At 45.1% G+C, this 243,793-nt stretch overlaps 2 protein-coding genes and 1 long non-coding RNA gene across 13 annotated transcripts; 2 read left to right on the forward strand and 1 right to left on the reverse strand.

Annotated features, from left to right (window-relative positions):
• Positions 1 to 4,102: 4,102 nt before the first annotated feature.
• On the forward strand, positions 4,103 to 5,837 carry SOX3 (SRY-box transcription factor 3). The gene is made up of 2 exons (XM_081897211.1): positions 4,103 to 4,228; positions 4,337 to 5,837. Exon 2 carries the CDS (start codon positions 4,369 to 4,371, stop codon positions 5,365 to 5,367), a length of 999 nt encoding a protein of 332 aa, XP_081753337.1. The 5' UTR covers positions 4,103 to 4,228; positions 4,337 to 4,368; the 3' UTR covers positions 5,368 to 5,837.
• A 114,439-nt stretch (positions 5,838 to 120,276) lies between these two features.
• Positions 120,277 to 126,775, reverse strand: LOC309361364. Of its 2 annotated transcripts, none has more exons than XR_014164450.1 (3): positions 126,661 to 126,775; positions 123,240 to 123,366; positions 120,277 to 121,268 (listed from the first exon to the last, which is right to left on the reverse strand). It is a non-coding gene; the product is annotated as an uncharacterized lncRNA (long non-coding RNA). The 2 variants fall into 2 exon arrangements; XR_014164451.1 differs by having other exon boundaries at positions 123,240 to 123,369; positions 126,661 to 126,766.
• Positions 126,776 to 139,972: 13,197 nt separating this feature from the next.
• ATP11C (ATPase phospholipid transporting 11C (ATP11C blood group)) lies at positions 139,973 to 243,503 on the forward strand. 10 transcript variants are annotated; one of them, XM_081897226.1, is made up of 30 exons: positions 139,973 to 140,760; positions 178,780 to 178,899; positions 184,304 to 184,393; positions 187,329 to 187,409; positions 187,587 to 187,694; positions 188,247 to 188,375; positions 192,625 to 192,728; positions 194,633 to 194,683; positions 195,001 to 195,065; positions 196,967 to 197,048; positions 198,653 to 198,803; positions 198,913 to 199,110; positions 200,981 to 201,121; positions 201,388 to 201,545; positions 204,375 to 204,446; positions 205,277 to 205,350; positions 206,305 to 206,408; positions 207,880 to 208,061; positions 209,248 to 209,502; positions 211,603 to 211,777; positions 212,409 to 212,511; positions 212,717 to 212,862; positions 214,406 to 214,465; positions 215,958 to 216,085; positions 219,717 to 219,852; positions 222,025 to 222,090; positions 222,287 to 222,390; positions 224,841 to 224,994; positions 234,716 to 234,820; positions 239,921 to 240,052. In XM_081897226.1, the coding sequence occupies exons 1-29, from the start codon at positions 140,734 to 140,736 to the stop codon at positions 234,815 to 234,817; spliced, it is 3,366 nt and encodes a 1,121-aa protein (XP_081753352.1). In that variant the 5' UTR covers positions 139,973 to 140,733; the 3' UTR covers positions 234,818 to 234,820; positions 239,921 to 240,052. The 10 variants fall into 10 exon arrangements, 9 of the variants coding, with proteins under 9 accessions (XP_081753352.1, XP_081753347.1, XP_081753351.1 ...); XR_014164699.1 differs by lacking the exon at positions 139,973 to 140,760 and adding an exon at positions 170,689 to 170,870 and having other exon boundaries at positions 234,616 to 234,820; XM_081897222.1 differs by lacking the exon at positions 139,973 to 140,760 and adding an exon at positions 170,689 to 170,870.
• The last annotated feature ends 290 nt before the right edge of the window (positions 243,504 to 243,793 follow it).

The following is a 243,793-nucleotide window of genomic DNA, read 5'->3' on the forward strand; positions in this document are numbered from 1 at the left end:
ATGGGGGTGCAGGGATCCTTTGCTTCTCTTGTTTTATTTTCTTGGAACATAGTAGTCCATTGGGCTCAGTACCGTCGGTCAGAATTCTGAAGGAAATCAGCCCTGAGTTCTCACTGGAAGGACAGATCCTGAAGCTGAGGCTCCAAGACTTTGGCCACCTCATGAGAAGAGAAGACTCCCTGGAAAAGACCCTGATGTTGGGGAAGATGGAGGGCACAAGGAGAAGGGGACGACGGAGAACGAGATGGTGGGACAGTGTTCTCGAAGCTACCAGCATGAGTTTGACCAAACTGCGGGAGGCAGTGGAAGACAGGAGTGCCTGGTGTGCTCTGGTCCATGGGGTCACAAAGAGTCAGACATGACTAAGTAACAACAATCATCGACCATGGCTAACTGTGGCTTTCCAGGATGTTAGGCAGGAGTCGCTCACCCAGCCATCCCTGGAACTGGAGGGGATCGATCTTGAGACCCTCTGTATGCAATGCAGATGCTCCGCCACTGAGCTACGGCTCTTCCCCGTTGCTTTCCTCGGCCATCTGGAACACCAGAGTTATGAATGGTTTGGGAAATGTGAGAGTTTGCGGTGGGGAGGGGGGGCGGAGTGTGATATCAGAGATGGGGAGGGAGGCTCCCCCTGCTCTGTAGCTTTCCGATGCCGGGGAGGCGCTCTTCTCCCGCACAATCGTCGTATTTTGGGCATAACTCTAGAGCCTGTTCCGTCTGTGACCATGCAGCAGCCTGGCTAACAGAACAGACTCGCGAGGGCTGGGCCTCGACCATGTGCATTTCCTAACAGCAAGGCCAATTTTTTGTTTGTTGGGTGGGTTGTAAACTGCTTTGGGGAGGGTTTACAATCAAGCGGTATATAAATTTTATGAAATAAATAAATTATATAGACATGGGCATAGCCAGGCTTTTATGGGGGGGGGGGGCAGAACATCAGATTTGTGTTGATTTGTATTGATTTTGATTGACTGAGGGGGCAGCTGCCCCCGTCCCCGTCCCTCGCTAGGCCCATGGATACAGATCGGTGAAATATATATTCAATAAAATGTAAATGTAAAATATGTCAGATGTTTCCATAAACCTCCAGTAAAATTAGTAATAGACAGTAACTGTGGTGAGGGAGAGGAAATCCCCACACTGGACGAAGAGAATCAGCACTTCTCAGAATGTGAGCAGTTGCAACAATGTTTGCTTTCCTCTGCCCTCCTCCTTCATTTTTCCTTTTGTGTCATGTCTGTTAGATCGTGAGCCTATGAACAGAGTTTCTCCTATACTTAATGTATGTTCAGCGCTTAATAAACGTAAAGTGGCTTATAAACGATTATAACGACGATTATTTCCGCGAGCGTAAAAACAGGAGCCGTGAATGGAGACTATCTTATACTCTGGATCCTCTGCTCTTTATGCGGAAGTAAATGAATGGCCTTTGCTTCTAGGAAAAGTTTGGAATGAGACTGATTAATCGATTTGTGGTGTTACTTGTTAATTCCGTACTGGGATTGCAGATCCTTGCGGATCCTTGATCCGCCACTCTCAAAACAGGATCCTGTCTTTCAAGCGCTCCATGGCAAACAGAAATCCTTTGGGTGAAGCTTTCCTCTTGACTCCATCTCTATAGGCTTGGGTCGGGCGAGGTGAACCTGGTGGACTTGTGCCTGTTTGTGAGTTTCTTCATTCATTTGGCAGTATTTTTTATTATTACGTAACCAAACATTAATTGATTATACAAACGTTGGAAGACAGGTGTCTTTAAAGTGTCTAGGACTGTCTTCAGAAAAGCTCAACCTCGACTTTAAGAAAGGCTTCAGGAAACCGCAGGAAGAGGTCAGATGCAACAGCCGGAGGCATTCCGAAGTTATCTCACATTTGTTAAGCAAGTCTGCATTTTCAGTCCGCATGGGAGCAAGTTTATTTGCTGTCCATACTGGAGAGCTATTCCCTTGACCCAACTCTTCCCATTCACAGGTGTGTGCCCTGTGTTTGCTAGTCTCCTGTCCTGTGTCGATTCTAACTACCCATTTTCCCACTTGCCTCCATGTGAGTAGCAGGTCTTACATAGTGCATACCCACCCAGCAGTGCCCGGGAAAACACACGAATGAAAATCCATATCCCACTAAACCGATTGACAGCTTTGCAACTAATGTAGGCCCGCTCAGAATACTATTACTATTTTTTTAAAAAAATAACAATATCAATAATAATAAAAGGGGCTTTTCCAGGGGGGGGGGCTTTATTCCCCCTTCCTCTTCCCCTCCACCCATTTTTTTGTTGACGCTTTGAGACTGGGGGAAGGGAGTAAGCCGCTTTTTTGCCGTAAAACTCTCTGCTTTCTTAACTTGATAAGGGACATTCAGCCCTGGAGCTCACTGCTGCTGTTCACCGGAATAGGGCTACTCTAAAGTTAGTGGCTCCTTGTCTGGCTCTCGCTAAACGTGCCCCACTAGGAGGGAAAAAAGGGGTGGACTTGCGTTGGCAAGTTGCACAACAGAACGATTTGCTTAGCCAAGAAGATCTTCCGTCCAAGTTGGGGTTGTGGGGAGGAGAGAAGCGAAGCGACGCTGTGCCTTTAAGGCTTGTGCGCTAAGCCTGAAATGGTGTGGGCCTCGCAGGTGTGTGCGCGGGGGGGGGTGAGAGAAGAGAAGAGGGGAGGCCCCCTTGATTGACAGTCCCAGCGAACTGGTCCTTCCAGCCGCCCCCACAAAAGTTTCTTTTCTCCGTCAGCCAGCGCTGCTGGGTGGTTGCCATGAAAACGGATTCTTCCCCCCCCCCCCGCACTCCCCCGCGCCAAAAAGAGAAATTGAGAGAGTGGGGGGGTCGGGCGCCCCTCCCCCAAGCAGCCGAGTGGAAAAACTGAATTGGGGAGATACATTCAGAAAGCGGTATAAGGTGGAGCAGATATGTGGGCAGCAGTAAACTTTGATTTGTTTTGCCCCGCCGCCCCAGCCCCCGCCCCCCAAGATTCCTCTGTTACTTTCCAGGGGAGAGAGAGAGACCGTGGTCTCATTGCTGCTTGTTTATCCCCAAGGGGAAGAGGGAGGCGGGCCTTTTTCTCATGGGATTTGGGAAACTCAGGAACTGTTCTGTCCCCCCCCCCCATCACACATACATGCTCTTCTTTCTCTCCCACCCCAAATGCTTTATTGCTCTCGCGTCCCAGGAGGCGGCTCGTTCAGCCTTCTTCCTTCCAAGAAACCCACTCTCCAGTATTCCCTCCTTCAGTTTTCCAAAGTTCTCTGTACCATCATGAAGCACACAGGGCATCCGCCTCTGCCAGTTTGCTCTGCGTTTCTCCCCAAGGATGCCAACTTTTCCCTCTGGCAGGGTTCCTGTGCGGCTCCCTCTAATTCAGTTGCATTTTCTTCTCTCTTTTTCTTTTTGGGAACTCAGAATGGAAAATAATTTTTCCTTCTTCGTTCCTGCCATCCTTCCTCTCCACTGAAAAATGGAAGAGGGAGAAGGAAAAACAAACTCGCAAGCTCGAATTGGCTGCAAGGTTACTGGAGTAAGCCCCTCGGCTGAATTCTAGCATCGCAGTAATAATACGTTCGCTCGTAAGCAAGACTCTGCTTATTAAACTCGAGTCCTTACTCCGAAGTTTAATGTTGCTCCCCTGTCCAAGAGGCTGTTTTAGGGATACCTACACAGGAAAAAGTACTTGGCGTCTGCAGTGAGCGTGCACAGGATCCGAGCTGCAGAACACCCCCCCCCGGTTTTCTTCTCAAATTGTGCGTGTGTGTGCGTGCATGCATGCCTGTGAAAACCGGGTGGGAAGGGGAAATAGTGCTTGGGTATATCTTTTTTTTTAAAAAAAAAAAAACTTTATTAAGTTACCCACTCAATATTCCCGATGGAGGAAGAAAAGGATCGGCATTGCTATCCCACAGCTATAAATGCCCACGGGGGGGGTGAGGCGAGAGGGGGGCATAGAGGAAAAATGAACCCTCTAAAAGTTGCAACTTCGGACGGGGCGCGCGGGTGAGTGGGAAGAAGGGAGGGGAGTAGCTTGGGAACCTGGTCAATTCCCCCTGCGTCAGGGGCCTGTCGAGGTCTGCGCTCTGATTGGCCGGCGGCTTCTCATTTATAGGCCGTCAATCAAATGGCCCGCAGAGAAAGGCTACAGCGGATAGGGCCGGAGAGCTTGGTGAGCTGGCAGCAGTTGGAGAAGAGAGCCGTCCGAAGAAAGAGCAGATCCGAAGAGGGGCTCGTTCCGCTGCCGGAGAAGTTAGTAGCCAGGGTCTCCGAGACTCTTTTTGAACTTAAAAGTCTTTTCCCCTGCCCTCCTCCTCTTTCTTCTTGTAAGTCTAATATATTTCTTTTCCCACCCGGCAGCCAAGCTGGCGCATCTCCTGCCTGCCCCAGCCATGTACAGCATACTAGAGAGCGAGTTGAAGGCGCCCCAGCCTAACCCCGGAGGTGGCTCGGCCGGGAACGGCGCTCCGGGAGGCAACGGCAAGGGTGGCGGCGGCGGCGTAGGAGGAGGAGGAGGAGGAACCGGAGCCACGGACCAGGACCGGGTCAAGCGGCCGATGAACGCGTTCATGGTGTGGTCGCGGGGCCAGCGGCGCAAGATGGCTCAAGAAAACCCCAAGATGCACAACTCTGAGATCTCCAAGCGCCTGGGCGCGGACTGGAAGCTGCTGAGCGACGCGGAGAAGCGCCCCTTCATCGACGAGGCCAAGCGGCTCCGCGCCGTCCACATGAAGGAATACCCGGATTATAAATACCGGCCACGTCGGAAGACCAAGACGCTGCTCAAGAAGGACAAGTACTCTCTGCCGGGCAACCTGCTGGGCCCGGGAAGCGCCGGCGGAGGCGGCGTCAGCAGCCCCGTCGGGGTCGGGCAGCGCCTGGACTCCTACGCGCACATGAACGGCTGGCCCAACGGCGCCTACGCCTCGCTGATGCCCGAGCAACTGGGCTACAGCCAGCACCCGGCCATGAGCAACGCGCAGCTTCAGCCCATGCACCGCTACGATGTGAGCGGCCTCCAGTACAGCCCCATCATGTCCAGCGCTCAACCCTACATGAGCGCGGCAGCCTCCACTTACAGCATGTCTCCAGTTGCTGCTGCGGCGGCGGCTGCCGCTTACGGCCAGCAACCGTCGGGGCACTCGATGAGCTTGGGGACGATGGGTTCCGTGGTGAAATCTGAGCCCAGTTCTCCGCCGCCGGCCATCACCTCGCACTCCCAGCGGGCCTGCCTGGGAGACTTGAGGGATATGATCAGCATGTACCTTCCGCCCGGGGGCGACGCGGCCGACCCGTCGACACTGCAGGGCACCCGGCTACACGGCGTCCACCAGCACTACCCGAGCGCCGGGACTGCTGTCAACGGCACCGTGCCACTAACTCACATCTAGCCGTGTTCCCCTCGGATCGCCCTCTACCACCGCTTCCTCAAAACGCTGGCACCGAACGTCTCGCCTACGGTTTGGTAGCAGGAGAGGTGGTTTGAGGGCAGGGGGGGTGTCGCTGGCTCTCCATCTTAACCAGCGAGTCTTTTGGACGCTTCTTCCCAAGGCAAATCCTATGCGGACGTCTCCCCAGGCATCTTGACTCTCGTTGTAGGTGGCTTCTCCCACTCTGAATTCCCACACCATTAAAGTTTATGGCTTTGGGGTGGGAGAGGCGCGGGAGAACTCCAAAGGAAGGTAAACCGAACTTTACCCAACTAAACAACTCAAAGGAACTTTAGATGTGTGAATAAAACACAAAAGGGGAGTTGCACGTCTGCATAGAGCACAATTTTCTGCTTACCTTGGAAGAAGCCGCTGTGAAATATCAAACATACTTCCTTATAGATATACAAGTTTTTTCGGGGGGGTTCTTAAAAAGTTTTTTGGGGGGGTGGGTGGGTTGGGAGAGCAACGTGGCCAACTGGCCTCGGTCTTAAATGTTTACATTTTGTCTTTTATTGTTCGGGGGCGAGTTGTTTTGTTTCTTTGCCCCCTTCCTCTTGCCTGGAGTTCTTTAAATCTGTCTGGAGTCTTTTAATTTTTAAGATATTTAAATATATGTAACCCCGGCCCCACCTTCCCGCTTTTAAATATATAGATATAAATATATATATATACAAATTGCTATGTGGGTCCCCGGGTTGATTTCAGAACATCAGTTTTACTCGGAAGTTAAGCAAGTTTGTCCTTTTTTTAGGCTCAAGTTTACTTTGGAGTAAACTTGCTTCGCGTGGGGGGGCGGGTAGAAATATCCTGCTTTGATGGGAGCCTTTGGGTAACCCGATTGTCAGCTGGCTGTGTGAAACTGGAAAAGAATTTCAAATTTATAAAATACTTTCTTTGCTGTTGCAAATAATGTGATTTTAATCTTTTGAGGGAAAATAAAAAGAATTCGCTGATAACGGGAGAGGGGACGTTTTCTGGTTGTCTCCGTGGCGCTTGTAAATTTCTGTAAATTCCCCTGCCTTTTCTGTTTTGTGGATTTAATCGTGGGATAGTTTGGCGAACAGAACATATCAACCCCACGAAACAGGTCATTTAGATTTTTTTAATATTTTATTTTGTTGTGTCCTCTGGTTTCTTTGAAGAGAACATGTCTCTCGCCCCCTCTCCTGTCCCTCTCCTTCCTCCCCTCAAAGAAAGAACTTTAAGAGAGATCAATAAATTTTATAACAGGCGCTTTGGATGTGTGTTTGGTATTTCTTGTTTAAAGCGGCGGAAAAGTTTCTGAAGCTGTGAACCCTGCCTTGTTCGCTCTGGTACTACTCTGGAGTAAGTGTCTTTAACGGGTTACGGCTGGGCCAGGGTTTGGGGGAACAACCTACGTTGATCAGGCGCTCCCGTACCCCAGTGCATGCTTTAATTCCGCAGTAAATCTGTCTGAAGCGTGGATTCCGAAGTATATTTAATGCGGGGTTAAGTCACCACGGGATAATTTTTGCTTCATTAAAATTGTGCTTAGGATAGAGGGCTGCAAGTTTTGCTTGGGAATTTCAGTCCGACCCTATCCGTGAGATTGGAGCACCGCTCGGTTCAAAAGGATTTACTCCCAAGTAAGTGTGCGGTGGACAGCAGCCTTAACCAAGAAAACAGTTATTGCTCTTTATGCTTTATGGGGGATTAGGGAACTTTCTGCAGGGCTGTTGCAAAGTTTGTGAGGCCGGAGGGACGGCAGAAACGTCAGCAGTACCTCCCGGATTCCAGGTTCCGAGAGGAGCATAAATTGTATGGGATGGGGGCAAAGGCTGCGGTCCTAGCCCACATTAGCGAGCCAGTCCAGTTGCGCACAGGCTTGAGAGTGAACCCTGGAAAGCTTGGCGCTGCAAATCTGTGTCGAAAGCCCCACCCAAACTGGGTCTGTTATCATTCTGCTAGCAAACCCTAGAAATCCCATTAAAGTCTGTGGGACATCGACCTTTCAAAGGATCTGAGACCGACGCAAGGCAGCAAAGCATCTGAAGTTGACGAAGGAGGTTTGAACTTTACGCATGGCGTTTTAATACTACTGTTTATTAATCAGGTTTAAAACGCTGCTTCCGCGTTGAAAGTAAACACGGGGGGGGGGGGTTTCAACGAAGTAAAAACAAAAACAAAAAACTTCAACGTGGATGTTCGGAGCGGGTTGAAATCCTTGCGTCCAGCTCTTTCCTTAAGAGGCTTCTCCCCGCTGCCCTTATTTAAACCGCGTTTTTGACAGTTATTCCCCGCTTCTTCCCCGGTTCATAATTCAAATGCCAAAAGACCTTAATTTGGTTTACATGTAAACGCTATTTTAAATTCTGCCCTCCTCACCTTTAAAAAAATAAAGTTCAGACATTACGCGGAGATTGCAGCAGCAACCTTAACGCAAAGTCTCTGTTAAAATCGGAGTGGTGAGAGCCTTCACTCTTGTGAAAACGCCGGGGAGCGGGCTGCGATCGCCTCCTTTTTTTAACATTCATTGTGGAATCTTCAATTTACGTCTAACTTTTATTCGAAAACTTTTTTACTTTTTTTGCAATTCCAGGATTTAATTATTTTTTCGGGGAGGGAGCGGATATCTTCGTAAAAGAACTCGGCCCCTGACATTAGTTCCTTAAGGTGCTGGGTCTACAGAAGAGTAAATGGTTTTAAGCTTGGTGCGTTACCGTTCCATCCTTAGACTTATAAGAATAATACTTCTACTCATTACCGGAATTCTGATGCAGTCCAGCTTGGAGTCAGGAAGCGCATCGGGAAGTGACTGCTTTAAAAGTAGACGGCGCGAGGACTAGGCGCACACTGGTCTTTTTGAAAACAAAAAAAAAAATCCTTCCAGTAGCACCTTAAAGACCAACTAAGTTAGTTCTTGGTATGAGCTTTCGTGTGCATGCACACTTCTTCAGATGCATGCACACGAAAGCTCATACCAAGAACTAACTTAGTTGGTCTTTAAGGTGCTACTGGAAGGAATTTTTTTTGTTTTGACTATGGCAGACCAACACGGCTACCTATCTGTAACTGGTCTTTTTTACATATAGATACCGATCCCTTCTGCCTGCTCGCTTGGTAGTAAATGCGCAGAGGCTTGCTTCTCCCTGTGGCGACTACGATCGCATCATTCATCTGTGACCATAAATACAGCTGATTTGGCATTAAATCCTATTGACCTGTTTTCACATTAAACAAGCAGGAGGGGATCGGGGTCTTTTTGCAGCGATCCTTCTTCGTGAGAGCAAAGTCCCTCTCATTTCGGTCAGGCTTGCTCCCAATGAAATGTATTTAGGATCGCTTTTTAAAAATTTTGCGCTGGGGAGGGGAGCGCGCGGGGAAGAACTGAAGTTCGGCAATTTTCCAATTTGGACACGAGAAAGCCGATAGAATGTTATGCTGAGGTTTTTCTTCCCACATTCCCCTAAGAACATTCTCTTCTGACACTTGTTGCTTCCTACAACCGATTCTTTCCCCTGCCAGCGTGCGCGCGGTCAACTTCCCCGAGGAAACTGCGCCCTCTGGATCCTCTTCATTCTCTCTCCTCCGATTCTTACTCTTAAGCCCAGGAGTAATCTGAGAGAGCCTTGTTCAAGGGCGGAAAAACCGTGTCTTGCTCTGAAATATTTACAAATGTGTGAATCCGGTTGGAGGAACCTTAATTAGACTCTATTAAAAATGAATTAGGGGATAGGACGCCTGCATGCTCTAAATAATTGAACCTCTTTAATTGTGTTTGCAAATCATCGTATTTCATTGGTTTAGTTTGTTTTAGGTACTTTGAGCTTTTAAACATGTTGCATTAAAAAAACAAAAACCCCAACACATCTTGAGAATCAAGTCTCTCTTTCTAAGATGTAATAATAATTTTGCAAATGACTGCTTTTAAAATCCGGTCTCAACCTGCACCTTACTTCCCTTCCGCCGGCTCCCCCCCCCCCCGCTGCTTATGTGGTACCATCCGCGCACATGTAGATTAATTTCAACTAGGAGAAAGGGGAATAATGGATGGATCCCTGCCCCGAAACAGGTTACACTTAAAATCAATCAGTGGGAAAGAGAGGGAAAGGAATTGTCTCTGCAACTACGCTTTCTTTTTCTTTTTTTAAAATTACTCAATTTATTATCAGTTTGAGGTCCGGATTAGTAGCACAATACAAAGGTTGGGTTTACCGCCCACCTCCCCAAGAAGACGAATTTCTCTTTCCAACAAGCGATCACTTTGGTTGAATCCGTTTGTTCTCTTGACGGGCTCTACCTCAGCACCTGTTCGGATAGGCTGGGTGTAATACTATTTAGCTTTGAAACTTTAGCATTCGGTTCATTCCATAAAATGGGTTTAAAATTATCTTGGTTTTGATTCGTTTTGATAGATCTTTATTAATCTTTCTCGGAGTGCTAAGATTTTGACGGGAACGGGAAATCCCACGGGGTTCATAAGGGGTTTAGGGTCAGTTTGCACACTGCGCATTTTTAACTAGGAGGGAAGTTCTGCTAACTTGCAAACAAACATGATTTCCATAGGTAGGTATCCCTCTCTTATTTTTTTTAGGGGCGGGGAAGAACCCTTCTTAACAGGCATGTCAATGTATATCTGGTTCTTTCGTTAATTTGGCTTTTTAAAAAATAAAATAAAATCGATCAGCCATCCTGCATGTTTTTAGACTATTACCTGCATTGCAGGGGGTCGGAATAGACGTCCTTCAGGGGTCCCTTCCAAGTCGACAATTCTATCCTTTACTCTGTCTCTCTCCACGTATCAATCTGGGGCTATACGCTTTATGCTTCTAATGAAGGGTCCCTAAAGGGTTACGCCGAAACGAATGTGTGTTATAAAAGTCTTTATGGTGCCTCTATCCTCTGCCTTACTTTTGGACCAAGTTTCCTGATGGGGGGGGGGCTTTTCTATTGCACCTGTAATTAGTGGGATATATAGCACTTGGATGCTGGGGGCGGAGCGGAGAAGAGACACTGGATTTGGTTCTGTTGCTTTCTTTCCATCATGTCCCCTGGCTTCCACATTTAAAGGAATTGGCTTTGCACTCCGAATTCTGCTACCTGCAAAACCTGTAAAATTAGCTCAAGCGTAGTCTCGTTTAAAAGCAGCAAGAGATCCTTTACCCGAAAACAGTCAGAAAGAGAGATGGGGGGTGTCTTTTTGTTTAATTTTCCTGTTTATCTTGCATAACGTTTAAATTTCTGTGTAATGCACTTGAAAGATGCTAACTTCAATCTACCACCGCTCTTTTAAAAATTGAAATAAATCCAGCCCGGATTTTGAACTGAACTTAAAATTCCCAAGGACATAGGCAGATGGGTGCAGCTCCGGGCTTGAGCTTCTCTGGCAAATCTGGAACTTCTTTGGGGGTCGGGGCTCGACACTTTCTCCTGCCTGCCTCCCCCCATGTAATAAAAAAGGCTAGAAATGTGGGCCGAGAAACTACAAAGAAAACCCCCTCTGCCAAACTTCGTTGCGATTACGAGAGCATGGAAGAGAGAGAGAGAGAGGAAGAGAAGGAACTTTGGAAAAGTTGCGCGCCCGCTCGGAGACGACTGGAAATCCATTTTCCCTTGAAATTATTAATGGATAAATTGAACGGGTATGGGAGCGGGTGGAAGCTTTTCTCATTTTATATTGCTACTCTAACTCACCTACCCTGGCCGTAGAACTAACACACAAACCGAAAAGCAACCCCCTTTTATCCCCGTAGAAGCAACAATTCTTTTTCCTTCTCGCCTCTTGGCACGGCTTAAAAACCCTGCGAAAATCCAATGAAGTTTGATTCAACTTCTAAGGGAAGAGCAGAGATCCGTTATCCTCGAAAAGAAGAGCGGTTGGTTTCAGAGCAAATAGTTTGCCTCTTTTGATTTCCCTCTTTTCCAAACTCTTTTAAGGCGCGCGAATTCAGAACGAGACTGAGTTGGTCAGTCTGCTTTTGGTGAGGAGGCTGCAGTAAACTGGGTTTTTGAGAACCTCCGTCCCCTTCCCCCGATTTGATCGCCCTAGCCGCTCACTTTAGCATAAGCAAGGTAGCCCGCTTGGGGATAACGTGGAGAGACACCAGCTAACCCAAGCAGAGATGAGCCGCATATTTGCAAGGACGCGGAAAGGACAGCCTCCTGTTGCTTTTACTGCCCTTCGCAAAAAAAATAAAAAATAAACAGGGAATCTGCCCAACCCACCGGTTGCCAAGTTTGGTTTTAAAAACTCGGATTATACAGCATAGCTATGTTTCTCCATGTCATGGAGTCTTCAGCTGAGACAGGGTGGGAATAAGCAGGAATCATTAAACTTTTCAGACTCAGGGCCGCATTCCCTTGCAGGCAACCTTCTGGTGGCTGCATGTGGTGGGAGGTGCCAGAGGCAGAAGCGGGCAAAGGGATACATGTAAACTTTTATCATTTAACAGTAGGCTACTATTAGTGCATTGCTCTTCTCCATCCAGGCAAGCAAAATGCACTATCCCAAGTCCAAAGCCATATTTCAGCCAGGCAAAAAATAATACCCAGGAATGGGGCAAAGCAAGGTCCGTGAGGGGTGGGGTCTGGGGAGAGTTCTGAGGTCCAGGTGGAGAGGCTTGAAGGGCCACATCTGGCTCCTGGGCCTGAGGTTCTCCATCCTTGGGCACCAGGGATGCAAGGGAATATTTTCTCTGTTTTTGGGTGGGAAGTTTGCAGGCTAGTCAGAGTGCAATCACATTCCTCCTATAGGGTTATTTTCTGTGTACAGCACTGCATACATCACTACTAGCATCAACTGTATGTCCTGGAGCAGCTTAGATTGGAAAAGAGGTCTCTGCCCCAATTAGCTTACAATCAAAGACCTTCAACCTGGGTAAAATTAGTTGGATAGCCTCATCAAAACCAAATGAAAAATTATGCTTCTTGATCTAGCATCATGAGACAGCCAAGCTCAGATAATATATTAGTGTGCCACTAAAAAGAAGCAAATCATACAATTATTTTTAGTATGATTTTTAGGAAGACCATGTGATTTATTTATTTTTTAACTTTTATTGGTCTTTAAACCTGGAGCAGTCTAGGTCAAGTCTGGAAAGAACCGAGCAATGACTTACTCACTTTTGAATTAAGCATCCACAGGACCAAGTCTCACCACATTCATTGGGGCATACGTACTTCTATGAAAAATGTAGCCATGGAATGCAACCCTATCCTTGCATTATCAGAAGTAACTCTTACTTTTGAAGCTATGGGGGGAGTTGTCATCAACAGAACTTTCATTAAAGAAGTGAACATAAGAGAGGAAAATTAAGCCTGTAAAATAAATGCCCTTGCTTTTGCTTTTTTTAAGTGTTCTGTGTTCTGAAAACTGTTGATTTCAATAAGAGAGGAATGCCAGCATACTTTTGACAAAGGAAAGAAGAATCCAATAAAAGTGCACGCATGCGTTGGCAGAGGGAATCTGCTGGAAGCCAAAGAGATCCCTTTCGCCACAGAGCTGGTGAAGGATGAAAACCTCTCTTCCTCCCTCTCTGTCGCTCACTCATAGAAACAGAGTGCTGCCTTATGCCTACACAGACCGGTGGTCCATATAGCTTGGTATTGTCTACACTGACCAGCAGCAGCCCTGCAGGAAGGAGTCTCTTCTGGAGTTGCCTTTGGGGATTGAACCTGCACATAAAGCAGGTGCTTTTCCCCTATGACCTTTCCCCCCTATAGTTCCATTATTGTTTCCCCAAATTATACTGCACATTGAGTGTAATTTCTTTGAAGCAACCAAGTCTGAAAACTGAAGCACAGTAAACAACATACATTATCTGGTGGATTCCATCTTTCCCTGCATTCTCCTCACTTTTCACTTCTGTCACAAAGGCACATTGCAGCCCGCTAAGCTGTCCATGGAAGTTTAGTGTTCAGAACATAAGAGCTCCTCATTCAGAAGTCTGCTATTCATTAAATGTATAAAGCTGTTTGGCTGTTTATTAAGACATGCTGCTTGGAGGCTGTTGGAAAGTAGAGTCCAGCAACATCAAGGAGTCCAGCAACACCAGTATAGCCTACAAGAGCTGGGGTCTCCTTGGGTCTGCATCTGCCTGACATGATGCAGAGTGGGCCCCTCCCCACACCCAGCAATGGCCTTTGATTTCAACTTCAGAAAGGTAAGGCTGATTTGACCGTCCAGACCCCCATTCCGGATGCAGATCCTCGCTCACCCTTTGTTCCTGTTGCAGATCTTTATTCCCCCCTTGTTCCTTATGTAACTATCTGCTCCCCACTTCTTCTCTGGTGTAGGCCTTTTGTGGTTTGCCTCAGGTACCAAGAATGTATTGGGCCAGCCCAGGCTCCAGTACCACAAAAGACCCTCTGCTGCCATTAATACATGTCAACTATCTTTTTCCACACATGACTTCCTCATCTCATGGACTGCTGCCAACACTGCTCCTTAAGATAAGCCTTTATCAGCCTGGTGCTGTTCAACTCCTGTTAGCCCTGGCAAGCGCAGGCAGTGGCGAGGGATGATTGGAGGCAGAGTCCAGTCACATTTGGAGGGTCACAACTTGGGCTATCAGAACATAAGAAATGCTCTGCTAGATTAGATCACAAGCCTTCTGTAAAGTTCGGCTTCCTACAGTGGCCACTCAAATGTCTCCAAAAAGCTCAGAAGTGAGGAATTAATAGGTTAGGAGACATCCTTTATAGGGCAGGGCTGGGCAACAGTTGAACGTGGCATTGTGGATGTGCCAGAGGTAAAAAGGTGAGAAAAACAATAGACAGTTGTTGAACTCCCTCAGTCATGAACCTCCCTCAGTCACATTTGGCAGCTGGGCCTGAAGTTCTATTTCCACTTTGTGCGGCATGCCCCGACACCCTGCTCAATGTCATACATTTAAAATATTTAATATCCATTCTTCTGTGGGACAGCAACCCCAGAGCAGCTTAATGAAGAATGTAACATTGGCCATAAAACATCATCAATCAACATAATGCCCTCAGCTGCCAAAAAGAAAAAAAGAAAGCCCAAATGACTCATGGTAGAGCATGAGACTCATGGTGTCCATATTGTGGGTTTGAACCTCATGTTGGACCAAGCATTCCTGCATTGCAGTGGGTTAGACTAGATGACCCTCGGTGTGCCTTCCAACCTTACAATTATGTGATTCTATGACTTCAACAAGCAGGGACACTTGCAAACTAAGAGCACTGGACAGGTTTGCTGGACTGTACCAAAGGGGGCCCATCTAACTGAGCATCCTGGTCTCACAGTGGCCACTCAGATCCCCGTGGGCAGCCTGGAAGCTTGACATGAGCACCACAGCATCACCCATCTGTGATTCCTGGCAACTGGTATTCAGAAGCATGCTGCCTTTGACATGGGAGGTAGAACAGTCATGAGGTTTAGCAGCCTCATCCTCCATGAATTTGCCTAATCCTCTTTTAAAGCCATTCAAATTGGTGGCCATCATGACTTCCTGAGGGAATGAGCTCCATAGTTTACATACTGTATGAAGTACTTTGCAGTACTAATGACCAGCAAATGCCTGAGTGAAAAGGCAAGATTTCAGGTGGTGCCTAAATTTCATAAGAGCCATTGCCAGCTATATTGTGAAGGGAAGGGAGGTTCCCTGACCAGGGCACCATTGCTGAGAAAGCTATCCCTCAGGTTGCACATGTATCATTTATCAGGCTCTGTCTGCACTGTACATTTAAAGCAGTATCACACCACTTTAAAAAGTCACAGCTTCCCCCAAAGAACAGTGGGAACTGCAGTTCACCAGTAATGCTGGGAGTTAGTAGGAGACCCTTGTTTCCTTCCCAGAACTACAATTCCCAAAGTTCCCAGAGAAGAGGGATTGGTTGTTAAACCCACCTGAGAATTGTAGCTCTGTGAAGAGAATATGATGGACAAGTTCCATAATAAAAGTTGTACTATTCAGAGGGAATAGAATAAAAGGATTTAGAATTGAGGAGCTGGGAGGGACCCCAAGGATCAACTAGTCCAACCCCTTCAATGCAGGGATCCTGCCCACAGCCATCCGTGGGTCGCTTGCACCACCAAACACAAACAGCTGGATGCACTGACCCATTGTTTTTGGGACTTAACTCCTTGACCATGCTAGCTGGCCCTGATAGAAACTAGAGTCCAGCAACTTTTGGAGGGCCAGTGGTTCCCTAGATGGACTGCAGTAGCCTCATTCAGCAAACTGATCCCTGAGTTCTTAAAGCTGGGAATAAGCAATGCTGAAAAAGTTCGAGCACCTTGCCATTTGAAGTTTGAAGGCTTTTTGCCTTCTCTGAGTATCTTCATTTGTTTCCTGAGCTGCTTAGCATACATTCTTTCAAAGCCCCAGCAAAATAGTTCCTTTGCTCTGTGATTGCACCATACCTCCTGGATTCTCCCAGCCGAACCTGTATGGGGATCATCCCTTTCATAAATCACTGCTCACAGTTTGTGGTCTCAGCTCTGCATATTCTCATACGTATACGGAGCAGTAAAGAGCATGGCTTTGCCAATGCAGAAGGGCTGCATTTATTTATTTATTTATTTATTTATTTATTTATTTATTTATTTTTGTGTGGCAGAGATGGCAGATGTGACATTCTCGGAGACCACTTGATATTCCAGTTATTGCTTTGCAGATGGACTCCTGTTGTGGACAGCTAGATTCTATAACATTGTACCACTTAGCAGTAAAGGATGCTAAAGGATTCAGTACCTCTTATCAGGGGGGTGGGGTGGAGAATGTGTGACCCTCTGGAGGTTATTGGACTCCAGTTCTTATCATCCTGGACCACTGACCATGATGACTGCAATTGATGGGAATTGGCATCTATCAACATCTGGAGCGACACAGAATTTCCTTGCTTTTACTCATGTTCGGGAGGTTGCATGCAAGTGATGTTACACACGTGTGGATTTTTTGGTTCTTCCTCAACTTTTGAAAATGCGGTTGTTTTCTTTGGGGATAAAACTGCAAACAGTTTTTAAAAGCACACCTGGATTCTTGAAAGCACAAATTTAGGGTGTACAAAGATAACAACTGCTGACTTTCCAAAACTTGAACATAACATACAGTATATTGTACTTTGGAACTCACCTGGATAGAGGTAACCTCCCATCTGAATTATTATTATTTTAATAATATTTTTATTAAGTTTCCCAAAATTACACATCAAATTCCAATTTAAAAAATTTCTTTTCTGTTTTTGACTACCCACCCCATTTTCTGTGTTGTTCTTCTTAACCCCCTTTGTGCAACCTATCTTGACTCTTTTTTATCATAATCATAACATGGTAAAGATATATATATATAATCATGATCATAACAACTGGATTAATGTGAACACATTATATGTGAGGCTGTTTTTAAATTCAGGTCAGAAGCTTCACTGAGTGCAGAATTTGGCTATTACGATTTTGACAGGATTACAAAGAATCATCATTTAAAACCTGCTCTTAAAGCTCTGTGTTGGCTGTCTATGTGCTTTTGAGCCCAATTTAAAGTGCTGATGCTTACATTTCAAGCTCATAACAACTTGGGATCCAAATAGCTGAAGGCGTTGTGACTAGTAGGGCAGAAGGCAGGGTGGCACCAGAGCCAATGACAAGCAAAGCCAGCCCATTATATTTTTGTCCCCATCCTCTTGCCTGCTTAACTTTACAAGGAGCAACACTGAGACTAAGGAGATGGAGGAAGCTGGCAGCCAGGGCCACCACTCCCTCAGCTAGCTGTAAGTAAGAAGGTCAGCAGGCAGAGGCTGACTGAGAGCAGACTGTATTGGGTGGGGCTGTGCCCCCAATTGCCCAAATGGAGTAGCTTCCACTGCTAAAGTCCTTATTTGGAGACTGGAGTATATTTGGAGTATATTGTACATGGATGGTGATGTTCTGGCAACTTAAACATCCATGCTTGAATGGTTAAGTTCACTTGATATGAAATGAGAGGTACTTCCTGGAAATTCATAGTATTGACCCTGGAAATGCCTTCTCTTGGTGTTTTGAAGCTGGTTCTCATTATGCAACAGTCAAGGAAAGTACTTGGCACATGCTCAATAGCATTTTCATCATCCCTCCCAGAGGCCTACAGGTCTAGGGACAAAGTGAGGCTAGCGGGCTTCACTGATGATAACCTCTCAACCAAAAAGTCCACACATGTCTAGTGGTGTTTAAAAATGTGGATATAGCAAGGACAATACTACATAGCCTTTGAAAAGTGCTGGGGTAGGAAGAGAGAAACAAGTGGGGGCCACCAGTTCCCCCAAATGGCTTGTCTGTGTAATGGAGGAAGAGCAGGAAGAGAAATAATGGAGACAGAGCCTGTAATAATAGAGTTAAAAAATAGTTTATTACCTTGAAGACATTTGGGTTTGCTGCCAAGGGTGATAGAAAGCTGGGAAAAGGAACAGAATGGTCGGTCCCCCCCACCTCCCAAGTGGCATATATTTGAGGGTCCTTATTCGACAGGAGAAGCTCCACAAACCCTTGCGCAAATCTGTTATTCAAAGTACCAGCAGACAGGGTGGGTGGGGGGAGGTTTGTTGTGTGCAGTGAGCAAGGCCAATAGCAATTGCTTGATATTTCCACACCAAATAACTATTTATTCATTTGTGTGTTCGTGTGCCTGTTTTATTGGTTTTGCAAAAGGCACAAACTCCTTAATAAGCAGTTCCCCTGCCCACCCCCTCCCTCACAGCACAAATTCCTATGAATAAAGAGCATTCCAAACTTTCAAATGTGGATGTGGTTGAGTGGCCCTGCAATTGATGTTCTGTTGAGTATGTGATGAAAGGTTGCCATGTCTCTGTAAAATTCTCCTCTTCTTTCTTTCCAGCTGTTTTATGTCATATTATTGAATATGTGCTCAGTTGGTTAGAGCGTGGTGATAATGCCAAGGTTCGATCCCTGTATGGGGTAGCTGCATATTCCTGCATTGAGGGGGCTGGACTAGAGGATCCTCAGGGTCCCTTCCAACACTACAATTCAATGATTCTGTGTATCACTCCTTCTTCTCAAAGGAGCCCAGGGTAGCAAACATACCGAATTTCAAAATGAAAGCAAAGCAAAAGCATTATAAAACATTCTAAAACCATCTAAAAGCAGTTTCACTTGAAAACATTGTAAAAATGGTTAAAAACATCCTTCCAACCAGTGATCTTGGGGTTCAGCCACCAAATGCTTGGTTAAACAGGAAGGTTTTCAAATTCATCATAAAAGTTAACCGTGGTAGGGACAGTCACAGCTGATTAGGGAGGGCATTCCACAAATGGGGAGCCATGACTGAAAAGGTCCTGTCATGGGTCAGCACCAACAAGGGAAGGGAAAGTGGGAAGATGAGGCCGGAATAGACTTAAAGCTAAAGGGACCCCTGACCATTAGGTCCAGTTGTGGCCAACTCTGGGGTTGCGGCGCTCATCTCGCTTTATTGGCTGAGGGAGCCGGAGTACAGCTTCCGGGTTGTGTGGCCAGCATGACTAAGCCACTTCTGGCAAACCAGAACAGCGCATGGAACACCATTTACCTTCCCGCCGGAGCAGTACCTATTTATCTACTTGTCCTTTGAAGTGCTTTCGAACTGCTAGGTTGGCAGGAGCAGGGACCGAGCAATGGGAGCTCACCCTGTCGCGGAGATTTGAACCACCGACCTTCTGATCGGCAAGTCCTAGGCTCTGTGGTTTAGACCACAGTGCCACCCACGTCCCTGGAATAGACTTAGGAGGACATAAAACCCTGTTAGACGAGACTGAGGGCCCATGGGGCCACCATCAGAGAATTGCAACCAGTGAGGATTGTGGTCTTGGGTCATGGCACTGAATCATTGAATTGTAGAGTTGGAAGGGACATCAAGGGCCATTTAGTCCAAACCACTGCAATTCAGGAATCTTTGGCCTAATGCGGGGCTTGAACCTGTAACCCTGAGATGAAGAGTCTCATGCTCTACCGAAAGAGCTATCCCAAAGAATGGACTACACAGTAGTCCCAAGGTTCCCCAAGGTTCAGAAAGAGAGGCCACATTTACCTCTTGGTTCTCAGGTTCCCAACCCTTGTTGTATACAAGTCCATATATAAGCATAGACAAAATCATCCTGATAACTAAACAAGCTTGTGCTCTGTTACAATATTCTAGCTCTTGTCCCTGAATGTTCAGTTTCAATCGCTTTTAAATTACACATCAGTTCTCTTACTTCCAGAGAAATATACAGTAGGGTTCAGTGAATTGCTAATGTTAACTTCCCAACCCTACTTTTTACAATTCTATCCGATGACTGCAGAAATGCATAGTCAGTTGGCATGTAGTTTGACAGCCAGCACCGGTTTCTTTCTAAATTGTATTAAAATTACATGTTGTGCCTTGTCCCCTCCTGAAAAAGTGAATTCTAAATCCCTTTGGATAGTGGCAAAAAGGCTTGGAGTCATACCAATGTTTCTAGATCTCAAAACCAAAAGATGAATTTAAATAGAAGTGTCAATCCATTGTTTTTCAAATTCAGGGGAGAGCTCTCAGCTTCAGTGGGAGAGTTAAGCACCATTCTGCTGTCCTGAGCAAAATATGACTCAAGGGGTTCAGTTTGTTTGTTACACATTTCTGCCCCTGCAACTGTGATTATATAGCTGGGAAACGGTGTCACAGGATTTGCCTCCGCTGTGCTGCATTCGTTGAATCAGCGAACGGCTGCAAAATTCCAGGAGGCTACTCTTTTCACCGTTCAATGACCATGTAATTGGCCGCGCGGTTCATTCAACCTTTTCATTCTTCTGGAAGGGAGTATTCCTACCGAAGTTTAGTGGTTAACTTCTACAGATTTCTGCACCATGAACTGAATCTTAAGTATTTACCCTGTCCCTTTGCTTCTTCTGTATTTGCAAATAGAGGACACAACATGCTGTTTCCAAAGAAGAGGTTTGCATTATCATAATACCAGTTTCCAGATATGAAAAGGCACCCTTTTAAGTCTCTGAATAATGACTGGAATTATTTTCATCAGGGGTCTGTTGTTGTTTTCTTCCAACAAGCTTTCATCACAGTGGAAGCTCCCTTACATGGACTCAATGGCTGGTCTGTTGAGTTCAGGATTGTCTCATAGAATCATATAATTGTAGAGTGGCAAGGGACCACCAAAGGTCATCTAGTCCAATTCCCTGCTATGCAAGAATCTCGGCGAGAGTAGACTTGACAGATCTGCAATGGCTGGCTGTGGTTTGATGGAATTTCAGACAGGTGTCTTTTGCAGCCCTACCTAGATATGTCCTTTCTACGATATGAAGAGAAACCTGGGCATACCTAGATATGTCACAGATTGAACCTAGCACCTTTCACTTGCTCCTTCAGGGCTGGCCAAGTGGTGAGGGGGCACCACAGGGCTACTGTGACAGCTCATGCCAGTGCCTTCATTCCTCCCCTGAGGCACCCAGAGGAGCCTGCATGCCTTCCCTTCCCAGAATGGCAGAGAAGTGGCCTGGAGAGCAATGAGCTAGGAGCCTAGGTGGGTGGGCTCCTAGCCACTCTGAGCGAGAGTGGAGAGGCATGATTTTTGTGTCCCTCCCCAGGCCTGTGCCCTTTGTGGGGGGCAACATAGCCCGTCCCACTTGGATACTCGGTGCAGCATCAGGGCAGACTTTTGGATCAGGGAGAGGGAGAGATTCCATCTCTCTCTACAGGCTCTCTGCCCAGTTGAGTAGGGCACAGAGTGTTTGTTCCTGGCATCGGGCATAGGGAAAGATTAGGGATTCTGCTGCCCAGCAATCTCCCTGCCTGAGCTAATAGAGCTGGTCTCAGAAGTGGTGTTGAGGAGAGTCAGTGTGGTGTAGTGGTTAAGAGCGGTGGACTCGTTATCTGGGGAACCGGGTTCGCGTCTCCGCTCCTCCACATGCAGCTGCTGGGTGACCTTGGGCCAGTCACACTTCGTTGAAGTCTCTCAGCCCCATTCACCTCACAGAGTGTTTGTTGTGGGGGAGGAAGGGAAAGGAGAATGTTAGCCGCTTTGAGACTCCTTCGGGTAGTGATAAAGCGGGATATCAAATCCAAACTCTTCTTCTTCTCTCAGAGCTGGTTTGGGAGGACTTTCAACCTCCATGCTGAAGCAGTTAGCTCTGTGGTGGCTCAGGACTTCATGGGCACCATGACAATTATGGAGCTGTCCCAACAATTTATTGGCCCAGTGGATGTGGCAGGCTGCACTCTGGACCTTTTTTTCTCAACTGGGCAGGAAGAGAATGATCTGAAACGGGGGGATATTGACACCAGTCAGATGTCAGATCACTTCCTGCTGAGATTTAGGCTCTCAGCACTTTTGCCCCTCTGCGGAGGTGGGGGGGGGAGCTATGAATCATAGAATCAAATAATTTTTAAATTGGAATGGAGGATGGTCCACCCTCAGAAGCTGATGGATCCAATGGGTTCCCAGACAGATCTAGATCCATTTCAAATATGTAGACTGGCATTTACAGAGATATTTTGCTTTCTTCTCTTAGGGTCAATCTACACATTCCTCTTTGTATTATGCACACACAATATGTATGCATTGTGTAGTACATGGCTTTCAAAGATTATTTAGACAGATTTATGGAGGATAATGCTATCAACAGCTACTGGCCATGGTGGCTTTGCTCCACCTCCACTGTTGGAGGCAGCATGCTCTGAATTTTAGTTGCTAGGAACCACAGGGTAGTAGTGTGCTGTTGCTCTCTGGTCCTTCTTGTGGGCTTCCTGCAGTGGTTTCCAAACTTTTTTCAAAGAGGGCCAGATTTGATGAAGTGAAGGGTTGTGAGGGCCAACCAAAGTTGTTGACCTTTTTTAAGGATTAAAGCTGTTGAGCTTTTTTTCAGGATTTTACTCCAGGAAATAAACTGCCACGGGGGGGGGGGGGGCTGGATTAAACTGACCAGATTAGGCCCCCAAAATGGACTTTTGATATGCCTGCATTAAGGTATCTGGTTGGCCAGTCTGAGAGGTGGAAGTTTGAGTAGATGGGCCTGATGCAGAGGGCTTTTATGTTCCTGGGTCCTCCCCTTCAAAACCTTTCTTGGTCTTGGCACTCCTTTTCCCTCTGTGCTTTTCCCTCAACAAGACCCTTCCCATGACCTTTGCTTATCTAGCTCTAGCAGCTGTCCAGATATCTTCTGCTTCCTGAAGCAGCTCCTCTCTATTCTCCATGCACCACCCTATTCTGATGCTGTCAGTGCAAAGGTGTGTTCTGTGTAAGAACTCCCACAGGGCATAAGAATTAAAGAAGGGCCCTGGCCCATGAAGTTCAAGATACATACTGGCCAGCCAGGTGCCTATGGCAGTTCTGAAAGCATAATCCCTTTACATTCAGCTGAGCTAAATTTAATCATCTTTATCACCACTTGTTCAAAGTCACTAATGGTTCAGCTGTTGAATTTCAGTACAATGGTCCTAAATGACTGGGCATTCCTGCCTCCAGGGCTTTGAGCCTGGAAGTATAGCTTCTGATACCAAGGTCAGTGAGCTATCAAAGTTGTGGGACAATTCAAGAATTGCCCCAGGTTGACTTTCAAGCCTCACATTCCTAGAAAATATGTCATCTTAAGAACACCCATTTCACCTTGATTAGCCACAAGGAAGGACCTCCTTTACAATGGCAGGACAGGAATGGTTTGAATTGGTGGAGGAAGGAATTATTTATGTATGTCTCTGATCTGGAGCTTATCTAATCCTAAACATAAAGAGGGCTAGTAACATGCTTCTGCCCAGTGGGACTGGTGGATTTATTAATTTTACCCCTCCCCCCTCCTTCTTCAAAGGCACACATGGCTCTTTTTGTTTCTACGCCCTTCTCTTAGGCTCACAACTACCCTAAGAGATGCTGACTGTTCCAGCATCACCCAGTGGCATTTGAACCCAGGTGTCCCTAATCCCAGTTTTACACACCACACTGGCTCTCAGACTGAAGCAATCACATGAAGGAAAATGGTTGTTGAGCCCAGGGTGGCAAACAATATGTAATAAAGCAATAAGAAGATATTAAAACATATTTAAAACAATTCCAATTCCAATGCAGATTGGTAATGATCTCAACTTAAAAGCCTTGAATTATTATTATTATTATTATTATTATTATTATTATTATTATTAGTCCAGTATACTGTAAATGATAACTTTTTTAGGTGGTAAAATAGGAAGTGAACAAACCTAAACTTTCTGCCTACATTACTTATTCTTCCATGTGTGACATTCACAATGCTGAAGTGATGAAATTCAATGGGGTTGATTGCAGAAACTTGTCCCTTTCATCTGAAGGGGGAAGGAGCTATTTACCCTGGTGCAGAGGAGAACGTATCCTGAAAATGAAGGAGAGCCTCGGAAGTGAAGCTCCTTTTGTAAAGACCCCAGGGAGGGTTGGATGACAAATCGCTCATTGTCTGCCTTATCCCATATGCAGAAGAATTTCCATAAGGAAAGTAGAAAAGAGAAGGACAACCTGGAATTGTACAGTCCACCTAACCATGGAGAAGCATGGTTCTTCTTTGGAGACCACTTGTAGCCGAATAAGATTCTCTTCCATGAACAAGGTTTTAACAGTGAGTCCGTAAGTGACTCTGGATGCCAGTTCTGGATCCACATGTCCTTCCACAGTGGGGGCATTGGTTTTCAGGCAGGAGTTGATCATGGTGTGGATTTGCCAAACATGCCTTTCTCTTAGCACGTTTTCCCCTGCGTCCTGAGTTCAAGTGTCTTCAAAGCCCATGATACCTTTGGTAAAGGCTGTTCTCCAATTGGAGAACTTGCAGGCAAGTGTTTCCCAATTGTTGGTGTTTATACTACATTTTTTAAAACTTGCCTTGAGACAGTCTTTAAAACCTCTTTTGTTGACCACCAGCCTTACGCTTTCCATTTTTAAGTTTGGAATAGAGTAGTTGCTTTGGAAGATGATAATCAGGCATCCACACAACTTGACCAGTCCAATGAAGTTGATATTAAAGAATCATTGCTTCAACACTGGTGATCTTTGCTTCTTCCAGTACACTGGTATTAGCTCGCCTGTCTTCCCAAGTGATGTGTAAAAAAATTTCAGAGACACTGTTGATTTAATCTTTCAAGGAGTTGGAGATGGTGTTTATAAGTGGTCCATGTTTCACAAGCATACAGTAAGGTTGTTAGTACAATAGCTTTGTAAACAAGCATTTTGGTTTCCCTGCAAATGTCCCGGTCCTCAAACACTCTGCACTTCAATCGGGAGAAAGCCGCACTTGCAGAGCTCAGGCGATGCTGGATTTTGTCATCAATGGAGGCCCTTGTGGTAGAAGACTGTCCAGGTAAGAGAAGTGATTGACACTTTCCAGCGTTACATCATTGAGTTGGATTTGTTGCAAGGTTCTAACCATCACTTGAAAAGGGGTTTGCAGAATCTCTACAACTATTTCATCTGCACTGCACCTTGGGCTCATGAATATTACTCATGCAATCCTCAGGTCATCATAAGTGGATCAGACCAAAGGCCCATCTAGTCCAGCATTCTGTTCTCACAGTGGCCAACCAGGTGCCCTAAAGAGAAGCCCTCAAGTGGGACCTGAGTGCAACAGCATTCTGCTACACACCTGCGATTTCCAGCAACTGGTATTCAGAGGCATACTGCCTCCCCCAGCAGCAACAGAGCATAGCCATTGTGGTCTCGGCGGAGTTGCCAAAAAACCCCCCAAAACATAGCCACTGTGGTTAGTAGTCATTGGTAGTAGACTTATCTTCTGTGAGTAAACTCCTTTTAAAGCCATATCTTGGGGTAGTGAGTTCCCCAGCTTAACTCTGAGCTGTGTGAAAAATGCCCCTCTTTTGCCTATCGTGAATCTCCCAGTGTTCAGCTCCCAACATTCACACACACTGTTGGTTCCAGCATTATGAGAGAGACTTTTCTACACCGTGCTTACATTTTAGACACCCCTTATCCTGTCCTTCCTTGCTCACTTTCTTTTCTAAACCAGAAAGCTACTGAATCAGGAGCTAATTCTGCATGGGGCAATGAGGGTGAAGAGGTGGGTGTTGATGTAACAATAATGTGCACACAATCATATGGGGGGTATTGAAAGGGGGGAGCAGCTCTGAAGGCAAAATAAAGTTAGCATGAACTTATCAATATTTCACCGTTGCAACTATAACTAAACCCAGTGAAAAAGTCTGAATAGGTGGTTTACACAAATAGGTGGCATGACAAAAATTGCTTCTAGACTGAACCATCTCAGACTGCTTAACAGAGGGACAGGGGGGTCATATATTTGATTGCTTCCCTTTTTTTCTTTAATCCTAGCTCATAAAAAAACTAGCATGCCAGATTCCCTGGTTTTCTGAGTGTATGAAGTATTTTTTGTGGGGAGGGGCATGCAGTCACCTGCTTGTGGTGGTAAAAATCCAGGAATGATTCCCGTCCCCCATGTGATCCTCATGCAGATTAGCTCAGAGGATGTGATTCATTCGCCTGCTTTTTTAAAATAGTTTGCCCATTTAAAATCTTTAACCTCAAAGAATAGGCAGCCTTCAGATTACTGCAATATGATCTCTACATAGAGCATGCTGTGAAAAGGGGGGCAGCTGTATGTAGCTCAGGGCTAGATTATCAGCTTTGCAAGTGGAAGGCCTCAGGTTCAATCCCAAGCATCTCTAGGGGTAAAGTTGCGGATGACTCTGGGGTTGCAGCGCTCATCTCGCTTTACTGGCCAAGGGAGCCGGCGTACAGCTTCCAGTCATGTGGCCAGCATGACTAAGCCGCTTCTGGTAAACCAGAGCAGCACACAGAAACACCGTTTACCTTCCTGCTGGAGCGGTACCTATTTATCTACTTGCACTTTGACGTGCTTTTGAACTGCTAGGTTGGCAGGAGCTGGGACCGAACAACGGGAGCTCACCCCGTCGTGGGGACTCGAACTGCCAGCCTTCCAATCGGCAAGCCCTAGGCTCTGTGGTTTAGACCACAGCGCCACCTGCGTCTCCAGGTAGGATTGCCTAAAAACCTGGAGAGCCATTGCCAGTCAGTGCAGGCAATAATGAGGCAGATCAGTGGTTTTCAAAAGGTGTGGCAGGAGAGGATGGCAAGTGTGGTGAAAAGATTCAAGGACAGTCAAAGAAACATTTAAATATTTCAATATAGGTCAGTGTAGTATAGTATCAATTATATATACATGATAGATAGATGATAGATAGATATAGATAGATAGATGATAGATAGATAGATAGATAGATAGATAGATAGATAGATAGATAGATAGATAGATAGATAGATGATAGATAGATAGATAGATAGATGATAGATGATAGATAGATGATAGATAGATATAGATAGATGATAGATAGATAGATAGATAGATAGATAGATAGATAGATAGATAGATAGATAGATAGATGATAGATATAGATAGATAGATAGATAGATAGATAGATAGATAGATAGATAGATAGATAGATGATAGATAGAGATGATAGATAGATAGATAGATAGATAGATAGATAGATAGATAGATAGATAGATAGATAGATGATAGATAGATGATAGATAGATAGATATAGATAGATGATAGATAGATAGATAGATAGATAGATAGATAGATGATAGATAGATGATAGATGATAGATAGATGATAGATAGATATAGATAGATGATAGATAGATAGATAGATAGATAGATAGATAGATAGATGATAGATAGATAGATAGATAGATAGATAGATGATAGATAGATAGATGATAGATAGATAGATAGCTAGATAGATAGATAGATGATAGATAGATGATGATAGATAGATGATAGATGATGATAGATAGATAGATGATAGATGATAGATAGATAATGATTAGATAGATAGATATAGATGATAGATAGATAGATGATAGATAGATAGATAGATAGATAGATGATAGATAGATGATAGATAGAGATAGATAGATAGATAGATAGATAGATAGATAGATAATGATGATGATAGATAGATAGATGATAGATAGATAGATGATAGATAGATGATAGATAGATAGATAGATAGATAGATAGATAGATAGATAGATAGATAGATGATAGATAGATTAGATAGATAGATAGATAGATGATAGATATAGATGATAGATAGATATAGATGATAGATAGATGATAGATAGATATAGATAGATAGATAGATGATAACCAGAAACTGTATCCACACCTCTCTTCAAAGAGCATTGGCTATTCTTCGACAGTTCTCCACGACATATTGTTTTGAGCAGGGATTTTCAGCTCTGGCTAATATGAACGATCAGAAAAGAGAAAGGCTTATTTGTATTGATGATAATTTGTTTGACTTAAATTAGATCTTGCAAAAGCAATCACACACCTCTCATTGAGTTTGTGTACACACTTCATGTACGTACGTAAGAGGCTTGTTTATAAATATATTTTGGGAATGATTCGTGTTCTTGGGTAGGTGCATTGTTTTACACTTTCTGGACACTCCCTGATCATATCATAAAGTAGTTGTGTTCTGTGTTATAAACTGAGTGCTGCTAGGAGTTTTTTCTTTTTGTTTTCCAATGTATCTCTTTATCAGTTAAATAATCGGTGTGCTGCAAGCAAATTTTTATTCTGAAAATGTGGCGGGCAGAGGGAACTGCAATATTAACACCTTTTCCCCTCATGCATCAAATCCAGCTCTCTATGTGTGGGGTGACAGCATGTCTGGTCACATGAGACCCGCTGACAAATTTCGCCGAGAGTAATGCTGTAGGCCAAAATTATGAGGGAAAAATGATGAATTAGCAATGGCAACTAATCAATACATGACACAGTACGGAATCCATGAGGCTGATAATGCAACAATTTCCCTCTTTCGTCCAAATAAATTATTAGAGCTACAGCACTGGCTCTTATTTCCGTAGATACAATTCTCCCCCCCCCTTGCTTCCAACACAGATGACAAATTCTGGAATTGTATAGATTTTAACTCTAATATCATCAGAGGCCAACATAACACAATTCTTGAAGGACAGAACAGCTGGAGCGCTACTCGCCCTTTATTGGTTTTGAAAGGATTGTCCCTTGTTCCAGATTATTGCAGGTCTGTAGAACCACATGAAAAGCCCTTGGTGGCAGACTCCATGTGAGGTTGCAATGTTTACCTGCCTCTTATAACGTCCAGTTGCTTTTAAATACTTTTTCCATAAGCAAAAGTTATTATTTTAAATTCCTTCCCCACACAAAAGCACAAATGGCACGCAAACTGAATGTGTGATCAGCAATGCAAGAGAAATGCTAGAATTGAGGCAAATGGGGAGTATGTCCAGCAATGTATTCTTTTTCTGTTGAAGCTGTAATCCACATCAGTTTTGTACTGGTGAAATCCTTTATATTTGCAGATGTCTGTGTACTATTAAATTATATTCCTCTGGTATTGGAATTAGTGGCAAGTGTATTTTGTGGGCCCTTATGGTCACGAAGAGACTTGGACTGTGTATATATGAAAACACAGCCAGGTTGTTCTTTTTCTCAATTCAGATCAAGGCTGTTTTGGAGGAACATGCATCAAAGCACGGTATTTAATAGGAAACAATAAAATACAAGAGAGATATGGGTTCTGGCTAATGTCATGTGTTCAGTGTTTCTCAGACCAACAGTGAGAATATATTGGTTGCAGAGTAAGCAGGAGTTTGCACAGAGCCTTATATTTTTTGAGTGGGAAGATAAATACAACTTATAATTCAATGGTCTGAGGACCTTACTGCCCTGACTATGTTTTTGCTCAGATGTGGAAATGTTTTCAAATCCTCCTTGGCAAAATAATAAACAAGTGCTTTGCATCCAGTCATTCCATGTCAGCTTACAACTTGGTAAACATTCATCCTTCAGCTTCACCTAATGGCGGGGAAAGGGTACCAGCAAGCTCCCAACAAGGTTGGCACCTTGTGTGTTGGAGTAACTGGAAATGCGGAAGGGGTTAATTTCCTTCATGAGCATAAATAACCCATGGGTGAGCTAAGCCAACAGGGACAAGGCCTGCCAAGCCAGTTGCTACATCGGCCCACGGTCGGCTGTATAAGTGATTAAGGCATGTCAGCTCATTTGAACCAAGGTCAGTGAGTGAATCTGACTCAGTGTTTGACGGTGTGAGTCAGAGCCTGTGTTGCATCCTGAATTGCTGGAGCAATGGAGATACTTGTATATATCTGAATCTGAATGTGTGTATGTATCTGCAAAGCATACAAGCTGTATGTATATAGCATCATCCAGATCTGTTTTACTGAAGCCTTATCTTCTGCAACAGTAAACTATTTCAGCATAAGTTGCCTCTGTGTGGGGACAGCAATTGGGGGCAACTTCCACTGTATGGGAATCTCACCTCAGATCCCCAACATTGTGGTCTTCCAGAACTTGTTGGTTTCCCAACTTACATAAACCCCACCCAGCTGGATTCATATTGCATAAGTTTCAGTCTAACAACATTTGTAGGACACTGAGGTAGCCACCCCATTTTTGTTTTCCCCAAGCTGTTCAGAGAATGGGAAGAACCCTGCGCGTGGTCTTCTGGCAGGTACCTGGTGGGCTGCCTTGAGAACAGGATGCTGGACTAGATGGGCCTTTGGCCTGATCCAGCAGAGCTCTTCTTACATTCTTATGTTTGCTTGCCTTCTGTCTGAAGAAGGCAGTCAGCTGCCTGGTAGCTTTGCTGATCCTTTGTAGAGCTCCCATTTGGAGATGCTCATTATGACAAAGTTTGACAGCTTATGCTATAAATGAATTTCCTTTCAAACAGCAACATGGATGGCCATGTCTTTACACTTGAGCTCACCTGAGGACATTTAATATGCCCTGACAGCTCAGTGAATGTCTTTCTCTTCCTCTGTCCTTTTTCTTTGCAGATATGGGAAGGGGCTAGTATCAACATTATCCAGCTCAGAGGAGGAAGCCTTTCTTTGTGAATGCATAAATATCAGTGCTGTTATGTACCACACTGATCTTAGATCAAGAGCTGTATCCCTTTACAGGAGTAGTTGCATCAGCCAGTAATGCTATATCGTACATCACCCTTAACAGGTGAACAGCATGTCCGTATCATGTACAACCTGAATGAGAAGTTGACCTACATTTAACTCCAATGTCAGGGGCATTTTCTGTTGTGTAGTTTCTGTTCTTCTTGGCCTGATTGAAATATTTCCAAACCTACATAGACCACAGAATTACAGTGGTTTTTAAAAGTTCCCCCTGCTCTCTGCGGAACCTGACAAAAAAGGGGGGGGGACCTCAGCAGGATACTTCTGAATGCCCGTTCTTGATAATCGCAGGTGGGGAGAGTGGTCTTGTGCTTGGGTCCTGCTTGTGGGCTTCTGGTTGGCCACTGTGAGAACAGGATGCTGGACTAGATCCCCCTTTGGTCTCTTCCAGCAGAGCTCTTCTCATGCTTTATTGATAAGTACACCTTACATTCTATCAATAGCTACAGTGAACTATGGAACACACCGCCACAATATGTAGTGATGGCCACCAACCTGGATGGCTTTAAAAGGGGTCTAGTAAAAGTCATGGCAGATAAGGCTATTAATGGTCACAACCATGATGACTTTGCCATGCCTCCACGTTCAAAGGCAGCGTGCCTCAAAATACTGGTTCCCAGGCATCACAAATGGAGACAGTGCTGTAGCACTGAGGTTCTGTTTGTGGGCTTCTCATGGGCATCTGGTAGGCAACTGTGAGAACAGGAAGTTGGACTAGATGGGACAATGGCCAATCTAGACCTCTTCAGAGGAAAAAGCTTGGAATCCTATGGACATCCCTTCTCCAGTTAAAGATCTTGAGGAACCTGAAGTGGTGTAGAAACAGCCTGAAGACACACACTCATATAGGAGATGCCTTGCTTGGATCCTCAATAACTCCTCTGACCACATCTCGATTCTTGTGCCTTGACCTCCACATTGGTCTCCTAGGTCTTAGGATTGAAGACGGCAACAGACAGCAATGGGTAGACCAATGAATTGAGGGGGCACCATCCTGTCCTGTATCTCAAGTTGCCTTTGGCTCCCCCTTCCCTTCACATCTATCTTAGGAACTTTAAAAGAATGTGTCATTTTAAAGGGCTTGTCCATACCAAAATTTACTGTGTGCTTGCAGCTGTTTTCATCCCCATTTAATCTGCATAATCCACATGATGTTACCCTCAAGCAATGCCAGTCTCAATGCTTTCCCCTTGTAAATTTGGGCTTATCTGATATGAAGATAATGCAATAAATTGGGGAAATACAGCTCCAAACTGTTTCACTCAGGGTCACAGACTATAGTAAGCCTGCAACACATGAGCATTTAACTTGTGTGCATTCAGCTTTATGCACTTGGCAGATAAATGAATGAATGAATGAAATTAAAAGGGAGCAGGGGGCACACATCCAGGACAAAAGACTTTGACAATCTCTTTCTCTCTCTCTTTAAATTATCTTTATTGGTTTTACAGATTTTACAAATTTCACCATCACAATACATAATACATACCTTATTCCTTTTAACCTTAATATTTTAACTCTAAACAAGTTTGTACTTCCCTCCCTCCTTCTTTTGGTTTCTCTATATTTTCTTTATATTTACGCATTTGTCATGTTTACATTCTATGTGTACTTAATACTATAGAATAATACTATTCAAAATTTCATTAAATATACATCCTTCAATTGTTGTAGTATATTTGCTCAATATTCTTAAATCCAAAAGAAATGATTTTTAATAAACATTATGAGGTCTATTTCAGTCCCACAAGTGTCTTTATTTGTGTATAGCTCTTTTCTATGTGTGTTCTAAATTTCATCCAGTCTCTTTGGAATGCTTCATCACCCTGTTCTCTGATTTTTCCAGTCAATTTTGCTATTTCTGCATACTCCGTGAGTTTTCTTTGCCATTCTTCAACTGTGGGTATTTCATGTTGCTTCCATTTCTGTGTGAGTAGTATTCTCACCGTGGTAGTAGCATAAAGGAACAGTTTATGGTGACTCTTTTTATTTCATCTCCAACCATACCTAGCAAGAATGCCTCTGGGTGTTTTTTTGGAAATTGTACCTAAAAAATCTTTTTTAACTCATTATATATATATTTCCCCAGAAGGTTTTAACTTTTTCACATAACCAGCAAATGTGGAAAAAGTTTCCTTCCTTTGATTCACATTTCCAACAGTTCTTATTTCTCATTCTATACATCTTTGCTAGCCTGGCTGGGGTAAGATACCACCTATACATCATTTTTAATATATTTTCCTTCAGGGTCACACAAGCGGTAAATTTTAATCCTATGCCCATAGCTTTAACCATTTATCATATACAATATTATAACCTATGCCAATTACCCACTTTGTCATGACCTCTTTAATTGCTTCATCCTTTGTATGCCACTCCATCAGAAACTCATAAATTCTAGGTAATGTTTTTGTACTTCGTGTGTAGTCAAAATACATAGGGTGCAATGGCAGGTGAGATTGTCAAAGTACAAAAAGACTTTCACGATCTCACCTGCCATTGCACCCTATGTATTTTGACTACACACGATTTTGGATTTCGGCTCAATCCCTGGAACATAACCCCCACATAAGTTGAGGAATAACTGTATTTGTTTCCACGTGCTTTGCACACTCCTCGATTGGAAAATGTTATTTTAAAAGCAAGGTGCATCTGCAGCTGTGCACATGTCCAGTTGACACTTAAGTGGCACAACAGAACCAAGAAATATGAAGGTGGGGACAAACAGAAAAGGGAACAGAGACTGGAATGAAGGGGAAAGGCTGAAGTCGCTCCTGCTTGACAAATTCAGAAACATGTAAGCGTGGATTACTTCGCTATAACTCATGGGTAGGCAAACTAAGGCCCGGGGGCCAGATCTGGCCCAATTGCCTTCTCAGTCCAGCCCGTGGACAGTCCATTTTTACATGAGTAGAATGTGTCCTTTTATTTAAAATGCATCTCTAGGTTATTTGTAGGGCATAGGAATTTGTTCACCCCCCCAAAAAAAATATAGCCCAGCCCCCCACAAGGTCTGAGGGATAGTGGACCGGCCCCCTGCTGAAAAAGTTTGCTGACCCCTTCAATTCAAATGCAGGGGCAGAAGATTTACAGCTAAATAATGCTCAGATGTGTGTGGACAAGCCTTAACTGTGCCTGCACTGTTTGTCCTGACTGCTTTCATATTCCTCATCCCCACAACTGTTTCTGCTTAGGACCCTGCCTTTCTTATGACGGCTTTCCCTGCAACTCCTTAAAAACACTAAAGGCCACTGTACAGTTGCCCTGAGGTTCCTGTCCATCTGGCTGCTATTGCTGAGAGAGAGGATGCTCTGCAAGAAGAAAGTGTGCTTATTTGACTAGTTTTAGTAAATTGCAGCAAAGAGGTGTATTTGGCTGGTTGGGTGGGTAAGGCAGATAGAGCTTCTGGAAGAGAACAGGAGGGTGAAGATATGGGGTTTTAATGCAAGGTGAGCACAAATGGTCAATGGTAATAAATGCTTATGTAAAGGCTATTAAATATTAACTCTGAACTCATTACTGCCCCATGGGTAAACATTGGTTCCTAGGGTCTCTAATTGGACGGTGTTCTGCAATTCTAGGCGGGAGAGAATAATGTGCCAAACTCCCACCTGTTCTGATAAATAGGGATATCATTAGCGACGTGAAGCAGGTGATCACGACTCCCCTCATTTCCCCACCCCTGTAAATTATACTAAATAACCATAATGCTGCAATTTACCAGCTCAAAGTTCACCCCATTCAGAGAGCCATCCATAGTCAACAGTTTAAAGAAAAAGAGCCCGCTGGGAAAATAGGGGCCTAATCAGATGCCATAAAAACCGGCGGATCTGATGAGCCCCATTTCTACCCCCACCCCCCAATTCATTTTCCTTTGTAAGGAGGTCCTAATGAAGCAAAGCACCTAAGGAGAGAAAGAAGGGGGGGAGAGAGGGAGAGAGAGAAGGAAAGGATGAATTAGAACTCTTGTTCCTTGCATTATTCAGACAGGTGGGGGCTGTAAGGAGCTCTAAATGAAGTACATTGGAATGGGAGTTTTCCAGGCTGCTTGCATACACAACATGCTCCAATGGCTGGGGCAGACTTATTAAATCCTGTTTCCCCTGCCATCATTGGATTGCGGCATGTCTTCATTGTCCTCAGGTGGAACAATCATAACAACTGAAGGAGGCAACGAATCAATCAAATATTGTCCATGGCTGCATAGTTGGGGACTAATTTGTCACCATAAATAAATTAATGGGTAGGGAGCACTTCTGCACAGCCTGATGGATGAATGCAAGGGTGGGAAACCTGTGGCCTCCATGTTATGAGACTCCATCAGCACAAGCCATCAGGGCCAATGGTCAGGGATGATGGGAGATGGAGTTCAACGACATTTGGAGAGGTGCAGGATCCTCACCCCTTGATTAATGCATAAAGTAGAACCTTCCTCTGTTCCTCCTTTCCTTTCCTTTTACATTTATATTCCACCTTTCCTTCAAAGAGCTCAGTGGCATACACAGTTCTCTTCCTCACAATTTTAGGTGAGACTAAGAGTGAGTGGTGGGACGCAGGTGGCGCTGCGGGTTAAAGCCTCAGCGCCTAGGACTTGCCGATCGAAAGGTCGGCGGTTCGAATCCCTGCGGCGGGGTGCGCTCCCGCTGCTCGGTCCCAGCGCCTGCCAACCTAGCAGTTCGAAAGCACCCCCGGGTGCAAGTAGATAAATAGGGACCGCTTACCAGCGGGAAGGTAAACGGCGTTTCCGTGTGCGGCTCTGGCTCGCCAGAGCAGCGATGTCACGCTGGCCACGTGACCCGGAAGTGTCTCCGGACAGCGCTGGCCCCTGGCCTCTTAAGTGAGATGGGCGCACAACCCCAGAGTCTGTCAAGACTGGCCCGTATGGGCAGGGGTACCTTTACCTTTACCTTTTAAGAGTGAGTGGCTGGTCTGAGGTCACCCAGTGAGCTGGATCTCCCATGTCTTCAGTGGCGTAGCGTGGGTTGTCAGCACCTGGGGCAAGGCAAGTAATTTGCACCCCCCTAACCTGTAGATTTGCGCCCACTAACCCTAACCCCCAGATGTTGCGCCCGGTGCAGCCGGCCCCCCTGCACCCCCCATGCTACGCCACTGCATGTCTTAGTCCAACACTCTAACCGCTACACTGCACTGGTATGTAGTGTAGCAAAGGTCAGTGCTGTGATGTCCCATAGAGTTCATAACTCTTATATTCCACACTGATATCCTGTGAGATGTGAGATAGTGGTGAGTGTCATATGTGGACCTGAGAGACCCGGATTCAAATCTCTACTCAAGGATCTTCTGTATATGCAAAGCAGATGCTCTTCCCATCTGGCAGTCTTGTCACTCCAGCCAAACACTGTTGCCCGCCCTCCCCTCCAAGTCAGCTTTCCCAAGATTCTGAATGATATAATTGCAACATCAGCACATTTATTTCAAAGAGCCATAGCTCACCTTATTCCACCTTCAAGATAATTTGCAATCAAAAATAATATAACTTAACAATACAGCTCTTGCCTCTGAACACCAGTTGCTGGGAATCACAAGTGGCAAGAATGCTATTGCTTGCCACCTTGCTTGCAGGCATCTGGCTGACCACTGCGAGAACAGGATGCTGGACGAGATGATCCTTTGGCTTGATCCAGAAGGCTCTTATGTTCTCATGTTCTCAACATTTCCAGGGACATGCGCGATGTGAATGCATGCATCCATTATGACAGATGGGAATCCCTCACTGGCAATGGCATCTCAGTTCCTGAACAAGAAATACATGCATTATGCCCATCACTTATAACAATAACATTTAACAATTGTTTTTGTGAAGACCTGGAAAACCTCTTAGAGCAAAAACGACCAGGTGCCACCCAGCACTGGCCAAGATGTTCACATTTGCTCTCCATTGGCCACGACTTTGTTGTTCCTCTTTAGAAAAGTTGGGAAAAGATTGGGCCATGAGAAGTTCAAATGAAAAAAGGTTTGCTTTCTACTTTTCTGTTCAATCAAAGTTCTAATCCTCCCCCCCCCCCAAAAAAAGGTTTTTTAAAAATAAACCGGGCCTTAGCAGGTCTCTGCCTGTGTGTTTTCTTGGGAACAGCATACTGCTCAAGTTTTGGAGTTTAAGGCCCTCCCCATTCCCCAATTTCCAAAGAAGCAAAGCCTCTTAGCTCTAGGAGGCAGCCTCATCTGGACCAAGCCGACCCCTGCCAACCTTCCGCTGAGGGTTGGATCAATGCAGGGTAGTGGTCTTTGATGGACTTTCAGCCTCTGTGATCTCCCAGCCCTGGGGGTTTAAAGGATGAGCATATCAATTCAGGACCACTGAACTGCATTTCCATTGCGGGGAGGGCTCCTCCTCCTGCTTTTGTCTGGGCCACCCCTGCTCCTCCTACTTTTGTCGCTCTCCTTTCATGCTTTGTTTAGCAAACACAAAACAGACTCTGTTTGTGGCTCAGGCTTGCTGCAAAGCTCTGCATAAAGCAGTGTTGAAAGGGCATAAGAGCAACCCCATGGACTAGGCAGAACTTTCAGGGTCAAAATCAGTCCACAATATCTATATCTATCTATCTATATCTATCTATCTATCATCTATCATCTATATCTATCTATCTATCTATCTATCATCTATCTATCTATCTATCTATCATCTATCTATCTATCATCTATCTATCATCTATCTATCTATCTATCTATCTATCTATCTAATCTATCATCTATCTATCTATCTATCTATCTATCTATCTATCTATCTAATCTATCATCTATCTATATCTATCTATCTATCTATCTATCTATCTATCTATCTATCTATCATCTATCTATCTATCTATCATCTATCTATCTATCATCTATCTATCATCTATCATCTATCATCTATCTATCATCTATCTATCTATCATCATCATCTATCTATTATCTTAGTTACATCACACCTGCAACTTCTGCAGTTTAAGTCCCTCTCTGCTAAGTTGAGCCCCTTTTTATCCACCCTGTCCTGGGACAGCACAAAGCAACTACACAGCTATCCATAATTAACTCCTTGAGATGTTGCAAGAGACACACATCTCAGAAATAGACTTATTTGCTTTGCTGCTTTGCATCTCATTGCAGAAACCCTGCAAGTCTGCAGTGGTGTGGTACCAACAGCCTAGAAATGATATTTCTGCTCCAGTGGTATATTTGGGAATGACTGGTGAGGTCATAGGAACACAGGAAGCTGCCTTATTCTGAGTCAAACACTTTATCCATCTGGCTCAGTATTGTCAACGTGGACTGGCAAGAGCTCTCCAGCTGGAGATAATAATAATATTATAATAATTTATTATTTGTACCCTACCCATCTGGCTGGGTTTCCCCAGCCACTCTGGGCGGCTTCCAACAAACACCAAAAATACACTAAAATGTCATGCATTAAAAACTTGCCTTCAGATGTCTTCTGAATGTCAGGTAGTTGTTTATCTCTTTGACATCTGATGGCCAACCTGGAGATGCCAGGGATGGAATCTGGAACCTTCTGCCTAAAAAGCAAATGCTTTGCCACTGAAACATGACCCTTCCCCCACGCCTCCCCTCCTAATATGACAGATGTACAGTTACAGAGTCAGGAAAAGCCCAGGCACCTCTCCCTACTAGATGGACCAATGGCAGGGCTTGGGTTCCTCTAAGATTCCACCAGCATGTTGCTCACATGCTTTCCGCCCTATCTTCACAATCATAAGCAACTTGTGAAAGTTGTGGGAAAGATGCCTACACAAAAGCTGTCCTCAGCAACCCAAGCCCAAACAACCTGCAAAGACAGGGATGAGAGGTCAAAAACAGAAGGGTGGAGGAGGGAAGTTAAAGAGAATTTTACTTGGAACTTCAGAGCACTAATCTATAAGAAGCTTCAGAAGAATGTGAAGCAGAACACTGGATGACACCAAAGCTCTAACTAGTTCAAAATTCTTTTCTCACAGTGGCAAACCAGATGCCTTTGGGAAGCCTGCAAGCAGGACATGAGTGCAGCAGCCTCTTCTGTAGTTTAATGATCATATCCCTGCTGACCCCCTTCTTGGTTTCAATCTGTCCCATTGCCCAAGCCCTCGCTTTCAACTTTTGCCCCATGTATCCTCAAATAATCATTTATAATCACATATCTGCCCCGAGATCTAATATTTGGGATCTCAGCAGCCAAACTCTGATGTTTCAATTGTGAATCTCTTACTGAAGTTGTAGGTGTATGTAATAAATGCCATGTTTGAATGGGCCGCATTATTCTTAACATTTATGATGGAATCTAGCATCCGTTGGGAAGAGTTGTGGAATTTGATTTTACTTCTCATGTTGACAGACCTCTGGGCCTTCCTATGCGGAATGCAGGGAAATGGAGGTGGCTGTAAAAAGAAACCAGTGTGCATACAAGTTGTGTATGCTGATTTACATGCACAGATGTATTGCCCAGACTTTCTCTGACCCATTCATTTTAATGGTTCTACTCTACTCTAAGTAGGATTTAATTGGATGCTTCCTTATTATTAACTGCAGCTGTACCGTCCTGAACGGGCAGGGCAGCTGGTGCTCGGCTCTGGGCATGCTGCGTGCCCGCTTCCTGGCTCTACCTCCCTGAACAAGGGAAGGGGGTGGCTAGTGCTAGCACTCAGTTCCAAGTGCACTGCGTGCCCACCTCCCGGTACTACCGCCTCCCAGCACTACCTCCCCAAGCTTCTGCCACCTGTTCAGGGCTGTAGTGTCAGGAGGTAGGTGCACAGTGTTCGGTTCCAAATATAAGCCACACAGTCGGAACTTTTCACAGTCGGAATTCGAGCTTATATTCGGGCCAATACGGTATCATGCAATCATATCATTCCACAAGCATTCATGATATAAACATCATGAAATCATACATCATGAAATCATGATTGCGTGATTTCATGATACCATATCACACAATCATGAAATCATGCTATCGCGAAATCAAGATTTCATGATTTTACAATATCATGAATTCGTGATTGTGAGATCATGATTTCATGATTGTGAGAAATCACGATTTCCATGATTTGTGGGAGATCATGATTTTATGCAAAATCATGAATTCATGATTTGAGATCATGAATTCATGATTTGAGATCATGAATTCACGATTTGAGGTCATGAATTCACGATTTGAGGTCATGAATTCACGATTTGAGATCTTGATTTTTGTGAAATCATGAATTCATGCTTGCGAAATCATGAATTCATGATTGCGAAATCATGAATTCATGATTGTGAATGCATGATTGTGAGAGATCATGATTTCATGATTGTGTGACATCACAATTGTGTGATATGATTCCATGTTATACATAAGAATAAGACTTCTGGTTTGCCAATGCTTGTGATCAGGCGTGTATCTGCTTCTCTCTGAGGGGTGCAATCATCAGATGGGGCAAAAAGGGGGACACAAGGCTAAGCGAAACCCTAAGTCTTGGGAGGGTGTCCTTAGATGACGAGGAATTGCTGCGAAGTCAGAGGAGGACCCCCAAGCTGCCCTTGAGAAGTGAGTAAGGGGGGGACTGGCTGCCTCCATCTCTAATGATATCTGGCAAGGGGAAAAGCCTAGGATTAAGCATAAACTATTAATTGATATCAAGGAAAGAGGGAGATTTCCCCTGCCAGATCTAAAACTCTATTACGAGGCGGCCTGTCTAGCCTGGATTAGGGAGTGGTGTATACTACAAGATACACACTTGCTGGACCTGGAAGGACATGACAACCGTTATAGTTGGCATGCCTACCTAGGGTACAATAAAGTTAAGATTCATAAGAACTTCTTAAACCACATCACAAGGAAATCTCTTTACATGGTCTGGGTAAAGTAAAAAGATCTGCTTGAACTGGAAACCCCGTGGTAGATATACCCTCTAGAAGCATTAGCAGTAAAGGGTTTGAAAATACAAAAGAGAATTGTCCAGTATATAAAGTATTATTAAAAGAGGAAGAGAATAAGTTGAAATTTTAAAAAATACATTGAAATAAGAGAACATCTGTCAGGTTGGCTCCAATACCACCAATTGTATGAGGTATTGTATGAGGTATGAGGGTTTGAGACAGAACCCTCCAGATTGGAAAAATAATTCATTAATTCTAAAGTGAAAACCCTCTCCAAAATGTATTTGGAGGAAAAAAGAAGGTAAAATCTGTTATGGTTGAAGGGGCACAGGATTTCGGGTACAACATCCTAATGAGGGCCTGGGAAAACCTATGGAAAGTCAACATAACGTTCACTGCATATTAAACTTTCAGGGAAAATATGACGAAAATGTAGTTCCGGCTGGTATTTGACACCATTAAAATTATCTAAAATGTACAAGAACAACTCAAGTAAATGCTGGAGATGTGGACAAGCGGAAGGCTCAATGCTACACATGTGGTGGACATGTAAGAAAATAAAGGAATTTTGGGATGAAATTTATAATGAACTTTTAAAAATGATTAAGGTATCTTAAAAAAAAAAACCAGAGGCTTTTCTCTTATGATATTAGGTTCTGAAATACCAAAAAACACAAGGGAGATATTCTTGTATTCCTCGGTGGCTGCAAGAATATTAACAGCTACAAAATGGAAGGGTGAGAAATACCGACCAAGCTGGAGTGGCAAAATAAATTGATGGAATATGTGGAATTGGCAGAATTAACAGAAGAATTAAGAGACCACACTGAACAAACTTTTATTAGCAAATGGGACATATAAAAATACCTAAAGGATCATTGTAATGTATGATGTCTGTGGCAGCCTTTGAATAATTTCTGTGATACATCGGATTAAGTATAAGAAAGTATAATACTTATGACAATTAACAAAAGAAAACTGAAATAAATAGTGCGTTAGGCAAACTAATGTTTAGAGGCATGAGGGGTCGACGGGAAGTCGATGGAATCTTAAGAAGAACATGAGACAATGTGTTATGTACAGTATTGAAGTTCTCACCCTGGCCACCAGGAGTATCGTGTATATACGGTAGTTTTCACTCAGGTCCACGTCAGTTAATTTAGGCAGGAAATCCTGGGTTGTTGTTGCTACCATGTTGACAGCTGGCTGCCTATAAAAGCAGGCCGGCTGAGCTGTTTGCTCTTCAGTTCTGTTCCAGCTTACAAATAAAGAGCTGCTTTGGAGAAATTGCTGCGTCGTCTGCTATGTCTACCCACTATTTAACACAATGTAACAAATATTATTTTTTTAATATTATTGTTATGGATAAGTTTGTTTTAGGTTACCTTTTTCTAATCTTTAATAAAGCATTTAAAAAAGCAAAATAAAAACAGAACTGCAGCGCCTGCACTTTGGAACTCCCTGCCTATTGACACCAGGCAGGTGAAGAAGAAGAAGAAGAAGAAGAAGAAGAAGAAGAAGAAGAAGAAGAAGAAGAAGAAGAAGAAGAAGAGGAGGAGGAGGAGGAGGAGGAGGAGGAGGAGGAGGAGGAGGAGCAGTAGTAGTAGTAGTAGTAGTAGTAGTTTGGATTTGATATCCTGCTTTATCACTACCCTAAGGAGTCTCAAAGCGGCTAACATTCTCCTTTCCCTTCCTCCCCCACAACAAACACTCTGTGAGGTGAGTGGGGCTGAGAGACTTCAGAGAAGTGTGACTGGCCCAAGGTCACCCAGCAGCTGCATGTGGAGGAGAGGGAAAGCGAACCCGGTTCACCAGATTACAAGTCCACCCCTCTTAACCACTACACCACACTGGCTCTCACTGTGCCCTCACTGTACTTTTTCTGGTGCCTGCTTGAAGCAATTTTGTTTATGCAAGCCCGTCCAAAAATTACATCTGTTTTATTTCTTTTTAGCTACTGCTTATTTTAATCAACTTTTCAGTTTTTAAAATACCTGTTATTAGCTGTTTTTAACTGACAATATAATGTTTTATTTTATATTGTAAATTGCTGAGAAGTTGTTTTTGCTGTTTTATGATCAAGCGGTATATACATTTCATTAAATAAATAATATTATTCATTTGAATTCCCCAAATTCCCACTTTTATTTCTTTTTATATGCTGATATGCTATAGTTTTAGTCTTTGTTTATGTTTTATACTGCACAGAGATTTTTGAATATTAAGTAGTTTTAAAATGTGTTAAATTGATTAATTAACCTCTCACTGCGAGTATTATTCCAAAATAATAATAATAAACCGGCAGCCTTGTTGCCCTGCAGTGCAGCTGCTGACTTTCCTTCTTAATGTTTTCTCCTTGCCTCCATTGTATTTTGCTGGATCTTACAGTGTTATGATGATGTTGTGATTGCAATTGTTGAAAGCCTCCCCTTGTGCCATGTATGGATTAGAAGGACGGAGCAGAAATTTTCGTGCGAATAAATAAAACTAATAAATGAGACTGCAAGCTGTCTGGTTTACTGAAGAAGAAGTCTCGCCTGCATTTACCTCTTAGGAGATGTGTCCTTGGCTGGAACAGCATCAACCCATTGACCAAACTTCTAGCATTACTGGAAAATATCACATGACCATTACAGACACCAGCAATTACCAGTTTGAAGTAAAGAGAACGAGGCAATTAAGAGCTCAGTTTTCATTCATGCATACTCGATTAGAATCCCTGGATTAAAATCACTGAGTTGCTGAAACAGATACTTCTGATCCTTGTTTAAGGCATATGAGTTGGAAAAAAACAACAACCCACGAAAACTCTTGCAAATACAAGTAATAACACAGAGAGTAACTGGAATGTATTTGATTGGCACTCAGTTTGGGAGAGAGAACAGGCATCCTGTCCTTGTGCAATGCAGAATCAACCTACAGAGCTCACTGCCACAAGGCATGGATTATGTCCATTGCCCATGGCAGCTTCAAAAGTGGGTTAGACAAATTTACAGAGCACTGTGCAGCCCTTAGCTAGGACAGAGCCTCCATGCCCAAGGGCAGACTACCCCTGAATGCTAACTGGAAACAAATAGCATGGGGTGTCTGTTGCCTTTGCACCTTGCTTCTGCTCTCCCCAGGGGCACCTGACCCTTGGAAGCAGGGTGCAGAACTCGGTGGAGCTTTAGACAAATTCACCAGCAGACATTATAGAGACTTTAGTGGCTCTCCAGGGTTTCAGACATGGGACATTCCCAGTCCTATGTGGGACCTTGTGAATGCATGACAGGTGCTCTGCAACTGGATTACAGACTTTCCCTAGGCCCTGAACTATTGCCCCCAGGTAGAGTATCTGTCTTGCATGCAGGTCAGCTGATGAGCGTGGGTTAAATCCTGCTCAGCTCAGCAGGATTCTATGCAAACCTCTTTAGTTCCTATGAGGACTAAAATCATACTTTATTTCAGGTGGAAGAGCCGCAGTTCCGTGGTAGAACACATGCTTTGAATGCAGAAGGTTGCTGATTCCCTAGCATATCCAAGTATGTCTGGGTATGTCCCCAATCTGAAACCCTGGAGAGCTGCTGCCATTCAGGGCAAACAATATTGAGGTGGATGGACTGATGGTGTGACTCAGTATAAGGCAGCTTTCTTTGTTTCCTGCTATGCTAGGTTTCTACTTGCAGGGCCTTAGGGGTATTTCTTTTCCCCCTGCAGGTATGAGGCAGGAAGTCTGGAGCCTCTAGTGGGGACTGTGCACAACAGCATATAAGCTGTTCTGCAGGATTCAGATGTTAAGAAAATCCAGATACAGAAGCCTTATCAACCCTGCATTTCCATCGGCTTGAAATAATGCCAAAATGACTGGCTTTATAAGTTTGAAGCATTTTTTAAATAAAGAAAATACAACTATTCATATTTAAACAAAAGAATCATTTAGACTTCAGTTCTGTACTCGCTTCTCTGGAAATGTGACCCACTGAATTCAGCGGGACTTACCTCTGAATATACATATATTGCAGCCTTATTGTCTCAGATGACCCTTTCTTACTAAGTTCATGCACTGAATGCTGGTTGTCTCCTATTGAGATGGTGGCACTGACCTGACTTGAAATCGAGATTTAAAAAGCGTTTAACATGGAGCTTTGTGAGTATTGGTGTCCACACATGAATTGTATTCAAAAACACATTATAAATACTTCTTCCAGTGAATATATATGTTCTCCTACTTAGAAAATCCTCCCTTCCTGCCTGACCATCTCCAAGTGATCAGAAAGTTTCAAAGGATGGAAAAGCAACAACCTAGGACTCTTTTTGGCACTTCCCCTGGGCATGAAAGCAATTCAGAATGTTTCCTGATTGCTTCAGGCTATAGCAAATTGTCCCCCAGGGAGTAGGAGTAAATCAGTTATGATCTTTTGTCTCTTGGAGGCCGATTAGAGAAGCCACACTGTGGTGAAGCAGCAGTCGGCTTCCTCTGCCTGTGTGACTGATTTCACCTTTAATCCGAACAGTGATTGGATATTGCTAAGCAGACTGTCATGCATCTGAAGGTTTGGCTGATTAAGGATGCACCATGCAAGGGGGTGGGGAGCACCACACAAAGCTATTTGCACAAAATGGTGAAAGATGAGCCTTCAGGCACCAAGCTGCATAGCCATTGCTTCTCCCTCTTCCTCATTTGGAAATAATAATAATAATAATAATAATAATAATAATAATAAATGGCAACCCAGATTCCATATCTCAACTTTACATTGCATTAATTTGTTTAAACAGCCCTATTAACTCTGGCCCATGGGGGGAGTGTTTGTTGGTTTATTGTTTATTTATTTAATGCAAAGAAAAAGCCACCCAATGCCAGAGGTGTGGTGGACCAGGATTGTTGGTGTGGGGTGTTAAAGACCTGTCGCCCTTTCAGGAACAGTGACAGCACAAGGTGCTTCTGTTTCAAGAAAATGTTGGTGTGCAGGTTCTATGAAGCCTCATCCTAAACTTATGCCCATCACATGAGTAGAGCCCAGGGTTTCTGATAACAGGATCATAATTTCAGGAAACTTTGTGAAGCAGAGGTTCTCAAAGTTTCTACTTTCTGAGCCCTCCTGAGATGGCTGAATATTACTGAGGGTGACCAGTCAGGCACAAAATGTTTCTGCAGGGACATAGCCAGTCACAAGGATGGTGGCTGAGGGAGGCAAAGTTTGACACAATCTTTTGGCAATTAACTGACAGCACTTTCTACTGATACCTAATCCAACTTTGGAAATTGCTAAATTATTTGCCGCTGTGTTTTCCTTGTGATAAGGAGCTCCACTGTTCAGCTTTCCTGAACCTAAGCACTGCCGTTTGCTCTGACAGTATTGTGACTCAGCCTCTGTATTTTAGGCAGAATTTACAGATCCAGAGACTCTTCTCTTCTATATATATTTTCCCTTCCTGGCCCCATGTGACTTTCAAAGTATTTTTATCCATCTCCTGAAATTTCTTCCCCCTTTCTTCTTTCACACTCAACTTGTAACTTATTTCCCCTTGCCCTTGGAGAAACCGCAAGTTCCTTTCATCCTTCCTCTCTGGTCTTTTTACATTCACTTCTTTCTGAAACAGCTTTCCTCTTCCTTTCTATTCGTTTGGAAGATTCAGGACAGATTTTTTTTTTTAAAAAAAAACAACAACACAACACTTCTCCACACAGTACATAGGTAAACTATGAAACGGGAGGCAGTAAACTTCCTTTTAATGTTTGAAGTTTTATTCTGTTTACTATTCTGTTGGGAGCCACCCAGAGTGGCTGCTTGGATGCTGGACCCTTGGCCTGATCCAGCAGACTCTTCTTATTACATTAGTTCTAAGGTGTTTATGGTAATGATACATCAGCCTCTCATCTCCCTTTCTAATTTCCTTCAACACCTCTTCCAAACCTTTACCTTCAGAAAAGGAAGACCTTCCTTCCTTTGGGTACCACAACCTAAACTTCTCTGTCTCCTGGACACCTTTAGTGAGGACACAACGAGTTGTTGGTGCTGACACTAGTCCAAGTAAATGACTGTAGCATGACTAGGGGGTGGGACAAACAAGTTGAAGAATTAAGGCCCATCTGAAAGTAGCTCAAGGACTACTGGAGGTCCCAGGCCACTGCTGGAGAAACACTGGTTTGGCAGCGATATGTTATTTCCAGCGAGACCCCAGATGTTAATCTAAAATATAATCTCAAAAAAATGTAGGCCCCATCTGCACTATGTATTTATAGTGCTGTGATACCCCTTTAAACCGTCATGGCTTCCCCCAAAGGATTCTGGGAACTGTTGTTTTGTTAAAGGTGCTGAGAGTTATTGGGTGACACCTTCTTCCCTCCACAGAGTTACATTTCTCAGAGTGGTTTCACAATCAACCTTATTCCCAAGGAACTCTAGGAATTGTAGCTCTGTGAGGGGGAAAGGGGTCTGCTAACAACTCTCAACATCTTTAACAAACTACACGTCCCAGAATTCTTTGGGGATGACTATTCCTTTTTGTAGTGGCACAGTGCTGCTTCTAATGTATAGTACCAATAGAGCCTTAGCTTTGTTCACCTACTTATTACGGCCTGTTCTCAACACCTTGTCTGCCAACAGGTTGGCTAAGTTTCTCTTCCGTAATGTGTATACAAGAGGCCATATGTCTGGCTCTTTGTTTGGCATGTGACAAGACACTTGATTCCATCTGAAAAACACTTAATCTGTCAATAACCTTTGCATCTGCTTGGCAAATGGACAGCATGAAGCTGACAGGCTTCTTACTTGGTAGGGAAGCAAAAGGAAGAGCCTTCTGGCAATCACCCAGATAAACAAATTTTGCAGCACATTCTGGTGCATGTCCACTCAATAGCAAGTCCTACTATGTTTGGTGGAGCTTACTCCCTGGTTAAGTATGTTTAGGATTACAGCCTAGCTCAGTGGTGGAATACATCTGTGAAAATCCCAGGACAATCCTGACAAATTCCTGACATCCAATAGAAGAATTTATTAAAAAATATGGACTACCAAAAATTTCAGAACAAAGCAAAATGACCCTGAATGAGAAAATTACAGCACAAGAAATAGAGGGGGCCATTCAGAATATGCAACTCGGGAAATCACCAGGACCAGATGGTTTGACTGCTAGATACTACAAAGCGTTGAAGGAATGGTTAATACAACCATTCAAGGATGTATGCAATGACATTTTGGAGGGGGAAAAGGCTCCTGAATCGTGGGAAGAGGCATTTATCTCACTTATACCGAAAACAGAGACTGAAAAGAACCAGGTCAGGAACTACCGCCCTATATCTTTGCTGAATGTGGACTATAAAATTTTTGCAGATATTCTGGCAAAAAGACTTAAAAGAGTGCTGTTAGAGGAGATTCACAAGGACCAGACAGGCTTTCTCCCAGGGAGACAGATGTCAGACAATGTGAGGAATATTATAGACATTTTGGAGCTATTAGAGCTGGACATCAACAGGAAAGCTGTTTTGATTTTTGTGGACGCGGAGAAAGCCTTTGACAACATTTGCTGGAGTTTTATGAAGAAGAATCTCCAGGGGATGGGGGTAGGCCAAGGTTTTGAAAACGGTATAGGTGCAATATACTCTAAACAAAAAGCTAAGTTAATTGTAAACAATGTGGTAACGGAGGAAATACCAATAGAAAAAGGTACACGACAGGGATGCCCAATGTCCCCTTTGCTTTTTATATCAGTCCTGGAGGTTTTGTTAAATATGATTAGAAGGGACCAGTTGGTTAAAGGTATTCAGGTCGGAGTCAAAAATTACAAGTTAAGGGCATTTGCAGATGACCTAGTGTTAACTTTGCAACAGCCAAACACTAGTACTAAAAGAGTACTAGAATTAATTGAGACATTTGGTCAAGTAGCAGGATTTAAGTTGAACAAACAGAAAACGAAAGTGTTGGGAAAAAACTTAACAATGGAAGAAAGAGAGAGATTTCAGAGTGAAACAGGGTTGGAAATAACAAAAAAAGTGAAATATCTGGGGGTGAATTTAACATCTAAGAATGTGAACTTATTTAAAGACAATTATGAAAAGTGTTGGACAGAAGTAAAGAAAGATTTAGAAATATGATCTAGACCAGGGGTGTCAAACTCAAATTCATCGGGGGCTGCACCAGCAGTTTAGTCACCCTCAAAGGGCCGGTTGTATCTGTAGGAATGCATGTAAAGTGGAGGTTTCCTGTGTAGAACGGCCAGCGCCGCTAGAGGACAGACGTTCTCTGGCTTGTAGGCTGCCGCACATGTGCTGAAGAGGCAGTTTTCTTGTGTCAAAAAAAAAAAAAACAAGAATAAAAGGTGAAGGCTGGCGGCGGCTACACGGGCCACATGACGAGGTCTGGCGGGCCGGATTCGGCCCGCGGGCCTTGTGTTTGACACCCGTGGTCTAGACTGAAACTTTCCTTGCTAGGCCGAATTGCTGTTATTAAGATGAATGTATTGCCTAGAATGTTATTTCTGTTTCAGACGTTACAGATTTTGGACAAGATGGACTGCTTCAAGAAGTGGCAGAAAGACATATCCAAATTTGTCTGGCAGGGCAAAAAGCCCAGAATAAAATTTAAGATTTTAACTGATGCAAAAGATAGAGGGGGCTTTTCCCTGCCGGACTTAAGACTCTACTATGAATCAGCAGCTTTTTGCTGGTTGAAACATTGGCTGCTTCTTGAAGACACAGACATTTTGGATTTGGAAGGGTATGATAATAACTTCGGTTGGCATGCATATCTATGGTATGACAAGGTAAAGGTATATAAAAGTTTCAAAAACCATATTGTCAGGAAAGCATTATATAATGTTTGGATTTGATACAAAGACTTGTTGGAAAGTAAAACCCCCAGGTGGCTGTCACCAATGGAAGCTAAGGCGGTGAAAAAACTTAATATGGACTCTAATTGGCCAAAATACTGTGAAATCTTAGAACAAGATGGTGAGAAGCTCAAACTTCAGAGTTATGAGAAACTAAAGTCCAAAGTTCGAGATTGGTTACATTACCATCAGATAAATGAGACATTTAAGCAGGACAGGAAAATAGGATTTCAGAAGGAGAGGTCAAAGTTAGAAACAGAACTGTTAGAACCCAATACTAAAAACTTGTCTAGGATGTATAACTTGCTGTTGAAATGGAATACACAGGATGAAACGGTGAAATCAGCTATGATTAAATGGGCATAGGATATCGGTCATGACATTATGTTTGCTGACTGGGAACAGTTATGGACCACTGGTGTTAAGTTCACGGCATGTAATGCCTTAAAAGAAAACATAATGAAAATGATTTACAGGTGGTACATGACCCCAGTCAAGCTTGCAAAAATTTACCATTTGCCCAATAACAAATGTTGGAAATGTAATGAGGCTGAAGGTACCTTTTACCACCTTTGGTGGACCTGCACAAAGATTAAAGCCTTTTGGGAAATGATCTATAATGAAATTAAGAAAGTCCTTAAATGGACTTTTCCTAAGAAACCTGAGGCTTTTCTCCTGGGCATGGTTGGCCAAATGGTGCCAAAAAAGGATAGGACTTTCTTTATGTATGCAACTACAGCAGCAAGAATCCTTTTTGCAAAGTATTGGAAGATGCAAGAACTACCTACTCTGGAATAATGGCAGACAAAGGTGACAGACTTTATGGGATTGGCAGAGATGACCGGCAGAATCCGCGACCAGGGGAAAGAGACGGTGGAAGAGGATTGGAAGAAATTTAAAATATATCTTTAAAATTGTTGTAAAATTGAGGAATGTTAAGATGTCAAGGGGTAAGAAGTAGAGAATTACAGCTGTAACCAACAAATTTAAGGAAATTTAATGAAAAGGAAGTTAATTAGATAAATTGACTAAAGGGTTGCTAAAGAATTTTGGAATAAGGATGCAGCGAAAGGGAGGTAAGGGGAAGTCGATATATGTTTAATGTTGTGTATGTTTTTGTTTTGTGATGTGTTTGTTTTTTATTATGTGTTTGAAAAATTAATAAAAATTTTATTAAAAAAAAAACAAATTCCTGACATCCGTTGTTGAGCCTTTTTTTAGGAATCCACCAAAATTGTTGAGCGTTTTGGGGAAAACCTCCCTCAAACATACTGATTTTAAGCTTTTGGAGCTATTTTTCTGCTGCTTTTTCCATCACATTGTCATACATGAGGCTTTTCCCTGTCATTTTGCCTTCACGCCATTTTTACACCCCAAGACCAGGACAGGTCAGGAATTTTCCTGATGTATGGCAAGCCTAGGCTGGTGAGACCCTTGTCCAAAGAACTGTTGGGAATGATTAGGGAGGCAGGAGAGGATATGTTATTTAATGATATCCTTCCTAACTTGCGCTAGCAAGTTTCATATTCTAGCAGAGTTCCAAACATCCCCCCTTTTAAATTACGCAGTGATCAGCTTCTTGCTGACTCACCTGAGTCTTACTATTATTTTCCTTCCGGGGAAAATCCTTTCTAATCCCTCTTAAAAAGAATAAACACACAAGAAGAACATTAATATAAAAGTAGTTTACTTACAGATTCATTCAGGTTCACAGACATATCCCCGAAGGCAGGTTTAGGTTACATAAGAACTAGAACTATTCTATAAAGAAGTTAGTCCCAAGTGATTTCAACTAAGCAGTCACTTCTCCAAACACACAGCAACATCCAAAATGGAGAAGACACACTGATCCAAACATGGAGGCCGTGGGCTCCTCCTTGCTAGTACAACAGGCCGCGTCCTCTTCAAGTCTGTCCTAGCTCAGGAGGAAACAGGAAGTCTTCTCCTGAGTGGTACAAAACATCCCCTAACATATCCACTGTTGTACTTGACTTCAGTTTTACATCCCACAAGAACATGAGAAGAGGCTTCTGATTCAAGCCAAAAGCCCACTTAGTCAAACATCATGTTATCACAGGCCCAGATGCCTGTGGGAAACATGCAAGCAGGACCGAAGCACAAGAACACTCTCCCCACTTCTGGTTTCCTGCAAATGACATTCAGAAGCAATACTGCCTCTGACCATGGAGTCAGAGCCTAGCCTTTGAGGCTAGTAGCCATCAATAGCCTTTGGTTTCATGAATTTGTCCTGTCCTCTTTTAAAGCATCTAAGTTGATGGTCACCATTACTTCCCATGGTGGCAAGTTTCATAGTTTGAATTCTGTGCAAAAAAAGGACTTTCTCTTTCTGTCCTGAATTTTCCAACATTCAGTTTCATTGGAGGTCCACAAGTTCTTGTATTTTTTTTGAGGGGGGGGACTTTTCTCTATCCACTTTTTTCACGCTTGGTAGAATGCAAGTCTTCTTGAACATAACATGACTTGCTTCTTCAGAGTCTTAACATAACCATGACTTGCTTCATGGTTAATAGATTTACAGTGCAATCCTAACCATGTCTACTCAGAAGAAAGTCACATGAAATTCAGTGGGACTTACTCCCAAGTAAGTGGGGTGATGATTGTAGCCTTATTAATTAATCAGTTGAATGTGTGTAATGAATGTGGAGGCTGCGGAGGGATCTGAAGAAGAGCTTGTTATTTTCAAATTTTATTTTATTGGAACAATGAAGACAAATAAAACAAAATACATAGTGCATAAACAGCTTGGATGATGAACCAATGGCTTCAAGTTACAGGAAAGGAGATTCCGACTAAGCATCAGGAAGAACTTTCTGACAGTAAGAGCTGTTCGGGAGGTTATGGACTCTCCTTCTTTGGAGATTTTTAAGCAGAGGTTGGGTGGCCATCTGTCATGGACGCTTCAGTTGAGATTCCTGCATTGAAGGGGGTTGGACTAGATGACCCTTTGGAGGGGGTCCCTTCCAACTGTAAGATTCTATGAAAAGAGGATTAGACAAATTCATGGAGGAGAGGGCTATCAACAGCTCATATCCACAATGGCTATGCTCTCATCTGTAGAAGGCATTATGCCTCTGAATACCAGTTGCTAGAAACTGCAGGTGGGGCGAGTGCTCTTGCACTGAGGTCCTGCATGCCTGTTTCCCACAGCCACTGTGAAAACAGGATGCTGGACTAGATTGGCCATTGGCATAATCTAGCAGGCTCTTACGTTCTTAAGGTGCTGGCACTTCTTTAGCAGAATCTGTGTGAGAAAGAAGGGCAATGAGTCTTCTGAGGTACTGCTTCTTATCTAGGTTTGTGGGAGGGGGGGAGCACTTGGATTAAAAGTTATTAAAGAGTTTCAAAAACTGCTGAAGGATGAATCAATGCTATCTTGTAAGGGCTTTTTTAAAAACCACAACAGATGCATTTAATCAATTTATATGTTGCACCTGTCCCTCAACCCAATATTTGATCTCTTTCTTTTTAAAATAAAAATAAATAAAAAGCTTGTACTTCATAAAAAGTAGCTTATGAGGAAACAATCTCTTCTGAAAAAAATATGCTCCCACCCTTTCCTGGTCTTCCTTGCTTCGCTGATTTGTTTTTCCAAGCATTTCTTCCCTTCAACCACAAGGTGCTATCAGTATACATCAGTTTAAGGCATGCTTGATGGAACCACAAGCAACAACAGATATATGTTGACATTGCATTTAACACTCACATTATTAGTAAATCCCATGCTTGACTTAGGGGGCCTCCAGAATGGAATTTTATATGGGATTATTCTGCAACATGTTATTAACATGATAATAGGGCATTAGTCACTGATATATTCTGGTTTATTCGTCATTGCTCTAATCTACAACATAGATTTAACACACATTTATACCACTTTAACTCTCACGGCTTCCTGAATCCTGTGAACCATAGTTCACCCATTCACAGAGCTACAGGCACCAGGTGAAAACATTCCTCTTCAATCAAGCCTTATTTGCACACTTCATCCTAGTTTGCATGTTTTTGCTGCTGCTGTTTCACAGTTTCCTCATTCACTGCCAACTCATGTTTTGTATAATATTTTGCCTGTTGTGGTGCTATCTGTGACATTCTGATTGCCCTTAATTAAGGATGGGTGAATGGGCCAATTTCTGTTTCTCTCATTTACTCCTTTTTCCAATATCAGCTCTTCTGTGTCGATTGCATTCCCCCCCCCCTTTAAAAACATCATGAAAATTCACCAGTATTTTTAGTGCAATTTTCTCCTATGGCCTACATATTTGTAGGCAATTTTGCCTAATATAAGCAATTGTTTGCAGTTCACCTAATATAATGGATTTCGGGGTGTGTTGTCTTCACTGATATGCATCTTCACGCACCCTTTAATGTAGCATATGCATTTTGGTACACACTACTTGGCTGGAGCACTGCGCTACAAAATTCTGAGGGTGCAAATTTTGAAGGAAGTCTGTGTTTCCATTTCACAGATTGTTTCGGAAAGGTTCTCCTTTAAATGTGAACAGAACTGAATTCCTCCCTTCTTTTTTAAAAAGAAAACAAAAGAAAACAAAAACGTATTGTCCAACTGTTAATTTTGAAGTAAGAATCGTAATTCTGCTGGATCAGACTAAAGACACATCTATTCCAGGATCCTTTCTTCCTTCAGAGTCCAAGCAAGTTGGGAAGTCCACAAACAGCACACTTAGTTGGGTTTCTCACTTCTAAGTGTCCCACACTAAAATCTCGCAGGGGGGAGAGGCTCTTCCTCCCTGCCCAACCTCCCACTCCATCTCGGCTAATAGATATCATTTCAAAGGCTTGACAAACTGCCATGTCCCGAGGAAGGCAGTCATTTATACTGATGTTATGGCTGTGATAAAAATCATTTGTGCGCTGATTTTATAAATTAGGTAGGAAATGTGAGTGGACCTGAAAAATGAAGTGCTACCACGCGGATTCCACTGTTGTTAATGCTTCATACTTTTATGCTTCATTAAACCAATTTCATGGGTATATGAGCCGGGAGGAGGGAGCAGGCCAGCTTTAAAAAGATGCAACAATGGCTTATTGAAGGAAATGGGGCCGAGATTAAATTAAGTGCTACTTGAGAAATATGGAAATACAAAAATAATTCACGCTTCTAGATGGAGGATTAAAAGAAAATGATAACCCGGAGCTTTTCAGCTCCCAAAGAGAAGGGGCGCCTCATAATTTCTGCCCCTAAAAATGCACCGGCTGCTAATTAATACAGGAGGGTCTCTTCAATTGCTCTTATAAAGCAATCATAGAGGCTGAGAACTAATTTATAATGAGTTTCATTTGGAATTGATGACAACTCTAAAAATAATAATAATATGAATCCAGTACTTTTTGGACACATTTCTCTCTGACCCCATCATGTCCTGGCTATAAAATAAAACAAAACAAATCACCCAGGGAATATATATAACAGCAAATATTTCTTTTCTTTATCCTCTTTAAAGAGTGTTTCAACAGAGCCACTTTAAATATGCAGGGTTGGGTAATGATGAACATACTGGACTGTGGCTGGAGAGACCTGAGTTCGAATTTCTCTCTTAATCATGTATTGCATTTCTGTTTAAATTTTAACCATTCTTTCTACATTTCTATACGTAAGTGCAAAATGGAATAAGGACATTTTAATGCAAATCTGTGACCTCTTTTATAACCGGGTGTTAAGTGACCGCCTTACATTCTCTCTTTAACCTATATCTGTGCTGAGGAAGATAAAATAGGAGTGGTGTTATTTCTGCTGGCTTGGAGGAAGGCTGGATTAAATTGTGCCAAAACAATATTTTTAGAACAACAGCACAGAGCCATGACCAGAAATGGCATGGCCAGGGATTTACTCTGGCCCCAAACCTAGTAAAGGACAAGTAGCCTAACATAATAATGGGAAAGGGCTGTAGCTCAGTTTCTCCAGAACAGAAGATGGAACAGAACATGCCTACCCCATGAAATCCTAGAGAGTTTCTGCCTGTCAGTTTAGACAATACACGCCCACCCACAATGTTAATGGGCAGCTGTGGCTAGATCTCACCCTTCATCACCCCCTATCCCCAACTGCTGTTCCCCTCTGTTTTCAAATGGAGTGGCCATGGGGCAACACAGAATAAATCTGCCATGAGCTTTTACTTTCAGAATAAAACCAGTTTCTCAAGAAGAGCTGCTCCAGGGCAAAGTGCTGTTTAGGGCTCGCTCCTATGCAGGCTACATAGGAAAAAGCAAGGACAGCCTCCGTTGATTCTAGAGCATAAAGTCAGGTATACGCAGCTTTCCTTTGCCAGAGCTGCTCCTTCCAGGTTACGGGAGACCACTGTGGTTGCCTTGCGGAAGGGCACACCCCAGTGCTGGAACTGGCACTGTTTTTCAAACAGATACTGGGGTGAATGTTAAGTAGGTGATCTGCCTAAGGCCACTTGAATTTCAAAATTTCAATGCAAACCAGCCTGAAGTCATTTCCCTCCCCCCTTACTCCTTCTCCCCTCTTCTCTGCACCCCCCACCAACTGAATAGTGTGATCTAATTAATTCATCCCCCCCTCCAGCCTCCTGGTGAGCCAATTGGATTTCAGCCAGGTCTGGGTGTCAAATCTGAAGCATCATCCCATTTCCTGAGCATAAGTGAGTCAAATCCCACAGCCACAGCCATGACCAGGTAAGGTTGGAACGTGGTTCATTTTCTGCCACCTCAAGCAAAGATCTTCTTCTGTTTGGGCTTTCTCTGCTTTCTTCCCACCGGCCAACCTTTCGTCCCCTCCTTTTCACCTTCTTTCTATCTTTCTCCCCAGAGGACTCCAAGTTTTCACTCTCCAGTGACTAAGCCCTATTTGTTCCACGGATTGTGGAACATGTAAACACAAAGGGAATCATTCATTAAATAAGAGGCTTATGCATACACAAGTTTTCTTTTTTAAAAAAAATGCATACTTTCAAAGCAGCCGTAAGAGGCTGCCATCTTAGTCCTGGATTCACAATGGGAACTTTGTATACAAGTGACCCAGGGACTGGGAGTTGGTCCAGCCCTTAGATTAGCACCAAAAACACGTAGAGACACGGTCCACCTCTCTCTCTCTCTCTCTCTCTCTCTCTCTCTCTCTCTCTCTCTCTCCTCTGCTCAGCATCTCTCTTCCCAGTGATGCTAATATATGCCCATGAATCTGGCTCATCTGAAGGCATGGAGGGCATCTGGCTTGTTCAAAGTGGGTGGGGAGACTCAGGGACAGCTTAGGTAGCTGGCAAAATCAGGCATCAATGTTTCCCCTCTAAGCTGACCCATTTCAGCCAATGGTATGGACAGAGAATGGCAGAGAGAGGGATTCTCATAGTACTGAAACCCAGGATTATCCATTGAAGTGGAGGGGCAGTGGATTCAGCATGGGCCAAGGAAACAAATTACACAGAAACAGAATTTATTCTATGGCATTTGCTGCCACAAGTGGTGATGGTGGTCACTGGCATAGCACTGTGAATTTAAAGCAGCATCGTAGCACTTTAAACATTCATCCAAAGAATCATGAGAACTGTAGTTCGTCAAGGGTGCTGAGCATTTGTTAGGAGTCCTCTATTCCTCTTAACTGGGAAGAGGAATAGACTGATAACCCACTCTGGAAATTGTAGCTCTGTGAAGAGACTAGCAGTCTCCTATCAACTCTCAGCAACCTTAACTATAGCTCCCAGGATTCTTTGGGGGTAAGCCTTGACTGCTTAAAGTTATACAGTATAATACCACTTTAAATGTATAAATATTGATTATTTCCTCATAATAAATGGTTTTAAACAGAGAGTGAATTGAATGGGGGGGTTGGAGGAGAGGCGAAAAGAAGAGCTAATTTGTCCATGGCTGGGGGGCGCAATTTGGGTGGTTCTGCCAGGGGCGCAAGATCACCTAGCTATGGTTCTGTGTGGGTGGGAGGGGAAGTCACGGTTAGATGGTGTGAAATGGGAGTTGAACAAATTCATAGAGGAGGAGTCTCTCAACATGGCTAAGCAGAACCCCCTTGCAGTGGCCACAGAGCACATTGCCCATGGCACAAAATTCTTAGGGGGCACAAAATCATTCCATCAGATATAAAATTGACTTTCCATAAACAAATGGGTTGCACCTCAGAGAAAACCTCCCTAATCAAAACTGTCTTCAGCAGACTGCTGAACACCATCACTCTAGGCACCTGTCTGATTTCGGCTGGTAATTGAATCTGGAGAACTGGAGCTGCAACACTAAAAGCCTTGTTTCTACAACAGGCTAAGCGCATCTCTAGGGTCCCTTGTTCGTGGTGCAGATCTTTATTCCCCCCCCCCTTGTTTTTGATGTAGAGCTTCACTCACCCCTTCTTTCCTGGCAAGGGAGTGCCATTCTGAGGTGTGCCTGAGGTGCCAAAATGTATTGGCCTGCCCCCAACAGAATTTGTGTTTGGTGCATAATTTTCACCAATGTGTGCTTTCCCCCAAAGCATTTTCACCAGTGTAAACATCTCTGTTTGCATTTTGTGTGGTTGAAGAACTGCGTCACGGAATTTGTAAATTTCGAAAGAAAACTGTCTTTCAATTCATTCAGTGGTTTGGGAGGAGCAAAGTTGCAAAAGAAGCCATCATTCTCCAACAATCACTGAGAAGCTCTGAAGGGAACTCTTAGTAGCTCCCCACACACCTGAGGTTTGCCTGATTGTCAGTAGGGACTGAGAATTTAATGTAGCAGGACCTGCCCTGTGGAACTCCCTAGCAGGAGACGTTCGGCAGGCGCTGTCCCTCCCTTCATTCAGACAAATGGATCAATTATTAAATTAGACCAATGGATCAACTATTTCTGCTGCTATTAGTAATTGCTACATAATTATTTATTTCGGGTTGTGTCGTTATTTTAAAGATTATGTTGTTTTTTGGAGTCTATGCATCATCCTGTTTGACTTTGTTGTAAACCATATTGTGGCTTGTGCAAATAATGGTATATAGATCACCTAAATAAATGTAAAATAAATAAATAAATAAATGTTAAAGTTGAATACTGCCCTTCATCTGTAGATCTTAGGGCAGTTCACAACATAAAAATACAAAAATAGAATAAACAAAGTACATAATAAAAACCTGCAACATATTTAAAAGGAAGTTATCAACCAAAGGCCAGACTGAAGAGGAACATTTTCACCTGGAACCTAAAGATATGTATTGAAGGTGCCAGGTGAGCCTTCCTGGGGAGAGCATTCCACAAATGAGGAGCCACTGCAGAAAAGTCCCTTTCTCATGTTGCCACCCTCCAGACCTCATGTGGAGGAGTCACATGAAGAAGGACCTCAGATGATCTCAGAGTCCAGATCAGTTCATATGCAGTCCTTGAGGTATTGTGGTCCTGAGTCAGTTAAGACTTTATTGGTCAAAACCAGCACTTTGGAAGCCTGTGCAGTTGGGCCAGGATCGGTGTAATATGTTCAAACTGTCTTGCCTCGGTGAGCAACCTGCTGCCGAATGGGTCTGCTGCTGACCTTAACTGGATGCACATAGCTAGAGACCTTCAGGTCACTACTGTAGTAGCAGTGGGATCCAAGCTCCTGATGTCATGGCTGCCTGCTGAAGGAGGGAACCACCAGCTTGTTGTGCAGCAGCACTGCCATGGTGGCTAGAGAGTGGTACTGCAGCAACCAATTCAGCAATGATCAGCTTGTTTAAGGAGCCAGTCAGTTTTTACCAGGTCCTATAAAGTTCCTGACCCTGATCTGCCTCCTCAGCTTAAGCAACTCCTGCTCAGGTTTGGGAGGAGCTGGTTGTGGATGCCTTGACATCATCTAGTGACCACTAAGGGTAGGAAAGAGAGTTGTGATTATTCAGAACTCCTGCACACATGTTCTGCAGCATGTTTACCGACTTGCTGAGGCCCAGTGATACAGCATGCAGTTTTCATGCAGAAGGTCTTGGGTTCAACCCCCACCATCACTGGTTAAAAAAACAAAAGTAGCAGGTAACGAGAGGCCCCGGAGAGCTAGCAAGTCAGAATAGATGTTCCTGAGCTACATGAGTCAATAGTCTCAGGCCATTTCATATGTCGTTTGCACAACTGCATAAAGGAACATTATGCAGCCACCTTAATAAGGTTTACGCCCTGTCAGTGATGGAATGCAAGACCACCTAGGGACCATACGTTGAATCTCAGGATGGAAGGGAGGAAGATGAATGCACAAAATAAATAAAATGTGCATTCATACACATTTAGATGCATTATGCAGTGAGACTAAAGTCGCACACGCATTGGAAAGACTGTATGAGAGGCAGGGAAGGGGAAATCTCCCAGGGTAAGAGGCTGGGGGAAGAAAGGGAAGCTCCCAGGTGAGAGCTGGGAAGGCTCATCTTTCTCTGGGGCAAAAGTTAAGATATACCTGTGAGAGAAGACTTTGCATTCCTCTCTCTCTCTCTCTCTCTCTCCTGTTTAGATTAGTTTGGTATTTATTGTATTAGGACAAGTCTTAATAAAATTACATTAAAAAAGTCACAACCACATTTAATGCACAAAGGATCCTGGGAACTCTCTTTTGCCACTCACAAAGCTATAACCCTTAACCAGGGTGCCAACTTGAATAAAATATTTGGAGAGGCATTTAAGCCCCACTCCACATAATCACATGACATAGTGCATGCACACCATTTGGATGGAAATGCCTATCAACTTTTTGGGGCCTCCAGCCCTTTCAAATATTTTATTGGGGGCGGGGGCAAAGGGACCTCAGCTCCTAGGACTCCTGTGACCTTTAACATACCACTGTTCTCAGGATTATTTAGGAATAGCCACGTTTTTTAAAAGTGGGTGCAGTTTTGGCCCCATCTGCGCTATACATTCAAAGCAGCATCATACCACTTTGAACAGTCATTGCTTCCTGCAAAGAATCCCGGGAACTGTAGTTTGTTAAGTGTGCTGAGAGCCCACCTATTCCCCTCATAGAGCTACGGTTCCCAGAGCTCCCCAGCAAAAGGAAATGATAGTCAAACCACACCGGGAATTCTAGCTCTAGGATGGGAAGGTCCTGGATACCAGGCTTGTTGGATCTACTTGAGTGTCAATTGGTGCCCTTGGGGACTGATGGGGCAGAAGATAAGGAGACCAGAAGTAGGTGGAGCCAGGACCAAGGACAGGCAGGACCATTTCACGTGCTGGCTGCAAGTACGAAGGCAAGCATCTGGGGGCTGGCTGAAGGAAGACTGTGGTTGGTGGAACAGTGATCCATATGCCACAATGGATCAATTTCCACTGAATTTACTTTATTTCCCCCTCAAACCCTAAAATCCACCCAGAGCCAGGTGCAAAATAGTGACACGGGAAATGGGACCAGACAGACATCTAGAATGATGGAACAGGGTGCCTCTAAGTACATAGTCGGTCTGGGGGTTTATGATGGTGGTGATGATTTTTATGATTATTTATTATGATTAATATTATTACCAGGATTAAGCTCACAGACCTTTCACAGAAAAATCCCTCCCTCTCCTCCACCAAGGTGGTCTTTGTTTCAGCACCCTAATTTAGGGGGGACACCCCCAAACCCTTGTTATTGTTACATAGAGTCAGAAAACCCTGGCCAATCTCCTGCAAATCTTTGCAAAATATACCAGGGGATCCTAGTCTACTTTTTGCCCAATCCAACAGTAGCATAACAGCTTGGAGACCAAGAAACCTTGAGTTTATCTTGAGGTCATCAGGAGGCAACCTGGTTTTTTAAAATTATTTTGTAAAATAGAAACAGAACATGACACAAAACAGAGAGCTTAAAAGAACAAAACCACATCTCTACCATTGACTCACAAAGGTTGCTTCCAGATTAGCTGTTTATTGAGCATTCATCCCGATTTATTTCTGGGGGGATTAGATGATGTTGGCTATTTACTGAGCATTCATTCCATTTGCAGGGAGGTTGGACAATGTTGTGCCAAGCAAATATTATCCCACACTTTTCAGTGCATTTTCCTGCCGCTTCCATTATTGCAAAATTCTTACTTTTGAGTGGGCTTGCTGTGCTTAAGTTTCAAAGAAACTTTAATTGTGCCCACCTGAAGGTGCTAATATGTGATTATTATACCCCACCTCAAAATAGCAACAGTCTAAAAGCGACAATCTCGTGGCCTCCGCTCCTCCATCTGTAATATGGGAATAAAAATAATACTGCCCTACCTTACAGCATTCTTGTGAAGTTTACTGAGATAAGGTATGGTGAAAGCACTTTAAATGCTCTAAAGCCCTATACAAATATTCTTTATCCTGTTTTTCCTCTTAAAAAAACAAATTAATGAGGCACCCTTCCCACAATGCTGCACACTTTCAAGTTCACAGCTCACCTCTTTTGCAGGCAATCGTTGGTGCCATGTGTGTTGTGCTGTGATTTTGTTGCAAAATTAAGTGGTTCTTTCCACATCAGAAAGAGTAAGGTGTGTTTGTATTTATAATAAGCGTGTGCATTTGGCTATCTTTGCAGAATCTGCTGGTCCAAGATTTAACATGCTAAAGAAGAAATTTCCCCATCATTTCAGGCAAAAACGAGAACTTGTCCAGTACTACTACTGCCCGGTTTCGTGTTTCCCATGCAAATGGCGAGGGCTGGTGTCTTATTAATACACCCAACCGGTAGCCAACCCTCCCTTCCCCTGTTTCAGTTTGAAATTGATTATTTTAATACAGAATTCCTGAATGAAAAGAGGTTCTTGGCCTTTTCCTGTGCTGTTGAATAATGCATGTGGGAGAAAGCAAACATAAGCAGAGGGTCTCAGCTGCGGAAACAATGGGCAGCTCACAAAGCCAAGGGGGCACATCAGTTTATCCCTGCCTTGTCAATCCCAGTAGCCTGGGAATCGTAGAAGGAAGCAGCTGCTGAACGTGCCATAAAAATGACCGGGGCACTTTCGAGAGATGGGTGCATTTACACATCTGAAAACAAGATATTGATTTTTCCTACAAAGCTGAAGAGTGGGAAATATCCGCGCTTAAAGTACGCGTCAACCATGGGTCTCTTAACAGAAAATAACATACGGACAAAATGAGAGTGAAAATTGAAAAATCGTAAGACGCAACCCATCAAGAAAGTGTTGGTCTTTAAACACTGTTTAAACATGCAATTGGCAATCCCTCACCCCTGCTAAAAGGGGGGGGGATTGCCTCCTCCCTTTTTTGAGGTAACCCAAAATGGTGGCCAAGGGACACCGATTGTATCTGTTCATAAACAGGGCCTCATTCTGCACATTTTAATTCATTTGTCTGTTTAGATATTTAAATAATATTATTTGCACCCCCCTTTTTTTTTTACTGTAACAGTCCTGGAAAACACCCTGCACTGATAAAATGTCAGATTTTGCTGGACAATGTGGATTCTGCAGGGATGAATCCTGCTGGCTGCATTCAGGTGCTGGAGAAGAAACTTTTGAAAGATGTTTACTCTTCTTGGCCTTGAGAGAGTTCCTGAGAAAAGGAGGAGATAGAGGAACCCTCTCTCTCGCCTTCTCTCTCCATTGTTATTGTTTTTTTTAAAAAAAAACAGAACTTTCTTTTACATTTAAACTTCAAATGCAAAAGCAAGCTCTTTTTAATTACGAAGCCTAGTTTCATTTTATTTAAAAATAAAGAAGAAGCCTCTTAAGCTTGAGCTACTTCGTCATGATTAAGGGCGCCACCACCCCTTCCCTTGGTCCCCTGATGTCCAGTCACGGGTCCAAATGTTTTAAGTTCTGTCCTGCTGCTTTCCTTGGGAAAACCCTGCTGAATCGGAGCAAATGTCAGCCAGGTTTTCTGCACATTGGCATTCGTTCTGATTCAGCAGCAAACCGCAGGCTTTCCCAGGGAAAGCAGCAGGGACAAAAGAAAAACCTGCCAGACCCGTGACTTGAAATCACAGGACAAATGGAAATTTGGATCAGCCCTAAGTCATTCGTCTTTATTCTTTGAGACCTCCACAAATGTGTTGCCTCCACAAATGTGTTGCACCTGAGCTATGCCACTGATTACTCCTCCATTAAGCCCTTGTAATTGCTAATTCTTTACCGCCCATACTCGTCCCTCCTTCATTTCCTCTCCAATCCCAGTTCTGTCTGAAGCTGGGGTGAAGAACTCCAGGTCCGAGGTCACCCCTAAAGAGGTCTTCCTGCTCCACACCTTCCCTGGGTGCCTTTCTCTGCCTGGAATATCTCCACAAACTGTGATGACAATATCTCTTCCTTTCAAGGATGGAGGATGAAGAGCTGTGTGGGTGCTTGTGAAGAGTATGTAGAAACCTTCATGATGAGGAGTGTATAGAAGCTGAATATTGGAAGAATCAGGACAAAGGGAAGAAAGCACTTCTTCATGCAGCACATAGTTAAACTGTGGAGCTCACTCTTGCAGGAGGCAGCGATAGCCACCAACTTGGACTAGGTGACCCTTGTGATCCCTTCCAATTCTACAATTCTGTGATTCCTTCCTCCCAATAAAACATATCTGAGATCAAGCAATAAGGTCCCAGGATATTCTGGATTGTCCATTAGCTAGCAGGTGTGTTGATTCACCCATTGTTCACTATCCCAACTGCTTCCCTATTAGGAACAAAAAGAAGTTGCCTTATTCCAAGTCAGACCATTGTGGTCCCTTTTTTTTCAGTACAGTGGTACCTCGGGTTACATACGCTTCAGGTTACATACGCTTCAGGTTACAGACTCCGCTAACCCAGAAATAGTCCCTCGGGTTAAGAACTTTGCTTCAGGATGAGAACAGAAATCGTGCTCCAGTGGTGCAGCAGCAGCAGGAGGCCCCCATTAGCTAAAGTGGTGCTTCAGGTTAAGAACAGCTTCAGGTTAAGTACGGACCTCCGGAACAAATTAAGTACGTAACCAGAGGTACCACTGTACTATCCACTCGTATGGGCAGTGGGTCCCTAAAATATTCAGGTGACAGTCTATTTCCCTGCCTTCTGGAGAAGCCGGGACCTTCTGTATGCAAAGCGGATGCTCTACTGATTTGGCCTTTCCTCTAAATAAATGCCAGCCAAATTATTTTTCATTTGGAACATTCGTATATATATATATACTCCTACCTTCAAAAACACACAACAAAAAACTTTTAAAAATGCAATTTGGATCTTATGTAACAAAAGTGAATGTCTCTTCCCAGCTAATTCTATCTCCTTTTTTTTTTCCCCTTCCGGGAATTATTTTCTACTAAAAACTTAACTACCAACTCACAACTCTTCTGGTGTTCCCACAGTAGAATGCTGGCGAGCTCTTAAAGAAACCAACTTCTTTATCATCTTGCTGGCAGCATCGTGCTGCTTCTGGGACTGAATTTAAGTCCGGTGGTCACTAAGGACTTCCTGGATAGATGACAAATACTGTGGAAATGTGAGGGGGGAAGCTGTTCGAGTGTGTGGTTCAGAAAAGAATATGACTAAGCAATGAGGTGGAGATTATTCATGGTGACATTGGTTGGAGAAGAACTTTCTGATTTACAGGAACTTCACGTATTATCTCCTTGAGAGGGTTTTTATATATTTAAAAAAAAGGACAAAAGGAGCTTTACAAACACCTCCCGCATTTGACAGTCTTTTCCTTGAACAATCTTTCCATTGTAAAAAGGCAATTTTGATTAGCTCTTACAGAAGATTGACCCAAAGCAGAAAGGAAGTGATGAGGATCTTCTCCTTCTCCTTCTTTACAGTTTTGTTTCAAGCACTCTCTCAGGTGGGAAATTCTCCTGCAAAAGTCTTGCTAGAATGCACGAGAGCTGTGTGTATTCATTTCAATTGGGCTTATTCCAACCAGCTGGACCCTGGGTTTATAAGTAGCAGAAGCTCAGGATAAACAATAACCTGACAGAATTCTCATATAAACTACAACAAAATACTAGGGTCAGGCAGCTTTCCTTTTTTCTGTCAAGAGCTGCATTCCCTCAGGGATAATCTGCTTGGGATCACAACTGGGCAGCGGGCAGGATTGAAGTCAGTGGAGGGCAGAGGCAAAGCCAAAACCAGATGAGGTAACTCTTTGTTTCTGCCAGTGGAGGCTGGTGTATTAGGCCAAAAAGGGCACTGGCCCACTAACGTCACCCAGACCTCAGCCATCACTCACCTGCCCTGCCTTCTGACTTACAATCAGTCCAGGGGTTGGCACTGGCTGCTGGTGTCATGAGCCCCATTGTGGTTGTTGTTCTTAAAAAAAGAAATGCTTTATTGAATTCAAAAAGAAAACAGTCAACATAAGAATAATACACATTACCAAAAGATAAAATGCTTTCATCATACGTAGCTTTTATAATGACTTCTGATCACCCCACCGTGGATCCTAAGCAGTTTTACCATATCACACTTACCTTGAGCCCCGTTGTTCTGTTGTGACAGGGAATGGGGTTGGCAGGCTCTGGTGGAGGAGGAAGTAACAGAAGTTAGATGAATTGTGGGGGATGTGTGTTGAAGGAGGAAGGGATCTCCTCTTTCCACTCCAAATTCAGCCATTTTGGAAAGGAGAGCAGGGATGCTGGCTCTCCCCTCAAACATCTCCTGCAAAGCTGGAGGCTTGGATCAGCCAGGCGTGGAGAAGGCTGAAAAGGAGGAAGCTACAACTGTACCTGAGCCTGAGCAGGAGGGTGCAGTCCTGTTGCAAAGAATCAAGTGCTGCCTTCACAGATGGGAGAAGACCCCACCCCCACCCCAATTGAATGCATGCTTGCAATTCCAGTATTCTCACAAGGCAAGAAAGCCCTGCAAGCAAAATTTTCATCTTTCATCTTTAAACACTTGGTGAGCAGGGTAGGAAAACTTGTTGGGACATCTCCATTGCTTCTGCCCAGTTCTGAATTTCTTGACTTGCTCCTGAACTCCTAAATCGTGTCTCCTGAGCAATGTGGCTGCTCCTGAGCATTCCTCATTACTTTCCTGAATAAAGATCTCTTTCTTACTTCTAAGTAAGAGCCTCTTTCTGTGTGTGTTGGGCAGGAGCCAAGACTTCTGGCTTCCTTCTCTTTTGACTGCAGAACACAGCAGGCGGGGGAGGATGGGAACAAAACTAGAATTACCTAAGAACATAAGAAGAGCCTGCTGGATCAGGTCAAAGGCTCATCATCTTCTCAACTTGATGCCCTAACAGGAGGCTCCAAGGCAGGACCTGAGTGCTAAAGCACTGTTCCCACTTGCGTTCCCAGCAACTGTTATTCAGAGGCTTAATGCCCCTGACATTGGAGGTCCTGGCTACTAGCTTCAGTTCCCCATCCAATTATTCCTGTTTACCAAACAGAATAACAAAGTTGAATGGTGATCTCTCTTAATCCTGCAGCAGGAATAATGTACCTTGGTGTGCTAAGTAGTGCCATACCTGTAACCACTGGTATTGCTGCAATTTTCCTGCCGCGTTTCCTTTTGTGCATGGACAGTAATACCTTTGCTACGATTTGGCATAAATGCTGTTTTCAATGGCATGCTGATGAGAGGAAGCGAAATATTCACCCAGTCCCCTAAAATGTGTAGACGGATAAGGGCTAGCTGAAAGCAGAACAGGAAAATGTGCAAAATTGCTGCCACGTGTAGTCTGGAGCAGTACCCCACTGTCTCAGGCCTGGCTCCTGTCCCCACAGAGGGGTGGGAGATGGCTGCAGTTGCACTCAGTGCAAAAAGCTAGAGCTGAGCAAAACAATTTTTTTTCTCCTTTGCAGAGCTTTTTCAAAACATAGATAGAGCCTGGCTACAGAATCAGGCTGAAAGACCATCTAGTTCAGCACTCTGGTTTCACAGGGGCAACCGGAATCCTATGAGTAGGCTGTAACGTTGGGGGATCCAGCCCATGCTTTATGCCTTCCCCAGCCTCCAGAGTTCTTCTAGTGCAGTTGTTACACAAAAGCTGTAGAAGCTAGGCCCAGAGGCACCCGAGAACACAGATTTCTGGTGAGCTTTTTCTCATGCTTAATATTTGCATGAGCCTGTTATAAAGGACTTTGGTCACCATCCATTGTGCAAAACTACGTCTTGCAAAGTCCACAAACAGAACCTCCTACAGTGCAGGCAGAACATAACCATCACGATTAGTAGCCACCGTCGGAATATGCTGGAAGAGATGGGCCTTTGTTCTGATCTATCAGGATTCTTTTTATATGTCCTTAGGATATCTTGTTGTCTTTGTCCATGGGGATTTCTTGGCAGGGATACTAATGCAGAATTCATCATGCGAAAGGCTGGGCTGGATGAATCCCAAACAGGAATTAAGATTGCCGGAAGAAATATCAACAACTTCAGATATGCAGATGACACAACCTTGATGGCAGAAAGTGAGGAGGAATTAAATAACCTTTTAATGAGGGTGAAAGAGGAGAGTGCAAAATATGGTCTGAAGCTCAACATCAAAAAAACTAAGATCATGGCCACTGGTCCCATCACCTCCTGGCAAATAGAAGGGGAAGAAATGGAGGCAGTGAGAGATTTTACTTTCTTGGGCTAATGATCACTGCAGATGGTGACAGGAGTCACGATATTAAAAGACGCCTGCTTCTTGGGAGAAAAGCAATGACAAACCTAGACAGCATCTTAAAAAGCAGAGACATCACCTTGCCGGCAAAGGTCCGTATAGTTAAAGCTATGGTTTTTGCAGTAGTGATGTATAGAAGTGAGAGCTGGACCATAAAGAAGGCTGATCGCCAAAGAATTGATGCTTTTGAATTATGGTGCTGGAGAAGACTCTTGAGAGTCCCATGGACTGCAAGAAGATTAAACCTATCCATTCTGAAGGAAATCAATCCTGAGTGCTCACTGGAAGCTGAGCTCCAATACTCTGGCCACCTCGTGAGAAGAGAAGACTCCCTGGAAAAGACCCTGATGTTGGGAAAGATTGAGGGCACAAGGAGAAGGAGACGACAGAGGATGAGATGGTTGGACAGTGTTCTCAAAGCTATCAGCACGAGTTTGACCAAACTGTAGCAGTAGAAGACAGGAGAGCCTGGCATGCTCTGGTCCATGGGGTCACGAAGAGTCGGACATGACTAAATGACTAAACAACAACAAGGCTATATTGTGTCTGTAATGACCCCAACTTCTAACTGAAGCTTATGAAATGTAATACACCCCTGATGGCGCTGTGGGTTATACCACAGAGCCTAGGGCTTGCTGATCAGAAGGTTGGCAGTTTGAATCCCTGCCACGAGGTGAGCTCCCATTGCTCAGTCCCTGCTCCTGCCAACCTAGTAGTTTGAAAGCACGTCAAAGTGCAAGTAGATTAATAGGTACCGCTCCAGCGGGAAGGTAAACAGCTTTCCTGTGCACTGCTCTGGTTCGCCAGTAGTGGCTTAGTCATGCTGGCCACATGACTTGGAAGCTGTACACCGGCTCCCACGGCCAATAAAGCAAGATGAACGCCACAACCCTAGAGTTGGCCACAACTGAACCTAATGGTCAGGGGTCCCTTTACCTTTATTTTAGTACGGTAAGTCTGCAACTTACACTGCTTTTACTTATGTAATTGCTATTTTGCATGGGTAGTGATTGTGGGAAAATAAATAAATAAATAAATAAATGGAGGGTGGGTGGGTGGGTGGGGAAACCCAGTGTTTCCACACCCCCAGCAGGTTTTCCTCACTGATCTGGTTTTGAAAAAGTGGTTCTGCCCTCCCAAAAGCCCAGCATCTCACTTACCTGTCTTTGGGCTTTAGGATATTTCCATAGCTCCAATGCCTCTTTCCGAAAGCCCAGTGTCTCACTTACTAGAGCAACCCTCTGCCTTGAGGAGGGAGGTGTTCTTTCCAGGGGTTCTTGACTTTGTATGATTTTGTGGGATTTTGGCTTTGACCCCTATTTGCTTAAATAGTGGGCCTAATGTAATGTAGCTTCTCTTTCCGTTCAAAATCTAGAAGAGGTATGAATATCGTGAGGTCATTTCATATCTGGGGTGCAACCACTGAAAAGGCCCTTAAGTACTGCACAAAGAGATAACAAGTGTGGGGTGGCCCTGACAACACTGGCAAATTTGGCCACACTCACCACTGGCATGTGGTGCTTGGAATTTAATCCTCCTATGCCACTGGTCTATCTAGCTTCGCATTTTCTACACTGGCCAGTAGTGGCTTTTCAAGATTTCATGCAGATGTTTTCCCAGTCCTAATTGGAGATGCTCAGGATTGATATTGGTCCTTCCAGTGGTGGAGGGCCACAGAGCAACAGCTCCCTTTATAGCTCCAAAATAAAAATACGCAGGTGGCGCTGTGGGTTAAAGCCTCAGTGCCTAGGACTTGCCGATCGAAAGGTTGGCGGTTCGAATCCCTGCGGCGGGGTGCGCTCCCGCTGCTCGGTCCCAGCGCCTGCCAACCTAGCAGTTCGAAAGCACCCTCGGGTGCAAGTAGATAAATAGGGACCGCTCACCAGCGGGAAGGTAAACGGCGTTTCCGTGTGCGGCTCTGGCTCGCCAGAGCAGCGATGTCACGCTGGCCACGTGACCTGGAAGTGTCTCCGGACAGCGCTGGCCCCTGGCCTCTTGAGTGAGATGGGCGCACAACCCCAGAGTCTGTCAAGACTGGCCCGTACGGGCAGGGGTACCTTTACCTTTACCTTAAAAATACTCAGAGTATACTATGCTCATCATATATTATGTTACAAAGTTTTCCCATTTTCCTAATATACAGAGGCTGCTTTTCTAGGAGCAGAACATGAATTAAATAAATATAGGCCCTTTTAATATTTTCCATGTGAGGTGCACACATTCAGAACTCGGTTGTCATGCCAGCAGATCTCAGCTGCCCCGCTGAAATGTTAAAATTTTCCTTGAACTTCAGAAGGAGCCATGGACACGGTATGCACTGAAACCTTGCCTAAGGCAGTAGAGTCCATTTAAGATTCTTTCTCCCTCCACCCCCTTCTCTGTCAGGTATAAGAGTTGTTGTGATTTACAGAAACGAAACCCAGCCAGGCCTAGAGGTGGTGCACCCAGAATCAAATTGCCTGGAACAGGAAGCTCTGGTTCTGACAGAGGGCAACACATCTGCGGTCCTGGAGGTAAGTGCCCGATAAATTCCCACCTGGACCAAACACTCTTATCTGCTTCCTGTTTCTTGCACTGTCTTGCAGTCACCTGGAACTGAAGGCTTCCTCCTGGCTTTATCTTATCTAGGAAGCAAGGAAATGCCACAGGGTGCATTGTCAATATGACCTCTGCGAACTGTGAGGTGGGGTGGAATGGGATGGGAATATACCAGAGGTAAAGGACCCTTCTGGCACAGTTGAGTTAATTAAAGATGCATTTGACGTTGTGACAGCAGCAGAAGGAAACAAGCTCTTCCGATTCCGTTTCGGATTCCCCCATCCCTCCAAAGAAAATCAATGAAGACTGTAGCAGAAAGCCATTTGCCACAACACAATGACAACATGAATGCCCCTTGACCCCCAAAAAGGAATGTAATTTTTTTGGTAAAACATTCCTCCTCACATGTGTGTTGCAGCCAATGGTAGCCATACTAAGAGTACATACCCTCCAACATTTATCTGATAAAATAGGGACGTCCCATTCAATAATAATAATTTATATACCACCTATCTGACTGGGTTGCCCCAGACATTCTGGGTGGTTTCCAACATATTAAAAAATAATAAAACATTGAACATTTAAAAACTTCCCTGTACAGGGCTGCCTTCAGATGTCTTTTAAAGGTTGTATAGCTTTTTATCTCCTTGGCTTGGGGGATGCATAAATCCATACCCTCCAACATTTCTCTGATGAAAATCCTAAGGAAAAGCAGGTCATTCCGGAATCAAATCAGAAACTGGGAATGCTTCTGTAAATTCAGGACTCTCCCTGGAAAATCTGGATACTTGGAGAGTCTGAGAGCAGACCCACTTATATTTAATCCACATAACTAACATAGGCCCATTGGGCTCTCACAAATTAGGCTGTCTTCACACCATATATTTAAAGCAGCATCATAAGACTTTAAACAATCATGGCTGCCTCCAAAGAATTTTGGGAGCTGTAGTTTGTTATGGGTGTTGTGAGTTGTTAGCAGACCCCTGTTGCCCTCACAAAATTCCCTTGGAAAAGAGATTTATTGTTAATCACTCTGAGAATTCCTTGTAGGAAGCCATGATTGGTACCATAGTGCTATAAATGCATGGTGTGAACATGACCCTAATTGGATACAAGCCCATGGATTTATTTGGAATAACGAGGACTTGATTGTTCTCCGGTGTTTGAACTTTTTCTGTGGGTCTGCATAATTTTAGTTGGTGCTGCTGCTGTTTTGTTAACCTGGTACAGGGGTTTGCTAGCCCCAAATGAATGTGAATGGAAGGAACTGAAAGGTGGCAGTTCAGCTTACTGAGAAAGTGGGGTGGGGGGATTTTGAGTATTCTAAACTTATCCAAAATAGCATTTAGTAGGGGGGTTCTAATTTTTGTTTCTTCAGGGTTTCAAGAAGCAGCTTTCTCTAGCCCTGCCTGGATATGCTGAGGTTTGAACCTGGGACCTTTTGCATGCACCCCACCACTGAGCTATGGTCCAACAGCCTCCCTGGATGTACCTGAAACATAGAAGACAAGCTAGCTCTAGGTATTTGAGTAGTCATTATTCTTTAAATAACCCAACGAGGTGTATGTATGCGATCTATCTCATGGTGGAACTATCTTAAAGTAGGGTCCCTTTCGGTAAACAAGATGGCTTGCAACCTTAATCACAGTACATGGCGAAGATAGGGTACTATTGTTCAGTATAATAATAGCTAATGAGAAAATGTGTTAGCCCGAAGGATAAAATACCAGCATTACTTAGATAAAGTACAATTATTCCAGTGTCGCTGGGGTATATCTAACTAGAATTCTCGCCTAGCTTTTGTTAATAAAAAAGGAGGAAAAATCTGTGATGAATACTGAGAAAGGTGTATCGCTCACCGAATCCCTTTGTCTGTAGGAAATGAATATCAAATTACTTTGCAAAGTCTCGAAAAATACGTTAACCCTGAAAGAAAAGAGAGAAAACCCACCGTTGCAGCCCAGAAGCCACAATTCGGTGAAAAAGAGGGGGGATTCTTTGCCTTCTCATTTGATGCAATGGGGTTTTCATCAGCCAGTGGGTATTTCTCTTGAGCTTCCATATAGCTCTATCCTATATTTTGGTGGTTTTCAAGCCTTGTTCTTGGAAGTCCTGGGTTCTCTGGAAGTCTTTCAGAAGCTCTACAGGAGTAATCATGTGGGACAAGGCTATTCGTGGCTACTAGTCACAATTACTGTGCTCTGCCTCCATTCAGAGCTAGTACGCATCCCAATAACCAGCTCCTGGGACTCACAAATGGGGAAAGTTCTGTTGCACTCAGATCCTGCTCACAGGCTTCCCATTAGAACATATGGTTGGCCCCTGTGAGAACAGGATGCTGGACTGGGTGGGCTATCAGTTATCACCCCTGTTTATCACCATCTTTAGCCAGTAAGTCACAGCTGTGTGATTAATGAGTAAAATGGGGGATACACACCCCTTCCCATGGGACCCAGGGAACCCATTCTGTGCACAAAACCTCATAGGTTGATTTGTTCTGGAGGGACTTCCTGGCTCATTTTGAAGCTCTTTTGCCATCTTCCATCTTAAATGATGATTGCTGAGACAAAATAGTTGAGAAATCCAGGTATTTACTGTGGCTGCTGTGACCACTGGCGGAGGAAGGGTGGGCGGGGAGAGCACACTGCCCCCGGCACCACGATCCCGGTGGGGTGCCATCACAGCTGCCCCCCCATGCTGGGTGCCACGCCCCTGCAGGCAGCGTGTCACGCCCCCAGGACACACACCAGCCACGCCCCCGCCTGCTCTCCACCCCCGGTGCCAAAGCATGAAGCTCTGTCACTGGCTGTGACAGGTCACCCCCAAATATGAGAGGAATTTTACTGAATGCAAAAAAGGTTATTTCCTTCCTAATATCATTAAAAAGCATAACCTACTAATTCAAGTGCAACTAAAACCCACCACAAGCTTTTCCGTACTGCCCTGGAGGTTGGTGGCGGTGGTGGGGCATTGTAGTTGGAAAAGTGTATGTTGCATTAGCCCTGCAATGTAGCTCACAGTTGCTGTGGAAATATTTCAGGGAAGCACTGCGAGAGAATATTGTACAACAACCATACAGTGTAGACCAGTATTGTTATCCAGTTTCCTGGTCTAGTGGGTGTGCATTTTTGTGTGTGTGTGCTTTAAGGGAAATGAATTTAGGAGCGCAGTTGATTTATTTATTCGAAGTGGTGGAGGAAGAATAGTGGGGTCCTTGGAGGTGGAGTGTTCCTTCCAGAACCAACAGTAAAATGGGTGTATTAATCTCAAAAGCTCAATTTCCTTTTTTGTTCAGAAAGCAAAAGAAAAGGGTCACTGTTTGACTTTTGCTGATAACATCGCTGCATTTCTTAAAAGGTATAGCTGTGGGTGATCATAGGGTGCAGGGAGGTGGGCTTCAACTCGGTGGTATGCAGAAGCCCCCAGTATCTCCAGGGAGGGCTGGAAATGTGCACATAGCCCTGGAAAGTTGAGGGTAGGCAATACTAAGATAGATGGATGAATGGGCTAACTCAGAATAATTGTGGGTGTGGGCAGTCATTCCACCCTGTGTTAGCACACAGCACGTAGAAAACTAACCGTTTCACTATCAGGCTCCTGGTTAAAGCTCAGTAGGAGAAAATGCATGAAATATTTCTCTATCCATTCATTTACTTACTGTTTCAACTTATAACCAGCCCTTCCTCCCCAAGGGAGAATGTTCGCTTTCCTACTTCCAAGGAAGAGCCTTCAACTGGATGTGTTGAGCACCTTCAGTCAACAGATCTCATTTCACCCAGTTGTAAAGGGCTGGCAGCCAAAAGAGGCTTCCATTATTAAAGGGTTAACACCATTACCCACCCTACCCCCACCCCACCCCCCAAAACACACAACTGCATCATTGAATGACGTTTCCACCCCGGAGGGTAAGTTATTCTGCAACGCGTAACAGAAAGATGTCTCAAAGATGCCATTGAATTGTGTCTCTAAGTCACATAAAGTTGCACGGCTGAATAGATTCATACCTTATGGCTGATAGCATCTGACGTGACAGTGGAGCTGAAAGCAACCGGACCCAGAGCCAAGGTTTATATTGCCAAAATTCAACATTTTCCTTCACTCAGCCACAAGAGCCTTGGAAACAGTGCTGTGATTATTTATTTATTAACTATATTTCTATACTGCCCTTCATTTGAGGATCACAGGGTGGTTTACAATATAAAACAACAAAAATACATAGTATACTAACAAACAATAACCCCCCTGTTTAAAAGGCCATACAGATTGTCTAATTAGCCAAAGGCCATGAGAGAAGTGGAATGTTTTTGCCTTGCATCTAAATATATGTAATGAAGGCGCCAGGCGAGCCTCCCTGGGGAGACCATCCCACAAACGAGGAGCCACCACAGGGAAGGCCTGTTCATGTGTTGCACTCTAGACCTCTCATGGAGGGGGCACACAATGGGGCTTCCAATGGTGATCACAGGGTCTGGGTTGGTCCATATGTGGAAACGCTGTCCTTGAATATTGCAGTACTGCAGTCCTAATCTGTTTAAGCCTTTATAGGTCAAGACCAGCACTTCAAATTGGGCCCGGAAACTAATTGGCAGCCAGTGCAGTTCAGTCAGGATCGACGTTATATGCTCAAACCATCTTGCCCTGTAAGTAACGTGGCTGCTGAAATCTTCACCAGCTGAAGTTTCCAAAGTGGTGCCACCCATGCCAACTCAGCCAGCTGCTTCAGAAGGATACCATGGTTGGTGGTATTGAAGAGGCCAAGGAGAATTAACAGGAGCACATTTCCCTGTCTCTCTCCTGACAGAGGTCATCATGCAGGGTGACCAAAGCAGATTCTGTGCCAAAACAGTCCTAATCCCCAAGTGCCTGTGCCGTGTGCCCCTTACGCTGCCATCCCCACATCCCACAATATGTATCCTCCTAACCTGGACCACTGTGATTGCATTCCTCCACTCTCTTCAACTGCTCTGCTCCCAAACGTATATCCCCTCCCTCAATAAAAATGATGACACACACACAAACATTACCCACACAAATTAAAAACAATTTGAGCAATTTGAAACTGTTAAAACAGTTACCGTATTTTTCGCTCTATAGGACGCACCCAACCATAGGACGCACTTTGTTTTAGAGGGGGAGAGCAAGAAAAAAAATTCTCCCCCTCTCTGCTCAGTGCCCCTTCAGCAAAGTGGCAGGAGAAATGGAGCCCCTTCCATTTCTCCTGTCGCTTCGCTGAAGGGGCGCTGCGCAGAGAGGGGGGAGAATATTTTTTTCTTGTTCTCCCCCTCTAAAACAAGGTGCGTTCTGTGCGTTCAAGGTGCGTTCACCCGAAGCCTCCGGAGCGCAGCGGGAGTTCCCACTGCGCTCCGGAGGCTTCAGGCGGCTACCTTGGAAGCCGGCACACTGACCCCTCTCCCTCTCCAGGCTTCAGTGAAGGCAACCCGAAGCCTCAGGAGTGCAGCAGGAGTTCCCGCTGAGCTCCAGAAGCTTCGGGTTCCTTTCAACCTGCTCTTTGGGGCTGGCGGGGGGGAGCACTGCTCAAAGACCGCCAGCCTCAAAGACTACGTCGGGGAGCAGCGCAAAGGCTGCGCACTGCCTTCCCACTGCCCCCCGAGCTTGTGGGGCTGGCAGTGGGGGGAAGCGCTGCTTTGGAGGCTTCGCGTTGCTATCGCTGAAGCCAAGGAGCCTGCATTCGCTCCATAGGACGCACACACATTTCCCCTTAATTTTGGAGGGGAAGAAGTGCGTCCTATAGAACGAAAAATACAGTATATCCAAAACCCATGTAAGGGTGAGAAAAACATAAATTTTACAGCGTGTGACCTATTAAGGGAGAACTACAGAAAAATTCATCATTGATGGTACTTAACTCATTTCTTTTATTGTGAATATTGTTTTGTAGAGGTGCAAATAATTGTAAATATCAGAAGAGGTAAAATGTTTTCTAATTTTCTATTGCTTACATGTATTTTCCTTTTTTTGTATATTTGTATTTTTTCTAATTTGTACTCAATAAAATTATAAATAAATAAATAAATAAATAAATAAATAAATAAATAAATAAATAATAAAGCAGCTCATCAAGTGTCCATCTCCTCGTCCCACTTGGCGGTGTCAGGCAACTTCATGTTTTGTCACATGAAATCAAGGAACATGCAGGCCTGCAGTAACCGGCCCAGCCTCTGGAAGTGCCGTGTATGGTAGGAGAGACTCCACAGCTGCTTTGATCCCTTCGTATTGCAAGAGGCTCTCTGGCGTCTCATGCTTGAGGAAGGTTTCCACCACTGCCTGAGCCTCGAGGTAGTTCCGCAAGTTTGTGTTCCACGTGATGGAAAACTTCAACACAGCCTCTGGAAGAAGGGGTTTGGGGAAGACACGTCAGGAAGGAGTGCAAGTTGCAGGCAGCGTGGCCACCTTGAACCAACACACCTCTCTTGCAAAGCGTGGCCAGGTCTGGGCACACATCTGACCTGTGCCTTTCTTCAAGGCAGAGAAGCAGATCCAACACCCCTCCCCACCTAGTAGAAACAATTAATGATGGGAGGGGTGACTGAGTTTATTCCAGACTACATGGCTTGCAGGAATGGGTTTTATAATATTTATAAAAGTACAACAACAACAATATGTATTATAATCTTTGCTCTAATATTACAGACCTGGTGGAGCTGGTGGAGCTAATTTGAGGCTGTGTATACACCATACAAAGGGACGCGGGTGGCGCTGTGGGTTAAACCACAGAGCCTAGGACTTGCCAATCAGAAGGTCGGCGGTTCGAATCCCCACAACATGGTGAGCTCTCATTGCTCGGTCCGTGCTCGTGCCCACCTAGCAGTTCGAAAGCATGCCAAGTGCAAGTAGATAAATAGGTACCGGGAAGGTAAACAGCATTTCTGTGCGCTGCTCCGGTTTGCCAGAAGCGGCTTAGTCATGCTGGCCACATGACCCGGAAGCTGTACGCCAGCTCCCTCGGCCAATAAAGCGAGATGAGCGCCGCAACCCCAGAGTCGGTCACGACTGGACCTAATGGTCAGGGGTCCCTTTACTTTTTTTACACACCATACAATAAAAGCATTATCGCTTCTCCCCTGTAAGAATCCTTGGGAACTGTAGATTACCCTTCTACCGCATAGCTACAATTTGTAGTACCCTTTACAAACTGTAATTCCCAGGATTCTTTGGGAGAAATGTGCTTTTAATGCCTGTTTTTCCTGCACCAGGCATGCTCAGCTACCCCTCTGGAAGCTCAATCCCACAGAAAGCTGTGACGGCCACCAACTTAGATGGTTTTATGCAGGAAAGGCTATCAATGGCCGCTAGGCACGATGGCTATGCTCTACCTCCACAGTCAGTGGCAGTAACATTTTTGAATAGTAGTTGCTGGAAGATGCAGGAAGGGAATACAGAATGCTCTTGTTTCCACAGGCCTCTGGTTGGCCACTGTGAGAACAGGATGCTGGACTAGACAGGCCAATGTGCACTTCCAGCAGGCACTTCTTATGTCCTTACATCGTTCAAGGGTAGAGATTGTGAGAAGGCATCTTCCAAAGCAATCCCACCCCACAAATAGCTTTGGAGCCTTCTTGCCTCTAGCCTAGCCCTCACCCCTTTTCCTGTTCCCGCTGGAGTCTTCTTTTGCTTGCCACGCCTGCGGGCTCTCTTCCGGCCAACGCTGCCAGTGACAGATCTTTAAAACTTGGGGTCAGTGAGATTCAGCAATCGCAGCACCTTGCGCCTGCTGAACCTCCTGAGCGGAGCGGGTTGTGTCTTGCTCCCCGTGAAGTAGGGTGAAATGTGAGGAGTGTTGCAAGCCGGTGCAGAGGCAGAAGGTCTGGCCGAGATGGTAGAGCACGGCTTCTCTGTCAGGGGCTTCTTCCTAACCCAGTGGAACACCAGTATCATACGCCTCTTAGATGGGTTGAACATGCTGAAGAAGGTGCTGGAGGCCCAAAGACCAGGGTGACTTCAAAGCGGAGGACGCAGCAGGCAGTTCCCTATCAATGGTGCCAAATCCAAGCAAATGTTAGTCCTGTTAAATCGATCCAGCAATTATGAACGTTAAAGAAGGGATTAATTCCTCAGGCAGTATGAAAAGACTTTCTGTGGCTTTTGAATAGATGGGAGCCCCCAACTACTGCCACTGTTGACAGCCTGTTGCCCCTTCACTCTGCTTGAATGGGTTATGTCACAATGGTTCCTTCATCAGGTGTTTGTGAGCATGAAAATGCTGTTGGGAGCTTCAGCAATGAAGGTTCAGGCATAACATACTGTTTGAAAGTCTGAACATTTCCTCTTTTTTATTTAACAAAAATTATATACCACTTTTATAATTTATATACAAATTATTAGGTGAGTAAGTTAAAAATATACTGTAGTTTATTAACTGAGAGGCTAGTTTACATACTTTATTCCTCCTTATACTTCTATCGCACCTTTCCTCCACAGAGCATACACACTTCAGCCTCCACCTTCTCGATTTTATCCTGACAGCAATATTGTGAGCTAGGGCCATAGCTCAGTGGTAGAACTACTGTTTAGCATGCAGAAGGCATCAGGTTCAGTCCCCAGCATCTCCTGGTGGGACTGGGAGCGCTCCCTCTGCGCTTCGGAGGCTTCGCGTTGCTATCGCTGAAGCCAAGGAGCCTGCATTCGCGCCATAGGATGCACACACATTTCCCCTTAATTTTGGAGGGGGGAAAGTGCGTCCTATAGAGCGAAAAATACAGTACCTCCAATTCTGTCCAAACTCTCCCCGAAAAGTAACCAAATCATACCCACCTACTCCAACCATCCAAAATAAAGGACAGGCCCAATTTATTGTGTTTTGAACACACTGCTTAACCTGGATTTCAAGCGCTGCTTGTGAGTCACATGTTGGTGGGGCATGTTGTGAAAGCATGCAAGAGAACATATTGTGTAGATGAAGGATGGAGGAACTGTGTGTCGCTAAATGGTGCTGGACTAAAACTCTCATCTTCCCTGACCATTGACCATTCAGATGGGATTTGAAGTCCATCAACATCTGGAAGGGTACACGTTTCCCAGTCTTCTCCAAGGTCACTCCCAGATTCCCTGTTTACTGAGCACTCATCTTAACTAGCAATGGCTTTCCAGGTGCATTCCCAGTCCTGCCTGGAGATGCCATTGAGGATGGAGCCTGGTGCCTTCTGAACAGAAAGGAGATGCTCTGCAATGGAGGTATAGCCCTTCCCCTATGGGTGGGGTTGCCAAGGGAGCATGCCCCCATTCTCCCTTCTCACACAATGGTAATCATGCAAGAGGAATCTGTCTATCTCTCTATCTCTCTATTTATCTATCTTTTTGATGGAATTCCCCAGAAAGACTCTTCAAACCACCAGTTAATCAGGTCGTGGCAAATGAGACAAAGGAAAGCACATAATGCTAAGAGTCATTAATCTAATTATTTCACCCAGTGGCATTGTCATAAGAGACATTTATCTGGTCCCCAGCAGAAATGGATTCCCCATAATTTCACTTCCAATTTCACTTCAGATACTTCCAAATGTTTAACCATCTTACTATCCTCCCTTCCTCCCCACCACCACTTGCCCAGCGGCAGGCTCTGATTACAGCAAAGAGACCAGAAATTTAATTAGAAGGGGATGGTGCTTGTCCCCTATAAAGAAGCATACACCCAGAAGATCACCGCTTCATTAGTACAGGAAACAAATCTCAGTGGCTTAAGCACATGGGAGGTTATGTTGCTTTGGGGTGTCAGAAGTGAGTGGGGCTGGGTGTCTGCTGCAGCCCAGAGACTCAGAACTGACCCAGGAGATTTTTCTGCCTGAAGCTAAGGACAAGATGGGGCCCTCCCCCTGCACAGTAGCTGGCTGAACTGAGAGCTGAATCTTAGTCCCATCTGCAACAGCACTCCCACCTCCTGCTGTTTCCAGGAACTGATATTCAGAGGTGTATTTCCTCTGACCATGGAGCTGGAGCATAGCTGCTGGGCCTAGCCCTGTTCTCCATGAATTTGTCTTTTGGAGCTGTCCAAGTTGATGGGCATCACTGCCCCCTGTGGCAGCGAATTCCATAGGTTCACTATGTGCCGTGTGGAAAAAAGTGCTGTAGTTTCTATCTACTGAAATCTCCCAACATTCAGCTTCAGCAACAGTCCAATGGTATATGCGGACCTAAGGTTGATCGCTCTCCCGCAGCGGCATGGGGGAGAGTTGCGCCCCCCCAATGGCTGGCAGTGTGCAGCTACGGCCACCCCAACACTATCTGTGGTAATTTGGGGGCGCTGGGGGGATATTTGCACCCCGGCACCACATCTGCTAAAGACAGCCCTGCCTCCAGTTATCAATTTCTAATTTGCAGAGTTGTTTCCCCACCACTGCAGGAAAAAAATCCCCGCTAGCTGTTTCAACATAAAGCAAAGCAACCTTTGACTCCTCCCCTGCAGCAACCCTCAGTAAACAAAATCTGGAACTTCTAATGAATCCAACAGTAAACCGGGAAGCTTCCAATCTGTCAGACACTTGTTATCCAATGAAAAGGCTATTATCTTCTGAAGAGGCGGGAAGTGTGTGTGTTGTGTGTGTGTTTGGTTGTGCTTCAATCAAAATGCACATTGAACAGGAAATTAGAGACACTCCATGGCTTCACGATGGAAATTTTTTATCGGAAGGGGCAGCTGCCCAAAGTTTCGGAGGCTAGGCTGAATCTCAGTCATTCGCTGTGCTGTATTTTTTTTTTTTAAAAAAAGGCAACAACAACTTTTCCTTGGATGATGGAAGATATGCAAGTAATGACAATGGTGGATCTTAATTATAACCAGCAGGTGTCTGCTTGGGTACTCCAGGTGAGGGGGGCAGTCTCTGTGGGAGCCCAGCCAAGCCCCTTACCAGCATACAAAAGAAACCAATTAACAATTGTCAATTTGGGGTCAGATTAGTAGCTGCTTTACAAGTTAACAACCCACCGGTCTCTTGGGGAGTGGTTAAAAACAGACAGAAAATTCTGGGGATAGTTTGAAGCTAGTTTTTGTTGTTATTTTGTTTTTAAAACAGAAAACTCAAAACTGTGCTTGCCTACCCTAGAGCCACAAAGCAATGTTTAGAAACATTTTGTCATAGCTTGGTGTGCTGAAGCCACCATCACTGTGCTTGCAGAAGGCTCCAGGCTCACTCTACAGCAACCCCAGATATGGCTTTGGAAGATGCTGCCAGTCCGTGCAGACAAGGCTGAGCAATGGTCTGACTCTGTATAAGACAGCTTCCCATGGTCATTTGAAGAAGAGATATGAACAGCAAAACAGAATAAGGCAGAAACATGGTGCAATGGTTTGAGGGCCAGACTTGGACTGGCAGAAACCTGGATTCAATTTCCCACTTGGCCAAGAAGCTCCTTTGAGTAGCCATGTGTGGTAGTTAGGGTGGTGAACTGAGCTATGAATGAGCATGTCCCTGGCTTCATAGTGTGACCAGGAACTCACTGGGTGGCTATGGAGAACCTAATTTCCATATTGAATATGGGGATAACAATAATGTCCTACCTTTCAGGGTTGCTGTACTTAAACAAAATAAACTATAGCATTGGCTTACTTCTTGTATGGAGCTGTATGCAGCCCACCTCACATATGCTGAATGGAGAGCTACAATGGTTTATGAATAAAATTAGGAACTAAAACTGCGTGTTTTGAACAGTTTGGAAATGCACAGCCCGAATTCAACTATTTTTTACCCAGTCCAATTGTCCCAGCTCATGAAATTTGTTTTGAATTGGAACCCTCTTCCATTTGCTTGTTTGTTGAAGGCCTACATCTGCCCATGTCTGTTGGTAACATTTTGCTGGAACTTTAATGGGAAATAAAACAATATGTTTGTTGCCTTCCACTCCTCAGGAAGACTTGCCCCACTTTTTTCTTTGGCTTTGCTTCTCCCCTCACCCCTTCCCTGACCTCCTGCCTTCCTTTTGTGTTTAGATTGTTTTAGATGTTGGAAGGTGTGAAAAGAGGGGCTGCTATCAATTCTGGTTCTCGGATTTTCTGATTTTCCAATCTTAAATTCCGTTCTCCACATTTCTGCAACAATTTACTGTATTGTTGTTGTTTTTTAATCCCCATGGAAATAAGTCAGCATTTTAGTATGATTTTTTTCCAAATGAAGGTTGTTTGTGCCTGCAGTTTTGACAAATATCCACATTTTTTGCAAACAGATTTCCCTAATATAATGCATTTTCATGAATATGTGCATTTCTACGCACACTTCACCCTACTTTAGGCATTGTGGTTCACATTAGTTGTCTGGAGAACTGGATTGCAAAATTAGGAGAGGTGCAAATTTCAAGGGGTGGCTGCGTTTAGGTTTGGATATTGTTTGGAAAAGGGCAAATTTGATAGGTTTGCCTTTATAAGCTAACAGAATAAAAATTTCTCCCCGATTCTGGCAACTTTTCAAGCCCAGGTGAAGCACCATGTCTCTGTTTATTCCTTAGGAAAACCTGGAAAAGCATATAATTCTTCGTAGATGTCAAGCAAAGATGTTGCTGTTCTATTTCCAAGTGCTGTGGGACACTCATCTCGATTTAAGTGGGGCCCAATCAGCTGTTTGGGAGCTCCCATTGTCTCTCGGTTTCCCACAGAAATCTATTCCAGTGTTTAAAATGTCTAAAGCTGTCCAGCCTCTTCTCACGCTGGTGCCCCGTAAAATATTGCTTGCTGCATGCGGCATCTCTCAAGGGTCCGCAGCCAACAAACGGGAGCCTTGTTGCTAAACTTTCTCTGGGCCGCAGTTAATGATTAAGTGGTTCAGAAGGTTAATTCTTGGTGATAGTGTTGTCTTTGGCCTGAGCAGATGTTGGGAGTGCTTTAATGCGGTTATCAAACTTGGTTGCCCTTCATTCTTTCCTCTTTGCCCGCCCTCAGTATTGTTCTTTAATGCATTCCAAGCCCCCCCTCTATGGAGACCCAACAGAGACCAACATACCACAGCATTAGCGCAAGAAAGAAGAGAAGAAGGAGGGAGAAATCCCTGAGGTCACTGTGTATATTGACGATAAACTGTGCGTAAGCTGATCTTTAAAAAAGAAGAAGAAAACTGGTAAATATTTGTACATCCATACGGATACAGGACACCACGAGGAAGCCCTGATTACATAATCTGTTCTACTCAATGTAGATGCGATCTTTACCACTTGTAGTACTAGAATTCTATACCAGAATCTGACTACTACAAATTTACTACGAGTCACAATAGTATTTACTATGCAACATTCCCCATAAAAACTTTTGGCAGGTATCTTTTGTTGAAAATGTCTCTTTTCTCCATCTCTGATTAAGTCTTATTTATATAGTTTTAAATTCTTTTCTATTCCTTTTTACACTTCAATGCTGCTTTGTGACAGCCTTTATGTTTTATATTTCGTTTCTGTATACTACTCAGGTATTCTCTGGTTGCGGAGTGGTTAATAAATACTGGTGGATAAATAAATACTTGCTTTTTAAAATATACAGGTTTTTTTGGTATTTTTAAAAAAGGGATAAAGATTGGTAAATATTTGTACTGTTCAGTGGTACCTCAGGTTAAGTACTTAATTTGTTCCAGAGGTCCATTCGTAACCTGAAACTGTTCTTAACCTGAACCACCACTTTAGCTAATGGGGCCTCCTGCTGCCGCTGCGCCGCTGGAGCACGATTTCTGTTCTCATCCTGAAGCAAAGTTCTTAACCCAAGGTACTATTTCTGGGTTAGCGGAGTCTGTAACCTGAAGCGTCTGTAACCTAAGGTACCACTGTATATCCATATCAATACAGGATGTTGGGGGGTGGAAGCTCTGATTGGAAATTTTTTACTATTCAATGTAGATTGGGGGTTTCCCCTAGAACTTTTGCTACTACTGCTGCTGCTACTAGAATTCTGTACTAGAATCTTAATACTAGGATCTTACTGTATGTAGCAGGAAGGTGGTGGCCCCTTCATCACAGCAGTGGCGTAGCGTGGGGGTGCAGGGGGGGGCCAGCCGCACCGGGCGTAACATCTGGGGGTTAGGGTTAGGGGGCGCAAATCCATGGATTAGGGGGTGCAAATTACTTGCCTTGCCCCGGGTGCTGACAACCCACGCAACGCCACTGCATCACAGTGCTGGTGGTATCTTCAGCATGGTGGCAGAGAAGGAGGTGGAAAGACAACCCAGGCAACAGAAGTAAGGCAGCAGGGCACCAGGTGGGGAGGCCGGGGCAGCTATGGCAAGCCGAAGCGACCTGAGTGGTGGGGGGCAAGCAGTGTGGTCATGCAGGGGGCAGTGGTGATGGCGGGCCTGAGCGGGGGGGCAGCTGCATAGTGGGCAGGGGGAGGTGCAGTTGGTGAGTGCCAAAAGGATTGGAGCCAAAACTCGGTCATGGGGTGGGCAGGCTTCCACATTCCTGCTATTTTTCAGGTGGGATTCAGCCACATGTGGGCAAATTCACATTGCACACATATAGCTGATTTGGAGGTTTTGTGCAACGAACCTCTTCCCCCGCCTCCAGATTGGACTTTTTGTGCTAAGGAAGGTAATGGGAGAAATGCACAGGAAACTGCAAGCTAACACATGCTCAGACCCCAAAACAAATCCAGGTGAATGCTCAATAAACTGGCCATCCCCGAGGAACAGGGGAGAGGTATAAGCGTGCTTGGTGGGACCATGAATGTTGCAGAAATACAAAAACCATTATTTTTTTTTAAAAAAAACAAAGGACGAAAACAAACAAACAAACAGGCTAATGAGGGCTGAGCATGCTCAGTAGTCATAGAATATAAGGTGGGAAATGCCCTGCTTTGAAGGATTGGCTGTCTCTGACCCTAAACAATAACCCACCATTTAGGAGGCTGGATACTGCAACATTTTGTTGCTGTTCCCTGTTGTTGAAAGCCCTATGGGAGCAGCACCGCAATGCTCCTTAAGCCTCAGAAATTCGGAAGTTAAAAGAGTAGCATGGAGCTGCTTGGAAAAGAGATTTCAAATAGCCGTACACTATTCTTTGAACCTCCATTGCAGGGCAGGCACGTATGGGCTCCCAAAATTCATTCACAAGCCAAATGGGGAAAGCTGGCTGGCCATGTCTGCTCTATGGGCCAGAAGTTCCCCATCTCTGTTCTACAGAAAGCATGGTAAAGCGTCACCTGAAATGAGCTATTACAGACTGCTGGAGGGTTTTTTGGGGGGGAGGGGGAGAATATTATGATCAACTTCAACTGACCCATTTATTGAGTATTCATCCTGATTTGTTTGCAGGGAGATTAGACTAAGTGGCATCATGCCAATGTTATCTCACACTTTCCAAGTCACTTTGCCATCACTTTCCTTCTCTCAGAAAATCTAATCTGGGGGAATGGGTGTAGAGGGATTGTTGCAAAGGAGCTCCAAATCCAGCTTTAATTGCACAACTAAAATTTGCTGGTATGTAATTGAATCTCAACCCAAAACAGTGACAATCAAGAAGCAGCCCAAGTGTTTGATTGCTACCCTGGAACTTGAATTCTCTGCACATAGAAAATCATCAGATCAAGGTATTACTAAGCTGAAACGATCTCCCTCCCTTTTTCATCAGAGAACATTTGAAGATCCTTCGCTCCAAACCACTTCAGCTTGAAATGATACACTCCAGCATTAACTTTATCCTTCTCAATTTCTGCTGGATGCATAAACCAGACAATGGTCCTCACGTCTTAGCTTTGAAGCCCTTGAAGAACATTTTTGGGATCAGGGATGGCTTTCTTCCCTTCCGTCTTTTTCCACATATCTGGGTGTTGGGTTTCTGCACTTTCAAACATTTCAGAGGCCACAATAGCCATGCTCAATTAACTGTTAAACATTTGCATCAATTAAAAGATCATTTCCAAATCTGATGGATGAGCCCCAAATTTCCAATTCATTTTAACCATCAGGCGGAAAAGCAGCCCAACTCCCGATGAGAAGTGAGAAGATGAGAATATTTCAAATGAGCTGTAACTTCTTTTCTTCTTTGTTGTTTTTTCCCCCTTTTTTGAGAGACTGAGCTGAAAAGTTTCCCAAGTGTATATGTTATAATTACTGGCTGTGATGGGAATGAAGGACGGAACAAAATGTGATGTGGCTCATCTAGGGGTTTTAAAAATTAACTAATAGCTGTCCTAACGTCATAGAATGGTAGAGTTGGAAGCAGGAAAATTCCTTGGGCTGGGCACCTGCACATTTCCCCCATTGGATTCTGTGTGTGCAGGCCAGCTTCAGTTGTGCTGTCATTGCAGGGATGAATGAAGGGTTGGCTAGCCTAGGAATGGGGGAGAAATTTCAGCCTGAGGGCCACACTCCCTTCTGGGTAACCTTCCAAGGGCCATGTGCCAGGGGTGGGTGGGGCCAAAGGCCACAGTGGGTTGAGCAGCTGGTGTAAATTTTACTTTTGTACAGATACTCTCACAACCCTCTCTGACCTCCACCCAGATAAACACAGGGCATTATTAGAGTTGAAGAACCCATGTCATCCAAGAAATCCACTTTTTTAAAAAGAAACAACTTTCTGCAGTTAAGGAGGTAACTGGAAAATTCATTGGAAAATGTGGCATGTTTTTGGGGAGACACCCTGCAATCAAATCAGGATGAACACAGAATGAATGGTTCATTATTGTGTAACCTCCCTGTTATACAATATATAAGAATATTCAATAAAGACCAGAGCTAGTCCAACCTCCACATTAGCTTTGTGCAAGCAAATCAGGATGAATGCTTAATGAATCGGTTGTCTGGAGAGGAGCCCTAGTAGGACTTGTATGTGATGTTTTCCTCTACTACACCTCACCAAATTGGCTCAGTTGGTTAGAATGTGATGCTGATAATGCCAAGGTTGCAGGTTTGATTCCCATTTGGGCCAGCTGTAAATTCTTGCATTGCAGGGGGTTGGACTACATGATCCTCAGGGTCCCCCACCCAACTCTACAATTCTGTTATTCTTTTACACTACACCAAACCTACACTGCTATCCCTTTATTCTCATTCGGAAGCTGCTACCTCCTGAGGACAATACCTGTGGTCATTTACTCCCAGTTTTCTCTTTCACCTTATTTCCTCCCATCCCTCTCCAGAGATTAAATCCATTTGGGGTGGGGTGGGGAGAGAATGCCCTGTATTTATATTGCCTGTAATTTTCAGATCAATTCAAGAACTTCACATTGCCAAATTACTCAGTTGAGCCCACACTTGTCCATTCTAAACAGAGACAGCTTAAATCTTCAACAGAAGAGAACTTGAACTCTCTCCAGATTTTCTCATCCCAGTGTTTTATCATGAAAATTCTGGTTTTGGACACAGGGTGGCAGGGGGCAATGTCTTGCCCAGGAGGGGGAGGTAAGGGGGGAGATCTTGCTGAGTTGGAGACAGTTAATTGAGAAAGACAAATCTTGGCCTAACCACTTGCATAGGACAATAGTGTAAAAACAAACAGAGAAGTCCTCTTTTAAAACCTGCTTAATGCTATTCAGAATCTAACAAGTGTGCATTTGGAACAGAAGCCAGTTCAGCACAATGCAAGAAGCAGTGGTGGTGGAGAAGCCACTGTTAGCTTTTGATTAAAAGGGGGCTTTTAATTTCCAAGGCAGCAAAATGCAACACTTCCAGGCTGCACTATGATGCCAACTCGTTCCAGAAAAGTTTGATGGTGCCCTTCCTCTTTCACTCTATATGTCTATAATATACATCTGTGACAGAAACCTACTAATTTGTTCTTAAGCAGACAGGGAGGTGGAGGGGAGACTTCCTTCCCTCAAACCATACAACCAGAGAAAAGGCTTTAAATGGCATCTTCTTCTTTTTCAATCCAATAAACTGCTGCCCCCTCCAGTTGTTCCAAAACTACATAGAAAGAGGGGAAAACGTTTTTTTTTTAAAAAAAAAAAACCAAGACAATAAGGAGGCAACAGAAAGGAAAGAAAGTAGTAATATGGGATGGAGGAATGGGGCAGGCTTCAGAAGGTGCCCGGGGCACATAAAATGAAGTTAGGGAATACATGTGGCCCATGGACCACAAATTACCCTGCTGTGATCTATATCTTTCTTACCTATCAACAGCAGTGGCAGCACAGTGGCTCTGAGAAAGAGCTAAAGCTTCAGGAAGTCTGTTTTTCAAAACAAGGCTTAGCCTGTTGTGTACTACCTAGCATATTAATAATCTCCAATCATCTGCATGTATAGGTGTCACGGCCACCCAGGACGGGTCCCAGCTCACAAGAGACCTCACTCCGTTGCAGTTTATTTACAGGAAAAGTTTATTGAAGATTTCTGCTTCTCGTACAGTTCAGCATCGTGGCCGTACGTCTGTCACGTTAGACCGCTGAAGTCCCCTCTGACTCCTCCCCTCTTCCACACCAACTTAATAGCCTGGCTCTAGACCACCTCTTCCTCTCCTTTCTTTTCCGCAGGGTCTTCCTGCCCCCCTGGGTTCCCTCTCTCCGTGACTCGCCTGAGGCTGAATCCTCTGCCGCCTCTTCCCCCCTCCTTCTGGCTTTAGGGCCGGGCTCCTCCCCTGAGCTCTCTCCACTTCCGCGCGCCTCTACGTTTGAACTTGGCGCGCGTACGTTGCTGCTGACCTTTCTTTCGACCGCTACACCACCCCTTGTTCTGCTCTCCACCCTTTCCGGCTGAACACCTTGCTCCAACCCCCTTTCTCTGTTCTCTCCTAATCCTGCTCCCTCCGAGAGGCTGACGACTCCACCCCCTTTTCTCCGTTCCGGCTGAGACGCCTCTTGCTGCGTCTGTCTTCCACTGGGCTCCTCTCCGCTTCTCCCTTCTCCTCCCTTTTGCTTGATTAAGGTAACCCCCTTTTGAGAATCCTCTGACTCGCTGCTCAGACTCGTGGATTCCCTCAGAATTCCGTCATCTTCTTCCTCATCCTTCTGCCCCTCCTCCCACTCGCTCTCCGTCTCCTCTGTCATCTCCTCCTCTCTCCCAGAAACCCTGACATCCATCCCCCCCTCGAAGCCCCCCCTTCCCCCCTCCCGCTCGCCGGGTGCAGGTTGAGGAAAACGTGGTACTTCCTGGGTCGGTTCAGGATACAAGTTGTCCACCTCAACGTTCTCCTCTGTCATCTCCGTATATGTGTGTTCGAACTCGGGTTCCCCACCCACAGACCTCACAGTCTCTTCCTCCATCACTGCTTCTCCTGGCGCTGCCTGCCAAGGACCTACCATCCATCTCTGACTCCATGCCTCCCTTGGCTGATCCACCCACCAACAAGGGCCTGTCTCCTCCCCCCCCAGTCTCGGATCCCTGGTCGGGCTTGTTTCGGGCGTATGGCCCTCGGGTGAGGAGAAACCCTCGAACGTGCTGTCTGACAAAGTGGGCGTGAAAAGCCAATCATCAAAATACTCCTCGGGCATGGGCTTGTGCGGAAAAAGTGCATGGAACTCCTCCTTCAACAGGGGTTCGTCCAACGCGTAACCCGGCACCCAGCTATTGGCAGAGGCCGGAGTGCCTTCCCTGGCTAGAAAATATTCAACTCCCTCCTCCCCCCATCTCGAGTCCAGTATCTCTGTGACCTCGTTAAGAGGTTCTGGTCTTGGCGATTCCCCCCCCTCAGGCGCCCTCCTACGTGGCTCTGGGAGTGCTCCTGACTCTTGAAACCTGTGTGGGGTTTTGTAGGGAGTGAGCACCGACCTATGAAAGACCGGGTGCACCCTGGAACCCTCCGGAAGGGCTAGACGAAAAGCCACCGGATTGATCTTAGCCTCAACTTGATATGGCCCTAGCTGCCTGTGTCCTAACTTCTTCTTGGCCAATGACCTGGCCGGCATCGCGTGGGCTGCTAACCACACCCAGTCCCCAATCTGGATGTCCTCTCCCGCCCTCCTGTGCTTATCGGCCTGCACCTTATACGCCTGTTTTGCCAGCTCCAAATGTCTCCGCAGCTCCTCGTGCACCTCTTGCAACTCCGCTGCAAACTGGTCGGCATCTTGAGGCCCCCCCCCTCCTGGTGCCGCAAATCTCGGGAAGGTTCTGGGATGACGGCCATTGTTCGCGAAGAAAGGCGTCACCCCGGTGGATGCGTGTTTCGTGTTGTTGTAGGCGAATTCAGCCATCGGCAGATAGTCCACCCACGCCGCAGGTCGCTGGTTGGCGTAGCACCGCAGGTACTGCTGCATGATCGCGTTGACCCTCTCCGCTTGACCGTTGGTTTGTGGATGTCTCGCCGATGTCAGGTTGATTTTGACGTGCAATATGCCCAGAAGCTTTCGCCAGAAAGTGGAAACAAACTGGCGCCCCCTGTCGGACAAGACGGACTGCGGAAGTCCATGCACTCTGAAGACGTGATCGATGAAGAGCTTTGCGGTCTGTTCTGCCGTCGCCACCTTGGCACAAGGGATGAAATGCGCCATCTTGGTGAACAAGTCCACCACCACTAACACCGCCGTCTTACCTCTGGAGCTGGGCAGGTCCGTAACAAAGTCCAACGCTACCCTCTCCCACGGTTGCTGCGGTGTCTCCAGCGGTTCTAGCAATCCCGCCTGCTTCTGGTGCACTGGTTTGGACCTCTGGCAGATATCACACCTGGCGACGTAGTCCGCCACCTCTCCTCTCATCTGGGGCCACCAAAAGTCTCTAGCCACCAATTCCATCGTCTTCTCTTTGCCGAAATGGCCTGCACTAGGGGCGTCATGCAATTGTTGCAGAACCTTGGCTCGAAGATCGTCGGTGGGCACGTAAAGGGCACCCTTACGAGTCAAAAGTCCATCTTGCAATTGGAACTCATCGTTGTCTCGCGACCCTCCGCGTAGCTCCTCCATCTTGGACTGTGCAAACTGATCCCTTTGCAACGCGCGTCGCACCGCGTCCAGGTCGACTGCGATGGTAGCGCACGTCCACGCCTGCGGTGCGAAAATGTGCTTTGCTGCGATTGGAGCTGCTTCCTCCAAGTATTGCGGCTTTCGGGACAGCGCGTCTGCAATAACATTGGAGTCTCCTGGGATGTATTCTATTTTGAAGTCGAAATCCGCAAAGAACTCCGCCCAGCGCATGTGTCGCTGGGTCTGTAACTTAGCCGTCCGCCAATACTCTAAGTTCTTGTGATCCGTGCGGACTTGCACCGTGTGCTTGGCTCCTATTAAGAAGTGTCGCCACGCTTTGAAAGCTGCATGAATGGCCAACAACTCCCTGTCCCATATGGTATAATTGCGCTCCGTCTTGCTGAGCTTCCGGGAGTAGAACGCACCCGGTCTCCAGTTGCCTTGCGAATCCTCTTGCAAAAGAACGGCCCCAACCGCTCTGTCTGACGCATCGGTCTCTACCCGCATGGGTCTGCCGGGATTCACGTGGAGCAGCTGCTCTTCGGAGGCGAAAAGACCTTTAAGCGTCCGGAAGGACCGCTCCGCTTGTTCGGTCCAGACGAACTTCTTCTTCTTGGAACTGAGGGTGTCAGTGATAGCCGCCGTCGCGTTCGCAAAACCTTTAATAAACTTGCGGTAAAAATTGGCAAAGCCGATGAACCTCTGGACCTCTTTCCGATTTCGAGGGCTTTTCCAGTCCAACAGCGCTTGAACCTTAGCCCTGTCCATGGCCAGTCCCTCGTCGGACAACTTGTAGCCAAGGAAATCAACCTCTCTGACATCAAACTGGCATTTTTCCAACTTGGCGTACAGCCTGTGGTCCTTCAGCCTCTGCAGGACCTCCCTCACGTCCTTATCGTGATCCTCCGACGATTCCGAGAAAATCAGGATATCGTCGAGAAAGCAGACACACTTCTTGTAGAGGAGACCTGCTAGCACGTGGTGCATAAATGCTTGAAAAACGTGGCTGCCATTTTGGAGACCGAAAGGCATGACTCTGTATTCGTATGTGCCCAGAGGGGTGAACATGGCGGTCTTCCACTCATCTCCTTTCCGGATGCGGATGAGATTGTAAGCTCCACGTAGGTCCAGCTTGGTGAAAATCTTGCCCCTCCTGACGGTCGCTAAAAGGTCGTCAATCTTGGGCATGGGGAAAGCTTTGGGCTTAGTCAAGCTGTTTATGAACCTGTAATCCACTATAAGCCTTTTTTGGGGCGTGTTTTTCTTCTTCACAAAGAACACAGGGCTGCCACCCGCTGCTTTAGATTCCTGGATGAAACCTCGCTTGAGGTTATGGTCTATGAACTCCCGAAGCTCTTGCATCTCGTCTTCCGACATGGAGTACAGCTTGGCAGCAGGCAGTTGCGCCCCTGGCACTAAATCAATCGCGCAGTCGTAAGGTCTGTGAGGCGGCAACTTGTCAGCTTCCTTCTCACAGAAAACCTCCAAGAAGTCCTGGTACTTGTGAGGCACCGTTTGCACCATACCCAGATGCAACTGCTGCTCGGCTTCTCCTCCCTGATCGGTCTGAAAGCAATGCTGAGCACAATACGATGAACAAAAGGTGATCTGCCGCTGGTACCACGCAACCGCGGGACTGTGCCTCTCCAGCCAACTCATGCCTAACACGATGGGTGTGTCCGATAAGTGGGTGACATTGAAACTAATAAGTTCTCGATGGTTGCCAATCTGCATCATCATGGGAGGGGTTTGCTGCACCACTTGCCCCCCCAGCAACTTCCTGCCGTCTACCGTGACCACGTTTAGAGGCGTCGTTGCAGGCAGGAGCGCCATGTTGTGCTGCTTAACGAACTGCAGTCCCACGAAGTCGGCGTTGCTTCCCGAATCGATCGTTATTGGAACCTCGAGGAGTCTCCCATCAGGCAACTGGAGTGTTGCTGTGAGCAGAACTGCCGGTCTGGGAGGCAAAGGGTCCACGCTTTGCAGTGATGCTGGGGGCTTGTCTACAGATCCGCCTGGCTGAGCCCCAGTAGCTCTGCTTCCAGCCAGGCACTGTCGTTTCCCTGAAGCTGCTCCCCTGGTTGCACCTCTGCTGTTACAGTTGCCAGTGCTGCAGTGTGCTTCTGGAGCCTCTGGGGGCACTCTTTCGCCATATGGTGCGCACTGTCACAGATGTAACACTTCCTGGTTCCTCTAGGAGGCTTCGCTTTGGCTGCACCAGGGACAGGGCTCTGGGATGGCTTCTGAGCCCTAGCACCACCAATCTCCATTGGCTCCTCGCTGTCCTTCCCCATTGGCGAGGGGTGCGCACGGCTGAAATCCCTGTGCACAAAAGGGAGAGTCCTCGCTTGCGCACGCGCTTGGGACCCGTCCTCCTCGTGCCACGGACGTCCCTCATGTCGAATTCCAATAGCTAAAGCCCGGTGCACCACGTCTTCTAGGGTCTGGGGTCTGTCCCCCCTAGCGATCTCATCCTTGATGGGGGGGCTCAATCCCTCCCAAAAAAGATCTCTGACCGGCTTACTGTCCTTTGGCCAATCTAAGGCGGTGAGCAATGCAAAAAATTTAGAGTGGTATTGGCGCACAGTCGCTTTCCCCTGCCTCAGCCCGTGCATTTGACGGCGCGCAATGTCCACATCCACAGAGGATTGAAAACAAGAATCCATCGCTTTGATGAACGCAGTTGAATTGCGACGGGCCGGTCCATCTTCGCGCCACAGATTGCGTAGCCAAGCCCTGGCCTCCCCATGCAGGTGCGAAACAATGAACCCCACTTTCTCCTCCTCATCTTTAAAATCGTGACGGAGTAAATGCAGTGCATATACGACGTCCGCTCTGAAATTGGGATAGTCTTGCAAGTTGCCATTAAAATGCGGAACCAGGGCACCCCCCCTCCGTCCAAGCGCAATGCCCTCCGCTCTGGAACCTGGGGCCCCCGCCCTGTCCGCGTGTTCCCACCTTGCCTGCAAATCCTGGCACGTCTTCTCCAAGTCGTCATTCTTCTTCTGCGAAGCAATGACTGCCGATGTGAGAGCGGTAACCTGATCCCGCAGTGCAACCAGCTGCTCCTCAGCGCTCATGGCTGCTCCCGTTCGTGAGCTTCGCAAAAAAAAATTTTTGCTTTCTGAGAGGGGACTTACTGTCACGGCCACCCAGGACGGGTCCCAGCTCACAAGAGACCTCACTCCGTTGCAGTTTATTTACAGGAAAAGTTTATTGAAGATTTCTGCTTCTCGTACAGTTCAGCATCGTGGCCGTACGTCTGTCACGTTAGACCGCTGAAGTCCCCTCTGACTCCTCCCCTCTTCCACACCAACTTAATAGCCTGGCTCTAGACCACCTCTTCCTCTCCTTTCTTTTCCGCAGGGTCTTCCTGCCCCCCTGGGTTCCCTCTCTCCGTGACTCGCCTGAGGCTGAATCCTCTGCCGCCTCTTCCCCCCTCCTTCTGGCTTTAGGGCCGGGCTCCTCCCCTGAGCTCTCTCCACTTCCGCGCGCCTCTACGTTTGAACTTGGCGCGCGTACGTTGCTGCTGACCTTTCTTTCGACCGCTACACCACCCCTTGTTCTGCTCTCCACCCTTTCCGGCTGAACACCTTGCTCCAACCCCCTTTCTCTGTTCTCTCCTAATCCTGCTCCCTCCGAGAGGCTGACGACTCCACCCCCTTTTCTCCGTTCCGGCTGAGACGCCTCTTGCTGCGTCTGTCTTCCACTGGGCTCCTCTCCGCTTCTCCCTTCTCCTCCCTTTTGCTTGATTAAGGTAACCCCCTTTTGAGAATCCTCTGACTCGCTGCTCAGACTCGTGGATTCCCTCAGAATTCCGTCATCTTCTTCCTCATCCTTCTGCCCCTCCTCCCACTCGCTCTCCGTCTCCTCTGTCATCTCCTCCTCTCTCCCAGAAACCCTGACAATAGGCATGTGTTAAAAGTGAGATGTGTCTAACCACCCACTCAGATATTTAACTTCAAGGGAGTCTGCAGGAGAAGGTGAATCCTGAATAACGGCATTCGTAGTGACTCTAGGATTTCTTTTAAGAAGGCCTTTCCCAGAGGCAAAAGCAACAACAGCAAAAATGATGGGATACCTAGTACCCTTAGAGCTTAAAACAGTGTTTTATTTTACCTGAAATTCTCAGCATCAGAGGCTGATGTAGAGCTATTAACAAGCCCTCTGACTGCTGCAAGAATCTGTATAGCTTAAAAAAAATGGAGAAAGAACAATTCCCTGTCAATGACAGAAATTAACGAAATTTATATACCTCTTCACTGTTAAACAAACAAACAAAGCAGTCTAGACAGAATTCAGTGAGAAAACCCAAAACTCTGGAATAATTATAAAATTGGCAAGTTTAAAAAGAGAAATTATGAACAACCAAAAAAGTTACGTATCCAGGTGGATATCATTCAGACAGCGTTTTTGATTTGCTGTAAACCTTTGACAATCTGCATGTACAAATAATGTACAAATCAAAATGTATATTCCCTCATTTTTATAATAATAATAATAATATCATCATTCAGGGACCAAATAAGCAAGCACAGTTTTCCAAGGAACTGCAGCCTAAGATACGGACCATCTCTGGTAACCAGGGATAATCAGAGCATATGCATACCTAGAGCAGCAAGCCAGATCCAGAGTTGTATCTTAAGAATGCATGGCTGCTTTCTAAAGAAAACAATTCAAAGCTTCTTTAGCTCAGCAGAGTATTCAGCCGGTAATAATCTTTGACTCTCACAAGGGACCTTGTGTTGCGCTGGGAGCAGCTAATCGCTCCTCAAATCATCCTTTGCTTTTCCTGATGTGAGTGCGTGTGAGAGTGTTGGTGGTGGAATAGCAACATTTGCATGTAGCGCCGTGTGCATCAATGAACTTTTTTTTAAAAAAAAAAGCCTTATGGAGGAATTCTGTGCATGCATTCAGTGGGGATCACTCCTATTAAGTATGTATAGGATTGCAACTTGTTTATAAGAGGGGGTGGGGGAGACAGAGGAAGACTTTTGGAAGTTGCACTCATCGGAGAAGTTTGCTCTGGATTCTGATAGGATGCAGCAAATCCCTCAAATTATATTTATTTATTTATTTCATTGACTAACGGAATAAAAGCTAGCGAAATGTTTAAGCTCCTTCAGCTGCTCAGATGTGAATCAGAGGGTGTTACCAACTGTTGTGTGTGTATTAGCTGCTTGTGATTATTATTATTCTTCAATTGATATATTCATCCCAGAAACAGTGAGACAAATAAAAGTCATGGTCATTTTATTTGTAATGTGCTTAAAGCCCAATTTAGTGTATTATTATTATTATTATTTACTATTATTATTATTATCATCATCATCCCACCTTTTCCCCTGGCAACACTGATGGCAGCTTACAGATAAAACAAGAACTGCTAAAAATATAGAAAAATAAATCATTAAAGTACAATTAAACATTATGTTTGAATGTTGAATGTGTGCATTTATGTTTAGAAAAAATGGATAAAACAAACACCATTAGATGTAAATGGGTGTTTAACGGTTCTTGTATTTGTATTTGCATTTGTTTAAAAAGAAGTAAAAATAGTTTTTAAAAATGCAATTAAACATTAATAGAATTAAAGCTGTATGCATATTAAAAAATCTCTTTCAAAAATACAAATAATTACAATGAAATCATTTTGTATGTCATGATATTTTATTTCTACTGTTGTTGGTTTCATTTTGTTTGAGTCTATGGTTCTGTACAATGCACACTCTTTAAAAAAAAATAAAAAGATCCAGAAATACCTCATGTAAATGATTAACTTTACATTGTCTTAAATGCTTTCAAGAAGTTTCTAAGGGAAGCAGCCTCTGCTTCAGTCAAGCTATTGCGGCACAAAGCTTTCCGATCCGATTCCTGCTGGAAAAAAAGTTTTGACTAAAGTTAAGTCACTTTCTTATTTGTAGATTTTCAACGTTTGGCAAGCTGCCAACTTAACCCCCCATCCTTTCCCATCTTCCTGTTATCCCTGGGCTTTCAGAGTGACTTTCTCCCACTTGAAATTCAGTCCCTTGCGGCTTAGGATTTCCAAACCTCCCCCCTCCCCCGCCGGAATACTGGACACTTTTTCCTTTTTTTCACGTTTTCTTCCCTCCCTCAATTTGATGTGACAGACCAGTGACATGAATAATGGACGCGGTCCTTTCACAGGCAAATCGATTTAATTTAGCATGCCTTTCCACTGCGACACACACAGCTGCAATCCCGCAGATTCCTCAAGATCCTTCAAGGCTTGGGGGAAAAGAACTTTAGAAACCAGCATTTTTAATCTGTCAAAATAGCTGAATTCAGGAGGAGGGAAGTTTAGGTCCTAGATGAGGATCACTTACATCCATGGGCTTGTCATATCACTGTCATTTTATCCTACTTCCAGGGAGCTCAGAGTGATGTACATGATATGCCATTCCACTTTATCTCAACTCCAACAACCCTGTAAATTAGGGCAGCCTCAGAGAGGGTGATCACGCTGCAGGATTTAGGGTGATTCCCTCGCACAGGCATGCCAAATTGAGAAGATCCATGATTGAGAAGATGCATTTGGGAGAGCCAAATTTTGGGCTCGCATAGGGATCCATATTATGAAAGATTACCGAAGTCCACTGCTGGTGACTGGTGACTAGGTCACCCAACAAGCTGAATGGCTGAAAAAGGATTTGAGCTTGGTTCTAAACCATGAGTGTGAACATGTGACTATTGATCTACCTGGCTGGGACTGGTGGAATTTGGAATTCAACATTTGGGAGCCCACAAATTCCCCATCCTTGGACTAAAACCTTTTCTCTGGTCACCACAATGGCTCTCACTTAGCAAGTGCTGGATCTCTACTTAGGATGCACTTGGTTCAACCACGAGAGTAGTGGATGCCAGCAAGCCTGGTCCAGGCAAGTCAATGTGAACATGGAAAGTCAAACCAATGGTCTACCTAGCTCAGTATTGTTGTCAACCATGATTGGCTTTCCAGGCTCTCGAACAGAAGTCTTTACCAGCCCTACCTGGAGATGCTGGAAATTGAACCTGGGACCTTCTGCATGTGAGGCAAATTTTCTACCATTGAGCTACGCCCCCTCCCAGAAAGACCCCCATGAAGGTAGGAATTTTGGATGCTGGGGATGAATAAGAGCAGAAGAGCCCTGCTGTTTCAGACCAAAGGCTTATCTAATCCAGTCTCCTGTTCTCCACAGTGGCCAACCAGATGTCTGTTGAGAAAGTCCACAAGCAGGACATGAACACCATAGTCTTCTTCTGCTGTTGTTCTGCAGCAACTGGTATTGAAAAGGAACCTGCCTCTGACCCTGGACACCACATATAGCAATTATAACTGATAGATATTGACAGCCATATTCTCTTTCATGGATTTGGCTAATCCCCTTTGGGCAGTCAGCTAAGCTGGTGGCCGTCACCACTATCAACCAATTATATAGGGTATGAAGATATATTCAGAACCAGCTAGGATAGTTCTCCTAGCTTTTGAGATCTTCCAAGAACAGAATCAAGTGTTTGCAAAGGAGAAATCAATAGTACACCCAGGACACAAGAAGAGCCTGCTGTATCAGGCCAATGGCTCATCTAGTCCACCATTCTGTCCTCGCAGGAGCACGTCAGGTGCCTCTGAGGAGCTCAAAAGCAGGCCAGTATAGCAACAGCTTATCTCTCTCACGCATGTTCCTCAGCAACCATTGTTCAGAGGCATCCTGTTGGTAATCTTACCCTCCATGAATTTGTCTAATCCTCTTTTAAATCCATCCAAGCTGGTGGCCATTGCTGCCTCTCGTGGGGAGCAAGTTTCATAATTCAACTATTGTGCAATAGTGTGAAGGACTCTTTTGTCTGTCCTGAATCGTCCAACATTCAAATTCACGGGATGCCCGCAAACTCTAGTGCTTTGAAGGAAGGCCATAAACTGAAACTTCTCATTGAACTGCACAGTCCAGAACCTATGCACCCTAAAGACATGTACCCCATCATTTGCAAGCCCATGTCTTAAGATCTGTAGGGCAGGCCATACTCTTCCTTCCCTGAAAACCTTCTCAAGATCAGTAGGGGGGCCCTTCTTGGTCGTTCCACTGCCCTCAGATGTTTGGGGCAGCTGGTGACCAGGAGAAGGCATTCTCTGTAGCAGCCCCTAAATTATGGGATTCCCTCCCCACACTTTGAGTGTACACGGCCTTTGCTGTATGTTGAAGATGGACCTCTCACCTTTGACTATATATATATATATATATGGACCCACTCTTGTAATTTGTTGCAAGATTGTTATTTTTGTTTTAAACTGTTTTTAATGCTGCAATTTCTGCTGCTGTAACCCACCCTTGGACCTTCTGGTGAAGGGTGAGTAATACATATACATCAGTAGGGCATGAGATTCTTAATCTGAAGGTTGTGGGTTTGAGTCCTATGTTGGGCATGAGATTCCAGCATTGCAGGAGTTGGACTAGATGACCCTTCTGAAGTTCTATGAGCCTATGATTCAATAATAGTTATGCCAATATTCACATTCCATGAGGCAATGGCACAAAGCAGGGATTTTAAGTCAGGAGTAACCAGCATGATGACCTCCAGAAGTTGATGGACTACAACTCCCATCATCCCTGGGCATTGACCATGCTGGTTTTATTTTATAGTGTTGGTTTCATATTTTTTTACATATGGATTTGTATAATATATCATTATGTTCCTCTCTGGGAACTGTTCAGTTAAAGGGCAGAATCCTATTGACCTTGGCAATTTAGACGTAAGTAGTAATCAGTAATCATAACTCTATCCTCTACCCTTTGGGTTGGTCACTCCTGAGTGTGATTGAATGTTGGGAAACTATTTTTGATAGAATCAAATGAGTAATTTGACATTTGTCAACAGACGCCTCTTTCTTCTAACAGGGCTCTGAGCAGTAATCAATTAATAGGCTCAAATAATTCATGAATGGCTGATTAAAATGTATTGGATTTTAATTGCAGCTGGCTTCTTCAAGTGGATCTTACTGCCAATGGACCTTTTTTTGCAAACAATTTCTCTTCTTGAAATTTAAGCAATGCATTTCAGTTGGTTTTGATTATTCTTTAGAAGAAAAATTGAAGATGCAATCCACTTTCCTAAGAATAAGTCCTACTGAGATCACTGGGGCTTACTTCTGAGAAGATACGTGGCCTCCCAATTTTTCTCATAGGCCCATATAAGTTCAGCACAAACAGTTGGGCCTGGTGAGCATTTAAGGTCCCCAACCCTAATCTGCAGGTTGCCATCTGATTGGATTTTATTCTGATCCTGATCTGATTTGAGGATGTATTTTAATTGATTGTCTGATTTTATGTTAATGTGTTATACATTTGATGTTAGCCGCTCGGAGCCCGGCTTCGGCTGGGGAGGGCGGGATATAAATAATAATAATAATAATAATAATAATAATAATAATAATAATAATTAGTACTGCATTGTCAGCTTTTTCACAATCCTGTGCAAGTTTACTCAGAAATAAAGCTCACTGTGTTCAATAGGACTTCCTAAGTATGTTCAGGATGCCTCAGATCAGCTTCTCTTAAGGGGCAGCTGTTGTGAGGCTGTGATTTCTTTTAATTGACGTTAAAATATCTGATGGTAAAAGATCTTTTAATTGATGTATTTTTTTAAAAAAAAAACCATAAAAGGATTTATATATGTTTAAATGAAGAAATGAAATTTCATCCATTAGTTGGCTGGCACCAATCCTTTCCAAAGTTTGAAATATAAATATAACTCTATGTGTCACTAGTTAAAATCATTAAAACAACAGCTGTATTAAAATGCAACCGTTTAAAAAAATGCAAATATGATCCCCGTAAACATATTCATCCAGAGCAACCAACAGAAAACTCTGCAAGCTGTTCAAAACCGTTTCTGCTGTTTCTCAGATTAGTTCAATTTGGAAGGGAAGGAAAAGTCTTGTGGTGAAAAGGACCTTCATACCCCCAGGTCTGCATGTAATAAGTGGTTAATCAGCCAATTAGGGGAAATAGACAATTACAAATTGGGTAGCAGGGAGAAAGGAGAAAGAAAGGAAAAAAGATGGCCAAGGTAAAACCTAAGCCTTTTGAAAGGATCTCTAGCTTTAAAACCCGTAAAGAAATATACTTGAACATACCTGATTTCATTGTCCTGCCTACACTTTCCCTGGTCCTTGTTTGGCCCTCTTAACCGATTAATGAATAGCAATTACCTCCCAATCTGGTTCTCCTCACACACCAAACCCTATTTAAACTTGGAATTTCTAATAACAAAGACAAATTCTTTTCAGGAGTTATTCCATTGCAGCGAGTGGGCTGGACGTGAGAGGTGTAAGTCTGATCCATCTGATGAAGAGTAGTCTAGTCCACCTCAAAAACTTATGTCATCTTTAACGTGTTCAGTTTTTAAAGTGCCAAAAGTCTCTCTGATGTTGTTTTTTGCAGCAAAAGTCTAACACAGCTGCAGAGCTTCTTTCCAAATGACCTGGCAGCTAGAAATCTGACATCCAAAGAGCTTCATGTCATGGTTTTAGAAAGCTTGCGTAAACTTCACCGATGAAACCTTTGCTCAGGGAAACCTTTTGTTTCACACGGAAATAAATGAGACACTTTCCCGCTCCCTTCTACAGGTGACTCAAAGGTATACTGTATTGTAAATTGGCAGAGAACTCACGGCTGAGTTTAAGCCACAGTCATACAAGGAATGAGGCTAAGGGAGCATTCAGATTTGGGGGAAATTGTTCATTTTCCTGATTACAATGCTAGTGCTTCTGTCTTGTTTTCTGGTGTTCCTTTCTATACTGCAGTGCCTGTTGCATTATGGAACTGTGGCCTTTTTGACCAATATACCAGCATGTTACACAAAATTTCATTCAACCCAGTAGATTTGTTTAGGGAAGTTTTTAATGTATGACATATTAGTGTATTTTTGGTCTTTGTGGAAGCCGCCCAGAGTGGCTGGGGAAATCCGGCCAGATGGGTGGGGTACAAATAATAAATTATTATTATTATTATTATTATTATTATTATTATTATTATTATTATTATAGATTTGGTATAACCAACAACAAATGCTGTTGGCCCCCATCCTTTCCACAAATGCATGCTTCATTCCCGCATTATTCCCACAGCAGGAAGGAACTGTATGCCAGTGCAGCCCAGATTTTGCCACTTTAATACCACCCCCCAAATTTTGCCACTACCATGATTTTCTGGTCCAGTGAGGCTGCAAATAGATATTTTTTCCTGAAAACAATTAATACGAAAATAAGTTCTAAATTTCCACTAGAAATTTGCTTTTCTGTCATGTAAAAGCTCAGACATAATGTGGAAACTGACAGATGTTGAAGTGTCAGGGAAATGGAATAAACTGCATTGTGAATGCAGCCTCACATTGGTTAGATAGAAGAAGCAAAAGAACAAGAGTAACAGTTGCATCAGACCATGGATCCATCTGCCTTGTGTTCCGCATCCAACAGGTAAGGCAGATGCCTCTTCAGAAGCTCACAAAGAAGGCATGGAGATAGTCACCTTGGCCAGTGATTTGATCCAACTGCATCTGGAATGTGGCTGGGGAGAGTTCCAAGAGGACTGGAGGTCCATATTCAGCCTGAGGTCCCACACTACATACAAACACTCTTATTCCAAGCCATTCATTTATGGAGGGTAGGTGTCCATTGATACCTGACAGACATCATAGCTAAATAAAACCTACACATTTAGTAAATGTATGGAGGGTGGGTGCTGGGACCACACCCACATTGGCCCAAAGATCTGAACAGAATCTGTCTCCAGATCACTGCAAACACATGCACTCTGTACACATGGCTGGGTCTCCTGCCCATTCTGCTGGGTTGGGCCCTAAAATTCCTGCCCTGATAGCACCACTGCACCCATTCAGCAAACATCTGCTTAGGAAGGTAGCTAAGCCTTCCTTGTCCTGGTCCAAATGCTGAACACTGCCAGGATTAACTGGAAGGAAACCCCTTGATTAATACTTGGAGCAATGACATAAAATCGAGGAGTAAATTACTCCCACCTGTAATTCCCCTCTGACTCAGAGTTGCATTGTCCAAAACGTTGAGTAGACAAGTCCACTCCTGGGGAAGATTGTTAAGGGCCAACGACTTTCTTCAATTTGAATCCTCCTTCATGCTGCTTGCTAAATACTTGGGCCCTGTAGGCTGACAGAGCACTCTGAATGCTTCCTTCCAATTAGCTTTGTCCTGCTGGGCTCCGAGGGAAACAGGGCCTTGAAAGCCCGCCATGTGAACTGTTAGCAAGCTCTGGCCTGCTTTCCACACGTCCATTCAGAGACACCATCCGTGAAAGTGAAGGCCCCAGGGGAGAGGTGATATCACAGTCTGTCCTCCTCTGATCAAGGCCGTGACCACCCGAGCTAGGATTTGTCCAAGGAGACCCCCACAAAGCACAGAACACCATTTCCTTGATGTCCCACTGCTTCTTCATTTTTTAAAAAAAATAGATTTCAGGACATTCCAATAGGAAACCAGAGTGAAATGCTGTGGATCTGGGCAAGTGTGTAGCCAGGATCTTTGTTATGGGGGGCAGAACCTCAGATTTTTATTGATTTTGATTTATTTAGGGGTGGCAGCTGCTCCCTAGCCTACACCCATGGATCTGGGTCCACCCTTCCCAGTGCCCCAATCAACTCCAGTTAATGCCCCTCTCGCAAAATATATATATATATATATATTAAAAAGACAGAAAACACATGCACATTAACAATACACACTGTCAGCTCACACTGAGAATATAATAGCCATCAGCACTTCACTCAGTGCACAGTTCAACACGGAATTCGCACCCACAGGAGGCGGTGATGGCCATCAACTTAAAGGTAAAGGTAAAGGTACCCCTGCCCGTACGGGCCAGTCTTGCCAGACTCTGGGGTTGTGCGCCCATCTCACTCAAGAGGCCAGGGGCCAGCGCTGTCCGGAGACACTTCCGGGTCACGTGGCCAGCGTGACATCGCTGCTCTGGCGAGCCAGAGCTGCACACGGAAATGCCGTTTACCTTCCCGCTGGTAAGCGGTCCCTATTTATCTACTTGCACCCGGGGGTGCTTTCGAACTGCAGGTTGGCAGGCGCTGGGACCGAGCAGTGGGAGCGCACCCCGCAGCAGGTATTCGAACCGCCGACCTTTCGATCAGCAAGTCCTAGGCGCTGAGGCTTTAACCCACAGCGCCACCTGTGTCCCGGCCATCAACTTAGATGGCTTTAAAAGAGGATTCAGTTAATTCATGGAGGCTCTCAAGGGCTACTTGCCATGATGGCTATGTTCAGTCAGAGGCAGTCATGCTTCTGAATTCCAGTTGCTGGAAACCGTGGGAACAGAGGGGGCTCTTGCGCTCAGTTTCCGCTTGAAGAACTCCTACAGGCATCTGTTTGGCCCCAGTGAGAACAGAATGCTGGATTGCAATGACCATTAGCCTGATCCAGCAGGCTCTTCTGATGTTCTTATAGAAGTGAATGTAAGGCAACTAGCCATTCACAAAAATTGGCATATATATATATATATATATATATATACACACACACACACCATATTTTTCGCTCCAAAAGACACACCAGACCACAAGGTGCACCTAGTTTTGGGAGGCGGAAAACAAGAAAAAATTATTCTGAACCCCAGAAGCCAGAACAGCAAGAGGGATCTGGCTTCTGGGATACCGTGTGACTGTTCTGGCCTCTGGGATAACCGCGCCAAGCCTCTTCAGGGCAGTGGGATGAAGGCTCCCCCTGCCCAAAGAGGCTGCGCACAGCTAAGGCAGAAGCAAGGACGGCACGTTGCTGAAGGGGTGCTGCGCAGTTCTCCCTCTCAGAGGAAGAGAGCGCCCCTTCAGTGAAGCTGGAGAAGGAACAGAAAGAGTCCCTTCTGTTGCTTCTCCGGCTTCGAAGGGCAGGCGTGTGGCAGAGAGGGACAGCTGCGCAGCACCTCTTCAGCGAAGCAGGAGGAGGAACAGAAGGGGCTCCGTTCCTCCTCCCTCTTCGCTGAAGGGGCGCTGCGCACCTCTACCTCTCTGCGCAGTGCCATTCACTCCATAAAACGCACTCACATTTCCCCTTACTTTTTAGGAGGAAAAAAGTGTGTCTTATGGAGGGAAAAATACAGTGTGTGTATGTGTGTGTGTATGCAAATCTCTCCCTGACACACTGCTTTTGGCACCAAAAAGGGGTGAGGGCAGAATGGGGTGAAATGGGGCCAGATAGGGGCAGGGCAGCGTGGAATAGTGGAACCCCCACTTTCACGTATCCTGGTGCCATATGTGGCATCCGGGAACAGAACCCCCGTGTATGTGGAAATGCATCAAGGTAACAGGTCCTCAGAACCTTGCAAAATGTACAGGGCATACGTATTTATCCTTCCAAGCTTGAAGTATAAGTCTCTTGGAAAGCATAAGGGCTCAGTACATCCCCTTTTCTGTTCTTGCTGTTAATCCCCATACTACAGAAATATAAAGGAAACATGAACATTTGCAAACATGAACATCTGCTTCCAGCATCTATCTGAATGTTTTGTAAGTAAAGTAAAGTACAGTGGTACCTTGGTTTACAACCACAATCCGTCCCAGAGGTCCGTTTGTAAACCAAAACAGGTTGTAACCCAAGGCGCACTTTCGCCAATGGGGCCTCCAAAATTTTTTTGTTCGTAATCCAAAATAAATAGGTTGTAATCCAAAAAAAGGCTGCAAACTGGGACGTGCACTTCCGGTTTGATGTGTTTGTAATCCAAAATGTATGCAAACCAAGGTACCACTGGATTTTAAACTTGCTTAATAGTGTGCAGTCTGTTCATTGCAGGAGAGGTAGAAAGAGAGGAGCACTGTTTGCAAACATACTAACGAAGATGAAAAGGTCTAACTGCCTGTGTTCCTAACACCATACTGCTTGACGTTTCTGTGTTTAAACTCTGCTACTGGGGGTTCTCACCTGCTGGATTGTGTGTTTACCCCTGTGTTTTGAATCCAGGCACCCAGCCAATTCGTTTGCTATTTATGCCACATACATGAGTCACAGGAATTCATATTTTCCTCACACCCACAAATTAGTGTTGAACCACCATAGCAATGTGCCAAAAAATATCCCCGGTGTTTTCCTCCCAACACTTCTACAGCCATTAATGAGCGAAGAAAATGCATTAAAAAATTATCAAAAGGGAGAGAAAACTTCAGTGAACTTATCACAGGAGGGCTGTATGTGTGCAAGGTTTTTCTTAAACTTACACTAAATTTTGTGGTGGCTGAGGGTGTGGGTGTGCCCTTTTTTTATTCTGCAAGTTATCTCAGTGGTGCTCCTGGTTGCCCATAGAGAGACTTTTCAGATCAGGAGGTATGAGCAGCTAGAATGCTTTGGTGTGCTGAAGGAAAATCTACTGGGCGGGGGGCACAAACACATACTGTAAACTGCCCAGAGTGGCTGGGGAAAACCAGCCAGATTGGCAAGGTATAAACATTATTATTATTATTATTATTATTATTATTATTATTATTATTATTATCATCATCATCATCATCATCATCATCATCCCACCCCTGGCAACTTTGCAGTAATTGGGTGGGTAAACTGTGGTGGGTAAACATAGGGTTGCCATATGTCCAGTGGTGCTGTTTTTGCTGATTTTCCATAAAGATAGCTCAACAACTTTGGACACAACAACAACAACAAAAATTTCACTGTTTGAAATATGGCAACCCTAGTAAACTACTGTTCCCGTTATTCTTTGGGGGAAGTCATGTGCTTTAATATGCATCAAATCTGCTTTAAATATATGGTGCAGATGAGAGTGGGAGGTTTATTCCTCCTTTTATTCCCTCTATTTAAGCAAAAACTCCTTCTTGACATGCATATGGGATCCATAATTCTGAAACAGGCATGAGAAGGGACAGAGATATATAAAAATGACAGACAGAAAAGGAGATCCTTTATGGACCAGTCTATGTGCAAGATATGGGCATGTAACTGAGTGTGCCACAGGAAGCATCCGTCCACAACTTTGCAGGAGTGCATGGGGCTCTGAGCTGGCAACAGGTTCCCTCAGCTCCAACTGCTTGCCATCCTGAAGGACGGAACACATTTGCCTGACATGTCCAAACAGGACATCTCTTTATTTGATTTCCTCCTCTTCCAAACATTTGCACTGGCCCAGCTGACGGTGGGACATTGTCGTTGGCCTTTGTAAACACCACCACCACAACAAGAGAGGGAGAAAATTCTGAATGGGCCTGAGGGCCCCTGGAAAAGAAAGGCTGCTCTGTCTTGGGAATGCCCAAGTGCTTCTCTTACAGCTTGGCCTGTCTGCCTGAGAACTTCTATTCATTTGGTTTCAGCACCTGATTAATTAGCTAATTAGGCCTTCAAGAAGACTGGCTCTGTTATGTAATTTCAAGGGGTGCTGAGGTCCGCCTTCAAGGAGGCCATGGAGGGAAACTCTGAGCTGTTGTATTTTTCAATTCCTCAGCGCCCATCTCCATCATTTTTACAGTTGGAAATGATACTCTAAATCTAAATTTAACGGCTATTAACATTAGGCTTCCCTCTCTGCCCTCCTGCCCCACAGCTGCATTTATTAATAGACATGGCACTATGAAATATTTGGTGTGTATGTGTGTGTGAATATTCAGGGGTGCCAACTTGAATAAAATATTGAGCCGGCCCAAGTAAGTTCTGCACTGCATATTCAGTCACATGATGCAGTGCACACACACCATTTGAATGGCAATGCCTATCCATTTTGGGGGTCCCGGACCCCTCAAGTATTTTATTGGGGCCCCCAAAGACCCCCTCGGCCCCTAGGAGTTAGCTCCAAGGGTATAGCCAGAAGGGGGCAGGGGGTGCTACCCCCCCCCAGATCAAGTAAAATTTTAAAAAATACTTAACTAACCATCCAATCACATCGCAGATAGCTCAGTTCTGCTACACTCATGGTTGGCTCTTATGTGAATAATTGATTCACAGGTGTATCAACAACAACAGGAGCAGTGTGAGTACTGGAGGTGAACAGATGTTGTCCCCCTCTACCAAAAGTCTAGGCAACACTGAGGTAGATGCATTGATGCTCTGACTTGGCATCAGGCGGCTCCCTGTTTTCTAAGCTAAACATGTGCTGGCTAGCACTGCACAACTGGAATCCTATGAAATCAGTAGGAATTACCTCTGACTAAACAAATTTTGGATGGCCCTGCAAATTTTCCTAGATATGGGTCTTTCGGTAATCCTCCTGCACAAGGGCTGTTTTAAGACATACAGGCACTCTTCACACAAGCTAACATTTTGCATCATCCACACAGCACTGTTGGAATCAAAATGCCTGTTGTTTTCACCCATTTTAAACCAGATGTATTGGGAGGGGGTGGCGTGGAATTCAGCAAGTTGTTATTTATTTTTTTAAAAAACAAACACCTGTTGCCAATGTCCTCTTTGGGATACCTGAATGATCATTTTAACACCCCCCCAATCTGGAAGCAACATTACAAAGTTGAACTGCAAGCTGACAGGTGCCAGTATTTGTCTGACCACTCCATATTTTCCTCTCTTTTTACAAAATAAATAAATAAAAATGTTTGCAATCCTTGCTTAGATCAGGCCAAGGCCCTGCTGTTGCTATAAAAGTCATATGTTACACAGATGTCCTCAGAACACACTTGCACATGGGGGACGAGAGTATGGAGCAAATATAAACAAGACCAAAAAAGAAAGAAAGAAAGAAAGAAAGAAAGAAAGAAAGAAAGAAAGAAAGAAGTTGAAAGGTAAGCCTCAAACTAAAGGTTCTCTCTCTTTTTTTTGGAAGGAGGGGGTCAATGAAAGAGAGAATAGTCATCTTTTGCCCCTTAATTTCAATTAAAAGGACAATTACCTTAGATAGCGCACTGATAATGTAATGGGGAGGGGAGAAAACAAAAAGGTCTTTGTCCCAGGGATGTCTCCTGTAGTTGTCCTGAAGAAACTTTCCCCCTTTTTAGGAATCTGCCCTGCACTTCTAATTAATGGTGTGCATACCAAGACTGCAATTGCTTAATGCATAACAAGTGGGGAAAGAGGAGAACAGGAGAGAAGGGGGGGGAATCTTTTAATGTTTGCAATTGCCCTGTTAAGAGTTATGGCAGAGAAAGATCGCCTTCCTCCTCCCCTTCAACGCTTCCCCACCCCCCCACCCCCGAAACGGCCTCCAACCTCCCCAACTTACTGTCTGTTAAAGCAAGCCTTTTGAAAAGAGAATGGCAACCTACAAAAGCTGTCAATCAAAGCTTGCCCTCCGAAGCTGGAGTTCACATGGATTCGAATGACAGCCCCCTCCGTCCACCCGCCCTCCCCGCCCGCAAAGCATCAATCTCTCTCCCCCCACATGCACCCACAGCCCATTGTGAGGGGCGCAGGTGTTTGTTACAGCACCCAGAAGCCGCCTCCTTACAACCCCGCCGCTGAGAAGCGGGAACTGCGGACAATGTGTGGCCTCGCAATGTGGGAAGGGACAGAGGGACGTGTGTTTGTGTGTGGAGGAGGGGAACAGACAGATGGTAGAGGATACCAGGGGAGTAAAGTCATTTCAGAACAATTGCCCCCTTCTATTTTTAACTTTCTCGGATGGGCCCAGTTTGAAACGAAACAAAAACACCCCGGGTGTCGTGGGTGGGGAGTCATCCGACGGATCGCACCAGCAGCGTTCTTAGCTAAACGTCTTTGGTGGGGAGGAAAGGGGAAACTGGGGAAAATTAGAAAAGTTTGGTTGCTTTTGCAACTTTTAGCAAAAGAAAAGGAAGAGAATGTTGACAAAGTCCTTTTTATGGAGTGATTGAGTTAAAAGCATATAAACTGCTGGATTTTACATGTGTGTTACACCCTATGCTTGCATGAAATTGCTCCCTGCCTTGGTTTTAGTCTTCAATCTCCATATAGAATTCATGCAACTGCCCCAAGAAAGCTAAACAAGAATTGCTCAGATCCTGCCAAAATTAGAGGCTGCCGCCTCCCACTTTTCCTTTATTTGGACAAATTCAACCCTGGTTTGTTTATTTTTAAAGAATTTATCTGACAACTTGAAATTTCACATTTTAAGAACCCACACTGAAATCACAGCACAGCTTGGTTTAACTAACTAACTAACTAAACAGAGTTTGCTTCTGCTAACCCGACATTAAACACAATTACTTCTATATTTTAAAGGCAAAAATAATAGAACAAGCATCCGTAGACAAGCACATGCTTGACTGGCCATTCTCTTGTCATTTGTAAATAATAATAATAATAATAATAATAATAATAATAATAATAATAATGGCTGTAACTCTGTGGTAGAGCATCTACTTTGCATGAAGGCCCTAGGTTTGTTCCCCGGATGAACCTGGCATGCCAAATGCCCAGAGAGCTGCTGCCAGTCAGTGCAGACAGTACTGAACTAAATGGACCAATGGTCTGACTCCATAGAAGCCTGGTTCCTATGTTCCTATGAAGAAATAAAGGATGCTATGGCAGCTGCATCAGCCCTCCTTAGCACTGACATGCCCATTCAGGCTCAGAGTCTGATAAGATTGCACTTCTTTGCTTCCACCCTCATCATCTTCTCCTCTCTGGGGGCCATTGGAGGGCCTAGTCCTAGAATCATAGAGTCGTAGCATTGGAAGGGACCATGAGGGTCATCTAGTCCAACCCCCAGCAATTCAGGAATCTGTGGGGCCCCAGGCTTTGGCCCTGAAGTCCAGTCCAGAACAAAACACTCCACACATGCAATTCTACAGTATATATGTGTGTATCAGAGCCTGTGGACGGAAGCAGTTGACAGCTAGCTGCACTCCAGATCCCATTTAAAAGCAATGAGGGAGTTTTCCCCTCGAGTTGCACGGGGATGTTGGAGATGAGTAATTTACAAGCCTTTTAAAGAGCCCAGAGACATTTTGCTTAATGGGCAACCCCAGTCACACATGGCAGGAAGAGCAGAAACAGCTGAGTTAGAATATGCTTACTGGGGCATCAGCGTGATGATAACATCTCCCTGATGGCAGGATGAAAAAGCAGAACTGTCCTCTTCCCCTGAAGGGACTTAGCGAGTTCCGCTTTGCTAATCAAAACACCAGGTTTCGGGTTTCACATGAGACTGGCATTTGAGGGCAGGGTGTGTGTGAGAGTGTAGGATGTTTGGACTTTCAATCACAGCTTATTAGCACCATCCTCAAGAGATAAAAGATTTAGAGCTCTTGTGCAATAAACCCCCTCCCCTCCCTACCCAAATCAGATGCTTGGTGATAAGGAAAGTGATGTCAAGATGCACTGGGAAGTGTGAGACAGCATTAGCCTGATGCAATGTTATCTGGCTTTTCTGCAAACAAATCAGAATGAATGCTCAAGAAATAGCCAGTCATCTCAACACCCTGCAATGAATCAGGACAACTGCCCCATAAACAGGTGGTCTAGAAGCAACCAGAGGCTTATAGGGCTGATTTGGGTGGTCAAAATGGAAGACCATGGATTTAGCATCATAGCTTGGACCTGCCATCCAAACACTGCATTCTTGGACAACTCTGAGAGCCCTGGCAAGGTCCATTGTTAATATAGTGGTACCTCCGGTTGCAAACGGGATCTGTGCATGTGCATGGTGCATAGAGCGCTTCTGCACAGGCATGTGTAGTGAAACCCAGAAAAATGCTTCCAGATTTGCTGTGTTCACATCCCGAAGTTTACGTATACAAAGGGATACATAAGCGGAGGTATGGGTGTATCTCCCCTGAGCCTTCTAATCAGCACATACCAGTGAACCCCCATTGCAATTTCCCACATGCCTCCAAAGTAGCATCACTTCAGGACCCTGTAAAGGAGTGCCTGCTGCCCATTAAAGGTAAAGGGACCCCTGACCATTAGACCCAGTCATGACCAACTCTGGGGTTGCGACGCTCATCTCACTTTCTTGGCCAAGGGAGCTGGTGTACAGCTTCCGGGTCATGTGGCCAGCATGACTAAGCCGCTTCTGGCGAATCAGAGCAGCGCACAGAAACACCGTTTACCTTCCCGCCAGAGTGGTACCTATTTATCTACTTGCACTTTGAGGTGCTTTCGAACTGCTAGGTCGACAGGAGCTGGTACCGGGAGCTCACTCTGTCACAGGGATTCAAACTGCCGACCTTCTGATCAGCACACCCTAGGCTCTGTGGTTTAACCCACAGCGCCAGCCGCGTCCCGCCTTGCTGCCCATTAGTGCCGGATAAACCTGCCTTTGGGGTGGGGGGAGGCAATTGAATAGGAGGGGATCCACCAGAGGGCATTTGGCAGACTGCCTCCTCAAAGCAGCCCTACCACGGCTGGAATATTCATGCCACCTCTCCCTAAAGCAATGTTTTCTCAGGGTGTTGCACATTCACCAGGAACACAGACATGGAATGGAGAGGACATTCAAAATCAGTTTAGGGTGGTGCATTGGGTGGGGCTGCTGATATCTAAAGAGGGGGAAAGAAACCTAAAGAGCCAGCTAATCACAACAAAATCCAAAATCCTTGATCACAACAAAAATAGCACTTTGGATCATAGGAAGAAATGGCCACCATCAGGCATGCCCTATTCATCCCATTATAGCAATACCCCAGAATCAATACAAACAATCTGGTGTGCCCTTCATTCACCACCCTACCATTTAAAAGGGGGAGCAGCAGCTTCCATTGATTAACCAACCAAAATAGGAGTTGATTAATCTGTTTAGGGGTTGATTAATCTGCTTATTGAACCAATACAACTTAGAATGCTGCAGTGTGCCATACATAGGGCTGCCCTTGAAGGCAACTTCGAAGCTTCAGCTACCACAGAATGCAGCAGCTAGATTGCTCATTGGAATGGATAAATTTGTGCATATAGAATCATAGAATCATAGAGTTGGAAGAGACCACAAGGGCCATCGAGTCCAACACCCTGCCAAGCAGGAAACACCATCAGAGCACTCCTGACATATGGTTGTCAAGCCTCTGCTTAAAGACCTCCAAAGAAGGAGACTCCACCACCCTTCCTTGGCAGCAAATTCCACTGTCAAACAGCTCTTACTATCAGGAAGTTCTTCCTAATGTTTAGGTGGAATCTTCTTTCTTGTAGTTTGGATCCATTGCTCCGTGTCCGCTTCTCTGGAGCAGCAGAAAACAACCTTTCTCCCTCCTCTATGTGACATCCTTTTATATATTTGAACATGGCTATCATATCACCCCTTAACCTCCTCTTCTCCAGGCTAAACATGCCCAGCTCCCTTAGCCGTTCCTCATAAGGCATCATTTCCAGGCCTTTGACCATTTTGGTTGCCCTCCTCTGGACACGTTCCATTTTGTCAGTGTCCTTCTTGAACTGTGGTGCCCAGAATTGGACACAGTACTCCAGGTGAGGTCTGACCAGAGCAGAATACAGTAGCACTATTACTTCCCTTGATCTAGGTACTATACTCCTATTGATGCAGCCCAGAATTGCATTGGCTTTTTTAGCTGCCGCGTCACACTGTTGGTTCATGTCAAGTTTGTGGTCAACCAAGACTCCTAGATCCTTTTCACATGTACTGCTCTCAAGCCAGGTGTCACCCATCTTGTATTTGTGCCTCTCATTGTTTTTTGCCCAAGTGCAATACTTTACATTTCTCCCTGTTAAAATTCATCTTGTTCTCTAATCTGTCAAGGTCTTTTTGAAGTGTGATCTGATTTGAAGTGTTAGCCACCCCTCCCAGTTTGGTGTCATCTGCAAATTTGATCAGGATGCCCTTGAGTCCATCATCCAAGTCGTTGATAAAGATGTTGAATAAGACCGGGCCCAAGACAGAACCCTGTGGTTCTGTCACTCTTCTCCAGGATGAAGAGGAACCATTGATGAGCACCCTTTGGGTTTTCAAGACATGCACAAATATACAAGAATATCATGGGGCAAATATACAAGAATATCATGGGGCACCTTGTCAAATGCCTTGCTGAAATCAAGGTAGGCTACATCCACTGCATTCCCTTCATCTACCAGGGTTGTAATTCTGTCAAAAAACGAGAATTACAAGCCTAGTAGATGAAGGGAACGCAGTGGATGTAGCCTACCTTGATTTCAGCAAGGCATTTGACAAGGTGCCCCATTTGACAAGGTGCCCCATGATATTCTTGTATATTTGCCCCATGATATTCTTGTATATTTGTGCATGTCTTGAAAAAGTATCTAGTGGTTCCCTTTGATGGCTGGTAATGCAAAATGGAGAACAGCCTCCTCCAAAGGCATCACGGACTTTGAAGAAGCATGAACTCAGGACGCAAGGGAGAAATTATCTAAGAGGAAGGAACATTTGGCAAACCCTCACTTTGAGCAACTCCCACCTGGAAACCTATGTCCCCACTATGGAAGAACGTGTGGATCCAGAATTGGCCTCTACAGTCATCTATGAACATGCTGTTAAGACCTAGTTCATGGAAGACAATCTTACTCTGCTATGAGTGATTGTCAAAGAAGAAGACTTCAAAGAGCTTGCAGCCTTGGCATCTAAAAAGAATAATCGGCGGTATACAAATGTTCCAAAATATAATTAAGCTAAACAAATAAAGCAATCAAGCATATCTTTAACACTAATCCTTGAAAACATTGGCAGCATTAAGATATATTCAACTGTGTAAATAAGTTTTGATGGATGTAATAATGGAATACTGAATGGGTTGGTTTATGTAAAATATGCAGGGATTTATGATATGCAAAATGAACCATGGAAAGAGAATTGATATTTTAAGGATGTTTTAATGAGTATTCTAGATTGTAAAACTGTTGGCTGAAAGAAGAATTTGGCTGGGTAATCTACTGAACTTTGAGTTGATTAATCTACTGATTAAGTTTGCAGCCCTATATTTTGCACTTCCCTATCACCCCACCTGGCAAAAAATAAATAAAATAAAATAAATGATTGTTGAAACTAGCACCCTAGATCTCTGGCTAAGGCTTTGGGAAACTTTGAGAAACACCTAGTAGAAACTGGGAAATGTGCCTTGAGGGTGGGGGGGGGGAGGGAGAACAGTTTGGGAAGATATCATCCACCCCTCTTCCCAAATATCACATCCAGCTATCAGTGGTTTTTAAAATGTTCTTTTAACAATTCAAAAACTGAATGGTTGTCAGCCACTTTGGACTTCTGTATTTTGAGGGGAAATCATTGTATAAATACATATGCAAAAGCATTTTTTCTCCCCCACCATACCCCTCCAGACACACAAACAAACAAGCACACATGCCTGTTGGATACATGGAAGCATCACAGAAAATATCAGGAACCTCTGGCTTTCTTGGTTTGTTGGTTTTTTAAAATGCTTTTCTCTAAGTATTGCCCCCACTAAGGCAGATTTACAGTCCTTAAAAGCACTCTTTGCTACAAGATCAGCAATCACAAGAGAGAAGCAGTAGCCCATCAAGTGGCAGTGAGTCATTAATAAAAGCTGTGAGTAAAAATTAAATGCTACTGAGCGCATGAGTTTATCAAAAGGTTTCCCTCCATTATTATTATTTATCATAATGCAAATAATATGTACATGATAGCATATCCATAAATTATCTCTCTCTCATATATATATGTGTGTGTGTGTGTGTGTGTGTGATAATTGAGAGAGAGAGAGAAGTCACACAATCCTGTGAACTGTATCAGAATAAATGAATAATATTGTTGCCATCTATCTGTCTTAGAGTTTTTTTGGATTTGATATCCCACTTTATCACTACCCGAAGGAGTCTCAAAGCGGCTAACATTCTCCTTTCCCTTCCTCCCCCACAACAAACACTCTGTGAGGTGAGTGAGGCTGAGAGACTTCAGAGAAGTGTGACTGGCCCAAGGTCACCCAGCAGCTGCATGTGGAGAAGCGGGGATGCGAACCCGGATCACCAGATTATGAGTCCACCACTCTTAACCACTACACCACACTGGCTCTCACAATGGAGGAGTGTACCTTCAGGGTTGAACTCAAACCACTGGAGGCTAACATTGCCTTCTGTGGCTGTAGAAATCGATACAGGAGAGACATGTTTTGTTTCAGCTGGGGAAGATGAAGGCGTCCAGTTGTGCTGCTGCAGATGCACCATGGTGCTTCTGTGCTTCTCCCAGTGGTCATTCCTCCTCTGGTCACTGCTATGAATACACAACCTGTCTCCAGGCACTGTGATTGTCTGCAAGGGATTCCCACACAGCTGGGTTATTGTTGTCAGCCTTCATGTCACGTTTGCAGACATCTTTGTAAAGCAGAGCTGGTCTGCGAACAGGCCTGGTGCCTGAAGACAGCTCCCCATAGAGCTTTTCCTTGGGGATCCTTCCATCCTCCATTCTGTGCACATGACCAAGCAAGCATAGACATCATTGAGACAGAAGGGAGAACATGCTGGGAATGTGGGCTTGGGGGAGAACACCTTTGATTCAGACTCTGTGCTGCCATGTGCTGCCCAAAATCTTCCTGACGCAGGGTATGTGGAAGGCCTTGAGTCGTAAGTTGTCCATGACTCACTTCCATAAAGAAGCATGTTCAACAGGCAAACCTGGTAGACCTTCATTTTGGTACTGAACATCAGCATCACATTCTCCCAAACCTTTTGAAGAGGCAAGCCATTGCAATTGCTGACTTGCCAATACACTTCTCAGTAGTGATGGTGGTGGTAGTTTTAGCTAGGCATGTTTCATGATATGATGTGTGTTCTTTCTGTGTCACGCAGTGTTGGCTCCAATCTTTCAAGAGCTATCAAGACACCTTCAGGATGGGGGCACCATCCGTGAGTCACTACAGCAGGTTGAGGGTCCTCATCAGTAGGTCCCCCTTTGAGGGTGCCTGCCCCCTCTAGATGTTCCTGCCCAGCCTACCCTTTCTGACCCTGGCCCTGACTCATGTACGCCCATGTGTTCTTCCTTTGTAGCAGGAGCTGGGAATCCCAGGTCCTGGCGGTCAAATGCAGCCTTTTGGAGTTCTCCCTCTGGCTCCTGAGACTCTGCCCAAGCCACACCCCTGCCTGGCTCTGTGCTCTCCTCAAGCAGCTTTACCTGTGCCATAATGACCCCTGAATCCAACAGGAATCTGGACACTGGGGTGGAAGGGCACGGGATAGGTAGCTGTGTTGGGTCAGGGCTCAGATATGTAGAAGATAGGGAGACCACTGAGCTTGAGGCAGTTGGACAAGAAGTCCCAGAGGAACTTCTTAGACCTTCAGGGCCTATAAGGGCAGAACCTGAACCTTCACAAACACCATCCCCTGAGCTGGAAGAACCAGATGCCTGCCACCACACATCACCGGAGGCTACGGGATGGAGAAGGCCCAGAAGGTTGGCCTGTCAAGGTTCTAGAGAAGGTAGCCTGATGACAGGCCTTCCTGCTCTGCCAACCTTTGCTGGAACAAGTTGCTCGCCTGCAGCTTTCTGGGCATCCAGCCTTTCCTCTTTCCTCGTGGGTTCTGATATTGGACTGGAATAAGGCAACCTGGCTGGGATGTGTCCTTGAACCAGTGTTTCACGAACTTGGTTCCCCATCACCCCTGACCACTGGTCCTGCTAGCTAGGGATGATGGGAGTTGTAGTCCAACAGCATCTTGGGACCCAAGTTTGAGAAGCCCCGCTAGAACTCTTGCTTGCCTGGATGGAGACCTCTGAGTGGGTGGGTGGATGAGTGGCCACCCACTGCCATGTGGCCCCCAGAAAGTTCCCTTGGGCTGAGAAAGGGATCCTTGCCTCTGCTTTATGAGAAGGCTTTAATCCCTCCAGTCAAGTGCCTAAGTAGAAGCTCTCTGATCTTTTCTTTATAAACTGCCTTCCTCTAAGCTTTCTCAAAGCATGTCAGTCTTTAATGCCCTCCAATGCTTTATGAATCCTTTTTAAACTATGTGGGCGAGCAGTGAAGGCTTAGCTCAACAAAGAATACTTTGCTACCTGCAAAAAGAAGCAGTGGGTACCTGAAGGATATAATGCCCTTCTGGAGTATCTCTTGTCCAAGTCCTCCAAGAAATTAATAGGGGCACATCGGAGTCTCTTATCCTCACAACAACCTTGTGAAGTGAGTTGGGTGTAGAATTAAATGTAGAATTGCACTAAAGCCCCAACTAAGCCACAAATGGTTTGGCCATCATTTGAATCCACATCACAGGACAGTGTTCTTAGCTTTCTACCACATTGCTTATGGCTGCAATTCCCACTTACCTGGGAATAAGTCTCACTGAAGTTAATAGGGCTGAATTAAACTAGGATTGCACATGATGCAGATCTCCTGATGTTGCATTGGAAGCTACCTTCTGCTGAATCTGTCTGGTCTATTTAGCTTAGTATCGCATACACTGAGGGCTTATCCACACTAATCTTTTGCCCTCTCTTTCTAGACACATGTCCACACTTTAAAACTCCATGTCCAAGTGCTGTTGTCTCCAACCCCTCACCCTGGAGCTTTCCCCATGAAATCCACTTTTTAGTGCTCAGTTGGAGCAAAATTCAATGCAGGTTTTCCCTTTAGAGCGCAGACCATGCCTGGAAAGCTGGGTAAAAAGCTCTCCAGGTTCCAGAGTGCAGACAATTCCCAGTCCTATCAGGAGATACCAGGAGGTGAGCCTGCAACCTTCAGTGTACAAAAGAGACTTGCTACCACTGAGGTACAGCCCTTCCCAGTTACATCAGTGGCCATCTCTCTGCATGAGCTTTCAGAACGCAAGTGGGCAAACGTGGTGTCAAAACATCAATAAGTTTTCCCATGTTTTCAATCTGCTTAGATCCAGAGCAGTTTCGAACAGCTGCCTCTCTGCCACCCCAAACTGTGAAAACAGCACCCTCTGCTGTTCAAGCTCTGCATTTATCCGCTTTGAAATGTCGACCGGCTTTGACTCTTCCTGCAGAGCAGGAACCTGTACTAGACACAGGTTAGTACAGGTACAACCCCCTGCAGTGCAGAAACCCTGCCCACAGGAGAAGTGGATTTAGGGGAGCACAACCAGTTCAGTTGCACTGGAGAAAGAGTCTCAGGGGCATCATAGGGAACACTGCAACTGTGCTTTAGAATGGAACATGAGCAGTAGGGAGTGCCAAATTTTGGCACCGCTGAAATTTTAAAACCCAAAGTCTGCCACTGTTGGGGGACAATTTGCTGTCTTGCTTTTAACTGGTTTACTGAACAATTTAATTCAGTGATTGCCAAATTCCTGGTAGCCAAAGCACATTCTGGTTCTTATTTAAAGCTGGAAAGCTCAGTTGGTAGAGAGTGAGACTCTTAAATCTCAGGGTCATGGGTTCAAGCACCATGTTGGGCATTGCAGGGGGTTGGACTAGATGACCCTTGGGGTACCTTCCAATTCCTTGGGGGTGTCTTATCAGACTAGGAGGAGGAATCCTTAAACCAACCAGTTATAAAGCTCTGAAGAAGTGACTTCCTCTGAAACAAGGCATTCCAACATGGGAGGGTTTGCATTGGGCGTGATAGGATATCAGCTCACAGTGACAACTGATTAGCAAGGGGCAAAGCTTGATTTGATTAGCCAATTTAGGAACAGTGGAAGTCAGACCATCTAGCTCCCCAGGGAAGGGAAGGGCCCTCCAGATCTTTGTTGGACTACATCTCACATGCTTCCTGATCATCAGTCATGCAGACTGGAGTTGATGGAGGCTGATGTCCAACAATATGTGGAGGGCTGCAGGTTCCACATCTCTGGTCTGCCCTGACCAACAATGGCTCTCCATGGTTTCAGGCAGAGAGTTTTCACCTTCCTTTCCTGATCTGTCTTCCTTCCCAGCTGTCCCCAGCCTGCCACCTGAGGCATCTGTGTGAAGCTAATCAGCAGGCCAGCCCTGCAACAATCCACTAACCACCTGTGCTTGCAGGGGAATGTGTGCACAGCTTCTCAGGATGCCAGCCCTGGTCCTGTGGCCAGTTTTAGATTTTCTGAACCAATTAGGGCTTTTGCCTTTCCACATAAAACCTTGCAAAGTGCCATGCAAAGGGACCCCTGACCATTAGGTCCAGTCGTGGCCGACTCTGGGGTTGCGGCGCTCATCTCGCTTTATTGGCCGAGAGAGCCGGTGTACAGCTTCTGGGTCATGTGGCCAGCATGACTAAGCCACATCTGGTAAACCAGAGGAGCACACAGAAACGCCATTTACCTTCCCGCCAGAGAAGGTACTTGCACTTTGACGTGCTTTCGAACTGCTAGGTTGGCAGGAGCAGGGACCGAGCAACAGGAGCTCACCTCGTTGCGGGGATTCAAACTGCCGACCTTCTGATCAGCAAGTCCTAGGCTCTGTGGTTTAACCCACAGCGCCACCCGTGTCCCTTATGCACACTGATAGCACTGTATAAATAATAAATATCACTACCATCAATTTTATTGTTAAGCATACAGCCAAGCACTGATGCTGAACTTCCTGAATACCTGAGCATGTGTGCAAGCTGTTTCTGTACCCTCATAACGTTGACTACCAGAAACCTTTCCCCCCAAAATCTGGCATCTCTGAGTATCCAAATTCTGTGCAATCCAAAACAAATTAAACCAGCAGAAAACAAACAGGTCTTGGCATGAGTTAAACACACACACACACACACTTGAACATATTTTTCCTTCCCTCTTTTATTTCATTTTTTAAAATCCCTCCAATGTCATTTATTTTACCAGATCATCAATCTAGGTTTTGTTTTGTTTTGTTTTCATTTCAAGTCACAGCGATCAGTCCCTGTTTTTGTTCATTTTGTGGGGAATTTTGTTCTTGCTATGATTAGTTAACTTTTTTATAAAAAGTTTTATAAACAACAACAACAAATCAAACTGACAGGAAGTTCACCTCCAGTTCATTTTGATCCTTGGGAGGGCTGGGGCTGGGGGCTGAGGTTGTGGGTTATGGGTTGGAATAGAGGGTGATGCAATCCATTGATTTTGGGGTGTTCTGACTCGGCACGCTGTGACACAGATGCTCAAGCATCTCCATGGAAGAAAGACACTGAGTAGTTCAGCAAAGGCATGATACCAACCATCCTTGGAACTGGCATCATCTCAGCCATCACATCTCACGGATGGCGCACAGCATGATGCTTCCAGAATCGTTGCTTCCACCACTTCCTTCACCCTGGGATCCTTTGCCCTCCAGAGATTCCACGGATCCACTCCTGGAGGAGCCGTAGAGGCACTGGAAATGTTCCATGGAGTAAATGCTTCCAGACTCATCAGAGTGAATGCTTTCGGAGGAATTGCTCCTGTAAATATGGCTGATTGACCTGGAGCTTGCCTTCTTCTGTTTTGAGGGTGAAGCTTTTGACGGCTTAGGCAAGTGTGCCGCAGGGGGTGGGGATCTTGGATGGGATCGCTGCCGGGTCAGTGGCTTGGTCGGTGGCTGGGATGGTGGTGGAGATGGCGGTTGGCATGGTGGCTGGGACATTCCCATGGATGTTGGTGCCTGGCATGGTGGCAGGCATAGTGCCTGGCATGGTGGCAGGCATGGCATCCGCTGAGATGATTCTAGTGCCTCTGCTGGGGAAGGAGACAGGACAAACTTCGTTTCCATGCAGTGTGTCTGGATAGCAAAAGTCTTCACCTCCTTCCTCAGGGTGCTTGAAGAAAAAGAAGATGGGAGAGAGGTACAAGCACAGCAAGGAAACCCGGACAGATTTACTTTGCAGATTTGTTTATTTTAAGCAAACGTTCTGTTCAAAAAACATCTGATATGCATGTACATAAAACAAATAACCAGCCATTTTTTAAAACAAAAAACCGAACATCTTTTACATTGTCAGACAAGTTTCATACAGTTCCCCATAATGTATACAGGTCTGCATTTTTTGTGTATCTCATCACACCAATAAGTAACAATTAAAAACTCAATTTCTCTTCACAAACGCCACCCAACTGTCTATCTGCTCTAATTCTCTCCATATTTTGGAAGGACAGTCTCAGATTTACAGAAGCTGTCTTGGTTTCTTTTTGGATCCTGGAATGCCTCACTTTCCCTTAGGATGTCCCTGTTTTCAAAGGAGAAATGTTGGAGGGTATGAGTTATGCGACCCTTGAGCCAAGGAGATACAGTAAGTAACTATACAACCTTTAGAAGACAATCCTGTCTTCTAAACCTGTATAGGGAAGTTTTTTGGGTTGTTTTTTTTTTTTTTTTTACTGTTTCATGTTTTTTCAAATGTTTCATGATTTATTAATGTCGGCAGACACCAAGCACTGACAGTTGTGGGGCCAAGGCAGAATGCCCGGCTGCAGCCCAGTCCAGAGGGCCTCCTGCACTAAGTTATCAGCTATATCATTAATTGTTGCTGCTGCTGTGCTCTAATACACCATGTCAGTCTATCAGTCCATCAAGCTCAGTCTCATCCAATCTGCCTGGCAGGGGCTCTCCAGGATTTTAAACAGGAGTCTTTCTCAGCCCTGTCTGAAGATGCCAGGGACTGAACTTGGGACCTTCTATATCAAGGCTGCCGGCTCCTTGGGGCTGAGGCACTATGCCCCCAAACTTTGTTTTAGGGAGGCAGGCCCCCTCAATGTTCACAGGGCCCCATGTGCGATGTTAGGATGTTGCGTCAGGCCCCCTCAATCCCCCACAGAAGTGGTGCCTCTGTTCTACATGCAAAGCAAATGCCCTGCCACTTTTCTACAGCCCAACATTTCTCATAGGATGTTGCTTTATATAACCATCTCAAATCCCTTGGCTTTATTGCTGTTGGTGACATTTGCTATTTCAGTTTTCATTATGCAAGGGCAATATACATGTATGGCCCATTCATAACACTTTTAGCAAAAATGCTTTCCCAAAAAATAATCATTTGGTGCTATAGTCTACTCCTCACAAAACTAATATTCCCAACATCCCTAACAAACTACAGTTCCCATGATTCTTTGGGTGGAAGCCATCAGTTCTAAATGTAGAGTATGTATGTGACCACAGTTACTTTGAGACACTTCAGTGCAAAAAGTGACAAATAATCATAACATAACCATCTAGCTCAGTATTGACTCCACTGACCAATAATCATGGAATCACAGAATCGTAGAACTGTAGAGTTGTAAGGGACCCTGAGGGTCATCTAGTCCAACCCCCTGAAATGCATCCAACTAAAGCATCCATGACAGGTGGCCATCCAACCACTGCTTAAAAACCTCCAAGGAAGGAGAGGCCACCACCTTCCAAGGTAGTGCATTGTGCTGTCAAACAGCTATTACTGTCAGTTCCTAATATTAAGTTGGAATCCCTTCAACTCCATTGGTATGGGTCTTCCTGAAAACAAGCTTGCTGCATCTTCCATGTGACAGCTCTTCAGATATTTGAAGATGGGTATCAGACTACTGCTCAATCTTCTCCAGGCTAAACATACCCAGCTCCCTCAACTATTCCCCCAAAGCCTCACTTTCCTTGGTTTCAGACAGATGTTTTCCCCAATCCTCTCTGTAGATATTGGGGATTGAACCTGGGTCCTTCTAAATGCAAAGGACTGACATTTGGTCCCCTTTCAAACAGCAACTCTACACGCTGGTGCATGCACAAGTTGGTGTGTGTGTGTGTTGTGATAGGTGAAACTTACATGTCGTCTGTCATCAGCTTGTAGTGAAGAACAGTGCAGCCAACAATGAGCAAAATCAGGAGCACCAAGAATACACACATCACGGCAATCAGCAGGTCTTGCTTCAGTCTCTGCTTTTCCATGGAGTCTTCTTCCAAATGGTTGTTTAAAGGAGAGGTACTGCATTAGTTCAAATTATCACCTGTATCCTGCCCTGCCCTGTTCCATCCTCCAAGGCACCCTTGCCATCTAGGAAGAATCTGAACCCATTTTGTATCTTTCCTAAATAAATTTCTTAGTTGGATTTGTTGGGATGTACTCATTTAGGAACTCATTCCTAAATGAGTACATCCCAACAAATCCAACTAAGAAATTTATTTAGGAAAGATACAAAATGGGTTCAGATTCTTCCTAGATGGCAAGGGTGCCTTGGAGGCAGACCATAGCTCAGGCAAACTCGGCCCTTCAGATGTTTTGGAACTACAACTCCCATCATCCCTGACCACTGGTCCTGTTAACTAGGGATGATGGGAGTAGGAGTCCCAAAACATCTGGAGGACTGAGTTTGCCTATGCCTGCCATAGGTCTATCAAGCTCAGCTTTGTCTACATTGACTAGCAGTAGCTTTCACACTTGGGTTCCTAGCTGTTGATGGACTACAACTCCCATCATCTCTGATCACTGGTCCAGCTGGCTAGGGATTATGGGCGTTGTAGTTGAACAACAGCCAAGAACCCAATTTGATAAACACTGCCTATGTGAAGATGCTGGGGACCTGAACATAGGAAGCTGCCATCTACCAAGTCAGACCATTAGGTCCATTTAGACCAGTATTCTCTTTGGACTATAACATCTCCTTGACCACTGGTCATGCTGGCTGCTGGGGTTGCTGGGAACTGGAGTTCAACAAGATCAGGAGGTCCACTGGCTCCCTGCCCCTGCCCTAGTGGGTCACAGCTAGAGATGGGGCAGAAACTTGATTCAGCTCCCACTTAAAGGTGAACCTACCTACCGGTAATTCACACTTCCTGTAACAATATGTGACCCAAAACACAGGTGGAATCTAGACACATATAAAAAAAGCTGTTAAAAACACTTTTTAAAAAGTTTTGAAAAATATATTGAATTTGCCACCATCACCACCTAGTGTCACATTTGTATAATGCACTTTACAAAACACTTAAAATGTTTTATTTGCAGCTGTATAGCTGAGCCCCCAGCCTTTTCCCCAAACTGAAATACAGCCATCCTTTCGAAATCTGCGCTCCTTCAAACTTCATGGTGCAATTCTCCAACCAAACATTGCTTACAAAAGTGAAGACAGCGTGCATTTTAAAAACCCATGTACAGTGGAACCTCGGTTTTTGAGCTTTTCGGAAGCCAAATGATTCAGAACCCAAATGCTGAAAATCGAACACACATCAGAAGTCAAACAGTTTCCGAGGTGCGTTTCTCCATTTTCTCAATTGAAATTCCTGACCGCCCATTGTGCCTCAGTTGTCAAACATTTTGGAAGTCAAATGGTCTTCCAGAACAGATTACGTTCGACAACTGAGGTTCCACTGTACAAAATGGCAGTATATTAGCAAAAACTGAACGGGGATAAATATGTGTGTTAGTCAAAATTGCATAGAAAAAATGTCAGTATTAGAAGAAAATCACACCAAGATGCTGATGAATTGTTATGAAAATTTTAAAAAGGGTAAGGGAAAGATCACAGATTGCTATAGCAATATGGAGAACTGAATATAAGGCTGGAAAAATGATGAACTTAAAAACTGACTTGATTTGTGGAAGAAGAAGGGTTTAGATTTGATAACCTGCTTTATCACTACCCTAAGGAGTCTCAAAGCAGCTAACATTCTCCTTTCCCTTCCTCCCCCACAACAAACACTCTGTGAGGTGAGTGGGGCTGAGAGACTTCAGAGAAGTGTGACTGGCCCAAGGTCACCCAGCAGCTGCATGTGGAGGAGCGGAGATGCGAACCTGGTACCCCAGATTACGAGTCCACTGCTCTTAACCACTACACCATGCTGGCTCTCTGGAGGCAAGGAAGGGAAGACCTCCCAGGATGAGAGATTGGGAGAAGAAAGGAAAACTTCCAGGTGGGAGCTGGGAGGGTCCACCACTTTTTGTGTGCATCAAGGGTTAAGAGCTACCTTTGGGAGAGGATGCAGTGTTTTCTCTTTCTCTTTCTCTTTCTCTGTTTCTGTTTTTATTTAGATTAGTTCCTTTTATCTTGTATTATGAAAAGCTTTAATAGGGGTAGGGAGAGAGAAATTGACTTGATTTGTCCACCCCCAGTTGCAGTTCTGAAAAGACATGACTTGCAGAACCTTCACTACACTACATTCTGCATTTTAGGAGGGTGGTGAAGTCTTTAAGATCCCCCACCCCTTTAATCACTTTTATCTTTCTGCCGTGCCAATGCATTTTTAAACTGACTCAGCGATTTTGCGCGCCTCTCATCATGTCACTGTTTTAATGATTGAATCAATTTACTGTACTGCCTAATCCCATTATCCACGTCTATGTTTGCAGTCTGGAAAGGGCCCTCCTGCAGGCAGAAAGGAAGGGGTAGGTGCTGGCCTAAAATAAGTTTTCCAATTGCATCCATGCCCCTCTACCTTCAGCAACAGCCATGTTAGGTGTCCCCACACCATTCAATGCACACCAAGTTCCTTTGGCACAGGGAAAGTCAAAACACCTTACTTTTGGGTCAAAACAGAATAGGTTTGTAAGGTTAGATGCAGAGCCCCTAAGAGGCTCTTACGTGCTAAGAAAGCTCTCCTTTGAGGTGATGGCTGGGGTTCCATTTAGAACTGGCGGGGCTATTAAAATACAGTGGCTATATATGTTTTAATAGCTCACTAGTGGTCACTTGTTTCCCTTCTCAATTCAGGGTGCTCCGCATTCCTGACTGAAGCCCTAAGCAGGTTAGGCCCCAAATATCTCAAAAACCATGTCTGTGCCTTTAGGTCCTCTTGAGTGTTAAGACTGACAAAGCAGGGGTCCTCTTGGTAGTTCCACCACCCTCAGAAGTTTGGGATGGTGGTGTCCTGGAACTTGAGATCCTCTGTGGCAGTCCCTAAGCTGGTGAATTCCCCTCTGACTGTACAGCTTTTGCCAAATACTGAAGATATTCACCCTGGCCTTTGACAGTTTTAGGTGTCTTGTTGGAGACACCTGGAATTTTGCTGAAATAACACTGTACTGCTCCATTTGGAAAAGTTTGGTGCCTCTTGTCATTGAAATGTTTTAATCTGCTATTAAATAGTTCTATGTATTGTATTGTTGTAACCCACTCTGAGACCTTATGGTGAAGGGCAGGTGAGCAATCTTATAAAGTAAGTAAATAAGTAGGCAGGTAGGTAAGTAAGTAAGTAAGTACATAAGAAAGTAAGTAAGCAAGGCATGCATTTATCCCTCACGGGTACCCTACCTTGGCACAAGTGTGGCCCTATAAAGATGGAGAACAATAGGAATGTATGGGAAAAGCTGTGCATTGTTTCTTTAGTCATTGTCTTTCCCCATGCTGGCTGCATATTATTCTGACCTACTGTACCATGGAACCACATGACACCCCCAGCATTCCTAACAACATTCTGACAGCATAATCTATTCCAGTGCTAGGGTGGGGTATGTGGCCAAGTGGGTGAGTCCATAAGCATTGGCGGAGGAAGAGGAGGGGGGAGCACATCGCCCCTGGCTGTGCGATCCTGGTGAGGTGCTATCATGGTTGCCCCCATGCGCTGGGCGCCCTGCCCCAACAAACGGCACACCCCACTCCGGGACGCACGCCAGCCCTGCCCCCACCTGCTCTCCACCCCGCAGTGCCGGAGCATGAAGCTCCACCACTGTCCATAAGGTCTTGCTGGATCCATCTAGGTCCATCTGGCTTGGCCCAAAGGTTCATTTGGTCTGCTATCCTGCTTTGCAGAAGCTAACCAGATGCCTCCAGGAAGCCCACAAGTCAAGGCTTAAAGGCAACAGCCCAGTCCTCCTCTCATTGCTTACAGCAGTGATGGCCAGACTTGGCCCTCCAGCTGTTTTGGGACTACAGTTCCCACCATCCCTGACCACTAGTCCTGTTAGCTAGGGATGATGGGAGTTGTAATCCCAAAACAGCTGGAGGGCCAGGTTTGGCCATCACTGGCTTACAGGAAGGGCCATATAGCACAGTGGTATAGTTTATGCTTTGCACACAGAATGTCCAAGGGTCAATCCCCAGGATATCTAGGTAGAGAGATAGGGATGTTCCTTACCTGAAACCTTGGAAATCCTTTGCTAATCAGTGTGGGCAGGATTGTGGCGGACGGTCCAATGATTTGGCTCAATGTAAGGCAGCTTACGATACGATAATCTTTATTGTCATTGTCCCATGCAGAACAACGAAATTGAAAAATCTACATAAGACATTCAAAACCCAACAAGCCTGCTATCCCAGCTATCCCAACCTTGTCAGACCCCTAAAAACTCTGATACCCCATTTTAAAATACAATATACTTCCATACAGACTCCTTACACTGCGTTTAAAACCAAAATCGCATTTGAGTAGAAACTGTTTCTCAGGCAGCTAGTCCTAGTCTTTATAACCCTGTACCTTCTTCCAGAAGGCAGAAGCTGAAAGAGATCATTTCTGGGTTGCGCACTATCCTGTGCTATCTCTGGAGCTTTCTTATGGCACCTGGAAGCATAGATTTGATCCAAGGTGGGAAGAGTGCACCCAATTATTCTCTCTGCAGTCTTTACAACCCTGGACAGCACTGTTTTTTCCCTGACTGTGCAGCTCCCAAACCATACACCCAGACACTCTCCACAGTACAATGGTAAAGTGCCATCAACAGGTCCTTTGAGTGTTTTTCTGGAGGATTTTAAGAAAATATACTGTAACCTCTGCTGTGCTCTCTTCATCAGGTCTTTGCTGTTTTCTCCCCAGGTTAGGTCATCTCTCAACTCCATTCCCAGAAATTAAAACTCTGAGACCTGTTCCACACGCTTCCCCTCAATAATAAGTGGCTGAATATTCAATTTACATTTCCTAAAGCCCACAATAATCTTTTTTGTTTTCTTCAAGTTAAGGAGTACGTAAGTTGTTTTTCCTGCACCACTCCCCCAACTGCTCATCTTCCTTCCTATGGGCCGCCTCCCCCTCTCCAGCCGTGATTAAACCAACCACCTTTGTATCATCTGCAAACTTAATGATCTTATTACTGGGGTATTTGGGGGCACAGTCAGCTTTATGGAGCGTATATAAAAGTGGGCTCAACACGCACCCCTGCAGCACCCCCATATTCATTATGAGATCCGCAGAGACGTGGGAACCCAACCTGACCCATTGGGAACAGTTTGATAGAAAATCTAATATCCACCAGCACAAACCCGGTGGAAGTCCCAGGTCTAATAATTTGGGCACCAATCTATGTGGAAGAATAGTATTAAATGCAGAACTAAAGTCTACAAATAACAGTCTCGCATAGTCCCCTTGCTTCTCCAAATGAGTCAGGACAGCCATTGCCACAGCATTCTCCGTGGATCTCTTTGCCTTGTACACAAACTGGTAAGGGTCAAGTCCCACTGGCAGACAAGATATGATGCGGTTCCTCACCAGTTTTTCGAAACATTTCATTATAATGGGTGTCAATGCCACAGGGCGAAAATCATTCAGACTGTTTATCTTTGATTATTTTTTTTTGGCAGGGGTATAATGGTAGCAGATTTCAGGCAGGGTGGAACAGTGGCCTGGGCCAGAGACTGGTTAAAAACCTTCATAAATCCTGTAGGTAGTGACGCCAATAGCTCTGGCATCCCTGTTGGAGCCACTGTTGGTGTCACCTCAAATTGGGCAAAGAAGGTATTCAACACTCCCACCAAGGAAGCAGTACTCTCTACCACTGATGAATTTCTCAATTTATAACCAGTCAGATGTTGAACTCCCTGCCGCATTTGTCTAGTATCATGATTTCTCAGATGGTCCTCAATTTTTCCTCTATACTCCGCTTTTGCTTTCCTGATACCCCTCTTCCAAGTTTTCTCTTTCTATACCATACAATACCCGGTCCCCAGTTCTAAAAGCAGAGTTTCTGGCCTTCAATAATCTCCTAACCTCTCCCATCATCCAGGGGTTCCTATTCGGGTACAACTTAACATACTTTTCCCTGGTGACATTTGCTGTGCAGAATCTAATATAATCTTATATGCATTGCGTCACCAAACATTTAGCCATCACAGCTGATAGGCACTGAAGGCTCTCATCTGCTCTTTCTCAGATTTTTCAAATCCCTTTTAAAATAAAAATCACCATAGCTAGTGACCTTCACCATGGATGTCTGTTGTTGGGTGGGAGCTGAAATGCATTGTATGTGGGGCTGCCATTCAAGACTGTTCAGCAACTGTGGTTAGTACAGAAGATGGCTGCTAGAGTATTAATTGGGATCAGTCCACTCCAGGCCAAATTCGAGTTATAACCTTCAAAGTTTACTATATATTATTAACACTGGCCAGACTTATATGAATACTGTAACTTGTAATCTGGGCATCAGTGAACTAAAATGGACGGGAATGGGCGAATTCAGTTCGGATGACCATCACATCTACTACTGTGGGCAAGAATCCCGTAAAAGAAATGGAGTGGCCTTCATAGTCAACAGAAGAGTGGCAAAAGCTGTACTGGGATGCAATCTCAAAAATGATAGAATGATCTCGATACGAATCCAAGGCAGACCTTTTAACATCACAGTAATCCAAGTTTATGCACCAACCACTGGTGCTGAAGAAACTGAAATTGACCAATTCTATGAAGACTTACAACACCTTCTAGAAATGACACCAAAGAAGGATGTTCTTCTCATTATAGGTGATTGGAATGCTAAAGTAGGGAGTCAAGAGATAAAAGGAACAACTGGCAAGTTTGGCCTTGGAGTTCAAAACAAAGCAGGGCAAAGGCTAATAGAGTTCTGCCAAGAGAACAAGCTGGTCATCACAAACACTCTTTTCCAACAACACAAGAGACGACTCTACACATGGACATCACCAGATGGGCAGCATCGAAATCAGATTGATTATATTCTCTGCAGCCAAAGATGGAGAAGCTCTATACAGTCAGCAAAAACAAGACTTGGAGCTGACTGTGGCTCAGACCATCAGCTTCTTATAGCAAAATTCAAGCTTAAACTGAAGAAAGTAGGAAAAACCACTGGGCCGGTAAGATACAATCTAAGTCAAATCCCTTATGAATACACAGTGGAATTGAGGAACAGATTTAAGGATTTAGATTTGGTGGACAGAGTGCCTGAGGAACTATGGATGGAGGCTCGTAACATTATACAGGAGGCAGCAACGAAAACCATCCCAATGAAAAGGAAATGCAAGAAAGCAAAGTGGCTGTCCAACGAGGCCTTACAAATAGCGGGGGAGAGAAGGCAAGCAAAATGCGAGGGAGAAAGTGAAAGATACAGGAAATTGAATGCAGATTTCCAAAAAATAGCGAGGAGAGACAAGAAGGCCTTCTTAAACGAGCAATGCAAAGAAATAGAGGAAAATAATAGAATGGGAAAAACCAGAGATCTGTTCAAGAAAATTGGAGATATGAAAGGAACATTTCATACAAAGATTTCCATATTAAAAGACAAAAGTGGAAAGGACCTAACAGAAGCAGAAGACATAAAGAAGAGGTGGCAAGAATACACAGAGGAATTATACCAGAAAGATATGGATGGCTTGTATACCCCAGGTAGTGTGGTTGCTGACCTTGAGCCAGACATCCTGGAGAGTGAAGTCAAATGGGCCTTAGAAAGCACTGCTAATAACAAGGCCAGTGGAAGTGATGATATTCCAGCTGAACTATTTAAAATTTTAAAAGATGGTGCTGTTAAGGTGCTACACTCAATATGCCAGCAAATTTGGAAAACTCAGCAGTGGCCAGAGGATTGGAGAAGATCAGTCTACATCCCAATCCCAAAGAAGGGAAGCGCCAAAGAATGCTCCAACTACCACACAATTGCACTCACTTCACACGCTAGCAAGGTTATGCTTAAAATTCTGCAAGGCAGACTTAAGCAGTATGTGGACGAGAACTCCCAGAAGTGCAAGCTGGATTTCGAAGGGGCAGAGGAACCAGAGACCAAATTGCAAACATGCGCTGGATTATGGAGAAAGCTAGAGAGTTCCAGAAAGACATCTACTTCTGCTTCATTGACTATGCAAAAGCCTTTGACTGTGTCAACCACAGCAAACTATGGCAAGTTCTTAAAGAAATGGGAGTGCCTGATCACCTCATCTGTCTCCTGAGAAATCTCTATGTGGGACAAGAAGCTACAGTTAGAACTGGATATGGAACAACTGATTGGTTCAAAATTGGGAAAGGAGTACGGCAAGGCTATATATTGTCTCCCTGTTTATTTAACTTATATGCAGAATTCATCATGTGAAAGGCTGGGCTGGATGAATCCCAAGCCGGAATTAAGATTGCCGGAAGAAATATCAACAACCTCAGATATGCAGATGACACAACCTTGATGGCAGAAAGTGAGGAGGAATTAAAGAACCTTTTAATGAGGGTGAAAGAGGAGAGCGCAAAATATGGTCTGAAGCTCAACATCAAAAAAATGAAGATCATGGCCACTGGTCCCATCACCTCCTGGCAAATAGAAGGGGAGGAAATGGAGGCAGGAGAGATTTTACTTTCTTGGGCTAATGATCACTGCAGATGGTGACAGCAGTCATGAAATTAAAAGACGCCTGCTCCTTGGGAGAAAGGCGATGGCAAACCTAGACAGCATCTTAAAAAGTAGAGACATCACCTCGCCAACAAAGGTCCGTATAGTAAAAGCTATGGTTTTCCCAGTAGTGATGTATGGAAGTGAGAGCTGGACTATAAAGAAGGCTGATCATCGAAGAATTGATGCTTTTGAATTATGGTGCTGGAGGAGACTCTTGAGAGTCCCATGGACTGCAAGAAGATCAAACGTATCCATTCTTAAGGAAATCAGCCCTGAGTGCTCACTGGAAGGACAGATCCTGAAGCTGAGGCTCCAATACTTTGGCCACCTCATGAGAAGAGAAGACTCCCTGGAAAAGACCCTGATGTTGGGAAAGACGGAGGGCACAAGAAGAAGGGGACGGCAGAGGACGAGATGGTTGGACAGTGTTCTCGAAGCTACAAACATGAATCTGACCAAACTGTGGGAGGCAGTGGAAGACAGGAGTGCCTGACGTGCTCTGGTCCATGGCATCACGAAGAGGCGGACACAACTAAACGACTAAACAACAACAAACTTGTAAATTCAGCTTTATGAAAAAATAAAAAATAAAATAAAATAAAATAAGAAGGGGTGTGTGGAGGAAATGCAGAGGACATCTGGGAAAAACTCCCACCCACCATTGCACCCAATGTGTTTTGATTATATGCCATTTTGGCTTTAGGTGCAATCCCTGGAACATAGCTTCCGCATAATTTGCAGCCTTGCTGTACGATAAACACTTCAGGTGCTGAAAATAGTAAGTCACAAATATTATTCTCCTTTATAGGAATGCCAGCAGCACACAATTTCTGGAGACAAATAATATTCACGGTATCAGAAATTACAGGGGAAAGGGTGGGATTAAGCCCTATGTTGATCATGTTTAACTGGATCAAAACTGGTATGCCAAATGGTATGAAATCTTTAATAGCAAGTTTAGTGAATCTCAGCAAACTGGCATGTGATTATGGAAAACTCACAACCTGTGGCCACTTGGGAACGACTGTGGAAGTGCTTATATCTCACAGAGGTGGAGAGACTAACAGATCTGGTACTCAGGAGAAATGGTAACATCTATAATAATATATTCATCGATAAGTGGGTGTGTTTGGAAATTACTGCAATCAGCACTATAGACATTTGAGGCTCTCTTGGAATATATTTATGCAATCTGTCAATATTTCTTGCTTTAAAAACCTGTATATGTGGTGTGTTTTTTAAGTATACCTTCATGTTTCCTTCGTCCGCTTGTTAAGGAAAATCCAAATGGTTTATTTCTCAATTCTCCTCTGTGCAATGAAATAATGTCTCTTTAAGCTCACATAATGAATTCATTTACATACCACATTAAACCAGGGGTAACCAATGCTGTGCCAGATGTTGCTGGACTCCAAATCTCATCAGCCCACAACATCTAGAGGGCTCCATGCTGAGCACCCTTGATTTAAAGCATAGTTAACTATAAACTATGGTTTGCAGGTAAACATGCAACATGTTGGGTGTGCAGACCCCTAAAATTATGGGCACATTGTTTCCCTTAAACCACCCCCATCTTTGTACCATGGTACTGGGAGCTACACCACAGTTTGGCTTTTCCAAACCCATGTTTGTTGAAAGTGATGTGTGAACCACGCCGTTAAAATGTACAAAAACTAATTAAATTCGGCTACTAATTGAAATGGCTGCTCACCCTGATGGCTATGCTCTTCCTCTGCTTATGTTTGTGATTCTGGCTGGGAATCACAAGTGGGGAGAGTGTGGTTGCCTTTAGGTCCTATTTGAGGCTTCCTACCAAGACATCTGATCGGGCACTGTGAGAACAGGATGCTGGACTAGATGGACCACTGACCTGATCCAGCACGGCTCTTCTTATGTTCTCATGGCTCAGGACTGTGGTCTCAGAAGGGTCATTTCCTTCCCATATGTACCCTAAACCTGATATTGTGAATGGAGGGCCACTTCTTAGGCCCTCACAGTGGTCAAGGATGGATGGAGGGACAGAAGAATTTGAAAGACCACAGGTTTGCCACCCTTGCTTGATCATCTCCTCACTCCCTATAGGGAAGGTAGGCCAACACCCTGATCATTTGGGCTGCCCTTTTTATGGGGGAGGGACTCGGGTGGCGCTGTGGGTTAAACCACAGAGCCTAGGACTTGCCGATCCCAAGGTCGGCAGTTCGAATCCCCGCGACGGGGTGAGCTCCCGTTGCTCAGTCCCAGCTCCTGCCAACCTAGCAGAAAGCATGTCAAGTGCAAGTAGATAAATAGGCGGGAAGGTAGACGGCGTTTCCGTGCGCTGCTCTGGTTCACCAGAAGCGACTTAGTCATGCTGGCCCCATGACCCGGAAGCTGTACGCCTGCTCGCTCAGCCAATAAAGCAAGATGAGCACTGCAACCCCAGAGTCAGCCACGACTGGACCTAATGGTCAGGGGTCCCTTTACCATTACCTTTTATGGGGGTAGAAATCTATTTGGGATGATAATGTCTCAATGAACTGACATTTATGCATGCTGTGCTTTGTCGGCAACATCTGATGCTTAATTTGCCTATTCATTTTGCATTGAGAAGTTTCAGTAGAATTTTGGATCACTTTGATGGTTCCAGTTTAAAAACGTATTGCCCTTTATTACTTATTAAAGACCTGAACATTGCTCTGCAACTCCAGGGACTATACAAATTTACTCCAGTGTTGTTCTGGTTGTTGTTGTTGTTGTTGTTTTTCCCAGAAAGGACTTGTTTATTGAGCAGACATTTTAGAATTCCATAAGTTTCACTTTTGAAGCTTTAAGAAAAACACCAATTCGTTTAAGCAACACCCAAGAAATCATAGATCCTCAGGAATTTTAGCAGATGTCTGGAGAAGCTAGTTCTGCAATTCACACAGTGATTAGCATTCTCTCTCCTTTAAGGATAAGATGATTTTGTGTACTTCTGTTTAAAACCCAATTAAACTTTTGACCTTCACAACATTCCATCCATTGGTTAATTGTGCACTGTGTTAAAAAGAAAAAAAAGTGCTGGAGTCCTGCTTTTGTTTGCACCTGTGAATTTTCCAGGGGGTCCCCCTTCAGGTCGTGTATAATGAGAGTTTCCTATTGCTCTCTCCATCCCACTTAACCCAACCTCCTCCTCAGCTCCCTTTCAATAGGAGAAGGAGAGAAGACCTTTAATCCTTTTGGTTCTTCTCATGTGGTGGACTCCCTGGATTCCTGTTTGGAATTGCTACTTCTATATTCTCTATGGATTTTATAGCTATGCTTCACCTTTTGAGATGGGATAGCTATAATTCTCCCTTGTACTTAAGGTATCAGTGCTCCCAACACCTAAGAACCAATTCTCTGGACTTGGAATTCTCTGGACTTGGTGCAAAGTTGTAACACTGGACACACGCACCCCTGGCCCACCTGCACACTCAACCCCCCCCCCCAAGACTTGGGGAAAACAAGCAGGGGATCACTTGGTGTCCTCTCCTGTTTCTGATCCTGGACTTCTCTCTCTGCCACAGATTCTCCCTGCTCACCAAGTCCTCTTACTTCCTCAGCTTCCAGCACCTCCTCTTCCCAGTTTTCTCCCGCTGACCACTCATCGTTGTCCCACCACCACTTCCTGGGCTCTGGGTCTTCTTCCCATGGGGGTTCCCCAGCTGGTTTCTCCCACCATTCCTCTGCGTCCAACAAGTCTGTGACATCTGATCACAGTCTTCCTTGCTAGGGTGGCATGTACTGCATTTCTATATAAATTATAGTAATATTTTTTCCAGTTCACATCAATGCATATAAAATAGCATGTGCCTTGGAGGAAAGGCAAGAAACAAACAAACATTGACAACAGATAAATTAGTAAATTAGAACAGTCGTTACTTTTGCTGGAATAGCTGCAGTTCAGTGCACACTGAAATTTAGGTTTGTGCAATTAAAGTGGATTAAGGGACTCGTGTGCGTTAGTACAACAAAACTATGTATTTATTTAATTTGCTTTCCACAGGTAGGGGAATGTATAAAAAACATTCAGGGGAATGTATAAAAAAAGTGAGATGTATGTATAAAAAAGATGCTGTATAAAAAACATACAGGGAAATGTATAAAAAAAGTGAGATGAACAAATGAGATGTATAATATGCAAGAAACAAATCACTATGACTTATTGTTGTATAACCCCCCCACACACACACACACACACAAATAAATCAGAGCAAATGCTTGATAAAGACAGGGCATAGTCTAACCTCCACATAAGCTTTGTGCAAGCAAATCAGGATGGATGCTCAATAAACAGGTTGTCTGGTGGAGCACCTACCGGTAGTTACTAATTCTGTCATCAGAGCACGCTGAGTGATCACAACCCTTGCCTCTGGTGGCCACTAGGTGGAGGCAGCCTCCGTTGAACTGAGAAAAAGGTTTTTTTTTTAAAGCAACCTAATCTGAAGTTTGGTCAGAAGAGGTCCAAGAGGATTTATTTGCTGGTTATTTGTCTTAGGGTGACATCCTTAGAATTTCTGAAATCTCACTGCTCATTTAATTGAATATAGGAGAAAATATCTACCTGGTCCAGCCCCTTCCTTCTCAACAGCGGGTAACCATAAGTTTACAATGAAGTCCCCGGGTGGGGCATGGTGACAATTGCCCCCCCCTTTAATTGTTGTCTCCACCAGCAATAGACTGTTTCTCAATGTGGAGGTTCTATTCGGCTACTGTGGTAGCCAATGATAGAAGTCATCTCCTTCATGAATTTGTTTATCTCACTTTGAAGGCAGTGGGCTTTCCTTCCCTGGAAGTTTCTATACCAGGGGTCGGCAAACTTACCGTGCCTTGGGCCAGTGTCTCCAGTGTCGATTGCCCGGAGGGCGGGGGAGCGCATGCCCATACACATGTGCACACACTATTTCTGGCGCACTTCTGGGTCGGAGGAGCACCGGAAATAGCTTGTGCGCATGTGCACGGGCCTCCTCCGACCTGGGTGTGCACCGGAAATAACCCTTGTGCATGTGCAAATAATGCTTGCGCATGCGCACAAGCTATTTCCGGTGCTCCTCTGACCCAGAAGTGAGCAGCCGTGCAGCGCAGTGCCGGTAAGAGTGGGTGGCAGCAGCAGGTGGCGAGGGTTGCCACGGGCCGGATAAACGAGCCCCTCAGGCCTTATCCGGCCCGCAGGCCTTAGTTTGGGGACTCCTGTTCTATACGGAGGTTGGATGGTCGTTTGTCATGGATGCTTTAGCTGAGATTCCTGCATGGCAGGGGCCTGTGCTGGGTGCCTATGGGAACCCCTCCAACCCTACACATCATTGATTCTACTATTCTTTGAAAGTTACCTAAGTGGCCATTGCTCCATCTTGTGGCAGTGAGTTCCACAAGTTTAATTGTGTGAAGGAGTTCATTTTGTTCTTCTTGAATCTACTGACCACCAGCTACATCATCATCATTTATTATTTATACCCTGCCCATCTGTCTGGGTTTTCCCAGCCACTCTGGGCAGCTCCCAACAGAATATTAAAAATGCAATAAAACATCAAACATAAACAACTTCCCTAAACAGGGCTGCCTTCAGATGTCTTCTAAAAGTCAGACAGTTGTTTAACTTTTTGACATCTGATAGCAGGTGTGACTACCGAAAAAGCCCTCTGCCTGGTTCCCTGTGACCTCACTTCTCGCAGGGAGGGAACTGCCAGAAGGCCCTTGGAGCTGGACCTCAGTGTCCGGGTTGAGCGATGGGGGTGGACGCTCCTTCAGGTATACTGGACCGAGGCCATTTAGGTCAGCACCAACACTTTTAATTGTGCTTGGAAATGTACTGGGAGCCAATGTAGGTCTTTTAGGACCAGTGTTGTATGGTCTCGGTGGCCACGCCCAGTCACCAATCTAGCTGGTGACCTAAAGCTCCAATGTTATGTGAAAGAGGGGAAGTGTTCTCCATTTTCTGTAACACATTAACTGATCGATCAGACTAGTGTCCCATCTAGTTCAGTATCCTGTTCTCACAGTGGCCATCAGCAATGTCTAGGCAACATGGTGACCATGTACAAACACAATTAACAATCTTTATAGAATTCCTTCAAACCATAACAAAGAGAAAATGAAATCTTTAGTCTCAAAGTCTCTGAAAATCTTTAAATGAAGCAAGGTACCAGGCTTTGTACGATGTAAGATAAGCTGTGAAGCTTTGTGTATTCAGCAAACATGATGTCCAACACTGAACAGTGATTCCGGATATTGACTACTGTTTCGTAGAATTCTTCGTCAGCGGGGTGGGAGGATATAGAATTGCTTCATAAACCCATCTTATGGGTTTGTAAATGAAAATATCAAATGCTGTGGAACATTCCACAGCATTTGATATTTTCATTTATGTACATTCATTCGAAATAAGATGACATTGCCTAGACATTGCTGACGTTCTCTTTGCAACACAGGGGTTTGTTTGGTTACTCACAGTGGCCAATCAGATGTGAGAAACCCGCAAGCAGGAACGAGTGCAACAGTGCTCTCTCAGCGATTGGTATTAAGAACATGAGCACAGCTGGATCAGACCAATGGCCCATCAGATACAACATCCTATTCTCCCAGTGGCCAGTCAGGTACCTGAATGGGAAGACTGCAAGCAGGACCAGAAAGCACTCTCTCTTCCTGGGTTCTTGGAGCTGAAATGAGGAACATGTGCTACAGGAATTTATGCTGTGAGGAATGGCAAGAGCTATGTTTCTGTTGGGGTGACGCTTTACTGCAAGGCTGGGGAGCTTGCACCCCTCCAGATTTTGTTCCGACTAAACGTCCCACGAGTCCCAGCCAACATGGTCACTAGGATGACGGGAGTTGAGAGTGCAACATCTGGTGGGTTGGTGGTTCTTTATCCCTGCAAATTGAGCATGCTTATGTGCGAGTTTTAGCAAGGCCCATCCTTAAATACATTTGAAACTAAAAGTCTCATTGCAGGGTTGGCGAGACACAAGTTCAAACTTTCACTCTGACATGGTTGACTCCCCCCTGATCGCCTCCCTCCCTATGGCATTGCGTGGTTAAAATGCAGTGTGGCGGAACAGGTTGGAGGGACCGTGCAACTTCTGAATTTCAAGCTCCCCCAAAGCATGACCACCTGGTATAGTTCTGAATTGTATGTTGTTTTATATGTTACTCTGATGTTGTTCACCACTTAGATAATTTTGTTTCATTAGGGTTCCTTGATGGAAAGGCAGAATAGGTATGCAACAGTTAAATGAAGGCAATGGTGTGTATTTTTAAAGACATCCACACACGCGCACACACACAAAACCATGAATCATTAAACTTATTAAGTGGTATACAAATTTAATAAACACACAGTGTATGTATGCTATCTTGGGTTGCTTGGCGGAAATGTAGAACAGAAATGCAACAATTAAATAAAGGGATACTGTGTATTTTAAAAGTATTCATTGTGATGATGCCATTAGGCAGAGATCAAACTGCCATCCTTTTTGCAAGGAAATATATTTGTGTTTTTGATGCGCATGCCTAAGCCAGTTAAAAACAAGTCCTTCCGTTCGCGGGAAAAGGTGCAGAAACTCTTAAAAGTTGATTCGGTGAGTTCGGAGGCGAAACCATACCAATTTGCGCCGCAGCGGCAAGAGAAAGGCGGTCGCTTTGCATTGCAATCAGAAGACCCCAGGCTCCTGTAGATAGGGCTATGTTCCCTGTCTGAAATGCTAGCGAGCCCACGGCCCGTCAGTGTGCTGCTGAGTTGGGCGCAATGGTGACTCGCCCGTCATGTTCTGTTTGGGGTGCGCCCGAGAGGCCTAGCCAACCTCCAAGCCAACTTCCCCTTACTCCGGCGGGCCGAGGCCGAGGAGGAGCAACAGGCCGGCTCTCGCTAGCCTCGCTCTCCCTTCTCCTACCATCCCGGACATCGGGCAAATATACTACACCTCCCAAGCTGCTCTCGGGACCCAATGGGTGGAGAGAAGCCGAAGGTTCCGCCCCTGGGGCGGCTGCGAAAACAGAGCGGGGCGGAGGGGTGGGAGGAGAAATAGAAGAAGTGGAGCCTCCAGGCGAAAGCCAGAAAGTAGCCCGTGGCGGGGCAGGGAAGCAGGAAGGGCCGCTGGGCTGGTGGTTTGGGTCTCCGCAGGCATCGGCGAGGCAGCGTGCCACGTGCGCTTGGGAGCGCGGGGAGCGCTCTGCGCTTGGAGAAGTCGTGAGCATAGCGCTGCGCCTCGGTTTTTCGGTCTCCCGCCGCTCTCGGGCCTCGGGGGCGGGGAGGACTGTTGCTGCCTCCGCCTCCGCTGCAGGGGAAGAGGAGGTTGCATCCAGCAGTCTGGGTTTCCCGCCGCAGCTTCCCCCTTCCTGGCAGCCGGCCTGCCTGCTTTGGCTATTGTTCCCCTGCAGCTCCTTTTTATTATTATTATCACCAAAGCGCGGCATGCTGCCCAGATCTTGCCTCCGGCCAGCCTGACGGAGCCGAGGAGTGTTGGCGAAACTAGGGACTCGCCCCCATATCTGGGGCTTCTCTCTGGGAGGAAGAGAGGGAGAGCCCCGCCGTGGGCTGTTGCTGCGGTTGGTGCCACGACTGGAAGAGGAGCGATGCGGCTGAGCGGCAGAGCGGCGCGCCGGTGACCGCGGGGCTGGGGGGACGGCGAGCGGGGGCTGGGGGCGCCTCTCCGCTCGCCGCAGCGTCCCCACTGACCCCGAGGCTTGGGGACCCGTGCAGAGGGGCTAAGTGCTTGTGCCAGTCGGCTCTAAGAGACCAGGACTACCCCACTACCACCCCACTGCCCCCCTCTCTCCAAGGCGCTGCGGCAGTCCAGCTATGCTTCGCAGGCAGATCAATCGCTTCGTAAGTACCTCTGTGCCACCCTAATTTTGGAGGTGGGTGGGGAGGTCCGTACGCGATGGATGCTCAGTTCTTCCCCTCCCAGCTGTGTGCCCGAATACTTGCACGCCTGCAGATGCATGCGGAATGATGGGGGGTGGGGGTGACCGGTCTTCGGCTCCCCTCTAGTGCACCCAAGCGAAGTCATTCGTTCTCACGACTATCCCAAGGCCTAAAGCATCAACTCCTCCCCCCGCACCTTCAATCTAGACACCGTGTTGTTTTCGCAATCTGCCGCCGCCGCCACCGCCACACTGCTGCTTCCCGAGTGTTATTTTTAAAGCTCAGCAAGTTGGCTGAGACTCACAGGTAAAGGAACCGTCTCCCCAGGGTACCCGTTGCACAAAGGGTGGGTGGAAAGATGGCGTTTGATTGGCCGCTTTGATCACTTTTCATCCTTTTGTTCTTTCTAAGTTGGGGAAGCACATGCGGAGGATTTGCAGATTGGCTTTGAATCCCTAGGGCTTCCCCTTTTATTTTTTTAAAAGGATGCGGGGGGGGGATTTTGTGGGTTGGGAACACGTTTCTCCTTTCCTCTTGGCAATAGAACTCAAGAAGGCATGGGAAGAAGGGGTCAGCCAAGGAATGGGGAGCAGATTCAGGACAAGCTGGAGGATAAACAAATTCCCTGCCCCAGGATTCATTTAGTTAGTTTTTACATTTATATTCCACCTTCCCTTCAAGGTGCTTCTCCCCACATTATCCCCACAACAACAGCCCTGTGAGGTAGGTTGGACTGGGAGTGAGTGACTGGCTCAAGGTCACCCAGTAAGCTTCATGGCTGAGTGGAGATTTGAACCCTGGTCTCCCAGGCCCTGGCCAAGGACTCTAACCACTGCACTGGTGATGACCGCTGCCTAAGGTTGAGGCCCACACTTCGCAGCCGAAATATATTTATTGTGGCGTTTGTATATCCCACCTTCCCTCTGAGGATTTCCACATCCCTCTATTATCCTCAAATCAGCCCTGTGAAGCAGGCCAGGCTGAGGGACTTCGAAACAGCCCAAGGCTACCCATTGGGCTACATGGCTGAGAATGGATTTGAACCTGCGTCCTTGACGCAACGCTGTAACCACACCGGGTTGGGAGAATAGCTCAACCCAGGAGACAACTCAGTTGGTTAGAGCATGGTGCTGATAACACCAAGGTTGCAGGTTCGATCCCTGTATGGGACGACTGCATATTCCTTCATTGCAGGGGGGTGGACTAGATGATCCTCAGGGTTTCTTCCAACTCTAAAACTCTGTATGATTCCATGAAACTGTGTATCCTCACACTACACGGGGGAATACAAATTGGACTGAACCCCTGCATTAAGGGGGTGGGGAGAGAAAAGCAGTGCTCTGCAAATAGAAGATTAACTCATCAGGGTGAAAGGTTCCAGTGCAGCTCATGATTCTAGGTTTTTATCAGCAGGGAGTTTTTAATGGAGGGAGGCATTCCGAAATGCATTTTTTTTGCCACGTGCTGTTTGAAGGGCTTCAGCCTGTTTCTGCTGCTTAAGAACTGAAAACAAGAAGAGCCCTTGCTGGATCAGGTCCTCTTCTCACAGTGGCTTGTCACATGCCCCAGGATGGTTGCAAGCAGGATTGTGTGTGCAACAGCATGCTCCTCACTGGTGAATCTCAGCTACTAGGATTCAGAGACAAAACTGCCTCTGGCACTGGAGGTGTGCAAAGCCAAATAAGAACACTGCTGGATCAGGCCCATGGCTCAGCTAATGCAGCAGCCGGCTCTCGACAGCTGCCAGCAAGATGCTTCTCGGAAACTCCCACAAGCAGGACCTGAGCACTAGAGCAGTGTACATTCCTTCAGTTTTCAACAACTGATACTAAGAAGCATTGCTGCCTGGCCACTGATAACCTAATCACCCATGAATTTTCCTAATTGTCTTCTAAAGCAGTCCCAAGTGTGTGGCCACCTCTGCCTTCTGCGAGAGAGAGCTCTGTAGTTTAGCTATACGCTGCATAAAGAAGAACTTTCTTTTCTTGTCCTGAATCTTGATGCGTTCTGCATACAACTGACCAGGCTTCTCAGATGGTAATGGGCAAGTTTTTGGAGGAGGAGGAGATGTCTGTTGCTGACTGTTAACATGAATGGTTATCTGCAACCTGCATGCTGGGAGGCAATAAACCCTGGGGTACCTTGCCCTGGGATAGGGAGTGTTGGACTGGGTGGGCCTATTGAGCTGATAGGCAAGGGGGGGTGTGATAGGGCAGCCTTGGCCAACCTGGTGCCCCCCATGCGCTTTGGACTAGAGCTTCCTTCAGCCGCAGAGAAAATGGCTTTGTGGCTTGGGGCTGATAGGAGTTATACAGAGGGTATCTGGTTGGTGAAGCCTGATCTAAACAGTCTGTCTAGTCCAGAGCCTAAAGTCATCTGTCTGCACCCATCCAGCCCACTCTTCTGTGCCCAGCGAGGTGCCCCAGGTTGCTCAGAGGTGGGGCACTGGCCCTCTCTTGCTTTTACCTGGTACATACAGATAGATTGCTTCTGTATCTGGAGGTTTTATTTAACTGTAATTGCTGACAGTGGTGCATTTAGGTTTGTCTGCAGCTTGTGTCCTTAATAGGCTGTCCCCTATTGGAAACAGTACATTGGACTTGTCAAACACTTCTGATCCTGCGGGGCCCTTACTGTTCAGCCTCTGATCCATCTTGAGAAATAACACATTTCAAATATGCATGGATCGGTGGTGGTGGTGGTAGCCTGCATCAAGGTCTCTCACTGCAACCTGTTTCCAAATGTGTATTTGGGTAAGCCGTCTACCAGCTAATTTGAGAAAAGGATTTCTTTTTTCCCTCCTCTGGTAGAAAAGAGTTGGCTAAGAAAGGTGATGTTACAAGGTCAAATTGGAAGTGTCCTGGATGTTTTTAGAGCTTACCTTGTACCACTTTTAAAAACAGGGAATTGTTTCTTGGAAGCAGTCCTTTGGTGCAAGTTTTCCTGACCACCTGCTGGGATGCTGCATTGCTGTTGCAACCCTCTGGGCTATCAGAGACTGAAGTCTTGTGCATTGCAAATCCTTGTGTAATACTTGTTTCCCTGCAGTGGAAATGGCTTAAGTGTATAGTATTGTTCTCGTGCCTTACCTTAGTGCTCCCGGAGAACATGCTTTGCATGCAGGAGATCCCAGATTTAATCCCAAGGACTTGCAGATCGAGCTTTCCTGTTTGTGACAGGGGAGGAATGACATGGGAGTGACTGAGCTGTGGGCATGAGCAACCCTAGTTTATCGTAACTTGGGAATGCGAATAAAGGCAAACAGCTCTACCTTGTTCTTGGTAGGTTTGTGTCTAATGGATGCCTATGGGAAACTCATGAGCAGGGAATACAGAGTGATTGCAACCCCTACTGCTTGACTCGAGCATTTAATTCTTAGAGGTATATTGCCTCTTACCATGTAGCTTCAGTTGTGTATTGTACGTGCTCTCAGTTGACTATCCTTTATGAATTTGCAACCTCCTTTCTTTACACCTAGCTATAAGAAACTTCAAGACCTAAGTCCCAGTTTATACTGCTGAAAAAGACAAATATTTATATTAAAACAAAAATCTGTAGATTCCCGAAAGTTCAGAAACTTTAATGTTGGTGGTTGTTTTCAGGTTTTTTTTTAAAAAAAATGCTTGTAAACTTTTTGCACCCTTTCCTTTCAAATTTTGTTTTCAATCTCTCAATTTTACGGTTTTGCTCAGCCAGCTGTTATATTTTCCATGTTTCATTTGCCTTGTCTTTAATTGTAGGCATTTTGGAGTGTCATCTTTTCCCCGCCGAAAGTTTTTTTTTTCTCTGTGGCAGCCAGTACATCTGATGTTAAAGAAAAATGTGGGTTTCCTTCTTGCACAATAATTTAGAAGAGCTTTTTCAGGAAAAAAAGAGTAAAGTTCATAGTATGTCATAATTTGTTCTGTGAATGTGTGTTTACAGTTCTTTTGCAAGGCAGCAACCTGCCAGTTTACTTACTTCGTATGGCTTTCTTTTTTAAAAAGAAACTCTGGACTCCTCTCAAAACAAAGAGAGAACCAGTGTTGTGTAGCGGTTAGAGTGTTGGACCTGGAAGACCAGAGTTCAAATCCTCACACATCCATGAAGCTCCCTGGGGCCAATCGCTGCCTCTTAGCCGAACCCACTTCACAGGGTAGCTGTGATGATGGCAAGGGGATGCTACCTCAAGCTCCTTGCATCAAAAGGTGGGATAAAAATGCAATGCAATAAATAAATGGCACTATTTGGTCAGCAGGAAGCCGCATCTCCAGCAGTTAATAGTTATCTGCATTCTGCAGTCCATTCCATCACTTAGATACTTGGATCCTGACCGGGAGCCTCAGGGCAGCCAAGAACCGCCATGAAATGCCAACAAGACAAAAGTAGCTGTTTGATTTCCAGGCTGCCAAATCGTGAGCAGCAGCGATACTGCATCAGCAGTCAAGTCCAAATCTAATCGCAGAGCATCCTTTTAGAAAGTACTGTTTTGGCCTGATGTCGTAATGTTCAAAAGGAAGAAGGGCCAGTTGAGGCTTTGGGGGCAAGGGAACCCATATCCTGGGTGCCACAGATAAGAGGGCCTCACCCCATGTTCACATGCTCCTAACAGCTTAAGTGGCTTCTTGGCCTCAGTGGCTGCGTAGCTATAAGCCAGGAACATAGGAAGCTCTGTTAAAATGAATCAGACCATTGGTCCATCTAGTTCAGCATTCTCTGCACTGACTGGCAGCAGCTCTCCAGGGTTCCACAGGTGGGACATTCTGAGACATACCTGGAGATGCTGGAGATTGAACCTGCATGTGAAGCAGATTCTCTTCTTCTGAGTAATTGCTCTTCCTCAAGTAATCTAAACCTACTGTTCTCTCAGCCCAGTTCTTCCAGGTTTATGCACTCGGGTAAACAAACCACAAAGGAGGTAGCTTAGCACAACCTCCCATCTTGCAGGTGTTTGGCTTGAGCTCATCCAGCCCAATGCAGCATTCCCAGTGCTCAGGGACGATGGGAGTTCTAGTCTACCAACATCCCCAAGTCTGGGAAGGCTGGTTTAGCATGATGGGATTGTAGTCTGTTTTCCCCCAAACAAAACAAGATTCATAAGCCAACACCAAGCTGGCTGGTGATCTTGGCTTATCAGGGAGAAACAAACCATGATTCTGAGTTCAGATGTAATGCAAAGACACCCTCTTCCTATTTTGATTCCAGCTGTGCAAAGGGAGAACTGATGTGAGAGTGATTGAGCTGTGTGCTTGGCCCCCGACCCCAATTATCATTTAGGGATTTTGAAGGTGAAACAACGGGACCATAATTTGGCTCCCCGGAAAAAAATCTGGAGCAGTTGGGAGCATACACCCATTGCTTCGCATGCCACCGTAGTCCTCAGAATGTTCTCAAGAAGGACGTTTGGCCCTTGAGGCTGCAGCTTCTGTGTTCAAATGGCTCAGATTGCTTAAAAGCCAGCACATGGAACAAAGTGCATTTTGCAAGTAGGGATTATTCTTTTTGGAGGCTGATGCCTTAACCTCTCTCCTACTTCTCTGCCTCCCACCTCCGCCTTCTTTTCTTCAGATCGTTCTCAATTCCTCACTCTCTGCCAGTTCTTTCCTACTCCCTTCTGTTGTGTAAATACACAGCAGATGGAAGCTTCCTGGAAAACCATAACTGGCCTCAAACCGACTTCACGATCTGCTTTGCCCTGAGAAGTACATAACTGGGGGTGGGGGCCTTTCTTAAAGCAACAGAAGGTTTGAGAGCATATCTACATATGTCTGATATAGAGGAACATAGGAAGCTGCCTAATGCCGAGTTCAGACCAATTGTTCCATCTACCACACTACTGTCTGCACTGACTGGCAGCGGCTCTCCAGGGTTTAAGGGAGCCGTCAACTTGGGGTTCCTCAGCGTTCAGTTTTATCCGCTGTGCTGTTTAACATCTATGTGAAACTGCTGAGTGGGGTCATCCAGAGTTTTGGAGTACGTTGTCAGCAATATACTGACGGCACAGAGCTCTCCTTTTTTACATCTTCAGGGTGAGGCAGTGGACGTGCTGGACCGTTATCTTGCCTTGGTAATGGACCGAATGGCTGGGAGGTCGCCTGCTCTTGATGGGGTTACACTTCCTCTGAAGGAGCAGGTCTGTAGCTTGGGGGTACTCCTGGATCCTTTGCTGTCACTTGAGGCTCAGGTGGACTCTATGGCATGGAATTCCTTCTGTCAACTTTGGCTGGTGGCCCAGCTGTGCCCTTGTCTGGACAGGAATCGCCTAACTTCTTTTGTTTATGCTCTGGTAACCTGTAGGCTAGATTACTGCAATTCGTTATACGTGGGGCTGCCTCTGAAGACAGTTTGGAAACTTCAGCTAGTGCAGAATTCAGCGGCCAAATTGCTCATTGGGTCTGCATAGATGTGTCAAGGCCTCCTACCCCTAATATTTTCAGAAACAAAATGGAGAGGGAACCCTGAAAAATTAAAGCTACAGCTTCAGGTTTTCTCACAATTTTTATTACCTGAGCTTTTACACGCAAAGAGCTTTCAACATGCCTAAAACCCTCTGTAAATTATGGGTTGCAAAAAGGGATCTTGAAAGATCTTGCCCAGATACTTGAGATTGCACTGATGATTTTTCTTCTTCTCCCTCCTCAAACCTTTGGAATCCATAATAGCTAGCAGCTTGAGGAGTTTGGGGAGGAGTGCGGAATGTCCTGCCTGTGAGGTCAGAGTCAGGCACAGCTGTTTCTGCACCTGGAGTTTGCACGCCTCACTGCAGGGTTAATGTGTAAGTTTGCCCTTTTGCACATTGCTCTGGAAGCACCAAACGCAATCCTTTGCCCCCTCTGCTCTGTCTTGACCATCATGGCTGATGGTCAGAGAATGATGGGCTTTGGAGTGTGTCAGCATCTGGAGGACCTCAGGTGGTGAGAAAGCTGCAGAGCAGGCTGCTTATAGCACAGTTGCAATACTGTGGGTGGGCGGGCTCTGTTCCTCTGCTTTCTGCTCACATGGTTTTGACTTAGCAAATTCCTGCAACTGCCTTGGTATTTATAGAAATTCATGAAAGGCCTGGGTGGATCCAGATTGTTTTCCTGGAGCCTCTCCTTTGCAGCATGCAGAGAGTCCTGATCCTCCTATGCCTTTGCTATGCTGGTGCTTCAGAGATGCAGAAGAACTGTGTGGTGAAATCTTCCTGGTCCATATTTACCATATTTTTCACTCTATAGGAAGCACAGGACCATAGGACGCACCGGACCATAGGAGGGGGAGAACAGAAAAAAAAAAATTCTTGTTCTCCCCCTCAAAAACAAGGTGCGTTCAAGGTGCGTTCAAGAGCAGGTCGGGAAACAGCGCAAAGGCTGCGCACAGCCTTGCCGCTGCCCCCCGAGCTTGTGGGGCTGGCGGTGGGGGGAAGCGCTGCTTTCCCCCACTGCCAACCTCAAAGATCCCTGAAGCCTTTGGAGCGCAGTTTCAGGGACAGCCTTTCAAGCCTCCACAGGGCGGTGGGTTGCCTTCAGCCCGTCGCCCTGCGGAGGCTTTCCGCAGCCATCCCGAGCTTTGTGCTGCAGGCTGCTATCCGCAAGCCTTCGGAGCCCGGCGGGAACTCCCTCTGGGCTACTCAGGCTTGCGGAGAGCTGCCCAAAGCCCGGGGTGCGCTGCGCTGCGCTCCCCGGGCTTCGGGCTGCAGGCAGCTGTCCGCAAGCCTGAGTAGCCCAGAGGGAGTTCCCGCCGGGCTCCACAGGCTTGCGGATAGCTTCCTGAAGCCTGGAGAACGAGAGGGGTCTCTGCGCACCGACCCCTCCTGCTCTCCAGGCTTCAGCGAAAGCCTGCATTCGCTCCATAGGATGCACACACTTTCCCCCTTCATTTTTGGAGGGGGAAAACTGTGTCCTATAGAGCGAAAAATATGGTACTTCACTCTGTGGACAAGAAAGGAGCCCCCTGACTTAAGTGTTCTCACTTCCAGAATTCTATTTATTTAAGCTCCCATTACTAGTGGAAAAGTAGCCTGTTTGCAGTGTGCTGGCTTTCCAGGTGCAGGGTAGTGTGTGTGTGGGGTGTGTGTGTGCGCGCGCGCATGTGCGTGTCCAGGGAGCATTCAGACACATTCCCTAATCTTGTGTATTCTGAAGTGCCCCCTGAATGTGTCACTGCATTCTTAATATTTTGGAACCATTGCATAAAAATACTTTGCGCACCCAGTGAGAGCAGGGACAGTGTGGCCTGGTGGTTAGAGTGCTGCACTAGCACCTAGTGAAGCCTATTGCCATTGCCTCTCAGCTTAACATACGTCACAAGGTTCTTGTGAGGCTTAAATGAGAAGTGGGGAGCACAGGGGGCATATAAATGCAGTAAAATAAATCAAGACCAAAAAAAAATCACAGCAGGGTGAATTTAATTGGGAGGAGTGAGGAAATAGAGGGAAGATGGATTCTCTTTTGGTTTTTATTTATTTTAATGTGGAAATTCCCTATCTGAAAAGTTAGGGGATATTGAACAGTAAAATTTGATGCTGAGAGTTGTGTTGCTAGTGAAATTTCAGCTTTCAATTAGGTTTCAGATATGTACATGCTGGGTGCTGGTGGAAAAAAAGCACAGGCTCTGGTAGATTGAGAAGAAGAAGAAGAAGAAGAAGAAGAAGAAGAAGAAGAAGAAGAAGAAGAAGAAGAAGAAGTAGTTTTATTTATACCCCGCCCTCCCTGACCAAAACCAGGCTTAGAGCAGCTTTTTTCAGAAGAGACCTATAGTGAGTGCAGTGGTCAAGAAGGAGGGAAGCGAGGGGCAGATGGGGCTCGTCATCAACCTGCGAAAGTAACCCAACTAGGAGAAGGAGAACTCTGACCCTAAACTTTGGAGTTGACTTCCGCAAGATGCAGTAAGGGCCGTCAACCTGGATGGCTTCACAGGAGGATTAGACAGATGGGTGGGACTGTAAGTGGCTGCTATCCACATGGCTGGGGCCCCTTCCTTGGTCAGAGGCAGTGTGCTTATGATGAACCCCAGTTGCTGGGGAGCGCAAGTGGGGAGAATTGCTCTTGTGCTTGGGCCTTGCTTGTCGGATTCTTCTCATTGATATCTAGTTGGCCACTGTCAAAACAGGATGCTGGGCTACGTGTGCCATTGGCTTGATCCAGTGGGGCTCTGCTTGCTTCTTAACTCTGATCAAAGCAGTGGCCTGAATCCTCTGCAGCCCAAAAGCTGAGAGGAAGGAAGGCTTGAGCTGGCCGGAGTTGTGGGAGGTGGGAACAGTCACCGTGGTGAGTGAAATCCAGTGCTCAAAACTCCCATTGTCCTAGGAGCGTTTTTGCAACAGGGAATTTCATTAGCGCCAGCAGTTTCTGAGCTCTGGGAGCAGTACTGCGCCTAATATTTCAGATTAAAACTGCCACTGCTGGGGCAAAAGGAGGACCTTTTTATGCTTCCAGGCACTCTCAGAGGACTGGAGAAGAGACCCTCATAAGAATATTAGGGGGACAGGCAGGGGAGGTATAGCTTTGTTTTTTGCAGTCTTCAGATGAGGACTAGACCATGTGAAAAGTGAATATAAGATTTTAGCTGCAGTTCATTTTCAGCTTTGTATTCTTGTTATAAAAGAAGTGCGCCTAGACATTCTGCTGTTGCACCTGTAACCTAGGTTAAGGTGCCATTTAGCTCCTAGCTTTCATATCTCACTTTCTAAGACTGGTGAAATCATAGCCTGGTGCCAGGCAAAGACTTTTTCTTCCCAGGCCTCTTGCCTTGCCCCACCTTGGCTTAGATGTGAGCTATTTGTTTGGTTTACCTTTATAATGGTGGCCTGCCTAATTTGGCACTCCCCCAGCTGACAAATGAACTGAGGCATGGTTAATCCTTTGCAATCCACAGCATTCCAGATTTTGTGATGTGGTTCTCCAAGCAAAAGAGTTGCTCATAAATACATGTATTAGTGCAAAGATGTATATTAAGCAAAATTGCATGTGGGAATGCACATAGCATTGGTACACGGAAATGCATATGAATTTCCATGCTGATGCTTTTAGAAAAGTACAGCATTTGCTGCAAAAATTGAGCAAATGTAAGCTTGGGAAAATGAGAAACCAAAATGGGCAGGATTTCAAATGGACTTAGTGGGAGTTGGTTCTTAGTAGACTTTCACAGGATTGCATTGCGAAAGCTTTTACATTGATTGTTACGTTTCGGAAAGAACCTCAACTTCCAGAACTGAGGGCTGGAATATACACGTTATAAATTAAATCTGCAGTGCCTTAAGCTGGTCCATATGCAGTCAATGTGTGAATCCCATTTGTCTCGGTGCTTAATGAATGCTGTTTTGGCCTTTGACAGCTGTTGAACAGAATCTCACTTCTGACCTAGAGGAGCTATCTAGCTGATCTCATTTGGAGAGCACTTTCTTAATGCGCAGAGATTAGTCAAACCCCTGGATCTGATCCTGGCATAATATCAGGAGTCTGGTTGCATTAGGGAGGATTAGATTGCCATGTAGCTCTGCTGGAAGCCTGGATGTGAGCAGTTCCCTTCTGTCTCCTGGGACAAGAACCGCTTAGCGCGTCCAGGGCTACGTTGTCTAATAGCTTGGAAAGAATGTGCGCCTAGGGTAGCGCCTGGTAGCACAAATGAGATCCTCCCCCCAGCCTAACAGAGCCCTACGCTGTGTTGCCTTTCTGCAGTGACACTGCCTCTTTGCCTCCCCCCCCCCCCGCCACCACCTTAGCTTCTCTTTGAAGCTAACCTTGAATATCAACGCTGAATGAATACAACCGGCCGGAGGCTGTGTTGCCGCAGAGTCGGCATGAATCCATTTAGCGTCAGCCGGGGCTGTGCGAGAGTGAAAATTGGATCCACAATGCATTTCGCTCCCTCGCTTGGAAAGAGGCGCAAGCTATTAACTTCCCACCTTTTCCTAATGTGAAAGACTGGCGGGTGCTGGTGCCAGGTGGATGCTGTGGTCTCCATCCTGGAGTGCCATTATAATGGGGTGGCTCACTTTTGGGTGGTTGTTGCTGGTTTGTTCTGGTGTGCCACTTCTGCATTTGGAGCATTTGCGGTCACGCTGCTGCGAAGAAGGGGCAGTGTTTGCTAAACAAGTTGCACAAGCCAGTCCAGGTTTCATGGGCTGTGGAGCCATTGACCCCTAGTGCAGGTCAAGTCCATCCAAAGTCCTAGGCTTGAGCACAGTTAGGGCCGAGAGACATGTGACGTAAGCCATTCTTTAAACACAGGATGCTTAAAATACTCCCCCCTTTTTTCCCCGTGAAGTGGAAGCCGCCACAAGGCTCTAAGCTGAGATACATATCCTCTGGTTCTGGATGGAGGCCATGCACCATTTCTTGCCAGGGGCCATCCATAAAGGGGTTGGGGAGCACATTTCAAAGTGCAGCTGTTCCTGCAGCTGCCTCCTCTTCAGAATGAAAGTTTCCAATTTAAGCCCTTTTTTTAAAAAAAAAAAGTTTACGATAACATGCAGCTTGGCTATCCATAATGTGGGTTTTCTTGAAAGTTTTGGGTAGGGATTTCTTTTTCTTCCAAATGCCTAAATTGACCGGGATCTGAACCATCATTTTGGAGACCCTTTTGAATTCCTTCCCTGAGAGGTCCAACAAATCAGCTCCTAAACAGGTGGCAATAAAGCTGAAATGTGTGGTATCTTATAGACCTACTGTAGTGATTAGCTCTAGTCACCTTTTTGCTTCTGAGGTTGAGATTACATATTTTTAAAAATACGTTGTACTTCATGATTGGACGACCATAATAAATATTCAGTTGATTGATAGCTAACCATAGGAAAGTTTAACCACGATTAGGATTCAGGTGTCACATTGAAACTATGGTTAATCGAAAACAGAAGTGTTACAAGAAGCGAGAGGGAATGGCTGAGCCTGTGAAGGGCTGGAGGAGCTAGACTATAGTTTAGAATTACTTTTCATTGCAGCCAGTAACCAACTACCTGATTGGTTTTTGTACTGTATGTCTTTTTGGTGAGGAAATTCCGAAAACTAAGCCTGCAAAAATGTTGTCCTCTTAACACTTTTCTTTCTCTTTTAGATGGCCACATAGATATCTCTCTTCTATCTCTATGCCCTGAAATGTGGGTGGTGGTGGGACACACCAGCTGTTATAAAGCGTGACTTGTGAGTTGATCCTTTATCACCATAGTAGAGTAATTACCGCAAGCCTTCCCTTACACCCTTCTTTTCTATAACCCTATTTTTATGTGCCCACACCTCAGAAGATTGTGGGAGCTTGCGCATGAACACAGCTAGCATAGCACCCAGGGTCTTCAGTAACTAATTTTGTTGAGTGCTACCCAAGAGTTTAATATGTACTTTAAAGAACGGGTGAACAGCTGGGATTCACACTTAAAATCTTCACAGACTAGCATGTTAAAGGGAATTTGCTGCTAGCAAATGTTAATGCTTAACTGTAGCAAATGCAGCTTGAGCCTGAAAATTGGAAAGAGAATCAGTGGCATTTTACCAGGTCGCTGAAACTGAATCTTATCTTGAAAGTAATTAAACAGGAAAGAAGAGATGCTCAGTTTAGATTGGCATATGGGACATTTGTAGCAATGTAAACATTCCGCAAAGTTGCCCAGATCTTAGGGTACAATCCTCTTTTCGCAACCACAAAGATCATTCATACTTTCGCAAAAAACAAATTATATATATATATATATATATATATATATATATATATATATATATATACACACACACACACACACACACACACACACACAGATTTCATATATATATATATATATATATATATATATATATGCTTTCGTAGATTTTCACGGGTACAGGAATGCAGGTTTTGGTGTCCTCGGGTGTCTTCCCGTGTAAAAGTTGGGGTGTCTAGGCGACGTTTCGACGAGGTCTCACTCGTCATCTTCAGGCTGGTGCTTTCGGCTTCTTGTTACTGGAACAGAGCAGGATCTCAGTGTTTGAGTTCCTATAAATACTGTTGAGGGGGTGTGGTGTATAGCCTCCAATGTTCTGGGCAGAGAGGAAGTTCCCAGGCTAGTGTGCCTTTTCTTCTTTTGTTCCTTAATTACTTGAGGGATATCTTGAGTGATTTCTTGAGTGATATCCTGAGTACCACTTAGGTGGGTCATTAGGTGTGGATTAGTTGCTAAAGTCTTTGTGTCTTGACCTCTTGAACTTTGTGAAGAGTTTTTCTGAGAAGATGGCTGTACTGCACTTAGTTGTGCTCTGGCTTGGCTTCGTGTATAGGGGCGAGCTGTGGTTTTGTGGCCTGTGTCAGCCAGATCTGTGTAGGGATTGCAGGGGGGTGCAGCATCCGGAGGTGCCACCATGGTTTGGCTACTGGATGGTGTCTGTAATTTATCTGTGGAGAGGGTCTGGGTTTGGGTCTGGTGTGGTTGATTGGTGATAGCGTTCTGTGTGCCTCTGGATCTGGTGTCAGTTTTTGTGGGGAGGGCTAATTTCCAGATGTCTGGCAAGCGGGATGTGTCGTCACGCTTGTTCATGTTGTGAGGGTGTTTCTCTATCTCGATGGCTTCCATGATTATTCTCTTGTGGTGATGTTCCATGTTAAAGAGCAATTTGGAATCTGCAAAATTAATTTCGTGTCCTGTTTCTTTCATGTGTTGGAAAAGAGAGGAAGTTTTTTCTTCTTTTTTGACGGCATTCTTGTGTTCTGCGATACGTGCATTTATTCGTCTGTTTGTTTGTCCAATGTACGTGGCTGGGCAGACTTTGCAGGGTATTTCATAGACCCCTTGGTTTTCCAACTGGATTTTATCCTTGGGGTTTCTGAGGATATTGGCTATTTTTTGGTTGGTGCAAAAGGCTGTTTTGATATTGTGTTTATGGAGGATTTTGCTAATTTTATCTGTAGTGCCCTTGATATAAGGAAGGAGGGCCATGCCATTGTTTTCTTCTGTGTCTTGGTTCTCATCTCCAGAACCAAACGCCTGGCTGACAAAGACCACTTGACAACTGAGTTACAGAATCTCTCAAATGTGTTAATTGCCAATGGATACCAGCAAAACAGGGTTACGAAGCTAATCCAAAAAGAAACACCCCCCAAAAACCAAGACACAGAAGAAAACAATGGCATGGCCCTCCTTCCTTATATCAAGGGCACTACAGATAAAATTAGCAAAATCCTCCATAAACACAATATCAAAACAGCCTTTTGCACCAACCAAAAAATAGCCAATATCCTCAGAAACCCCAAGGATAAAATCCAGTTGGAAAACCAAGGGGTCTATGAAATACCCTGCAAAGTCTGCCCAGCCACGTACATTGGACAAACAAACAGACGAATAAATGCACGTATCGCAGAACACAAGAATGCCGTCAAAAAAGAAGAAAAAACTTCCTCTCTTTTCCAACACATGAAAGAAACAGGACACGAAATTAATTTTGCAGATTCCAAATTGCTCTTTAACATGGAACATCACCACAAGAGAATAATCATGGAAGCCATCGAGATAGAGAAACACCCTCACAACATGAACAAGCGTGACGACACATCCCGCTTGCCAGACACCTGGAAATTAGCCCTCCCCACAAAAACTGACACCAGATCCAGAGGCACACAGAACGCTATCACCAATCAACCACACCAGACCCAAACCCAGACCCTCTCCACAGATAAATTACAGACACCATCCAGTAGCCAAACCATGGTGGCACCTCCGGATGCTGCACCCCCCTGCAATCCCTACACAGATCTGGCTGACACAGGCCACAAAACCACAGCTCGCCCCTATACACGAAGCCAAGCCAGAGCACAACTAAGTGCAGTACAGCCATCTTCTCAGAAAAACTCTTCACAAAGTTCAAGAGGTCAAGACACAAAGACTTTAGCAACTAATCCACACCTAATGACCCACCTAAGTGGTACTCAGGATATCACTCAAGAAATCACTCAAGATATCCCTCAAGTAATTAAGGAACAAAAGAAGAAAAGGCACACTAGCCTGGGAACTTCCTCTCTGCCCAGAACATTGGAGGCTATACACCACACCCCCTCAACAGTATTTATAGGAACTCAAACACTGAGATCCTGCTCTGTTCCAGTAACAAGAAGCCGAAAGCACCAGCCTGAAGATGACGAGTGAGACCTCGTCGAAACGTCGCCTAGACACCCCAACTTTTACACGGGAAGACACCCGAGGACACCAAAACCTGCATTCCTGTACCCGTGAAAATCTACGAAAGCATATATATATATATATATATATATATATATATATATATATATATATATGAAATCTGTATGTTTTTAAAACAGATAATCAACTATAATAGAGGGACGCGGGTGGTGCTGTGGGTTAAACCACAGAGCCTAGGACTTGCCGATAAGAAGGTCAGCAGTTCGCATCCCCGCGATGGGGTGAGCTCCCGTTGCTAGGTCCCTGCTCCTGCCAACCTAGCAGTTCGAAAGCACCTCAAAGTGCAAGTAGATAAATAGGTACTGCTCCGGCGGGAAGGTAAACAGCGTTTCCGTGCGCTGCTCTGGTTCACCAGAAGTGGCTTAGTCATGCCAGCCACATGACCCGGAAGCTGTACGCCGGCTCCCTTGGCCAATAAAGCGAGATGAGCGCTGCAACCCCAGAGTCAGCCACGACTGGACCTAATGGTCAGGGGTCCCTTTACCTTTAACTATAATAGGCAGGAGGTTATTGTTGGAAGAACATGAATAGGGATCATGATGTGGGCAGCATAGCTAATTTTTCATGCGCTGCCTGAATATCTGTGAGGACTAGATGCATGAACACACTTGACATTTTTAGGGTGAGAATAACAAGTTCCCTTGATTGTATTGAAAGTTATAACAGTATTACTATCTAGATCAGAGCTTTCCAAACCTTTCCTGTTGGTGACACACTTTTTAGACATGCATCATTTCACGACATAGTAATTCAGTTTTACTAGCAAAACGGAGGTTAAAATAACCCCTTTCCAGCCCCAGGAGGAGCGTGGGGAGCATTCGCACAACACACCTACACACTGCAGCTGACACACTAATGTGTTGCCACACACTGTTTGGAAAACTCTGGTCTAGGTGACTCTCGGGGTCCCTTTCAACTCTACAGTTCTGTGATTTTATGATAGGTATGATCCTGAACATCTGAGAACTGAGCCACATCAAACTCAGTGATGCTAACTTATTAATGTGGGAAATACCCTTTGGTTTGCAGCTAATTTATTTATATAATAGAACCTATGCACCACTTAATGGTAAAAACTGCAAAGCGGCTTACAAAATATAAAATCGTAAAATCAATAAGAATTCACGGCCGTACTTCAAAGCATACACAAATTAAAATATTAAAACAGATTAAAATTACTTCAACTTTCTAAGCATCTGGTTAGGCTTGACTAAAGAAAAAATAAATTATTTTTAGCAGGAACTGAAGAGAGTACAGTGAAAGCTTCATCTCAATAGCCAGGGATTTCCAAAGTTATAGGCTCTGCCACACTGATAGATTCTTACAAATGTGGAATGGGTATTATCTGGCATCTGCAATACTGCCAATTCTGCCAATCAAAGGGGTCAAGTGAGCACATGTGGGGGAAGGTGATCTCGTAGGTAAATTGGCCCCAAGTTTTTAAGGGGTTTATATACTAAGAGCATCTCCTTGAACCTGGCAAATTCTTTATCTCTCCCAACTTCAGGATTTTAAGCTAGCAGAAATGGGCAGTTCTGCTTTAGGGTGTGTTGCCTATAAAGTGGGAACAATGAAACCGGTTTTTTTCCTGGGTCAAACAGTGGAAACTGTTGTTTGCCTTGAAATGTACCTAAATGTATTGTGAAACCTGTTGGGAAAGCTATTTAACTATTTGCACAGGGAACAGTTGGCTCAACAGAATGACCACTGCTTTGATCCTCTTTCTTCAGAACAACTGGTTGTCCGGGTAAATTATGAGATTTCTCAAAAAATATCCAATTAGCTGCTTTTGACTTGAAGTACTGGAATTGTACTCCGTGGCACTGCAGTGTGTTTCAGTGAACTCTTGTAATGCATAAAATAACCTGGCAAACGAGGTTGGTAACACTGGCCTCTTGCTCATTTCAGATGAGTTCAGGCCATAGACAAGATTTGACCTGGAATGACTTTGTCCAGAGTAAGTCTGGTTAGGAAGGAGAGAGCCATGAAAGCAGCCTCTGCCAAGCTAGTGCCCTCCAGATGTTTTGAACTGCAACTCACATCAGCCTTAAGCAGAGGTTGGATGGCCATCCACCATCTTTGATTTAGTTGAGACTCCTGCATTGCAGGGGGTGGACTGGATGACCATGGGGGACCCTTTCAGCTCTATAGCTCTATGATTCATAGGAAACTTTGGTCCAAATCCATGCTTGGCTCCAGAGGCCACTACTTGACCTTTTGTGAGTCACTTTTTTCTCAGCCAGCCTACCTCACAAGGTTGTTGAAAGCACAAAATGGGACCCACAGATATCAGGCTGAAAGTGAGGTGTGTGATCAAATTGAGGTTTACATATTTGATCTTAGAGGGATGGAGTTGACTTTTATCGAGTGAGACCCTGGGAGGAAGGTTTACATTCTGCCTTAAGTGTGGTGGTGTGTTTTTATGAACATGTTAAGCCAATGGAGTTTTGGAAGGTATATTTTGCACTTATTTCAGCAGCAAGCGATAAAGGCTCATTGGAGTTTACTCTGGCCCCAAAGGAAGGGCTTGGCGACATGCTCATCGGTTCCTGTAGCCTGGTGGCTTTGCTAAAAAAAGAAGCAACACAGACTGAAACCTGCAAAGAGTCACCCTTAATGGCTTTTGCTCTCTGCACTCTTGAGAGATGCCCACTTGGAAAAAGTGCTCCTATTTCTGTCCCATCTTTATTTCCACTGGCCTTTTGTTAAAACATGTCACGTGGTTTTGTTTTGTTTTTGATTTCCTTATTTTTGCCAGATAGAGAGGCGCTGAAAAGAGTTTTCCTTCCTCTGCCCTGCCAGTAAGACCAAGAGACAAGAGATCAGAATGTTTCCAATTTCTCTCTGTCATCAACCCAGCCGTTACGATTTCATCTTTCAACACACTTCCATTGACGTAAAATATCTTCTTTCCATCAGCATAAAAATATCTTTCTGCATTACTACTACTATGTTGTCCTTCTTGTGAAAGCTCTTTTGTCGGCAGCTTCAAGCTTCTGGTCCTCATGACGTCAGACCTTTTTTTTTTTTTTAGATGCAGAGGAGGGGCTTCCTCTTGGGAAGGACCTTGCTCTCCATCCATGGCTCTGACTCCTCATCCTTGGGGAAGAGGTCATGGGTTCATAGGATATATCTGACCAGGAGCAGAATGTGCCCCCTGAACCAGCCTTTGATGTCTCTGTCACTTCAGATGTTCCATCACCAGTGCATCCCACAACGCCAACATCTCACTAGCCTGAAAAAGTTGGGCTTTTCTCATGCTATACCCTACACCTGAGTAATGCATGAATCAGGACTTGCTTTTTCTTTGTGCTATCAGGCTGGCTCAGCTGGCTCCACACAGGAACAAGCATTGTGTGAGAGTGTGCCTTTGTTGATTTGTTTAGATGAGCTGTGGTACTTACAGATAAGGCACTGAACTTTACAAGTGGATAACTGTAGAAGGGTACAGCTTAACTATGTACACCTCTGAATCAGTAGGATCTTATTTGGAATGTGTGTATTGCAAAAAGACAGTCTTTGGGCTTCGAGTTCAGTGTCTGGTGCATCTTTTAGGGGCTTGTGTTTGTTGGTGTGTGCGTGTGCCCGTGTTTAGTCACTTCTGCGCCAGTGGCTAGGGAGGCAAACTAAATCTTAAGTGCTTAACCTGCTGCTTGTACAACCACAAGAAACTCAACCCACTTGCCACCAATTAAATAAAGCTATTTAAAAGCAAAGCTATTCTTTGCTGCTGGAGTTGTGTTGTGAGTGAAATTTCAGCTTTCAGTTGGGTTCGAGATTTTTCATGCTTGGGTTCTGGGGAAAAAGCCCAGGCTCTGGCAGATTGATTGGACAAGACCAATAGTGAGTCCAGCGGTCAAGAGTGCAGTTTCTGCACATGAGGGCAGATGGGGCCCATCTAGAAGAAGGGAATCTCCAAACTCTCTGCTCCCTTGCAGGTTATCTTAGGGAGAGGAAAAAGCCAAGGAGTAAACCCATCATAAATTCAAAGTGGAGTCCCTAAGGTGGTTGGATAGCACCTTGTATGCCTCCTTCAGGCAACTCCTGCAGCCAAGCTAGCGCCAAACATATTGCTCTGTTTTCCTTTGGACCACATCAGTGAGCCGAGAGGCAACCTGGACAACCCAGGACCTCCATGCACTCCATGACCACACTTCCCAGGCTTGAGGCCCAGGGAGGTCATTTATTTTGACTTCATCCTCTAAGGCACACTCCAATGTCTTTTGCGACAGATGGATGCCAACAGCAACAACTCTTGAAAGAACATTTCCAGCACATTCTTCTGCATGCTTACTCAGAAGTAAATTCTCGCTTTGTCCCAGTGGGACCTCACAATTAAATTGCATTTTGAATTTTAAAACATGTTTTTCGTAAGTGGGCAACCCCAATCAGCAGAAGCACTAGGGCCAGCTTGTGTACTTGGCAACCTACTAAGTTCATGCTTCTTAGAGACATTTTTAATGCTCACATTCCAGTTCCACCCTAAACTGGATCTTTAACAAGCCTCAAGCCGGTTTCTCTTTTGTCAGCCTTGCCTCAAGTCAGCTCATGAGGTTGGAATTTGAAAAAGAGGAGTCAAATAAAATAGAATGGCAGTCACCAAATGTCTCCACATTCATTAAACCAGTGGCCTTTCTTGGGTTTTGTATAATTATGTTGGAGCGTTTTCCTTATCTTTCTGCTGGGGAAACATTTGCTTTTCAGGGTGTGAAGGCAGCAAGCGGAAGGAGAAAAGTGAGATAGGAAGCTGCTTTCTACTGGTTAGACCATTGTCTGTTCTAGTACTGTCATAAAAGGTAAAGGGACCCCTGACCATTAAGTCCAGTCCTGGCCGACTCTGGGGTTGTGGCGCTCATCTCGCTTTATTGGCTGAGGGGCCGACGTACAGCTTCCGGGTCATGTGGCCAGCATGACTAAGCCGCTTCTGGCGAACCAGAGCAGCGCATGGAAACACCGTTTACCTTCCCGCCGGAGCGGTACCTATTTATCTACTTGCACTGGTGTGCTTTCGAACTGCTAGGTTGGCAGGAGCAGGGATTGAGCAACGGGAGCTCACCCCATCATGGGGATTCGAACCGCCGACCTTCTGATCAGCAAGTCCTAGGCTCTGTGGTTTAACCTACAGCGCCACCCGTCATACCTCGGGTTAAAGACGCTTCAGATTGAGCGGTCCACAGGTTGCATCCCGTGGCAACCTGGAAGTAACAGAACGTGTTACTTCCGGGTTTTGCAGATGCTCAAAATTCACAGGCGCTCAAAATGACGTCATGCGCAGAAGCGGCGAATCGCGACCCGTGCATACGTAGACACAGTTTGCAGTCTGCTCAGGTTGCGAAGTTTTCCCAGACCGTCTTGTGCCAGTTCAAAGGTGTTTTGGTTCATGCATTGTGCCTTCTCCACTCTCCTCATGTGCTGCTACTTCCCATGGTCTCATCCTGCACTGGCCTGCAGTGCCCCCCAACAAATAAGAGCAACTTCTCCTGATCATAGCTGAAAAGATTGAAAGTGAAAGATCAAAATAAGAATTTTTGAACCTCGATTACATTTTTTGGCTTTGTGTGATTAAGTTTGGCATCCTGTGTAGACCCTTAACCTGGCAGTTAAGGTCTGTTGAGCTCACTGGGGGTTACTTCTGAGCTGATGTGCATAGAATTGAACTGCCAAAAACTCCAAGAGCAGTGATGTCACAATCTATTCCAGTTTCTCCTGAAATTGCAATGAAACCACTTGTTATCTGAGCAAGCTATGCAAGTTTACTTGGGGATAAGTCCCAGTCGTTTCAATGTGGCTTACTCCCAGGTAAGTGTGAGTTGGATTGCAGCCTATATTTTGGTCTTAACAATGCATTTCAAATATAGCTGTGTTTCCTGGCTATAAACTCTTTCAATTACGGTAAAATGCAGCAGCACATTTACATTTTTAAAAAACATAGCATAGGTCCAGAATTTCTCCACATTCCGCTTTGAGGACTTATGAGGAGGACTTAAGTTTGTATAGCCAAGGTGCAAACAAATTTATAATCAAACTGCTTAGACTGTAGGATTGTTTCATATGAGCCAAAAAGGGCAGGTCTTTTGTTTTTTGTTTTGTTTCAAAATGTTATGTTACAAGCCATTAGCACATTTTAAAACTTTTTAAAAAATGCATTTAAAATTACCGTAAACCAAAAACATTTCCTTCCTTATCAAAACTAGTTATTATTTATCAGCAGAACTGAGTGATTAAAACATTGCCCCAGTTTTGTCTAAATAAATAAAAAACAACTGTAAATGTTGCTCATTTCCTTTTTCTTTTTTGTATTTTGATGTTTGCTATTGCTGCTGATTTGCTAATTGTTTTACACTGATGGTTTTTGTTGATAAGTTCTGTGCTGGCTGGTGGTTAATTTATTGTTAGTTCTTTATAGCCATTGTTTTTAACAATGTGTGTGTTTGGTTTTGGTTTAAACTGATTGTAGGTTGCCCAGAGATTGCTCTGTATAAATACAACTTGTCCACTATTGCTGTGGTCTAAAAACTACTGAGCCTCTTGGGCTTGCTGATTGGCGGTTTGAATCCTAACGACGGGGTGAGCTCCTGTTGCTCTGTCCCTGCTCCTACCAACCTAGCAGTTCAAAAGCATGCCAGTGAAAGTAGATAAATAGGTACCACTGTGGCAGGAAGGTAAATGGCGTTTCCGTGCCCTCTGGCACTCGTCACGGTCCTTTGTGTGCCAGTAGCAGTTAGTCATGCTGGCCACATGACTTAGAAAACTGTCTGTGGACAAATGCCGGCTCCCTTGGCCTGAAATTGAGATGAGTGGCGCAACCCCATAGTCGCCTTTGACTGGACTTAACCCTCCAGTGGTACTTTACTTTTACCTTTTAGACCTTCCTTGCTCTTAGCCTCCACTGAGGTCCGATTCTACTGCTTGTTTGCATTCTGTCCTTATTGCATCTGGCTGACCACTGTGAGAACAGGATGCTGGACTGAATGGGACCCCTTGCCCTGACCCACCAGGGTTCTTCTTCTGTTCTTAGGTTTCTTTGGCTGCAATCCCACCTCCTCTTAGATAGGAGAAAACACTATTGAACTTAGTAGGATTTATTTCTGAGTAGATACGGTTAGGGTTGCTTTGCTAACATGTTCTCCTGGTGTAGAGAAGGATGGCTTGTATTTGCAAGCCACTCATTCAAGGAGCACAGGAAGTGGGCTCCTTTGAGCTGAACACACTCTAAAAGGGGAGAGGTGAGCTCTGCTAGGTCGCTGGCATCCGTCTGTCTCGAGAGACAGTGGAGTTTGCCTCCAGGGTGAAACTATTAGTCCCATCCATTTAATATTCTGGAGCCCGTCTTCACACACAGGGAGAGTCCCTAATTCACTAAGGGACCCATCAGGTCCCCCTCACCTGGTTTGGCTGGCCAGTCAATTTTGTTTTCTGGGTATGGACTCTGCTAATGGTCACAATAAGGCAGGAAGCCCTCCAGCAAAGTCACAGTAACTCGGTCACAGCAACTCTGATTTAGTGGCAGATTGCCTCTGACCCTGGAGAGTATTATGCAACCATCGTGACTAGTAGGTATCAATAGGCTTGTTGTCCATTGGTTTGTTCTCCATTCCTAGGCATCTGATCAAAACCTCTTCTGGTTTTGAGAATGAATTATATCTTTCGATTTGGTGGGGTGGGCAGGTACCAGAGATTTGGGAAACATTGATTTCTATAATGCAAAGCGATTCCCAAGGAAGTCAGTACAAATAGAGATAAGTGTGGTCGGTCAAGGACTACACAAACCAATTGTATCATGGACAGTTCTAAAATGGTAGACTGGGAGTGGTCAACATCTCCTTGGAGAAGCATTTGTTATTATTTTAGGGTTGCCAGCTGAACAGAAAAAGAAAAATCTCGATGGGCCTGTGCATTTTTCAGCTGCTTGAGCTGCAGGAATCAGATGAAGCTGTTTAATAGCAAGGAGATCTGCATCGTCCTTTGCTAGCTCAGGTAACCTGTGGTCCTGCAGTTGTTGCTAAACTATTTTTACCTGCTTTTAACTTCTTCTTTTTTGCAAGGTTTTGTTTGTATTGCTGTAAACTGCTTTGATATTTTTTTTAAATGACACAAGTTTATACCATTTTTAAAAATTAATAAAATAAAATAAAAGCAGCACGCCTCACCCCTGTTGGGAGTCCAGTAACATCCGGAGGACCACAGAACTTTCCCTCCCTGTCTTCATTTCACTAGACCCAGGAAAGAGGCAGCCATGAGTTGAATTCTGCAGGCATTTCACACCTATGCTCAAGTTACTGCCAATATCTTTATCCCAGGCTCCAGTTCACAAATACATGAGACTGAAAGGTCATTATAGCTGGCCGGACAATGCGCAGCTGCTAATATAGCACAGGAAGAGGATATCATGGTTTATCTTTTGGCTTCTTTTATAAGCAGAGTTCAGTAACGAGAGCTGTATAGGTTCAGCAGCTCCAGCATCCAAATACTGGGAAGCATTTATTCAATGGCAGCTACAACAAACACCACAGGGATTAGAGTGTCTTTGCAAGTGCGCAGTGCTTGCTAGCCAAGGAAACATTTTTAGCAACCAGTCTGCCATACTTCTCTGTGTGCGTGTGTGCTACACTGCAGTGTTACACCTGGAAGGCCGCTCCACTGAACTCAATTGGACTTTATTTTGAGCGGACATGTATTGGATTGCAGTACTTTTTTACTTCTGGTATAAATGGGTTGGGGTAGTGGTGGTGAACCCCTGCTTTCATAAAGCTGGAGGCAGCCAAGGCTAGCAACCATTTGCAAGCCTGGTTGAGGACAGAGTATTAATACTGAAAGGCAACTCTTCATTCATACGCATGCCTGCATTCATGCATATACACCCCTGCAAGAACTGGCATGCTCCCAGTGCATTCTGGATACATATTTAACAAGGGAAAGTTTGCTTATTTTTGGTAATTGGAAAATGATGCTAATAACTAGCACAGTATCACCTGCCCTGTGGTTTACCACCACCTGTAGGAATTAAGAGAGGTGCATAAGAAACACAGGATGTTAATGACTATCCTTTGTCTTGTAAAACTTTGTATTTTCCGTTATCCAGGCTTTCCCAGAGAGATGATGTTATACCTGCAGGTGAGGCAGTGGAAGTGCTGGACCCTTGTCTTGCCTCAGCAATAGACAAGGGAAAGCCAACAAACTGAAGCTCAATCCAGATAAGATTGGGCACTGTGAATGGGTGGTTCCCTAGACTGGATGGGTGGGAGGTTGCCTGCTCTTGATGGGGTTACACTTGCTCTGAAGGTTATGCAGCCTGGAGGTACTCCTGGATCCATCACTTGAGATTCAGGTGGCCACAGACTGCCTTCCGTCAGCTTCGGCTGGTGGATCAGCCATGTCCCTGTCTGGTCAAGGAAAGCCTAACTTTGGTTGTTTGTGCTCCAGTAACCTCCAGGTTGAATAACTGCAATGTGTTATATGTGGGCCTGCCTCTGAAGATGGTTTGAAGACACCAGCTGGTGCAGAATTAGGCGGCCAGGTTCCTTGGGACAAGGCGATTTGATCATATTATACTGGTCTTGGTCCAACTGCACTGGGTGGCAATTAGTTTCCGGGCCTAATTCACAGTGCTGGTTTTGACTTATAAAGCCTTAAATGGCTCAGGACAGCAATACCTCGAGGGTCACCTCTCCCCATATGAACTGACCATATGGGGCCCTTTTTCATGTGCCCCATCATGAGAGGTCAGGAGGGTGGCAACACGAGACCAGGCCTTTTCTTGGGTGGCTCCCACTTGCAGGATGCTCTCACCAGGGAGCCTCACCTGGCACCTTTGTTACCTGTCTTTAGGCGCCATGCAAAAAAATTCCTCTTCTCCCAGGCTTTTGGCTAATTAAACAATCTATGGCCTTCTGTGAGGGTATTATTTTCATTTGTTGCTATGTTGTGAGCTTTTGGGGTTTTACACTGTTTTTATATTGAAATTTAATATATTATTATTATTATTATTATTGCAGCATTTTTACAACTGGCTTTTAAAAATGAATATTTATATACCATATAATTATTATGTATGAATGAATCACCTTGTATGCAAGCGTCTCAAGGTGCTGTATAATACACATAGCAAAAAACAAACAAACAGCATTTTTTAAAATAAAAAAACACCAGTACAAATTAGATTCCCATGGCAGAGACCATTTCATCCACCCAGAAAAGCCCATCAGAACAAAACCTGTGGAGCAGGTTTCTGTTAATAATAAGAGTCTGAAGAATGCTAAAATAACTTGCCTGCAGCTTCACGGCCTTCTGCAGGTATTTCTGACAGCCACACAGGGGTTAAAAGGGGGCCCCTGGCATGGTGAGATCATATAACTACTGTATTTGCATCTTGCATAGTTCTGATAAGGGTTTGTGTACAAGATGGCAAGACTGCCTCTTGCAAGGTACTGCATCTCTCGGTTTATTTTTTCCTGCAGCAGACTTTTGAAGGGAGTGTTTTAAGGATTACAGCCCAGGCAGCCTGATCCTCTGCATGTTTACTTGTGAGTTTGTCCCACTGAGACCTGCCAGGTTTGCTCCTTTGTGGTTGGTTGGGTGTACAGAAGGTTGCAACCTTAAGGTCAACTAGGCTTGCTACAGAAGTCAAACTGTTGAGGTCACAAGCCCCTCCCCTCCCTTTTGGAAGGTGCTTTTTTAAACAGAATGCCTTTCCAGCCCAATGTAATTTGATCTTTGCTCAGCTTTGTGCAAAAGCCTGTTTTTTCCTGCTTGCTGCCTGCTTTTTTAAAAACAACAAACCACACAGCATTTTAGTTCCTTATTTATTTTATGGAGTACCACCTCTGTATAGAAGATTGTTGGTTCATTTCGTTGTCTTGAAATGGAATTCTGCTTCACCCCAGAAACTTGGTGGAAGGTGTGGTCTATGGCGGTAAGCCCAAATGTATTCACTGGCTTTTCTGCTTAGCTATTGCATTTGCAAATTAACTGGTGTTTCAGAATTACAGCGTTTGCTCTGGAAAGTATGCAGCAAAGAACAATATGTTGTTTTTAAAATGCAGACGTTTCTGGAAGGGCGAATTGAAGCAAGGGGGAAGGTAAAAAATGAATGCCAGTTAGCAGAAGCCAGAGTTTCACTTAGGTAACGGGATTTACTAAAACACGTTGGATTAGTGTGTTGACTGGTTTGCAGTGATATTTGACTGACTGATGTATCAGAGCTGATCCTGAATAAGGCCACAATCCTAACATCACTTACCTGGGTGTTAGCCTCGTTGAGTTTAATTAGGCATGGTTAGGAGTTGACTGCTTAGGTAATTGTATTAAATGTTGTTTCTTCTTAGGACTATGTGTATGCATGGAGAGATTTTGTGTGTGTATGTGTGTGTGTGTGTGCGCGCGCACACACACACACATTTTTTTTAAAAAACGAAAGCATTAAAAAGTGCCAATTCAAACACTGTAAAATTGGCTTCCAAAGCTGAGAAGATTTACTGCTATGTGTTTAGTGTTTAAAATACAGCATAGTATTGTTTTAGGGACGCGGGTGGTGCTGTGGGTTAAACCACAGAGCCTAGGACTTGCCAATCAGAAGGTCGGTGGCTCGAATCCCTGTGACGGGGTGAGCTCCCGTTGCTCAGTCCCTGCTGCTAGCAGTTCAAAAGCACGTCAAAGTGCAAGTAGATAAATAGGTACCGCTCTGGCGGGAAGGTAAACGGCGTTTCTGTGTGCTGTTCTAGTTCGCCAGAAGCGGCTTAGTCATGCTGGCCACATGACCCGGAAGCTGTACTCTGCAACCCCAGAGTCGGTCATGACTGGACCTAATGGTCAGGGGTCCCTTTACCTTTACCTATGTTTTAAGAGTGTATGAGAAATACTGGATCAGGTCAAAGGGCCATCTTGTCTAGCTTGGGTTCCCAAAGTGGGCAACCAGGTGTTACAGCGCTCTTCCAAGTTATGATTCCAAAAAGTTGAGATCCAGAGGCTCACTGCCTCTGACAGTGTTGTTATAACATAGCCATTGTGGTTATGAGTTTGTTGCTAACTGTCTATTAAAATCATCTAGTCTAGGGGCCACCAGTACATCTTGTAATAACAAATTCCATAGTTTAACTGTGCTCTTGTGTGGATGTCCTTACTGTCGTCTGCCCTGAATCTTCCAATGCTTAATTGAATGGCTCTGGGTTGTAGCATTTGTTGCTTCTATTTTGTTTTGAAATCAATCATGTTAAGCTATGGGATTTTGCTCATTTTCCATTTCCATTTTAGAGCTGGGCTAGTAGCTTTAAAATTGCTGTGCTAAAAAAACAAGTTACAGATTTCTGTGACCAGTACAGTGGTACCTCGGGTTACATACGCTTCAGGTTACAGACGCTTCAGGTTACAGACTCCGCTAACCCAGAAATAGTACCTTGGACTTTGCTTCAGGATGAGAACAGAAATCGTGGCACGGTGGCAGCGAGAGGCCCATTAGCTAAAGTGGTACCTCAGGTTAAGCACAGTTTCAGGTTAAGAACGGACCTCCAGAATGAATTAAGTTCTTAACCCAAGGTACCACTGTATTGCAGTGTCTTATCAGATCTGGCAAGGCCTCGGCTGCAGACACCACTCTTTTACCTGGTATGGCTCTTAGGCCTTTAACAGTTGGGTAGCAGGCTAAAATTCAATAAATGCAGCCTGAATACATAATAATAGGGGCAATGTTGCACTGATTGAACTTTTCAGGAAGGAATCCCAGCATTACGAATGAGTCATTGCATGTCTCAGTTCTCTGGAACAGAAAGCCAGTTATAAAAGATATATGCCAAGCCAGTGAAATTGTATACATTTGCTTTTATTTGAAAACAGCCTCATTTATTTGAAAACAGCATTAGCCTTGCTAACGCACTCTAGAACCTGCTTAAAGCTTGGCACTGAATTCAAAGTGAAGTTGTGGACAGCTCTCCAGGCTTATGCAGAGTGCATAGGAAGCTGGCTTATACCCGGTCAGACTATTTGTCTGTCTATCTCCGTATTGTCTACCATTGTTACTCATACAGTGGTACCTCGGGTTGCATACGCTTCAGGTTACAGACGCTTCAGGTTACAGACTCCACTAACCCAGAAATATTACCTCGGGTTAAGAACTTTGCTTCAGGATGAGAACAGAAATCGTGCGGCAGTGGAAGGCCCCATTAGCGAAAGTGGTACCTCAGGTTAAGCACAGTTTCAGGTTAACAACGGACCTTCAGAACAAATTAAGTACTTAACCTGAGGTACCACTGTACTTGGGTCCTCAGCTGCTGTGGGACTACAATTCCCATCATCCCTAGCTAACAGGACCAGTGGTCAGGGATGGTGGGAGTTGTAGTCCAGCAACAGCTGGGGACTCAAGCTTGAGAAACATTGCCTGACAGGCCACAGCTCTTTGTGTTCATAGAAGGGTTTTTCCTATTGCCTGGTACGTGAGATCCTTTGACTGGAGATTCCCTGCAATCTTCTGCTTTCAAAACATGTTCTCTGCTACGGAACTACTTTTGCTCCTTGAGAGAAAAGGTGTTGACTTTACCCTTCAATAACTTTGCGTAGCACATCAAGGATGAAAGGGGGACAGACTTCTCAATCAGACTTCCTCCACAACCCTTTTTGTTGTATTTATTTATCCATTTCACTTGAGTGCTTTCCCATGACATTATTTATTGTTGTTTTAATACAGAGCTTTCCAAACTGTGGTGGGATCTGGACACACATAAAAAATGCTGTGAAAATACTTTTTTTAAAAAAAAAGTTTTAAAAATATATATTGAATTTGCCATAAGCTCACCATTGCCATCTTGTGCCAAATTTGTATAATGCACTTAAAACGCAATTTAAACATTATATTTGCAGCTGTTTAGCTGAGTCCTATGTGTTGCAACACGTTAGTGTGTTGGCTGCAGTGTGTACATGTGTCTTGCGAATGCTCCCCGTGAATACTGTAGGATATTGGATGAAGGGCAGTAACAGAAATATAGCTAATGAATGAATAGCTTCCTCTGGGCATTTTAGAATACATTGGGGATGAAAGCAATTTAAATACAAAGAAGTGAGATATGAAAACAAAAGCAATGTAGATGTAACAAAACCAAAACACACTGGGTGCCCGGAATTGAAAGCACAGATTTAAAAATGCTGGGGCCCAGATTGTATGTGTCTAGGTGAATAGCAAGCTCCCCACCTGTTGCTTGCACACAATTGTCTTTGTGTTGTGTAGTTGCTGGGAGGGTTAGAGTAGTTCCTGAGAAACCTGGGTTCAAATTCTGCCTGCACTGCAGAGCTCACTCAGTGGCCAGTCGCCATGTCTCAACCTAATCTACCACTTGCAGCTGTTGTGAGGACAAAATGAGGTGAGCAAGATAAAAATGTAATTCAATTTTGTGGGTTTTCTTCAGAATATACCCCCTTCTTCTGCATGGCCTGATGGAGGGTAATGACCAAGTTCAAAAGCTGTGCTGCCAACTTCTCAAACAACTCCTGCCATTTCTCCCATCCACCCCTAAAAAAATATACAAGATGGCAGCAAGTGATTCTAATGTTTATCTCTAGCCTGCTTTGGGGTTGAGGTGGCTTGGTGAAATTCCCTGCCGATTGCTCTGCTTTTTCTAACAGCAGAAAATATTTTCTCCATGTGGAAGAGCAGGGTAGGGTTTTTGCCTGCTGGTCCATTGGCACCATCTCTCCCTAACCCCATCCCGGTCACTAGATACTGGGGCACAACCTCCCTCTTTCCTTGCCCTAAGCACCCGTCCTTGAATTCCATGGCAGTTGGTCCCCAGACTGGGCGGTTGCTGCAGCAACACTTCTCGATGCCAAATGGGATTTTGAGGACCCTTTATCTCGGGGAGAGGATCCTCTCCTCCGCTCACCCCTGTCCCCCAAATTCAAGATCCTCTACATGGAGCAGAAAACAGCAGCCTCTCATGCGCAGCCCAACTGGTCAAAGCATATTCATGTACCAGTAAGTCGTGTTGACCTTGAAGCTGGCATCTGAAAGCCATGGGAAGGGGGGATAACCTGCCTGCTCCCTACAAATGCGACCTATGAAAGTCCTGTTTTTTGTCTCTCCCTCTGTGTGTTTTGGTATGTGGGGGGGGGGGGGAGTTGTTATTTAGATCCCACCTCTCTAGGCCAAAGGCATAAGGTGAGCTACAGACTGTAAATAATAATACTTGTGTTTTCAAGTCTTCAAATTGCTATCTGTGGATTTTCTAGTTGTGAGGTTTGCAATGACCCTTTAGGGCAGGTTTATATTATCACCTGTCTGGTTGCAGACAGCAAGACTAAGGTTATAATCCTAACACCCCTTTCTGTCCCAGTTTTTAAAATTTTAAATATTGAGCTGTTTGGGTTGGTAGGATGTCTGCCTTTCCTTTTTCTTTTTGGTACGTGATTTATTTGTTTAAGGACATATGTAAGTGTTTTGCCGTGGTTTTGGGGGTGGCATGAGTTGTAATCCCGAATATTCTCAGGTTTTCTTTTGTGAGATGTGTGGTGGTTTTTCTTTTTTCTTTCTTTTTAATGCCCACAGCAGTTTCTTACTTTATTGAATGTGCTTCTGGACCATGGAAGTTTTGGGACACAGGATTAGGCTCTCCTGGGTTACCATCCCAGTCTTGGTTTGCACCCAGGACTGGTGGGGCAAGTAAGGAAGAAATTGGCCCCCCCCCCCAAATTTCTGAAAATATAAAATCAAGCAGATACCCAGGTCTGTCTCCTGGCTGATGGCATACAGGCATATTCCTTGCGAGGTAAAGAACACACGTAAGTAGAAACATAGCAGAGGTTTTTTCTTTTAGCAAAGCTGGGGATGAGTTTCAGGTGGTTAAAATAATACTAAATGGAAGCTAGCCTAGGTAACATGGCCTAGTGGTTGGGGGAAACTACACCTTTCCATGGGTCTACACATACTAGCTCCTTGAGTTTTTAGGTGATGCAAGTTTCTTGTCAAATTCTTTCACGTGGCTTAAAAAACATCAGGTCAAAAAGCCAGATCAGTTGTTTTCAAGGTAAGAGCTCACTGTTGTAAATATGATCTTCCTCCCTTTCATTAGTTTAAAAAACAAAACAAAACAGAGACACCTGCTCTGGAGTCTTTTGTTTTCCTTCTTGAGAGCTTTTTGGCGGAGTGCCTGTTTCTATGAAAATCGGACCCTTTTAACTCAGAGGAGGGAAGCCTTTGCGTGAGTGACCTGTGTGTTTTACAGATCTTTAAATATTCAACTTCCTGTTCGTTTTACTTGTTCCTCTGATGCTTTTTCTTGTGCGGGTGTAGAATGAAGGTCAAGATTACAGTTCCTGCTCTCATTATTGCAAACTGTTGCATTCAGTGAAGCCTTTTCTGTTGGTTGGAACTGGGCTTAGAAAGATGTTTTAGCACTAGAATTTAGGGGATGTAGAAAGCCGCCGAATGCCAGGTTATGGTACTTGCTCATAGGGGGCAGGTATGCATGCAAAATATTGTCTACTCAGGGCTGTCTTAAGCATATGCGGCGCTGGGGTGCAAAGATCCACCCGGTGCGACCCCCCCAGGTTTCCCAGTCCCAGGCGCGCTGTAGGGCAGAGCTGGCCTGCCACCTTAGCATCTCGCTCGCCCCCCAAACTTGTGACGCAGAGAGCCTGCCATGGCACTCCAACCAACGGGCGGGCTCTTCCCCGGACTCAACTCTTGGGCCCCAGACTCTCAGCCTGTCGCCTCTTAGAGCCAGGCACTCAGGTGTCCTGCACCCCAGGCACCTATGGGTAAGACGGCCCTGTGTCTACTCCAGCCTTTTTGACCTGGCACCCTCCAGATCTTTCAGACTGATGCATGGTCAAGCCAGCATCACTAATCAGGGGTGACCCAGCCGAAGTAGAGCACTTACTTGCCTCTTTACTTGGAAAGAAGTACCATTGACTATAATAGGCATAAGTTTTCTGAGAGTGTGTCATCTTCATGGTTGCTTCAACACAAACTTCAACTCTTCCACAAAGATCAGTGGGAGGCATTTTTGTTCTAGTGTATTCTAGAGGATTTTGGGTGCGTTCAGATGTGGCAAATGTTGCATTAGTTTCCCTAGTTGTCCTGTTTTCTAACAATGTTGCTTTTGTACTTAAGTACCTGGTGTGCTGTGGAATTTTGGCTTTTTGACAAATACACTGGCATGCTGTGCTAAATTTCATTTTCACCAGTATTGTGGCACAGCAATGACCTTTCCGCACATGTGTGCTCTTTCCCCCCTATGATTTCCTCATGAAAACAGGAGGTAACTGTATGCCAGCATCCCACCCCAAATTTTTCAGTTGTCTCCTGGGATTTTCCACGTTAAAAGGGCTACAAATGGATTATTTCTGGAATCAAATTAGAGCTAAATGTGTGCTATATTCCATTAGTTTTCCTGGTGGTTTTTGTGCCATGTGAAAGCCCAGATACAATGCAGAAATGAACAGCTAGGAAATGTTGGGGAAATGGAACAAACTTTTGTTTGAATAACTCAGGCAATATAAATGCCTTAGTGATGAATTTATACTGGGCAAGTCCACACACCACTTTGCTTTATTAGTTCTGTAATATTCCAATGTTACCTCAATTGTCTGGAGGAGCACACTTGCACTATAACAGAAAAAAGTAGCAAGGAAAACTCCTGGAACACGTACAGCATGAAAAGTTGCATAATTTCAGCTATGGAGCATACATTGATAGGAAATAAAGCAGTATGCACACCTGGAAAATTTTGCAGGTGCAAACAGTATTGAAAGGATCACTTATAACTCCCCCAATACCATCATTACCATAAATAATCATTAACTAGCAATAAAAAGTGGCCTCAGAAGGTACCCTTAAAAATGCTTAATGCTGGTTGAATCATGCCCTCTGCATTGACCGAAGTGGTCAAGTGGACACGTGTGGAGTAGGGCGATCTCGGAGGTAAACTGGTCCCAAGTTTTTAAGGGGTTTATATACTAATAGTATCTCCTTGAACCTGGTAAATTCTTTATATCTACCAACTTCAGGATTTTGAGCTAGCAGATATGGGCAGTTCTGCTTTAAGGTGCATTTCCTATAAAGTATGAACAACGAAACAGATGTGTGTTTTTTTCTGGGAAATGTCATTTGCCTTGAAATGTACCTAAATGTATTGTGAAACTTGTTGGGAAAGCTATTTAACTATTTGCACAGGGAACAGTTGGCTCAACAGAATGACCACCGCTTTGATCCTTCCAAATCCTCTTTCTTCAGAACAACTGGTTGTCCGGGTGAATTATGAGATTTCTCAAAAAAATATTCCATTAGCTGCTTTTGACTTGAAATACTGGAATTGTACTCTATGGCACTGCAGTGTGTTTCAGTGAACTCTTGTAATGCATAAAATAACCTGGCAAACGAGGTTGGTAACACTGGCCTCTTGCTCATTTCAGATGAGTTCAGGCTATAGACAAGATTTGAACTGGAATGATTTTGTCCAGAGTAAGTCTGGTTAGGAAGGAGAGAGCCATGAAAGCAGCCTCTGCCAAGCTAGTGCCCTCCAGATGTTTTGAACTGCAACTCACATCAGCCTTAAGCAGAGGTTGGATGGCCATCCGCCATCTTTGATTTAGTTGAGACTCCTGCATTGTAGGAGCTCTATGATTCAGTGGTACAATCATGGATGTGCCCAAAGAGGCCACACCCTGCAACATTGTGGAGTGACTCGAGTTTTTGTGCTGTCTCTAAGCCGGACACAGAGACACGTCCCAGTTATAAGCACTATATAATAGCCTGTTCAGACAGTCCATATTTGTCTGAAGGTAGTAATAATAGTAATAATTAAGGTATACTTCAGATATAGGCATGTATTTGAGCCATTCAAGCCATTCGATATTTGGTAGAATTGTTAACAAATCTGTAATTGTGGCTCAATCCTCTTTCATTCGATGCTGCTCTCTTGGGGCAAAGGCTGGGGGACATGTGGGCCTTTATCCCCTTAAGCGGGTCTCTCCCTGCCCTCTGGGCTCCCAAATTCTTTTCAGTCTTGTAAACACCTGGGGTTGGATTACTTTGTGGAAAGGGTCAGTCCTTGGTCAGCCCTCCACTCCAAATAAAAGCTTTGGACTCCAAATAAAGGCTGGACTTTAAAAAATAATAATCCATATATACTGGTCTTCGGAGTACATAGTGCGCTCAAGATTTGACTTGCATCTCATAGCTTTGGGGATTATCCTCATGTGTTTCAGAGTCACTCTGTGTCCTTCCGATTTGACTTGTCATTCAGGGCCAAACTAGATCTGTTAAAAATTGTGCTCATTCTTCCACCATATTCAGTATAATGGAGAATCTTTTAAAAAAGCCTGCTACAACACAACTTCTTCTTCTTCGTCGTCTTCGTCTTCGTCTTCGTCGTCTTCTTCTCTTTTCCCCACAGAAGTTGTTGAAATACATAAACCTCAGAATGGATTAAGCTTGATACATCCAGGGGTGTGTGTCTCTCTCTATGTGTGTGTGTGCACAGGACATTTTTAAAGTTTGATTTTAAAAACAAAGCAAAGGGAAAATGTGTAACCTTTCCGCTTTCTGCCTGAACTGGATATAGTTCTCCCCTTGTGAGAGGATGAAGCCTGCCAGATTTCATAGAATCATGGAATCATAGAGTTGGAAGAGACCACAAGGGCCATCGGGTCCAACCCCCTGCCAAGCAGGAAACACCATCAGAGCACTCCTGACATATGGTTGTCAAGCCTCTGCTTAAAGAACTACCGTATTTTTCCATGTATAAGACTAGGTGTTTTTCCTGAAACATTTTCTTAAATCAGGGTCCCCCAAAATAGGGGGGGCGTCTTATACAGTGGTGCCCCGCAAGACGAATGCCTCGCAAGACGGAAAACCCGCTAGACGAAAGAGTTTTCCGTTTTGGAGGTGCTTCGCAAAACGAATTTCCTCTGGGCTTGCTTCGCAAGACGAAAATGTCTTGTGAGTTCCTGCGGGGTTTTTTTTCTCCCCCCCTTTTCCCAAGCCGCTAAGCCGCTTAACAGCTGATCCGCTAAGCCGCTTATCAGCTGATCCGCTAAGCCGCTAATAGCGCTAATCCGCTAAGCCGCTAATGGGCTTGCTTTGCAAGACGAAAAAACCGCAAGACGAAGAGACTCGCGGAACGGATTCTTTTCGTCTTGCGAGGCACCACTGTACATGGGGGCGTCTTATAGATGGAAAAATACAGTATCTTCTGTGGTTCTGCTGCAAGGACAGGCTTTTCCCCAGTTTTGCAATCACAGGTCTACGGGGTGGTAAGAGAGCATGGATCCTCAGGAAAGATGGGCAGCAAAGTATCACTCCCTCCAGCAAAGAGCCTGTTACCCAAAGGGTAGATGTTTGGGGGCAGGCTTCTCCAGGACAGCCCCCCATCCCTGGATTTTTAGGAATCACAGCCTGTTCTCTCTCTCTCTCTCTCTCTCTCTCTCTCTTTGAGAGAGAGATCTCTTCTTTGACCATGAATGATGAAAAAAGATCATGTATCCCTAAGGAATACAGTGGTGGAGGGGAAAGTATTGCCCTGATTCACCATGTACAGTGGTACCTCGTGTTACAGACGCTTCAGGTTACAGACTCCGCTAACCAAGAAATATTACCTTGGGTTAAGAGCTTTGCTTCAGGATGAGAACAGAAATCGTGCTTCGGCAGCGCAGCAGCAGCAGGAGGCCCCATTAGCTAAAGTGGTGCTTCAGGTTAAGAACAGTTTCAGGTTAAGAATGAATTAAGTACGTAACCAGAGGTACCACTGTAATTCAGAGGCTGTGCACACCCCAAGCACGCACATCTGCATGCAACATATAATTTGGCATTTATTCAGCTCCTGGCAAAGCTTTGTTCATGGGCTGGACAAGCAGCCTTCCACAATGAATTGAAGACCAGGGTTGCAGTTCTTCTTTGCTGTTCAGTGCACCCCTGAAGATGTTTTGAATGGTAAATGTACTGCCAGGCTTATGGCTGCGTCGAGGCCAGGGAATAGTTAGGTTTGGAAGGATTTTCCATTTTATTTCCATCTTCCCCTGTGTGTACTCCCGAAAGAGAGTTTGGGAGGAAGGAAACAGAAATGTGAATTTGCTCTAGAAGCCTCATGGTCCTGGATCATTTTTTATGTCAAGGTCTCTGTACAGAAACTCTCCGATCCAACACTGGATGCTCCTGGGAATTTCCAGTACAAAGCTCTGGTCAATGATGGATATGTACCTCCAGTTGCATTAATGCTATTTTTAAACTCTCGTCCTCCCCTTCAATAGGAGGAAAATCCTCTCCTTACTACTTGATTATGAGCAAGGTTTTTCCACACTGGAAGGAATGAAAAAGGTTGGGTGTGTGACTATCGGAGCTCGGCATATAAAATGCTCTGGAGTATTATCCAATCTCACATCAGTTGATTGTGTTGTATGTGCTTTTTTTGCCGTGACCTACTTTTCTAAAAGTTCTTGCGTGGTCTTCTACATCCTTCTTTGTTTTCCTATTGTTGGAGAAGGTAGATTGGATGGAATGGACTATGAATTGGATCCGGTATGTTCTTAACCGGGTTTGTCTTTTCTTTTTCATTTTAGGTGGCATATTTTATTTTATTTTGTATTCTATTCTATTCTATTCTATTCTAAACTTTTAAAAAAGGAACTTTCACCCACCACGAGCTTGCCTGGCCCCAAATATGCCTGTTGCAGGAGATTGTGGGAGACAGAGGTTCCGTCTTGCGCCTAAGATTGAGGGGGCCTGGTGTGTGTTGAGTTGTGTCATGTGTGCAATGTGCGCCATACGTCATATGCTTGGTGACATCACATCGTTGGGAGGAGGCCGCTCATGGAGCCCAGCATGGCACTGCTTCCTCTCTTGCGCTCAGGAGGAGCCAGTCGCTTGGCACCAGCCTCTTCTTTGCCATCCGATATTGAGGGGGCCGAAGACTCCTCCGCCCTTGGGAGTTGATGCGCCTGGTGGGATGTGTTTGGGGGCCTTGCTCTCTTCAGCATGAGTTCTGTGGGATGTACCTAGTGCAGCTGCATTCTGCTGCGGGAGATTAGCTGCCCCTAAAGGGGTATGTTGGTTTCTTGTGGTCTTCTCATTGGAGAACCTCTGATAAGGTTGGAAGAACTCCAGGACTCCCTGGAGCATGCTGGAAATCATCATTTGCAGAAGATTCTCCCTTAGGAATCAACTTGTTTTCCTGTTGGAAGACCTGCACTGTGTTGTTCCTCCATTTCTTGGTGCCTTCAGAAGGAAGGGACCATTGAGTGGTCTAATTCTGGGAACTCCCAGGAATGTTTGTTTGCTCCCATGTTAAGATTTGGATAGCATCGAAACGCTGGCTTTCAGTTTTACCCCAAAGCTCTCCAAGTTACTAATTGCTGCTTTGCTTCAACAGTTACTCTTAACGTTTTTGTTGTTACTCCTGCCGCATCGCTGTACCCAAATGTGGTTTTTTATTATTTTTATTCTATGCTAATTACTTGTTTCATACTGTTATCTGCCTTGTGGCAGGATATAATGTTTTAAATGAATGAAATAGGTAGCTGGGATATAACTTTAGGAAAACAGCAGCATATGTACATTGTGTACTGCCAGCTCTGAATAGAGTTGTTCTGTGCGTTTGGAATGTTAATTTCTTTTTGTGGGACACACGTCCTCTGCACATCTGTGTAATTTCACTGACTAACATTAGGAGCGGCTCCCCAAATGCACGAATGAATTGTGTGCGTGGAGGGGCCCCTGGCATCCAGTGAATGCCACAAGCCCTTGGGAACATGGAAGTTCCATGTTGTTAATGAGCCCATAGGCTATTGACCCGGGGCACCGAGGGTGCAGAATTCCACAGGCACAGAAGCCTGCTTTGCAATATGTTTGGGGGCCTGTGACTTTAACCATTTTCCTCTTCTATTTGCAGCTTGTCGGGGAAGAGAAACGTGTTGGGACACGAACTGTCCTTGTTGGCCACCATCCGCTTCCCACGCCAGAGGCTTACATTCCGCAGAAGTTCTGCTCTAACCAAATAGTCTCTTCCAAGGTACGTTTGCCACATGAATGCTGTTGCGGGAATGGCATGCGAGCTTTTGACAATTCATGTGAGCACCGTAATAACCATGCTTTAATTGCTGCACCGGCCCACCCGACCTGTTTTTAGCTTCACAACAACCCTGCAGAGTATTTTAGGCAGAAGGGACGTGGCCGGCCGAAGGTCACCCAGCGAGCATCATGGAAGAGTGGAGCAGGTTCTCCTGGTCCTTCATGGTTTAGAGACTCTGCTCATAACCTGCAGTACTTAGATCCTGTTCAGGTTACAGTTCTACTCCAGAGTGTGCCGTCAGCAAAAGTAATTTTGTGTTCTGTTACTTTTCCCACAGACTTGTTTTGAACTTGGGAATCACTCTGACCATCATTAACCTTATGACTTGATAATGAGTTATGAAGATCACTCGCAAGCTGTGCCTGGTTTTTGTTCGGGTGGGCTTATACTTTGTTAGTGATCCAGCTCATCCACCAGGTCCTCCAGGCATAACAAGAAATCTGTTGCAAAAAGGCAGTCTGTGAGACCCTTTATCAGTCTGGTGCACTTATTCTGCTGCTGTTTTGCAGCTCTGTTTGTTACAGCTAAGAATAAAACCTATGCATGAAGGAACTCTTTCCCAATCCCACAAGGTGTTCCAGTTTTAGAACTGCATGAAACACAAAAGACCCGTAGTTCCTCTTTTGTAGCTTCCTCTGTCTGGCACAAGTAGCCCAGCTAATGGCTTTATTACATTTACGAGTGGGAACTCCAGTAAAATGGCACAGAGGGTATTGTCCGGTGTTCCAGGTAACCAACCGTATTTTCTTCGAAGACATCTCATCCGGTTATTATTGCTATTTGATAAATTTGTATGCTGCTCTTCATCCAAAGATCCAAGGGTGGTTTGCAAGACAAAAATACAAAATGATAATTCGAAATACATAATGGAACAACAACAGCAACAACAACAAAAACCCCAATAACCCCGCTCCCACAAATACGTTCAAAAAGCCATAGAAAGTTAATCAGCTGAACACCTGGTTGAAGAGGAACGTTTTTGCCTTCTGCCTAAAGATATGTAACGAAGGCGCCAGACAAGCCTCCATGGGGAAAGCCTTCTGTGAACAAGGAGCCACCACAGAAAAGGCCCTTCTTGAGTTGTCACCCTCCAAACCTCTCCTGGAGGAGGTGGCACATAAAGAAGGGCCTCAGATGATGGGTAGCAGGGTCTGGGTATGGAGAGAGGGGGAGTCCTTGAGCTATTGCACTTTGCTCTCTTACACACAGACACACACAGAGTTTTCTGGCTCCCCCCCGCCCCGCCCCAATAGACACTGAGCATGGTCAGTCCTCATTGAACAGTTGTGTTGTTGTTGTTGTTATTGTTATTTTGTCCCCTTGGCTTTTTCTTTCTTGCTTCTTCTTCACCCTTTGGGATTTTTGCTGATCCAACCTCCTCGTTTTCTCAGCCACAGTTCCTCCAAGCACCCGCCATCTGCGCGTGCCGTTACAGGGGGTCATATATAGAACCATTTTGAAGCGCTGAAGCTGGTGAAATACAAAATGATTGTGAATTATACAAGGAGAGCTTGGATAAAATATTAGGGTCGACAACCCTAAATATTTTTTTATTGTGCACAAATCTCCGTTTCTTCTGTGCAGCAATATTTGCAAAGCAGAATGAAAGCATAAATTGCACCCAAGCTTCAATTTTTTATTTTTGTTTTTTAAAAAGAGCTAATGCAAACCAGGCAAGGCACAGCGCAAGCTGCACCTCTTGAATCTTTTAATATATTTACTGTTGCATTGACTGGGAAGTCTTGCTCTCATTGTGTGTAGCTCGGAAGGTGGAACAAAAGGCAGCAGTTTTTCCAAGCCAGGAAAGCAGGTGGCTGCTATCAGCGGGCAAAAGGGGAGTTGCGTAAAACATCGTGACAACCTCCGCTAGTGGTTGACATTCAGCAGATTCTGTTCATCAACTGCTGTATGTTTCATGTGCCTTTTGTGTGCTGGGAAAAGGTCGGGTTCCCATACCGCTTTCTCTGCTCTGCAAAGCATCCACCTGCACTTTTCACGTGGTCTCGCAAAATGATTCAGTGCAAACTCAGCTTCCCCCACTTGCCATTTAGCGGACGAGCCTGATTTGGGGGGGGCTTTCTTGTGGGTGTGGAGCTCCTGGTGCTTGCTGGATCAATTCAGAAGCTTGTCCTTTGAGTGGTGAAAGTCCTGGGCTGTGCAGTAGGCAGATGAGAGGATTGACCCTGGAGCTTGACCAACGTAGGAAAGGTTGTCCTTGCCAAGGCAGTACCCCGGGCTGACAAGAGGAGAGTCAGCGGCTACTCTCGATGGACACAGTCATTCCAGCCCTTGGAATCTGTTTACAAGGGAGATGCCTCAACCTGCTGCCCTAATGTCTCGCTGTATGGGGTGGCGGATCATGGAGCTATTGGTTCTGGGTTCTAGCCCTTGCAGTTCCAGACAGTAGTGCAGAGCTTTCCAAACTGTGTGTCATGACACATTAGCGTGTCGGCTACAGTGTGTAGGTGTGTCGCACAAATGTTCCCCACACTCCTCCTGGGGCTGGAAAGGGGTTAATTTAACCTCCAGTTTGCTGGTAAAACTGAATTACTATGTCGTGAAATATGCTTGTCTAAAAAGTGTGTCGCCAACAGGAAAAGTTTGGAAAGCTCTGCAGTAGCACAAGAGAGGAGTTGTTGTTGTTGTTTATTAAATCTGTATACCACCCTTCATCCATACATCTCAGGGCAGTTCACATAATATAATAATAATAATAATAATAATAATAATAATAATAATAATAATAATAATTTTTATTTGTACCCCGCCCTCCCCACCAGAACTGGGCTCAGGGCAGCTAACACCAATAAAATTACAATAAAACATAATAGGAAACAAAAAACACCAACAAAAAACCCAGTTAATTAAAATACGGGTTAAAATACAATTTAAAATGCAGCCTGATTTTAGTAGTAGCCCATAAATCAAAACCATAAGGGGAGGGAAACATAAGGGTCAGACTGAGTCCAAACCAAAGGCCAGGCGGAACAGCTCTGTCTTCCAGGCCCTGCAGAAAGATGTCAAGTCCCACAAGGCCCAAGTCTCTTGTGACGGAGCGTTCCACCAAGTCGGGGCCAGTACTGAAAAGGCCCTGGCCCTAGTTGAGACCAATCTAACCACCTTGCGGCTCGGGACCTCCAAAGTGTTGTTATTTGTGGACCTTAAGGTCCTCCGCAGGACATCCCAGGAGCCATAGGCACAAGGGACCAAGATAAAAACACAAACTACAGAATAAAAACAAGAACGAAAACGAAAGAAAACAGTAACCCCCTTCCACGAAAGGGCCACATTAAACCAAAGAAACACAACACACAAAACAACCAGCCCTAGCAATGATTACTTTTGCTGTCAGGTCTCCACTGCACCTGTATTTGGCTGGCCTAGGAAGCTTTTTTAATTCCTCTTATGGCCGATTTAAAACCAGCCAGAGCATGGGTTAGTCCATTAGTTCATGTATTGCATATATATCCCAACTTCCTCACACACCCCAGAACTCAAAAGTGGCACACCCCCTCCTTTGTTAATTCCCACAACCACCCTGTGAGGAAGCCACGGCTGAGAGGCAGTGACTGGCTCTAGGTCAACCCAGGGAGCTTCATGGTCGAGTGGCGATTTGAACCCTGGTCTCCCAGGTCCTGGCCTAACACTCTTAACTGCTGTGCCACCCTGGCTCTCACTGCACTGTGAGGGAGGCCACAACATTTCTGAAGGCTATACTATTGATCAGTAGCTTGAGAAGACCCGAACGGGTTGGGATTCTGTAAGCCAGTGGACATCCCTTCCCACTGTCTTGGTATTTTTGAGGCAAAGGAGGAGCCAAGAGGTTGTATCAAATGCATACCTTGCCAGAGCAATATGTTTGGCAGCCTTTCGTTTCGAACCAAGCGACTGAAGACACGGTGCATTTTGCCATTACGTTTGGAAGCACTTTCTGATATTTAAGTCCTGGTTCTTCTTCAGCAATGCAGAGGCAGTAGCTGGCCCTCAAGGCTGCCTTCTCCACCTCACCTTATTTCAAGCTGGCTTGTGTGTGCGGGAGAGACAGGGAAAATGCCGCCCCCTTCACATCTCTTGTTTCTGGCACTAGAATTTTTGAGTGGGGTTATGCGCCGAACCTTTTGCAAATGCTGGCGTAAGACCCACGGGACACGGCTCATAGAAATGAAAGGAGGAAAACCAACGTTTCTGAGTGGGTAGCAAAGCAAGCTCTTCACGGAGCAAGATGCTTATTTCTTTCCGTTGGAAATGACACCAATGGGGTGTGTGGATGTGTGTGCATGCGTGCCCATTATAATTGTTTGCCTCTTTAAATCCACCCATTTTATATTTATAGACAGAGATGATAGATAGATAGATAGATAGATAGATAGATAGATAGATAGATAGATAGATAGAGATAGATATAGATAGATAGATAGATAGATAGATAGATAGATAGATAGATAGATAGATAGATGATAGATAGATATAGATAGATAGATAGATAGATAGATATAGATAGATATAGATAGATAGATAGATAGATAGATAGATAGATAGATAGATAGATAGATAGATATAGATACATACATACATACATACAGTGGTACCTCGCAAGATGAATGCCTCGCAAGACGAAAAACGCACAAGACGAAAGGGTTTTTCGTTTTTTGAATTGCTTCGCAAGACGATTTTCCCTATGGGCTTGCTTTGCAAGACGAAAACGTCTTGCGAGTTTGCTTCCTTTTTCTTAAAGCCGTTAATACCCAGGGAATCCGCGCTCCGCAAGACGAAAGAATCGCAATACAAAACAACTCGCAGAACGAATTAATTTTGTCTTGTGAGGCACCACTGTAGATAGATAGACAGACAGACAGATAGATAGATAGATAGATAGATAGATAGATAGACAGATAGACAGACAGATAGACAGGCAGACATATTGAACAGATGATAGATATCCCAATTTTGGTGCGGTCTTCAGAGGCAGGGCTGGCCCACTCCACCCATGAGGGAAGGTGAGGCGACCGCCTCAGGTCGCCGAATCCAGAGGGGCAGCAGATCCAGCCTCTGAGGATTGCATCACCCACAGCCCCTCCAGTACCATCTCCACAGCAGCCTCTTGGCAAATAGGAGGCCCTGCAGGTCTCCTTCCATCCTCATTCCCAGTGTAGATCTTTATTCTCCCATTGTTCCTGATGTAGTTCCTTAACCCTCACTTCTTCCCTGGTGGGGGGTGGTTTGTGTGTGTGCGTGTGTGCGTGCCATTTTCTGGTTAGCTTCAGGTGCCAACCCTGTTCAGAAGAGGCCATTGCTGGTCAAAGTCTTGGTTCATACCTGCCTCTTTTGCTTTTTTGCCCCACAGTACACTGTCTGGAATTTTCTTCCAAAGAATCTCTTTGAACAGTTCCGAAGAATTGCCAACTTTTACTTCCTTATCATTTTCCTTGTACAGGTAAGGCTGCTTTAGAAAAAGCAATGAAGGTGAGGGAGAATGTCGCTGGTGTGTGTGTGTGTGTGTGTGTGTGTGTTTAAGTACCGGTCATTGAAATGTTCCAATGCCATCCTGCTAAAATGAAGACTCTTATTTTCACGGCATAAGTTAGTGGGTTCGTGTTTACAGAACACGACAATAATGGTGCCATTTGCTCCAGCCTAGAGACACTACATTATATAGCTGCTTATCTTCAATGGTCAAAGATGCATCGTCCCCTCCCTCCTGCACACACAACAGCTTGTGATGAGGCCCCCAAATACCTCCCTGTTAACGTTGTCTAGATGCTACACAAATGCAGAAGTAAATTTCTGAGTGTGCATTTCTTGGTGGGTAGGCGAATAGCAACCACAGATGTGGGCTGTGTCCTTTTCACTTCTGCTTTCCGATTAAAGAGGCTAGAGCTGAATCAGGAGACTCTTTAAAAAAATAAAATCAAAAGCAAGCTGAAATTCTGCAGACCAGCTGCTTCAGGGAAGGAAAGTAGGGGAGTGGGTTCAGCTTCTGTTGATGTCAGATGGGTTTTCAGTGTTTCAGTGTTGTTGTTTTTTTTTAAAAAAAGGGCTCTTGACAGCAGCACTGGGGACCAGCCAGTGCTCTTGGGCAGCATACCTGCTGACGTATATTAAAAGCACTCACTATTGTAGATGGAAGAGAGCATCTTGGCCCATTCCTCATAAGCCTGAACCTTCCTCAGACTTTGCTAAATGGAGTGTGTTGAATTCGCCACTGCTGCTGCCTGCGTTTCCTGACGATTGCATCTTGCCTGCTTTGAAGACAGAGTGCTTTGCCAATTTGCATCTCATCCTTGTGTCAGGGGCAGAGGCATTAATGATCTCTGAGGAAGTAGCTCCAGCTAATTTACATGACAATGCTAAGATGGCATCGCCCCATCTTCCAGATAACTATAGAATCCTGTTCTGAGCAGTCGGGGCTGGTTGTGAAATGTATAACCTTGCTTATGCACCAAGCTAACCGGCTGCCACTTCCACTTCCTTGGGCGATGTGGTTCAGCTTGCCAGGAGCAACAAATTCAACAGGAATCTCCCCAGTGCGCGTGGGGCTTTAACTTGGAACAGGTTGGAACAAAGGCTATATTTAACTTGAAACAAATCAAAATAGTGCCTCTAGGGACGGATGCGGTTTTCTCTCTCAGTTCCAGTGCTGTGCAGTTTTGGAAGTAATATCTCCATCTTTCAGTGAATTGCACACAGCTGATTTTTGCCCAGAGTTGACCTGTCATGGTCAATATCAGCGGGTCTACTCTGAGTAAAAGTTACTTGAAAACTTGGCCATGGAGAGGTGTGTGTGATTTATGACACTGTGATAAAAGAACTAAAAACCCAGCTGACTATCTTCTGAAGCAGAACATCCCCGCGAAAAATCTCATGGCTACCTATTTGTACCAAACCTCCCCTTGCCCTCCCCAGTTAGCCATTGCCATAGGAAAAAAATTAATGTTATATTCAAATGTTTGGCATCGCATTACAAAAGCATTGCTCCTGTGCCAGGCATTAGTAGAGCCTGGCAGTTAAAGGCATGGAACCCGTCAAATCCACCTACCCACCAATGTGTGTGTTCATTGTTCCACAAGAGGCTTTTTCTTGTGAAGACTGCACAGCTTTAAACACACATGCCATAATAAATCCATTACGGTGCGGTCTTACACATGTTTACTGTGAGGTATGCCCCGCTTTCTTTAACGAGGCTTATTCCCAGGTGAGGGTGTGTAGCTAGCAGCCTTAGTCTTTAAGGGTGCTGCAACATTTTTTTAAAGTGTCTGTTTGTTGTAATAACATAGCTAACCCTCATAATTCAAACATAGTTGCATCTGTCAATGGCTTCTGGTCACAGTAGCTATGCTCTGTTTCCATGGTCAGAAGCATAAATGTCTCTGAATATCATTTTCTCTAAGCCACAGGAGGGGAGCGGGCTCTTGAAAGGTCCTGCTTGCAGGTTTCCAGGGGCACCTGGTTGGCCTCTGAGAGAACAGGATGCTGGACTAGATGGGTCACTGGCCTGATCCAGTGGGCTCTCCTTATATTCTTACCATTCTGAGTGCCAAATACTTTTAGCGCTGGAGTAGCTTGGACCACTGGAATAGCTGTTCTAGTGAACAGACTTCTTGGAGCATGAGCCGAGCTCTTGAGCAAATGTGCATGTGTGTGACAAACCTCCATTTACAGTGCAAGCTTAGCACATACTTGATATCAACTGCATATCTGTAGCAGAAGGCTTTGACAAGCTCAATCAGCCTTGGGTCCCCAGATGTTTCTGGGATAAGATTCCTGCCACTCTCAGCCAGTTTGAACAGGTATGATGCTGTTTGCAGCCCGACAACATCTGGAGAATCAAAACTGAAGAGTGTTGGCTTCGAAGAAATGAGTTCTTTACTGCTACTACTACTACTACTACTACTACTAATAATAATAATAATAATACACACTTGGATTCACATGGCAGGACATATAATGGAAAAGGATGCATTCAGACATCACATTATTCTATTTGGACACCCAAAGAGATCCCTTCACAAGCTCTTCACAGCAAGAAAGTGGGAATGAAGAATATACATGGGTGCTTTTCTTCTTATCTGGAAGACACCTCTGCCATTTGAATGAATGGAAAACTTTGCCACCTCATTATCAAAACTTACTAGGCACTTCCTACCAGTGATTCACTACACGCTATAAAACAGAAGTCTGAATGGATTATTGTACAGAAAAATTTGTACATAAACAGATGCAGTTCATTAAAAAGCAATGACATGCACACTCTGGTGTTTTCCTGTGTTTTCCACGTTGCAACGTCAGTTTAAAAGCTGAGGGTATCAAACCAGCAAATATTCTTTTCTTTAATTCTCCCCCAATAACTTGCATTTCCCCCTCTTCCGCAGGTCATAGTAGACACACCAACCAGCCCCGTCACGAGCGGACTTCCTCTATTCTTTGTTATTACCATTACAGCTATTAAACAGGTACTCTTCCCCCTCCCCCCCCAAAAAAAGTAAATAAAAGAAAAAGGATTATCAATTTAGAGCTCTGCTAAATACTTGAGGAAAGGCTCTCCCTCACCTCTTTTTTCTTTGTTTCTCTTTCTCTTGTTTCTTGATTGTGATGAATTCCGCCCCCTGCTCCCTAATTTATCCATCCAGGGTTATGAGGATTGGCTGCGGCACAGGGCTGACAAAGAAGTAAACAAAAGCACCGTCCTGGTGATTGAGGATGCAAAGCAAGTGAAGAAGGAGTGTGAAGGAATCAAGGTGTGGTATGAAAGAGGGGAGCAAGCTTTCGGGGCACTGGGAAGCTCCAGGGGGCCTGTAGCAAAAGGCGGAGGGCGGGGTGTGAGTGCAGGGAGAGTTGTTATTAAAACCTTGCCTTCGTGCTTGCTGATGGAGTCCAGCTGGCCCCCTCTGGCTTGTTGGGGTGGCTGGGAAAGGGCTGAAGCACTTGTGTGTTTTGTAGCAAAGACGAGCGAGGTTTCTGCACGTTGGAAATGGTTTGCAGGGAGCCATAGGCACAAGGAGTTCTGTGCAGGCGAGTGAGCAAGCTGGTGGAGGAGACAGATCTCTGCACCCCTCCTCTGCCAGCAGAAGGCTTTTTCCTCTTCTGTAATGCAGCACGATTGCGACTTGTGTGAAGGCTACAGAGAGCTTTTAGATTTAGATGCCTTCTTCACTTCTTTGTTGTTGATTTATATCAATAAAGCCTTTTCAGCTGAAGAGTGGTGGTGGGGGGTGTGTGATGCTTGAAATAAGTACATCTAACCAAACATTTCTGCAGCACGTTGACATTTATTTGTTCTGGTCTTTAAGGTTGGCGACATAGTAGAAGTAAAGTCAGATGAAACCTTTCCATGCGATCTGATCTTCCTCGCATCAACTCACAAGGACGGGTGTTGTTATGTCACTACAGCTAGTTTGGATGGAGAATCAAATGTCAAGGTAACAGAATGGGTAAACAGCACATCTGACCTGCAGCCCTTTTATCTTCGCTAAGCTTTGAAGCGGTAAATCTTGGCTTTCCAAAGCTTTGACACGGCGCAGTCACTAGGCTCCGAATCAAGAGTGACTGACTGTGCTTACCTGTCACACAAAGGAAAGTGAAATGCATTCCCTTTCAGCCATGCTCTCTTCACGACTTGCTAATTCTATATGACAGGATGTTTTTGTGCTGGGGAGCGTATGGTCATGCATGGCCCTCACAGAGCTACACCACAGTCCTTCTTTCATGAGCGACAGGCTCCTATCTGGTCCACAGCTCAGATGGGATTATAAGAGCATGCCTTCTGGGTCAGACAAAAGGTTCAGTATCCTGTTTTCTGTGAGGGCAGATATGGTGGTGTAGGAAGGGGGGTGCAGTCTACCCCCGGGTGTCATCACTGAGGGGGGTGACCACGGGGGCTGGCCTGCAGCGCGCCCGAGCCACACGTCTCTCTTGGGGAGTGACGTGGTGGCTCGGGCCCCTGCAGACTCCACACTGCCCGAAACAGCAACATGGGGCTTGTGGACTCCATGGAGGTTCCACACAGCGTGCTCTGCCCTGGCTTACCCTGCCCTGTGGGCGGCTTGCCCTGCCCCTGGGTGCAGGGCATTTGTGCCGCTCTGGGTGCCCGAGCAGCCGGCTACGCCACTGGATAGATCAAGCCACCGCACCCCTTTTTGGGGATTCAGCAGCGCCTTGTCTCTGAATCTGGATTTCTCTAAAAGCCACTGATGGAGCGCCTTCTCCATTCAATGCAAAGGTCTTCCATGCAGCCAGCCACAGATGCACGAGCCACCCACCACTGCCAAATTCACCACCCACCAGCGAATTTTGCTGTCTGGCAGGGGTGTGCCTTAAGAACTGCTGCTTGATGGACTGAGGCAGGGGTCGGCAAGCTTTTTCAGCCGTGGGCCGGTCCACTGTCCCTCAGACCATGTGGGGGGCTGGACTACATTTTGAGGATGGAAATGAATGAATTCCTATGCTACACAAATAACCCAGAGAAGCATTTTAAATAAAAGCACACATTCTACTAATGTAAAAACACACTGATTCCCCGACCGTCCACGGGCCAGATTGAGAAGGCGATTGGGCCGCATCCAGCCCACGGGCCATAGGTTGCCTACCCCTGCCACTGTGGGGATCATGATTGCAATGGGGGTCATCCCTGAGCACCTTCCTCCAAATGTAAATTGCACTTCTCTTGGCCCGCCTAGTTACTGTTATGCAGGCTGGGCAGAGTGAGATCTTTTGCCACTGGTGTGTGTTGGGAGCAGCTGCACTTCTCAGTCTCAGCAGGGAGACCTCTGGAAAGTTGTGTGTGCGTGTTCGTGCATGTCCCAGCTGCACAATTGGCATGTGGCCATCAAGCACCCACTCCCTGCAGCCTATTATGATATCACACACAAAAAAAACTGGAAATAATTGGTGCCGTTCTGAGCAAACATTTGCCCTGCAAAAAGGCAGAAATCAGTTAAATCAAAAGTATGAAAGGCAGCGATGCTTCTGAATAGCAGTTGCTGGAAACCAAGGGCTCCTGAGCTCCCCTTCTGCTCCCTGGTCTTGCACAGGCAGCTGGTTGGCCAGAACAAGAACAGGATGCTAGACTAGATGGGCCATGGGCCTGATCCACCAGGCACTTCTTGTGTCAAATGAGGGAAGGCTTCGGTTTATCTCTAGGTGAACAACTAATCAATTTTACTATCTGCCTATTTTTAATAGTTGTACAAAATACCATTTTAAAAATACAATAGCTCCTCTGTGATGTTATACGCTGTCTCAGCAATAGCTATTGAAACACAGGTATATCTGTCGTTCTGAAGGTTCGATATTTCGATCTTACTTCATATGCAACGTGATTCATAACATGAAGTCTGGCTGGTAATAGCAATAAGATTGCCCATCCTATGATTTACTGTTTCAAATTTCCTTTTGAAAGATAACAGAGCCCGGGACCATTATCCTATGGAAGATTCTCTGTCTGTCTGTCTGTCTGTCTGTCTGTCTGTCTGTCTGTCTCTCTCTCTTGTGCATGTACACACGCACCCAGCCGTATGAACCATTCCATTTTCTGTACATTGCCAGATAAAATATCATTGAACTTTGGTGTACGTGTGTGTGTGTGTGTGTGTGTGTGTGAGAGAGAGAGAGAGAGAGAGAGAGAGAGAGAGAGAGAGAGAGAGAGAAAGAGAGAGAGAGAGAGATTATGACATAATAGAACTCTTGTGTTTTTCTGGCACATGGTTAAACTATGGCATACACGCTCATAGGAGGCAGTGATGGCCTTTAAAAGAGGATCGGTCAAATTCACAGGCAATAGGGCTGCCAGTGGCCACTAGGCGCAATGGCTATGCTCTTCTCCCATGCTCGGAGTCAGTGTTCTTCTGAACACCAGTTGCTGCAAACCACAAAAGTGAGGAGTGCTCATGTCCTGCTTGCGCGCTTCCTGTTGTCATCTGATTGGCCACTCTGAAAACAGGGTGCTGGACTGGAGTGGCCCCTGGTGTGATCTAGCCAGCTGGTCTTCTTCTCACCCACTGTTACCGCAAGCAAGTCATGCTGATTCTCCCCTCACACACACACACTTTTTCCCCTTCAGCTTTCCTCCAAAGCATGTCCTGTATCTTGTTTTGCAAGAACAAGGTGCAACAGGATGTGCCTGAGAAGGAATGTACTTAAAATGTTTAATGAGCTTTTTCTATAAATCTTTGGCAAGGAAGCGCAAAGCCCAAGAGCTTAACCTCCAAGTTGTGAAAATGTCTGTGCTTTTAATGCCATTCATCATCTCCCACCGTTGATGCAATAGAGCTGTTTCTCATCCAGCTTGAAACGAGGAAAATTTAGAGATAACGAGCTAGGGAAGCATCTGGGTGAGTTTTGTTTATGAAGATGGATCACGGCAGTGTCTCCTGCTGACAGAAGTGATTTACAACACCCGAGTAGTGTCTGGAAATAGAACCTCTTAAATGGAGAATTTTAAACCCTTTGTCTGCTTTCTAATTTAATCAAGAAGTATCTGCGTAGCCAGGGATGCCTAGAATAGCTCTCCCTCCTCCACTGACATTTAATTCTCTCACCCGAATACCTTTGAGAGATCCTAGGCCAGCACTCAGGGGAACAGGGAACACAGAACACCTGTTGAAGCATCTGCAGCTTTTCATGAAACCTGGAGAAGCTGATGGACTGTTCTTCAACAGGTCTCTGGAATCAACCTATTAGGCCACGGATGGGAAACCTGTAGCTGTTGCTAGACTCCAGCTCCCATCATCCCTGCTCCATGGCCAATCACTGATGGGAGCTGGAGTCCAACAGCAGCTAAGAGGTCACAGGTTCCCCATCCCTGAATTAAGATTTTGTTCAGCGTGGAAAGCAAGTAAATGGCAGTGCATGAGTTATCAAGAGTAAGCTGCTCAACTGGAACTGCAACCCCACAAGGAGGAGACAAGGCATCTATTTCACATAGGATCTGTCAGAAAATTTCCAGCTTATTTTTATATTGTAGGAGCAAATAATTGGCTCAACATGCATTTTAATTTAGTAGGTTTACTGAGTTGGTTAGTTACTGAAGCACTTGTGTCTTGCTTTATGCCAAAAGGATTCTTGTGGTAGCTTGCAAATAGGTTCATTATCTTATATTTATAAAAGGTATTTATATACCACCTGTTCATAGAATATAGCATGGCAGTGCAGAGCAATTACATACAGTAAAATATTAAAAAATGGTTAAAATGACTGGCTAATCGAAGATTTCTTAAGCAGCTGCATAGACCTGTTGATGTAAAAATATCTCCAGGAAAGTCAAAAGTGAGGGTGCCTGCTGAGTCTGTGTTGGAAGAACATTCCACAGCATAAGACCGATGACGCTAAATGCCCAATTTCTAGTGAGTGTCACGTCAAGCCTCTGTAATACAGGAAGCAACCAGCCGTGCTCCTCTGGATGATCTCACTGATCGAGCTGGGATAAAAGGCCTTTAAAAACCCAGCAATAAAATTACAGCTAACGCAGCAGTAGCGATAGTAATAATGAGCCTCTCGAAGATGGCTAAAACACAGATCAGCTAAAACCAATTCCTAGTAGCATTTCCAGCAATCAAAGCACCACATGAGCTCTGTAGCTTGTTAGAATCGCCCACTGTGCAAAACGGTCTGTGTACTCTAGGGACAGTAAACAGCTGCTTAATGGATTTTGCATTTCCGTCTCCCTTCTAGACTCACTACACTGTGCAGGATACTGCCAAACTCCATACATGCCAAGCCATAAATTGCCTTACTGCTACAATAGAATGTGAACAGCCTCAGCCAGACCTCTACAAGTAAGTTCTGAAACGCAACGTTTATTTCCTTGCCTTTTTTTTTTTTTTTTGAGGCATGCACCACCTTGTGTCTGTCTTGTCCCAGGACCGGGCTCATGAGTTGGGCTTTGAGGTGCATGGTAGGTTCTGCTTCGACTGTGTCAAAGCTTTCTGTTTGCTATTTTATTTGCATTAACCAGCTGCGAGCTGGATCTGCACCGTTTCCTGGGAGATCAGGCAGCCAGGATTAGAGATTAGGATCGTATCTTGTTGGTCCATCTTGCTCACAGTTGTGTACACTGACAGGCAGCATCTGTCTGTCTTAAAACAGCATCTTGGTGGCCACCTGTCATGGATGCTTTAGGGGGTTGGACTAGATGATCCTTGGGTCCCTCCCAACTTTAAGATTATGTTTCTATGATCTCTGCAGGGTTTCAAACAAAGATCTTTCCCAACCCTGCCTGAAGGTGCTAGGGACTGAACCTGGGACCTTATGCATGCAGTGCAGTTGCTAAATGACCCTTCTCATGTGAGATTATCTCTTTTTGAGAATTCGATTCATTCCCGAATTTAGAGTTGTTGATCTCCTTTCCCCGTATGAGAAAGTTGACTGTGCTTCATTATATTCTGAAATTGATCCTGGTCTAATTGCCCTTAGGCAAATGTCGAACAAGTCCCTTTCCATCTATTGGTCTTCCTGACCCAGTTGCCGCCCCCCCCCCTTCTCATGCATGGGAGGGAGGGACCGACCCCTTTCCCTGGCCTGCTATTGATTCTCCTTCCCTTGTACTCTTCCCTCCTCCCAAATGTGTCATGCCTTTGAGCTCACAGTCTCACGGGTTAAAGGCAGACTCTGCCTTTTTAATCTTTTTCTGCAGCATCTAGCAAATGCAGGCGCTTGGTAGATGTGCGTTTCGCAAATGCTAGGAAGGATGGTGGGTTGGAGACTGACGAATAACTGCTTGTAAAATGAATGCCTTAAAACATGGTTCTCACAAATGTAGTCTCTGGCACTTCTGTGCCATATATATATATCTCCATCCATCCATCCACCGTTCCTTCCTTATCCTTCTCGATAGTGGCACCTGCCCCATGGAACGCCCTCCCACCAGATGTTAAGGAGATGAGTAATTATGTAACATTAGGAAACATCCGAAGGCAGCCCTGTATAGGGAAGCTTTTTAAGGTTTAAGGTTTTACTATGTTTTTATATATGATGGGAGCTGCCCAGAGTGACTTATTGGTGAATATCTTGCTGGATTTGCATAGCACACAGTGTACAAATGTTTGGAACAGGGTGGGAGAACCTTAATCAGCCTGAGGGCTCATTCCACCATGGTCCAGCTTCTAGGAGCTGTGTGGCAGTGATAGGTGGGGCCACAGGTAAAGTGGGTGGAGCAGCAAATGTGGCTTTCAACTTTCTACACTAAGTTACCTTCCTGACAGGCCAGCCGTTTCTACACACAAGCACACCGCACAAACATCCCTTTATCACAGCTCCAGGGCACAAAACCTTTTTATTCTTCTTTTTATTACACATATCGTGTTTTTATATTGTAATTCCATGTGGTGAACCATCCTGAGAACTAAGAAGGAAGGGCGGTATACTATTTTAATAAACAAACAAAAGTAAATAAAATCTCTGATGAGAAGCCAGGTGAGGGGTGTGGCCTGGAGAACTGTGGGGCCTTGGGATTACCCCAAGGGCCAAATAGGGAGGCTTGGAGGGCCACATTCGGAGCCCCCAGGGATGAGGTTCCCCACCACTGCTTTGTGGAACAGGTGTTTCTGAGAGCTCTGCAGTCTTTACCCACCTTTGCTTTTCTCTCTCCACTTCTTTTGTTCATTGATAATTTGCGGCGGCTCTCCTACAAATTACCAGCAAGGCTTAATAAGCAACCTCTTGTGCCCATCTCTCATTGCAGGTTTGTGGGCCGAATTACCATCTACAAGGACAGTCAAGAGCCAGTAGCCAGGTTAGTCAGCTGTTTTGTTAGTTCATTATCACTATGCTTTGGGGGGGCTTCTGTTTCGTAATTAATTAGCTGGCCTCTTGTCGCCTCCCTAAAGGCTATTGCTGACATCAGCAGCTTGATGTTTGACTGCTCTCTATCTCTTGCACTGATTTTTCACTTTCCCTGCACATTCATAAAACCATCTTAGTGGTGTTGTCTTGCTTCCCCCTTACAATTGCCATATTAGTTGACATTTTCAGAATGCATCTTCTCTCTCTCTCTCTCCCTCCCCCCCCCTTTCCTTTTGTAAGTGGCCTAATAGTCTGACTTCATTCTAGGGCACTGGGTCCCGAGAACCTGTTGCTGAAGGGAGCGACATTAAAAAACACTCCTAAGATCTATGGTAAGCAACTGTTTGGCATTTTCCAGTTTGCTTCAGCCATGCTTTGAATTTAAGACCTGCCCTTCACCAGCCTCTCCCAGGGCACATTACAACAATTTGAAGTTAAAGGCCGTTAAAGCATGTTACAGTCACGGGAATGGGCCGGACATTGGAAACACACATCTCAGGCACCATAGGTCAGGGTGGAGTGATGCATCTTCAGCATTCACCAAAATCCTGTCTAGTGAAGGTGCCAGACACTGAGATCGCAGCACGCTGGAAGCCAGACACATCTCTATAGGGAGGGAATCCCAAGATTTAGGGGCTGCCACCCCAGGCGCTGTCTCTTGGGCTGTTACCACCACCCCGCCCAAAATTTTGATGGAGTTGGAACAACCAAGAGGGACGCACCTGCTTATCTCAACGCCTGGGAGGACCCGTTGGGAAGAAGGCTGAAATCTCAAATTTGTGTGGTGTTTATTTCCTGCCCCAAACAAAAGTTTTGGGCTGGGTTCCTATGCATATTTAATCACTAGTAACACACATTCGGACGCAGGTGGCGCTGTGGGTTAAAGCCTCAGCGCCTAGGACTTGCCGATCGAAAGGTCGGCGGTTCGAATCCCTGCGGCGGGGTGCGCTCCCGCTGCTCGGTCCCAGCGCCTGCCAACCTAGCAGTTCGAAAGCACCTCTGGGTGCAAGTAGATAAATAGGGACCGCTTACCAGCGGGAAGGTAAACGGCGTTTCCGTGTGCGGCTCTGGCTCGCCAGAGCAGCGATGTCACGCTGGCCACATGACCCGGAAGTGTCTCCGGACAGCGCTGGCCGCTGGCCTCTTAAGTGAGATGGGCGCACAACCCCAGAGTCTGTCAAGACTGGCCCTTACGGGCAGGGGTACTTTTACCTTTACCTTTAACACACATTTTAAATTAGTGGGATTTACTTTTGACTTAAGAGCTCACTCAGGCAACCTTTTTAAATGGGCACTCATATTGGTTTGAGAGGGACTTGGGTGGCACTGTGGGTTAAACCACAGAGCCTAGGATTTGCCGATCAGCAGGTCGGCATTTCGAATCCCCACAGCGGGGTGAGCTCCCATTGCTCGGTCCCTGCTCCTGCCAGCCTAGTAGTTTGAAAGCACGTCAAAGTGCAAGTAGATATAAATAGGTACCACTCCAGCGGGAAGGTAAACGGTGTTTCTGTGTGCTGCTCTAGTTCGCCAGAAGTGGCTTAGTCATGCCGGCCACATGATCCCGAAGCTGTACACCGGCTCCCTCGGCCAATAAATCGAGATGAGCGCCGCAACCCCAGAGTCGGTCACGACTGGACCTAATGGTCAGGGGTCCCTTTACCTTTACCATCTTGGTTTGCTTGCACAAAGCATGCACAGTGGTTGGATGATGTCTGATCTTTATTCTGATTTGCTTGCAGGGTTTTACCCCATTTCTCAGAGCATTTAATGGGTTTTTCACATCTTACCCCATTTCCAAGTGCATTTCCCCATCACTTCCCTAAGCGCAAAGTGTGATTAAAAAAGAAAAGAAACATTCTTAAGCAGATTTGTTGTGCCAGTGCGATAGAGCACTTTAATCTGCTTGAACTGTGCAAACCTAAATTTCTGGTTTGAATTCCTCTCCCAAAATAACTTGACAGTCAGGAGACAACCACAAGGTTGTACTTCTTCTTCTATCCTGAGCTTAAGCTCATCAATTGTGACTTCATTTTCAGCCTAGTGAGAATGATTCTTCCATGCAGTATGAACTGTTTATTACATTTATTATGTCTCTGACTACCAGTTGCTCTGGAACATGAGTGAGCCCATGTACTTGACTACATGGACTGGTCATTGTGAAACTTCCTTCCTAGGAAGGAGCAGGTAGGTGAATGTTTTCAGGGCGTTTCACCAGTGGCTTTGATTTTTGTAGGAGTCGCAGTCTATACTGGAATGGAAACCAAAATGGCTTTGAACTACCAAGGAAAATCCCAGAAGCGATCTGCAGTTGAAAAGTAGGTTATCTGGACATATTGTAAATCTCTTTTGAGTCAACTGTTGTTTAATTGGATTGTGTATATTCTACTTCAACATTCTTCCTTTGTCTCAGACACACCCAGTGTTGGAAACTGAGATATGAAAGCTAGGAGCTAAGGCGCAACAATGGAATGTCTAGGCACTTAAAAAAAAACAAGAAGAAAGAAATGCTGAAATTGAATGCACTGCAGCTAAAATACTATGTTAATTTTTCACATGGTCTAGTCCTTCACATGCACCCCCCAATATTCTTATGAGGATCCTTTCTTCAGTCTTCAGAGAAGACTTCAGAGAAAAAAGCTCCTCCTTTCCTTTCAACAGTGGCAGTTTTAATCTGAAAGCAGGAGTGTGGTGGAGTCTCCTTCTTTGGAGGTCTTTAAGCAGAGGCTTGACAACCATATGTCAGGAGTGCTCTGATGGTGTTTCCTGCTTGGCAGGGGGTTGGACTCAATGGCCCTTGTGGTCTCTTCCAACTCTATGATTCTATGATCTTAGGGGCAGCATTGCTCCCAGAGCTCAGAAACTGCTCACGCTAATAAAATCCCCTGTTGCAAAATGCGGCTAGAAAAATGGGAGTTTCGAACATGGCACACGCAGAAGAAGAAAAGCCCAGCTTTGTGGAGGTGACACATTCCGTATTTGCCCGAATGTGCACTTTAATTTTTGCAACGTAATTTGGCCAAAAAAGGCCAAATTAGATTCAAGTAAATATGGTATTTGTAAAATAGAAGAGGGATGGTAATCTACACCCCCCACGCCCTGTATAAGACATGCGCTGTGTGTGAAAGGGTAAGGTTGGACTGGACATACATGTGCCATGTCCCTCTCTGCATGCCTTCCAAATCCCTACCAGCAGAACAAGGCATTCTGGAGGTGGGAAAGGCTTTAGCCAGCCCAGGATTCATTGGATCCCGAACTGGATTGCTGATCAGCAGGACTTCTGAGCACCATGCATGGGTCCCTCCACGGTGCTTTGAGGTCCTGCCTGGCCGTCATGAATGCTTCAGCTGAGAATCATGCATTGCAGGGGGTTGGGCTTAGATGATCCTTGGGGTCCCTTCCAACTCTGCAGTTCTATGATTCTATGATTGTAAGTGCTTCAAAGCGTCATGTCGCTTAACTGATGAGCGGGCAGCCGTACCTACCCACCAGCTTTGGCATGGGGGTTAGGGGAGTTCCAGTTCCCCACCCCTGCTAAGGTTTACATCAACATTTTGGATTAAGACCAGAAATAAATAGGTATCCAGTTCAGTACTCCCCCCCCCCCCAATATTCTCTGCCATCTGTCTCAAGGTAGCAGTCTGGCCAGTGCATCTTCTATCAGTTGCATGTCTCAAACACTTTTCAAAAGAGAGCCTCACAGATGCATGAGCGTAATGTGGTTTAATTCAAGTGAGGGGTCTAATGCCAGTGCAATTCTCTTGAATCAAGGCTGGATGGCTGCAAAACCTTGGGGGGGGGTATTGTACCCTTATAAGTCTTGGAATTGTTTCTTTCAGGTCCCTATCAGCATAGAGTTTTTCCACTGCTTGCGTAATACTATAAACCACTGTGATTCTTTTTTAACACTTTGCCTTTCCAGGTCGATCAACATGTTCTTGATCGTTTATTTATGCATTCTTGTGGGCAAGGCTATAATATGCACAACTCTGAAGTACGTCTGGCAAAGCGTTCCATTTCACGACGAGCCTTGGTACAACCAGAGAACCCAAAAGGACAAAGAAGCCTTCAAGGTAACTGGGCTTGCTTCAGCTTGGATTGCCACTGCCTCTGTATTCATTAGCGTTTGCCCGTGTGCACTTTTTAAAACAACAGTCCAGTCAATCTTTCTGTTCTCTCTAGCTCTTAAAAATGTTCACCGATTTCCTGTCCTTCATGGTTCTCTTCAATTTCATCATCCCTGTCTCCATGTACGTGACTGTTGAGATGCAGAAATTCCTGGGCTCCTTCTTCATTTCATGGGACAAAGAGATGTATGATGTGAGCTGCAATGAAGGAGCCTTGGTGAACACCTCTGACCTCAATGAAGAGCTGGGCCAGGTCAGAAGCATCTCGTTTCCTTTTTCTCACCTTTCCCTCCTCCCCACTGCAGTTAGTGTCTTACGATCTGTTGGTCCAAGTTAAAATGATACAACTACAACTGTATTGAATTTTGGTGAGAACTGACCTGAAGTGTCAGCAGTGACATGGGTTTTCCAGAAAAATCCAAACTGGAAAATTTCCCCAAGGTAAAATTGGACTAATTTTTACATGCTAATCAGAGTAATTTGCTTGGGAAGTTTTCAGATTGCATTGGAGAAGCTGCCAATGCCATGGAGAGTGAGTGATCTGCTTCAGCAAGTTAATTGTCCTTGTTATTTATAAGTAATGCTAAAAACTCACACTGTGCTAAGCTTGACTAATACTGAATCTGCAGTCGGCATCTATTCATTCTTCCAAATGTCCTTGTGGAAGAACAAATTTTTTGCAGAAAAATTAAGTACCAATTCTCCCCCAGCCCACAACACCGTGTGTAGATTGGAACATCAAAAGAACTGACTACTTAACCCTGACAACTCAGTCCTGTTTGGAAGTAAGTCTTTCTGAATTCAGTGAGGCTTACTGGTGCGGTTAGGGTTGTAGCCCAAATCAATTTAGAATTGCTTCCAAGTTCCAAAATACGGAGAGCTCAAGATTTGACCATCAATCCAAGTAGAAGATCACCTTTACTTTGATATTCCATTAGCATTCTCTTCTCAGTTAGATCCTATTTATTTCTGCCCTCCCTAATGAGAACAATGGAGCTATAGAAAAGCATATTGCAACTATCAAAACAAAAGAAAGCCCGGCTTGGTTGTGAAACAAGCAGAGCAAACATGTCAGGGAGAAGATAGTAGATTTCCTGCCAGTGCAGTGGCTCTAAAAGGCCGTTTAGCCAGCCAAGACGTAATCATCTGGCCTTAACAGAACTTGAGACTTCTAGGTTCTCGTGTTCCTTTCAACACAGGATTTCTTTTTAGAGTATTTAAATATGTATTAGCGCTAAAGATTGATTCTTTGGGCCCCTGAGTGCTGGATGCTATAATTAGCCTCACTAAGCAGGATTTGCATGCTTGTTACCATGCAGGGAAATGTCAGGCTCCCAATCCCATGCTGTGCACATGTCAGCTGATCCTCCTAGTCGTGCTGCTTTTAATTTTTAAAATCGCTTCTTCTCCTCCTTTTGCAGCGGGACTGTTTTCCTTGCAAATATAAACTTGGTTTGACTTTTTTGTTTTTCCCTTTCTGTGTAAGGCATGGCTCAGCAGCTAGAAGATCTCAGCCAAATTGTCCCTCCTAAGGGCCTGTCTTCTCCCATCTGGGGAGGGAATGGGTTCTTTGTGAAGTGGACTTGCCAGTAGGCCACTTTGAGGGATGTAGCCTTGGTTCTCCACCCTTTGCTTCAAGGGATGGGAAACTTGTGTCCCTCCAGACTGCAGGGCTCCCACAGTTTTCAGCCTCAGGCAACACAGCCAGTGATCAGTGCTGATGGAAGATGTAGCTCATCTCTGCTTTTCTTTCAAGAAAACTCCAAGAAAATTAGTTTCTGGCCAGGAACGTGAAAACAACTAACTTGCTTGCTCACCTGGACAGTGAGACAAAACTAGATCATCACGGGAGGGGTGGGGTAATTTGAAGAATGAGCAGGATAAATGAGCAGGATAAAAATGAAAACAGTGTAAAGAACCAGGGGCCATTGCTGCAGGAAATGTGAAGCATAAATCAGAACGTCACAGGCATGTTTTAATTCTAGCATTCAAGCCACTTCCTAAAGCGTTTTATGTCTTAACACATATATAAAAGTGAAGTGGGCCTCCTTTTCCACCAGTTGGGGAAAGAGCAAAGGGTTTTGTTTCTCGTTAACTGGGAACCATTTCTCTTTTTCTTTTAGGTTGAGTATGTGTTTTCTGATAAAACAGGGACTTTAACAGAAAACACAATGGAGTTCATTGAGTGCAGCATTGATGGCTACAAGTATGGAGATTCCATTACCGAGGTTGATGGATTGAAGGGTCATGGAAAAGCAGAGAAGGTAAGCATCCAGTGCAGGGCAACCCAACTTTCTGTACCAGGAGGGCTGCAAGAGTACTTAGACAAGCTTTTGAGGTATTGTATGTGCGGGCTGCACACTGTCTTGTCGCGGAGGGTGTGTGTGTGGAGCAAGACTAAAATTTGACTGTTGTTGCACTGGAAGCAGCTGGTCCTGTGATGATGTCTCCGTGTTTCTTCCTTGTATCCCTGGAGCAGGAAGCCTGCTTGCTAACATTCTCGTTTCCTTTTGTTACATCCCTTCCCCAGAACCGCGAAGAGCTCTTCCTTCGTGCTTTGTGTCTCTGCCACACAGTTCAGGTCCAGCAGAAAGACGAAATGGATTCAGGGGGGTCGCAGACAGGCAGCACGAGCAAGTATGTTGCCGCTTCCCCAGACGAGATTGCTTTGCTGCAAGGAGCTCAAAAGTAAGGATGACTTCGGAGGCAAGGCCACTCCCTTCCCAGTACATCTATCTTCCCACTCAGTTGTATTGAACGGTACAAAAATGTTCCCCGTGAGGCCATTATGCTCACAGGTGGACACTCTCCAGCTTCGGATACTGAGAGTGGTAAAGAAAATATTGCTGAAACTGCCTGGTGAAATTTGGCTTAAAGGTGTTTGCTGTTGTTGGGGGGTCTGGCTGTAGGTTTCCGTGACTTAGGCCATGCTTTAGAATTCCCTTGATACGTGGGCAATGCTAGGAGCCACCATGGCTGGGAACCTGCTGAAGCTCAGAATTGCAGGGAGGCTCACCTGACAGGAGGAAGTCCTGCCATTTTGGTACCCACTGGTCTGGTCTTGTCAGAGGTATTGTGCATACTCTCTCTGTCAAAACCAGTCCGAGGCACCTCTCAGAATCCCTAGACTTCCCTAGTATCCCCAGATGTTTCATTGGCCCATTTCCCTCCTGCCTTTTTCCATTTACCCCATAATGGTGGAAAGCAAGGGCAAGTCCCGTCAGCCACAATAGCTGTAGTCATGGATGATGGGAGCTGTAATTCAACAACATCTGGAAGGTAACAGAAGAGGAAGGATTATTTTGACCAAGATGTGTCCTTTGCTTGCAGGCATTTGATCTGTTTGTTTGAGGATTATTTTGTGGTTTACCCCCTTCTTTTTAAATTGTATTTTATCTGCTACATCTGTCAGGTCTTTTAATTTTTTGTTTTTGTTTTCAATTGCTTGGGGCAACTCTAATTGGATTTTATGGTTTATTAAAATTGTTGTAAGCCAACGGATGCAAATAGGACCATAGGGTTGCAACTCGCAAAGACATACCCTTTGAAACCCATGCTCATCAATTCCAGCTGGTCTGCTTTGTGCGGGACTAACATTGGATATACATCCCTAACCATCTAGCTCAGTGTTGTTTACACTGACTGGCAGCAGCAGCAGCTCTGTGATTTCAGGCATGGTGTATTTCTTGGCTCTCCCTGGAGATGCCTGGGACTTTCTGCATTCAAAACAGGTGCCCTACTGCTTTGCTGTGGGCCCTCTGGTGAAAAGGTGGGATGGAAGTATTTATAACAAGTCGTTAAAATGAAGAAGCTGAGTAAGGAAGGTGAATCACTTGGAAGTGAGTCTTTGCCGCCTACTCAGACAGGTGTGGGCGTAATTGTAGAGGCAGTGGCGTGCATCTGGAGAAGATGCTTGTAAAGCAGATGTGGGGGGGTTCTTAATTTTTCTACTGGGGGATAGCCAACTTCTTCTCTCCCTTGGCCATGACATCACACCTGTCCTCTGCGCGTTTTGGAGCTGGGCAGCTCAGGTCACTTCACCTTAAGAAACCTGGCAGGCACCCTTTTCTCTGAAACCAAGGCCATTTCAGAATCTCCTGGGGCCAGACAGCTGGGAGGTCAACTGACAACTTCCAAAATTAGGGTGGGACAGTGTGAAAATTGGGCTTGGTGCTGCCTGCAGCCCACCTGTTGCCCATCCTGGTATAATCGCAGGTTGCTGAGTGGTGGTGTCTTGATTTTTGACAGCAATCACTCTTGTCTCATCAGTGGAGGAACATTCCAACAACTGGGCTTGGTCCTTTACCTCTTGCTGAAAAAGAGTGTCTCCCCCCTTTTTTTTGCTTGCTTGTTTGTTTTAAGTTGCATTTGATGCTTCTAAGGTCAGGGCAGGCTGAACCAGAGTCCTTCAACCTTTTCCCCTGTGTTGCAACTGTGGCCAAAAATAAAAATAAATAAACAAAAGTTTAGATCATTCTGTACAGCAGAGATAAATTCTTTAAACGTCCTTCGGTCGGGTTTTGATTTGCAAAGCAGCTGAAACAGGGGCATCAGCAAAATGGAACACATTAACGGACAAAAAATAAACGAGCTGCTTGCCAAGAGAGAATTGGGGGGGGGTGCAGTCATATTGTCCATAAGTTAAAAACAAGCAAAGCAGAAGAAATGTGCAGAGCAATCTCTGAACATGCTCTGCCCCCCACAAACCACATACAAGGATCAGAGGTTGCTGTATTCCATTGCTTAAAAATGCTTTCACACACACACGTCTGTGGGCAATTGGAAGTCCTTCACCCCCCACAAACTCAGTTCTACATCTTGCGTACATTTTATTTATTTCTAAAAATATTTATAGACAGCCACCTCACATAAAATGCAAGTGTGCAAGTGTACAACAAGTTCAGAAAATAAAAACAACACAGAACAATTGTAAAAAAATGAATAAATAGGCCTGTTGGCATGAACTGGTCTTCAAGAATCACCTGCCAATTAGCAGCAGGATTGCCTGCCGGAAGACTGTTTTGCAGCATCTAACCTGTGATGCTAAATGTCCTCCCAGGTTTCTGAAACATGAGAAGCAATTCAGATTCAGCAAATGTGCCTAATTCTGATGCTTCTCATTGAACTACGAAGGGGCAAGGAATGCTGAAGAATATGACACCCCTTTCAGCAGACTTTGGAAAGCTTAGTCACTTCTCTGAGCTTTCAGCAGATAATGTATTTTCATCCATGAAAACTAGAAACCTACTTTTTAACAACAAAGACACAAAACAGCAAACCTGAGACTTTCTCAGGAAGTTGAACTCTGTGTCCAGCACTATTTGGGCAGGTTTCCTACGTTTCCAAGGAACTGCTCCCACAACTGCTGCCTATATTTCGTTATCAAGCAGAGTTTTCTCCACGTGGCTTTTATTTCTTTTCAATTTCTGTCAGTTTTTTGTTTCTTTTTAAATCTGAAGTGCGTGTGTGTTGGTTTTTTTTTTTCAACGCCATTCTGTCCTTTTTGTTCATTGACAGGTATGGTTTCACTTTTCTAGGACAAGAAAATAACTTCATGAATGTACAGAACCGAAAAAAGGAAATCGAAAGGTAGGTGCGACCGTGGCTAGGCCTCCCGATATCACGCAAGGCAGCTGAAGCCTGGTTAGGGAAACCCTAATACTGGGCGGTGGTGATGGAAATGATTGGCTCATTTCAAGGCATGGTTTTTTATTAAAAAAATTCACTCGCCTGCCTTGAATCTAGCACCTGGTTCCCATTGCTGTTTTCCCACATTTCTGCTTCTGTTGAGCCATTTGGGCTGTGCCAGATACCTGTTAGAGCAGTACAGAAATCAGCAGGTGTACATGGGCTGCATCCCCTTTCCTCTTTTTTATATCACTTAATTGAGGTGGGGCAGCTCCAGCCTTGCATTTTGCAAGTATTCTCAGTGATTCTTGCATGTGGCTGCTGGCTCCACATTAGAATTCCAGAAGTGCTAGCATCTTTTAAAACCCATCATTAACGTACTCAAAATAGTTTTCTCTTTTTTGGGAGGGTGGGGGAGGCATCCTTAAGTGGGCTAAGGCTATTAAAGGAGCTGAAGGACAAGGGTTGGCTGGCTGCATGGCCAACAGTTGTTGTTGCTCCTCCTCCGGCTTTTAGACATGCCCCCTTTCTTCCCAGAGGCCAGATTAGCATCCCTTAGGAGGGTGGATTTGACTTAGACACCCCTTTTCATTTACACAAGTTACAAACCCCTAAATACCTTCATAATAGATACAGAGTGTTTGTAATCCTTTCCAGAGCAGTGGCTAACTGAAGCTTACACAGGGTTCTTATTTGATTCACTTGTGTAGGGTTTGAGGGTAATAAGTGGTTTGAGCTTCCCAGCCACCTTCCAAGACCCTAAATGCTCTTTGTCTTTCTTGCCTCAAAAGGTACGAACTGCTGAATGTTCTAGATTTTGATTGTGTCCGTCGCCGAATGAGTGTTCTCGTGAAATCGCACGACGGTGAGTTGAAGCTCTTTTCTCTCTTCACCATGAAATTTATTATTTTGACTTTTCCAGCAGCGGCCTGTTAGTTTAACTTCTTCACTGCTTTAAATAATAATCAATCCCTTTTCTTTTTCTTTTTAAAATAGTTTTTATTAAAGTTTTCAAATACACATTTCCATCATTAAATATCCACCATTATAATTATACATTCATTGACTTCCCTGCTTCCTCTTCCATGGGTCTTTTAATTTTCTCATAATTAATGCATATTCTGTTAAAACCATTTAATCCCCCAATCGTATTTCCTCATTCTACATTATATTGTAGAATTTACCTTAATCCTGTTAGCATTTTCATTTGTTTACTGTTATTTCCAGATATTCCACAAAAAAATTCCACTCCCCTTTGTAGACTCGATCTTCTTGTTCTCTTATTTTACTGGTTAGGCCTGCGAACTCTGCATATTCTATCATTTTAAGTTGCCATTCCTCCTTCTTAGAGACCTCTCTCAGGCTCCATTTTGGGGCTAACAAAGTCTGAGCTGCTGTAGTTGCATACAGAAATATTTTTTTCTGACTCATGGGTACCTCCATCTGAACTATTCCCAAAAGGAATGCTTCTGGTTTGGGGGGGGGGAATGTTTTTTAAAAACTTGCTTTCATCTCATAGTATATCATTTCCCAATAATCTTTAACTATTTTGCATGACCACCACATATGAAAAAAATGTGGCTACTTCTTTACATTCCCAACACAAGTCAGATTAAGATTTATACATTTTAGCTAATCTACTCAGGGTTAAATACCCTCTATGTATCATTTTTATATGGTTTTCTTTCAATGTGTAGCATGAAGATCTTTCTTCCGTAATTACTCCCAGAGATCAAATTCTATGTTATGCCCTAGATCTCTCGTCCTATGAATCACTGATTATTTTACCCACCCATCCCTTTTCAAACTCTGTTTTTAGGAAGCATATACCTGTTCTGCAAGGGAGCAGACTCTGCAATTTTCCCCAGGGTCCCAGAAGCTGATGTCCAAAAAACAAGGATACACGTAGAACGCAATGCAATGGTAAGAACGCCAACTTTGATGAGTTATTTTGTTTTGCTCATAGAGAGAATGCATAATCCAGAATCTTGGCGTTTGGAAAATCAATTGCCGTCAAGCTTTGCCCAGATTGGCTGTTGATTTTTAACAGGGACCATGTTTGGACTAAAGTCCCAAAGGCTGGTGGCAGTGGCTCTTTCCACCAGCTCACCCTTTCAGGATCACCTTTACTGCTGACTCTCCAGGATAAATAGTGCAGAACTTGCAAGATAATAGCAATGGCCACCAACCTGGATGGCTTTAAGAGAGGGTTAGAGAAATTCATGGACGGAAAGGTTTTCAGCAACTGCTAGCCAGGCTGGTTATGTTTTCCCTCCACTGCTAGAGGCAGTATGCAGTTGGATAACAGAACCCTATTTGCATCACAGTTGCTGTTCCCTTGGAGAAGGGGTGCTGTCTCCAAAAGCCTTGCATCTTGGCTTGTGTGGTAGAAAACAACTGATGACAAAGGGTGATGTTTATTTGTCAAGGGGCGGGGTTGGGCTCCCAATTGCCTATTCCTAATCAGATGTTTTAATGGGTTTCATATTGGTGGCCCCAACCTTAAACTTTTTAAATTTTGTGCTGTTAAATGGGAGCCTCCAGCTTCAGTACAGTGGTACCTCAGGATGCGAACAGGATCCGTTCTGGAGCCCCGTTCACATCCTGAGCAGAACGCAACCTGCACGTGTGCGGATCTTGATTCGCCGCATCTGTGCATGCGTGTGACGTCATTTTGAGCGTCTACATGCATGAGCGGCGAAACCCGGAAGTAACCCATTCCATTACCTCCGGGTTGCCGCAGGACGCAACCTGAAACATTCAACCCGAAGCTACTTTAACCCGAGGTATGACTGTATTCTGAACCCTGGCTGGGGAGCAGCGGCAAGTAAGGCCTGTTGATGTAATGCCTTTTATCTGGCTGGCCACTGTGGGAAAGGGGACGCTGGACTCTTTATTGGCCTTGCTTATTCTGTGGATAATAAACTACTTTTCCATTGTGGAACACAAGCTGGTGTGCATGGGGTTCCCAGGTTGTCTCCTGAACCCAGGCACTGACTAGACCTGCATCTGCTTAGCTTCAGCAAGGTGGCTCCCCCCCTCACCCACCTCATACTTTTAGACAAGGTCTTGGGACTCAGTGAATCTCTTGGTCTGATCCCACAAGTCTCCTAGGTTTTTGAGCACCTGAAGGGTCACTCTACTGCTACCAACTACACTTGGCATCAGTGGATTTACTGCAAGGAAGGCTCTGAGAATCATGGCCGTCAACCCATGACTCAGCAATCTTTTTAAGACAGCTTTGAGAGACTACCTATGACTACTGGCCCAGCAGGTTGAGTCTGGGTTTTTTTGCAGGTGCCTGCGAGCAACTGAACCCTGCTGTTCTAGAGGGAAGTTGGGTGGGAGACCTGAGGTTTAGAAAAATGCACTTCCTTGCTTGTTTTTTTTTTAGGATGGGTATCGAACTCTCTGCGTGGCCTACAAAGAAATATCTCACTATGATTATCACATAATTGATACCCGAGTTAAGGAAGCGACGATGGCGCTACAGGACCGGGAAGCAAAGATGGCCCAGGTTTTTGACGATATTGAGAGGAACATGCATTTGATTGGGTCCACAGCTGTGGAAGACAAGTAAGTGTCCACAGGAAAAGAAACATGACCTCCGCAACTTGGAAAAGGAGATTGGGTGATGTTTTTGTCCCTGCCTTTCATCACAAGATCCCAAGGCAGGCTACATATATATTGTTAAACGCCAAGGTAAAGAGTGCATCCATACAGCTCCACCACATGACTGAGAACCCAGATGTGCCTAGGCACATCCCCCTCCATGTGTGTTGGCCTCCTTTCACATTTTATGGGAGTGAATTCTGAACACAACCCCGCTTCTTTCATGCGCTCACTGAATGTGGGGTGGCTGGCTCTCCTACATAGCCCTGTTGTGTTTCTGCCAACCAGTTTAGAATGCCAGCTAGCCAGAAGAGCAGCTTGCTGAATATTCTCACCAAATTCCATCAGTGGAAAAATAATGCCAGTGAGGAAGCTTGCCAGGGGGCTTGAATGTAGCGGCCAGAGGGACACTGTAGCATGGAGGTGTCAGTGCACCAGTAGGCTTTGATCTCTGTTGCCTGTCTGAGCAACTTCAGAACCTGTCCTCCTCTTTCAGCTATACTCTGCCTTTTCCCTTCTCAGCCATACAGGGCCCAGCTGCTCTCCTGATAATCTTATGTCAGATTTTTGTGGTGGCCTCGGGACTAAAGGGGTAGCGAATGTAGTTTGCATGCAGAAGGTCACAGGTTCAATCCCAGGAATCTCTGTTTGAAGTGATCAGGGAACAGGTGACAAGGAAGACGTTTCTGTGCCTGAGACCCCTGTAGAACTTCTGCCGGTCAGAGTAGGCAGTACTGAATTACATGGACCAACAGTCTAACCCTAAGACAGTTCTCAGATTCCTACTGCCTGTCTAGAAATTAAGTAAAATCAGAAATCAGTCCCTGAACTGTTAGAACAGAAGGAAGAGTGAATTATTCTGGAAAATATACAGTTGTCTTTTCTTTTTTTGTAATAGTGGAATTGTTGACTGTAAAATGCCTTAACTTCTCTTTCTCATCTCCACCAGTTTTACTGGGTTCCAGTTCATTAATTAATGGTTGTGAGGGTGTCATTATCTCTCTCCTGTATCCTTTTTTACCCGTTATGAATTCTGGATCATTCAAAAGAGTTCTATCTTTAAAAAAAGAAAAGAAAATTGTAGCGGGGAAAGAACATTTTGGCACACCAGTTGTTTCATTTGATAAGCAAAAGGTGTCTCTGCCCATAGGCTCCAGGACTTTGCTGCTGAAACCATTGAGGCCATGCACACTGCGGGCATGAAGATCTGGGTGCTGACAGGGGACAAGCTGGAGACGGCTCAGGCCACCTGCTATGCCTGCAAACTCTTCCAGACCAACACGGAGTTGCTGCACCTGACGGCCAAAATCATGGAAGGGGAAGACCGGAAGGAGGACCGGCTGCATGAGCTGCTCGTAGATTATCACAAGAAGCTGGTGAGCGACGTGCCCCCAAATGCAAAGAGGTAGGTGTGAAACAGGCGGCTTCTAAGGGTCTGTGGACTGGCAGCCCTGAGATAACTTTGCAGCCAAAGAGGAGAGACTGGACTTTGTTCAGCCAAGGGCATTCTGTAGTCGATTACTTTCCAGAGGTGCTCTGGAATGCAACCAATTTTACCTTTAGCACTATTTGCTGGTGACTACAGATTAAGTTTCTTTTAAAGAGTGCCCAGACTTTGAAATAAAGTTCATTTCTGTGTACCTCAAGGCTGGCCACCATGCCTCTGTTATCCCTCCTCTGTTGGAAGCGATATGTCTCTGAATACCAGTTGATGGGAATCACAGGTGCGGAGGCACCTACCTGGCTGACTGCTGTGAGAAATGGAGGCTAGACTGGGTGGGCCACTGGCCTTGATCCGTGATCCATGCGACAGTCATCTCCAGGCTTGACTACTGTAATTCGCTCTATCCGGGGCTGCCCTTGAAGCTGTCCCAGAAACTCCAGCGGGTACAGAATGCTGCAGCGAGGCTCCTCACGGGGTCTCTGCCATGGGAGCATATTCACCCAGTGCTTTTCAAGCTGCACTGGCTCCCGGTGGAGTACAGGGTCAGATTTAAGGTGCTGCTTTTGACCTTTAAAGCCCTTCACGGCCTAGGACCCTCGTACCTACAGGACCGCCTCTCCTGGTATGCCCCACGGAGAGCCTCAAGGTCCATAAATAACAACACCCTAGTGGTCCCAGGCCCTAAGGAAGTTAGATTGGCTTCAACCAGAGCCAGGGCCTTTTCAACTCTGGCTCTGGCCTGGTGGAACGCTCTGCCTCATGAGACCAGGGCCCTGCAGGATCTGATTTCTTTCCACAGGGCCTGTAAGACAGAGTTGTTCTGCCTGGCCTTTGGCTTGGAGCCAATTTGATTCCCTCCCTCTACTTTCCCCCCCTTTCTTTTCCTTCTCCTCCTGCGATGAGGCTACATTTTAATATTTTAATGTTGTATTTTATTTTTGTTTTTAAGTTGTAATCATTCATCTTGTTTCTATTATTGCTTGTAAGCCGCTCTGAGCCCGGCCTTGGCTGGGGAGGGCGGGGTATAAATAAAAAAATATTATTATTATTAGTATTATTATTAGTATTATTATTAGTATTATTATTATCATCCCTGTATTGGTTCCTTCCTGATTTCCCTCACCCCACAACTTGCAACGAACTCCAACAATCGCTGTTGGCAAGTTTCCTGCAGATGGAAACTGGGAGATCATACCAGGGCAAGCAGGCTTGATCCCATGTCCCTTGACCTTTCATTCCCTGGATATTGTACCAGGATGCTCCTTTCAACCTGAGCTCATATGTATACTCCGAATCTTTTCCAAACCCCCTAGGACATGCACACAGAAATAAATCATGCAAATATTTAGTTGATCTGGCTGGTTTCTTCCAACTGTCTTTAACACCAGAGCGTTCTGCTAAGGGGTGTGTGATAGAGGACATGGGGGGGGGGCAGTGGGAAGCAAAGGGTGAGTTAGCAGGAATGTGACTGCAGAGGATTGCAGTAGGGAAGACGAGGTACACTTTCAAATTCTGAATAATTAAACAGGCTCAGCACAAAGGCTAGAGTCCATGGCAGTTCTTTTTCCAAAACTCTTCCAGCTACCAGATACCCAGTAAAAAAACTAGGAGCCATTTGAGCAACAGCAGCTTAACAACTGTCCCCAGAGTAGCTTAGTTGAAGGGTTGCAACTCAGAGCTAGAGCATCACATTTGCATTTGAAAGGTCCCATGTTTGATCCCTGCCATCTCTAGATAAGGGGGTGGGGGAACCAGCCTGAAACCCTGAAGGGAGCCCCTGCCACTCAGTATAGACAAGATGAAGTTATGGCCACAGCAAAAAGCAAAAGTCCACATCCTTTTGTTCCATTATGTATGCAGTAGTGAAAACAGATAATGTAACCAAATGCACACAGCTTCCTGTTTTAGCTTCTGTTAATTCTGGCTTTCTGAAGCTGTCTTATTTAGCTGTCTCTCTTGTGGTGCCTTGTGCCAGAGCATCTGCTGCCCTTATCTTCTTCCAGGATCTGTGTCAGGAAAGGTGTATATAATTATTGCAAGGCTTGTTGTCTTCTGTTTTAGAAGCTGGACACTAAGTCACGAGTATGGACTGGTTATCGACGGTGCCACCCTGGCCCTGATACTGAACCCTTCCCAAGATTCACGTTCCGGCCACTACAAAAGCATCTTCCTCCAGATCTGCCTGAAGTGTACAGCAGTCTTATGTTGTCGGATGGCTCCCTTGCAGAAAGCGCAGGTGTGTGTGTGATGCAGGGCCTTTGACCAACAAGAGAACCAGTGCGTTTTAACTGCTATGTTTACACACCTCTTTACCCCGGCCTTTGGCACTGAGAGGAGTGTTGTGTTTTAGGACCCACCTGTTTGCAGTTTTTTCAAAACTGCTTTCACTACTGAATTTCAGATTGCTGAAATGCATCTCTGACTTGCTGTTGAAGGGTATGATATGATGTTCTGTCTTGCTCTTGTTATTTATTGGTTGCAAGCCGCTTTGGGATTCATTTGAATGAAAAGTGGCATCTAATAAACCAAATCAAAAGGTGATAAAGGTGATGACAGCGACGGGCAGGTAATAAATATTAACAGTAAAAGGGTTATAAGTTTGACGACGATTGGTAATAAATTGCCTCACCTGGATAACAAACAGGAGTTGTGGAAGTAAATTCTCACCAGGCAACTGACTTGCAGTGCAGCAGGACCTTTTTTTGGGGTTGTGGCATCTTTTCCTATTGGTCTCAAGTCCAAATCCATCCCCCCCCCCTTTGCGCTACACTAAATGTAATGCTCATAAGCAACACAAGAGAGATTCATAGACTTTACTCCTTTTTCCTTCTCGGTCTGCCTTTATTGCTTCTCTTTTGCCCATTTAGATTGTTCGGATGGTTAAGTGTTCGAAGGGCAGCCCAATAACCCTGGCGGTGGGAGATGGGGCCAACGACGTCAGCATGATCTTGGAAGCTCATGTGGGCATAGGTGAGGCATATCTTGAAGTGCATAGCATTGGGCAACTATTTGGAGTATTCTTGTCTTGCAGGGTGAGTGGGGGAGAAATCTAAGAATGGGGGGAGCATAATAGAAACGTACATATGGGGGGGGAGGCAGAGCAACTGGGGTTTTTATACAGGACGTATTGGCCAGGGATCTCCTCACCCGCCAATTCTTCCATCTCTGCTTCCAGGTATCAAAGGTAAAGAGGGCCGCCAAGCAGCCCGGAACAGTGACTACGCCATCCCAAAGTTTAAAGACTTGAAAAAATTGCTGTTGGCTCATGGGCATTTGTACTACGTGAGAATCTCACACCTTGTACAGTATTTCTTCTACAAGGTAATGGGCTTCATCTGCTTGGAGGGCGCATTTAGTCACTTCCCAATCATTGGTTAATCCCAAGATGAACTGCTGGTGGGCTTCAGGGGAGGTGGAAATTCCGAAGCCCTGATCCTAGATGAGTGGCCTACAGCACCCATCCTGGCTTATGGATATGTCGGTTCTTCCTGGCCTCTTCTGTCCTTCAGCCACTCCTGGCTTTGCAGTCCCATAGCTGAGCGATGGAGCAAGTGTTTCGCACACTGGAAGCCCACAATTCAATCCCCGACCCCCCCCCCAGTTTAAACTATGAGCTAGCAGGTGATGAGAAAGGTCCCTGCTTGAAACCCTTGAGAGCTACTGCCACGCAGAGTGGACAGTATTGGGCTAGGCTTGCAAACAGTTTGACCTGGTAGAAGACTGCTTCCTATGTCCTGTCTTACCATGGTTGTTGGTATGCATGCCGAGAGAGGAGGTGTGTGTTAGTGGGTTGGCAGTTGGCCAACAAAGACTTCTCTTTGTATTGCCATGGTGGGTACACAAGCTAGGGCCATCTCAATCACTGCAGCATTGTGACAGAATTCCCTTCCAAGAGAGGCTGGCCACTTGGTCTTCCAGCGTACTGTAAATACAGTGGTGCCCCTCAAGACGAACGCCTTGCAAGACGGAAAACCCGCTAGACTAAAGGGTTTTCCGTTTTGGAGGCGCTTCGCAAAACGAATTTCCCTATGGGGTTGCTTCGCAAGACGAAAAAAATTAGCAAGTTCCCGCAGGGTTTTTTCGCTCCCCCCCCCCTTTTCCTAAGCCGCTAAGCCGCTTAACAGCTGAGCCCTGATAAGCCGCTTAACAGCTGATCGCTAGAAGCCGCTAATCTGCTAAGCTGTCAATGGGCTTGCTTCGCAAGACGAAAAAACCACTAGACGAAGAGAATCGCGGAACGGATTCTTTTCGTCTTGCGAGGCACCACTGTATATGACTCTTCTGTAGAGCATTCGTGGATAGGAAAATGGGCAGTAAGCATGTGATGCAGCGCACGCACACACACACACACCTCCCTGAAATAAATAAGGCTCTTCTGAATTTGTTGTTTTACGTTTGTGATTGTGATTTTTAAATTTGTTTTATTGAGTTGTAGCTTATAAAAGACTGCTGAGATCCAGGGGGTTGGACTAGATAACCCTCAGGATCTATAGAAGACAAAACAGGTGGCACAAAAAAAGAAGCAGCTCGCTTTGTGATGCTGGGGGCAAGCTGCGCACTCTCAGTCTAACCTACATACAAGCCTGTCTCAATCCCCACTCCAAGGATAAAATGGGATCACCCACATATATGCCACCCTGCTCCTCCTGGGAGGGAGGGCAAAACACGTTGTTGCTCTTTTGAAGTGAGGATTTGGAGCAGAACTTTGTCAGCAAATCTGCAAAGGGCAAGAACGGTTTTGTGGGGATAGCTGTTTCTTATGTAGTGGGTCCCCAGTGCACTATGCTGTATAAATTAAAATAAATTAATAAAGTGCTTAGGTCTCCCAAGTAACATGGCTTTTGGTTTTCTGTTTCATTTTTAGAACCTTTGCTTCATTTTCCCACAATTTTTGTACCAGTTCTTCTGTGGCTTTTCACAACAGGTAGGTTGCTGCTATCGGTGATGACTTTGTCAGCCGAATCACGACTCACAGTTTGGGCTGAAGTTCTAGGCCTGCTAATTTTTTATTATGGTGCTACCTCCTTTTCTGTGACCAGAGTTCTCAGACTGCTTGTTTTTATCGAATTATATGAAGCTATTTTGTTCCTTTCAGTGTTTGCTAGAGAAAAATGCTCTTTCCTCCCACCTGTTCCATACGCACTGCCTAGACTTGCGCCCTGGAGGACCACTTAGGTGTTTCAGTTGCAGCAAAGACAGCACAGGAGGCACCTTTTACTCCAATTGGATTTCCAGATAGATGCAGATATATATTGTGAAGGGCTGAGTGACCTTCCATCCTATGCTAGGGCAGGAGTTGGGATAAAGGTCCAGTGGCAAGATGGCTGGCTCCCCTGTGCGTCTTCTCTTGTTCTGCTCTGTAAACCAGTCAGCTTTTGACCACCCTCTACCCTTCTTCCACTCCTGCTTTTATTTCTTAATGCACCCCTTGCAAAATGCAGAAACATAGGCACTTGCCAATCGAGCCAACAACCTTCGCCAGGAGCACTTCTGTGCTGGAGGTTTTTAAAGAAAGGACTTCGCAAGGGGCGGGGGGGGGGGGAGTTCCATTGTGCAAAAAAGCCGTTGAAGCCATCTGGGTGTGCAGCATTTTAAATTAATCAAAAGTGAAACTGTTTGGCAGCTGTCACCGTCATAGCAAGCAAGCGTCTGCAACTGCTGTCTAACGGTTTGGTTTCCTGCCCTTTGCACCTCAAGATGTTTTCCGTGGTACTCGAAACCCACTTCTAACCCCTGTTTGCAGAATTGCTGGCTCATCACCAGAGGCTCACAAACTACCCGGTGTTCCTTGAAACCAGACTTTGGGATATATTGAATGAGTACAATGTCCAGTTTCTCGAGTGTTCCATTCAAGCACTGGTTTTGCCGTAACCAATTCTGCTAATGAGCTGAACCCCCCCTCGCTTTGAATGCAGCTGTTCTCCATAAGCCTGCTTCCTTTTACTCTCCTCTTTTCTCCCTCTTTGGCTTGTGGTTACTCCCCCCCCCCCCCGCAACAGTTCAATTTTGTGTTTGGTGTAGAAGTTCAGAGTGAGGTTATGCTTGAGTTTACAGTTCTACGAAGTGCAGGATTTGCCTTTGCATCCCATGTTCCTTCTGGCTGAGTAGGACTCAGCCCTCTTCTTGAACCTGTAACATTGCATTACGACTGTGATCTCTTGCAAACCAGAAGTCTAGAATGGCATGTCGACAGCCTAAAGCGAGCAGGAAGTGTGCCCCAAAACTGCATAAAAGCTTTCTCCACCACGATCAAGTGCAGTTTGCTAAACCTGAGGTTCAGTTGCCTCTGGAAGCCTTGAACTGTAGGGGAGGCTGTTGCAGTGGGCAGCACCATGAGTATTTTGGAGAGGGCAGGAGCAAACAAGGGTGCTGCTTTCTCCTCCTGACTCCCTTTCTCCCTTCCTTGTCTTTTTAAGCCTCTCTATGATGCTGCTTACCTTACCATGTTCAACATCTGCTTTACATCTATGCCAATCGTGGCCTACAGTCTGCTGGAGCAACACGTCCCTATTGACACGCTGATGGCCTTCCCAAAACTATACCTGTAAGTAACCAGCAGCGCTTTTTCTGTTTTATCTGCCTTTGGCTGCTGGTGACAGAAGTTGAGCTGGATTGTGGACAGAGATTCAGCACTCCCTTCCCTCTGCCCATAGCCTTAGGCAGTCGACTCCACTCCCAGGTGCAATGTTTTGATTTGCTTTTCTTTGTTTATGGCATTTATATCCCACTCTTTATCAGCAGTGACAGCAAGCCCTGCTGGAGTCAGCTGGGCTGCTGAGTCCCCCATGGGGAGAATTCCATTGTTCAGCCTCCCTCTCACTAAAGAAAGCAGGGCTTGACGTCAGTTCTGCTCAGCTTGGGTCTCTGCTTGCTGTGCAGCTTTGGCTCAAGCAGCACTATAAATGAAGAATTAGTTACCTGATATTATGGTCACCTCCAGTGATTGACAGGTGGGCAGAGTGCCCGTCAGGGGTCAGTGTCATGAGCTCCTCAGCTCTGTCGGGGTTAGGGTCAGGTTGGCAGATCCTGACATGAGCAGGAAGAAACTGGGGTGGTGCTGCTCATTTTGGGGAAGCATGGCCGGTGGGGAGGCTCTCCCCAATGTGCCTCAACCTCCACCTGCTTCAGAAAGGGGAAGCAAGGATGCTGGTTCCTTCCGAACAACCTCCAGGGGGAGAACAGAGAACCCCAGTGGAGCACTTGTTTTCAATTCAGGCATTCTCACAAAATCAGCAAGTCGCACCTTTGCAGCTTGGGACAGCTGCTTCCTTGCAGATCTTGCCTGATTCCTGAACTTCTGAATTATGAAGAATTTTTTTTTTTAGACCAGTGCTTGTGGGTCTTTTGATTACCCTGACTCAGGCTGCTTTCAGAAAGTTCTGACTGCAACGAGGATTGCACCGTTACCAGGATCCCCAGTTCCACCAATTAATACCTTCTGGTTCCCTTCAGCGGGTTGTTGCTTCTCAGTCTTCACCACTGACACAAACCAGGGGAGGATTGGTGCTGCTGGAAGCTGGTCCCTGGAAAAGCCCCTGTCGGCGGCTGTCTCTCCACCTCTCCCTGAGCTGCACAGCAACAGATGCTTAGCCTCGCATCTGTGGAGTGCTCTGCTAACCTGCTCCAGCAAATGAAAATCTTCCTCTGGCCCTGGTCCAGCAAGCCAGCTGTTGTTATCAGTATTGGGTGCTTGATGCTGGTGTAAACATCCTTGTTTGCATCCAAAGGATTTGTGTATGTAGCAAAAGGCTGGGCGGGGGGTTGTTGGGGGCACGGAAGCAGAGCTGCTCCAGAATGGGGCTAGCCACCTCTGCCCCACTTCTTCCTCTGCCAAGCGCCTCAGCATTCCCTTCTGCCACTATTTATAACTTGATAGGAGCTTATTGAGCGCCTGTGCTTGCCCGGCGATCGTAATTGCATGAGCAGAGTAAGGAAAACAAGCTAATTGCAAAAAATAAGATGGCCTTGCTTTGAATATTCATCAGCCGAAAATGTGTCCCTGAATACAAAGCGGTTTTGCAGGCTGCTGCCTTTTTCAGCTCTCCCATTTTCTGCTCTGCTACTTAGGCAGTTTATCACTGATGTTTGGGCAGGCGGGATGGTCCAACAGCAAAATCCCAGGCGGGGCTTGCAGCAGTGGGCTCCCTATGGTTTCTCAGTGGGATAGTTAGCCCTGCCATCATTACGGTCTGTCCTGAAGCACATTACCTTTCCTAAATCTTAGCGCAGCTCTGCCTGGTTTGGCTTTGTCTGTGAAACGGTGTTGCCGTAGCAGGTGGGAGGGGCTTTAGCCCAGCCTGCTATTACAATAGGCCCTGCGTTATCAAAACAACACGAGAGGGAAGGTAGCTTCGCCTTTCTCTGCGTCATGCACGTTTCCAGAAGTAAAACATTCCTGATCCTGGCCCTGTCAAAGCTAAGCACTTTTAAACCCCATTGATTCTTTCAGAGGGAGGTACTTAACCACGTGCCCAATTCAGTGGGGCCCAAACATGCTTGACTTCATACCATACCATTCCAATTTCATATATCCCAAGGCCCATATCACCCTTCGTGGTAGTGGTGCCCTCCCTGTGGAACACCCTCCCTTCAGATGTCAAGGAGATCAAGAACTACACAACTTTTATAAGACATCTGAAAGCAGCCATGTTTCTGGAAGTTTTTAATGCTTGATGTCTTACTGTGTTGCTTCATGTTACGTTCTTTCAGGTTACGTCCTGCGGTGACCTGGAAGTACCAGAAAGGGTTACTTCTGGGTTTCGCCGCTCGCGCATGCGCAGAAGCGCAAAATGATGTCATGCGCAGAAGCAGCAAATTGCAACCTGTGCATGCGCAGATGCGCCGCTGCGGGTTGCGCTCTTTTCATGTTGCGAAGGGCCTCCGGAACGGATCCCGTTCACAACCAGAGGTACCTCTGTATTTGGTTGGAGGCTGCCCAGAGTGACCGGGGCAACCCAGCTAGATGAGCGAGGTAGAAATAAAACAACAACAACAACATATAATAAGATGAGCTGGGGTAGTTGTAGCAGAAGAGCTGGAATTGGGAAGGAAACAGTATTTAAAGGGGGGAGTGTGGGGAGCTTGATCCCTACAAGAATTGGTCTGCTATTTATTGTATAACAAAGAAATATGCAAGACGAATTGTGTTAGCTCATATTTGCTATTGTAATAGCCATATTTGCATGCTATCTGCTGTGCAGCAAGAGGCCATAGCTCAGCAGTACCTGTGTGCAGGTATGTGAAAGTTAAAAGGAGACGATGGGAGAGACCCTTCCTCTGGTGAGATCGTGGAGAGCAGTTGTCAGGGAAGACGAGGCGGACATTGATGGTCGGCTGCTGCCTGGGCCAAAGCCTGCTGCTGTCCCACTGCATTCCTTGCATTCCCTTTTCAGTCTTTTCAAGAACTCTCTTTTGGAAAGAGAGTGTGTTTCAAGTCCAGTAGAGGGAGCCCATGTCTTACGTTCCTCATAGGAATGATAAGGACAGAGCATTAAAGCAGTTTCAGGTATCAGATCTGTGTGTTGTTTATTATTATTATTATTATTATTATTATTATTATTATTATTATTATTATTATTATTATTATTAATTAAGCCACCAGAGCAATACAGCTAGAGTACTTCGGACATTTTCCTCACTTCTTTTTGGAGCGTGTGGCTGGCTAAAAGATTATTTTGTCGGGCCAAACAAAAGAAGAGCAAAACCCAGACTGGGCAGATAATAAGTACTGAAACGGAATGACAACCTGTGGAGAGAAGTGTCTAAAAGTTATACAGTCACCTTGTTACTGTCTTTGCAAATTAACTCTTCTTGTTTCTTTTCATAACCTGCTAGTCTTATGCAGCTTTCTTTTCCACTTCTAACGCGGGAAGGGGATTTCATAGATTTTATTTATTGTATTTTTTTTAATCCTATGTTCCCTCTACAGAGCTCAAGGTTCTCCCCCTCCCCAAATAAAATGTATCTTTACAACAACCCTGTGAGGTTGCATGGTTGTGTAGGGATTGTGCTGCTGTTGTAATCTTCAAGGTCACCTTTTGGTCTCCTGCCTGCTTTGAGGCCCTGCAGGACACCATCTGGAAATTGCGTACATGTACACACACACACACACCCCTTCTTGCTTTTCGTGAACACAGTTTTAAAGCCTTTTCTTTCTGTTACATTTTCCTTGGCAGGAACGTTTCCGACAACGCCATGTTGCAGTTGAAACCTTTCTTATACTGGACCCTCCTGGGCCTTTTTGACGGCTGTGTGTTTTTCTTTGGGACTTACTTTTTTTTCATGAACTCTTCTATAGAGAACAACGGAAAGGTAAGAGGAACAAAGCCTTTTAAACCAAAAATCAGGCTGTGCCTGGAGTTGCTGAATGATGCAACTCATTTCATGCACCCACGGGATCATCAGATGTGTGTATCTAAAAGAGCATGCCCCTGTCATGCAGGAAACCACTTTTGAAACTGTGTGATTGTGATTTCTTTCTTTCTTTCTTTCTTTCTTTCTTTCTTTCTTTCTTTCTTTCTTTCTTTCTTTCTTTCTTTCTTTCTTTCTTAGCTGGGAGGTGGGATTGAGGATTAGTACTCTGTTGTCCACAGGAGGGTTTTTTAACCTTTCTCCTTGTGTTGTTTTCTCAATTAACTTCCCCCACCCCATGAGTGGAGTGGGCAGTGTACTCGTTTTGTTGTTGTTGTTTTTGTGTGTGTTTTTTCGTGCAAGTTAATAGAGAGAAATGCCATTGGGGGAGGGGGGAAGGATTACAAAACCTCTCCCCATGCGCCATGTCTTGATCTGAATGTTCACCTCCCCCAACCAACAGCTGCAATTGTCACTTCAAAAACCTGTGGGGAATCTTGTGTGTGTCTTCGTTTGCCCTCAGGTGACTTTGTGTAAATGTTAATTGCAAATTATGTATTTGACCATTGCAGTGGTGCATCTCTTCTATCAAACCTGTTTATTTGTGGTCTCTGTGCAAAGGTTGTTCTTACTGCCAGTGAATCAAAGCCTCTTTCAGATTTTGCAGTGTTCCATAAACTCAGTTGTACAGTGTTATTTTGGAAGCAGCAGTGATTGGCAGCTTCCAAAAGAGAGATCCACGTAGATCTACTTTGCTTCATCCTTGGTGTAGTGGTTAAGAGCGGTAGACTTATAATCTGGTGAACCGGGTTCACTTCCTCGCTCTTCCACCTGCAGCTGCTGGGTGACCTTGAGCTAGTCACACTTCTCTGAACTCTCTCAGCCTCACTCACCTCACAGAGTGTTTGTTGTGCGGGAGGAAGGGAAAGGAGAATGTTAGCCGCTTTGAGACTCCTTAAGGGGAGTGAAAGACGGGATGTCATGTCCAACCACCTCCTCCTCCTCCTCTTCTTCTTCTTCTTCTTGCAAAGTTGCTTCTTGTTGACCATTCAATCACATTCCCTGGCTTTCTGCACCTTGACTTTCTCGCTGTTTGTCATTAAATGCAAAAGAATTTAAAAACAAACAAACAAAAAAACACACTTTTTACATGTCACTTTCTGTTTTAATGTATGCATTCAGATCTTGACAGAATTTGGTAAGCAAATTGTCCCATTTGTTGCCATTGTTCTGACTTTGAAACACAGCCTGTTGCTTTTTCTTCAGTGCGGGTAGAGCCGAAAAATAAAAAAGAAGGAGATGCGTGAAAAAGGAGGGATAGCAGTCCACACATAAAGGCTTGTCCATGTGGGTGTTGAACCAGGCTCCTGTTTAGCACTGAACTAGAGGTTTGGGAATTGGATCCTAGGGACGGGATTCAACTTAAGTTGTTGTGTGAGCAGAGCAAAGACCGCTCACGCAGTGGGACCCCAACCCTCAGTGTGCCCTCTGCACCCCCTAAATCTGCTTTGGAGAGTGGTAGGGGAGCTCCACTTAGCACCATATTGAATTCCACACCCCATGAAGGCAGGGGTGATGCAGGCTGCATCATCCCGTGATTGAAAAACACAGATCAGTTGTTGTTTTTTAATTTGCCTTCTCCTCGACTGAGTGCATGTGCGAGAACATTACCCAGAATCCTCTGCAGAGACTGTACCTTCCTTGCAGTGCCAGTTCTTCTGTCGTACAACCACAAAGCATTCTTTCATCTGGACCCCTTACCAGCCAACATAAACCTTTGTGGAAAGGAATGCTAACCTTGCTTCCTCACACCTGTGGTTGTTTTGTTTTTTAAAAAGCAGGAGACCACTATGGTTGCGTTTTCTTTTCTTTTTTCCCTTTTTTAAAAAAGAATCATTGAGCAAATTGCAGTAGATAGCCATAAATGTTACTTGTTTGATTTTGTTGTGCTCTGCAAGGTTTTTTTTTTTTTTGTTTGGTTAGGGGAAAATGTTCTATTGATTATTGCAGTATCTTGCTCCTGTGGGGTAGGGATGAATTATTCAGTTCATTGTAATCATCTGTTTAATTCCTCGCCTGCCCTCTTTCAAAAATCTGGACCAGGCAAATATATCAACCAACTCTGTTTTTCAGATGTCTGGGAACTGGAGTTTTGGAACAATGATTTTTACTGTATTGGTGTTCACCGTCACTCTAAAGGTTAGTGTCCTCGTTTGAATTTTTTAAAAAGCCACCTCTCAATTTAGTTGTACAGGGGAGTATTGATGTTACTGGCAGTGATTTTCTTCCTATTGCTCCAACTGCTGTAGTAATTAATGATAATTATGCCCTACAACATATTGTATCTAAAGCTCCCCGTTCTCTTTTATCTCTTTCTCTTTTTCAAAAACTCCAGCTGGCATTAGACACTCGGTTCTGGACGTGGGTGACCCACTTTGTCATTTGGGGTTCTTTGGTCTTCTATGTGTTTTTCTCATTCTTCTGGGGAGGAATCATTTGGTAAGCATTTTATTTTCAATTTATATTATTGTGCTCCAGCGTAATCTGCACCGATTGCACCCCAGATTTAAGTGCAGTGTATTTGCATATTTGGGGGTGGGGTGGCTGTTGGGTGTTTGTTTCTTCCCCCTCCTTATTATTTATTTTTGTGGTTTTATATCTTCATTTTACTCTGTGAACCGCCCTGAGACCACCAGATATAGGGCGGTATATAAATTCAAATAATAATAATAATAATAATAATAATAATAATAATAATAATAATAATGCCAAAAGTTTGGGGGGGGGGGAATTAGGTGAGAACAAATAACTTAATAAATATGAGGTGCCTCCTTCTTTAACATAATGAGATTGGTGTGGGGGGGGGGTTATTCACTGCTACTAAAAATATATTTTAAAACTTTGTAGGGACATGGGAACATAGAAAGTTGCCTTCTGGTAACTAAGGGCATTGGTCCATGTAGCTCAGCATTGTCAACAATGGCTAGCAGCAGCCTTCTCAGGCAGGGGCCTCTCTTTTACACCTCACCTGGAAATGCCTCCTGGAACCTTCTGGATGCAAAACATGTGCTCTCCTACCACTGAGCTATGACCCTTCCTCAGGACGAGGTAGCGGGAAGACCTATGCTCAGACTCTCACTTGGCCATGAAATTCACTAGCTGACCTTGCTGGCAAATGAGTCCACCTACAGCACAAGACTGCTGTGGCAATAAATTCTGTGTGTAGGGCGTGGCCCTGAGATCCAAACGGAAGAGTCTGTGCCTTTGTGGTAGAGCACACGCTTTGCATGCAGAAGGCCTAAGATTCAACCCCTGGTATCTCCAGTTGAAAGGGTCAACTGGAGAATGACCCCTTCCTGAAATCTTGCATAGCTGTGGCTAAACAAGAGTGGACAGCACAGGTCTTGGTGAACCAGTGGCCCAACTCAGTGTAAGTTAGCTTCATAGGGATAGCTCAGTTGGTAGAGCACAAGACTCCAAATCTCAGGGTTGTAGGTTTGAGCTCCATGTTGGGCAAAAAGAGTCCTTCACTTCAGGGGGTTGGACTAGATGCCCCCTGTGATTCCTTCCAACTCTGGTCTGTGATTCTATGTGCACAGATGGGGCTGGAGTATAAAATGCATTACCGTATTTTTCCATGTATAACACGCCCCCGTGTATAACACGACCTCTATTTTTGGGGACTCCAAATAAAGAAAATGGGGGGAGATTGCCCAGAATTGTTAAGCTTTTTCGGGGAGGGGGTTGCCCAGAGTTGTGGTATCGGCAGGGATTGCCAAAAATCACTCACCCGCCTGACCGATGCTGAAAAATCGCTCATGTCGCCAAAGCCACCAGTTGTCTGCAGGCTTGCTGCCAGCAACCACCGATCGCCCGCCCAATTTCCACAGCGGATGCCAATCGACCGCAGTCATGGCCACAGCCACCAATCACCCACCCAATCGCTGCTGACAATCTGCTCGCGACAGAAACCAATCGCCAGTCCCCCATATGCACTATGTACAAGTGAACCCCCCAATTTTAAACTTGAAAAAATAGGAGGAAATATAGTCTAATACACAGAGAAATATGGTAATCCTATATTATAATAGGGGCCTCAGGTCTCCCAAGTGCCAGTCCTTGCATGTGCATGCATAGTTTTTTAAAGACTCACCCGTCTACTTACAATCCCAGACCACTAAAATAACAGCAGAATGACAGTCCTCGTTAGAATCACAAATATTGGCACCAGAGCCTACAAACAGCCACTGGAACGTAAGACATCGAAAACAAAATAGCAAAAGATTTGTGTGGGCAAAATGGCATGATCCATGTTCAATGAAGGTGCTATCGGCATATTTGAGAGAACAAGATGGGGGGTGGGTTGCAATGGCTCAGTGAAGGCCCAATGGTCATTGGGAATACTGAGTGACTGTTTAGGAGGGGCATGGAAAACCAGATGGGTAGGAAGGAGAATGTAATGGAATAGCCTGGGAGAGGGCATGGCCGGCTGGCATCATGAACTGGAACACTCCATGCTACTTTCTGTTGCTTGTAATAAGTTTTCACATTCATATTACAGTGGTACCTCAGGTTACATATGCTTCAGGTTACATACGCTTCAGGTTACAGACTCCGCTAGCCCAGAAATAGTACCTCGGGTTAAGAACTTTGCTTCAGGATGAGAACAGAAATCATGCTCCGGCAGCACAGCAGCAGCAGGAGGCCCCATTAGCTTAAGTGATGCTTCAGGCTAAGAACAGTTTCAGGTTAAGAACAGACCTCCAGAACGAATTAAGTACTTAACCTGAGGTACCCCAAGATTGATATATCATAAATCTTGATGCTTTGGGATAAATAAAAGAATGAGCCTATTTGGTTGAGGGGTGGTTTTTTTTGTTTGTTTTTTTTAAATAAATCTAATGTGTGCCTTTCTTTCTTTCTCCCTCCTTCTTTGTTGTTCCGGCCAGGCCTTTCTTGAAGCAACAAAGAATGTATCATGTCTTTGCCCAGCTGCTGACTTCTGTCTCAGTCTGGTTGGCAATATTTTGCCTGATCTTACTTGCCCTTCTCCCCGAGATCCTTTTCCAACTCTTTAGAAGCATGAAGAGAAAACGCCACCAGGTAAGGAGCGAACGGAAGAAGCCTGACACTTCTGAACCCGAAGAGTGGATCCCCCTCTTCTAAGCGATCTCTTTGGCAGGCAGGCTGTTTGGAACATTTGGAAAGCTCTGCCCAGATTATCTAGCAGTGCCTCATAGACGGCCAATGGCTCTTTGTCGAGATCAGCAAAGAGGATATCTCTGGGATATGGAAGGGCAGCTGGCAGTGCGTAGCAGACAACAGCTTCATCCATCTAGCCTGTCTAGACCTGAACTCATAGAGGCTGGACCAAGACGAGCGAGAACGCAAGCAGGGGTTTCCAGAAAGAACGTTCCCCCCCAAACTCCAAATCAGACCCAGACTCCATATTTTGAGGTTTTCAGCTGGACCTTTGCTTAGGGCTTCCTGCATCTCTTTCAGCAGTTGCAGAAGGTGGTGTTTTGTTTTTGTTTTTTAAGAGTTGAGGAGATGTCCAATTTCTTTATGTCCCTTTATGTCTGATGAGGGCTGAATTGCGTACCTGTCTGAATCTGATACTGCAAGGAGCCATTTGTGCTGGAACCATAAATCCCATAGCATACCTGTTGGGACCAGCAGGAAGGGAGCTTGGTTTTCCTCTGTGATGCTTAACAAGCACTAAACCCCAGCCGTCTTAAGTCCCTCACTTGGGCTAGTTGAATAGTACTTAGTTCTCAGTTTTTCAAAAACACTGCTAAGTGTCTGCTGCTCAGAAGCTGTGACTTTGACCCACTCACCCCCAGCAGCCACCATCCATGACAGATTGGGCCTGCCAGCTGAATCATCCTTTGTGTCAGTGAGGCCATGGCAACAGTCGCCTGCTGCAAATGTACCTCCCTGGAAATCCTAGCCATGGGTGAGGAAGTGTGTGATCTGTGAGCTCATAAGCTCCGTACCTCCCCCTTGAGCATAAGTAGCCCCTCCCTGCCTTTCTAGCCTTAAACCTGGATTAATGCTGGTCAACCAGCTTGGGAGGGAATCCTGGATAATGCTAAGCACTGTAAGTGCCAGTGCAGCTGGTAAACTGGGATTGCAGCTGGGCAGGGAACAGGTAGCCAGTTTCTTAGTTGAGAGACCAGCAGTATTACATCTGCATCAGAACTCCCATATAATATTTGTTTCATATGGTTCTAGCCCATAAACCATTTCATGACTTGCAAGTCTCCCTTTTCTTACTTTTCTTTTAAAAAAATGCTGGAGTTGGCATTGTTTTAACAAGGATTTGGTGAGTTCTAAGTGATGCCTTCAGAAATATTTTCCGTTCTTTTTTTTTTTTATACAGTGTGTTGAAAAATGTTGCCGTGTGCATTATGTTAGATTGTACTTTCATGCGGTTTTACAGTAAACTTTATACACAATTAACATGTCAAAGAGTTGTCTTTGCTAAAGTATAAAAAAGGCACAACAGCATTATTATTAAAGTACCCCAAAATAAATTGTGGAGGCTGTAGACGCTTTTAATGGGCAGCTGTCAGTCGAAGGAGTACTATGCAAGGTAGCTTTGCCAGCAGAGGGCAGTGGCTAAAACTGAGCAAAGGTTTCCAGTTCAGACTGCAATTTCACAGGACAGACTTCGGCTCAGCTACCCACCCGTATGTTTTTGGGGTGATTGGTAAACACATCAGTGTGATGTGAGGTGCTTTGAACACACCACAGTATGTTTTTGTTGTTGTTCTTGCCCTTGACACATTTGAATCCACTAATCCTGCTGTGTTTTCTAACTGGCAGATGGTGGGAGGGCCAACATTTCCCTCTTTCAAGTTACATTAACAGCACGTTTAGGGGCAAACAGTAGTAGGCAGGTCCCCTGACAGTTTCCTAAAGGGTTTAAAAGGCGTGGAAATTGCATCAGGGTTCCAAGTCTATGTGGAAAGTGGGCAACCTTTCCACATAGTTGCCTCTCCAGGCAGAGGGTTTTTTGTGAGGGACACAGGGCATTGTGTCCTTCTTGGCTGTTCTCCAGTGGCATGCTCCGGCACTGCTGCTCCCTGATTCAAACCACACCATCCAGCCCATGGAAGGAGGCAGGACCAGGCAAGAGGACTGCACCAGAAGTGGTGGGGTTGATGAGCAGGCAGTTGCAAACCCTGTAAGGGTGAATGGCCAAATAGGACTGCAAAGTTGTTGCACAGCAACATCCCTGTACCCTGTAGAGCCGGGGTGGGGACCTGTGACCCTCCAGATATTCCCGACTCCCACCAGCCCTGGCTGAATTGGGAGGAATAGTTTGTTTAGTGATTTTGGAGGTCAGATTAAAAACTTTCCCCCCAAAGGCAAGATACAGTCATATCTTGGTTCTTGAACGCCCTGCGATTCGAACGTTTTGGCTTCCAAACGCCGTAAACTCGGAAGTGAGTGTTCCAGTTTGCAAACCTTTTTGGAAGCCGAATGTCCGATGGAGCTTCTGCGGCTTCCAATTGGGTGCAGGAAGCTCTTGCAGGCAATCGGAAGTTGTGCTTTGGTTTTCAAACTTCCAGAACGGATTCCATTCAAGAACCAAGGTACGACTGCAATCCGTTGTGGGCATCAAAATGTATCCAGTTCACAAAAGAAAACCTCAGATCTGTCCCCTTCATGAAAAGGGCAAAACACTGAAACACACACAAACAAAAAAGCCAGGCATCACCCTTTCTGATCCACCAGCCCAAAGGAGTGGTTGGGTGCAGGGGTATCAAGGATGGATGCCAAAAACGCCAGAGAGATCAGTTCTAGTGCTTTATTAAAAGAAAGGTGTAGATTTACAGCAAATCAGCCTGCCAGCCTTTACAGACATGAAAGTGTCACCGCAGCAAGGAGATGGCTTGTCTGTGCCCAAGCAAACATGCATATGTTTCTTTATACACAAAGTAGCAAACGTCACTTTGGCCAGGACGTCCCATCACTTCACCTGACTAGAAGAGGACATAGGTGGCAAGCACCCAAATCTTACAGAGAGTTCCTGTTTCTGGGCTCAGAGCCCAGCACCCGAAGCCCACAGATAAGGATAACATCAAAGCCAGCCAATTAGCGTATATCAAAGCAAGTGAATATAAACATATATGAGCTCCTTGCTACAGCAACTACCAGTTAATTGTGGGGTTATCTTGACTACCAAGATGGCATTAGCAAAGCTTCTGGAGTGGTTCACCTTTGGTTCAGCACAACCCCAACTAGGGATGGAGAAGAAGTTCAGCTCAGTTTGGGTTTAAATGCGTACCTACCTATTTTGCACTTTCTGAAAGAATAACCAAAACTCTGTCACCCTTTGAAATTTGCAGTCCTCTGCATTTTGCAATGCAGTTACCCAGTCAAGTAATGTATTTAAAAAATGCATAACGTAAGTTGTGCATGTGAAATGCTGTATATTAGGGGTAATTGCTTTGCAAAATGTGTGTTTAAGGCAAAATTGCAAGCATTTGTCTATCAGGGTTGCAGTATTGCAAGTGACACTGTAATATTGATGAATTTTCATGAAGACAAGTGAGGAGAACTGAAAATATGACTGGGAGTATGTGAAACTCAGAGAAACTGCAATTGGCGTATTCATCCCTAAGCCCAACCAAACACCCTTTCCTCAAAATGAAAATACTCTTTGAAAAGAGAGGGAGAGAGGAGTGGGTAGGTGGGATAGCGGGTATTGGCACACACCAAGAAGGATCCGTGGTGCCCCCGGGCACCAAGTTAGGGTTCCCAACATTAAACTGGGATGAACAAATAGCACAAGTGGCTGTCTTGTGTGCTTAAGTTCTCTCTTGGTGTGGAGTCCAAGAGAGACAAGACAGTTCACTTCCCTCTTAAAATCTGTGTTCTAGTTCTTTTTTTTACAGTCAGTTCCTTTAATTTTTTTTTATACAGAGCACAGTTGAGCGGGGAGTAGACTTGCAAAACTGCTCTGGGAAGAAAGGGGTGTTCACAATGTTCCAGGTTCCAGCCAATCAGTGCTGTGCACAGCCAACTTCTGGAAACCAAGATTTCCTGTGAACTTAATGAGATGACTGTTCATTGGAACAAAATTCAATGATGGTGCCTCCAGAAGCAGACTTCCTAAAATTATATGCAGGTGTATATAACCCTGTATGGAGTCTGAGGCACTCATGGAAGGAGAAAGGAGGTTTTTCACATCGAAGGACAAAATCCCTTTCTCATTTTACAGCTTGAATAAATATTATATGTGGCTGTTTTATTCAAGCTGTAAAATGAGAAAAGGATTTTGTCCTTTGATCCTCGAATTTTTATGCAGTCTTCCCAAGAGAAACTATCGGTTCTGGCAAATGAGAAGGTTTTCTTGTGAAAGATTTATCAGGGAAAAAAGAGACAACTGGTATCACAGTATAGTATTGTGTGACGTATTCAACTGCTTTGGTTGGCCAATCTAAGAAAAACAAAAAAACAAAGGTGTGTGAAAATGCAACCCGAGTGAGTGGGAACAGAGGTGGTAGAGCATTTTCCCTCCTGAAAGGCTAAAGCAAAGATACGAAATCTGTGGCCCTGCAGATGTTGGTGAGCTATAGTAGCTCTCATCCTTGACTGGCTGGCCATGTTGACTGCGTCTGACAGCAGTTGAATTCAGTAACACCTCAGCATATCAGCTTCCTCTCCCCATGTTCTAGGAACATGGCAGAGTTTTATAAAAATTGGGAGAAGAATTGAGAGCAAGTGAAGTTTGATACACCTTCTCCTGCCCCCAGAAAAGAGACAGAGTCACCCAATGAAATTGACATGACGGTAGACAAAAGAATGTTCCTTCCTTTGTGGCAGCACCTTCCATATGAGAGGCATACTCAAAGTGGCACCCTCCAGGCCAGTACTTCTCAAACGTTGGTCTCCAGCTGTTTTTGGACTACAAATCCCATCATCTCTAGCTAGCGGGACTAGTAGTCAGGGATGATAGCAGTTGTAGTCCAACAACAGCTGGGGGCCCCCAAGTGTGAGAAACACTGTTCTAGGTGTTGCTAGGCTGTAGTTCCCATCACCGACTACCATGGCTGTGGTTGATGGGAGATAGAGTCCAACATCTGGATGGTAATAGGTTACCTTATGACAAAGTTTGCTAGCTATCCTGCATTTCTTTTTACACTGAAACTCTTAAGGGTTAGACAAAATCTTTGAGGTGGAGAGGTCCTTTATTTTATTTTGAAAAACAATAATTTTTTTTGTCATGTTTACATTCCACCTTCTTGTCTGTCGTGGAACCCAACCAAGGCAGAGGATATGTGGTTCCCTAGTGAACACCCACCCTGACACTGACATGTCCCAGATCCATCAGACGAGGCGATGATACCATGTGCCTTCAGACCATGCTCTGGCCAATGGCACCAAGAGTTCAATGCAGCCCCAAGGAAGCGCCCACATTCAGGTGCACGCATATATATCACACATATACATACACGCACACACACCCCACCAATAATTGTATTAGCCCTCCACCCCCGTTCAGGAAACGGAAACAATCCAAAAGTATTTGACTGATCACCTTTGGAAACAAGATGCCTGGAAACGAGATGGGCGTTGTGCTGGAGCCAGCAGGGCTGATTCCTGAGTGTAAAAGATTACATACACAATTTTTAAAAATGCGATACAGATAAGTGTTCCCTGCCCCCCCTTTTTTGCCTGCTCTGGATAAACTGATTTTTTAAAAGCCTCCCCTCCTCCCTCTGGCCTATTTCAGAACAAATCAGCTTCAGTCGCTGTGCTTTTGTTCCCCAAGTCTTCCCGTTTAAAAACTGCTGCTCTCTTGTCTCTAACTCTTCAGTGCTTCTCTATCTCAACATATTCTGTGCTCCCTGGTTTTTATTAACAGCGCCTTCCCCCATGTTGAGGAGGCATTTGAGTGGAAACTTCATTTGTAATTTCTCTCTCTCTTGCTCCCCCCCCCGCCTGTCCCCGCATTCCTTTCTGCCCCCACCTACCTCCCTGCCTCTTTGAAATCTCCCCTTTTTTCTTTTGTGCCCTTCTGAACCAGGTAACGAGGCGCCTTCCTTCCTCGGGAACATCTACTATCTTCGTGCTCTCTCAAACTTCCAGCAATCACAGCTTCTCTGAATGAATAAGGTGATCTTTCTTCTCTAATAATTGGAAGCCCTTGAGCCACTTAGCTGCTTTCCTTTCTCTCTACACATATAAGCTCCTTGATAATGTGTGTGTGTGTCTTGCCTATTCCTTTTGAAGATGCATCTCCTTGCATTTCTGCTTTTCACTGTGCATTGCTTCCTCCTGTCGTTCCATCTCTCCCCTTCCCCAAAGGCATCCCAATCTCCCCCCCTCCCCAATAGCCCAGCTGTCTTTGTTCCTGACAAGGCTCTGAAGCTGACTGCTTGGAGATTGCAGCTGCCAGGGTTGAGCAGCTGGTGTGGTTGAACCATCCATGGAAGAGCCAGTGGTGGTGTAATGGTTAGGGTATTAGACTTGCATTCAAATCCCCACTCCCGCCAGGAATCTCCCTGGATGACCTTGGGCCAGTAACCAGTATCATCAGCTTCATCATCATTATCAATTTATTTCCACCCCAACGGGACTCAAGGCACTTTACACATAAAGTCACCACCTGTCAGCCTAGCAGTTGCTGACAATAGTAGTGACAATGTCAAGTTTGCAGGTTCGATCCCTGCGTGTGCCAGCTGCATATTCCTGCATTGCATGAAGTTGGACTAGATACCTCAAGTTCCCTTCCAACTCCACATTTCTACGATTTTACATTGCAGGGTTGGTGGGTTGAGGATAGCATGGAGATAACAGAGCCAAGTGCGTCACCTTGAGCTCCTTGGAGGAAATACAAAAACTAAAGCAAATACCACAGATAGGACCATCACCCCTGCCTGTCTAGTATTTTCTCCTTCTCCCTGCCTCCATGCTCCCTCTTTGGTGGCGTCAGCTCACCCAGGTCAGCTGCCAGGCAGTTCTTTCAATGGGATGCAGTGGTGGAGCTCCAGGGAGGAAGATAATGTAAAGGTACCATTTCAGACTGAAGGTGGGGAGACACTTTTTTTAAAAAGAAACGCATTAATTTGTTGTTGGCATGGATCTGTCTCGAGAGACAGTGGGGTGCACCTCCGGGGTGTGTGTGTGTGTGTGAAATCAAACCACTGAAGAAGCACAGCGTCTGCCTTTAACTCATAACTGCTGCCTCCCATGTTGTTTCTGCTGCACTAGCATCACCAGAGTGACCTCTGGGCAGTGTACATGGAGGCCCTGGGCTGCCCAAGCAACAAGCCCCACCTCCCTTAGCCTCCCTGATGTGGTCCAGGAAAAAGCAGAGAAAGACATTTGGCACCAGCTTGGCTGCAGAAGTTGCCAGAAGGAGGTGTACAAGGTGCCATCCAACCACCTTAGGGCCTCCAATCTGGATTACTGTAGGGTTTACTCCTTAGCCTTTTCTTCTCCCAGAGTTATCCCACAAGGCAGCAGAGGTTTAGGATCAAGAGTTTTCCTTCCCAGATTGATGAGTTAGTCCCCATCTCACTGAGGGTTTGGAACCCATCAGCTGCCCTCACCTGGTTTTGCTGGCTGGTCGAAGCCATTCTCAGGGTGTGGACACTGTCACGTGCTGACAACTTCTAGGAACCCCTAATAATAATACATTATTATTTGTACCCTGCCCACCCCAGCCAGAGCCGGGCTCAGGGCAGCTAACATCATGAAACTAAGACAGTATACAAAGAACATAAAACAGGCAATCAGTTAATTAAAATACATCTTAAAATGAGTTCAGAGCAAATTAAAATCTGGACAGATGGCAGTCCAAGGGTAAAATTGAGCAGAGTGGGGATGAACTACCCTGGAAGCAGCATGACATGTTCCCCCACAAGAGGTACAGCCCCTCCCCTAACACCTCATTTACTTTAGTGTTATTAGCCTAATTCCTAGACTGCCCTTCATCTGATAAATGCAGGGCAGGATTGCGCAGTATTCAAAATCCTAACAAAAATAAATGTATATATGCTATTAAAATGCCACCCATAGCTCCATAACATAGTTCCATACAGGAAACCAGGCAGGAGGCCTTCTCGGTAGTGGCACCCACCCTGTGGAACACCCTCCTATCAAGTGTCTAGGAAGTAAGCAACTATCCTGACTTTCAGAAGACATCTGAAGGCAGCCCTGTTTAGGGAAGTTTTTAATGTTTGAAGTTTTATTCTGTTTTTAGTGTTCTGTTGGTAGCCACCCAAATGGGTGGGGTATAAATAATAAAATTATTGTTATTATTATTACTCAGTTTTGTGAAAGGCTAGTCAGGAAGCTGCAAGATAATGGAAAATTCAGCCGCTAAGCTACTTACTGGGGCAGCCTATCACTCTTAAATGAATTAACACGGATTGTAGATAAGCTACTGGGCCAGGTGTTGGTACTGACCTATAATGTCTTAATTTGTTTTTGCACCACTTCAGGTATCATTGCTGTTCATCAGGTGTGGGGGGACCTTCAGCCCATGGGCTAGTCTTGGGTCACCAGGCCTCCCCATTTGGCCGATGAGGCAGATTCCCCCTAAACCACACTTGTGTCAGATGTTGGGCTGGTAAAGACGCGGCTTCATAAAGCAGGAGAAAACTTCCTGCATGTCTGCTGATGCAGGGAGTTGAACCCTTTTCATTTCAGGTGAGCTAGTGAATGCCTGCTGGGAACTGGCTGGCTCAGCCAAGCCCTGCACAAAGCAGGGGTGAACTCCCTGCCCATCAGGTAACACACAGGGAGTTCAAACCTGCTTGAGCAACATCTCCCCCACCCCTTTGACAGTTGGGTGTCCCACCCACCTGACAAAGTTACCAAGTCAGGGTGTGGAAGATGAATACCTGGCCTCCTGGGCAACAACAACAAAAAAACTCTCCACCATTACAATTACTTGGTGGGGCCTGCCTTGTCATGCTGAAGGCTATGGGAATATAGCCAGCAGTCGCTAGAGGGAGGGCCTTTTCTGTGGTGGCCCCTGTGCAGTGGAACAGCCTTTTCCCTAAGCTTAGGCTAGTGCTTGCATTAATGATGCTTAGGCACCTTTTCAAAATACACTTAAGACAGGAACAAAGTGCAGTATATAGACATGAACCTTTTTGTTGAGCTGGAACGGGCAGCTGCAAGACTGCAGCAATAAAACTTCCAGCACATTTACAAAGCTGGTTTCAAATTGGATTGCAGGGGGTTGAACTAGATGGCTGTCAGGGTCCCTTCCAACTCCATGATTCTATAGGTGGCTGGTGGCCTATACATTTTACAAGGCCTGGCCAGTCCAGAGGCTTCATACCTCTAGGTGACAATGGGGGCCAGTGTTGCACCCTGCCATTCCCTCCTATCCATGAAGGGCCCCGTGAGGCTAGTACACAGAGAATCCTGGTTAATTTACTAGGCAGGTCCTTAGGAAGATGGAACTCAGAATCAGTGAGGCCTCTCAGGTGGGGGATAGCAGGCAGTCGTTGAAGGCATGTAAGCACTCTGAATGGAGCAGAAAGCGAATAGGGTGGGGCTTGCTTTCTCTGTTTGCTGCGTGGGGTGGAATTGTGAAAACGAACCACATGCTTCTCAGTTGAGATCTGGGAAGGAGATTTTCCTCCTCTTCACAAACTGGTCTGCTTTTCTCACAGTAAGTTGTGTGCTGTCTCTCCACTCCCACCCCACCCCACCACCCCATCCTTTTAACGTTTCTCATTTCCTTTTTAGCTTCCAGAGCTCAGTTCCGTTGCCTTGTTAACCTCGCTTTGCCCAGATCATCTGTTGCATTTTCACGTGCTTTATACTCTGTTTGCCTCACCCTTTGCAGAAAAGAGGGCGCCCTAGGATTGCAGCCAGTTCAGTGCCGACCAGACCATCAGTCAGACCTCTCCTTTTAAGAACCTTCTCAGACGAATCTAATGTATTGTGACAGGTATCCTGTTCTCGAGAATTAGGGCCTGGGAAGGCATGGATTAACCAAGTGATCCCTGAAATCAATTAAAATGTGATTCTTGTAATCTCAACCACCGGGGCTGGCAACCCTCCTTGCCAAACATCGCCAGGTACAATGCCTGCCATACGGGTTTCGGGTGCCATTTGGGAGTTTTGGATTTTCTTCTTCTTTTTTAGTGGAGATGTTTTTATTAAAAGCAAGATAACCAGAAGCAGGAGGGAGGGGTGTTCCCCTCTTCTCTTTGTAACCTAATATCTAGCACAGGCCAGAGCATTGAAAGCTTTTCGTTCAGTAAAAGCTTTGTGGCCATCTTGTTTGAGGTTTAGAAGGTGTTTGGAGATGCATGGATCTTTTTTCTGCAAAAAGGCCCAGAAGCCAGAGGAGCTTGGTTTGCTTCTCGACTCCTGCACACTTCTGGGTCTTCGTTGCCCTTTTCCACAGGTCCCTCAACCTGTGGCTACTTCTCTGTTTCCTGGAGCCATGAAAGCCAGGGGAGCTGCCAGATACCCCCAACCCTGGCCATAAAAACTATGAGACATCCCCAGTTCCCTGAAACCTTTGTTGTCAAAACTGAAGTACGCAGATATAACAACATGAGAAGCCCCCATACAATAAAAGGGGGAGGGGAAAATCCTCATCTCTCATGAGAATAAGGTGCAGAAGTTAGCCTAATATACCCTGACATAATTCCTGGAGACTGCACACCTGAGTCCGTTTCTGATACAAATGCTATAAAGCAGCGGTTGGCAAGATTTACCTTGCCTGAGCTGGTTCACTCCAGCAGAGATCCCTCCATGGGCCAGATTGTGCACGCTTGTGATTTCCATTGTCTGTGCAGATACAGTTTCTGGCGCAGTGTGTGGGAACTCTCCAAGCAGACGGCTCGGTCAGAGGCAGCTCGTGGGCTGGTTAAACAACCCCCATGGACTGCTTGTGGCCCATGGGCCTTAGGTTGCTTACCCCTGCTGCAAAGGCATGCTGTATTTCTGCATAATCATTTTCCATTTGCTGTCCGTTCAGTGCCTTTTTAGCATTTAGTCAACTTTTCCATGAGAGCCATTGTCCAAGCAGGCAGCTGCAAATTATCCTAACCCTTCCAGTTTTTTGTACAATCAGCAGATGAGCTGCAGCCAGTGGAAGTGGGATCTGTTCTATATGCAGAAGGTCCTTCTGTTTGTCCTCCCCCCCCTTAAAAATGTGAATAAGCCCAACTCATTTTGCCTTCATTCATTCTGCCTTGACTATGTCAACATCCTGAGCCACAAGATTGTAGTTACTGTGTTTAGGATATCCGTGGCCTTTGTACGTTAATCCTTTTAGAAAGAACCTTGGTATGGTGATAGTTATTCAGCAGCTGGTTATACAGGAAGGCTGCTTTTTGAGGATAGTTAGCTCCGTGTTTGCCCAAGCCTTGGAGACCTTTGGGATTGGGGGATGTGTGGCTTCTATTCCAGTTGGGTTCACTCGCACAGGTTTTATGGCAAACACCACTTCTATTGCTTTTTCTGTTACATTAAGTGCACTTAATGTGCCAGTGTGCAAAGTGGTGTGTAGAGCCTTGTGTGTCTCAACAGATACAGAGTCTGATATTTCTGGGCTTGCAAGGAACACAGGTATCTAGCTTATATTGAGTCGGACCATTGGTCCATCTAACTCAGTAGTGTTTACACTGACAGGCAGTGGCTCTCCAGGATTGGGTTCTCTCCCAGCCCCACCTGGAGATGATGGGGATTGAACTCGGGCCCTTCTGCACACAAGGCAAATCCTGTACCACTAAGCTAAGGTGGAGCAGATTGTCAGAACCCATTTGGAGCCCCATAGCCATCACAAGTTTCACAGAAGGAGAGGTGAATCCCAGCTCATTCCCCAAAGAAGTAATTGCCCCAGCCCTAGCATAAGCTTCTTTTGGAGTTAATCAAACCTGCAGTTGGTACAGTCCTCCAAAAACCACAGAGACTTGAGTGCCTCTGTGGATTTCAGTGGGGCCCAAGAGGTTTTTGGAGAATTGTGCTCAGTTTTAAGCATCGATGAATCCATGTTGGTTTCTTGGTGACTCTAGAAGTGAAAATTTCAATTGGAAGGAAAGAACAACTGGCTTCCATTGACTCCCCAAGTATTCTGGCATTGCACTTGTGAGGTGTTTAAATGATTTGATGGTATTTAACTGCTAGCTGCATGCTGCTCCTATCTGAATAAGACTTGCAAAATCTCTGTATTTTGACATCACCTGTCTTTGATTGCCTGTTGATATAACATGAGTCCATCTGTCTGTGGATTCTGTGTCTGTTGTGTATTCTTCACACACTGTACGCAACTCCTTCCTAAATGTTTTTGATTCTCAATAGTGTGTTAATTGCCACATGTAACAAGAGGGAAGAATGCCAAACCAATCACCATCCTACTTCCATTTAAAATATCGCCCTGTAGATGCATATGGTCCATTTCATGCCCATAATAGTCATCTCTGTTTTCAAGTTTTTCCTCTGTTACATAATATGGGGACATGAAACATCAAGTCATTGTTTGTTTGTTTTAAAATGTATTTATTATAAAACGCTAAAATCTGCCTTCCAAATGGATAACAAATCAAGAACAGCTAAACACAACTATAAGAATGTCCATAGATAATTAAGAACAATAATAAACAATGGACTTCATTCTGTTTGTTAATGCAAGGATTATTGCATTTGCAGACAGGTGAGTTTTAATGTTGTACAACAGAGGAATCAAACACAAACGTTGCATTGGTGGGAAATGGTTCAGCAAGGTTGCCAGCCCCCTGCTTATGTATTCCCTTCTGCCAAATGACATCCAACAGCAGAACTAGTATACTGCTCTACATTGGCCTAGTGAACCTCAGTTGGTTGTGCTTGCCTTAGGCCACCATTACTACAAGAGAGTGGAGCAATGAACATGAAGCCATCTTTTGTGCCGTACTCTAGTTTCTACACCCAACCCTCTCTATCCATCCAGGCAAGCAAGGAGGTGTTATGGGAGTTCAGGACACATTCCAGCCAGGCAGAAACACCTGAGGAAGGTGCAAAGTCAGAAATAAGCGACAGTGACTGAGGAGAGTCCCAAGAATGCTCCGTCCCTGTTACAATTTCTGAAATTCCCATCTGTCCCATCAGTTAAATATAAAGTATGGGGAAAGAGAGAGGCCGATACCAGAGTTCAGTCATTGCAGGCCAACTGGGAGAATCTCCTTGTGTGTGGATGGTGCTGTTTCGGCCAAGTAAGAATTGGTACCTGGGAACATGGGTTTCCTATTAGTTTATGGGAAGGCGTGGGGGGGGGGTACTTTGGCCTTCCAGATGTTGCTGAACTCTACAACTCCCATCAGCCCAAGCAAGCATGGCCAGTGGCCAAGGAAGATAGGAATTGTTCCTCAGCAATGGAAGGGTGCAGTGTTCCCCACCTCTAGAGTATTGTTGTTGTTGTTGTTGTTGTTGTTGTTGTTGTTAGTTGAATTAATATACCGCCCCATACCCAGGGTCTCAGAGCAGTTCACAAAGTAAAATCAAGATATGAAACCCCAAAATACATGGAGGACACCCTGTCATTCTACAGTGTAACTTCGGTGACTTGCACTGAACAATAAAATGACATACCATCATTTGTTGATAAGAATCAGTCTCATAAAAGTTAAATAGCTCTGCCATGGCCTCTTAAAACAAATAAACACAAAAGAAACCAGTGAGGCAGATTTGCACAGTGACATCTTCCTTAAAATAAACTCTATCTTTATTATTTATTTATTTATTTTTAATTTATTTATTGAATATACAGTATACACACACACACACACACACACACACACACACACACACACAGTACAGCCTTATACCAGCAGGTCTCAGGGCATCTTCACAGAATAAAATCAAAATATAAAAAACACAAAATGCATAATCAAAATAAAAACAACAACAACAACCCAATAACCCCCCCAAAACCCCCACATTTTAAATGGGCCTAGGATGTCAATCAAATCAACCAAAAGGCCTGGTTAAAAAGGAATGTTTTTGCCTGGCGCCTAAAGGTGTATAATGAAAGCACCAGGCGAACTTCCCTGGGGATAGCATTCCACAGAAGGGGAGGCACTGCAGAGAAGGCCCTGTTCTCGTGTTGCCACCCTCCAGACCTCTCAAAGAGGAGGCACATGAAGAACTACAGTCTGTAGAACTCTAAAGCTTGCATTTACATCTACGCAGCTTTGTTAAGTGGGCAGTGTGGAAAGCTGCCGTGGTTAGCAGAAAGGTGAGGTGAGATTTCATACTTGGAAGAAAACAAGAGAGCAAACCTTCCCTTCAACGCTAGGTGGCACCCAAGCTCTTTATTTTCTGGCAGCCTCAAGCGTTCCCTCCTCACTTGCCCCTCAGCTTGGCGAATGAAAGAATCCTGTCCCCATATCTCATGAAGGGGGGGGATGTGGCTGCTCACAGAGGCACCAAACGTCCTGTGATAATCACAGCAAAGCAGAGGAGCATGCGAAGTGTGTGTTTTAGCACTGTGCGGAGGTCCTTCCGTAAACGGAGTTGCACAATTAACCCATTTGAATGCACATAATGCTCTGCTATCCCCACTAGCCACACCCCCAGCGTACGTCTAAAGTACTAGGATGCCACTTTGAAGAGCAATGGCTTTCCCCAAAGAACTGTGGGAACTGTAGTTCACCAAGGGAGTAGAGGTTTGCTGGGAGACCCCTGTTTACCCTCACAGGGCTGCAATTTGCAGAGTGCCCTGGGATTGATTGATAAAACACATGGGGATGTGTAGCTCTGGGAGTGGGGGGGGGGAAGCACCCTTAACAAACTATAGCTCCCAGAATTCTAATCATAGCGTTTATCTGCTTAATTATGAATTTGGTTTGGCATTTTCCCTCCCTAACCCCTTTCCAAATCATGTAGCTCTTTAACTCCTTGCAAATTCTAAGCCTTGGTTTCTGACATGGTGCCACTCTGCTATATCTGTTTCTTTCCCTTCCTGGTCCATGTTGACAACAACAACTTAAGCTGAATTTCTCTCTCTTTCTTCCCATCCCCTGCCCTCCGTCTCTCCCCCCCCTTTCTTCTTTTACAGCCTAACCCCGTGGAGCTGCCAATGCTGTTGTCCTACAAACCGCGGGGGAACAGCTACACCGTTGAAGGAAAGCCAGGGAGCTCCGTGACTAATTTTGCAGAACGTTGCCATCTCAGGATACTTCAGATGCAAAGATTTTAACCCCAGCACACAGTTCTAAACGAACAGCACTCTCGGAGTCAAAAATGAACGCTTGGAAGCAAATCAGGCCCACCAGAAAAAGAAGAAAAATACAAATATTTTGGTTAGGCTTTTTGGCTTTCTTTTTTTTAAGAGGACCTTTGGTTTGCATTGTGATTTTTTTAAAAAAAAAATCAACATAAAGGGGGGTGCCATCCTTTTCATCTGTTCCTCCCTCTTCCTAATGCAAGTTTTGAGAAAGCAACCCTGCTGTTTTGATGACAAAAATTGTGTGAGATTTTTGCCCACTGCGATGGATGATCTGTCCTCTGTTCAGCCATCTTCACCCTTGTCCAAGGAAGAAGAAGAGCTGTGTATGGCTCTGCCCCCCCCTTCCAACCAAAGATATAGCACAAGAGGTATGTTACAGTTCCCCCAAAATAGCACTAGGAATTTTTGGTAGGTAACCATTATGTTGCTAAGCCATAAACGATGTTTGTTGGCGGAATCTTAATTTCCCCCATCGCCACCCCAGTTTCTCTAATAAGAAAGTTGTGCCATACCCTTTTAAAGGAAAAATGTGGACATTTAGAGAAAACACACACACACACCATTTTTTTCTCCCATCCTATCCGACCCATCAGGAGTACCTGAAAAACAAAACAACTGAAGCACCCATTCTCCCAGCATCTACGTCTATCTCAAAACCTGAGGTTAATTCCCACCTTTTTGAAATGTGTCCTTTGTCCAGGCTCTCTCTTCTCCCACCAAACAGGTATCTCACAGCCAAAGTGAACATGCACCTATTCCCCCCACTCACCCAAACTCTAGATTGGTGTCCTTTGGCTGTGTGAAAATGTGGGACCTGCGTTTTCTGACCTGCTTTGACTTCTGCTGTGATGGGCTTGCACACCTGCCTTTTGGATGCAGGTTGCCACATTGCCTAGAATGTATGACTTCTTCACAAGCTCAAGTCAGTGTCCCAAGCACCGTCGAAGGATGCAAGCCATGGGTTCTTTGCTGTGCTAACCTTGTCCTCCTCTTCCGTATTCTGTTGAGCGGGTGGCAGGTCCAACCCATGAGACATCAGCCCTCCCTTCCCCCTTTTTTTGAAAGGGTGTGGGATGCAAAACCTAAAACAGCCTGTACTGTTATCCCTTCGGTTCTGTGAAGGGAGGCAGGAGACGCATCACCTTCAATCTCCAAAGTGTGGCACATCTTAATGGCCAATTCCAACAATAGGTTTCAAAGACGCCCCTGCAGAATCCTTTCAGTGTGGACACCTGGCGCTATTTTGCATGTGCAATGCCAAGCATGCCTTCAGCTGCACGTGTCCGGTGGGTGCATGCGTTTGCCGCCATGTAGTGTCTGATGCGGCTTGTTTGGGCACATGCAGTGGACACAGAGCACCACGGGTTCCCCCTCCCTCTCCTTTACCGTGAGTGTTGCCCACAATCTCAGCACTTCCTGCAACGGTGGAAGAGGCCCAAAGAAAACTGGTTTGGAATTTACGATTCAAGTTAAAAGAGTGTAAGCTTCGGTTCACACATTGCTTCTATGCAAGGCAAAGGATATTCACCAGCAGCAAGCAATTCCACATAGTAGGGCATATGTATGGTCCAGTTAAAACGTTTTTTTAGCAGATCTGAGCCTGTGATGATGTGGCATGTGGTGACTGGGGCTGCTCCTAAAACTCCCCAGCATTTAATCAAAGTTCAGTCTTCCTTTGCTCATTCTTTCCACATTGCCACCTCTTTTCAAAAGAAAACACGGGGCCAGTAAATCAGAACTTCTCACTTCCGCTGTGCCTACAAAGGACATATTGGAGAATTGCTAGATCTTAGTGGTGAGGCTGGCAATGACCCACATCTCTCGGGAAAGAAACCAGTGGTGTGGCTCTTGCCACTCTTGGAATAACAGTTCTTAATTTGATCCATGTCTCCCCTGCAGTGTCCAGATAGGTCCAAAAGGCAGCTTGAATGGCAGCCTGAGTGCCAAACCATTTGGGAGGGATGTTTATATGCATATTTCAATCAGTGCTTTTGTGACTTCTTCAGTGCTAGTGCTGAAATGTTCAGCTATAATGTTCTCTGTATCAGGGAAGGAGAACCTTGAGGTCCTCCAGATGTTACTGGACCATAGCTGCCATCAGCCCCAGCCCACATGACTAGTGATAAGGGATTATGGGAGTTGTGGTCCACAACACCTGGGGGATGGCAGGCTCCCTACAGGCAGCCTTTTGCCTAGTGGTTGTGATTAGGATTCACTCTGCACCTCCCATTTATTCGAGGAGTGTGGTGTAGTCCAAGGAGTGTGGTGGTTTTATTGTGGTTTTGTTGTTGGTTTTTTTGGGGGTGTGTGTGCTTTTTATTCAAAGTGAGTCAGGAGAAGCCTCAAGCTTATCACCCATCCATCCACCCTCCCTACCCCCAAGTAACATTAATTTGGTAAGTTTACCAAAGTATGGTTTCTGCATTTTGTTGCTTTCGAAAATAACAAGCCACCTCATTTCAGCTCCACTGAAGGGCCCAGTCCACCCGAAAGTAACCTGAACCTAGCAGTTCATTGAGATTTATGCAGAGGCTTGGAGGAAGAAAAGAGGAAAGATGGCTTCTTTGAAATCCCATTTGTAAAATGATGGGTTTCGTCTGGCCTACAACACAGAAAAGATGGGGGTGGGTGCTTAAAAATGGACTGTGCCACTTTAGATAGGAGATGGGGGATCTCCCAGTTTGCATCCCTGTCCATTGTGTCCTCCAGTGGGATGGTGGTCAGACTTGCTTCACATGGAAAACTGGATTTTAGAGAGAAATGGCCTAAACGGCTCCCTGATGTGCTCCTTTTCACGGGAAACTCATTCTAACATGGTATAGTTCTGCTGCAGTTTTCCCAGGTGATCTGCTCTCTGCATAGACCGGGCCTTAATCAATACTAACCTTCTCTGCACTTCATTCTGTATTTTCCAGCAACTAAGTGTGGCTGGTGGCTTCTCTCCCTCTTCCCAAGGCAATATAATTGTTGCTGAAAATTTGCATATGGCCAGTGACACGGAATAAGCAAACAAAAAATTAAATTCAGCTTTGCACCTGTGCCACACCAGTCCAAAGAGACTTGTGTCAATATCTTGAAACTTGCCTGACTTAATCTGAAGCAGAACTTCTGGGAAATACATTTGTTCATTTGTTTTTGTAAATATGGGGTGGGGGGGAGGGTGTAAAATTATATATACAGATTTTAAGATGCATTTTTCAGCTTCTTGCGAAAACCCAGCAGGACTGCATTCTTAATTTTTATCACTTCAACTGCAATTTTATACGTTCATGTTGCTTTATATAATGACAATGGAATGTGAATGTTAACTTTTATGAATGCAACTCGCTCCTTTTTTCCCCCTTATGAAAACAAACCTTTTTGTTTTGTTTTGTTTTGAAATACTCAATAAACTTTGGTATGTTCTGATTGAGCTTCATGAAGTTTGTTGTCTTAAGTCAGGGGTCCTCTAACTATGGGACGCGGGCCGAATCCAGCCCGCCAGGGTCATAAATCCGCCCAGCCATTGCAGAACTCACTGCAAAGCCATTGAGGAGACTCAAAGCGCCTTGGAGAGCTTGCTCCACGGTGCCTTTAAGCAGAGCAGGCGGGAGGGAAAGAGGCGGGTCAGGATTTCCCCCTCCTGGCCCTGCCTTGCCTTGCGGCCTGTCTCTCCCCACATGTGTCCGCCTCCCTCAATCGCCAGCCACCATGCTGCTCGCT

The sequence above is a fragment of the Podarcis melisellensis genome, assembly GCF_964234715.1.
Source record: "Podarcis melisellensis genome assembly, chromosome: Z".
NCBI lineage: Eukaryota > Metazoa > Chordata > Lepidosauria > Squamata > Lacertidae > Podarcis > Podarcis melisellensis.

Bases quoted from the DNA above. Each gene is read 5' to 3' on its own strand.
- ATP11C (XM_081897218.1), top strand. From the start codon at position 170,808: ATGGAGCAGAAAACAGCAGCCTCTCATGCGCAGCCCAACTGGTCAAAG. The intron at 188,376-192,624 runs GTAACAGAATGG...TCTCCCTTCTAG, and splicing joins ATGGAGAATCAAATGTCAAG to ACTCACTACACTGTGCAGGA. The intron at 192,729-194,632 runs GTAAGTTCTGAA...CTCTCATTGCAG, and splicing joins CCTCAGCCAGACCTCTACAA to GTTTGTGGGCCGAATTACCA.
- SOX3 (XM_081897211.1), top strand. From the start codon at position 4,369: ATGTACAGCATACTAGAGAGCGAGTTGAAGGCGCCCCAGCCTAACCCC.